This window comes from Phodopus roborovskii, unplaced genomic scaffold (genome assembly GCF_943737965.1).
Source record: "Phodopus roborovskii unplaced genomic scaffold, PHOROB, whole genome shotgun sequence".
In the NCBI taxonomy this organism is placed as follows: domain Eukaryota; kingdom Metazoa; phylum Chordata; class Mammalia; order Rodentia; family Cricetidae; genus Phodopus; species Phodopus roborovskii.
The window spans coordinates 1,638,489-1,889,922 of record NW_026126639.1 but is presented as its reverse complement, the minus strand read 5'-3'; the positions used below and the strand labels follow the sequence as shown (position 1 = coordinate 1,889,922).

The following is a 251,434-nucleotide window of genomic DNA, read 5'->3' as shown; positions in this document are numbered from 1 at the left end:
AATGCAGCCAACACTCCAGAGACAGAAGCAAAATGTAACTAATTTAAACTAATTTATACCCTTTTATGTGATCTTTCTGACTCCTTGTAAGGATAACGGTCCATTGCTTTATACATGCATACATGTATAAATATTACATGTTAATATTTATATTATATTATATATTATATATTAATATTTAAAGACACTGAAATGGACTAAAATTCAACAACAACCAAAAAAAATGATACAAACAAATGTCTGCAACTCAACTGATGTCCACTAGAGAAGCCTGTAATCAAGCTTTTGTTCGTGTAGGGAATGACCATTATCCCACACAATTGCCATACCACTCAAGTATAAGAAACGAGACAGCAATTGCAGGTTGTGATTTGATCTCAGAAATGTCAAAACAAGAAAAGGGTCTATTTTAGAATCAATGGGATGCTTTAATCCTCCATTACCGGAGTGAAGTAAAAGCATTTTGTGAGGAGGCTTCAGCATACGGGAGAGCTGCCGTCAGGGAAATGAACGCTCCTGCACCTGATGCTCTCTTCCCTCTCCTGCTCAATTTTTGTGACCCGAGAGAAAAGATCTTAAATTAAAGGGCAGAGTTCCCTTCACAGTCTGCTTAAATTCACATTAACCTGAGCCTCTTTAGACGTAAATCGGACACTAGGGGGCTCTAACACACAAGGTGTTAAGTGAAAGTATCTACTAGCGCCCATTTGCTTGTCTGCCTTTTAAAACTCGCTGCCGCTCCCCTGCAAGTATTTGTGCATCACTACCTCTCTAGGGAATGTAAAGATGGTTGGATTCTGAACTGTGCCTTGAAGGGATTCTGTTGTGATGAGAAAGCTCAAACATCAGTGCAAGTGACAATAAAGGCAGGCAGGAGACTGGTTAGAAAAGGAGAGGGAAGGAAGTTGAGGAGGGCTGAATGTGGTAGTGTATGCTGCTAATTTCAGCACCCGGGACACTGAGATAGGAGGACTGTGAGTTTGACACTAGCCTGTGCAAAAGAATGTGTGTGCATGTCTTTCTGTGTGTGTGTGTGTGTGCGCGCGCGTGTATTCAAGATTCCTTGTCTAGGTCATCAGGTCAAGTTTCTTTACCTGGGGGGGGGGGGGGTAATAAAGAGGCACTATGTCTTGCAAGCACCTTGAGGGAGGATCCGAGGACATCTGTGGGTCCAAAGACCAAATCATGCTGACTCGATAAAGAAAGAGCTGTGTGATTACATTAAAACAAGCTCTAATGGAACCCTGCCCCAATCCGATACCCGCAATGCTTGCAGAACATCTATTCCTAGGCTGAGCACTGTGGCGGTGGCTGTGGATCAAAACACATGGGAAACTCCAAAGGAGACCAATCTTTCAAACTGAGGAGAAATGGCCACAGCCCAGGCGTGAAACAGTTTCCCCGAGCTGACCCTTTTCCTCACAGCACAAGCCTCTGAATCAACAGCTAAGGAAGAAACCGAGCCCCTGGAGAAGAATCAGCCAGGCTGGGCTCGCTTTGCCTTTGGAAGCGTACGTTTCTATGGCTCAGAGAAAACGATACAGTAAAAGGTTGTGGGGGCTCCTGGGGGTGGCGCTTCTGGGGAGAAGACAGTGGCTAATGACGAGGACACATAAAATACAAAGAGTGGAGAGGCATAGGAAGTAACCAGCAGACGCAAACCAGGAAGAATGGATAGCTTGGTGTGGTGGCACATAAGCCTGTATTTAAGAACCTGTGAGGTGGAGAAAGGGGGATCAGGCGTTTGAGGCCAGCCTTGGCTACAAGTGACCCTTTACCTGAAAAGAAAAAAACAAATTACGTGTTTCCAATAGCTCTTGTGTGAGTTAGAAAGCTACAAATCAAATTCCTATTTAAAAGGAATTACAAAACATTTGTGGAGCATCTCTCAGATCATTTCAATTACATTTCAAAGACATCACTGTATTTAACACACACACACACACTCTCTCTCTCTGGATTGCTGGGTTCTAGGTACTTAAATATTTTAACAATTTCATTCAGTATAATTGATATGCAGTCGCTCACACATATTTAACACATACAATTGACATCTGTACCTGCCAACATGAGTCAATCAATCAGACCCAGCTTTCTCTTACTCTTTTCATTGTTTCTGCTTGCCAACCCCTACTCCACCCGCCCCCAGACACAACTGATCTATGCCCTTTTGGAATTTCAAGTAAATAAATAAAATCACGCCAGGAAAAAAAGCTTTGCTGTGTGGCTTTTTTTTTTTTGGACCCTGACCATGGGAGAATGTCCCAGTTCATAGTCCCTTCCATCGCTGGATTGATGGGGTATGTCACATGTTGTTCAGCATGTGCTTGTTTCTGGAGTTTTCCCTGGTAGTTTTTGGCTACTACACATCAAAGGGCAGTGAGCATCGGTACATATGAACGCTGGCTTCCTCAGGTGAGCATCCCAGCATGGGATGGCTGCAGAGAAATGCTTGGCCTTCAGCTGCACTGCTACAAAGCATATTGCTTTACCCGACCAGTGGCAGCGGTAAGAACACTAAGTCCTTCCGTATTCCCAGCAATACTCGAAAATGTTGGTCTTTTACACTCCTGTCAATTAAGTTCAGTCATTTAATCTTGGCCACTTAATGCAAAGTAGTCTTGCCTGGTGTCCAACGTCTTAAACCATTACTTCTTATATCTTGCATATAATATTCTATTTGCCAAAACATTATATTTTGCACAAACATTCTATTTATTTTTGAGACAGGGTGTCTCGAATCCCAGGTTTTCCTCTAACTTGCTGTGTAGCCAAGAATGACTGAATTTCTGATCCTCCTGCCTCCACAGGCTGAGCACTGGTATTACAGGCATACATTAGCACACAAGATCTCTGCAAGACTGGGGATTGGCCCCAGGGGTGAACTCTACCAACTCAACCCTCTTTCTGCTTTCGCTTTTATAAATGGTCTCCCTGAACCAGAACTCTCTCCATGCAAGCGCAAACCTTTCTGCTGCTGCAGCCCCTGAGTGTTCTGGAAAACAAAATGGAATAGTGTTTTCGAGTCTGGGCTTCCTCGCACCCGAGGGTCCAATAGAAAGAATCCCAAGTGGAAACTCAACTTCGGAAAAATTTTATTTCTGATCCCCTTTCCGCCTCCCCTGCGCCTGCGCAGTGTCCCTGTCGCCTTCCATGCGTTTCCTTATGATTCCTTCTGCAGCTTTCTAACGTTCTCTCTCCCCGGATCACACTACCTCCATATGATCCCTTCCACAGCTTACCAACGTTATCTATCTCTTCTGGGGTCCGTATGATTCCGGAAGTCTGCCGCTTACCACTGTAAACTTCTCCGGGGCGTTTTTTCTGCTGGGTTAAAAGGCAACAGGACACCTGTACCCAGAAGATGGGGGAAAGAAAAGGAACTGTTTTCCTGGAGTTCACTGTTTCTGTGAACACGCTTCACATCACGTTTTCCATGTCTCGTTTGCTTTGCTCTGTACACTCACAGATGACCGCACTGAAGCCAGGCCCCTGTTAGGAAACTCCAAGAACTTCCTGGGAGGGCTCTGTGCTAGAAAGCGGAGCAGCTGTGGTCCGGTCCAGGTGATCTGTTGCCCTTCTGCAGCTTTAAAACCCTTTCTTCCTTCCCTATGGAGCCCGCGCTGGCCTTCTGCCCTTACCAGGCTCCCAGTCACCGACCATAAAAACCTTCCAACCACACCGTCCTGCCTGCAAGATGTGCTTGGGCAGTGGTGGCTCTGAGCTTGCGGGAGTGCCCAACCAACCACTGGTCTAATTTGAAGCCCAAGGCACTCACAAGAGGGAGCCCACGCCACCTGGATGGCTGGGAATTGGAAGCAGGGTGGGTGCTGAGAACTGAATCTTTGGCTCAACTTCTGAGTCATCTTTCCAGGCCCTTGTCCTCTCTCTCTCTCTCTCTCTCTCTCTCTCTCTCTCTCTCTCTCTCTCTCTCTCTCTCTCTCTCTCTCCTCCTTCCCTCCCCCCACTCTGTCTTGAGACACAAGAAGATGAAAGCTTGAGAAGGCCAAATAAATCATGAATGAAAGGCAAAAGTTTTGCCTCTGGGATCGTGATAGGATGAAAAATGTCCCCGCCGGCCCATCTTATCTTTCTTGTTACGTCATGGCTACCACGAGGCAAAGAGACCGACTGCACATGATCTCTTATGCTTCCGCAGGACTAAAGCAACAGGGCCCAATGGTTGTGTCGTAAACCTATGCAACCCTGAACCAAATAACTCTTACCTCAGGCATTTGTCACAGGACAAGAGGGAAGGCAGTTTCTCATTGCTGATTATGAAAGCCTTTCCCGTCTGTCCTACCCTTGATGGCCTCCTTCCCTTGACTGTATTCCGAACCATCCTCTTCAGGTATCAGGCCTTGTGACCACCAGCTGAAGATTGAGTCCTCCCTTGAGGATCCAATTGTCACAACACAGGCTCAGTTTGGTTAATTAGCTTAATGTTCTCCTGGCCCTATTTTGTTCTTAGTGAGAACACAGAGAGAGAGAGTTCATGTACTATCTGCTGGGCCTGGAATCTCCCCAAGTTCCTGTCATAGTCAGAGTCAGCTGAACTTGACACACTTGGGAAGAGAGCACCTCACTGAGTAGAGGTACTGAAAAGCAGGAGAGGATTGTCTTCCCAAAGGTCCTTGCATTTTAGCCTTACTGTCTGTAATGGAGTGTCCTTCCTTGTTGAGGGGGCAGGGAAAGGGGCCTGAGGGAAACAGCAGACTATGCAGATTTTCTTGAATAAACAGTTTTGACTGCTGTCTACCATTAGGACAATTTCTAGAGATACTGCATGTTAGTTTATTCACCTTACTTTTAAAAGACTGGTTACTATTGATTATTGCTTCCCAGTGAGTCGGTCCACCGGGCCCTTGGCTCTGGAAACAAGCCTCATTTATAGGGTTAGCCTTACTTTCCCATGACCTCATGCATACTAATGCTGAGCACTCTCCAATGACATACTCAGATCTCCCCTCATTTTTGTTGTTGAGTTGCTTGAAATTTAAAAAAATATTGATCTTAGCATGTTATTTTAAAAGCCTTCTAATGAGCACAGAGTTTAATATATGAATTTCAATATTTTCTGGCAGCCTGCATCTTGCTTTTTATTCTCTTAACGATGACTTTAACCAACACCACTTCCTAACTTAATGGAGTCCAATTATAATGTTTTAACAGTTAGTAATCTTACCTATCTTTTTGAAGAAATCTTTGCATTACTCAAGATTCTGAAGATGATATCCTGTTTTCCCCTAGAAGATTTTTATTCCAAAATTTAACTACCTATATATAGTAGAAGGCAGGATTAATGTCACTCCCAAGAATGAGTACCATTCATTGAAAAAAAAGTTCCCTTGCTTGCTCCAATCCTCCTGTACTGAATCAAGTGACCGTGTATGTGTGTGTCATTTTCTGGACCCTTTCTTCTATTCCATTGGCCCATCCGTGTCATGTTGGGTTCACCCTACATCATCCTTAACCACCACTGCTTTATAGCATCCCTTGGAATCTAAGTCCCGAGAGTTTTCCCCTTTAAGATTCCTTTGGGTATTCTAGGACTTTTTGTGTCTACATAGTTGTTGCCAACTGACATTTGGTCCTGGTGTGTGTGTGTGTGTGTGTGTGTGTGTGTGTGTGACTGGCTATTTGGATTTAGATCCAACTGTATTGACTTTTAGAAAACATAAGGAAAATTCTGACATTATAATAATCCTGAGTCATTTGCTTTGTGATATGATTTATTTCCATTATTTCTATCTCAGTAGTCACTGATGATCTCTGTAATGCTGGATTATTTTCCTTGTACTTTGCTTTGAATACACTGTGTTAGACTAATACTTCAACATGATTTTTTTTCATATTATAATAAATAGTATCGGTTTCCAACTCCTTTCTCAAATTCTCCTTTTTTCTTTTGACACAAAATCTTGTGTTAGCCAGGTTGACTTTTGTAACACAAATTAGTAAAAGACCCAGAGACAGATATTGAGGTTCAACCTGAAGATCAGGGAAACAAAGCATCCAGACACTAGCTCTTGCGTCTAGCTCAGGCTGAAGGGGATGACCCACACATGAGCTCTTCACCAAGTCTCAAACTGCTGCCTCTCCTCAGTGTGGCTGGAGAATGAATGAATGCCTCTCTGAGACCTTGCTTCTGTCTTATATATTTCCCTAAGCTGGGATTAAACGTGTGAGATATAATTCTCTTTTCGACTGATTCAGTCTTGTGTAAATCTGGTAGCCTTGGACTCAGGAAGATCTGTCTATCTCTTAATCCTGAGTCCTAGGATTAAATGTGTGTACCACCACCTCCTAGCTTCTGGCAGCTGGGATTAAAGGTGTGTATCACCACTGCCTGATCTCCATAGTTTGAGGGTGACTTTGCTTTTCTGAATCCTCAGTCAAGCTTTAATAAATCATAAATAATACATCACTACAGACTTTGAACTTACTCTGTAGTCAGGAATAACTAGAAAGAGTGAATACTGAGTAAGGTAACTCAGGCCCAGAAAGACAAGCATGCCATTATCTCTCTCATCTGTGGTTTCTAACTCCAGATATTCAGATGTAAGTAAATAATCTGGAGTAACCGTAGTAACCAGGGATAAAGGACCAGGATTTGGGGCACAGGGGTGGCTCTAGAGAGTGGAATAGCAAGATACAGGTTCTACGAAGAGGGAAATGGGAAAACCAAGGAAGGTCTTTAGCTGGGATGCAGGATGGAAGACAATACAGAAAAAGAGGGAGGAGACATGGATTACACTAATGGGGCTTGAAAAAGACATGGGGAATCCCAAAATTCCATATAATACCAAGTATACATGCTTGCATTATTTATCTTAAATGAAGCTTCATCACTTGAAGTGACAATACTCCCCCCTCCATAAATTATCTAATAAAGAACTCCAGCAGTAGGCATGACTAACTCCTTTAGAGTATTGATGAGGGTTGTCTAAGACACTCCCCAAACCTAGTGCTATCGCCCTTGGTTGTCTCCCTGAAGTTGAAGGTAAGACCCTATTGCTCAAGACGCCATGAACTTTGGACATAGGACTCAGAGGGTTTTAGTTGGAATTAATGGGAAATCCTCCTCCCTAAGGACTGGAAATTGATACACAAGCTGCCAAGGGAGGAGAGCGATCAATAGTCCTACCCGGCAGTAACGAGGAGAAACCACAACAATGACAAGCATGGCCAGATACCCATGAAGTTGCCATAGCTGTGCTTATCTCTTGCCGATAACCAACAGTTGTCTAATTGGACTTAAAGTCGATTCAACAGGAGGGAAATCTGCCCGGTACTGGAAATTTAGCTAACTGTTGGGGCTAGTGAGACCCTGGTTCTTAAAGGGGACTCTCCACCTACTACTTACTAGACTAGCAGCATTTCTGACTACATTCTAAGTACTTGTCCTTATATCCACAGATGAGTCGAGCTCTCATCTCTCATCAAAAAAGCTTCTGTTCACAGCAGATAAAGACCATAGCATAAAACCATAGCTGGTAAAAATACAGAGAACACATGGCCCACAGGGTGCCCAGAACCTGGGAGAACATCTACAACCCATCTCCTCACCCAAGGCTCAGACACCATCAAGAAAGAGAGGGCAGAAGGTTGCAAGGTCCGGTAGACTAGGAAGTCTGCTGTGAGATTCTAGCCGCAACAGGGGAACTATATCCATGGAATCTCAACAGCATGGCTGTCTAAAACAAAACCTAAACAATTCCAACGTCAGTTGATACCCTGGTGTAGATGGTAGGAATATCATGGGCTCTACCCCGAGATAAAGAGCTCTGAGTAATTAACAACTGCGGCGAGAGGGGAAATCAATATTTCCCAGGGGTGAGTCCCATTGATTGATTATCTAGTGCCAAGTGGTCGTCCCTGGAAACATACACATGCAGGCAACACTGAGTGGCCTCAGCAGGGTTAATTTTACAGAGTTATTCATTCATATGTGCACCTAACAACAAAGAAGAGGGTGTGAATTAGGGAGCTGAGAGGAGTGGATGGGAGGGGGAGAAATGATGAAATCATATTTTTATCAAGGTGAAGTAAATGTTTTCAAAGAGAGCCAATGGAGGCAAAAATTAACCATTAAAACTATTCCTAGTAATAAACTCCTTCATTTTTTAAAAAGGACCTTGAATGTCCAGTCCTCCAACCTACACCTGCTGGGTGTTGGGACTATAGTCCTGCCTCACCATACATAGTTTATTTGCTCCTGAGCATCCATTCCCGGGCTTCACCCCTTCTAGGCAACCGAGCTACAGCCCCACTGGTGAGCTCTGCTTTCTCTTGGAGCACAGGAGTCCGGTTCATTTTGTGTGATGACCTCACGACCCAGAAGCTACTCTCAGTTCACATGCTTATCCTAGGAATAAATCCTTCGTTATTGCCTACATGTATGGTGTTTTGTGTCTGTTGCTGTTGTAGGCATCTCTTCTTCAAATATTTCCCCTACAGTGTATCTTTATTTTTGGTGCTCAATTAAAAGTTTGTTCATCTCTTCATTAATGTATATTATCCCTTCAATTGTTAGACAAGCCAAATTTTTCAACTGTGGTTTGCTGAATAATTGGACATTTTATTACTGTAGCTAATTGAATCTGGGATATTGGAATATTCTTGACAAAGACTAAAAGTAACTGCAACAAGAATTAGCTTCCTTCTGTCTATGGTTCTTGTTTGTAAATGTCCTTATGGGAATCTCTTCTTGTCATGAGTATTCTGACATTGAATCTCTTCTAGATCGTAGCTCATAAAGATTGTCGCAAGAGCATCTGACAATTCCTGGAAACATTCTGATTTTCCATGTATCTGTCCCCTTTCCCACAAACTGTAAATACTGGCTACTTCCTATACCTTGTTAATAAGTAGGAAATCTAATTTTCCTAAGTATTCCTTCAGTGATATAATTCATTATAGTGATGAAAAGATTTTACCTATTTAGGCCAAAGGATTTGATTAGTGATATTATCTTAACATGGTGATAGTGTTTTATGAAAATGAACCTGAACTGGGTGGAAGAAATCGTTTTGTAACCCATGTTATCAGAAAAATTCAGATAACACCATTTTTATAATAGGCATTGGTTCACTTATGGTTTAAAAATTATTCTTGAGAAGAATTGCAAAAGGTATATATAGACACATGGAATGTCAGCTTAGAGATACCAAGACTACTCTACAACTCTGCTCGGGTTGTGACCGAAGGCCAGAATTGTCTGTGACTTGAATACACAGCTTCTAATAGATCAGGAGAGGATGTCATCCCAGAGTCAGCCAAGCCTCCTCCACAGGTACAAAGGCATCCTCTTCTCTGCCATGTCTTCGGAAGAACTCCTCGGCTCCTTGGATTCTTTTGATGCGAGAGACGATGACATATTTCTGGTTTCCTACCCCAAATCAGGTGAGTTTTTTCCTAAAGCGTACTTACTGTAAGATGCAGATGCACAACTAAACAAGCAAAACAATAGTTCCTATAGCACCTTATTACAACTAAACAAGCAAAACAATAGTTTCTTTAGCACCTTAATGCAACTAAACAAGTAAAACAATAGTTTCTATAGTGCCTTATTGCAACTAAACAAGTAAAACAATAGTTTCTATAGTGCTTTATTGCAACTAAACAAGTAAAACAATAGTTTCTATAGTGCTTTATTGCAACTAAACAAGCAAAACAATAGTTTCTATAGTGCCTTATTGCAACTAAACAAGCAAAACAATAGTTTCTATAGCACCTTATTCATCAGAGATTTATTCCAAAGGGGAAACACGTTTTTTAAGAACTTAAATTTTTTTACTTTAAAAAGATTCAGATGAAATAATTAAAGCTCTGCAGAGCTTTCCTTTTTATTCAGTTTATGAAGATACTTAAGTGTTGATAATCTTACGTAATAAGAAAAATAGCTTATACAAATTCCCATTGTGTCTCTTGCCAGTCTTTGTGATGACTAAACAGCTTTTGTTCAGTTCATGCTCAGTGGTCTGCAACTTTCTCATCTGACCTAGAAGAACCATACTTTCCTTGCTAAAAACTTTACTTCAGAGTTGATCCCTGAGTAGTTGTATGCACATGGGCATCAGCTACTGTAAGTAAAGCCTGTCTCTCCACCACTGGAATTGGGTCTATGCTAATTTAGTTTTGTTATATGATGCCCAGTTGTCCAGAATAGGGGACACATGGAGAAAGTTGGTAGCTACCAGTTCAACAGCCAAGCTGCCTTTCAGTGGGTTGTGCACCATAGTCATCGGTTAAACCAGGAGGTCCTCACTGTGGGGAACGGCAAAGTGCACATGGATCAGAGGTTTTCTGAACATGCACACATGCGCACGCGCACACACACACACCTCTTAACTCCAGTTCAGGGGATTCTGATGGCCTCTTCTGACCTCTGCAGACACCAGGAACTCACATGATACACACACATAATACCTAAGGTAAAGCACCCACTTGTAAAATAAATACATCTAAAAAACAAATGAAACAAATAAAAACAAAAAAAACTTTTCTAAAGTACATTTAAAATAAAACTATTAAGCAAATCAGAATGCTATTTAGACTCTTGAATATTTACTCAGCCATAAAGTTGTGGCTATTGCACCTCATTGAAATCACAATGAAATGGTGGACATTGGCACTGATTTAATCTCTTTAGGGATGTAGTCATCCGACTAGAAGAAAGCCCCCACTCCCTCCTGCAAGCTTTCATTTTTCTGCTGCAAAATTGAAACATGGCCATCATTTGCTTCACCGAAGCGTAGAGTAGTATTCTTGCCTGGGCATGTGGGTGTGGGAAGTTCTGTGGAAGAGCACTTGTTAGCATGAATGAAGCATCGAGTTCAATTCCCTGCATCACAAACAAACACAAAAACAAAGGTCAACAAAATTGCTCTGTGGTAAAACCCTGGCAACCCTGGCAATCTGAATTTGATCCAGGGAACAGATAAAGGAGGAAGACAGAACCAACTCTACAAGGTTGTCCTCGGACCTTCATGTGCATTCTGTGACATTGACTCCCCCACATCATTTAAAACAATACCATCACCATCATCATCATTTCCTCAAAACAAAAGCAAAACAGAACTCATGTGTTCTTTCCAGATTCTAGGGGAGCAACCTGTTAGCTCCCGAGTGTAACAAACATTTATGATTTAATCCTTGGTTTGACTAAATACTATTGTATGCACACAGGGAGATCTGTGTCTATCTTGAAGGGGTAAATGGGGAGGTGAACATTCACATACACCGTGGTAACAGAGGAAGGAGCTGGATACCGTGGGGACACAGAAAAGGGAGACTATGTGTGTCTGTGAGGGGGTTGTTGGGAAGGTAGAAGATAGTCTATAAAAGAAGGCTCTTGGCTTCACGGGGCTATGGGAATTACATGAAAGAACATGCCTGTGAGTTGGCCATTTGAAGGGCCTAGAAATGAGTAATTAATTATTTTATACCAAGGAGTCAGCAAGCAAGCACCCAGTTCACTCTTGTAGCAGGGTTCTACTCAAGACGAGTGAGCGCCTCATCAGGTTGCAGGGGCATCGTAGTCTCGACCACTGAATACAGTCATGCTCGCCTTGTTCTCTCCACATGCTCGTGCTCTGCATCTGTTTCCTCAGCCGAGCCATTTAATCACAGCTGCATTTCATTCTCTGCTTACTTGAAGGAACCCACTGGGTGGCAGAAGTCATTGAGAACATTCCCAATGCTGGGATCACTCTCACAAATCCTATTGAATGGGGAGACGTTTCTAAGCTGGAAGAGCTAAAAGCGGTCCCTTCGAGAAGGGTTATCCCAACGCATCTGAGCTATGAAATGACCCCTGTGACTGTTAAACAGAAGAAATGTAAGGTAAGTCCCACTCTCAGCCTACAGCCTTGGGAATGGTGAATTCTCCCCCCCCCCAAGAGATTCATTTTCTTTTTATTTTATGTGTATGTATGAGTGCCTTCAGGGGTGTGTGTGTGTGTGTGTGTGTGTGTGTGTGTGTGTACTTGCAGTGGGGGGGGGGAGTCCCAAAGAAGGCATCAGATCTCCTAGAGCTGGAGTTACAGACTTTTGTGAGCCACATGTGGGTGCTGGGAACTGAACCCAGATCCCCTGCCAGGGCTCTGGCCACTGAGCAATCCCTCCAGCCTTCGGGTTCTTGGAGTTTGGCCCTGTCATGGGATTTGATGACAGCAAAGCAAGTCCCACTTATATTTAATTCTTTTATTTTTCTAAGAAAAATTATTAGAACAAGAAATGCTAAAGGTCTGTTTCCTCGAGACATTATTATTAACTCATAGGTTATTATTTTAAAAGCCAATTGTAATTTAAAAGAACATTTTCCATCTTCACGATTTTCTTTTTCCCATTTATATTTTCATGGGGGTTTTGTATGATAAAGTGAGGAAGACACCATGCTTGTAGGTTACATATAACAAATATTTTCAGTTTGGCTAAAACACATCTACACAGAAAACAAAACAAAACACAAACAAAAACAAACAAACAAAAATCCACTAGTTGCAAATAGCTCAGCAAGTAAAGTGAATTTCTAGTGTACGGGATTGGCATTCAGTTTAATCTTTTAACAAATGTGTGAATCAGGAACAGGTAGATCAGAAATAAAGTACAGAGTAATAATATTTGGAAATCAGAGACCAGGAGACAAGACCCATACAGAGTTCCCAGAAATGAGCCTCCTCCAACCACTCCAGTCATTGTTTAAACCACACAAACAAAAACAAGGCTCCCGTGGCATATGAGGGTCTCCAAGGACCATCATTTTGTGACCACAGCTCTGTGCGTTCCCACTCCTACACAAACAAAGGCAAACAACCAGTCAGGGTCAGAATGTCAGAGCTTTGCTCTGTCTGTCTGTCAGAACAGGGAAGCTTAACTCAATTACATTTTCAAAACTCAATGAACCCTCTTTCTTTCTAACAGGCTGAGACAGAGGGGGAGGGGAGGGAGGCAAACAGAGAAAGGCAGTCAGAGCCTCTCCTCTTCCAGGCCCAGGTGAAATGCAAAACCCAGAGAGGGAGGGGGGGAGCATGGAAGCAGCGCTGGAGAAGGGAGGAAGATGGGGGACACACAGACACACAGACACACCCACAGAGAGAGCGAGGGAGCGGGAAAGGGGGAATTAAATCCTGTAACTAATGTCATTCTTAAAGCAATCACCACCAGCCAGGAGGTTGTGTGTCTGTCACACACACATGACAGATGCGGGTCACAGCCCACTTAAGAACCAGAAACTCAGACAGGTGCTTCTCAACCTCCACACCGATGGTTCAGCCTTAAGGCGCAACCCTTCCTAAATGGCACTAATGGGAACCAAGTTCCTTCCTCCCCTCTGGTCTCCAGAAGATAGTATAATATTAAGTGACTCAGCAATACTCTCTTATCAAAGTCAACCGCAGGCCCCCTGGCTGTCCATCGACGCACGCACAAGCTGAACGTCTTGTTCTTATCAGCTCAGAGGTAGTGCTGCACATACCTGCATATGGGCCCTCCATGGATGGGCTTGTAGGTTAGTCCTGAAGGCCCAAGAGTCAGCTAAGCTTCCCCTGCCCATGCAGGACTGGCTCCTCCCCCCAAATGTCCCCTAAAACATTTCACTTTCACTCCGCTTCTGTTGTCTTTATTTTATTTTATGTGTATAGGTATCTGCTGCTTGCATTTACGTCTGTGCACCGTGCGTAAAGCTGGCGTGTGTGGTGGGAGGGTGGAAGGGGGCATCGGGGAGGTACAGACAGTTGTTTTATTTTTCTCTTGATCTGCCTTTACAATGCTTTACAATGATTTTATTTTTATTATTTGTGTGTGTGTGTGTGTGTGTGTGTGTGTGTGTGTGTTCGTGTGAGTACAGAGGTACAGAGGTCCATGGGTACTTATGACATTGGATCCCTCTGGATCTAGGATGACAAATGGTTGTGAGCTGACCAATGTGGGTGCTGGGTGCTGAACTCGGGTCATCTGGACGAACAAGCAAGGGCTCTTAACCACTAAGCCATCTCTCTAGCCCCTCATGATACTTTAGTTAATGTCCCTTTCCCTGCCTCTTCCAGAGAACCACTCTGCCCTTCCTTTATGGTCCCTAACTTCCTCCAGTGATTCTGCAGGGCTCTTGGTTGACTCTAATACGCACGACCATGGATTTTATTACGTTCCTGTGTAGATAACACAGACATGTAACATTGGGCCTTTTCTACCCAAACAACTACTTCCCACGGATCAGTGGAGGCCCATGGCTTTGCTACTTTATCTCATCTTGTCCATGCTATGGAGTTTTAGAAGTGAGCTTACCAGGCTTTTGGGTCTCTGTGGTTCTGTTCTGAGAGCCTGGCACTGTAAGAGAGGGCCCAAGGCCTGTGAGGTTGCTTGGTGTTATGTAAGCTAGAGAAGAATGTGGGTGTGGCTGGGTAAAGGTGGTTCTTCATTCCGGAACACATTGACCTTTATACACCTCCCAATTAATGAGGAACCAGGCACCATTCATATGGACCACACAACATCTGGACTATGAACACGCTACTAAAAGATAGCAATGTGTGGCCAGTGACTCAGCAAGTTCTGTCTTATCTAAGTAAATTGTGTCTGTTCCAGTTGTCAATTCAGAACGAAAGAACATATCGTTCTTAACTTGCGTGATGTCGACTACAATCGGACATGCCCCGTTACCCAGCTTCCATTGCTTTCTTGGGGGGGGTTCCCCCTGTTCCTCTGTAACCCTGTCTTAGAACTCCTACCCTGCTCCACTGTCCAGAGCACATTTAATTGTCTCTTCCCTCTGCTGATTATACGCTCAAAGAGGGCTGTGACGTTTCCAGCTTGCTCACTGTTGCTCTCACCGGAACTGGATCACTGCACGTCACCTGGTATATGGCACACACTGATTGTGTGCTTCTGGAGTGAACTGTAGCTGCAGTTTTCCTAGACATCGGAAGGGGATCTCAGGCGTTCTGCTGCTCGAGGAAGTAAATTGTCAAGAAGGAAGTCTAACGATAGTTCTTCCTATTTAAAAAAAAAAGTCTGTGTAAAACCTTGCTGCATGCAAATGTTTTCTAACATACAGATAAGCAAAAAGTAATTTTGCCTGACAACAAATAGGGGTTCTCCCATGCCTGGCCCTAGCAGACAGGCCCACGCTTAGCATACTGATTCAGAAAGCTGCCCACTGGGCTGAGAGCAGCATGTCTGCTGGGGACTCCTTAGAAACCCAGAAAGCCCAGCCACCTCTGTGACCTCTGGAGTCTAAGTCTACTTGTCACATTCGTCATGGGTGACTCTTACTGTGCACACTAGATCCAGAGACAGAGACCTAACACTGTTTCGTCATCAGCTACAGCTATTAAAAAAAAAAATAAGAAGAAGACAGGATTTATATAGTGAGTTTTACCCACAGCTTTCTTTTGGGAAACACTTTGTTTTGTGGTTATTTTCATCCTACAACACATTGTTTGCACATTTCAACAGATTGTCTACATTGTCAGAGATCCGAAGGATACAGCCGTGTCCCTGTTCCACTACTACAGAGATAACCCCAACCTCCCGTCCCCTGACACGTGGGCTGCGTTTTTAGAGCTGTTCCTCAAAGGAGACGGTAGCTATAACACTCACCATTTCAAAGTTTTTTAAATTGTGTTTATTTACTTGTGTGTGTTCATGCATGTGCGTGTGTGTGTGTGTGAGTGTGCCTGTGTGTGCATGTATCTATGAGAATTCGAGAACATGTGTGAGTGTGTACAAAAGCTCACTGGTGTGCAGAGTTCTGAAGAGAATGCCGAGTGTCCTGCTCTCTCAGTCCCCACCTGGCCTCCTTGAGGCAGGCTCTTTCACTGAACTTGGAGCCCGGCTGGCAGGTAGGGGATGGTAGGTATCTTCCAGTCTGTCTCCATCCCCAGCTGTGCTGAGGTTAAGAACATGCACTTGCACACGCTCAGCTGTCTTGTAACCTGGATGCTGGGATTTGAACTCGGATCCTGGTATTTGTGCTGCAAGTGTTTATATCAACGGAACCATCTGCCAACCCAGACAATCATCTTTTGAAAATCATCATATACATTCATCTTTCTCACTCAAAATGAAAGCGAGTTCCAAACCTTTGGTGGATCGTGACTGCCTGCTTCTGCAGGGTCCTTGTTTCTTCTAAGCAAATCCTTAATTACCTCACAGTCACTGTTATGCCTCTGGGGAGGAGCATGTTTACCAAGTGAGTTATAATATCTTCAAAATAGAGATTAAATCTTTCTAAGAACGTAACTGTTTCCCACGTACCACTAGTCATCATGCACTAAGTAGAGGATAATTAGGTAGCCTAGAAGACATCATGGGCAAAGGAAATACATCTGCACACACACATTCTCCCAAGGAAACCAATATACAAATCCTGAGCAAACTGCTCCCATGAATTGGCAAAGCCTCCCAGGTTCTGCCACCCTGCACCACCACCATTTAGTTCATCTCTCTCCCTCCAGCTCAGAGGTGTGGGGGCGACTTAAAAAGTCTTCATTCTTAAATGTTAAATAAAGATAGTATGGCAAGATACTAGGAGACATGCGTTCAAAATGATGAAGGCTTGGAGGACTCAATCTCTTTTTTGGGTGGGGTTCCTGCAAGCCTTGTCTAGTTACACATTTAATGAACAGCTTTTACTTAAAGAATAAACTGCAAGGAATTGGCAGTCTAAAAACCTGGACTATCTGACTTTCTGCTAATTCCCCACCCCTACCCCATCCTGGGTTACTCAACCCAGGTTAAGGAATTTATTTACGCATCACCTTTTTGAGTTTTAGAAGTTTTGGTGTTTGAGAGTTTTGTACCAGTAGATAATGTGGTTGGGTCACTGTGCACTTCCCATGTGACTGAGATGCCCAGCTACGCGCTAGGTAAATATCATCTTATTTCACCATCACCAGAACCTGGTGTGGCAGATGCTATTATCATCATTTTCCAACTCCAAGGAGTGACAAACTTGGGAGGCTAAGGAACTCACACACAGATACATAACAAACAAGAGGCGAGATTTAATGTTTATTCCAAAGTCTCTCTCCTTACCCTGGTGTCACAGTATGTACAGTCTAAAAAGTCATGTGATTATGATTGTCCTCCAGATATTTAAGGATGGTTAGTTAGCATGCCTCTCTCTGCCTCAAGTCCATCTTTGGAATAAGCAGAGTCTAAACACACAATTCTTTCCCCAGGACAGACAGTCTGCTTTTCCTCAAGACAGGAAATGCTAATTTTTTTTGTCCCCATTTTGCACATCATAGCCCCCCCCCCTCCTCTCTGCTTCCTGTTTTCCAGCCTGCTCCAGCCCTTATTATGAACCTGTACCCAGAAGGGGACACACCAGGTGGGCTGGGGAGGGCGGGGCTGCACCCATGTAACCCTGCTCCTCTTCTACACCTTAGCTTTCTTTGGACACAGTCATAAAAGAAAGTGCAGGTCAGAATGGAGCAAGGCTAGCTGGTGCTGGGGAAGCAGTATGGCCTTGGAGGAGGGCACAGGTGCTTGGGAAAACGTTCCCTTCCAGGCATTTCTCTTACACCTTCCTGGGCGAATGAATAGATCTCTAGTTGTAATGGGATCTTACCTATAAATATCCCACATCTGGGTACTCAATCCTGTGCAAACCCTGTCTCCAAAGATTCAGAAAAGCTTATCTGGATGTGAGCCACGACTTTACTGTTCCCATTTGTAAGACAGAGGATGGACATGCAATCCAGCACTTGAGGGGTTGATGCAGGAAGATTAGGTGTTTAAGATGATCCCGGGCTACAGAGCAAGTTCAAAGATGGCATAGGCTATGCGACACCATCTCAGGGGGAAAAATCAACATCACCGAGCAACAGCAGCGAGAGCAAAAAGAACTGCTTGTGCTGTAATGCGCGTGCACGAGTGCAGTGGACGTGCTGCCCCTGTGACCTTGGAGGGGTGATTGACGGACTCTGAAGAGTGAGTGCTACTTGCTTTGCGTGGAAAGCACGGCATCAGTTCTTGTGGCTTTGGACAAGTTCCAAAGCTACGTAGAGATGCATCCTTCACATACAAAGCAAGACCGACAAAAAGGCGCAGCTTACAGGACTGTTCTGTTTCTACTTAGGCTACAGGCTGCAACCCACTGTGGAAGTCCACTTAGCTACTCTACTAGACACAGGACACTCTCAAGCAGTTTCACATGAGGCAGATATGCATATCCAAGGATGTTATTTCATAAGGAAGGTGCCAGGATATTCTGGGCTGCCCTTCATGTGTGTACTCAGCTCCTAGTTACATAAAAAGACAATAGAGTAGAGAGATGCAGGTAGTCATTTATAGAATCATCTAATTTACCTTCTGGGTAGTAGCTTGTTAAATTAAACAATAACTATATTATGTTCTGATGATTTCAGGGCCACATTAATAGCTCAGTGAAATTAATACCTTAACATTGCGCGCAGTTTTCCATTTCTAGCTGCCTCTCAAACCTTGTCTTAGGGTTGTGCATTTCCAAGGTCCTCCATTGTAGAAAGTATTGCTTTATAACACAATGGCTATATTTTTCAGAGTGATTTCTAGAAACTGGAACCTAGGACATGCATAATAATTTTGGTGTTGGGCAGAAGGCAGAAACAGCTGGTGCAGAGAACAGGGCAGGAAGGTAATGCGTGTAGGCGGGTGGGGAGCCTTGGAGTCACAGGTTGGAAGCACACGTCCAGAGTCTAAATACAGATTGTATAAAGCCCTCCAGCAGGTGCCTCGTTAGCGCAGTAGGTAGCGCGTCAGTCTTCATGAAGCCCTGTAGCAGCAACTGGAGAGAGGGAAGATGAAGAAGCCAGTGGCGTTTTCTTCTTTAGTTTATTGAAATAAGCATTAAGGTAGTGGGGGGGGGGCATTGCCAAGGAGACGGGAGCGAGGCAATGAGGAGGGGAAATCAAAGGCAGAAAGGGAGGGTAGAGAACTGTAGGAGCTGTTGGGTAAAGCCATTACAGCTGCCGGCAAGACAGGGGTGACACAGATGGTTGTGACAGACGGTCAGTGTCCTCAGTGACATCGGCAGAGAGCCCAGGTTGAGTGAAACCTGAGCTCGGGAGGGAAAGGTGGAATTATTCTAAGGACACAACGACTCCAAGAAGCCTGCCTTTTGTAGGAAGAGGGCGGAGCTCTGGAAGTTTCTAGCAAACAAAGCTTCTGACTTGTCAGACATATGGATTGGGTGAACACGAGCCTGTTCTGCCATGGGCATTCCGGGGTAGAGGAGTCTCGGATGGTAGGAGATGACAATTCAGGCACAAACCAAAGCCAGGCGTGCGGAGAAAAGTCTGGGTGACTGTAAAACAGGAGGCAGGTGCAGGAAACAGTACCCTTAAAGGAGGATCTGTCTTGACTTTAGACGCTAAATTTTCTTTACAATGAAGCTCTGTTAGCAACTTGGAAAATGAGGCTTGTGATTTAAAAATTAACTCCATTTGTCACTGGAGAATTCTAAGCAGTTTGAGGACTCTCTGCACACGGTAGTGATGCACCTCCAGGTGCTGGCCAGGAGGAAGGCACACACGGTACCCTAGTCTTTCATTCAGCTGGCCTCCGTCCGCCTGGAAAAGAGTAGAACATAAATTTATCTGTGATGAATAAAACAGCTTCTTTTCACACAGCTCTAACATCCATTCTCCACCACGCCTTGCAGTTCATCTGCAAGGGTGAGGTTGATGACATTTAACCAGTGGCCATGACTCTGAGTCTGCAGCCACAGGCTCCTCTGACTGCCCCGAGGCCCCTGGAGCACCCACAGCTGTGCCTAGGCTGTGGGGAGGAGGTAGCCGGTGCAGACTGACCTTAGGCTGAGACCCTGCTGGTGTTTAAGATTACCCTTTGTTCCCTAAGGTCATGTGAGAGAGAAATCAGTCTCCCTTCTGCAGGTATTAGAGTCTGGGAAAGGGGCAGCCACCCTTAGAAAAGCAGCCCTCTCCTGCTCCTGTGGTCACTCGGGCAATTCTGAGATAAGATATTGGATAAGACCCCAAAAGACCGGAAGCACCGACAAGGAAAAGAAAGGCAACTCTTAGGAGTTTACCACCAATCAGGTGGTGTCTGGGGTAGAAGGCCAACGCCGTTAACAACAACTTCCTGCTCTAAAAACAGGCAGCAAACAAAATAAGTCAGACTCGGAAGGACAAACACCACGAGCTTTCTCTCACATGTGGAATCTAGATTTCAGTGTGTGTGATAGCAAATAATAATACTATACATGTATGAAAATGTCACAGTGAAACTCACTATTATGAGAATGAATTTGTAAAGAGAAATAAATGATGCGTACAGGATTATCATTTGCAGTTAGTTTTTGAGTTAATTATATTGCAATTATATTATATTATATATATAATTCATTCCAAGCCTTAGTGTTGTAAGCATGGCATGCAGTGACTGTCTGGCACTCGGGGCTTCCTTCACCCTTGTTTGCTGAGTGAAGAGAGATCAGACGGCAGGGGTTTCCCACCCCAGCACCTTTGGTACTGAAGGCACAAGCTGGAGGAGTCCGGGGCGATGATGACCCGGAAGGGGCTTTTAAACTTACTCTGCTTTGTGTGCCGTGGCTCCAGCCAGCTGATGTCCTGAGAGAGGAGAGAGCTTCCGTTCCTAGTCATCGCTGCTAGAAAGGTCACACCCAACAATGTTTTACTTCTGAGCCCTGAGAGCTTTCAAGGCTATTATTTGACAACACAATAAAGAGATAATAGTAAATGCAGATGAATTCCCAAGGCTGAACTGTTCAGTTTTAAACTAAGTCGAACGGAGTACTTTTAAATTTCATTATGATTTTAATTTTAATTTAGTTGCCTAAAAGTTTTAGGCAATAAATTTTAGACAACATTAAGAAAATGAAGTTTAAAAACTGGGCATGATAGCTCCTGGTTATAATCTCAGCACTTGAGAGGCTGAGGCAGGAGAATTACTATGAGTCTCAGAACTACCCCGGGCTATATAGTGACAGCATGGCTCAAGGAAAAAAAGTTTAAGAACTTTTGTAATAAAACCTGGAATTATGAATGTCACTTTAAAGAAAGAAAATGACCATCCTTAATGTTTCCTTAGAAAGATTCAAAAGTCCAGAATAGAAATATTGAAAGAAAAAACATATGGTTTGATGGTCTGATTTCGTGGCTACTTTTCATGGCGATAAAAAATATTTACTAGAAATAAGAAAATAAAACACGCAGGCTATTGTGAAAAGTTGTGGCCACCAGCGTCTCATGACAGCACACAGGCATGTGAAATGACAGTAAGATGAGCTCTTCTGGGAGGTCTCACTACAAGCTGGTGAGCTTTGCTCTGGTTGACCGCTTTGCTGAGGTGGGGAGAAGCCAGAGGTGGGGTGAAGCCTCCACTGTAAGCAGTAACACCCGTAATGTGTCTCTTCCAGTTGTGTACGGTTCCTGGTTTGACCATGTTCTGAGCTGGGACGAGCACAAAAATGATAAGAACGTCCTCTTCCTGTTCTATGAAGAAATGAAGAAAGTAAGTCTTCTCCGCCAGCCTCTGCTGAAACCAAACCAGGTTAAAAGTCAGGGTGTGAGAACTGAAGTGTGGTGGGACACGGCTTTAATGCCAGCCCCCAGAGACAGAGGCAGGTGGATCTCTGTGAGTGTGAGGCCAGCCTCGTCTACACAGCGAGTTCCAGGACAGCCGGGATGACATAGAGAAACCTTGCTGAAAACAAAGTAACAATGGATGAGTCTGGCTTTCAGCTTTGAAGGAGTGAATTCCACATTCTTCCTTTCCTTTCCTTACTGCTCAGGATTTTGTGAAGAGCCTAAAGAAAATCACTGCTTTCCTTGGCATCAATGTGAACGACAGTGAGATGAGTAAGATCGCTCGGAATACATCGTTCAGCGAAATGAAAACTAACGCAGTTAAGGAGAACTGCGACCCCAATCACACCATCTGTGCCCTCACGTCCGACAGGAACCTGGTGTTCCGAAAAGGTAAGGGAGGAAGCGGTGGCTGCATCTGGGGCTTCCACTGGGGAGGGCATTTGGCGCTCGGTTTCTACAGACCCTTTCTTCACCTGGAAGTCAGCCACGGAGATTGAAAACGCTTGGAAGAAAGTAATTGTCGCCATACAGAGTACGTGCGGGCTTTTGTTAACATGGTTTCCTAAACAGTAGCAAGTAATCACTACATACGTGGCGTTGGGATTGTAATAAGTAATGTTGAGATGATTGATGGGAATTGGGAGGATTCTGAAGGTTATATATAAGGTTTTATATAAGTAGAGGATAGATGCCACTTTAGTATAAGCAATGTGCATCTCAGAACGTTGGTGACAGAGATTTCTGGTGTAGGCGGAGTTTCTCTGTGTCCCTGCAGCTGGCTCCTAATTAACCTCTCAGAGACTACTTATTGGTTGTAAATGCTCAGCTGATAGCTCAGGATTGTTACTAGCTAACTCTTACATTTTAGGTTAACCCATATTTTTTAATCTATCCTCTGCCACGTGGTGGGCGGTGCCTTTTCTTGGTACAGCATGCTCATCTCCTGCTTCCTCAGCATCGGCCTGGTAGCTCCTCTGACTCCTCCCCCTTCTTCCCAGCATTCAACCTGCCCCCAAATCCCAGCCTCGCTGTCGGCCAATCAGCTTTTTGCTGACAATGAGAGCAAGACATCGTCACAGTGTACAGAAGGGTTATTCCACAGCATCCTGGAACCAATCTTCTCTGTGCACGGAAGGATGACGGTGGTTGTATTTAACGCTCCCTTTCATCTCTGTACTCTCCATTTCTTCATAACGGACCTTACATTGCTTATGTGCAAGAAACTGAATTAAATTCCCCAGTAACTCTCCAGGTTCAAGTTAGAGGCAAGTAGGGAATAGCTGGATTTTTTTTTTTTTTTTTTAAGGTTTATGTGTAAGAGTATTCTGTACCATGTGTATTCGGTGCCCAAGGAGGCCAGCAGGGGGCATTGGATCGCTTAGAGGTTAAACAGTTGGTTGTAGGTACTGAGAACTGAACCCAGGTCCAGTGTGAGAGTAGCCAGCGCTCTTATTGTCTGAGCAATCTCTATATCCCTGAAAACTGTGTTCAAGTATGCAAATTTTCATCCATATATAGGAGAAAGGTTTTACAACTTAAAAAGGTAAAATGTTTTGTATGTGTATATGCATGCACGATTCTTACTAGAAAGCCAATGTGTATTTTCCTTTCTTTGACCCAACTGAATATAATCCTCCCCACATGGCAAATATTTGCCAACTCGTGTAAAACAGGTATTCATTTAACTCTGCAGATTTTCTATTGTTGTAGATCAGTCTTCTTTACACAGGGTCACAAAACCAAGTCTTAGGAAGGAGCCAGGCATTCAACTCAAGTAAATATTAATACGCTATTAATTCTGGAACTAATACACAAATATTGAGTAAAACACAGCATCTCTTCTCCAAAAGTCCATTGCACAATGATAATAGCACAAGCAACTGTGTAGAGTCTTAAGCTCCCAAATAACCACACGGAGACTTCTTACTAGTTATGAAATCTCAGCCTATAGTTTAGGCTTGTTCCTATCTCGTTCTTCTAACTTAAATTAACCCATTTCTGTTCATCTACATACGTCTACATGGCTCAGTTGCCTTCAGTCTGTACCGCCCATCCTGCTTCCTCTGCATCTGGCTGGCGTCTCTGCCTTTCTTCCCCTCCGAGTCCTCTCTGTCCCCAGAAGTCCTAACCTCTGCCTGCCTAGCTAATGACCATTCAGCCCTTTATCAAACTGGCCATGGTGATGCCCTGACTCTTGGGGCAGTCAAGGATGAACCGGGAAACCTAGGGAGAATCGAAGGACAAGGGATACAAAAAGGATGGCAGCAAGACAGTACTCTGCTCAAGCTATTCTTTAATTGGCTGTGAAGCTGCAACAGGAAGACTATCCTGAGCTATTCTTTAACTGGCGGTAAAACCGCCAGCCTGTATCTACTGAACATTGTGCTTATTTCTTAAGAGGCAGACATTTTCTATCTCAGAGGCCTGAGGTAGTGAGGATGGTGATGATCCCCAACATGGGGACTCGTCTTCACACAGCGTTAAGGAGCATTCCCCAGCCACAGTAGGTCTGGGGCTGGAAATCTGAGAAATGGCCCTGGAAATGATGGGAGAGGAACCCTTTCCAGAGAGAGCCAATGGCAGCTCGGGGGTCAGCAGCACAGCTGAGCCACACAGTCCATCCTGGGAGACAAAGGGGGATGCTGTGCCGCAGCAGGACAGGTGTGAAGCAGAGCTAGAGAGAGAGAGAGAGAGAGAGAGAGAAAGAGAGAGAGAGGAGACTGGTGTCAGAGAGCTTACACTTCATGAGAAGCCCCGCCCTCCCCCCTCTCCTCCTCCCCTGTCCTCCTCCCTCTTCCCTCTGGTATCTATCCACTGCTTTCCTCTCCCCAATCTGTTTTTTTCTGGCCACGACACAAGCAGCCCACTGTTTCCGTACAGTGGTAGAGCCAGGGTCTAGACATGGTGAGAAGAATGTGGGGGTGAGGCAGAAGAATCGAGAAGACGCTGATAAACTGGGTGAGACACATGATGGATCACCCTGGGACAGCAACCGGAGTCCTGTGTGCCTGGGTTAGTGGAGAAGTCAGTCAGGGAGCCGCCCGCAGGTTGTAGAATTGGGCAGAGTCATCTGAGAGGGAGCCAAGAGCTGGTGGCACAAATGACAGACGATGGCTCTCAGGGGATATTAATACCCAAGAGAATGACACAGTCTAAGGGAGCCAAGAAAAGACATGGGCCAGAATTAGGCAGAAAGCCAGGGTCACATATGGGGACCTGTCAATTGTTCATGGGCTCTGAGCAGTTTCCACAGTAGTGAAGATGGGAAGGGTGGACGAGACTAAGAGACGCAAAGGCCGGTCTGCATGAGCTGTGAGAACAGAGCAGGAAGACCACGCGGTAGCTAGAGAGAGAGGACTGGAAAAGGTTAGCGGGATTCCGGAGAGGAGACGAACAGGAGACAGACAGACTCAGAGCAAGGCAGGAGCGAGGAGGCGAAGGGAAAGGTCGCGAGTGTGAAAGGAGCCATGTGTTTCAGTACACCACCCTCGAGAGTCCTGCGAACAGAGCGATCACTGTTCTCAACCTCAACCCATAAACACGGGAGACAGTCCCGCCGTGGTTATCCACCCCCGCCGTGGTTATCCACCCCCGCCGTGGTTATCCACCCCCGCCGTGGTTATCCACCCCCGCCTCCCTAACCTACTGTACTTGTAACCCAGGCAGACATCACCAGGTGATACTCACCATCACTACTTACAAGTAACAGCACCTGAGGTCCACATGGGCGTTTTCCTTGTGCTGGTTGTAAACACAGAAGACTAGCTCCTACTGGACACACGCACTGATGTAAAACATGTATACTCATAAAGTAAACAAATCTTTAAAACAACAGCAGCAGCAATAACAAAACCCAAAATATAAATGGTGAGCAACTTTTAGTCCATAGGGCATAGTTTTCTGAGTTCAGGTTCATGATGTCTTAGTATAATCTCAGTATATTAGTTTTTCATATGGGCTGGACATGATGGATCACATCTTTAATACTGACACTCTAGAGGCTGAGGTAGGCAGATTTGAGCCCAGCCTAATCCATTTAATATGTGTGTTGCAAGCCAACCGGAACTACTTAATATAATCCCATCTAAAAAACAATCATATAATATCAGCATTTATAAAAAGAATACATAGAATGTGGAAAAAGAAGCCATTCCTTGAATACAATGCATTTCTTTCTTTCTTTTTTTTTTTTTTTGTGGATGACATTGTCCAGCACAATCCAGCCATGTCAGCCATGTGTTTTCTTAACACATGATGAGAGATGCCTAGCTCTTGTCCCATGCTTGAAAGGAAACAAAAGATCATAGTGAAAAAGTATAGAGACAAAATAATGAGCCATTGCCCATAAGACATGGACACCCCAGGGATGGAGCCTGAGCCCCAAGTTTGACAAAGCTAGCTTAACAGAAGTGAGGAAGTCATTTCTGGGGGGGATGAAAAACACAACTTTTCAAATTAAGAGAGGCTGGCAGGCCATGCACATTTATCACCAAACGTCTTATATTGAAAACTGGTGTGTAATGCGTCCAGCTCTTCACTGTTAATTTTATAGAAAACGGTGTCTGAAAATAAGGTGAGCTACCCATCTCTATGACGATTCTCGACTCAGCTTCTGCCGGGCAAGCACCTGGGGAGGCGACTGGAGAATTTCCACTGTGCCCACATCCCTCACTCACAAGTTTATCACATTTAAGCTGTAATGCTCTTGGGTACGCCAACAAAAACACGTTTATGTATTTTAGATCTCCCTTTAAATAAATAATTATGAACTGTAGAAATGAATACACAACCACCACGGCAGTTACCAGAAACACCAAATAAGCAAGTGGAAATCAGTCCCCTATCGAGATGGCAGAGCCGGCAGATTTCCTCTGTGGGTGCTGTGGTTTAGGCTGATTCTTGCCTGATAGATCTCATGTGTTTCCAGGAGTGGTAGGCGACTGGGTGAATTACTTCACTCCGAAGCAGAAGAGTGTCTTTGATGAACTATTCACAGAGAAAATGAGACACAGCGATGTGGGCAGATGCCTGAAGGAGTATGCGGATGCAGACGGAAAATGAAGTCGGTTTCCATCATTTTCTGCAGTGCAGTACTTAAAAAACATGTAAATATTCTTCACGGCTGTGGAAAGCAGATATTTCTTTCCATGAGAAACTCGTGCATCAAGAACGTGTCAAAACTGGCACTCAGGAGAGACCATTACCACTGTGTTTTGTGGCAGTAGAGAATTATTAATAAAGGGAGGCAAAAACTCCAATAGCCGAACTCTGTATCCATTTCCGACATGCGCAGTAAGGCCAGGGTAGTTCCTGTTCAGAAAGAACTCGTTACTGTGGATCCTCCACAATTTAGGCTGGTGTGGAGAAGTGGGGGAGGGTTAGTCACATACCCGAGAAAATTGTAGTTTTTGCCTATTGAGACACGTATGACCTGTATCCCAACGTTTTTGTTTCAACATTTCCAAGTTTCTGTGAGAAATACTTTCCCCAATCACAACAACAGACACCACCCTGTCAAGCTTGAAACACCTAATGGTTGGATCCTATAGTACAAGGGTGAACATGAAGAATGAACAGTCCTTCAGGTGAACATGACTGAGCATGCCTGCATTTTCTTAATATCACCTCAATTAAATTAGAAATTGCCTCATTTCCCAATTTTGAAACTGAAATTTTCTTTGAAAATTTCCATGTTTATGATCCTTTATAGTATTTTAAGTATGCACACTCTCTTCCAGACTCATACCCAGCAATACTCCAGTCTCTACAGCTCTCTGTAAGGTTATTACCCAGTGTCTTTCACTGCAGAGTACTGTAAGGTACCTTCCCACAGGTCTCTGCTAGCACAGTTTACTTCTCTTGTGGACTCTTACAGAGGCTTTCCGGGAAATCAAAACCATACCATTTATTGCTCTTTAATGCTGAACTCAAAGCAGGGGGTGAGTTTGCTGAGTTCAACTGAACTCTCTGATCTTTATACCCTCGTGTATTATGAGCCTGTGTAAATGTCCACGGACAAATCCATTGGGGTATTTTGTGTGGCACTGATAATTCAGGAAGAAGTTCAATTTACATAAATCTTCTGTATGCATGCATTTGTTACAAATAAAGTCCATTTCTTTTGACTTCGTGCAACTCTACTCTTCTAAAGGTTGACTTTAGCCACTTCTTCAAGTAAAGGAAGTTATCGAAGGGCAGGGTGATCTTGATGCAACTGGAGCTGGGAGGGTGCAGGACTGAGCTGACGTCACTTCTTCCCTTGATGACCAGGGAAGGAGAAGGGCCTCAGCCAGGCTGGAGAGACAGATGAGGCTGAAAGTGAAGAAAGCACTGGAAGTACCAAGGCCTATTAGGCTCCTTCTGTCGTCATAGCACTACAACGACCTCTGAAATGAAGACAACCAAAACAAATACCTCGTGGCATGTTGCTCTTGTAGATCTGTAAAGTGACTCTGGCAGGCTGCAATTCAATTTCGATAAGAGTTTGCTGACACTCAATAGCCTAAGGGTGTAACCAAGAACCTGAACCCTCAGTCCGTGATCAGCCAGCTGCACGAAACAGGAAGAATCTCTGCTTTCAGAATGGCTACCCTCTAGTGGGTTTCCACAGAGAATCTTTAGGAAGTATCAGACGAGATGCTTCACATACCAACGTGCTCTACACAGAAAGAAGAGTCAAGAAGGGGTGGGGGAGTGTGTGCGCGTGTGTGTGCGTGTGCGTGTGCATGTGTGTATGCGTGTGTGTGCGTGTGTGTGCGTGTGTGCGCGCGCGCGTGTGTGTGCGTGTGGTGGGGTGCAGGGAGGTTCCAGTGCAAATGAGAGCAAAGTGACCTGTGTGTGCAAGCCGGTCAATGTGTACCCTGCTGCTTAGTTTTCTGTCAGCTTGACACAAGCTAGAGTCATAAGGGCAAAGGAGAGTCTCGAGGGAAATGCCCCCATCTGATTGGCCTGTAGGCCTGGTCTCGAGGGAAATGCCTCCATCTGATTGGCCTGTAGGCCTGGTCTTGATTGCTGATTGAGTCCGAGGGCCCAGCCCCCTGTGGGCGGTACCGCCCCTGGGCAGGTGGTCCTGGAATGTATACAAAAGGTGGTTGAGCAAGCCTGGGGACCAGTCCAGTAGACAGCATCCACCATGACCTCTGCTACAGTTCTCACCTTCAGGTTCAGTCTTGAGTCCCTCCTGGGATAGAAGCCCAAGGAGCCTGTGGTGATGGTATCTTACCTGTAAGCTGAGATAAACGCATTCTTTCCCAAGCTGTTTTTGGTCTATGTTTTCTCATAGCAACAGAAAATGTACCTAGGATGGTTATACACATACTTTTTAAATTTATTATTGAATACAACTCATATATATATATATATATATATATATATATATATATATTGTCTTTATCCGTCTTTTCAGCAGACATGGTGGCTGACTCTATGACCTTTAATGACTAATATGACAATATGCACAGATGTGCAGGTGTCTCTAAGGTATGTTGCCCCAGAGTCCTTCAGCTGTAAACCCAGGAGTGATATAGATTAGTTTTTTTTTGTTGTTGTTGTTGTTTTTTTGTTTTTAAGTTTTTATCTTTTTTCAGTGGCTGGGCTCATGTACAGTCAGGGACTTATTGTATAGCCCAGGCTGGCCTTGGATTCACAGCATTCATCCTGTCTCCTCCTCCTCCCCCCAATCACTGGAATGACAGGCCCAGGCCATAATGGCTGACTTGGGAAATTTTATTAAAACATTCTGTATTGATAAGATGAATGCCACCACTGACAAGCGACGTCCAGGGTGTTGAAAATCTCAGTGACGAAAACTATGAGGCATAAGTTGTCAGTGGGGTTTGCACCGGAGGAGACAAAACACAACTGAAATAGAATAGAAATCGTGCTGCTGCGATCTCAGATGCAACCAGACCCCTCCTGGATGAGCAGCTAGTTTCCTGGGGTGCTGTTTTCCCTAGCTGTAACGTAACCACAGCCTCTGTGTGCCCCGGCTTCTGGAGGGCAGAGGAGCGCGCACACATACACTCTAGTAAACTCTGCTCGACCCTGGCGCTGTCCTGTCTGATGGCTGGAGCCATCAGGCCTGCGGGCAATCAGATGGGTTAAAAGCCGGTTGGTTCCACAGTCCTGGGGAGACTCTGCTGACAGCTTTTCACCCAGCAGCTGTTCCCTTGTCAAGTCCTGCCCGCCTTGCCTTTGCACTCATATTTATCAGACAGCGAAGTAGACATCTCTTCACCCACAATGCCTCCCGTCCTGCCTTCCCGTAGTGGCCTTTTCTCTTCTTTACCTGCCCTACAGTGTGTAGTTAATGAGGAATTCCTGACTCTCAGAGATACGGACCCTAAGGTGTCCTTGGATAGCAGTTCCTCGAGTGCAGCATCTCTCGGTGCCTTCCTTGGCTGTTTTCCCGGTAGGCTCTGTTTGGCACCCACTCTCAGAGCCTCTCCCACACCCGACACTCCAACTTCCTGTCCACACCCCCCCCCCCGTTTTCATCTGCCCTGTGGACGCTCCAGCGCCACTTCCTACCCTTAGCAGCTTTGGCTTTGTATCGTAAGTTTCCATATCCATCTCGCCCTTGTTAGTTAAGAGCCTCCATCCTTCATGTTGTGTGTTCCCCAGGCCCAGCCCAGCCCAGAGGATGTGAGACAACCATGCGCTGTCACCCGAGTTCCTACACAAGCTCACTTCTGACACAGCAGTCCCCACGGACCCTACTTTCATATCTGCCGAATTCCTCATGTTTGCATATAAACCTCATTGTGCATTCCCTTCCATTGCTAGATTTAAGCTCCATCACACTGGACCAGCCGTTTCCTCCCAGTTCTACTGTAAATGTGCAGGCAGCTTTCGGCAGTGAATGAACACACCCCTGTCTGCTCACCATTTCACTTTGCTGGACCTGCGACATCGAATGCATGAGCTGACCGAGTAGAGAAGCACGCATATGGTTCTTTATGTTTCTTCCACTTTCCAAGCCACACTATGCATGCATGCTTTTCAATGTTCATTGGCTAGTTCTTTAGAAATGAGTTCATTTGTTAACTGATATACAACCATAAGAAATGCAAGTGTGAATGGGGAACCATGCAATACTTCACATTATGTGAGTCGGTGGGAAACTATACATTTCTCACTTCTTAGTGGCAAAAATATGCAAAGTCCTTTCCTCTGGCTTCTTTGAGGTGTGCAGTACACGGTTACTGTCCACAGTACCTGAGATAATCTATGTGCAGTGAAGTTATTCTCCTTCAAACAGGAAGTCAAGGAAGATCAGACTGTGAATGGCATGTGATGCTGTGTGCCTATAATCCCAGCACTCAGGGAGGCTGAAGCAGGACTGCCAAGTTTGAGGCCAGGCTGGACTTTGTACTGAGTTCAAGGCCAATCTTACCTTCTGAGCGAGGTCAAGGCCAGCCTGGGCTAGAGTGAGATCCAGGATCAAAGATCTTGAAAAACACCATGACATTCACATGATATGCATGTTAAAATTTCTTTTGCATATACATATTCATGTGTATGTATACAGGTGTGTGTGTGGCCAGAGGTCAATGCTGGGTATCTTCTTTAATGGGTCTTCTCCTTGTTTTTTGAGATGAGATTCTCTTACTGAATTTGTGGCTCAGCAAATAGGCTAGACTAGCTGACCGGTGAGCCACAGGGACCAAGGGCCCTCCCCTCTCAGGCTCCTCAGTGTGGCGATTACATGCACACACCTCTGCACCTGGATTCTTAAGGGCATTGGGTATCAGAACTCAGGCCCCTATGCTTGTATGGCAAACACTTTCCTGACTGAGTCATCTCTCCAACCTCTTTACCCTTGTATTTTTCTGGCAATTTCCTCTTGTGCTACACGAGGCTGTCAAATCAGAAACATCCTTCACACATTTATAAAATACCAATGAAAATCAACTAACTCAAAATCAGCATCTAGGGGGAATAATGTTGTGTTTAGATAATTTTCACACTGTTGACTTTTACTTTAGTCTCCGTCAAAGGATTAATGCACCCAGCTCTCTGCACGGGTCCAGACCCAGGAGGGGTTTTCTCAGCAAGCAGGGCAGGCCAATGGATGCAGCTCCATGGCTTCTCTGGATGAAAAGCCACAGGACGCTGTGGCCAATAAGCCATCAATCCAGTGAGCCCCACAAGTAGCCAATTAGGAGACTAATTAGAAGCAACGGCTGTGCTCCATTGAGAGAAAGGCAGTCCGGATTATTCCTGTTGCAATGTATGAGGGTTGTCATCTTGAAATCACAGCAAAACAGATTTGGGCAAATAAATGCCAGGAGGTTTTTAGCACCCTCCCCCTCAGCTTGTTTGCAATAATTTCTTCACAAGTTTTCCGTGTCAGTGACTCATAGCCAGAGGGTTACTAGTCCTCACCAATTATCTGGTTGTTTTGAGCATTATATCTGGGGTAAAGAGGAAATTCTGAGCTATAAATAGTAATAGGATCGATCCTGCATCAATCCATGAACTATATATATATATATATGTGTGTGTGTGTGTGTGTGTGTGTGTGTGTGTGTGTATGAATGAAACCATGGCTTTGTTCCATTTCAAATTTGCAATTTATTTCAGTGGTTTATATTAATTTACATAAAATTTGCTCCTATAGAGAAAAGCAAATGGTGGTCTTTAGACAGCCTCCATTATTTAGACTTCATCAACATTGTGTCACTGATAGCCGAGGGGACTCAGCCAGGCTATGGGACAATGCCCTCTAATGACTAGACAGGCTTCAGGGAGAGAGGGTATAATTCTGAGTAATTGGGCCCAGTGGGATTTTAATTAAAATAGAGGAGAGTGGCCAACTAAACCTTGCTAGGTAGCACAGGCTGGACTGACAGTTTATTCACCGCAGACAGAAATGTTTCAATCACTAGGCAATTATGCAAATGGATACTATTAATATTAATGCTACTTGTTTCCTTCTTCCTTTGTCCCTAATGAGGGTCAATTGTATCCTGTTTGGCATGTCCAGCTCCTGAGTTGTTAGCCTTCATTAGCCCCTGAGTTAAAATGATGTGTCCCCTGACATTCCTAAGACCTGTGGGAACCCCCGGAGCCTTTCACAGTTTCACAAAGGAAACTGAGGCCAGAGGGTGACGAGGCCGGGGTGACAAGCCCTGTCACAGTACTCCTTCCAGGGTGCCAATCAAGTGAAGGGCTAACGGTGGTGGGAAGGTAACTGGGGGGTGAGTTACGTGGGCCTCTGCTGGCGTGAGTCCCATTGTGCAATGACAGGGCTTGGTGGGCTCAAGGAGCTGCTGCCTCTAGCCGGTTTGTTTCACTTGGCGGCTCTTTGTCTGAACGTAGGTCCCGGCTACAACAAATGCAAGGTCCGCAATTTGAAGAAAGGAAAGGAGTGTTTCCATATCTCCTGTAAGGAGAGCAGCTGGGTTTGGGGGAAGCCAGCCCCTTTCATTACCTTGAGTTGCTTTCCTGAGGGACAGGAGGGATGAGGACAGGGCAGGACGGAAGGCAGAGCACAGCAATGCGGTGCCATTCCCTCAGCCACACCCTGCCCTGACTCTGATGACTTGCTCTCTACCTGTCAGAGCATCGGGCTTCTGGTGAGCAGACACAAAAGGTCCCCATGTGAGGAAGAGCTGTGGGACAGGGTGTCAAGAAGCCCGGCCCACGCTCACACTAGGGCGCCAAGGGCAGTGCTGAACTCCATTCTCTGGCTCTCAAGTGCCTGCTTTGTGTGTAAGGGGAAGATTATGGGGCCCTGCAGAGCGGACTCCAGGGATCGTCCCTCTCGGAAACACCCATGTGAAGAGTCTGCACTGGGAGCCGCACACCTGAGCAGGGCGGGCGGGGGGGGGGGGGGGGACAGGTGTCTGGGCTGATGGTCGTGGGAGAGTGTCTACTGAAGGGAGAGAGCATGCAGGTCTCTGAGCCCGGGGCCTTCACTGTTGTGCTTTTAGGCCCCAACTCCTCCAACTAAAGGGCGCGTGTACTTCAGGGTGCACAGGTCATCTCCTTGCCTTCCTAACATGCAGACTCGAGACATGAGTCCCAGGTTCTAGACCTGACACCCCAGGACAGGGCTGGCACATGTATTTGCACAATTATTTATTATGAGCGATTGTCTAAGACCTTTGGCAGGTGGCTGAGGGGCCTTCTCTGTGGAAGCCTGATTGGGCTCCCATCTGCTGCCCTGGAATGTTCTAGAGCTGCCACCTAGTGTCCGACCTTTGGTAGTTATTGCTGTCTATTGCTCAATTTCCTTATCTATAAACTAGAAGAAATGCACTTCCTTTATAGAGCTGTGTGGGTTATAAGAACTTAAGAGACATGGAGGCTATTTTTATGGCCTGCATTATCACGCAACAATGTTCAGTAGCCACACGGTCATTGAACGCATATGAAAGGTGAGTCACCCTGGGCGAACAAAGTCACAGGGGCCCGTGTCCACTGGCTATTCCCTGGAAGAGGCACAGATCCTCCGGGCTGAGAGGTGTGACTCCCAGCACCCACCAGGTTGCAACAAGATGGTGACAACTGAACAGATAAGCCCTCTCTCCTGACCCTTGTCACTTAAAACACACACACTGAATACAGAGCAGCCCGCTGCTTTGAGGAGGCAGGAAGTGTGGGCAGGTCTGGCGCTTAGGTCTCTGCAGGTGCTGCCATCCCTGTAGAGGGTAGAGGGTGAAGAGGGCCCTGCTGGGGACCTGCCAGGGCTTGGGATTCAACAACCCAGGAGGTAAGGTGGGCCCCTCCCACCAAGGGCTCTCCTGGTACATCCTTCACATTTATTTCCTTTGTTTTATACTTTAAAGGTATTCTCTCTCTCTCTCTCTCTCTCTCTCTCTCTCTCTCTCTCTCTCTCTCTCTGTGTGTGTGTGTGTGTGTGTGTGTGTAGGTGCCTGTAGAGATCAGAAGAGGATGTTAGGTCTCCTGAGCTGGATTTACAGGTTCCCCTACAGCCGGTGAGCGGGTGATCCATCCAGCGCCAGGAATGCACCGGAATCTGCTGAACAGCAGAGCGTGCTCTTATCTTCTCTGACTCTACACACAACCAGTTTTAGAGCAAGTACTTTTCGGTGGCTGCCCCGCAGGTTTAACATGCACATCTAGACACAATCTAAACACACCCTTAAATAATACTGCACAACTCCGTCCCGAGGTTTAACACGCACATCTAGACACAATCTAAACACACCCTTAAATAATACTGCACAACTCTGTCCTGAGGTTTAACACGCACATCTAGACACAATCTAAACACACCCTTAAATAATACTGCACAACTCCGTCCCGAGGTTTAACGCGCACATCTAGACACAATCTAAACACACCCTTAAATAATATTGCACAACTCCGTCCCGAGGTTTAACACGCACATCTAGACACAATCTAAACACACCCTTAAATAATATTGTGCAACTCCTTTTTGTAGGAATATGCACCCACTTCTTCCTCCAATCCCTGTGTCAGTCGATTCCCTTATCTGCATGCTGTGGTCATAGTATACTACGTACAGTTATTACTTTAGAGCCACCGTTTTAAGGATAAATTCTTCTCTCTTCACTTATTTTTTTCTATTGTTCTTTGCATAGATTCAAGTTTCTAGCTCTTATAGTTTCTTCCTTCTAAGCTTCTTCCTTCTCTTCTTTTGGGCACTGAAGTCCTTTGCTACGTGTGTGTGTGTGTGTGTGTGTGTGTGTGTTAATGTGCACTGGTGTTTTACATGCATGTGTGTCTGTGTGTGTCAGATCTTGGAGTTACGGACAGTTGTGAGCTGCCATGCAGGTGGGGAATTGAACCTGGGTCCTCTGGAAGGGCAGTCTGGGCTCCCATCCACTGAGCCATCTCTCCAGGTCCGTGAGCACCTTTTATTGTCTTTACCCTTGAAGGAAAGTTCCACTGGCTGTAGAAATTGAGGTTAGCAGTGATTTTCTTTTAGCATTCAGACATTAGACAGCACTGCTCTGGCTTCCATGAAGCAAACCTGCAATAATCTTCTCTCTTCCGTGTTCTCCCGCTGCCTGAAGATTCCTCCAAGGTTTTCTATCAATCTGGGGAGGTTCTTGCTTCATGCATTTATTTCTCCTGGCCTGTCCGTTTGCTTAGATTCCTACATATGCTGGGTAGAGATTTTGTCATGATGTCTTTGAATTCTAGTATTTTCTTTTGACTAAGTTTTTGGTGTTGGTAGTGGGGTTGGCTCTTAACTAATGCAGCCCATGCTAGCCTTGAGTTTGGATTACAGGCACCGGCCATCATGGCCAGTCTATTCCATCTTTGGTTTCTGTATCTCTACGGACATTACTTATCTGGCCTTTCATCATCTGTTTGCATCAAGTCACAGCTCTTCTAAATGGGAAATAGAAGCATCCACGTCATACCTGAGTGTGGGTTCCATGATCGTTTTGTTTCTTCAAATGTAGCTATTTCTTGCCTTTTGCTAAGACTTGTTATTTCGTTCTGAAAAACTGGGTTTTAGGGACAGTGACAATATGTTCTTAGTAGAAAGGTTTGTGCCAGTCTTGCTGGGAGGTGGGTTATAGCTTTACTGTAGTTGTAAACCAAATTCCTCCAGGGTCCTTGTCTGTGGCTTTGGAATTTTCTTTCGTTCTTCCCAAGAGGAAGTCTGTTTTACAAATTAGTGTGTGTGAGTGTGTGTGTGTGTGTGTGTGTGTGTGTGTGTGTGAGAGAGAGAGAGAGAGAGAGAGAGAGAGAGAGAGAGAGAGAGAGAGAGAGTGCTCTTTACTGGAGACTTGGTGAATGTATGAAGTGTGGAATGGAAGCCATCCAGGAGTTGTCAGGCGTGGGTTCCCTCTGGTGGCCCTGGCCTTGTTATACCTCAAGTTGGTTGGCCATTCCCACAAGTTCTTTGCCAGCATTATGCCATTTTGCAGGCCAGACAGTTTGTAGGCTGAAGGTTTTCTGTGTTCCAGTGCCACTGCTGGAGGCTTTCCCTGTTACAGAAGATGGGGTTCGGGCTCTGTATCCCCCACTACTTTGAAAGGGTCACTCTTGTGACTGGATTCCTGTCTAGCCTTGGCAGGAGGCTTTGTGCCTAGTCTTACTGTAGCTCATTTGATAGCACTGGGAGGTCTAGTTTTTTTCTGGAAGGAAACGGAGGAGTGGATCTGGGGGTCGGGGTGGGAGGGGACTGGGAAGCGTGGAGGGAGGAGAAACTGTGGCTGGGGTATGAGAGGAACAAATATTTTATAAACTCTTCTTTAAAAATTGCAAATAAATAAAAGCATGACACACTTCCTTCAACCAGAAGAAAGAGTGGAGGCCGGGACTTCTTCCCAGGTTCCGGTTCTGTCCCTGTGGTGTCCCAGTCTGCCCCCTCGATGCTTTCTTTCCTGCTCACTATGGGTTCTCCTGAGCTGAGGGAAAAGGGCCTTCGCCTTAGAGTAGTCTTACTAGGGAGAAGAAAGTAAAGGAGGTCCCGGTGGCCGTCTTCCTCCTCTGCCATGGCCAAGGAGGTTTCCTTGCTTAGATTCCCAGATCCTGTAGGAGCCAACTGGCACCTCTGCCAGCACCGCCTGCCTCCACCCCGGTGTCTCTCACACTGTGGTCCCACACGTGACCTCCCGCACCAGATACTACTAACGTGCCTCATCCATGGCATCTGGTTGCAACTGCTTGGGAAGTTTGAGGTTCTCTGGGTGAGTTCAGTCAAGCTCCAGAAGCATTACTTTCATTGTCTGTCAGGAGGATTGGGGTGAGCTCTTGCCTGCCACAGGTGAGCACACAGCGTCTTCTTGCCCAGGGTTTTTATCTGCACTACCATCTGGTACAGAGTGTGGGTGCCTGGAACAAGGACCCTAGTGTAAACCTTTATTTCCTCACACAGTAGTTCCTGAGGGACGGTGCATCTGAGTTCATGCTCATATGTGTGCAACTTGACAACAGGCTAAATAGGGGCTCTATGGAGAAGTAATACAAAGCCTTGACTCAATGGGATCACCCACAGTAACTGGGGGGAGCTTGTGGCCAGCGTCTGAACTGAGGCAGTTCCCCCCCCCCCCAACCCCCGGGGTTAGCATGTAGTCACTAGAAGATTTTACAAAAGATAGCAAAGGACCTAGAAAAATCTAAAGGCTGTGGGGCTGGCAGCATCAGACTCAACCCTTGTTGTGTGAACAGGCACAGAGGAGAAACTGAGGCAAGCTTTCTCGACTCTCCTTATTTGTTTTGAGACACAGTTCCACTATGACACTGAACTCCCACGTGCTTAGCATGTGCCACCACACTGCCACATGACAAAGTGGGTTAGTGACCTCACGCACGCAGTCCAAGGCATGGACAGTCTGTGACAAGTGTGTGGCAGAACCAGGGCTCACAATACAGCCCGGTGGCTCCAGCTGGCACACCCGTGCTGAGATTAGGGCTGAAAACTCGGGTGGGAGCCCTGGGGAGGCCGGAGAATCAAAGTCAAGAGCCAAGGTAGGTCAAGGGCAAGGAAATGGCGATGGAGCCTTCTCGGGACAGACTCAGACCTGCACACCCACGGTGACGGAGTTGCTGCCTGCAACAGGGATGAAGGACCAACTTCTCGTCATCACTAATGTGAGTGGGTGGTGGGAAGAGCTGTAAGTGCTCTGTAAGCAACGTTTACTATTTGTTACGTGTCTACATTTGAGCTGATGCCTCGTTCTTGGAATCCAGTGGGGACAAGCTGCATTGGCCACAGGGCCACCGTGAAAGCCGAGTTTAGTATATGGAGGTAGCATTACTTCTGGCTGCCAATGGTTCATTCTGCCTCCTGTAACTCATACAGGACAGGCAAAGACATGAATACATTTAGATCTCTGCATTTATGTGTGTGCGCGTGCGCGTGTGCTCCCTGTGTGCACATACAAAGCACGGTCACATGTATCATGGTTGGTGTCCGGTCGCTAGTTTCTGAGACTGCACAGCTAGTGCTAACGGAAGTGTATCCTATAGAACAAAACTTCATCAAGTTTGTGAACTTTATTAATCAACATAGAGTGTGTCTTATCAGACACACTGCCTTAAAATAAATAAAACCCCAGCATCATTAAAACCACACAAACAGTTTGACAGGGTACAACACAAAATCGATTGTTTCTGATGTCTGACTTGCATTTACTAAAAGTCTGAGGAACACTAGATTGATCCCTCAGTAATTCCCTTACCAGAGGAAGGCAGACATAATTATCTTGTGGGTTCTGCAACAATGATTTGAGAAACTCTTTGAAAAGAGTCAGGTATCTCACAAATCAGATCACAAGTCTGCAAATTACACCATGGGATGTGATCAAAACAAAAGCCAAGCCTGCTTCCCTCACGCGACACTCATTTCTATTTTTGGCATGAGTTATTAACCTTTTCTATGAGGAGGAAAATGTGCTCTGCAAACTCCCGGATGGCTCCTCGGCCACCGCTGCATTTGCAAATGTACCCCACAGCCTTCTGGGCCCCGGAGCAGGCATCGGCAGGAACAGCACTGAGGCCCGCTCTCCTCAGGCATTCTTCATCCGATACTTCATTGCCTGCAAGCAACATGAACACCATTCAAGTAGGAAAGAGACACAGAATGTTCTAGCTAAATGATGCAAACCACACCCCTTGGGTTCGAGGGCACGGCAGCAGGGACCACACTCACACAGCGAAACCACTCCTCGTACCAGCTATGCAGGGAGAGTGAAGTATATCCTTTGCCTACTGCGGAGTGTAACTATCGGGGACTCTGCCTGAGTTACAAACGATAACCTCAAGGGAAACTTGAAATGTATGCAAGGGTTCCAGGTGTCATGTGTACTAATTATCAGTTTCAAATTAGTAAATCACTTTCTCTTTCTCTGCCCCATACCCTGGTTTTCTTGGAGGTAGAGTGTGGGAGGGATTCCCAGAAGACTTTAGCCCCAGACTTTATTCTATTTTTCCAAGAAAGGCTTCTCTGTGTATCCCAGGCTGTCCTGGAACTCACAGAGATCCACCTGCCTCTGCCTCCTGACTGCTGGGATTAAAGGTGTGTGCCACCACTTCCTGGCCTTTATCCCCAAACTTTTAAGCATTTATATCTAATAGAAAATACAGTTATCATACTAACACAATATTGTCAAACTCATATAATAAATACTGATTCCTTAAAACCATTTAGTAACTGTTACATGATCAAAAATTGCCAGCTGTCTCAAAACTTGCCATTCTGTGTGTGTGTGTGTGTGTGTGTGTGTGTGTGGGTGTGCACTGGCATAGAGGACAGGGTCAAGGTCAGCTGTCTTCTCCCTCAGTCACTTACTCACAGTCCTGTCTTTACATTTTTCTTATGACAGTTGTTGAGCTGCAAGCTTGAACCTGCAACACTCCCGCCTCTCCATGCCGGGGCCACAGACACACACCTCCATGCCCGGTACAGCACTAATATTGTTAAGACATTTTACAAGATTTATTTTTAGATTTTGTGGGTATGAGTGCTTTGCCTGCACGTATGTCTGTACACCATGTTTGTTCGGTGCCCGTGGAGGCCTGAAGAGGGGGCTGGATCCCCTGGAACTGGAGTTCACAGACGGTTGTGAATGGCCGTGTGGGTGGCAGGAAACCTGGGCTCCCAGAGCCAACAGCCAGGCCTCTCAACCCCTGAGCCCTCTCTCCAGCACTGGAATGTGCTCTTACACATTTACACAGTTATGTGTCCTTTTGAAACAGTGCTCACATTTTGAGTAAAAACTTAGGAAGTATTCTAAGATTTTGTTTTTGCCCTTGTACAAGCTGTACACATCCACTAAAGGAACATTTTTGTAAACACAAATGATGATTCCCTGCACGATCACCACTACCCCTTTGCCAATGACTTCGCGAATCTGACTCTAGGCCTCTGCCTATATAAATGACACATTCCTACACAATGTCCAGCCTTTTCGCTCTTTGTTTCTCTAGTTTGTTGATTATGAATATGTAAAGTCAGTCATATGAAAGTTTCTTTGAGGCCTCATGGGTGGTGGGCACAGCAAGGGTCCTGTGTATCACGTGGACGGTGGGCACAGCTGTGATTTGCTCATATGTATTTCATGCATGATCTGTAGTTATTATGCACCTTAGCAACTAGTCCACCTTGGTATTTACAAGGCTGAGATCATGGGGCTGTCATCTCTGTGCACACAAAGCTTACGGTTCTAGCAGCTAGCTCCTTGCCTGCACACTGTAGGGACCCACTAAGCATATCTGCTTAAGGTCAACAAGGAAATCGCAGACAATCTGAACATGCCAATAACACAAATGTCAGCACATCCCTAAATGGCTGCTTAGCATCCACTGTGTATGCTCGGCACTCTTCAGCAACTTACGTGGATTCTTCCTCTCTATCATTGGCAAATTACCCCAATTTCTTTCTTAAAATGGGAATTTGTAGTAAAAAGCAAAGAGTAAAAACTGTTCTCATGCACCAGAAACTCCAGGTGCTTTGCCTAGATTGTATTAATCTCTGTAGCAGCCCTAAAAACCATGTTCTCCTGACATGTCAGCTTACTGAGGACATACAGCATGACTCCACAGTACGTGCTGGAACATCCCACTAGACTATTCTGACACACACTGTCCAGGTAACCTCCAGAACAGCCGCTTCAATGGTATTTAATTATTTGTGTGTGTGTGTGGGGGGGGAGTGAGCATGTGCCGACCTAACCCAGTGAGGTTAAAGGGTAGGGTACCTTTCAAAGGGCAGTTCTCTCTTTCTAACTCATGTATTCTGGGGGCTGAACTCTGGTCACCAGACTTGGCAGTGACTGCCATCACCCACTGGCCCAGACTGTTGTAATGTGATACTCTGGTCTGCAGTTTAAGAGACTTCCACGTCCCTATGGTCATGTGAGACTTTTCCTCGAGGTTATTCTGACAGGGTAAGCAGACGGGCAAATAACTCACCGAGATAGGCCACTTCTTTCCAGCCCAGACCCATCTCCTTCCTCCATGCATCCACGACGGCCAGCTTGTCTGGCACACCCACTTCCGCTTTGCAGTCCAACTTTAAGGCAGAGAGTGTCTGCTTGGAGCAGGCCCTTTCTGAGATGAGTCTCACCTGCAATTGAAGCAACGCTGTCAGAAAGGAGGGACAAAGCCGGGCTTGGTGACAAGTCAAGCTGTGGCGACTCCAGTCACAAACGAGTGGTCCTCTGGCCTTCTGAAGGGCCATTTGTAACTCAACTGCAACACAAAGCATGCTTGACTGCTAAAGCCTATTTGCCGGGTGACACACAGCCTCTCCCAGTCAGTAGTCAACTGCTCAGGAGGAACATCTACCTCGTGCTGTAAAGCACCACATAGCAAAATCCTAGTGAACTGTAATTACTTAACCTTTTCCCTCCCAAACTGTGGATCAGACCCAAGGTATCAGAAAGCGCGCTAGGCGCGTGCTTTACCCCTGACTACATCTCCGGGCCCCTTCTCACGTTTTATCTTGAATCAGTTCTTGAACTCCCGATTTTCTTGTCTGGGCTCCCTAGTAGCTCCATTCAGGGCCTGCGTCACCAGGGCCTGGCCTAACCTTTGCTTTAAGAAATACACCTATACATTAATTTATTTTCAATTAACAATTTAATTCACATGAATAGGCTGTAATCACAAAGTCTACAAAGCGTGTGCCCCTTTCTAGTTGCCAGCACAAATTAAGGAAGCGTTTCTTGTTCCAAGGTCCTAGGGAAAATTAAGAAGTGTGTTTACAGTGTGATTAGACAGGAGATATTAACAAACTTGAAAAGCCCAATTTCATCTTCCTAGTGTCAGAGATTTTTAGGCATATACCAAGTAGTACTTCAAAAACTTTGCGTAAGTAGTAGAACTTAGAGCGTGTTAAACACTGGGCTGCTCTTTGGCCTTGAATCTACTCTTGTACAAGCTGCTGCATTCAGGGAGCACATACCTCAATGCCACTTTTCTTTAACAAGCTTATGCCAATAGCATCTTTCACATCGTAAGAGATTATTTCTTTTTGGTCTCCTGATACATAAATGTGGCCATTGGTGAGACATCCATCAATATTGCAAACCAAAAGCTTTATCTCCTTTAGTTTCTCTTTTCCAAAATAGCCAAATCTAAAAGAAAGCAAGACAGAGCTGCTGAGTACAAACCCAATGTCCCTCACACTGTCACCTGGCCCTGGGCAGCGACAGCAGCGCCCATCACTCACACAGTACTCTGCAAATTCACCTCACTGCATGCTTTGCGGACAGCGAGAGAACACGCTGCTTAGTCAGACTGAGCACCCCTCCCCCAGCTTACAAAGTCATTACCGGTGTGTTTTATATGCACACCTCCCACTTGAGGAGACTGAGCCCAAAGACTATCTCAAATCAGTGTCTACAAGGCTAGTTCAACATGCTAAAGACAGCACTGCGCCCTGGTCCCCATGGCTACTACAGGCTTTTTCCCCTTCTTTTACCTCAAAACTCTTTGCTCTGCAATCGGCCAATCAATGTCCACATCGATATCCACACTGTGTTCAGCTCGCATCTCATAATATGCCATTTTTCCACCCTGAAGACGACAGAAATGATGTGAGTGTTCTTCATTATTGGGCAAACAGATAATCCAGGAAAGCAGCACAAACCCATGGCGATTACTCTGAAAACAAAAGTTCAAACCAAACGAGTTTTCAAGTTCCCTCTTTCCCTTTAAGCAGATCTGTCTTAGGAGACGGCAGAGACGCCCTCCGGTCACACTCTGACCAAGCTTCCTGAGGAGCCTGAGAGCTGCCGCTTTCCCTCTGAAGTCCCCCCTCATCATCTGATGGCAGCATGCTGTCTCTGTTCCCAGGCCAGGGCTGGGGTGGGCACTTGCAGCTACTGCTACACAGCCCGTCTCAGGGTGCAGGTGCATTGTGCATGTCAAGGCTGAGGCAGTGTCTGGGCACAGGGCAAGAGAAAAGCCATTCCTGGTGCCCTTTCAATGACCAGGTCAATTATGGGGAAACTTCATTTTAGAAACGGTCTCACAATCGTGTTACTGTGAGAAACAATTTTTCTCCACACGTTTGGGAAGGACTAGACTGCAGCTGTCCTACAGAAAAGCGAAGGCTGGCAGGGGAAGTGTGTGTGTGTGTGCGTGTGTGTGTGTGTGTGTCTGTATGTGTGTGCCTGTGTGTGTGTGTGTGTGCCTGTGTGTGTGTCTGTGTCTGTATGTGTGTGCCTGTGTGTGTGTGTCTGTGTGTCTGTGTGTGTGTGTCTGTGTGTATGTCTGTGTGTGTGTGTCTGTGTGTGTGTGTCTGTGTGTGTGTGTGTGTCTGTGTGTGTGTCTGTGTCTGTATGTGTGTGTCTGTGTGTGTGTGTCTGTGTGTGTGTGTGTGTGTGTGTGTCTGTGTGTGTGTCTGTGTGTATGTCTGTGTCTGTGTCTGTTGGGGGGGCGGTACCTGTGTGTGAGAACTAACCCGAACACTACAATGTAACTGAAGGACCAGTTTGTTTACCTATGCACTGACCTAAAGACTAGCCAGCCAGCTTGCCCAGTGGATGCCCACGCTCACCTTTTGGGGCCCCCATGAACGCCAGGCACTCAGTGACTTCTGCGGATCTGACCTCCAGTCTCACAGTTGTGTGTAAGTGCTTTACCCACCAAACCGATGCCCTGCTCCTTGCATCCCTGCATCCACGACCCATGCTCCCCGTTTTGTTTCTCTTTTAGTAAAATAAGGACCTATGTCTCAGCAGTAGTGTTTCTGTTTCAAATTGTTTCATTTGTCAAAGTTTTGATTTTTAAGTATATAGAATATGTTTTGTGTTTTGTTAGCAAAAATACACAGTGTGCAAGGAGGCCAGAGAAGGTGCTGATCTCCTAGAACTGAGTTACAGATGGTTGAGAGCTGCCACATGGGGGCTGGGAACTGAACCTGGGTCCTCTGGAAGAGCGGCCAGCGTTGCTAATGTGTGAGCCTAATGTGTGAGCCACAGTCATCATCTCTCCAGAGCGGGGTAGGAATGGCCACGCTCCCGGGCGGCTGTGCAGACGGCTGTAGGCAGCACAGTGTTCCCACAGCCCACACTGAGCGCAGCAGCAGCTGTAATGAAAACCAGCGATCTTCCAGTGTGATGCAGCCACACAGGCTCTAAGAACGAGAGTCTGCCAATCAATCCTCTCGTTCAAACAAGGGCAGCGAGCATGCACACAGAACAGTACAGTCAAGGTCACACAGGAGGACTCAGAAGAGCAGGCCAGAGCTCTCCTAGGTCCACCGAATGGGTTGTTTTCTGTATTAAAGTAGTAGGAATCATTTAACCACACAGCCACAATCTAATTGTGACGCAGCGCAGCGTGGACAACAAACAACCGATGTGGACAGCAGGACACCGTCAGCTCTCGGCCCTTACCCCATTCCTAGCTCAGTTTTCAACTGAACAGACTCCACAGGTACTGACTGTGAATTCTCACGATCGCCTTGAGGGTAAAGCAGCAGGGCCAGCAGTGAGATGATAACCCCACCTTTCCTCTGCAGACGGTGCAGCCAAGCTTCTCTCCCAGAACTCCAAGCACAACACAGAAGGGTTTGAAGAGTTGTATAAAATGAGTATACGAACCTGTAAGTAACCCATCTCTATCAAATGTCTTTTAGCAAAATAAAATGAGCCGTTTTCATATAACTCTCCATCCCAGTCTTGTCGACGAGGCCGTTTAGCTGGATTCAAGTTCAGGGGCTCGGTCACTTCACGAACTAAAAGCAAAAGCTACAGTAGTCTACATTACTCAGAACAGACACCGTTCACTTAGTAAAAGCACAAATAAAATCCCTCAGAATGCTAACATCCCTAATGATCTGTATCCCCTTTAAATGGTTATATCAGAGAAAGCATTTCATGAAGGAATTCAGAGAAATTCAGGTTTAAGGCATTTATAAAGTACTGTGGCTTGGAGGGCGTGCAGGCAACCTTTGAAGAGCTCCCAAGGACTGGGACTTGTCACAAAGTATCATCCTACACTTGACCTCTTTTGTCTGTTACTCATTATTTCCAGCCTCAGAAATAAGTGTGGCACATTTACCTAACAAGGTTAGAAAGTACTTTCACAGAATTATCAGAAAACTAAGGACTTTCCCGTTATATCAGCGAAGGTTTTTTGGTCTTGTTTTTGAATTTCATCTAATGCAGGCTGGCCTCAAATTCCCTGATCAGCCAAGTATAACCTTACACTTCTGAAGTTCCTGGTTCCGCTTCCTGAGTGATGAGATAATGTGACAGTCACGTGCCAACACGCCCAGTGTTATGCAGTGCTGATTTGAACTTCATGCTAGGCAAGTACTTTGCCAGCTGAACTACACTCCCAGCCCATATCAAAGCTTTACACCAGTGGAAATATGTGAATGTTTTTATTTGGTGTTAAAATATATGAAGCACAAAATAAATATTTATCATATTGATAATGAAAGCTCAGCAGTGTCAACATTAATGAGTATAATGGATGGAACAGTGAAGTTTTTGTTAGTAACATGGAGAGTCCCTTCCCCTCTCATTGGATTTCCCCTGATTCTGGGTATGAAGATGTGTTCCGGCACACATGCACACATGTGTATATTGGGGGGGGGTATATGCATGTGTGTATGTGTTGAAGTATGCATACATGTACACGTTGGTGTTGCTTCAGGGTTTTTACTTTGGGCTGTCAGCACCGTATGTGAAGGTTCCCATGGTTGACCTTTACCCCCTTCTCACTAACCATGTCCTGTGCCATCCGACTCGTGTCTGACATAAGTTAGGGGAATTCAGCAAATATGTTTGAACATGTAGTGGCAACACAGTTTACGAGCTGCTGGAGACTGTAGTAGAGGGAGCTCTCTGCCTTCGGGGTGCCTGCAACAGAGGACGGGTTAGGCAGCTAAATCCAGGGGCTCAACAAGGTGGCGCAGGGCGAGCCTCTCCTGGGAGGCTCTTTATGTGGCGCACGGGCAGGTGACTGGCACAAGCGGAGGAGTCAGCCGCAGGAAGACCTGAGGGAAGATTCCAGCTCACGGACGTGTGCACAGCCTGTCAGGTGCAGGGGACATAACTGGCACCAGTTCTTCCCGCTACCGTGCCCTACACAGGGGGCGAGCAGACGGGCTGGAGAAGGGGCCTCTCCTGTCCTCCCGGCACTGTGTGATGGCGTCTTCCGCCCTACCTGCAGTGGTTGCCTGGGAGCCAACTGTACCGACAGGATCTTCCCGTAACCGGCACCCACACCCAGCAGTGACTGGATTTGCTGTGAGTCTAGTACAACTTCTTACTGGACCACTGTCGTCAGCCGCGTAACCCTGTGTCTCATAGAGATGGGGCTAAGTCCCCTCTGAAGGAAAATGTGGGTCCCAATGTCTACGGCAGGAGTGTGCACCATGAGGCACACGGGGAAGCAGGGGCAGGAAGGTCACATTCAAGAGGACAAACAGTAGGAGAACTGACTAAGTGAGAAGGACAAGAAGCGCTGGAACTTGAATCAAGAACTTTCTAATGACCGCCATAAATATGCCCAAGATATTAAAAGATACGGAAACCAGATAAGCATGGAAATTTCAACAGGGAATGGAATTCCTAAAAAACGAACTCAAATATCCAGACTAGAAAACAACAACAACCCTGAAGTAAGTCACAGCTAAAACTGGCTGTAGACATGGTTAGCACGCTAAGGCCAGCTGGGATTGCTCAAGAGTAAGCAGATATGAGAACACAGCAGACTGAGAAACACAAACCAGAAACCACTCGAAACTCAGAGTGGATTCCAGAAACAGGACGGAGAAGACACTGTAGAGAAACATCCCAAGGCCAGCGTCTGAGACAGCCTTCTGCAGGGTGAACTAAGAAAACCTCGCCACACAACACAGGGAGAGAAGACACAGAGATGCTTAAGAGCGATCCGAGGAAGATATGATGACATTTGGAGAAAGAAACATGAGGATGGTGGCTGTATTGCTGATAAAAATGTGGATGACAGAAGATATCTTCATGACTGCGCTTCGGAAAGCAGTTTTTAAATGCCAGAAGAAAACAACCATCATCCCATCTCCATGAGCAGTAAGTGTAAGATTCTTAGCAAGACACTGTAACCCCTAATTCACACTAAACTGTGTACACAGGGCTATGATGTCACACATGTGTGTGCATGTGGGGGTGGTGAGTGGGAGTGCAGGCCCGACATTCGCCTCAGGCATTTTCCTACAGCTCTCTGTACTTCATTTTGTGCAGCTGGGTCTGTCTATGAAACCCAGAGCTTGCAGACTGATGAGGCTAGCCGACCAACTTTCCCAGGAATCCGGTCTCTGTCTACAGGAGGCTGCCACGCCCACTCATCTTTTACACAGGGGACCAGGGTGCTGGGGCTCAGAGGTGTGGCAAATGCTTCCCTCACCAAGCCATCCCCTCAATGTGCATTCCTACTTTCAAGGGACGTCTGAGTTTGGCATGGTTAGCACGGCAGGGACCATGTCGGACATGCGCATCTATGCAACAAGGGTAGAAAATGTCACAGAAAACCTGTGATGTACTGATTGTGCAACTGACAGTTAGCAGCTATGATTCTATAAACAAGACATGCCATGGAGCCCAGCTGTTGCCAGCCTGGTTTAGACGCCACCCACCAGCAGCATTCTGCTTCCTGGGGGGCTCCAAAGGGGCACAGCCCAGGAAAAGTTAAAACAGCAGTCCCCGGCACTCACGCTGGGTGCTGGGTGCTGGGTGCTGGAGGCGCTTACTCAGGCCTTCTCAACTTCTTTCAGATGTATGGCAATCGCTTGTGCATCTGTCACCCTCAACACTCGACTTCAGGATCCCCTGTGGAAGCGCTACACTAATGCAGTATGGAGGGCTGGGGCGGTCTGGCGCTCATCTGACAGGCCAAGAAGCAACACAAAAAGAGCTGACCTAAAACCTGCCATGTCTGCTTCGCCAACTAACAGAGACAGAGGCTGGGGTGTCCAAAGAGCGGGAGGCTGAGCTAAGTTGGCTTTTTCCATTTTGCTCCCTAACAAGGTCTGGACTGGAGCAATCTGCCTGCTGCAGCTGTGCGCCAAGCCCTCTCACTGCCCCTTAGCTCTCCCTACTGCTAATGGTGCCCATCCATAAAGCAAAACAAAGCCTGACCCCATACGATGAGCTGGGTTACCTCCTTTCTGAATTTCACTCCATCGAAACTGATGGCGCCTCACAACAGAGAACACAGAGTCATATCCTTCCTCTCGAATCATTTCTGCAACTTTCTGGAGGTCGGTGGGATGTAAACACGGAGATGTGGCTTGGATATTCCCCACAATGTCAACCTCTGAAGACAAAACAAAGAAGAGACATCAAACACCCACAGTCCCGGTGATCACATGATACCGAGATCTTAAATGAGATGTTAACCCAGGGGTGGGAAATGGTAAACACAGGTACAGATCACATATAATTTAAACTGAATAGTCAAACTCATACCATTGTGATAATTAAGGAATTCTACGATGGCGTCTAGTGAGGTAGAGCTGTCTTTGGACGTTTCAGAACTTCTTCGATGAACCTGTGCACCAAACTGTTTGGCCACATTCTCAATTTCATCGTGGTCTGTTGAAACCCATACACTGTTCAGACAGTAAAAAGACAGTTAAACAACAAAATCACCAGAAGAGACTGTCAACAGTAAGACAGAGCTCTGCATCAAGGCACACAGCTTGGTGTTGGGAAAGCTTCTGTACAATTAGAGCGAATTTAATCTAGGTGTTGTGGTGCATGCCAGGACCCTCAAGGCTCAGGGTAGGAGTGGCGGTGGGCGTGTCCCTGAGCTCCAGGCCAGTCAGTGCTGCATATGCAGATCCTGTTTCAAAAACCCACCAACAAAACAAACAAAACCAAAAAGGGTCAAAACAGTGAAAAATATGCAAGCCACACAAACCATTTCTTAGCTAGCTCTAGATTCTATTTCTATAAACTAGGAAAAAATGAACTATGAACTGAGTATTTTTAAGATGGACACAGACTAAGCAAGATAGCACCAGAGGTCAAATAAAGTTGAAGGTGATTCTGCTTTGTATTGCCAATGTAAACCCAAAATATCACACATACAGGACTAATATATGTGTAAAAATAAACTGGACTTGGCTTAACTGAAATAGTTTTAAGTTTAGAAGAGAGTAAATATCCAGATCTGGGTTCACAGTGATCAGAAAAGTCCATTTTTATGTCTAAAACAGTGAGCAGTGGATTCCTGAGCAACACCCACTGATTAGATAGACCATGACTGCTCTGGCTGGGAATGTCTACCTGGAATCACCACAGCACACAGACGCCTGTTTGATTCTGTAAGGCCAAGACAAAGAGCAAAATGCTTCTCTGTAGGGACAAACTTGTCTCTACTGCAGTCCTGTTTTCTGAACCTTCATAAATTCCCATTTCTAGAAATAGAAGATGTACATATTACTTGAACTGCAATGCTTTAATAATGACATAGAATAAGGTAGGGAGTGATGTTGGAGGACATTTGACATCCTCCTCTGGCCTTTGTGCAACCCCCCCCTACACACACACACACACACACACACACACACACACACACACACACCATAAACACACAAGAGCACACAACTGAGGATTTAAATAAAAGGATAAATGTTGCCAGATATTTGATTATACTGAGTAAAGACATGTCACTGTGATTGGTTTAATAAAAAGCTAAACAGCCAATAGTTAGGCAGGAAGTATAGGTAGGACTTCCAGACAGACAGAGCTCCGGAAAGAAGAAAGGTAGAGTCGCCAGCTGGACAGAGAGGAAGCAGGACATGCAGGAGGAGCTGCAGAAGTCATGAGCCACGTAGCAGCACATAGATGAATAGAAATGGGTTACTTTAAGTTGTCAGAGCTAGTTTGAAACAAGCCTAAGGTAAGGCTGAGTGTAAGAAGTCTCCTCGTCATTATCTGAGTGCTGGCTGGCAGGACAGAGAAAGATTTGTTACAGATAGTCAATAAACCCTCACTTTTTTTTTCCCCTCAAAGCCTGGTAAACAAGACGCTTGGTTATAGGTTAGTGCTCAAGTCTCAACACGGGCTCATACCACTTGGTGCAAAGCAAATGAGCTCATGATTTCTTCTGCACTGCAAATATTTGGTGACAACAGTGGATAACCAAGGGACACGCCAATGAAGCACCTGCACTGGGTTCTGAAAATGCAAGTGCAGGGGGAGGAGTAGCAGAAATTAGTAAACTGAACCAAATGAAGGCATACATCTCCCGGAGACAACTGACTGACCATTCGTTCAACTGTGGAGGTTTTTCAGTGATCTTTTTAAAATGTTTGCGAGATAACGTAAAAAAGAAGAAGTCTCTCCGTTTACCTCCCTTCCTTCCCTCTCTCATCCTTTTATCCTTGAAATGTTTGCTGTGATCTATTCTGTCCCGGGCACCACTCTAGACCCTGGGGTAAGACAGCTGATACAGAGCCCCTGGACTACTTCCTCAAACTCCCGCCTTTCAGTAAAGGCACGCCCACAGAATGCTGTAATTCCCGCTAAACCGTCATGGAGAGAGACATGAGAACCAGTTAAGTAAGCATGCTCCTTCTAATGCCTTATCTTCCCCACACCCTTTACAGTTCTTGCTGACTGATAGAACTGGGTTGTTTGTGATGAACGGATGAAACGGTGAGGGGTTGGGAGCAGTGTCCTCCAGCACACAGATGGTCATAACTGCAGGTGAGCCCATGGCGGTGGACATACGAATATAAACTTAAGTCACCTGCCACAGAAAGAGGTAATGAAGAACTGCACAGTGTCTCATTTAATCTGGAAAGAAAACGAGAAGCTCTGTGTATATGATGTGTGACAACAGCACCACGGACAGGAACACAGCACATACAACACACTTACACATACAACACACTTACCACATACAACACACTTACACATACAACACACTTACCACATACAACACACCACATACAACATACTTACCACATACAAAACAACCCATACAACACACTCACCACATACAACACACTTAAACATACAACACACTTACACATACAACACACTTACCACATACAACACACTTAACACAATGAGCCTCTCTGCTAGAGCGACCAGGTAACACAGCACATACAACACACTTAACACAACGGGCCTCTCTGCTAGAGGGACCAGGTGGACTGCTCTGTCTTTGGTTGAGGACTGTCAGCGAAATGGGCAAAAGTTAAAGAATGAACAAGAATGACTAGACATGCCTAAAGACAACTCCAGGAGAGCAAATGTCAAGGTCCAAGTCAATGGCTCTAGTCTAGAATGAAGTCACACTCTATCTAACTCAGCACAGTATCAGCCATGGCGCCTGTGGAGAGAAACTGAAATGTACATTGATTTTCACCACTATGTTGTCCAAGAGTCGAAAGATCCACTTGCTCTCAGACTTGCTCCCTCCACTGCCGACGCATGCTTGAGTCAAGACTCTTCCAAGCTGGAGGAACAGTTTTCTAATGGACATGCTCATCATCCATCCACCTTTTGGGGGGACTGCTGGCCATCTTAGCAGCAGAGTTTAGCAACTTGGAAACATTCTGTTAACTTCTGTCAGGTGCAATTGAGCAAAGCATGGCTTTGAACAAAATCATCTGACTGTCCAGTCTCCTCTGGTTCTGCAAAGCCCACAGTGGCTGCCCATCATCGTCACACTTAAGTGTCCGGGCAGCGAAGGTGCTCCGAAGCCCTCCAGGGGTCCTACAAAGCCAGCTCAATCCCAATCTACACATTTTAATGGAGGATCTGGATAGTTTCCTAGGATGAGTAGGGCAGTGTTTCCCCCTCAGACTGTACTGTTTTACTGGCGGACCGCCACACTCCTTCATTCATGGACCACCAGCCACTCTTACAGCACACAGGCTCAGAACGGAGATGTTATTAACCACATGGTCTGCACCCTTACCACCCCACACTGCTGGCTCCAAACTGGGGCGCAAACGGCAGAGAGCCTGGTGGATGGAGGCTGTGCTGTCTATCTACCCCCTTCTATTACGCAGTTAATCTTGACAGGTCCCCAAAGACAACGCCCACCGCAGGCACCACCAGAGTGACGTCACGCGGCACTAGGTAGAGAGGGCACAACTGGACACTCAAGCTGCTGGCCTAGGGAAGAGGGCTCATCCCTTCGCATTGCTGCTGTTACTGCAGGTCCTCCAGGCAGCGTAAAGAAACACGAGACAACCGTCTGCACCAGCAAAGCTCACATCCCACAAGACTGGAGGACGGCTACAGGGAAGCTATGCTCTCATTGGTCTTCATGGGGCTTGTGTAGGTGCAGCTGCATTTGCCACTTTATGTATGCAGTGTGCAGGGGTATGGGCACAAATTCCTCAGTGTGTGCAGGGATCAAATTCAGGTTCTCAGGTTTGGTAGCAAGTGTGTTTATCCATTGAGCTATCTCTCCAGCTCCCCATAGTTTAATACATGAAGCAGGAATTTCAAGCAACATCTCCAATGTCTGCTAGCCACTACTCGCTGGGTTTTTAACCAACAATCTCCTCTCACTTGGCAACTGTTCTTCAGACTTCCTTATGACGATTCCGCAAGGGCTGTCAGTGGCTCCTGAGGCGCGGCTAACTGAACTAGTACTCAACACAGCGACTGGCTTGAGTTTGAGTCAGGGATGCTTTAAGGTGAGAAGACCCAACTAAGCCTGGAAAACTTGAGGGCTGCAAATAAACAGGCCCAGATACTAGTAAACTAGTAAGGGTGTGCCACAGTTACTGCAATCAGGAAGAAACTAGACTCCAATCTCCTGCAACCAAAAGCCAGAAGCATTTTTTAAGAATAGGAGGCAAGGGAGAGACACCGAGAGATGTTCAATGGTCAGTCCACGTGAAGGTCTGTCCGGACTTACCAATCAGTACATATGGAGAGGATGAGAAACAAGTGCCTGCCCTCACCACTAGGGATGAAAATGCCTCACATGCCCACTAAGGTTCATCTCTCCATGTGGGCTGAGGGAAGCCACCTTGCAGAATGTCTGCAGCTCGCCTGAATGGGGGAGGCACAGACCTTCTCTGTAGACTCCGGTCACAGAAGTCATAGGGAGTTTCTACAACTGAAAACTTCCTAAATTCACTCTGTAAGGGAGGGCTTGGCGTCTATGAGCCCACCATGATTTCCCCAGAACAAACGGTCCATTCCACTGGAGGTATTGCATCTTCTCAGGTGGGTATGTTACAAGGAAGGAATAAAAGTTAGGAATATGACCTTAAGCTGCCTGAGACTATGGTCACGTGTGCAGAGGCGATGGTTCTCAGGACACCCAGCTTGACATCAGAAAGGGACAACCTATCCTGAAACAAGAAACTGAAGATTCTCGGGACAGAGTCCACCACCCCCATGCCCTACTTTGCGGTCCTTACTATAACACATCTTGTGCAATACCACACTTATGACTGCCTGCTGCGTGGCTGTGGTGTTATGGTGATGTATGATACCTGGAGGAAAGGTTTACTGGCTCACTCTCTGAGATCTTTCCATGACTGCTTGGCTCCAACACTGGCCTGTGGTAAGGCAGGGTATCATGGTGGAGCGGGCACAGGGAGCAGAGGAGCCCAACTCATGGCAGCCAGGAAGCCCAGAGACGGAGAAAGGCTTGGACAACACAGGCCCTGGCACAGTCTAGCAAGTGTGTGTTTTACTGTTGACCTTGCCTCACTCCCCAAACCATCAACCTTGCCTGCAAAGAGTAAGGGAAACTGGTCATATCGCCTCTTGTCAGTCACCTTTCTTCAGGGTTACAAGGCTCAGGAATGCCTGCTGACTCCTGGCTGTCATCCAGCCATTGACAACCATGAAGAAGGATGGCTACCAGTGCCCACTTGACTGGAGCTAAACGCAGGCTCCTCAGGAGGCCCACATGAGCCTTATAGTGGCACCTCAGTTGAGAAGGAACCCGGGTGACAATCTACCATCTTCCACTGCTGAGTGTGGCCCGATAAGCCTTACTGTCCCGGCCAATGCCCATGGCTGGTGGCTCCAGAGCAGGTAGCAGGGCTGTCCCTGTCATAGTTCCATACAGACTGGCCCTGGCTGGCTCAAGACGGAGCAGTGCCTGTCATATAGCAGCAGGCAGACAGCATTTGCTGAATAAAAGACTCGCCTTTTGTCTTTAAGCCTGACTACTGTTCTTAAAAGGCTTACCCTTTTTGTATGTGTGTCCATGTTTGTGTGAATGCAGGTATGAGTGTCGTAGTACTGGCCATCACCTTCCACCTGGGGACAGGTGTTTTGTCGTGTCCTGGGTCCTCAGGCACACTCCTTCCTCCACTTCCCTCTGGCTGTGACTAGATGCACCAGTCCCTCACCTGGATTCTACATGGGTTCAGGGAGTTAGACTCTGTTTCTCAGGCGTGCATGGCAAGCATGCTATCCACTGAGCCATCTCCTCCATCAATTGGACTGTGTTAGATTGTGTGAATATGTGCACAGGAATGGAAGGGCCCAGGAGTCCCCAAAATGGTACCCAACCTCCTGGCGTTGCAGGCAGCTGTGGCCTACCTAACAATGGCACTGTCGGCTGAACTTGGGTCTTCTGGGAAACCAGTACCTGTCCTCAAGCGCCAGGCCACCTCTCCAGTTCTACCATTACCCTTCACAGATCCCCATACAAAGTCATTTCCTGACATGTGACCCGAGTCATAAAAATACACTTTTGTTCTCCATCTACTGCCCATATGACCTCGCTTCCCTTTCATGAATGTGAGATTTTACTTCACCACTGTGGCCTATACACACCTCTCACTCCTTTTCAGTCTGTATTCTGAGAGGGTTACAAACACAAAAACCAAGCCTGACCTCCATATGGGATAGAACTGAGCATGAACCACCTTGCTGTTTCCTTGAATGTGTGGCAAAAAAGTGGGGCCCTGGAAATGTTTACTGAACTGAACCAAAACCCCAATTCTCCCCTATCTCCCCTTAGCATGCTTCCTGTTACGTGTTATTTTTGGAATGCCAGATCTATTTGCTCGGCTCCACCCAGTTCCTCCTTTGGGTTAAAAAACACAGGAAATTAATAAAATTTACACCTTTTTGCTACCTCAGTTTTAAATTAAGGTGGATGGTTGAAAATTTGCCAACGTAATATGGGGAATTAATAAGTCTTCAGAATCAATCATCTTAAAATCCAAACCATAGCAATAAATTAAAAGCACAATTAGGTCGCTGTTAGCGTGTGCACTCAAATTCATCCTTGGCAAAGGATTTTATCTTCCTCCTTTGATGAATGGCACCAACTTGTAACTCCCGATCAATCTGGTGGGAGCCCAAAATGATGCAGAAATGAAACCGTCGATAGCGAGGCCAAAGTTCAAGAGGTAAGCGAAAGCCAGCCGTTCACACTCACAAAACAGTCACACCTCGCACACACGCACACACGCAGGGAGCTTTCCGCATTGTGCTGACTCACAGTCTCACTGCTAGAGTATTTTCCCCCCCCACAAAGGTGAGGAGGGAAGATCCAGGCTGGAGAGCCCCAACTGTGGACTCCATTCACGCACCCGGCCCTTGCAGCACCCGACAGGAGCGAGGTGACAGGTGCCCATCAGCAGGGTCAGGCCCGGGGACCCCGACCCCCGACCCCGGACCCCGCTCCCGCACATGCGCACCTCTGGAAGACCCCCGCATCCAGGGCGGCGCGCAGGACCCAGCCAATGAGCGGAACCCCCGCCAGGCGCTTGATGTTCTTCAGCGGGATGCCTTTGCTGCCGCCGCGGGCCAGCACTAGCGCTGCCAGATGCGGCGGCTTCTCCAGGCCGCGCCCCGCGCCCCGGCTGCGCTGCAGCTTCGGGGGCCGGCCCCGGGACGGCCGTCCGCGCGGGGCGGGCACCGACGTGGCGGCCCCCTTCTCCAGCGCGTCCATCTTCCTCCCACGCCGCCGCCCCAACCGCTCCACATCCGGGAGCTCGGCCCGGCCGACTCCACTCGGTACCGCCCGCCTGCGGTGGCAGCTGCAAGCCCCGCCCAGCGGCCCGGCCCGCCCCTCCACTCCCCGGGGCACGCCGGGAGTTGTAGTCCGCTGCGCCCTCGCCCCGGGGTTGGCCCAGCTTGGCAAGCTCAGAGAAAGAGCGACCGAGCTGAGCCTTCTCCCAGGTGCGGGAGAGGCACTTCGCGCAGTCATGTCTGGAGATTTCTAAAATAAAGGAGGATTAGTCCTGCTCTGCTCATCCTTCCCCCTCCCAGCCTCCTCCTTTCCTTTCTCCCTCTTCTCCTTTCTTCTCCCTCTCCAACTGCCCCCGCCCCCATTATCATTGTGGTCATGAGGAATCGGGCTGTACTGGGCAATAACCCCTAGCCATAAAGAATTGCTCAGCCCCAGCCTGACTGTTCCGAACTCCATCTGCACAAATGATATGCCTGGGAATCAAAAGCAACCCACTCTGCTTCCGGTCAAACCACAAAATTACCAGTAACCTCCGGCCGCAGTGTGTGTGTGTGTGTGTGTGTGTGTGTGTGTGTGTGTGTGTGTGTGTGTGTGTATCTCTCTCTGCCTCACTTTTCTTACAATCATTATCATTGTCCTTAGACTTGCTCTCTGATCTGGGCTAGCTTTTGAACCTACCTACCGTATAATCTTGATCTCTCTGTATACCTCAGACTAGCCTGGAACAGGAGGCAAATTCTTGCTGAGCCAGCACTCCCAGGGAATGAATGAATGAATGAACGAACGAACGAACGAATGAATGAATGAGGTAAAGAACTTCCCCACTTGGGAATTGAGGTTCATTTTTCAGTGCATTCCTTGGAGTGCCTATTATGAATCAATTTTAACATTTATATATTAAACCTTAAAATTTCTCTTATGCTCCTGATCCACCCCCACCCACCAAGCCTCCTTTTAATGTTCAGCAGGTGTCTCAAACTCAACATTTTAAGCCATCATCCCCTTCCATGGACTTGGCCATTCTCTTTGCTAATTCAATCAACAGTGCTACTCTCTGCTGGCTTACTAATCCCCTCCAGTGTAGTGCATGCTTGTTCCCATCCAAGAAAACTTGAAAAGAAAATCAAGTTGTCTGATTGTTGTGCCCAAATTCTGAACCCTCAAATCACCAAGAGACTTGTGCCCATGCAAAAGCAGAGAGTCTTTAATCAATTAACGAGTTAACTGTATTAACTCAGGTCCTTGGTCCCTTCAACACAGTGGGTGGAGGAGGAGAACTCACAGGGATCCTGGGGCAGGGAATTTATTGGGGTGGAGCGAAGGGAGCGTCTGGGGTCCTCAACTGTCTCAGGATTGGTGCACTTTCAAGTTTGGGTGATCTAACCTGTGTTGATTGGTTAACTGGTCACTATGCCATTTAGGCCCTCCCAGGGCAGTTGCTATATTCTTGTTCTGTACACCACTTACTATAAGACACATCCGGAACCTGCCAGCTAACTTCTGATTGGTTCCTTGCCACATGGAGGGTATCTGGCTTCCTAGTGATTGGGGCAAAGTCAGAAGTTCAGCACACATTGCTGAGTCAGAGGCCTACCTCTTGATGAGTCTTTTCTGCAGCCTGTCATGGCTACCAAAGCAGGGGTCTGGGTGAGGGTCTGGTCCCTTCACTGATAAAACATGTTCCTATCACTGTTGTGCAGACACATTCTTTGCAGAGTAATGGTGTATGACCAAAGTTGGCCCTTACAATACCTCATCTTCCTGGACACAGCTAGAACGAAGAAATGGGCAAAGTCCTGGGACCTTACTTTTTTTCATGCACTCGGGAGAAGATCCTTTCTTGCTAAGTTGTTGGATGTTCAAAGACTATGAGTATGAAGTCTGGAGGTAAAGGGGTGAAGAGATTTGGTGTTCTGAAAGGGCCAGGGGTCTGGGCTCACTCAGAAGGAAGCAAGCCCAATATATGTAGAGAGGAGAGAGGAACATTAGCCCTGGTAAAAGAGAGCTAAAGTTGATAGCATCAGATGCTTCCTGCAAATGCACCCATGTTGAATTCTGCTCTTCTCTGCATATGAACTCTAGAGACACAATGACTGGAACAGGACCAGATGGAGGTGTCATTGTAGGTCATCACATGGAGCTAATTCAAGATCAGAGCCTTGGGTGGGTCTCTTTTGATGCTGCCTTGAGTTGAAGACAGTTGCTGGTCCCATTTCCCACAGTGCCAAGTCAGTAGCAGCTACCTTTAGGTAGGTTAGGGAAAGGAGATTGGGAAGAGAGCTGTGCTATCTATAAGAATGTCCCACAGTTGCTTGTGCCCATGCTCACTTGCCCTGCTCCTGCTGCTCCTGGCTATAGAGCTCACTGCTACTTCTTAAAGGTGTAGCCCTGGCCCTGGGAGGAAGCCAGAAATAACAAAATGCCCCAGAAAACATACTGTCCATGTCTCTCACTGCCACGATCTTCCCATGCGGGCAGAGCACAGAGATCAATGCATGGAGCAGAAAAAGCCTGCGGGGAACATAGTGTTACTTGCTGGTCTATTCATTGTGTTCAGTGATCCATATGTTACGGTTTGACTTTAGGAAAACTACTTCTCTGGGAGTCTAAATCTCCTCACCTGTCTCACAGATATGGTAAGCAATGTATAAAACATACTCAGTACAGTGAAAATAATAGTCATAGTTCCAAAGGAGAGCTTTCAAATATTTGTATATTAGCAAAAGAGAGCTAGATTATCAGCAGGTTAGTGCTTTACAACAGGTTAACAGAATTTTTTGTTTTAGACAGCACAATATTTAGAGAGGCTCTCTCTCTCGTGTGCACGCACGCGCGCGCGCGCGCACACACACACACACACACACACACACACACACTCAATTACAAGGCTCTACCTGGGCCTTGGGAAGAGCAGAGCTTCTCAGCCTCGGACTTGTGCATGTTACGGTTTCTGAAAAGAATTACCGCCAAAGTCTCAAGCCCCGTGGGCCTATCGCATTCTGTGTATTTGGGTTTCTAGCCTTGGATCTGTTAATCCCAAAGATGGGAGAAGAAAGTCCTGTACCCAAATCATCATGGTCAAATTAATTACACTAAGTGATTAATTAAAGTAAGCTTTTTAAATCCATGTTCACAGGCTGCTCCCTCTAAGATGGAGTTCAGTAAGTCAGCACTGGAAGTGAGGAAAACCAAGGCTTTTATAGCTCAGGGGTTTCCAAATGATGGATTTGTCGGACACAATAGGCAGGGTTACAGGAGCAGAGCAAACAAGCTAGTCCTAATGACCTCTTGAAACAAAGGCGTGGTTGCAGGCAGGCATAACAAGGTATTCATGGTGATGATTGGGCAGTAATAGGTGGTCATACAATCTTTTGAAACAAGGTATGGTTGTAACATGCTTATAAACCCGCTCTTGAAACAAAGGCAAGGTTGTAATTTCTGGAACACACACTAGGAAACCATTTGTAGTTAAAGTTGCAGGTGGGGCATAGTCCAATTCTTGAAAACACAGGCTTAATCATAAACAGGGATTTTTCTGTCCTATTTTCCTATACTATAAGATAGCTTTTAAGCCTAAAAGGGAGGCAGGCTGGTTCTTCAGAGCTGGTTTATTCCTAATGCTCTTTTTCTGAAACTCTGGGCAGAGATTGTCCTCAATTTCTCCTGCAAAGGCCTCCTTGTGGCCAGGAGAAGGACGGGGAACCCTGAGAGATGCTCTCGTGTGAACTTTCCTCTCCTGACCCTTCCTCATTACTTTCCTTCTGACCTCAGGGGCCACAAAACTTCCAGAGCCCTCTGCTTGGGTCTCTCCACCATTGAGACAGCCTCACATCGGAGTGGCCCATCTGACACTTAACTGTTGCTTTGGACCAAGAGGGAAAATGGATGGGGGCAGCTGGCAGATCCTCCGTTTTAGACTCTCATTTACACCATTGCAGAATGAACCCAAAACTTTCTGTAGCTGCTGTATTCAATAACTCAGATTCTAGATAGACTAGTCCACCACCCTTTCCTGCTCAGCTGGGCTTCTGGTAAAAGAAACTGGCTTTGGATTTCTTGACCTAGGAATCTCCTCCCCTCCCCTCCTCTCCCCTCCTCTCCCCTCCCCTCCCCTCCTCTTCTGTTTCAAACCACTAGTTTTGTGGCAATTTATTACAACTGGAGTAGGAAACTACAGGCTGGTTTTGTGAGTCAGCTTGACACAAGCTGGAGTCATCAGAGAAGAAGGAACCTCAGTTGAGGAGACGCCTCCACGAGACCCAGCTATAAGGCATCTTCTCAATAAGTGATCAGTGGGGAGGGCCCAGCCCATGGTGGGTGTTGCCATCCCTGGATTGGTGGTCCTCGGTTCTATAGGAAGTAGGCTGAGCAGATCAGGGAAAGCAAGCCAGTAAATGGCCTGTGCATCAGCTCCTGGCTCTAGGATCTTGCCCTGTTTGAGTTCCTGTTCTGACTGCCTTCAGTGGTGAACAGCAACATGAAAGTGGAAGCTAAATAAACCCTTTCCCCCTCAACTTGCTTTTTGCTCATTTGTTTTATAGCAGCAATTGAAACCCTAAGACAGAAACAAATACACTAGTGTTTTTGTTGAGATTTTTTTTTTTTTGTCTGTATTCTTAAGTTATCCTAGTTTCAATTCTGTTTGTTGTGGTGGAATATTCCCATAGAGAAAGGAACTCAGGGCATGCACTGACTAGTTTCATGTCAACCTGACACAGCTATAGTCATTACCCTCAATTTAGAAATAAGCTGCTATGTGACTGGGCTGTAGGCAAGTCTCTAGGGCATTCTCTTAGGGACTCTTATGGGAGAGCCAACCCCATTTGAGGGGTGCCATCCCAGGTTGGTGGTCCTGGGTTCTGTAAGAAAGCAGGTTGAGCCAGCCACGAGGAGCAACCAGTAAGTAGCACCTCTCCATGGCCTCTGCATCAGCTCCAGCTGGAAGTTTCTGTCCTGCTTGAGTTCCTGCCCTGACTTCCCTCAGTGATGAACTATTTCCTGGAAGTCTAAGGGAAATAAACCCTTTCTTTTCCAAGTTGCTGTTGGTTGTGGTATTTTATCAAAGCAATAGGAGCTCTAAGCTAATGGAGGGAAGGAAGTCTTTATTTAGCTTATATGTTCCAGTTTCAGTCCACCCACCAAGGCAGGAACTTGAATCAAATATCACATCACACTCATAGTCAAGATCAGAGAGAAATACATACGTGCTCAGGGACCAATGAGTTTACATTTCAGGACCCCAAACCAGATCTGGTCTTCCTACATCAACTAAGGCAATCGGAACAACCCTTACACACGGGCACACTGGCCAACAGGAACTAGACAGTCCCTGGTTGAGACTTCCTAGGTGATTCTACAGTATGTCACATGACAATTAAAACCAACTGTCCTTTAGGGTATACTTATTCTCTAGTTTTCTACTGTGCTTGCCTGGTTTGGGGCAATGTAAGGTGATTTACTTGGCTTGGATTAGAAGGAATTCCCATTTTTGCTTCCTTAGGCATTTGTGTGTGCTGGGAGGTCTTCACATGCTTAGTGAACTTGCCTGTGGCTTGACTCTGTGTAAATATTTTGCCAATTGCCAATTTTACCTCTAGGATTTTTTTTAAAGGACTTCCTAGGGTTTCTATTTCTTTTTAAGTCAGCTTAGTAGTTTGTGGATTTCTTGACTGTTTTTGTTTTACCTAAGTTGTCTAATCCATTTTGTGCAAAGCTGTATTAATTGTTAACAGTATTAACTTTTGCTCAAATTCCAGCATTTAGGAGACCAAGGCAGAAGGATCAGGAGTTCCAGGCCAATCTCAGCAACAAAGTGAGCTTGAGTCCATCAAAATGTTAAGAACAAACAAAATTTTAGTAAACCCCCATAGATTTCCATGAGTATGCCTACATACCGAAAGTTATACCACATTCATAGGATTCACTGGCTTATTTCATAGTGTTGGCTTCTTTCTGGGAAACATATATTCTCTTTTACATCGAATTGTATGTATGTATGTATGTATGTATGTATGTATATGCACTTGCCTCTGTGTGTGTATACTTTCAAGTATTTCTGTTCTGGTATTGAGCTTTTTTATGGATGGGAATTGGAAATTCCACTCCCCACTCTTTGCCTTGGTGAACTCACTCCACTTTTACCGTTCACACCAGTTACCGCAGCGTCTTCCACAGAGCCCCGCGGCTCTTCCGCTCCTCCCAAGGCAGTGTCTCTTGTACTTGACTTTCATTTTCCCACCAGTGCTTTATTACTTCTTCCTGCCTCTGTTAAATATTTATCTATTTGTGTGTGCAGGGCAGTATGCAGGTATGAGTGAGTATAACGGTGCATCGGCCGAGGCCACACACAGATGCCTGGTGTCTTTCTCTGTAGCGCTCTCCCTTATTGCCCTGAGCCATGCATGTTTCCTCACTGAACTCAGCGCTCACCTTCATGTGATTACTCTGGACAGGCCAGCTAGTGAACTCCCAGGACCTGCCTGTCTCTGACCCCAGGTGCTGGGGTTTAGGAACTCCCAGGCTTTTCCCTGGGTGCAGGGACATGCCATTCAGGTCCTCACACGCGTGCGCGCGCACATGTTCTCGTTTGCTGAGTCAGCTCCTCAGCCGCCTTCCTGTTTTGTCTGTCTTTGCTCATTGAGATCCCTGCTGCTTGCTCTCATCTTCCATGGAGACAACGGCTTCATTAAGATGATGTCGTCTCCGTCACCACCTGGGTTTAATTCTTAGTCACCAGGTGGCAAATTTTTCTGCTGACTGTGGTTCTCCCATCATTGGATTTTCCTGTCCACACCCTCTTTTCCTTCTTGTCCATGCCTTCATTTCTCCTCTCATTATTTCCCTCTTTCCTTTGGGCTCTTTTGTGGGACCCTGAACCGACCGATCACCCCATCTTTCTTTCCATCATCATGATTCCGCAGTATGTTTACAGGAATTTGGGGGAATGGTGGGGTGGGCGGGATCTTTTAGCAGAGCAGATGGACGGTCAACTGAAATTCTATTTAATTATTTTCCCCTATTTTCGTGTGTGTGTGTGTGTGTGTGTGTGTGTGTGTGTGTGTGTGTGTGTGTGTGTGTGTGTGGTATTCAGGTACCAGTGTGTTGAGAACAAACTGATTCTTGCAGTTGACTTACATTTTTTCCCTTATAACACAGCATCCCATGAACACAAATTTCTGTGACTCAGGCCTGATCCACCCCCATTTTCATGTGTATTTTTGTTCTGGTTCTTTCTGAGATAACCAGCTACCCCCCCCCTCTCTCTCTCTCTCTCTGGGAGTGTCTGCCCACTTGATTCTCACTAGGATTGGAGGCCCTTTCATCTGCTTTGTCATTGGATAAACTGGATAAAATAAAACTGTCTTCTGTGTTCACCCAAAATAGTTTTTATTGCTTTCTTTTCTCTTTTCTTGTTGCTTTGGAGGATTTCCAGATAGTGTCAGCCATGCCAGCCCTGGGCCACTGTTTTGAAATAAGACATCCCTTTCTTGAATCTGAAAGTTTCCTATGCTGGCTATTTGTAACGCTTTCTATCACTTTCCATTCCTATTCTGCAGCCTGTCATGGCTACCAAAGCAGGGGTCTGGGTGAGGGTCTGGTCCCTTCACTGATAACAAATGAGCTAAAAGGTCTTATCTTTGAATTTTCACCTCGATCTGGTGCATTCTTGCATCCGTAAGGAGATTGTGATGTGATTGCTCTCCGTACTTTTATGTCAGTGGAATTGGTTCTCATAGCCAATGTGCATGAAAATCTTGAGGTCACATTTGATAGTGCTTTTGGCCCCTCGTTTTGACATTTAGTCCAGGCTGAAATTACTTCTTTTGTATTTATTTTATTAATATATACATGTGTTTGTTTCTGCATGAATGTATGTGTACAGTGTGTGGGCAGGTCTTCTCAGATGCCAGAAGAAGGCATCAGATCCCCTGTAACGGGGGTTACAGGCAGATGGGAGCCACCATGTCGGTGCTGAGAACCAAGCCTGGGTCCTCTGCAAGAGTACTGGTGCTCTTAACCAGTGAGCCATCTCTTTAGGGAGGATTTATTTGAAAACATAGTTAATGGTTTTTTGAAAGTAGGATATGAAGTATTGGAGTTCATCTTGGCATTTTCATACAAATGTGTCGTTATACTTTGTTCATCTTCCTTCTCTACTGTTTCCCCCAGCTCCTGCCTCCCTCCAGCTGGTCCTCTTCCTTCTAGACAGTCCCTACTCTATTCTATTCTCATGTCTCATGTATTCTAGTCCCTCTTTCCTCCTGGCCTCTCTTAATAGTCCTTCTTCATGATTCCTTCTAATTTCATGTACTTCAGACACATTTACAAGTATAAACACACACACACACACACACACACACACACACACACACTGTGTGTGTGTATTGTGGGAGTTAAAATCTAGTTTCTACACATAAGAGAAAATGTGGTATTTGTTTTTCTGAATTTGGCATACTTTGCCTCACATACCGATTTCCAAGTATATCCATTTTCCTACAAATGCCGTAACTGTGCACTGTGACTGTAAATTCCATCGTCCACACAATGACTTATTTTTGGATGTTTCTCTGTCCATTTTACCTAGTTGCAGAATTAAGACTTTGTTGGCTGTATCTGAATATGCTGTTACAGAAACAGTTCGGCGACATCTTTAGTCCCATGGTTCTTCCTTTCTTCCTCCTTGTACATGACCTTCTTTCTTCTACGGCACTCCTTGGGATGCAGGCGTCTCTTCTGGAGCCCTCCCCTTTCTATCAATAGCCAGTCCCCAGTTAGCTCACTGCTGCTTATGCTCACACCCCACTCTGAGTTTAGGAAGTGTTCACCTGCATGGGCTAGTCCCGTGGGAAAGCCAGGGTGTGCTAGTGCAGAAAAACAAGGGACTTAAGAGGGGACAGTGACTGCGGACTTGATTATGTGTTGAAATTCAATATTTTTGTTGTCTAAAAAGTTAGAAACTCGCCTTTACAGTCACAGGAACATTGCTGTGTGGTTTCAAAACGGAAGCCCGCTTTGCTTCATCTTACCAAGGGGCTAGGCTTAAACAACGGTCATTAAAGACAGTTCATTGTCAAAATGCACGAGCTTTCTAACATACAGGTAAATGAGAAGTGTTTTGTCTAGTTGTGTAAGGTTTCTTTCGTTTTTATCTGACAGTTTTTGTTAGTTCTGGTGTTGGAATCAGCCAAAGAACTTGATTCTCCATAAACCTGAGGTTACAAGGGATTTGTGTTTTACACAGGGCTGTGCTATCTAGGCTCGCTGGTGTTATTGCTTACAGCAGAGTCTCCTACTTTAAGGGGCTGAATCATATTCCATTGCACATAAATAGGTGTATGTGCACGCACACACACACACACTGTAACTCCTTAAAAAGTAAGTAAATATTCCAAAGTTTGAAGACTCTGTAAGCTGACAGGGTGAAGGAAGGTATTGAATTGCTTGAGAAAGTTTATTGTTCTTCTGCCTATTTGACCTGGCATATTTATCCATCATAATGAAATAGTCTCTTAAGTTTAATGTGGAGATAAATAATGCTGGCAGCTTTAATGAATGGCACACTGACAGACCTTTTTCCAATATTAATGTGATTTAGTAATTACATCAATGTTGTAAAAGAAACTACACTGGGGTATAATTAATATGCAAAAAGTTGCACATGCTTAATTATATATTTTTTGGTTTCTTGAGACAGGGTTTCTATGTGTAATAGCTGTGGCTGTCCTGGAACTCGCTCTGTAGACCAGGCTGGCTTTGAAGTTACAGAGGTCTGCCTGCCTCTGCCTCCCAGGTGGTGGGATTAAAGGCGTGCATACACCCTCACTATCTGGCTTCATTATACATTTTGATGAGCTTGGATAGATACACAAAACTGTGATATCACCACAGCCAAAATACTGACTAGATACAGAACCTTTTAAGAGCCGTGTGTGTATGTGCATGCGTGGGTCCACACGCCTTAAGTTCCCCTGTCTTTCCCACACTGCACCACGATAACCACAGCACTATGTCCCGTAGTATCAGATCCGCAGAACCTCCTCATCTGCATCACCGAAGCTCATGCTCATCCACAAGCCTTCCCGGTGGTTTCCTGCGTCCGGCTCTGGAAATCTCTTTACTACTCTCTGCTTCAAACCACCTGGCTATTTTTCCTCTCTCCTCAGTGAAATCATGGAGGCCCTGAAACCACACAGGCCTGCAGCCTGTGGAGGGACAGTACTGGAACTTCTCAGCCTCTTCAATTGCAGGAAACCACATGACAGATCTTTTTCACTGGCCTGTGTAGTTCCAGGGCCATCCATCCCCAGGGCTTAAGGATATGAGAGCCAGGAGCCAGTAGTGCAAAAGTCAACTCAGGTCTCAGTGTGAGCCCTGGCTCAAGCCTCCAGGCCTCAGACCCCGGGAGCGCGGTTCTGAAAGGAGGACGATGTTCAGGCAGACAGAGCGGAGACCCACACTTCCTTTGCCTTGGCCGCAGTGCGGCAGGGGACGCTTTGCGTACATTGGTAAGTCTTCTTCCCTCAGTCTTTTGCTTCCTATTCTAACACCTTCCAGAAACACCACTGCAGACACACCAGCCCGTAAAAATGTTCCCGATACCTGGGCACTCCTACACACAAAGTGAACCACCCGGATGACATCCATTGTCAGCTGGGCACCACACACCTGCTAGCTCATGCGTAATCTTCAAACAAAGTTAACAACGAAGCTTCTGTTCTGCCCAGGCACCGAAACCACTCCACAGGCAAATAAGAGAGGAGGCCACATCCTTGAGTAGTTTTCTCTTCCTCCAGCATCTTGTGACTGAAATAGGACGAGGAATAGTTAACTGGGTACTGATGAAGTCAAAGCACCGTTTATTCTACAAGGACAGGGCTGCACACAGTTGCAGCCCATTTTCTATAATTGCTCAGGTGTCATTGCCAGTGTTTATCACTACCTTCCTATGTTACTCTATCTGTAGCCCCTTTGCCCTCAGTAGAGCCCTCAGCATATCCGGTAGCATATTGACTCCCGCAGCCTTTGTCTGAAGGGACATCTTGTGGCTGTTCCCCGTTAACCCGAGTCACCGAAAGTGCCCCTCCCAGAGAGAGTCTGTACCCAGATAGACTTAGATCGTATTGTGGAGGAGCTGTTCAGTTTCCCTTTGGGAGTCAGGACCAGCCACTGTAGCTGACACCATAACTTCCATCTTTGCCGGTTACTTCAGAGGCCTGAGCAGTGCAAAGTTGCTAAGGTGACAGTCGGTGCCTCTGGCTGGAAGCATTGCTTTCTCGGCAACTGTGACCGCTAGGCCAGCCGTGCACACAGTCATGGGAGCAAGAAGAAAAAACACATCAGTGGGCCAAAGGCACGAGAGCCGATGGCGCCGCTTCTGTTTCGACTCCATGGTTACCAGGTCAGGGACTCTAGATGACACGTATTTTGTCCTGTGTTAGCTACCAGTTCAAAGCGTACACAGCCTTTCGGAAATCCCGTGCTCCAGCCAGACTCCTAGCTGGCGCTGTAACCATCTCCAAAAGGCCTTTGCACTGGCCGCACCACGCCACCTGCTTCGGGATGCTAGCAAGGCCAGTGGTTTCTAGGAACACGGGCCCATTGCTACACTTCTTTTTGCTGTGCGGTGAGTTTGATGACCAATGCTTTGTGAGCCTAGTAGATGTATTTTGCAGGTCTGCTGTGGGAGTCTGTCCAGAATGAGCAGTCCAACGCTTACAGGCACGAAAGGGAGATTTCCTCACTGGCGGCCTGAAGCCAAGAGAGTTCCGGGCCACTCTGCGATTCATTTTATACTAGGAAACCACAAGGTGGGGCAAGCAAGCAAAATTTCACAGACACACCGGGCAGTCAGCAGGTTGCCAAGGGCAACGGCCCATTGTTTCAGCCATTTCACCAGGTCATTCAGTCTCAGCAACCGAAGTCATGCTTGGCACACAGGCAATACTAGCCGTGCTTTAAGGAAACCGCTGAATAAATCCCTATGCAATAATTACTCTTTTCTACCCACTTCTGCTTCAGGAACAATACCGTGTCAGAGTTCAGTGTTGGGCTAGGCACTCGTTGACGGCTGGAGCTTGTTTGGCACTGGCCAGTGAAAAGACCGTGTTGCTAAGGCATGGGTCACCTCGTCCTGTCACCACGGTCCTTTGTTTAGGAGCTCATTGGGCAACGACAAGGCTGGCAGAGAAAAGAGGTTGCTGGTGTCTGCAGAGTGGGTTGATTTATGCATCTGAGTGCGAAAACACCCCTCTACTGAGAAGCCATCCTTTGGTGAGCACTGGGGTGGGACACGGATGCTTTCACTTTTAAAATGCTCATCCTGGGAGGTCACACTGCGGTATCCTCTCCAAGGTAATCAATTAAGTGATTAATTTCCTCCTCTTTCTGCTCCTACTCCTCTTTAAGAGGCTTCACACTGCTAGGAAGCTGATGACCTTCCGACCTCCCCACCTGCCAAGTGCTGGATTTACCAGATCTGGCCTTTTCCAGTCAAGCTCTTCCCGAGTTCACAGTCACACAGCTGAGCCATTGAGTGCAGTCCACGCATTGCTATGTAATCCCCCGTGGTCTGTAGCTGTCCATTTTTAGAGCGTGCCTGCGCATCATGAAGAATCTTCCGTAAGCTGGGAGCAACTCTTCTTGTGCTCGGTCGGCTGCTAGTGGGGATTCTCCATGAGGACTTCAGTACTAGCTGAGAAAAAAACAGGGTAGCAGGTGTGGGACCATGGGCGTTTGAACCACTTGGTCCTGTAAATTACACGTCTTCTTGGGTCCAATAAACATGCGTTATATATTATTAGTGTTATAATATATCATACATTGTTTATACATGTGCATCATTATATATGCACATACGCATAAGCATGATATATATTCTACATTATTTCCTTGCGATGATAGAGTATGGCCATGTGTACTCAGCTTTATGGTCTCATGTGTCAGCCAATGGTTGCTGCTACTTTAAACCTGCTGCATGTGCTGTGTCTTGCAACTCCAGCTGGCACAGTAGCTTACACAGAGCCCAAGCCTGTTTCCTTTTGTTCTGGGTCCCACTCAAAGACAACTGTTTCTTAAGTCATGCGGGAACACACCATGGTGAAGACTACACTTCCTCCCAAACTCAAAGAGGTGCTAACCATTGTGCTCTTGCTTGGGGTGGGGGTTGGGCCTGGGTGCAACAACTGACACTTGACCTAAGGGACACGGGTCCCTTACAAACTTCACATATGGAAAAGGTATACATTTATGTATGTATGTAGTGTGTGTGTGTTGTGTGTGCGCACATGTGTCTGTCTGTCTATGGCATGAGTGTTAATGTCAGAGGACATTGTGCTGTAGGTGGCTCACTCCTTCTCCTATGTGGGTCCTGTGTGTCCATTTCAAGTCACCAAGCTTGGTGCCAAGTAACATTACTCCTGAGTGAGCCATTTCCCTGACTTTCCGGGATTTTAGATATCCCATACTTTGATAGGGAAATGTCTTCCCAGTAAATCTAGAATAGTTCTTTTTTTTCCTTCTTGCTTATCAGGTTAAATGAGCAAAAAAAGCATCCACATAACAGCCTGGAGTGATATCTTCCAAAAGGAAAAGGTGACCACAATCCTTGCCTGCTAAATTAGCACATAAGGCTGAATGCTAACACAGGTCTGAGACAGGACAGTGAAGGTGTATTGTCTGTCTTGCCAGATGAAAGCAAGTCTATCTTCAGGATAAATATGAAGAAAAAACATTTACTATACAGACCCATAATTGCATATGAGTTACCAAGATATGTGTTAATTTGCTCAACAATCAAAATACCACATCTGGTACAGCTGCCACAATTGGAGGCACAGCCTGGCAAAGCTCATGATACTCTACCATCTTTCTCCACGATCCATCTGTTCTCTGCACAGGCAAAAGAGAACTGGACAAGGTTGCGGCAGGAGCTACCCCGTCTGCGGTTTCCATGTTTCCAGGGTTGCGCTAACCTTGGTGACCTTTCAGGAATGCAACACTGATTTATGTTACCATCGCTTTAGATGGAAGGGCTCAGATGGCCCATTCACTTTTCCCCACCATCATAGCTGGTGTGCGCTGGATCAGGAACCCATTCTGATATTGTATCTGCTGCTAAATATGACTAATCCAGTCATGTTTTCTGGAACTGTGACTATCAATAGGGGGTTGGCTCAGGGGTCTACTGTGATATGGTCTGACCTCCATATGTTTCTACTCCAGTAAGCACTTAAGGTCACCTGCATCCAATGTCATTTTATAGACAGTGCCCAGAAGTCCCCCAGTGTTATGAGCATTTGATTTTCCCTTGTGTACGGATATCCTGGCTAAAGGCTAAGTATCTTTAAGGAAAGGCTGGGAGAAATATTAACCACATAAACATTTGATTGAGGACAAAGGCTTTTTCTCTCTCACTCCAAAGACTCTGAATCTGTAAACTGGTACAACTTTGGCAATTGAACAAAAGGGTGTGAGGTTTTTCTTTTTCTTTTTATTGTATTGGAGGTGATTTGTTTTAGAAATTCATTAGCTTGACATAGAACTTTCTTTTTTTCACATGTGTGCTGAGAATCAAGCCTGTGTCTTGTTTATCTCATAGAGCTTACTGTGATTAACTAGCCAAGGTCTTAAGTTTGCGTAAGTCAACTATTTCGCACCCTGCTCTGGCTCCATTGTCCACTGTCGTAACCACATCTATGTTATTACCATAGATGGCTGAACACAGTCATTTGTCCACTGATATCCAAGAACACAACTCTCCCATTACATTTAGTTTTCCCCATTTAATGGCTGTGTGTTCCCAAAGTTTGATCTAACTTAAGGAGTGAGACATCATTGAACTCTTCAAGGAGTCTGGGGTTCCCATCACACATTAATTTTTCACACCATCTAGAAAAGGTTTGTACCCTCTTAGAGTAGACAAGTGTGTTGTAGATGATGTGTGTATCCCTGCATCCCAGCATCTCTGAGACTTCTCTACATTAAATCAAAGCATGTCTAATCCACCCACAGTGGATTGCCTTTTAACCTATGCCACGGTGAGGCAGGCTGCACAGCTGTTATAACTCTGCCTCTTTGAGCTGAGACACTCATAATTTGGCCTGTTTCACTTTTGTGTTCTGTTCAGAGGTTTGAGCACTTGTCCAGCTGTTTTGGAGGTGATTTTTTTTCCCAGTTGTTTATGCAAATGTCGATATTTTTCAAAAATGGCCCCAGGGACACAGTCTGAGACAATGTTGTGTTAGGTATCCTCCAGCAGAGCCAATTTAACATACAAAATGAACCACCACTCTCCTGTATTGCCTTAATTGAGCACCTAAATCTTATTAAACTTCTTTTTATAAGTTATTTATCCATTAATGAACATTAAGATGCCTAGGCACCTCTATGGTGTAACAGGAGGTACCTGCCAGGCTAAGTCAAAATGTATCAGGTGAAGCAGTCTTTTTAATATCCTAATTTACATGTCTAGCGTATCCGTAACTATGATTTCAATTCCACATCTTAAGACCTGTGGCTAGAGGTCTGTGAAGATCAGGCTGGAGAAACCCACAGAAACAGCTGACCTGAACAAGGGGGAGTTCATGGACCCCAGTCTGACAGCTGGGAAACCAGCATAGGACCAACCCAGAGCCCTGAACGTGGGTATTAGTTAGGAGGACTGGGCAGTCTATGGGACCTCTGGTAATGAATCAGTATTTATCCCTAGTATACGAATGGACTTGGGAGCCCATTCCCCATAGAGGGATACTCTCTCAGCCTAGACACATGGGGGAGGGCCTGGGCCCTGCTCCAAATGATGTGACAGACTTTGAAGATCCCCATGGAAGGCCTCACCCTCCCTGGGGAACAGAAAGGGGATGGGGCAGGTGTTGGGGGGGGAACAGGGGAGGACGGGAAGGTGTGGGAACTGGTATTGACGTGTAAAACAAGTTTGTTTCAATTTAAATAAAAATTACCAAAAAATTTAAAAGACCTGTGGATTCCATCAGTGGACACCCTTGTGGCAGCCATGTCTAGACGGCGTTCTCCACTGTCTCTCTAACCACATGCCTTCCAGGCTGCCGTTTTCCTTATTTTCCTTTTAGTTTTTATTAACTTGCATTCATTTTTTTTTCTCCAGAATTTCTTTTTAAAGGCTTCTCTAAAGATGACTAAGAAATATTGTTGCATCTTGTTCAACTGCTTGAGGATGGACAGACTTGCTACTGTTCAGTGGTGGAAATGTTACTTTTACCTTCCCAGTCTGACTTTGATCTGATCTTTCAAACACAGATAAGCCTTTTCTGACCCCAAATTCTGTAGTAGTTAGCCCTTACTCATTTTCAGATGAACTGACATGGTTATTTTTATCATAAATTTATAGAAGCTGGTAAATGGAAGGCGGAGGTTAATAACCCGAAAGTGATTTTGTTTAAATAGAATCATCACCACGGACGATTTGAATATATAGTGCGCATGCGGTCTATGTACGCATGCCCGCATGTGCATGGAGAGGTCAGAGGTTGATTTCCTCTATTGTTCTTCACCTTATGTTTTTGGGGCAGGGTCTCTCACTGAACCTGGGGCTCACCGATTCATATAAACCAGCTGTTCAGTCACCCACAGGGAGGTCCCTGCTGTCTGGTTACCCAGTGCTGGATTATAGGCGCACGTGAGTGCTAAGCCAACAACTCAAGACTTCCTGCTGGCAGGGCGTGTACCGTGTACTCAGCTCCTGTTATTTCAGATTTAAAGGGATCCGTTAAGAACTCTGGATCCAGACAACCAATTGCAGCTGTAGTGAGCACGTCATTATTCCCAAAGTAACTCAGCATAGCAACCGCCAACCTAGAGTTTGTATTACATGCGGTGTTTTAACTAAAGAGGATCACACATGTTCTGGGAAGAAAGTGAGTGTCTAAGAGTTTTGTATTTACAGAAAGATGTGGATTCATCCTAAATGACATAGTTGCACATAGATCTAATATGTGCAGTTCATGGATGCTAGCTAGGGTCTTTATATCCAACAGGGTCATATTTGCATGCGACCTGTGTGCGTATTTGAGCCAAGAACTGTCATATCAGTCATATTCCCAGCTCTGTAATGACAGCACGTGGTAAGCAAGACTGATCTGTGTGAGTGATGTGGATGTAAGCAGAATGGCTTCTCATGGTCCAGTCTCATCAATTCTAAGAGTCTCATGAGACATAAAAGATGCTGACCTGAACAAGAGAAAGGCTATCTTCAGGAAATCACCGAAGGGTGCTTCGTAAACCATTTTAACAGGAGGTAGGGAGAGAAACAGGAACGGCAGTAGAAAAAATAGTAGCTTCTGGATGTTTTCGGGTAAAGACTGAAATGAACTGGCTGTCCATATCTTCAATTTAGCCAACCATAATCAGAAAAATTTAAAAGAAAAGCCACTCTGCTTTGACTGTGTATGAACTCTTTCCTTTTATTCCCTGAAAAAGATAATGCAGCAGAGGTTTATTTACTCGGTGATGATAATGCCCTGGATATGACAGGTGCTGTAGCCATGATGAGGGGCACACATGAGGATTTGCATGGGTTATATGCAGACAGTATGTCATCTCATGTCACGGCCTCGAGTGTATGAGGATTTTGCTTCTGCACAGGTCTTGAAACAAATCCTTCACATGATTCAGTGGCTGACTGTGCATCCAGTTCAGTGGACCGTGAGTAGGTAAGCTGGGCTGCAGTGATGGCTCAGTGGTTAAGAGCACCTGCTGTTCAGTCATGAGGACTGGAGTTCAGATCCCAGCACCCACATAGGGTGCCTCATAAACAGCTGCAAACCAGCTCCAGGAACTGCCATATCCTCCTTTGGCCTCTGAGGGCACCTGAACACACACGTACATGCATGCACACACACATGCAATTAAAACAAAATAAATCTGAAAGAAATAAGAGCAGGCAGGCCCTACCAGAAGGCGAGAATGTTAGCACCTGGCGATTATGTGGACTCTGTAAGGGTGACCGTTCATTATTCTGTAAACCGATTTTAGAGTAATGATAATATGAACAGCTGAAATGGTCTCTATGTTACAGATACAGAATGTTAAAATATGCAAGATAAAACAACAAAGCAATGACCCGCTATTATTAAAACAAAGATATACCCCTCTTTAATAGAAAGATTAATTGAGGCATAGAGTTCCAGAGGGTGAGTATGTGAGCATCATGACAAGGGGCATGGTTCTGCAGATAGGCATGGCACCAGGCAGGCAGGCATGATGCTGCAGACAGGCAGACATGGTAGGAGGCGCCAGCAGGCATGGCAATGAGCAGGCAGGTATGATAGCAGGTAAGCATGTACAGCATCAGGTGGGCAGGCATGGTGCTACGGGCAGGCATGGCATCAGGCAAACATAGCTGAGAGCTCACGTTCTTAAAATAATAACCACAGGGGGGAGGGGGAGGGGAAGGGGAGAGAGCAAGCTAACCCAGAATGGCGTGAACCTTTGGAACCTCAAAGTCTATGCCCAGCGACACACTCCTCCAACAAGGCCACACCTCATCTTCCTACCCAAACAGTTCCACCAGCTTAGGGCCAAGTCTTCAAATATCTGAGTCTACGGAGGAGGACCACACTCTTTCAGACCATTGCACCTCCTTCCCTTCTGGGCATCAGGGGCTGTGGAGGAAATCTGGGTTCTATCCTAGCTTGGCCATTCCCCAGGTGAGCAACAGAAATGAGGGACTCCGCCTTGCTGCTGAGCCTCGGTTTCCCCATCTGGGAAGTGGGAGCGAGAGTCATGGGAATCTGAAAGATCTGTTGTTGGAGGAGATAACACCCAGAGCAGGGGCCCATGAGCATGTTGTCTACCTGTCACTAAGCTAGAAGCTGTCTGGCTTGGGCTCTAACCCAATGCATGCACTCAGCATGCAGCACACACACAACGGCATTAAAGCTCGCCCACTCTCAACACCTCCAAGCTCCTACCTGGGTGGGGGTGGGGGGGCTTCCTGTGATGATAGAGACCTTCTGTGAATAATTTAACTTTCTCATCAGCTTTTAGAATGGTCGCATCTAACACTGGTTAAGAGATTTCTGTGAATTACTCCTCCACCCCTTTGAGACAAGGTCTCATAATATGGCCGTGGCTGGCCTGGAATTCACCCTGGTAGCCATGCTGCCCTGGAACTCACTATGTAACCAGGCTGGTCCCCACACACAGCTATTGAGTGGCTGGCCTGTCTCTGCCACCCGGCACAGGGTTGAAAGGTATGTGTCACCACCCCCCCCACTTGACTTTTACGTTTAAGGCAGCGTTATAATCCATCTGAAAATAGACACAGGTCTTAAACCCTAGTTTTTACATATCAATCCCAGTTCCCTCTCCCTCCCATCCTCCCATACCCCCACCGCCCATCCCCCATCCCCAGGGAGGATGAGGCCTTCCATGAGAGATCATCAAAGTCAGTGGAGTCATTTGGGGCAGGGCCTAGGCCCCCCCCTCCCCGTGTCTCTAGGCTAAGGGAGTATCCCTCCATGAGGAATGGGCTCCTGGAGTCCAGTAAACTGTAGTTTTTAAATAACTCCACACACCCTCCACTCAAAGAAATAATAAATAAGGAGGCGGGGAGGGGGAGAGGTAGGGGGTGTAGCTAAGCAGTGGAATGCAGCACTAGGAGCCTGGGGGTTCAATTCCCAGCACCACAGACACAAAGGAACAAGCAGAAAACAAAAAGAATATATTGTTCTGGAGCATCTTCTGAAGTAGACAAGGAGAAGCCCCACATTGTGTTTAACGCTGCTAAGATAAAACAATTCTTTTTAAAAGGTGGTTTTTTTTATGTTAAATAATGTGTACATGAAAGCAGACACCTGCAGAGCCAGATGTCTTCCAGCTGGAGTCACAGACAGTTGAGAGCCACCCACCATGGGTACTGGGAACAGAACGTGGGTTCTCTTCAAGAACAGCAAGCTCTTTCAACTACTGAGCTGTGTCTCTCTGGCCCATAGACAAAATAGTTCTTGGTCCTCAACTGCCTTTTCTTCGGCTGCAGAAGACTGTGCTGAACACAGACCTGGATTCGAACCCCATCCCGTGACTCTTCTAGAGGACTAATTTGAGGTGTCTTCATTAATGAGGCTTACTGGAAGTAGTAGGTGACCAGCAGCCAGTGTGCAAATCCATTGTCTGTTATTGTGAATTTCACAGCCATAGGGCCTGTGCAGTGTGCATTTTACGAGATTGGCAGGGTTTGCGTCAATTAGTAATATTTTAATTCTTAATATAAAGGAAAGTGACATAACCCCTGTGCTGGCTGATCTTTGTTAACTGAATACCTTCTAGAGTCTCCTGGACAAAGGGAATCTCAGTTGAGGAACTCCCTCCATAGATCTGCCTGTGGACATGTCTACGGCAGATTTTCTTGATTGATGACTGATGTGTATGTGGGGGGTCTCAGCCCACGGTGGGCATTGTTAGCCCTGGTTAGGTGGTCCTGGGTCACATATGAAAGCAAAGAATCCTTGGGAGCAAGCCAGTAAGCAGCACTCATGTGGGCTCTGGTCCAGCTTCAGCCTTGAGGTCCTGCCTTGGCTTCCCTGGACGATGGAGCGAAACCTGAAAGCCAAGTATAGCTACCACGCGAATCACTTTTGGTTAGCGTTTATCACAGGAACAGAAGCGAACTATTGAAAGAACGGAGTCTAGTGAAATAATGCAATGCACCCTCTAAGTTAATATGATCACACAGGCATCTGATTCCCAGAGAAGGAAACAATAATAAATATATCTGTATTTTATTAATTTTCCTTAGTTGGCAAATATGGATAATATGAATTTACTGCTTGGTTAAGACAGTAGATGGCGCTGTAAGTACACAGTCATGAGAGCCCAGGGTTTTGTTTTTGTTTTAATGCAAACCACTATGTAAATTTATATTTAATATTTAAAAGTGTGTTCAACAAGATCCCCAAAGGGAATGATTTAGTGTACAAGAATATACTGTGGATGATTCAGAATTTATTTAAAAATTTTATTTGGGAAGCTGTGTGTTCTGAGCATAGATAAGAATGTCTCCCAGGGTCCCCTGTAATAAGGTGCACATATCTGCATTTAATTCTGTGTGATAATTCAATAAATTTGTCATTTCAGTGTCTCATTATCTAAGGTGTACAAAGAACATTCTTCAGGCACTAGCCGATGGGTTTTGTCTCCAATATATTTTAAAAGACCAATATTTCTGTCCTTTTCTTCTATTCTTTTCCTTTCTTCCTTTCTTCCTCCCTCCCTCCCTCCCTCCCTCCCTAACTGCACTTCCCCCCTCCCTTATCTCCTACCAGGTCCTCCCCACAGCTCCCATCTGCCTTTCCTGTGTTTCTGTTCAGGGTAGGGCAGCCCTCCCGTGGAAATCAATAAAGCATAGCTAACAAGTTGCAGTAAGACTAAGCGCCTCCCCTTGTGTTAAGGCTGGACACGGTAACGCAGCATGAAGGGTAAGGTCCCTAAAGCAAGCAAAAGAGTCAGGACAGCCCCTGCTCCCACTGTTGGGAGCCCCGCAAAAAGACCACGATACACAGCTGTCACATACATGCAGAGGGCCCAGGTCAGTGCCACGCAGGCTCCTTGGTTGTTGGGTTCAGTCTCTGTGAGCCCCTGTGAACTCGGGTCAGTCAATTCCTTGGGTTTTCTTGTGATGCCCTTGACCCAAAGACTAATATTTCCAAAAATAAAAGCGTAATTGACTCGGTGCTCAAAAGGAAATTTTGCTTGTCATCTTTACTCTTCTTTGCCTGTTTGTTGGCTTTTTTATTTTTATGTATCAGTGACTTAACTGAGGCCCTTCTGTTTGCCAGGCAATCACTCTGCTGCTGGGCTGCAACCCCTGCATTTATTTACTTTTGAAATTTTTGTTTTGGGGGACAGGATTTCTCTGTATTGTTTTGGAACCTGTCCTGGAACTATCTCTATGGGGCCTCGAACTCACAGAGATCTGCCCGCCTCCGCCTCCCGAGTACCCGGGCTTACAGGTGGGCATTGGCAAGCTTGGCTTAGGATTTTGTTTTTACTTTGAATGCTCCTTGAGGTCAAGGTTTGAACGCGCTCCACCCCTTATGTCTGGACTTCAGTCCTTGGACAGTGGACTGGCGTGTCCTTGGCTCTCAGAGCAGACATCCCTCTCTTCTGTGTTTCTCCTCAAATTCTTGTCTGCCTTCCTTGCTTTCTCTACTTCTCTGAGACCTGTGGGAGTGTCCCAGGGAACCACTTTGTGGGCTTCCTTTACTTCTCTGTAACGCATTTCCCGAGTTGTTCCACCCAGGCTTGTGGTTTTAACACAAATGCCCACAGTTTAAGCGAGAGTGTTTGACTCATTTATTCCCAACCCACCTAGAATCCCGTTAGCCGGACCCTTAACACACACACACAGAATCTGACCGCCTCCAGGGCCACCTGTAAATCTACTACCTTTCTCTTGAACCATTCGGGTAGGCTTCCAACTGATCTTATACTCCCCGTCTTTATCGCCTTGCTCTAGTTTGCATAGATGAGACCATATGACCTTGTCCAAATGTCATGCCCATCACACCGCTGTTCTGCTCAACACGCTGCCTGGAGTCTCTTGGAGCAGACACCGTTCTCCAGTACCCAGTGAGGCCACACAGTATTAGGGCTGTGACTGCGACCTCTTCGACCTTGCTGCTCACCGTCAGCCAGCCTGGCCTCTTTGATACTTGATCGAATGCAGCAATATACTGTGGGAGCTATCTTTTTCTCTGGGAGGCTCAACCAACTGCATGATGGATCAGATAACTCACTGTCTTAAGCAGATCTGCAATAGCTCAGCTTCTGGGCCCACCTCCAGGGGAACCCTGGCTCACCCAGAGTCTATTCACTTTAGATAAAAACAGATCAGAAACATTTATGTTGGGCCTCTGCTTAACCAACGTCTAGAAATGTGAAGGTGGATTATTTCACATCATCATGGTCCCTACATGAAGAACAGAACAGTTCCCACATAATGACGTTATCAACAAACTCTTCTCCTACTCTAAATTTGGTGGGGCAAAAGTTAATATAACCAAGTACTTATTTTTAAAATATCAATTAATTAATGAAGTTCACGCATACACGGATGGCAACGCTTGTATGTGGAAGTCAGAGGACAACTTCCAGGAGTCAGTCATCTTTCTAATACAGGTCCCTGGGATTTTACTCAGGGAGCTAGCTAGCTAGGCTTAGCGGCGAGGGCCATTCCCTGGCTGAGTGCAGACCTGAGAACTTCTCTGTGAAGATGACTTTTCCTTTGGTCCCACAGTCAGGCTTAGACTGACCAAAGCCCAAAGCACAAGGCGATCTTGAAGATCGTATGATGTCTGGGAATGAAATGACACGTTTGTTTCCATACCTGGGTCTCTGGAGACCACTAATGACCAGACAGAGCCCAGATTGCCCACCCCACCCCCCAGGTCCCTTTGCAGCAAACCCAATCGTTTGGTACTTGAGCCGTGGCTCAGAGTCACACGAAGTCCCTTCCTCTCTCATGCCCCGGTGTTCGTCGAGTGACTTTTCGGGCCTAGGGATGTTCTGCATCGCTTTATTTTGGGATTGCATGTCTCGAAACAGCTGGGGAGTGTTAATGACCCAGTCCAAGCGCTCAGGTCTGCACGTCCGCTCTCCCTGTCTCTGAACAAGGGAAACATCCTGGGCCGTGGTTCTCACAGCACAAACCGGACTCTCAGCCTGGGGACCGTCTTCAGTGGGAGACGAGCTATTTTTCAATTTGGCTCTGGACCAAGTACCAGAAAACGCGAAACCATTGATTACATATGACTCCTCTTGGCCCCGAAGTAGGAATTATACAAACACACAAGGACAACTTTTTATTTTTTTCCCACATTCTTTCATTTCCCCAGATATATTGTTTAAATTTGGACTGCCCCACCCCAAGTCCCTCGGGAGTGACACTTCCCTCATGGAAGAGATTTACTCAGTCCTAGGCTGCTAAGGGACCAATTTTAAGGTCATGTAAAACAACACCAGAAGTCCTTGTCTGTTGTTCTTTCTGGAAAGGGAACGGAGAGATTCATAAACCCCTAGTCGCTGTGAGTGGGTAAGAAACATTTGCCTGGGCACCGCCTCGAGCAATACACTCATGGCACCCTTGGCCCATGGCATCTTCAAGTCCCAGAGACACAAGGGAAAAGATAAGGGGACACACATCTCCCACCAACAGCCGCCCGCTAAGTGTGTTCTCTAAGGAGCTACAGCAGTTGTTGGAGATTTAAGGTCTGATCAGTGGAGTGGCCTTCGCTCTTGACTCACATGCCAAGAGCGAGCATCCCACTGAAACAGAGACATGAATGGAGCTCTTCAGCTACCACGGTTCTACTCTGCTGACTAAAGACTCACGGAGACAGGAAAAATAAGCAGGTTCAGCCCGGGACTGATGGCTGGTCCTGAAAACAGAAAGGAAATTGCAATTTAGCTGCCATTAAAGACACTTTGTTTTCCTTATGTGAGTCTGTCCTAATCCAGCGAAAGTCAACATTACATTTTCCTCTACAGAGAGGAAAGAACTGGAGCGTAGGTAACATCTGAAGGGTCCAGGGGGGTCTTGTTGCTTGTTGTCATCACTGCGGTGTCTTCAGCCATAGCACTCTGCGGGGCCTCGCCTTTCTAAGGCTGAGAGAGACTCACGCGCCCTTACATGTAATCTTGGTGGCTAACTATTTGGCTGTCAGCTCTGATTCACTGCAAAGCCCACCGAGCAATTATGACTATCACTTACTACGTGCCGATGTGTATGTGGATAGATGTAAAATGCACACACACACACACACACACACACACACACACACACACATATTCTACTTTACTATTTATAACTAACTTAGTTTTGTTTGTTTGTTTGATTTTTGTTTTTTCCTGAAGCATAGTTTCAAGAAACCCATAATGGCCTTGAAGTCTGGAACTTCTGATTCTTCTTCCTGATCGCTTATTATCGTTTGAGTAACGACGGTGACATTGGCCTTATAATGTGGTTTGATGTTCCACCCATGAGGAGGGAGACAGGACGAAAGTGAAGCACAGAAAGTTAGAGGGAAGGTCTCTATGAAATACCTAGGTGACTGTTGACGAGGCCGGCCTTATGTAATGTAGGTAATTCGAGCAGAAGACAGTCTGAAAGCTTTTCCAGCTTCTTGCCACTTCCTATGTGGTGGAAACACACAGCTATTGACACTGTGTTTGGCGATCTTTTCCAATTTGTATTAGTTGAGACAGTAGCAGTCTCCGAGAGATAAAGTGCATATCTACTGAGAAACACATTTCCAATTTCCAAGACATTCACGTATGGGCTGGAGAGAGGGCTCAGGGGGTTAAGACTGTTTGTTAATCTTTCAGAGGACTGGAGTTTGGTCCCTAGCGTCTACATGGCTGCTCAGTCTGTAACTCCAGTTCCAGATGATCCAATGTACTCTTCTGACCTCCATGGGCATCAGGCATGCACATGGTACACATACACACATGTAGACAAAACACCCGCACATATAAAACAAAATTTAAAAAAAAATCTTAAAAAAAGAAATTCATTAAGAGTGTCTAGTTTGGAAAAAAATGTTGACATTCACCATTACTGCCCACGTGAAAATGAAAGACTCTGAGAATCATTCCATTATCATTTCAAAAGTAATCCCTCTGAAGATGACCACTTTTAATAGAGCCAGCTATTACATATGCAATTCAAATAACTGCTTCAGGCTAGAGCGTTTGTCCTCGGTTGTCTTATCACGTTTGGTTCGCATGTATGAAAAGAAAAAATGGTAGTAGGTTCATGACTTTCTCTTTTAGATAGTTTGTTTGATGACAAGAGGAGAATGTCATAAGCGACTGATGGATAGTATAAAAGGGATCTTAAATGCCTTCTGCTAACCAGTGAGCAGATATGCAAAAAGAGATGCAAACTGCTTGATTTTCCTTTTGATCAACTCTACTCTTCTATTAACTTAAAATGATAAACGATGCACTATACGATGTAAAATTTTCTTTATGTAGTGGATTAAGCCCAAGGCTTCCTGAAATGTAGGCAAGACCTCTACAACTGAGCTATGGTTCTCAGCTTCAGAGTTGTTCTTTTCTTAAAGTTAAGGTTTTTAGCATGTAGTAATTTCCTAATTTAGTCAATTGTTGGGATTAGTTCCTCTCTAAGATATATTTTTAAATTTTTTATTTTATTAACGTGAGTGTGTTGCCTTTATGTTAGTGCATTGTCTGGAGCCCACAGAGGGCAGAAGAGGTCACTGGAGTTCTGGAACTGGGGTTACAGAGGGTTGGGAGCAGCCACATTGGTGCTGGGAACTGAACTTCCTCTGCAAGAGCATCCGCTACTCTTAACTGTTGAGCCATCCTTTCAGCCCCAGGGTGAGTTCTTTATATCTTATTTTATCTGCTATTAAGAAAGAAATAATTAACCCAATATAATATATAGTATCTCCTTAATCTATGCAGTTTGTATTTTTGTATATCTGTTAATTTAAAATTTAAATTTGAGGCTAGAGAGATGATTCAGCAGGTAAGAGCATTTGCCTTGCAAATCTAATGCTCTCAGGTTGATGCCAAGAACTCACAGTGGAAAGAGGGATCCAGCCCCCAGACCTCTGCCCTCTGATCTCTATATGTATTCCTTGACACTCACCAACAAACACAAAAATAATAATTTTAAAATAAAAATATAAAAAGCAAATTCAGCCTTTAAAGAAAGAAATTGAAGAAGACATCAGAAAATATAAAGTTCTCCAATGCTCTTGGATAGGCAGGATCAGAATAGTAAAAATGACAATCATTTCAAAAGCAATCTACAGATTCAATATAATCCCCATCAAAATCCCAGCACAATTCTTCATAGACCTTGAAAGAACAATACTCAGCTTCATATGGGAAAACAAAAAAAATCTCCAGAATAGCCAAAAAAAAAAAATTGTACAATAAAGAAACTTACCATCTCTGACTTCAAGCTCTATTATAGTGTTATATTAGTGAAAATAGCTTGATATTGGCATTTTAAAAAAGTACAGGTGGACCAACAGAATCTAATAAAAGATCCTGATATCAACCCACACTCCTGTGAACACCTGATTTTTGACAAATAAGCTAATTATACAATGGAAAAAAGAAAGCATCTTCAACAAATGGTGCTGGCATACTTGTGTGTAGAAGACTGCAGATAGACCCATGTCTATCGTCATACACAAAACTTAAGTCCAAATGGATCAAAGACCTCAACATAAATCCAGCCATACTGAACATCTTAGAAAAGAAAGTGGGAAGTACCTTTGAATGCATTGTCACAGGATACCACTTCCTGAATATAACACCAGTAGCACAGATGTTGAAATTGATAAGTAATAAATGGGACCTCCTGAAACTGAGGATCAATTTGTAAAATGCAAGAAATTATATAAAGGTTTATTTTCTTTTCTAGTTCCTAGTTGCCTCTTTTTTTCTTCCTCTCTGTTCTCTTTCTCTGTGTGTGTGTGTTTGTGTGTCTTTGTCTATATGTATATGTGTGTATGCATGTGTTTATGTGTATTTGTACATATGTATGTGTGTATTATGTATATGTATGTGTGTGCATGTGTGTATATGTGTATGGCTGTGTGTGTATATGTACGTGTGTATGTGTATGTGTGTATGCACAAGTGTGTAAAAATCAGACCTTTAAGGTCAGAGGAAACAGGATATATATTTGATGATATTCTTAGAAATTTAGCCAAAGGCAGTAGGTAATATTAGTTATCAGCTTGTAGTTCATTCATTTCTTTTTTGTTTATTTGTTGCTTTTTGTGTTTTGATTTTGAGGCAGGGTTTCTCTGTGGCTTTGGAGCCTGTCTTGGAACTAGCTTTTGTAGACCAGGCTGGTCTTAAACTCACAGAGATCCACCTGCCTCTGCCTCCCCAGTGCTGGGATTAAACGTGTGTGCCACCACCTCATGGCTGTTTATTCATTTCTTAAGCTCAACTGATTGCTTACATATATACTTCCCTTTGTACAATGTAGACTTGTTTCTTATCTTCCAGAGTATGTTGCTAAATGGGAGAAAGTGGAATATTCTAGAATTCAGATTTATTGTTTCTCTTTCTTATATAAGAGCTGCTAATGTACCACTTGGAGACTTAGCTGGTCACTTCCGTATGTCACCTTTTCCTAGAAGAAGGTGATCTTCCAGTGAACATTCAGTGCTTCGTGCACTCCTGGATCCTCTACTTCAGCTTCCTGTGAAGCTCCCTCAAGGCCTTGCAGATTAAGATACAGCAGTGCTGCAGGACCTTGGGACTTGGTTCCCCAGCGCTGCACAAAAACAGGGAGCCACTAAGGATGGGCCGAGCTGAAGAGTCAGTCATCAGGGAAGCAAAGCAAGGGATGTGGCATGATCCTCGGACAAGATTTCAATGACCGACTTTGCAATGACCGACATTGCAGTTTCTTTGTGCCCATGGTTGTCTAGGACAAAAGAGATGAGAGCTTAGGAAGAATCCCCAAACCCCTCCATTTGGAGAAGCTGGTGAGGGAAGGAGAAGACACCCCAAGGAACGTATGTGGGAGTGTCACACAGCATCAAGAACAGAGACCTTCTGAAGTGACCGTCTGAAGACCTTGGTGGAGGATCCGTGACCCTGAGTTGAGATGGACTAGAAGAATTATACATCAAAGTGGCCCCATCCTGACTGGACAGATGGACATCTGACACAGGCTTCTTAATCTGGCTCCTGAGTGTTTCTTGAGTTCCGTCTGGGTTAATTTGCTCGCTGTCAGCACACCCTTCAGCCAGCGTGTATCTCTGTTACTTCCGTCATAGCTTCCATAGGGTGACATATGGAAGAAACAGTGAGTTAATTGGGAAAGTATTTAACTAACTATCCCCAGACAATTCTAAAAGCTTGTCCCTTAGGAAATGCCCCTCAAAGCGCAGAAATGGCTTGCGATTCGGTTTCACACGCACCGACAGCCAAAAGAGGCGTTTGACATCAGTCCTTCGAGTGTGTCAGGGCAATTTGGTTCTATTTTTCTAACCCCAAGGAGTATTGACACGCTTTCCCACAGCCATGTTGACTTTTGACATTTCATTGTAATCAAATTGTCTTTAACATCTGTTTTTCAGCAGCAAGATATTCCCACAGTAGCACAAGCGTGGATGACTTTTCCACACTGACAAGGTAGTGGAAACACACAGGCATGGCTTACGGACCAACTACTGGAGCCCAGGAACAGGAAGACCTCTGATCACTCGGCGTAACACAAGCCCGATTTCGTGGATAGGGGTGTGGGAAGGAGGATTCACGTTCTCATCTCCATTTGTTGAGAGATGCAAGGAAACAAAGCATGGCAGCCTTTCAGTTACTCAGAGCCTACTTCGGCCTGCTCTGCTCTTTCCAAGAGACCCCCACATTGCAATGGATTCTCAGTATGGTAGGGAGAGGGAGGGAGAGAGGGATGGGGATGGGGGAGGTTTGTAGCATCTCTATAGCTCAGGTTGGCCTGTAGCTCACTCCAGAGTCTAAGCTAGTCTAAGTTATGGGTTCACTGGGATTGGAAGCAATTTCTCCCTCTCTCCTTTCCCTGGCTTTTCCCTCCTTTCTTTCCTTTCCCCAACCTTCTCCTAACTTCAGACATAGAAATGGGAGGAGCCAAAGAAGCGAGGCTTGAGTGAGTTGGGTTTAGAGAACATTATGTTATGACCAAAGGCCCAGGATGAGCTCGGGCTCAGCAGTGACCATGGCCTTCAGAAGGAACCCTAGATGTGACAAGCGGCCCGATGTTCAAGGCAGAGACCCCTTTCTGCCCGCAGAACCACATCTAAGTGCTCTGGTATTATACTAGTATAATATATTATACTAGTATAATAATATTATAATAGTATTATAATAATACTAAAAAGATAAAAAGAGCAGAAAATAGAAAAATAATGGATAATGAAGAATCTTGAGTGATTATGAGAGGATTACTTTCAAATCAGAAATTACGGTCTTACCTTACATTGAGATAGAATTTTCTACACCTCACACACATAAAACAACTGCTTACATTAGTGTCTACAGCCGAATTTAAAAAAAAAAAATGCAGCAAGTAACAGTGACAAAAGGTAGAACTGGCTTTGCAGAGACCTGAGCTCATGGAAGACAAAACAAAACCCATTAGAATGACTGAGGTGCAACCAAAGGAAGGCTGTAAAGACAACAAAACACAAAAATATCCAAGAATCCAAAAGAAAAACTACTAAAATAACAATATTTAAATTTGCATGTGTCTGTTTCCAGGCCAATTGTGCCAACAGTGATTTGCTTAACATAAAAACCAAAGGGCTGGAGATGTGGCTCAGTGATTGGGGGTGTTTGCTACTCTTCCATGGGACCTGAATTCTATTTCCAGCACCCATGGGGGTTACAAGTTGAAGGTGTATAAATAAGGCAGAAGTCCACAAATGTCACTGAGACTTCTAGAGACAGTAAATTTAGGACTGGATGGGTCCAAAGTATCAGCTTCTCTTTTCGCCCTCCCATCTGCCACCCTCGCAGAATGACTTCCCTTACAGGCTCACCTCAAGCACACAATAGCAGTTGGAGGGTCAGCCGCTGCAGCCACAGTCCTAACAGAAGGGGTGAGTGGGTCGGATGGCACACATACCCAAGACCCACAAGCCACACTTAGAGTCACCTAGCAACACTCAAATGGTTCCATTGGCAGCAGCCGCTGGAGTGTTTTGTGACTGAAAAGAAAAAAAATCAAGAACTATTTTAAGAGAGAAAGACAATGGCTATTACTGTGGGAAGTGAGGGATTTCTGTCACAAATGGTATTAACAGTGCATGATATATAGAATGACTGAACATCTGTTCTTGGACACATGAAATGAGGCCCAAATAAGCGAGACACTTGTAATGTTGAAGAACATCTTTCAGAATAGTCTGACATACAACGGAGCTATGGGTGACTGCATCATGGAGATGGAATGGGCGAAGGCTCTAGATTTGGTAGCTTTGTAATGGCTCATTCCATCAGTTCACAGAAACTGTGAACTAAGCATGTAGGCGTCAACAAGAAGCCGGGGTGCATCCTGATCTGGGGTTTGTGGCTAATCCGTCTCCTCTTTATTTTATTTTATTGATTTGTTCTGTGTGTTTTTAACATCATGTGTCTTGATCCCATTGCTTATCCATCTTAGGAAGCTAAAAAGTCCAATTTCGAAACCCTAGTGGTTCTAAAGTTCATATGGAATGGGTGGAGAAGCCAAGAAAAATAAAAAAAAAATTAAATAAATAAAAATAGGAAAGGAGAATGAAGGAGACATGCACCGCATTATATTTTTAAACCTCCAATGTCTCATTATAATGAAACCCTTTGCCTCTTGGAAGGAAGCATTAAATGCCAGCTGTAAACCTGGGCTGTCATAGGGTCAGAAGTGACAGTCCTTCAGCCCTCGCACACAGCCCTGGGGGTCATGGGAGGGGGCTCACTGTCCGCATTTTACACAGAAGAAAGTTGAACCATTGCGGCATCCGTTCCATGGCATTTCCCATGACTCACCTGGGGATTTCAAGGCCCCTTTGTGTGTGTGTGATCCCCCTCTGCTGCCTTTGCCCCACTCACCTGCTTCTAGCACCCCGGCCCACCTACTTGCGGTCTGCTAAGCCGCATGTTCATGGATGGACAGATCCACTCAAAAGGGCAGATCTAATAAAAAGTCGGAAGAGCTCACAGATTGTTGTTTCCCTTCTTGGTCACATCCATCACTGTCACATGGACGCGGAAATGTGTAAAGTTCTGGGACATTTCCCTGAAGAACAACTGGTGTGTGCCCTTTGGCCTCTCTAACCCCTCCCTTCCTGCTGTGTGAAACACTGATGTGGGTTAGAGGTTTGCCAGCGGGAGGATGGGACAGAATCCCGGTCCTTGGCCTGGACCACACTCTCTGATGTACCGTGAGCTCAGCATCATCTCCGTGGCTCTTACAGACCCAGTGTCAAACCACCGCTGTCTGTCCTCTTACAAGGCAAGCACTTTCGAGAATTAGAAGCCACTGGAAACTGGCCACAGGATTCTAAGCACAGGCCACTTTCTGAAGCAGGGAATTAAATATAGTATGGGGAAGGATTCTTTCTCATGTGCACTGAGGTGAGCTGTTAGGACACACGCTCATCATGTTGTACTATTTTATTCTCACAAATGGAATCATACCTCCTCTAAGATATTATTGTTCATACAGAGTATATGCACTCATATTCTAGTTTGTCTTTTCTCCCTCTTCCTCCCTCCCTCCTTCCTCCCCTCCCTCCCTCCCTCCCTTTCTCTCTCCCTCCCTCCCTCCCTCCCTCCCTTTCTCTCTCCCTCCCTCTCTCCGTCCCTCCCTCTTTTCTTAAGAACAGTCTCATATATACAAGGCTGATTGCCAACTCACTATGTAGCCAAGAATGACCTAGAACTTCTGGTTTTTCCTGCCTCCATCTCCCAAGTGCTCGGATTGTGAGTATAGACCAAAGTGCTCAGCTTAAAATCTTGTAATTATATGAGAGGGTGCAATGGTAATGAGAAATTATCTGGGATTAATTAATACAATCATTAAACATTCTTTATATTCCTAAAGCTCAAACATTTAGGAATACCACCTTTCTTGTGTATCACTGTAACATGTTCAAAGTCTGTGTCATCCAACTCATAGATTCATCTCATTTAATTCACAATGGACTGTGCCTTCAAACTGTGAGCCAAAGTCAGTCCTTCCTTCAGTAGCCTTATAGAAACTAATATAATCATATTTAAACCCCCATAGCTCATCTGGATATTTAAATTAGACCCATATTTTCTCAGCTACTGAAAACCCACACCCATACACAAAAGTTCAAGATCATTCTACTTCTTGGGATTTTGACAAGGCATCCTAGGACATCCTAGGTGTAAGATAAAGTGTCTGCATTTTCCCTCCAGCTAAAGTGATTTTGTCAAACTTTATTTTTTGAAGACTGTTTTATAAAACCAATAGATTTTTCTATGCTCACATCTTTAATCCCAGCACCCAGTAGACAGAGGCAGGGATCTTTACAATTTCCAGGCTAGCCTGGCCTACATAGTGAATTCTAGGTCAGCCAAGGTTAAAAAAAAATGAGACCCTGTCAAACAAACAAACAAACAAACAAACAAACAAACCTCCCCAGCACCTGAATAACAAGAGCTAGCCACCTATACATCACTATTTTTAGGATGTAGGTATCTTACATTGACTAGTACATGACTTCTTATGCCTAAATCCAGCCAGGTCCCTTCCTGTATTACTGTAGGGGAGAGTCCTGTCCCATATCTGAAGTGAGGGTTATAGAAGACCCTCCCTACTTTGGAACCAGGGGCTTATTCTGCGATGGAGCCCTGTAGACTTGGGAATGTAGAGGGGGGAGGGGTGAATGGTAAAGGCAAGTCTGGTGGTTAGCAGTAGACTACTGAAAAAAATTTAGGTGAATTCTCACCAAGGAGACCTCACTGCCCAAAGTCAGCTTTGCCAACAGCCCCCATCAACACCAGGGGCCATGGGATTACTGGATGATCAGGAGTGCCACCTGTAACAGTGAGAAAATTCCAGAAAGCCAGAGGACACAACATCTGAGTGTCAGAAGCTCTGCCAAACTAGGAATTGCCAACTAGCTTTTTCCCCATGTGCTGGAACTGTGTATCTAATGCTTTGGGAAAATGTAAAAAAGAAATAGAATGCATTATTATATTATATCTGATCGCTAGTAAAATAATGTTATCTGTGTCACAAATGTTTCTAGAACTTTGGGATCTACCACAAAAGACTCATTGTAAATTTGAGAATTTTGGAATTTGTAGAATTCCCTTTCCCACGCTGTCTATTCTGTCCTAGGTACCAGGGGAGGGTATCATTTTCTTCCGTGGTGTGGTCTCTGGTAAGCTGTCCTTGATCCAGCAAGGATACAGTGTTTAAGCAAGAAACTGGGTTAAACTGAAGGGATTTCACACTGAAGTGAAGATGAACGTCGCAGTGGACTCAGCAAAAACAGCGCTGCTGTGAATGGGGACTTGAGGTGAAATCATCTAATAATCATTACATACGCGCACGGAACGGTCAAACAACTAAACGCGGGGGAAGGTTTGCACTGCGAGATTGCTGTGTGTGAATTCTGGTTGTCAACATGAGTGGGTTAAGAAAAGCCTGGGGTTCCAGCGCGGCACACCTTTGAATGAGTCTGCGAGGGCACCACTGAGGCCGTTAACCGAGGAGAGAAGATACGCCCAGAGCGTACCGCGTCATCTCACGGTGTGCAGTTCTGAACTGAACTCCAGAGGCAAAGGGAGCAAGTGACCTCCATCTTCTCTGTCACCCCAGTCTGCAGAGGTGGGGAGGCATGGCTGACAAGGACAGGACCCTAAGCCACCAGCCCAAACAGACCCCTCCTCCCCTAACTTGCTTCTTGCCATGATCTTGATCACAGCAATGGGATGTGTAACCAATGCACTTTCAGTATATAAATGCTGTGGTTCTTATCTTTTCTTTTTAAATTAGAAAAAAAAAAAAAAAACTAGACAAAGCAAAAAACCTAAACAAATTGTGAATATCCAGTCTCTTAACTCAGCACTAGAGGGAGCAACGTGTCGGCGAAAGGGCATGGAAATGTGAGCTCCGTGGCTGTTAACAAACATGGAACATTACAGAACAGCAGAAACGATGGCTGGAAGGTGGGCCATGTCAGTGGTGAGGGTGAGATTCTTATATCGACTAGTGAGGCAGCCTCTGCGCATGCAAGCTTAGGTAGTGAAAGCTGAAGCGCTTTAGGAGAGTCAATGGCGTTTTGAGCAATGTTTTTCCCCCTCCAAGATCTACAGGAGCTGGCACATGAAGCGGAGCACAGGAAACCAGAATGTCGCTCTTAAGGCTTTCTGTCATGAGCTGCTAAGCAATGAGAAAAAAGCAAGACCGAACCAACAGCATCTAAACAACACAAGGGGCCCCCATGTCACCTACCTGGAGGTCCCCACACAAGAGGAGATGGACTGGTACCAGCTGGAATCTGAGGGACACGGGACTCACTCAATTGAAAGCATCAACCTTGCCCTTGACTCTGACGGAGGACTCCGATTCCCAGGTCCAGCTCAGGGGATGCTGCCAATGGCCAAGAAACTCAGTGTGATGAGAAGGAATCTCTAGAAGACCTAAAGCTGGGCAGTGTGGCAAGGCTCAGTGAGTGGGGCTGAATCCCTTAGGAAGAACCAGGGCATGTTAAAAGCCCAGGCTGGGGGCTAAGACAGCTTGCTGTTCTTACAGAGGGCTGGAGTTCAGTTCCCAGCTACCACACCAGGGAGCTCATAACCACTTATAACTCCCATTCCAGGAGATATGACACCTTCTGGCCTGCATGGGTACCCACACACTCACACAGGAACACCTAAATAACAATAAAATGCCTCTCAAGAATAAATTGGGAGAATGCAGACTGTGAGCCAAACGCCACATTTGGGATTAGCTGCACTGCCTTCTGAGCATCTGACCTTGAATGACAAAGTGTCCTGAAGTGGGCATTTTTTGAGAAGGCAGTTGTTTAGAACATTGTCATGTCAGCTACACTGACAGGTGATATCAGGAGAAGCTGACTACCCAGATTTCACGGCCTCTCTAGAAGTAGTAAGCTTGATACCAGCTACAGGGAAACACGTTTATTTTGCATGAAACTTCGTTGTAGTGGTTGAGAGTTTAATGGCTGCACATCTTTTCAGATTTAGGAAAAGCATGGGAAGTCCTTACCATCTGTGTGTTTTATATAGGGTTTTTGAGATGGGCACCTATGTCCCGGGTACTGGGATTACAGGTGTGTGCCAGCGAGTCCAGTTTGTGTGGTGCTCAGAATTGAGCCCAGGCTGTCATGCATGCCATGTAAATGCTCTATTCCTGGAGCTACACCTGCAGAATTGCACAGTTTTAAAATATCATGTGCATCAGAACCATGCATAATAATAAGTAATTTCAGGGTCTGGAGAGATGGCTCTGCAGTTCACAGCATCTGTGACTCTCGCAGGATGCATGCAGGTTCTCTCACCGGCACCCACAGTGAAGCGTGCAACACTTTGCAACTACAGAACCAGGGGGTCCAATATTCTCCTGTGGCTTGCTCGCCTCCAGATGTCCACATGGCGCACAGTCAGGAATCCTCATACACACAGAATAAAATGCACATGGCGCACAGTCAGGAAAACCCTCATACACATAGAATAAAATGCACATGGCGCACAGTCAGGAATCCTCATACACACAGAATAAAATGCACATGGCGCACAGTCAGGAAAACCCTCATACACATAGAATGGTGCACACAGTCAGGAGAATACTTATACATACAGGATAAAATGAAAGCTAGAAATAAGTAATCATAACACACATAGAGCCACTTCACAAATCAAACCTCAACGTGACTTTGGAATTTTGAGCCCCAGACTAAAACACACGCTGTCTGCGGGACTAAATGTTCGCTCCGCATTTTAGCACTTTATATCTTGTTCCCACTTTATAACCTTTGTCTCTCTGCCACAGCTTCCGCTCTCTCACCTTTACGTGATCTTTTCTACTTGGGGACACACACACACACACACACACACACACACACACACTGCAGGAAATCTCTCCAGATGCCTCTGTAATTTCAGCCTCCCTCCTCTGGGGCACCTTTCACAAATGTCATCCATTTGTGTAACTCTTTTATCAAATATCCCCTGAGCAGACACGGGAGACACCACTGCCTTTGGAGAAACAGATGGAGAGGACGGACAGGACGGACAGGACAGACAGGATGGACAGGTAGAACAACAGTGGGAAGAAGCAGGCTAGGAGGAGAGGAAGCAGAAGGGCCTGTGAGTGCAGAAAGGGCGGCACTGACAGACGCTGCCAGCCACAGGAGCAGAGATGTAACTGATCCTCGTACAAACACGGGGATGTGTTTCCCGGTCAGAGTCAGCACGGACCAAGGTCCCAAGAGAGCAGAGGACCCAGCAGGCAGAGGAAAGCAGGCAGCCACAGCGAGGTGGGGCAGTAGGCTGTGACAAGTTCTGGTTCAAAGGGTAATAGGAAGCCCCTGGGGACAGATGGAGATGTTAGTATTACTTCCCTCCAAATGTACATACTAATGAGGTAGTACTTGTTTGTCGTCACATAAAGAATTAAATCTTGGATGAATATCCGATACCACAGAACCTAGGACATTTTCACTACTTTTAAGAGTCGGTCAAAACCAAGGCTGCGGCTAGTCCCAGGATGTAATATAGGTCGGCGCTGCCAGAACCCCACCAGATTATTGTGTTTGGTGGTGAATTAACGTTTGTTTCTGGAAGAGATGGGATGACAGAGGGTTGTGAGCTGATTTGTGGGTGCTGGGAATCAAACCCGAGTTCCCTGGAAGGGCAGCCAGTGAGCACGCTTAGCCGCTGAGCCTTCTCCCCAGCCCCGCTGAGCCTTCTCCCAGCCCCGCTCATTCCTTGTTTGTCGTCATCCTCATCGTGGTTCACATTGTTTCCCAAACGCTTTTCTTCCGTAGTCAATTTCTTTCTACAGCGAGAACGTTTCCATGACTATCTGACAATATCTTCGGTTTATTTCTTCTCAGGAGGGTACCTTAGCTTAAGCTGATAGCTGTCTCCCACTCTCTAAACACTGTACCCACCACCCTGTGGACTAGGCTGTTACTATTGATACAAACATTTGGTCCTCCAGTCCGTGTTCCTTTACAGATGCTCTATCTTTCCTGTCTCTATGTGTGTGTGTGTGTCTGTGGATGTGGATGTGTTTGGGTACGCTTGTGAGCTTGCATGCATAGGAGTGTTGTTTTACAAGAGCTGTCCATTTTTTATTTTGAGACAGGGTCTTGTTGGAGTCCAGGGTTCACTGATTTGATGAGGCCTCTGAGATTTTTGTACAGCACTGTCCTCTGATCTAAACACCACCATCTACAGGAGATCATCATGGTGAGACTTGTAGACTGTTGGAGTTCCTCATAGGAGTGGTGGGGGGAGTCATGGGATACTCGCCTGAGCATCCAGCCCGTCTTAACCAGTTGTATGAAATTCTGCCTTCATGCTTGCTGCAGACCTTCCAGGAGAGCTCCTGCCTAAAACCCTTCACCACTGCTCTGTAAATAAGGTTAGTAAACTCAATGACTCCCCCGTGATGAAGCTTGGTGATTTGTGCACGTCACCATTCCTGGCTTTTAACATGGATGCTGGCAACCAAACTCAGGCCTGTAAATGGAGTTCTTAAGCAATAAAAACCCAGAGTCAGATATAGAGGCAAATGCTGAGAGATCACAGGAACAGGAAAGGAGAAGCCAGCCTCACCACACCTCACCTCCTCAGTGCCTCAGCAGACAAGAGAGTGAGTTCCCGTTTCTCCCTGCTCATATCCTGTTTCTGCCCAGCTACCTCACTTCCTGTCTGTCTGTACAGACCTCCAGAGCTCTATGGTTAGCCAGTGGCAAGCTCCATCCTCTGACCTTCAGATAGGCTTTATTTGTGTGAGCAAGGTGCTACCACAGCGCCACCACACAGGCCATCTCACAGCCTGTGTTCACAATGTCTGTCCTGTGGTGTGCAGTGTCTCTTTCATAGACATTTACTATTTATTTCTCTGACATCTTCTCTAGGCTTTGCACGCCCTCCTGCGATTGCTCCCTCAGCAGCCCCCTTCTGCTCTCCTCAACAACTGTGATGAGACCTCAGTCAACCCTCAGCATTGCAGTCACTCTCAAACTCTGTCATTCCGGTCCTCTCCCTCTGCATCCTGGACCATTTCCTGGATAACTGGTGTATTTGGTCAGGTTATTTTTCCGCTAGGTGAAGTCACTTGCTTTGGTGATGTTTCTGTAGTGTCTCTGGTGGAATTTTTTCCTTGTCTGTTTTGTAGAGAATTTGTCCTCAGAGGTGCTTGGGTCTTGTGGCTCAGAAGCAAACATCTGAGTCCTGGACCTAGGGATGGTGCAGACTAAGGGAAGTGACCAGCAAGTGAACATGTGGGACACAAAAGAGGAGGGGACAGAGCAAGACAAGGCAAAGCCCCATAGACAGAAATCTCAGGCTGAACCTGCAGGGGTCCCTTGAGTTCAGGCTATGCCCAAACTGAGGCTGAGGAGCTTATAAAAAGTGTGGAGGGGCGGCGGCTGGGGATGTGTCAGGGAAACTGTCTCCCTAAACAGGGAGCTGGCTATTGGATGGGCATGAAATAGCAAGAAAGAATCTCAAATTTACTTTTAAAAAAATGTAAAAAAAAAAAAAGAAAGAAAGAGAGAGCTCATGGGAGTATGATGGGAGATGCCATTCTGTATATATGTTGTTCTTATTGGTTAATGCAATGTTGGCAAATAGGAAAGAAAGGTAGGTGGGACTAGGAGATAAGGAGGATTCTGGGAGATGTAGTAGGAGATTCAAGATGTAGAGACTTGAGAGAGTAGAGGACCAGACCCTCTCTCCTGTAAGATAAGACCACGTGGTAACACTTAGATTAATAGAAATGGGTTAATATTTAAGACAGAGCTAGCCAATAAGAAACGCTAGTAACAGGCCAACAGCTTTATATCTAATACAGCATCTCTGTGTGTTATTTGAGGGCAGACAAGGCTGTGGGATCAGGCTGGGGGTAAAACCGCTTGTAACAGGAGTTGGGACTGGACTGGACATTTTCAGCTGCAGCACATCCTCAGAGCTACTGCAAATTTGATTGTACTTGGCACTTAAGAGTGTGACCAGATGAGAGCTGTTATTCATGCTTGTGTTTCAGCTCAGGATTTATTTCACTTTATGTGATTGTTTTCTTCTGTTTTAACCCTAACCTATGACAAGTACAGGCCTAAGGAACCTGCTCTCCTGAGGATGTGTGTTTTGGTGCTTTGCCATGTGTATTAGTTGCTAGATATTTTCACTTTCTCATGCATTCTTCAGTCATTAGCATGCTATTTTAAGCATTCTCAAAGCTTCAGAACCTCCCTGTGGTTACATCCTTACTGCAGAAATGGTGACCTAAATCCCAAGAGCCTTTCTCTTCCTATTCTATGGTATTTCCCATCATTTACCTTCCAGTGACACCGGTTCCACAGCTGGGAGGTCTCATCTTCCTGTGTCTCCTCTCTTGTTCTTCTGCTCCCTGCAAGCCGCGCACGGGTCTCCTGGCTGACAGGAGTCCACACAGGCACCCATCTCTTCTCTATCATCAACCCTGCAGATTGGTAAGCATTATTTACCTCAAACAGCTTAGGGGACCTTCCGAAACCCAATTTTGTGAACCTTCCACTTGTCAGTCTTTCATTATTTTTTTTTTTGTCTGACTTTTAATGAATTAGTACTTTCCTTAGGCTACCATTTGACGTCCATAATCTGTACCTCACTTTCTTTTCTTGTGTCTTACCTCCTCCTCTGCAGATCTTCTCCGAACTCCTGTCAAACTTAGTCTGCCGCTGTTCGAATTATGATAGCTTAAAAGAAAACCAAACCAAAACAGGAAAAAAATCTGCTGACATTATTACATTAGCCTGTTTGCTTTGAGTGCTGTTTGGTTAATCTAGTATTTTGGTGACACTCAGCTCTGTTACAGTGGGAAGTGAGAAAATATTTGTGGTATTTCTCCAAGTGAAAATCCTGAATTTCATGAGCGCTTCCCTCTAATGTGGCCTGGCCTTTAAATGATAGTTGACATCCTTACAACTCCTATGGCTTTTGCTGTCTATAAGCAGTCACTCACTGTCACCAAAGATTGTTAAATGTCATTAACATAAAAACACAAAGTTCTTAGGCAAGCTCAGAGGATTGTGCCCATAGGGAGAGGTCACAGTCCCCTCTGACGGGATTTACTTTCCTGCTTGGATAACTCTTCCATTTGGCAATCCTCTGTCACTCCTCTCTTACAGATGACGGTTCCAATGAAAAGCTGGGAGAGACTTGTCCTCCTTGTCTTGGTTTGGATCCTGGCAGTCTGGAGTGAACGTTAAGGGTGTCCAACCAAGTGATGAAGGGAAGCGGCATGTGTGTGTGTGTGTGCGTGTGTGTGTGTGTGTGTGTGTGTGTGTGTGTGTGTGTGTGTGTGTGTGTGTGTAGATCAAGGAGGGATGAAAGAGTTCCAGGAACTGAACTGGAGAAAAGTTGATGTCCTCAAGAAGGATAAACAGGAAGGACTAACTCCTCCCTGCTCTCAGCCTGAGTGCTTCTGGCCAGCAGCTATGTCCTATTTCAGTATGATGAACAAGAATCGGTAGGAAGAATGTCTTGCTTACGTATCTCTGTGTGAGTGTGCTGCATGCACGTACGCAGGGCCCATGGAGGCCAGAAGATGGCACCTGGTCCCCTGTAGTTAGTCACAGGTGGCTGTGAGCCATCCAATGTGGGTACTGGGAACAGAACCCAGGTCCTCTGGAAGAGCAGTAAGTGCTCCTAACTGCTGACCTCTCTCTACCACTGACTTTGCCTTTCTTAAACGCAAGTGGACGGACTATAGACATTCTAGGTTATTCTTAGTATCTCCCACAACAAAAAACACATAGACCACTTCAAGAGCATTGACTGACTGTTGGATGCTGAGTCTGCCTAACTCAGGCAAGAGACTTACAATAATACTGTTCTTCAGGAAGAATTCTTAAACTCTTTATAATGGTGAGAGAAGAAATTTGTTGAAAATAACTCTGTCTTTACTGTAGATAATAGCTATACTCAATTTTATACACAGATACATATGATCATGCTATAAAAATTAAAGTTATCCATTTTTTTTCTGTTAATTTTTGATGCTTAGGAATCAATGCAAACTCTTACATAAAGATGTCAGGTATTTCGGCTTGTGTCCTGGGAAGTGGGCATATCTACATAAATCTGGAAGACTTACATAGTCCATGAGAGTTAGTACATCAACAATCTGTCTTAGCAAGAAGGACTCATGGAAAGGAAAGAGAAAGTAGAAGTCTGGTGCTTGGCCATGCCCAGTGTGCCATTGTTAGGAGGGAGCATATTTGCAGTGATTATCACTCGACACGGTAATTGATCTGATGGTAATGTACCAGCAAGCAAGAGTCTGGAGAGAGGGCTCAGTCAGTGAGGCGCTTGCCACACCAGCACGAGGGCCTGAGTTTGACCTCAGAGCCCACATGCAGATGCTGTGTGAGACATGCCTGCAATCTTTGAGCCAGGGAGGCAGAGGCAGGAAGATGGACACTGGCCAGCGAGTCTCCTCGCCTAACTGGTGAGCTTCAGGTACAGAGAAAGCCTGTCTTAAAAATCAAAGCAGAGGCAAAACACAAGCCCAAGCAAGCAAACGAAAGTAAGGCAGAGAAGGATGGCACCCTGGAGGACAGCAACATCTGAGGTTGATCTCTGCTACCGCCTCCACATACATATACATGTGTGTTTGCACACATATCTGTGTTTGTATGCAAACATGAACACACACCTACTGAGCAACATTTCTAAAAGCTACTGTTGTGTAACTTCCCGGCATCACCGGGTCCTCTAGGAGGTGATGGCGTTGGCAATCCTGGGACAGGGACTATTTACTGATGTAGACAACGTCTGTGTTTGTGGCGTGGATAATGAAGCTTTGTTTGGTGTCTTTTGTTATCTGGGTGTAATCTCAGATACTTGAGGCACTGAGGCAGGAGGACTGAAAGATTCAAGGTCTGTCTGGGCATCAGAGGAAATTACGGCCAACCCGAGCACTTTAATGACAAAAAAAAAAAAAAAACAGAAAAGAAAAGAAAAGGTTAGGGATATAACTCAGGGGTAAAGCACTTTCCTTCTCTGGCATGGCCTTAGGTTCAAATCCCAGGATTCTATAAGGTATATTGTAAGCCCTACTAGAAATCAGAGCATTTAGTCTTGGGCTGCTAGGCAGCCTCATAGGGAATTTTGCAATGGAATTGTAGCTGCATTTAAACCCCGGGACACTTGGACATCTTATCTTGATGAGCAAGGTCAGGTGATATGAGCACTGTCAGGTTATTCTGCAGCTGTCACCAGAACATGTCTTAGTTACTTTTCTGTTGCTGTGAACAAACACCACGACCAAAAGCCATTTAAGAAAGAGTTTGTTTTGTCTTAACACCCAAGGCGGTTTGATGCTGTTACGGTGAACACGGCATAGCGGCAGGACCAGGGAGCTGAAAGATCACATATTTATCCACACACAGAAAGCAGAGAACAAACTGGAAGTAGAACAAGGATATAAACTCTCAAAGCCAGCCCCCAGAGCTTTGCTTTCTCGGCAAGGATCATGCCTTACAAGCCTCATAACCTCTCCAAACAGAGCCATTAACTAGGGACAAGGTGTTCAAACAGATGAGCCCATGGGAGACACTTTCATTCCAGTCACCACAGGGGGGGGGGGCGCCCGCCGGGCTTTTTACCCGAGGAACTTCTGTGTCATCGACAATGGGTGAATGTCCGCACATCGCTGAAATGTACCCCCCTGTGTGTGGGGAAAAGGGAATATAAACTGACCCATGAGAGAGTCTGGGGGGAAACAAGGTTGAGAAGCATGGTCTTAGGGCGGGGGGGGGGGGGGGGGGGGGGGGGGGGGGGGGGGAGCCTAATCCAATGTGTGCGCTCTAAAGCAAGGAAGTTGGGAGGCGCTTTGTCCCTCTCCCCACAGGCCCGGCCTTGTCCTGCGGAGCCCCCAAAACAAACTTTCTTTCTTTTTTTTTTCTGTGGTACCGTTATAAACTCAGAAGGGCGGTAGAGCAACTCTGCAGGGTGGAAGAGACCTGAGGGTTTCTTCATGCCCCAGCCGTCCCCTGCGGAGGCAGCTTTGCTTTAGACTCAGCTCCCTGGGGAGGCGCCCGGCCCGCTCAAACTTGGGTTGCACCCTCTGGGGGGGTTGATGTCCCTTCACAAGGGTCTCCTAGGACCCTTTGTCACAATCCATACGCGCTAACGTTCTGGCGTGCCTGTAACTTTCTGGGGGGGGGGGGGCCCGGGCGGTACTGGTGGGCATGCCTCGCGGGGCGTTTTCTACGGGTGTCCTCAGAGCCTGAGACTAAGCAGAGCAGCTCTGCAGGGTGAATGACTGAGGGTTTAGGCTCCCACTCTTTTTTTTTTTGCCCCCCCCCCCCCCCCCCGGCGGGGACTTTCCAATCTTGTTATTCCGGCCCCTTTTTTCTCTTGTGTAAGGACTCAGGCGTTATGCCAGATTGCCCCTGTTACCTGGCAGAATGTACTCAGGCAGTACCCTGGTCAGCCCAGGTGCAAAAGACCCTTTAAAAGACAGACTCCACCCATCTTTAAAAGACAGACCCCCCCCACCGACTTACACTATTTCCCTCCCCTACTGTTGCCCTGGGCCAGACAAGGCTTTTCCTGTCTCCCTCTTCTCTTCTGTCCTCTCTCTCAGTCTCTGCGTCTTTTTATTTATTATCCACCCCCCCTCTAATAAAATGTCTCACTAAGCTCTGTCTGCCTGGCATGTTTGTCCCCTGCCTTGGTCACCCTTGCCTGCCATGGAATCGGCCAAGTTTCCCCTGGCACATTGTGCTAACAATGCTACTCCCCGAGGAAGGGAAGCTTCTGTCTCCAGATGATTCATTTCTCCTCTCTGCCTTAGAGCCCACATTCTTCAATATTTCTGACCCCGATAGTCAAGTCGGTACCATGAAAAGATTCACATGAGTCTGATCTAACCTCTGCCCCAAATGGTCACTATGAAATCCAGTTATTTAATCCAGTTATTCATTCACAAGAGCCTGTTATTCATTTCTCTGGAGTATGAGATGTCGATCAATTCACCATTGGGTAGGATCATGGATACTACCATTGCAGTACACAGCAAATGCCTTCCCAGACATCCCAGTAAGACTCTTGAATGAAAGGGAAACAGTATGGACAGAGGATACCAGTGGCTGAAGGGGTCCTGGTGTGTTTCATCACCTAGAAATGGAGGTAGTTGCCTCTAAAGGGAGCCAAATGAATAGATGGTTAATAAATTCAAAAATAAAGTTTTGCGTGTTTTCATGTCTTTCTGACTAAGTTTTATTGGTGCTGCTTTTACTTCTGAGTGAGGAGGGACACCAGGTTAATTTCAGACATGGAGTCCATCTGCTGTGATATCAGCTATTGCTCAGAAGAGTCTCAGCTTTATTTAACTTCTCTTTGTCCTTTAAAAGAATCACTTGAACTATTTTGCTTGGCATTTTCCCAAAGAAACAAAACCAGGGTATGTGTGTGTGAGAGGGAGCATTATGGAAAATGTTCGATGAGAACTTAACTGTTTTAGACTTTTTATTTTCCTGGCCAAGTTTAAAACCCTCAGCTCTTAACTGGATAGCAAGCAGGAGCCAATGCCAGACAAGCAGGACCTCGTTGGACCTTGTTGAAACAGTGTCCCATGTTCCCGGGTTGTGTTTACGATAGGGATCTTTCTCACACAGTAAGCGTGTGACACACACAAACACCCAATGGAGCAAAGCCTTGTGATTGCCACCTGCCACGAGCATTCACTGTGACCTATGCTGACTTAGTGTGAAAGCATCCCCAAGGCTGAAGTACTGCGTCAGCATTTGCAGGTTCTACATCACCAGTGAAGATCACTGGGAGAGTGTGCCGTGGAGGCTGAGACAGTGGAGACCAAAGGCAGCAGGCATGCTTGAACTGCCTTCATTTCTGCTGAAGCACCTGGATATTGCGGCTCCCCCTTAATTTGTATTAGTTCTTTGAGAATTTCATATATTGTGTTTTAATTGCATTCACCATACTCTTCCAAGACACTACCCCTTCTCTACATTGCCAACTTTATGTCATTTTTAGGAAAACCACCGGGTTCTACTTGGGCTGCCCATAGACTCTTGGATGTGTAACCTTCCCCTGGAACAGGGTTGACTTTCCAGAAGACACTCTTTTAAAGAAGACTGACTCACCATCTCTCTGCAGCTTCCGGCTGTCTTCCTGTTCTCTAAGAAATGAGGCATCGCTTGCTTTGTTTTTATCACACTTTGCTCATCTTCGTCCTCACTGAACTTCTGCTCCTGACCACGTACTGGCCCATGTGTATGTGTGTGTGTGTGCACGCGCGTGCGCGTACACATGCACATTCATCATGTGTATATGGAGGCAAAGGGCAGGCATCAGATGTCCTGGAGCTGGAGGCACAGCTGGTTATGAGCTGCCTGGCATGGGTGCTGGGGACTGAGCCCCTGTCCTCTGAAAGAGCCGCAGACACTTTTAACCTCTGTGCCATCTCTCCAGCCCCGTGTACTCTGGCTTTCATCCTTACAATTCCATTACAATTTCAACTGAAGAAGTCTTCTTCTTTCCTAGACTTAAGGCTGTAGAGAGAAAACCCAGCCTGTCTCCCTCACTCAATGCTCATTTCTCCAACCAGAGGTGAGGAATGCACTTAACACCCAATAAATATCTGAGGACAGAACACATTGACCATAGTCTGAATATTCTGTTCTAAGAAACAAATGCTTGCCAAGTGTGATGGTGCATGCCCTTAATCCTGAGAGGTCAAGGCCTGCCTGGGCAATATGAGTTCAAAGTCAGACTGGACAGCTTAGTAAGACCACATCTCAAAAAAGAAACAAATGAACAAATAACAACAACAACAAACATTTGAAGGACCAAGGATGTGGCTCAGTAGTAGAATGTTGGCATGAAGGCCTTGGGTTCAGTTCTAGTATAACAGCAGTCTGTTGATTCCCAGTGTATTTTCATCAAGAACTAATGAGCCAGACCCTTTCTGGCTATGATTGCTGTTTCCCACATGAGTCATTAAAGAAGGAAATGAGCTTTTTTCATTAAGTGGCTCACATTTGTAGTGAATGAAAGCTGCGACTTTGTGGGTAAACCATTGCGACCTTCAGTGCTTATCTCTCTTGTTAAAGGCACTAGGGTCAGCCTAGTCCCAGATCGGCCACTGTGGCCTGCTATTCCAAGAACAGCAGCATTGACGTTGACCTTAGGTCCTCTCACGCAATTTCCTAAAGTTGTCTGACTCACATCCTCAGTGGGACCTTTCAAATATTCCGTTTTCTATGCATCGGGGGGGTGGGGGGGGGTGGGGGGGTGGGGGGGATGTGAAGCCATAGCTGCAGGTTTGTCCCGAGAAGCAGATACGGGTCTCCGGCGCTCTGAGCATCTGCCCTGCCCACACCTGTCTTCTTGGGAGGAAGTGTCTCCTGCTTGAGTCACACAACCGACTGTAGCACCAGCTCAGGACAAAGCAGTTTACCTGGTTCAGAATTCTTTGGGGATCAAGTGTATAGATGGCGTTCTCCCCAATAGCTCTTCAGGCATACCTTCAACTCTATGCTTCTCTCCACGTGAATGTGTGTTCTCCATGGGCATGGCAGTGCGCCTGTCCGTGGGGGCCTGTGGACTGCGGTGGCAGAGGGCTGCTTGTCTGATTAGGCTCCTCGGCTTCTACTGTGGCCCTGCCCTGGTGATCTGAGGGGATAGAGGTCACAGGAACTGATGGGGGTAGAAGCAGGTAGCTTTAACCAGAGCCTGCACCCTGTTGGGAAAACACCACAACGGTCACAGAGAAGGAGGTGCGGTGACTGTGATTACAGAAACAGGGTTGGGACGTCCGTTCAGTTTTGTGGTGCGGGTGACAGGGTGTTTGGATAGCTGTGTGACACATCGAGGTGGGACACACTTCAGACGGGGAAAGCAGTGCAGAATGGTCCGGGCACTTGGATAAACGAGACTAAGGATAATGAGGTGATGAGTGAGGGGCTCTTCGGGGCAAACTGGAACTTGGTTGGACTATTGAGATGAAAGCAGCTTTGGGACAACTCTCAGCATGAGTGATGACATGGGTGATTCATGAGAGCCCGAGAATGCAAAAGAGACGTCAGCAGGACACTGGCCCCTTTCATCTCTTATTTCATTGCTTCCCAAATGCCAAGAGGGGAGCAGACCTTCTCCAGCAAGCTCCCTCATGATGCACTGTGCTGCCACTGGCCCAAAGCAAAGGGAGAACTCTGAAACCATGGGCCCAAACCCCAACCTTTCTTCCTTTTAAGCTGGTTTATCTCAAGTCCTTGTCACAGTGACGGGGAACTGATTGACAAAGGCATGTGCAGTGCTGCTGTGTACCCAGAAGACAGACAATGAGCAAGAAGAGACGGGCAGTAAAGTACCTACCCTAGTATACGGGATGTTTTTTTGTGTCAGCTTGGCACAAGCTAGAGTCATCAGAGAGTGGGAAAAGCCTCAATTGAGGAAATGCCTCCATGAGATGCAGCTGTAAGGTATCTTCTCAATTAGTTACTGATGGGAGAGGACCCAGCCCATTGTGGGTGCTGCCATCCCTGGGCTGGTGGTCCAGGGTTCTATAAGCAAGCTATGTGAAGCAAAGACAATGAGCAGTTCCCCCCCCCCCCCCCCCGACACCTCCCAATGGCCTCTGCATCAGCTCATGCCTGCTTGAATTCCTGTGCTGACTTCCTTCAGTGATGAACAGCAATGTGGAAGTATAAGCCAAATAAACCCTTTCCTGTCCAACTTGCTTTTTGATTATAATGTTTCATTGCAGCAACAGAGACCCTAACTAAGACATCTAGGTTAAGACACAAGGAAGAAGCTTCCTAGGGAAACAAGAATGTTCCATTATCTGTGGTATCATGGTCATGTCGAACACTTTGGATTATGTCTGTATTATGATCTTTACCTTATAGTATTATACTTAACAAGGTTGATTTACAGGTCCAGATCTTATAGGTCTGGAGAACCGGCTCAGTGGTTAACAGCACATACTACTCCTGCAAAAGACCTGAGTCAGTTTCCCAGCACTGACATCAGGTGGGCTCTACTGCCAGTAACTCCAGCTACGGGGCATCTGATGCTCTCTTCTGGTATATGAGGGTACTGCATTCTCATGCTGATACCCACATACAGGCAAACACACATTCGCATACCTAAAAATTTCAAAAACATTAATTAATTAAAATAAAATAAATTCAGTTTATAACCCATCATGGTGGATCACTTCTATGATTCTAGTCTTTGGAAGACTGAGACAGGTAGACTACTGTGAGTTCAAGGCCAGCTTGGGTTACATGGTGAGATGCTGTCTCACTGTGCCACAACACACACACACACACACACACACACACACACACAGAGAGAGAGAGAGAGAGAGAGAGAGAGAGAGAGAGAGAGAGAGAGAGAGACTATATTTTGGAGAGAAGACTGTCCTATATTTTGCTGTTTTAGAATATGTTAAAATTAGAGACAAAACACCAGTAAGTACTGTTACAAGTAGTTTTCCTGCCAGCCTGGTCCCACAGACTCACCAGCCCCAAATAACACCCAGAGACTCTGTATTAGATATAAAGCTGTTGGCCTGTTACTAGCATTTCTTATTGGCTAGCTCTGTCTTAAATATTAACCCATTTCTATCAATCTAAGTATTTCCACGTGGTCTCTCTTACCGGAGAGAGGGTCTGGGCCTCTGCTCTCTCAATTCTCTACATCTTGAATCTCCTACTACATCTCCCAGAATCCTCCTTGTCTCTTAGCCCCACCTATCTTGCCTTCCTATTTGCCAACAGTGCTTTATTCATTAACCAATAAGAGCAACATATACACAGAATGGCATCCCCCATCAAAGTACCATGTATTTGAGAGAGTGTCAGGTACAGATTGATAAGAAACCTTACCACATGCTAGGCCCTAAGATTAATACAGACTTTCAGGAAACCCTAGTGAGGTAAAGCATAAAAATAAAATGGTGGCCTTCATGCTGTAGGACTTCATAAGAAATGTGCAAACTTAACGAGAATGAAGAGGAAGAGACATGATGTATGGGAACCAGGACATGGAAGCCATCAGGCCTCTTGGAAACTTACTTCTTAGATGTAATGGAACCCAAGAAGGTAGCAAAAGGTAGCATAAAACAAAACAGTGGGAACTGGTATGACAAGGTTTAAATTCATACACATAAATAGCCACAATCATAAAATCAGTCTGAAAATAATTATAGAATAAAAAACAGAAAATGGATCAGCTGGAAAGTGCGAGGAGCGTAGAAACACACTTACGAAGGAATCGTCCCATGTACACAGCAAGGACAGCTTTTCATATTGGGACAGAAGAGGGCTGCTGGTGTAATGTATAAAACACATCAGTTCCCATCCCTCAGCCTAAGACAAAATAAATCCCAGAATAAAGAACAAAGCACTCATACTAAACATGAAAGGCAGCCAGGGTTTATTATGTGAAGCCTTGGAGTACATTGCGACGGGGAACGTGACAATAAATCTAAGCCAGAATTCCTTACAAAGAAGTGTGTAGGGGACTGGGCCAAGGGCTGCGCTCAGTTAGTAGAGTGCTTGCCTGGCAGGTGCAAGGCCCTGGGTTCAAATCCCAATAATGTGTCCGTTAAATGGATGGTACAACTTCTACATGCCAGAGGTAGAGGGAGAAGGTCAGAAATTCAAGGTCATCCTTGGATACATGGGGAGTTCCAGATCAGCTTATGCTGGAGATCCTGAAAAACTCAGTATTTTTTTTTTTTTTAAATGAAAGATGATTGTTGTAGAACACAGTTGACAATTTGTCACTGGTTCCCATAGTCTCACACTTTTGATCCTGTAATTACTCTTCAGATAATGCATTTTTTTTTCCAGACAGGATCTCACTATAAAGCTCTGGCTAGCCTGGAACTCACTATGTAGACCAGGCTAGCCTTTAACGTTAATGATCTTCCTGCCTCTGCCTCCTGTTTGCTGGGAATGAAGGTATGTACCACCATACTTGGTCCGAGAGGGTGTGTCTTAAATAAATTGCCTACTAGAATTAATTAAAATTATGTTTAGGAACAAATTCTATGGAAAATTCAGAATTATTAGTTCAATACCAGGAGATGTGTTTAAGTCAAAGTTTAAATTACTTCTATGACCAGTTTTAAGTGTCACTGGAAAATAATCATTGTAAAAGAGAAAGATTATGAGTTGTTGCCAATAATAAGAACATACATAGTAAAACTAGTGTGAGAACAGCGCACTCATTAATGTTGATTGTAGGGAGGGAGTCTGATTATTACTGTAAAGGCCATCTGCCTTTACATTTAACCTGAGACACATGAGCCACAATTTGTTCCGCTGAAGAAAAGAGGATCTGACGGACTTCTCCAACCATGGAGACAATGAGCAGGAATGATAGCCAGAAGCTTAGTTAGTCTCCCATGCCCCTTTGCTTGCTCTCATTCTCTCCATTTGTCTGTCTGCATGTCTGTCTATCCATCCACCCTCTATATATCATATCGTATCGTACCGTATCATATACATCATATCATATATATCCATCATTTATCAACTATCTCTAATTTTATTACATATCTTCATCCATCCATTTTATCTCATCTATCTATGTATCTCTGTATAATTTTTTGGTGTTATTCTATATCCCAGGCTTATTTGAACACTTTCTCCATCAGCCTCCTGTGTGCTTTGTAATAAATATATAAATATATATGTATGTATATGTATATATATTATGATTTTAAAAACAGTGATAGTTCCTTTTTAAGATTTATTTTTATTTTTATGTCTGTTTGCCTGACAATATGTATGTGCAACATGTGTACCTTCAGAGGCCAGGAAGAGGCATCAGGTCCCCTGGAACTGGAGTTGTGAATTCCCACATAGGTTCTGGGCCCCTAACAAGAGCTTCAAGCACTCTTAGCCACTGAGCTGTGACTTCAGCCTCAATAACAGTAATATTAAAAACCCACCCCAGCTCAACTTCCTTTTGTGCATTCCTATTTCAACTGTGTGTTTGGCATTGCTTGCCCGTTCCTGATGCTCTCCCCACTTGGTGTCTGACCTTCTGAACCCAGTCCTGAGATTCCCTATTTTCCGATCACACTCTCTTCCCCTGCCCCAAGGGCTCACTGTATGCTCAATTGAATGCCATTCTGCCACTAGAAGAGCGTTCTCCCATGTGCTGTGCTCTCTGGCCTGGCAGTGGCACATTCTAGTCCCGGAAGCTGGCTAAGGCTGCATCTCATCGACCTTCCCAGAAAACGGCTTCATTCTCTTCTCCCCAGGGACTTGCTGTGCTGTGGTCAGCTTGTCCACCAACTCCTAGAGGCCAGAAGGCCATGGGGTTCTGAGTTCAGCTCAGAGACGAGGGTCTCTAGGGGACAGTATGAGGGACCTCATAGGCACCAGCCTGCCAGCTGATTACTCTTTATCTGATCGGGACAGTGGCTGAACACATATTCCTGCAAAGGACTCCAAACTGGCTCATGGGAATCTGCAGGGATTTTATTGAAGTTAGTGGGGTTAAAAATCCAGTGTGATGGTGGCACACATGCACATCCGTAATCCCAGTAATCCCAGAAGCTGAGTCAGAAGGATTACTGCGAGCTTGAGTCCAAGCCAGGCTTTGAAACCTTCATCCCCCCCACCCCCCAAAAAAAATTTCCCAAGGGAAAGTTATTGTGGAGCAGCTCACATACATATGTGTGTATGTCAAAACTCTGTGTGTGTGTGTGTGTGTGTGTGTGTGTGTGTGTGTGTGTAGCTAGCCTCTAGCCCTCTGTGTAGTTGCTCCTGGTTTTGAACTCCGCATCTTTCTTCCAAAAGCTGGTATTTCAGAAGAGCGCCACCAAAGCCTGCCTTCGCTGATCTTGTTTTAAGCAGATAGTTATTTCCAGAGTTAATTGCATCTGCAGTTGGTAAAAGCACAGAAAACAAGAACGTGCTGGTACAGGACCTCAAAATCAAAGTCAAGCGCTCAGGGTGATCAGACAAGGACCATCAGTCGGTCTAGAGAGCAGTTAAGTCTTCGGATCACTGAAGCATCTGCCCTGTGCCTGCCCATCGAGTGAGGCAAGCGTGCCCTGCCTGGTGGCGGGTTCTTCTGCCTTGAATGAACCCTTCAGCTCCCAGTTCCGCTGGGGGCGGAGGTGGGGGGAACCGATGGCAACTGCTCTTGGTGGCCAAAGCAAATGCTGCCTGCAGAGCTGGTACCTTGTGGGTCTTCATAGCTGACAACCCTACTTTAAAAAGTAGGGTTCAAGAGTCTGTTTTTGCAAGTTCCACTATGTAGTGGAGTTTGGGGGCTGCGGCGTGGGTTTGGCACAACCGGGCTGTGCTCGCCCCTAGCTGAGCAGCTCTGGAGCAGAAAGTGGCTGGGGGAAGGGTGGTGGAGGCTCCGGGTGGGGTTGGTCGGGGTGGGGAGGGTCCCGGGCCTCGGGAGAGGGTCCCGGGTGGGGAGGGTCCCGGCCTCAGGCGATGCACCCTGGGCTTCTGCAGTTTCCTGCCTGGGCGCGGCGGTGACCGCCCCAGCCCGCAGCAGCGCAGCTCAGAGGAGATAGGAGGCAGCAGCTGGCCTCCCACCACCCTAAAAATAATCCACCCGCCCGCCGGCCGCCGACCAGGGAGGAAAACTTGTCGTCCCATGGAGTGCCTGAGCTCCTTGGCTTGCTACAGAACCACCACAGACCACTGTGAGGAGTCACTGGCTGTAAGCTGATGATTTTGATCTAGAATTTCCTCAGTAAAAAGCTTTCGCTAGTTCTAGGATTCAGAGGACAGGGCCCTGACTGGGGAGGAGAAAGTGTGGATCATGTTTCCAGTCTGATTTTACACAGCCCTGCGGGCTGGAGCCTAAACCTACTGGAGACAGAGAAAGGTGTCACGGATAAATATATAAACTTTCTTAACCATTGCCTTTATTATTCACGAAGCAGGTTTCTCTATACTGAATTTGTTCCTCTTTGCTCTCTAGGAGCTCGGTGTCCTGCTTTGAAATTTACATCTTCAGACTGTGGGCAGGCGTTTGAAAGGTAGCTCAAGTGGCCTGTAGGGGGACTGAGTCCAGAAGCCAAACTCAAGGTATTTATTATTTATTAATTTATTTTCTGCTTGTTTGCTCCGTGTTGCTTCCAGTGTCTGAGAAGTCTTATCTGTGGAGGGAGTCCCAGCATTGGCTTTCCTGAGTCACAGAACGTCACAGCCCCTGAAGGGTTAATGGATGGACAATCAATCGAGTCAGTGGTCATTTTTGCTAGGAAATTTCCTGCTTGGATCTGAATAGAAACAGCCAGACAGCTAGTTAGACTCCTGTTTTGTGTGAGACCGCCACAGGGGAATGTCAAGGAAGTTTGCTTTTGTAAATGATAGGCATCCTGAATGTGCCATGGGAAACCTTGCATCTTTAGGTGCCTTCAAAGGACGTGCTAAGTGCTGAGTTACCCAGGAGTGAGAAGTTTCACCTGGGAGAAGGAAGGCTAGCCTGTGCATGTTGGTTTTAGATGTTTCCAGAGCTCACAATTGCTTCTCACTCACTCATAGTCTATAAGGAGGAGGCTGGCAAACGTAACTGGCCATCCTAATACAATTTAACATAATAGCATGGCTTTAGATTTGTATCAGTTAGCTGTTGTTATTCTCCTGTACAAGAATCAATACAGTTGATAGATGAATTATTAGAGTTATAAATCAATACCATATTTTATAAATTCCAGGGGCCCTGGGACCTCACGAAATGTACATCCAGGGCTAAGTAAGCACATTGAGTTGCTACTCTCTCTAGGAAATAAGAAGTTAGGCCATGCAGAGATCTTCGCCCCTCTGTTTTCTGTTCTGCAAACCATCCCACAGTCAAAGTTTCACTTTTGATCTTTGTTTTAAAGTCTGTCCCTTCCAATTTCCCAACCTGATGACTATTATAAACACTTGAGTGTCTTTCAAAGGGTTATGCGTGTGGGAGAAAGATGCTCTGTTTCCCTTCTGATCCCTTTCCTTGTTCCTGGGGCTTCTGGGCAGAATTGAGCCTAAACAGATGTAGGGGGAGAGACACTAGCAATGGATGGCAGTTTAGCCCTCAAGAGCATCAGTGTATGACCTTCCTCAAATGCTCACAACAGCCTGAGCTCTGGAACGGAAACCCAGACACTGTTTGGAAACTTAAGGATGTATTAGAAGGTGTAGTTTGATTTGTAGAGTGAATACTTAGCATCAGGAGGCTTTGGACTCCAATCCTATAACAACACACACAGGTGTTCTACCACACACACACACACACACACACACACACACACACACACACCACCATCATGAGTCAATGTCTTTGATGGGCACAGAAACTAATATATGTGCAACAGGTTTCCGTCTCCCTCCTTTTGGTTAGTAATGTAGATAGCCATTAGAACCAGCTTCCTGAGCAGCAGGTTTAGAGAAAGGGATCCAGAGGTCAAGTGGGGAGAGTAGAAGAGATGTCAGAAGGAAACATGGCCACCTGTGTAAGAAGTGGAAAGAAAGGGAACCAGGACGAGGCTCGGGGATGGTAGTGGAGGGAATAAAATCTTGTAGATTTCTCTGAGAAATGTGAACTTAAGATCTGGAGATAGAGAGTATAGCTCAGTGGTAGAGTGTTGGCCCAGTATGTTCAATGTCCTGGGCTTGGTCTCCTGCACTGCATAAGCAAACAAACAGCTAGATAAACAAACAAACAAGTGACTTAAGGTTTCATTTTATCATTCCCATTAAACAAGGAAATAGTCTTAAATATCTCATTAGCTATTATTTTTAGATTGTCTATCAAAATACATCCACTAATACACATATGTGAATATATAGATTCTTTTTTGTAATTATTTGAAAACTTTCAGTTCTTTGTCCCATGTGAGTTTTTATAGTGTGCAATGATTTATCAATTATGTGGACAAATTTTGAATGTTTTAAAAACACAGTTTTTTTTTTAAACGATCTCAACTAGAGAGCCCACCAAGTAACTTATCCACAAAAGGGTTTATCAGATGTGAGAGATTATATACAAACATCCGGACTATAAGCACACAAGCTTTCCAACTAGCTACTTATATTTATGTAATGATTTTTAAAATCTCTGAGGGAAACTTAATTTTTCCAACAATTTATCTACTGTTTCAGTATTCCTCATGTCACATTATTCATCTTATTTTCAATAAAAAACATGTGCCTGTTACTAAATTAATTACCAATAAAAAGAAAAATAAGAAAGATGCTGTTAATAAAATACTAACTTTTAATATCATAACTCAGAACACAACATAAATAAGGAAAAGTCTGTGGAGGTTACACTCTTAAACTGCTACCTGTTTTTAATATGAATAGTTCGATCAGCTCAGTAGAAAAACAGGCAGGTGGCTATGTGACAGAGTGAAAAAGCCCAGGGCATAAATCTGACAAGTGTGTGTATGTCCCAGGATGTCTACTGCTTGACAAAGGACTGCATTTATCCAAAGCTCAGTGTGGTTTGCTGTAAAATAGCCACAACATCACTATCTTACATGCTTGTTCTGAGGACTTTGGATATTATATGGGCTATTTAAGTAGTGGATGTCATACAAAGGGTTTCAGGTGGCTAAAAGAACACTTGGTTCCCAACATCTTATTTTGATGGAGAAGGCTCTGCTGTCTTCCCAGCACAGCAAAGAGAAGGATCTCCTATTTCAAATCAAAGCCAGAGAATAACCCAAGCTCACACTCACCACACAGGGTGGAAGCTAAAGCCCTTGCGATGATTGGCATGAAGCCCTGTACTTCCTTTCCATCCACGCCTACTCTCATTGCACTGGGACACTGACCTCCAGCTCATCAGCCAGCCTTTATCTCAGCTCGAGCAGAGCACCTTGAATTTATGAATATTTCTAGTGGTGTTGTCATAACAGCTAGAAGTCTAAACACACCAGATGTCTAGACAAATAAAATGTGGTAGAGGCTATGCCATAGAGAGTTACTCAAGTTGGTGCTTAGAATGCTGTTGAGGAAATGCATGAAGCCTGGTGAGATGGTTCAGTGGTAAAGCCCCTGGCTGCTAAGAGTAATGACTGGGGTTTGAACACATAATCCAGATGGTGGGAGAGAGAACTGACTCCTCCTGCAAGTTGCCTGCTATAGCTCCCAGGCATGCTTGCGTGCACGCACACGCATACACACACACACACACAGACAGACAGACAGACAGACAGAGAGAGAGAGAGAGAGAGAGAGAGAGAGAGAGAGAGAGATTGTAGGGGGATAAAGGAAATTAAAGGAGAGAAAATACGTTATTCTTTCCTTAAGGAGGGGGAATGAGAAAATGGAAGCAGGTGGATTAAAGGACACTAAGTTTCTTTGTGGATGATGAACATTTCTAAAATTAGTTTGGTGACAGCTCCACAAGCCTGTGACTATAATAAAGCTGTTGAATCACACATGCCCAAGAAGATGGCTTACTCTGAGACCTGAGCAAGTTCCTTAACTTAAAGCCGTCATTATAGGGAAGGCTAATGCTCACTAAGATGGTCCTTTCTCTATTGTAGGCTAGTCAAAGCAGAAGAAATGAGCCTCTCTTTTTGTGGGAACAACATCTCGTCATATAACATCTGCCAAGGTGTCCTCCAGAACCCCTGCTTTGTGGATGCGCTCAACCTGGTCCCTCATGTCTTCCTGTTGTTCATCACCTTCCCGATATTGTTCATCGGTGAGTCATCAATGCCCCGTGTCACAGCATCTCCTATTTCTACCTCACCGGTGGCCAAGGTTCTGGGTAATGCTGAGTTAAGTTTCCCACACTGAAAGCTGATGTGTGAGTTTGTGAGGGAGGACAGTGTGATGCTGTTTCGTGCGTTTGAATTGTAGATACTGGCTGTAGAATATTCCATGCGTACGTACATGCCAGCAGAGTTGTAGCAGTTCTTTATAAAGGAGCGAGGAGATAATTCCACGAGACAGAACTAAGGCATCTGTGTGACTGTTTGCTTCATGCTATGAGACAGGATAGAAACTGACAAGACAGATCTCCCCTCCAATGCAGACCACAGGAGCATATGAACCATACTGACTCCATTTCGTCAGCCCCTTTGCTAACTCAAGAGCAAATCACCCTGAGCATTCACCGGCCAGAGCATCTGACTCCTGGTGGGTGGGGCATGAGGGAATAGTTACAGAGTGACACACCTGGGTCTTGAAAGAAGGAGACTGGTAGGTTGTGTCTTAGGGAGAAAGGATTCTTATGGAAATCAATTGGAAAGTTCGCTGGGCATGGTAACTAAGACCTGGGAGGCTAAGGCAGTAGGATTGCCATGAGTTCAAGACCAGAATGGACTATATAGTGATACTGACTCAGGAAACAAACAAAAAGCTTGTAAATATATTTTCATTTAACCACTTATACATGTGCACATTATTTAGGACAATTATATATAAGTTTTTGGAACTTCCTGAAAACAACCAAAATAAATCATTTCACTTTTTTTTTGTTTTTGTTTTTATTTTCCTCAAAAAAAGTTTCTGTTACACACTCGGACATCTGGAGCTTGATATAGAGCAGCCCACTCTATCTTTGATCTTGTAATCTTCTTGCCTTAGTCTCCTGTGGGGGTTTCAGGCATCACAACCACAACTGGAAAAAACAGACACTTTAACTTAAGAATTTTAAATCATTGCTATGTAAGAAATAATTAAGATTAGTATAAGACTAAATACCTTGACAAAAGCAAGGGAGGAAAAGCTTATTTGGCTAGCAATTCTACGTTAGAATTCATCATTGTGGGATAGTGGGGGAGTTCCTTCTGTATATATGTTTCTCTTGTTGGTTGATGGATAAAACACTGGCTGGCCAATAGAGGCAGGAAGACAGATGGGGCTAGGAGGCAAGGAGAATTCTGAGAAAGGTAGGCAGAGAGAAACAGAAAAGAGATGCCATAGAGCAGTCAAAAGGAGCAACAGGTCCAGGCATTCTCCCGTAAGCCAAGACGATGTGGAAATACATAGATTTATAGAGGTGGGTTAATAATTAAGACAGAGCTAGCAATAAGAAGCCCTAGCCATTGGCCAACAGTTTTATAATTAACATACGTCTTCGTGTGCTTATTTGGGGCAAAGCAGCTGTGGGACCAGGCAGGACAAGAAACTCCAGTAACAGTGGGGAAGTAGTGGCTGCCAGAACCATCCCTAGACAGGTGGATCTGGGCCACATGAGGAAGGTAGCTGAGCAAGCCAAGCTTCTGCTTCAAGATCCCACCTTGAGTTCCTGCCTTGGCTTCCCTTACTGATAGACTACAAATGGTAAGATGAGCTAAGTGCTTTCCACCCAGATTGATTTTAGTCACAGTGTTTATCACAGCAACAGAGAAGTGAACATACACAGATTTCATGGGTTAACATTCCAACAGAGGTCATCTGTCCTCTGGTATACAGAGAGACTGGTATAGTTCTTGGTACATTGCTATTTAGGTTAAATAAATGTATAGGCACTGAATATTCTAGGAACATAGAGTAGAAACACTGCTCATTCTTTTGTGTAGCAGTATCTAAAAGCATTATTATTTTAATGCAAGTCTATAATTAATAATTCATAATTTGCCATGAAGTTAGCCTGTGGCATTGGCCTTTAATGTCATCACAGAGGCTGACCACTAGGGTATTTAAATAGAAGGACCGATGGAATGCTCACTTATGACGCTGGCCACTTAGCTAGTGTGAAAGAAGTATCCCGTCCTACGGAAATTGTAAAATCACAGGAGAAAGGCAGGACTCGAAAGCATAAAGCATGGGAAGAAGTGTTAGCAGAGATCACCTCCCAGTTCTGAATTACATTTGGAAGCCGTAAGACGTGAGCCGGTGTCTTTCCAGACTCTGCTCCAGCCCCCTTTGTCTGCACAGAATTTCTTCTTGCAATATTCCTAGCACAAATGCCCATTCGTTTTTGAAGTGCATTGTATATGTGCGTAGTCAAAATCTAGAAAGAAAGAAGAGGGAAAAAACTAGAGGTGGGACTCTGTTCTTGTGTTCCGTAGGGATGATATTCTCTCTGCCTACAGTGTGGGGAGGAAAACCTTAAAATCTGACCAAGAAGTAATTACTGGATTTTCTTCTGTTGTGAGCTTAGAGTACACCAGTAGTAGAATTCTCAACCCTTCCCAAGGCTTGTATGAATGATTGAATATTTTCATTTTATTATTTTATTTTAAAGTGTGTGTGTGACTGTGTGTGTGTCTGAGTGTGTGAGTATGTGTGTGTGTGGTGTGTGTGAGTGTGTGAGTATGGTGTGTGTGAGTGTGTGTGTATGGTATGTGTGTGTGTGTGTGTGTGTGTGTGTGTGTGTGGTGTGCGTATGTATCTATACTTACATGCATGCAGATACCCATGGTGGCCAGAAGATCTGCTGGACGTAGTGTTATAGGCACTAGTGAGCTGCCTGTCTGGAGTGCTGGAACCAAACCCTGGTCCTCTGCAATATCAGTATGAACTCCTGACTGCTGAGCCATCACTATAGGCCCTGATTTTGACTTCAGCGTTCTTTGAGGGAAAACATAGTATGTTGTGGAGCAGTGTTGGTCCAGCCAGAGATGCTCATTTTTTTCGTATGATGGGTGTGTGATTCAGGGCCAGGGAGGTAGCAGCTCATTACACTACTGTGCAAGCCTGAGGAACTGAGTTTGAATCCTCAGAACCCATATGAAAAAGATGCTCTATGGTTATCTATAATCTAGGCACTCCTATAGGAAATGGGAGGGGGAGATAGGGAAATCCTCAGAGGCTCACGGTCAGCTGTGACCAATAGGAGACCTTTGTCTCAAACAAGGAGGAAGGTTTGAACACACACACACACACACATGCACTCACACACTCACACACATGTGAACACACACACGTGAACACACACACAAATACACATGTGACTCAGAATTTGTTTCACCAAATACACGTTTTTGGTAGTCCCCTGAAGGTCTATAGATGCCTGTTTCCCTTTGATATTGTGTTTATTCATTTGTCTTGCTGGGTGACCGGAAGTTGTAAGTGTGTCAGTTATGATCACGCTCTTCTCAGAGCTGGAAGGTCATTTGTGAGCAGTGCAGCATGTGTTAACGAGTGAGCCTCCATGATGTTGTAAATCTAACTTAATTAGTTATTTTTAACTCATTGAATTTAACTAATTTAACTAATTGCAAAGAGACCAGAGTTTCCATCGCTGCGCTCAATAATGTGAATTGTACTCCGGGCTGCGATGACCCTTTTATTAACCACATTTCCCCCCACCCCTCTCTCTCAGGATGGGGGAGCCAGAGCTCAAAGGTGCAGATCCATCACAACACCTGGCTTCATTTCCCGGGACACAACCTGAGATGGATTCTGACGTTTGCTCTCCTGTTTGTCCACGTTTGTGAAATAGCGGAAGGCATCGTCTTAGACTCGTAAGTGACCCACTGGGCCCAGTGTCTTCCCGTGTGCGAGTGGACACACGGAGGTCGGAGGTCGCTCAAAGCACATGGCCCGGTTTAGTCATGGGAGGGGATCAGCCGTGGTGAGCATCCTCCACAGTAAACACCTTCCCCCAGTCCCTCTGCATTTTACCTTCATCCTTGTCTCGCCACATCATTTCTCTGACGGACAATGTCAGATCTTTTGAGACTTGAGTTCAGTCATGTGCTTTCATATTTCTTTGTTCACTCATCCAGAAAGTTCCATCCTTTGAAACATTTTGCTGTGTACTTTATCTTTAAAAACAGGCGTATACATATATGTCATCTATATTGATATTAAATATCTTTCTATCTCTCTGTATGTCTTGATATTAATTGACTACAGCTCCAATAACTATGCATTTATGTTTTAACGTAGCCATCAACTCGCAGACGTGCACATTTATTTTGTAAAGAAACCGGGATAGGTGAGACAAGCCTTACAAGAACCTAAGAGCCACTGAGACAGAGACTCAAGCAAAGGATGAAACTTTAGCAGACTTTGTATGAGTCATATTTCTAGTGGGACTTTGTCCTTCTTATAAAGGAAATTTATATTAGAAAATTAAATACGGTGAAGTTTACTTATAAACTATATAAACATAGTCTGTGAAAAATATTCCTCACATTAATAACAGAATGAACTCAAGCAATAGGAAATGTGTAAGCCACTGTGCACATTTCATTCAAACCCTGATTTGGAGCCATGCGTGGTGGCGCCCAACTTTAATCCCAGCACTGGGGAGGCAGAGGCAGGCAGAGCTCTGTTTCAGGACAGCCCGATCTACGTAGCGAGTTCTAGGACAGCTGGGCTATACAGTGAGACCCTGTATAGAACATGATCGATATTAGACACCTTTTAAGTTTTTTAAAAAAGAAAACCCAAAAACTATTTTCCTCTCATTTCATAGGACCTCCTTTGCAACTCCCATGTTTTCCTGTTACAATTAGCAAGGACTGAAACTTCAGCCATGGAGCCGATATTCCCCTAATGCTTCATGGTGGCCCCTTGCAGATGTGTGTTTGCCTGAATTTCTGATAAAAGGGGGCCATCAGAGATTCTAATATGTGTCTTTATTTAAAGCCATTGGAGGTTTATTTCACCACTGACTTACTGGAAACTTTTTAGAACTTTTCAGTATGTTTTTACAAATGTAGCAAAAGTTCCCTTCCTTTACCATGTCCTTATAACACCTCGGTCACACAATTGTCCGCCCAGGAGGGGAATCGTCATCTAAGCCTGTCGTCATCACCTTCACACATTCACGCTGGTCAGTTGTAGTCTAACTTCTTTGACTTTATGATTCGCACTGATCAACTCTTGTCCAATTTTGCAACTGGCCTTTTCCAAACGCCCTGTTTCCCTCATGTCACTGTTATTAAGATTAAGCTCAGATCTTCATTGTGTTGACCTGCTTAGTGGCCTCTCTCTGCTTCTTCCCTCACCCACAACCCCCCACATTTACTAACACCATCACCCCTACAGCGCAGAATAAATCTGTCTGAAGTGCAAATGTGACCGAGCACTATTAAGCTCGTCAGTGTCCTTCAGAGAGATCCCAACCCATGGCATGGTGTTCAAAGCCTTTCGGGATGTAGCCTGCCCTAAGATATCTGGTTCAACGTTAAACTATTTAGAATTTTAAATGTATTGTGTGGTTTCAAACTTTGGTATATCTCCATATTCTGTGCCATGCCTATCACTTTCCTGACTGGGGCATTGATTTTATTTTTATTGGTGAATATTTTCTGCCCCCAGTACTGGGTTTCATATAGACAGTTGCTCCAAATGCATCATCTCCCTGCCCGTACCTTCCCTGTGGCCTCCTTTCTTTCTCCCTGTGCTCAACACCTCTATTACCCTGACCTCCCTAACTCTGCTTCCATAACATATAAACACACACGAGTAAATGGTGTCACACGTATCTATAAAGAATAGTAGGGCCCCCACACAGTACAAAACGTATTTGTCTTCCTGACTCTTAATTTGTTTGGTATCATGCTCAAGTACTTTTTCTGTATTTCCGTCTCTACTTTAAATCACACTTATGAAACGACTTCCTCAAAATATGTTTTTCCCTATGCTCGAGCTATTCACTCTTTTGGCTCGTTGTTCTTACTGGCTTTGATCATTGAATTACTTCAGCAGGTCTTTCTTAATACATAATTTGTGCATCAATGTATGTGTTCACGCTCATATGCACACATGTAGAATGGTGGGTGTGGGTTGTTTTGCTATGAGCACTTGAAGATATTGTTTCATTGTATTTAATCCATGCTTTTATGTCAGGGTAAGTGCTGGCAGCACAATTACATCGAACACGTATGATGTATTTGCTCACGTGTTCCCTAAGCAACAACTATTGCGGTCTGGATTTTAAGCACAGCTGTGTAAGTTCTCATGAGAAGATGGCAAACACAACGAAGAACGCTCTAGAACCCTTTGCCTTAGACACCAACATTGTTTTGCTCTCTCTAGGCGGCGGGAGTCCAGGCATCTCCACCTTTTCATGCCGGCTGTGATGGGATTTGTTGCCACTACAACGTCCATCGTGTATTATCATAATATCGAAACATCAAATTTCCCTAAATTACTTTTAGGTAAATATTTGCACAGGTTTTCTGAACACCCTCTCCAAAAGAGCCATTTGGTTTCTTCCCCGCTTGACAGATAAATAAATAGTGAGGGGAGCTGAGGTGGGAAGCATATAAAGGTGGGAAGCATGAAAACATTTAATTCACCCATAGTCTCCTGGGAAATGTGAGGTTGGGGATGTGTCAAGGCATCCTAAGCTGCGGCAATCCCATCTTTCCTCCAACAAATGTCCTCTGTGATGTGTCAGTGTTGTGGAGGGAGAAGGATGTGCTGACCGTGGGGACGTCATCTTACATAGCTCCCTTTGCCTTGGAGTCTTGAGACATCTTCCGAAGGCCTTTCCCACCCTCTGTTGATACCACAGGATGCCATGCTGCTGGGGAGTCCCCAGAAGTCTCCTTGCAGCAGAGAGAGCATTGTAGACCAGCTCCTCAGTCTCAGCCCCTCTTCCCAGCACTGGGGTTACAGTTGTCCAACTCTAAAATTGGAAATTAAATGCCCTTAACTTCATTTTTGCCTTATGTTGACATGATGGAACTCTTCCCAGTAGGTTGTATTCAGAACATTGGCTCATGCTTCTATTTCTTACATAAGTTGTCATGAAGACACAGCTGAAATGGAAACATAGGCCATCGACCCCTGGTGAACTTCAGGGTCCCATGGACCTGTTAAAATTACAACTACAACCAGGTTTTAGTTTGAATGGCAGCTTAGAACTACCCAAGGCCCACAGATTTCATGTGATTGATGTGGGAAAATGTCGTTGACTACCCACGAGATTATTAGAAGAAATAAAACACACTCTAGTGCTTTATTGCCAAGAATGTTGACATTCAAGATGGTTGTACAAAAAACACTGATCACTGTGTTGTGTGTCTTACACATGGCTGATTAACACAAAAGACTTGTCAAAACCTGAAGTATCACAAAGGCTGTCTAGTAAAACAGTGGCCAGATGTAACCACAGAAACATGGACAAGTTAAAGTGTATGAAAGTTCTAATTGGCAACCAAAAAGAAAAGTTTGAAAGCATATAATTTTTACAGGATAAAAACGAAAAGCAAATGTACAATTTAGCAACATATCTAGGAACTTGAAGTCAAACTCAGAGCACAATTATTATGTATGTGGGAGATAAAGTGTTACTTAATGTCTAAAGTGAGAGGCTGATACAACTCAATGACAGGCTACTTTCTCACCGTTTTAAAAGAAAGACTTGATCCCAGAAAGAAAAATGCTCATTTTAAAGTTATGAACTTGTAATTTTGTCCCAATTCCAAATTTATGATTAATACTCCCAAACCTGCAGAAAATTGAAAGAATTATACAAATACTCATTAACCTACTACTTAAAATTCTATTAGGTTATATTCTGTTTGTTTTAGCACAAACCTGTATTTTCCTGTTCTTTACACACACACACACACACACACACACACACACACACACACACACATCTCTCTAGAGTTAAACCTTTGTCTATAGCTCTTGGGGACTGAAATTTGCATACGTGATGTCATCGCCCCACCACAGAGTCACCCTCAGCCATGCACGGTCTCTCTTAGGCTGCCCTGACTCCACTTCCGTCTGCACAGAGGAGAAAGAATCTATTCTGATTTCCTCCACCATGCGGAGATTGGCTTGCTCTCCCATTTCATAGTGATTGAATCAAATAGTCTCAGCTCTTCTGATGTAGGCCGCTTTCTCTCAGCGTGATTCTGTGAGGCTTTGATCAGTGTTTTGTTCTTAGGATCAGCTCTTGGATCATTCTCCTCTGTACAAACGTGTGCTTTCCCTATGTTATCGATGCATACCGGACTCTGCCTAGAGTTGGGCTATTGTAAAAGGGAAGGGTTATTGTGAATGGTTTTGCGAATACATGAGTTTATTTCTTTAGGTTAAAAAGCTCAGAGAGGGATTTCTGGGCCAGAGGGCAGACAGAAGTATATGTAAGTTATATGTCTGTATCAGTAAGAAACCAGCAGATGTTCCCCCAAAGTATTTGAATCATTTTATATTTTCACTAACAATATGTGACTCATCAGTCCCTTGTGGACACAGCCTTAGTGAGCCCAAGCTCATGTAGCAGTACCAGTGGCTGTACACCGGTATCTTAGCATGTACACCGGTATCTCAGTGTGTACACCGGTATCTCAGTGTGTACACTGGTATCTTAGCATGTACACCGGTATCTCAGTGTGTACACCGGTATCTTAGCATGTACACCGGTATCTCAGTGTGTACACTGGTATCTTAGCATGTACACCGGTATCTCAGTGTGTACACCGGTATCTTAGCATGTACACCAGTATCTTAGTGTGTACATCAGTATCTTAGCATGCACACAATTATCTCAGTGTGCACACCAGTATGTTAACATGTACACCAGTATCTTAGCATGTACACCGGTATCTCAGTGTGTACACTGGTATCTTATTACCATGGCTTTAATGTTCATCTTCCTTGGACCCTGGTGCACAGTGCCATTTGATGGATTTTTGTGGCTGGTATCTTTGAAAGGTGTCGAGTTGTTATCTTTTTACAGTGTCTGTTGATAGGTTTTGTCCTATTTGCAGTAAGTTGCATTTCGTCTTTGAGTTGTACAGGTTCTCTTCTTGTAGTAAATACTATGACGTCATAAAAATACTTCCCTCCAGGAGTGGTGCATTTAAACTCCTAACTTTAACCGGGTCTCCCGTAAGCAGAAAAATTTAATTTTGATGTGGTGTATGTAGTCTATCTAATGTTTTTGTGTTGTTACTGCTCTCTGTGTCTTAAAGCTTTACAAGCTCATGCTTTATCTGATATGTTTATAGTTTCAACTTTTGTTTTTAGAACCACGATCCATTTAAAATCAATTGTGTATAAGATGCTACCAGAAGGCAAAGTTGTGGGTTTTGTTGTTGTTGTTGTTGGGGTTTTTTTTTTCTGTTTGTTTTGTTTTGTTTTTGCTTATGTTGTTTTCACACACACAGCCATTGATTCCAAGCAATTCCCTTCGGTCTACATTTTCAGATAGACATCATAAAGTCGTCCCTGGTTATCGTGCTCACAGATGTAGACGAAAGACATAGCTGCCTCCATTTCCGGCCCTGGCTCTTGTATTCTCCCTTTGTCTAATGTGACTAAGGAATTACTAGTTGGCTGTGATTCCCTCAAAGACCCAGCCTTGTTGGCGTTCCCGCGTGCGCTCACTTTCTGGGTCGTTCACTCCGCGTGCTGCATCCTTTCCCCCGCTCATAGTCCACGGTCTTCCCTCTTTGGATTTGTCCTTTGTCCTCCTTCCCAGAACTTTTAAGGTAGAAACACTGATTTGAGACCTCTCCAAACGGAGTATCTAAAGTGGTAATCTTATTCTAACTGTAGTTTTTCTTAATTTTTACACAAAGTAGAATTTCTGTTACAGCTCACTTAGAATATTTCCTAGTGTGTATAGGGAGTATTCTTTCACGTGGATTATTAGCTATGCTTGGTTAAATTTCTGAGCATTTGGAGACACCTAGATAGCTTACTGAACAGGAACGCTGGACAGTCACTGCATTGTCCCTGTGATCTGTGTTCCTAGTCTGTGACATATTCTCCTGAGGCCAGGGAGGGTGTAACAAAGGATGGTGAGGGCAAAGGTTCAAAGTCAGCCGGTCCACTGCTAACACTGCAGTCATCACTTGGCTTGCTGCTTGTTGAGAGAATCCAGATGACGCACGCTTGGACTTAGGGCACATGAAAACTGAGATGACAAGCGTGTGGGCTGTTTCCTGTTTCGAGTTGTTAGGTTTCTGTCCCCCATTAAGCAGCAGCACAGAGGTGAAAGGCTCTGTTCTTGACTTTTAAAACGGAAGCACTTTTGTTTCCTTCCTCTTTCACGTGCATGCTCATATTGTATACATATGTGTGTGCATGTTCACATGTGCGGGACACATGAGGGTACAGGTGTAGATGCATACATGTGCACAATCGTGTGGTTGCCTCAGGTGGGTTTTACAGGCCATCCTCATTGCTCTTCCTCCTTATTCGCTGAGGTGGGGTCATTCAAATGAACCAAGAGTTCACCAATACAGCTGCTTCGGTGAGCCAGCTTGCTCCACAGCTTCCCTGCCTCTGCCTCCTGTGTGTTGGAATTACAGGCAGATCACTGAGACCACTCAGCACTCACGTGGGTCTGGGGATCTGGGCCCAGGTCCTCACACTGGCAGCTTGTGCAATAATTGCTTTGACTGCTGAGTTATATCTCGGTCCTATTTTAATTTTACTATGCCTCATTTCTTATTTACCAGCTCAATGGTCAGTTGATGTGAGCATATAGTCTGAAGGTGGTGAGTGAGTTTTGTAATGCTAAATACTGAATACTTTCATGAATATCAAATAATATGAGTTGCTTGATAGTGTCTAATCAAGAACCCTTTAAAGGCTGGCTGTGGTGTTTTACACCTTTAATCCAAGCATTTGGGAGGCAAAGGTAGGCAGATCTCTATTGCGGTTTAATAAGGATCAGGATAAACAGATAGGCCGAATAGATGTTTATTCAGGTTGAAATAACTTACAACATAGACAGATGAACACCAGTAGGTTCCACAGGATGCTCTCCTCTCCACGTCCGGCCAGCAAGAGAGTGTTCCCTGGCTCCTCCTCAGACCTAGTTCCTCGGGTCACTTCCTCCCCTGGCCCCACCCCCAATGGGCGTGGTAAGTGCCAAGAAGGAGACAAAGTGAATATCCCACTACAGATCTCTGTGGTCTACAAAGCAAGTTTCAGGACAGCCATGGCTGTTACATAGAGAAACGCTGTCTTGAAAAAAAAATCTTTTTTAGATTGTTAGAAACATTTATTTCCTTTCACTAATATTCCATCTTGAAGCCTACATGGCTTGAATTTAACATGGCTTCTCCAGGATCATATGTTTCCTGGTTTTGTGTTACATCTTTCTCTGTCACTTACTTTCAACCTGTTTCCAGTACTGAAAGTGGATCTCTTTAGATAGTGGATTTTTTTTTTTTTGGTTAATTTCCCTTAGACATATTCTTATTTCTATATCTTAAGCTTAAAAATCCCTGATGCACGTTGAGTTCAGCTCCGTTTCAGGGTAGGGATAGATGAGCACTCTGAAGCGTTCTGACTCTGCTAAGTACTGCCCAGACTGGGTTGTCTGGTGTGTTTTAGATTCGTTTTTATCCTGTATTTACTTGTAATGACCCAAGTACAGAGTGGACTAGGTTTGCACTCACAGAGATGCAGGTAGCTCTTTGCTTCTAACTCACATTCATGACACACACTGTGGTGGTGAGGGCTGAAGACTCCTTCAGCTAGTCAAGGGCTACGCTGCTCTCCAGGGCCTTTGCTCTCTCTGTGCCCCGAAGATGTTTGTGCTGTTTAAAACTACTTGTTTGAGGAGAACTATCATTTATTCTTTGAAGGTTAACTGTATAGCAGACGCTCTACTCCATAGCTGTATAAATCCCATGATGATTCCATGCAAACAACGATCCACATACACTGAGGTCTACAATGTGCCCACCTAACCAATACATTACACTGTCACCAACTTGTTAATTCTTCATGTAACTGAAGGCCTTAAGAAACAAGACCTCAGACAAACCACTTCAGAGACCCACAGAATCATAATAACTCTGAGGAAAGAGACTATGCTTAGGTTTCCCTCCTATCACACATAATTAGAGCGGAAGCAACCAATATTTCTAACACGGTTTCATACCTTTATGGATGGGAAGAACTAATGTGATCAAGGTGTTGACATGCTCCAATTTATAGATTCAACGAACACCACACACACACACTACCAAAACCCTAATGCCACTCTCCCCAGATCTGACAGAAAGCAAAGCATGGGGCATCACAGGACCTCAAAAGACGGCACCAAGCTCTAATAATCAAAACAACATGGCATTTGCTGTGAACACTGACAGACCTGGAAGAGGGCATCAAGGTCAGAAGTAATGCTGTCACATACAGCCAGATCACTCTGCACAGGCACAGAAGCATGCATTGGAAGGAAGTCAGTCTCTTCAGCAACTGGAGCTGTGGGACACTGGATATCCGCATGTGGATGATTGAAACGTGACCCCCATTTCTCATCCTGTGTCATACTTTCGATTTTAAACCCACGACATACACTTAAACACACGTGTTGTTCCTCACTGACGAAATCATTTGCAAATGAAATACTTAAAATGTGTTTGCTTGTGTTTACGTTGAAAAGCTAGTGATGCTTCACACCCCTCCCCCCTCTTTCCACAGCCTTATTCCTGTACTGGGTAATGGCCTTTATCACAAAGACTATAAAGTTGGTCAAATACTGGCAGTTGGGGTGGGGAATGTCCAATCTTCGCTTCTGCATCACAGCTGTGATGGTAATCCTGAATGGGTTGCTGATGGCCGTGGAGATCAACGTCATCCGGGTCAGGGTGAGTACCAGTTGCCTGCCTTTGTGTGATGACTGCCACTCAAGACCTCAGCAGCAGAGATTACAGCCAGTCAGGAATAAGAAGGGCTTAGTAAGAAGAGGGATATGAAAGGGTATGTGGTCTATGTGTGTTAACGTAAAGTTAACATAGCCACGGAATTACAGGACATTTGTTACTTTTCTATTGCTCTGATAAAACACCGTGACCAGGGCAACTTAAAGGAGAAAGGCTTTACTAGGGCTAATAAATCTTTCCATGGGTTAGAGTTCATGGCCAGCATGGCCAGCATGGCCAGAATGGAGGCAGGTGGACAGGCAGGCAGGCAGGCAGGCAGGCAGGCAGGCAGTCAGTCAGTCAGTCAGGCAGGCAGGCAGGCAGGCAGCCAGGCAGCCACTGGAGCAGTGAGAGCTAACACCCTGATCCACAAGTATGAAACAGATGACAGAGATAGAAATAGACATAGACATAAAGATAGATAGACAGACAGACAGACAGATTGGCACCAGTCTTTTGAAATCTCAAAACCAACCCTCTGTGATACACCACCTCCAACAAGGCTATATCTTCTAATCCTTCCCAAGTAGTTCCAACACACGAGGACCAAGTATTTACTTCTATTAGCCTGTGTGTGTGTGTGTGTGTGTGTGTGTGTGTGTGTGTGGTGGTTCATTCTCACTGAAACAACCACACCATTAATGTCTCAGAATCTGTGTGGTCCTAGACTCTATTTATGATTTCACAGGTAGTAATGGATTTCTTTATCCATGATTGGCCAAAGGCAGGTCTAGGTTTATCAAAATATGAATCTTGAAGTTGATCATTGCAGAGAAGGTAATTTTATCTGCTCTTCTCATTTCCCTGATTGGGTACATGTCCAAAATACAGCAGTCAGGACAGCACACAAAGCCTATACTTTAAATTATTTTTCACTTTCTGCTGTTAATGTTGTCAGTTACATTGTGTGAGACACTATTAGAGCTAACAGGTTTTTCAATATTCAGTTTCTTTCAGGTAACTTTATGAGTAGAAAGATATACACTACAATGAATGTGGACAATAGGCAGTTAACATGGGCCAAACCACGTGACTTGACAATGATGTTAAAGTGTCAGTGATATGATATAGCAACCTCCATCAATTTAACCCTATCAGAGGATAATGACAAGTTCTTTTAAAGGGCTAATTAATTTTTCAGAGTTGTGTCAAAGTGGTTTCTATATGGAATTCTGGCAGTCAGCTGGCTAGTGTAAGGAAAACAAGGGAGAAACATTGCAAAGGATATTCCAGAATGCAATGGAAAGAACTGTAGATTAAAACATGAATTTTGGCTGCCTTAAGTAAAAATGTAGGGAAGGAAGGTTGTGGCTTTATTTTTAGTCTGTGGAGAGAGAAGTAGGCTAATGGTCACACTGTGGAATTCTTCCTACTGCAGAGATATGTTTTCTTCATGAAACCTCAGAAAGTGAAGCCTCCAGAAGACCTCCAGGACTTAGGTGTGAGGTTCCTCCAGCCATTTGTGAATTTACTGTCCAAAGCTACGTACTGGTGGATGAACACACTGATAATATCTGCTCACAGGAAGCCTATCGATCTGAAGGCCATTGGAAAGTTGCCGATAGCCATGAGGGCGGTCACAAACTATGTCTGCCTGAAGGACGCCTATGAAGAGCAAAAGGTAACAGCATTTGTCTTCCACATTCATAACCAGAGAGAGAGAGAGAGAGGGAAAGAGAGAGGGAGAGAGAGAGAAGGATTGCTAAATATGGAAGTACAAAGCTCAAATAATGTCTATACCTAGTCTCTCATCATCTTGTTTCACGTACGATTTTCTTTGGTCACATTTGTGAGTGGTACATATTTTCCAAGCCGAAGGGAACTAGACATGCATTTGTCTTTAAGAATCCCGTGTCATCTTGACAGCTAAAACTAATGCAGAGATGTGGATGAACTAGCTTATACACTGTGTTATCTGTTTCATTGTGTTGGGTCTAGTAGCTATCATTTGCATAAAATGCAAGGATGCAGTTTCCCATGTTGTATTCATTGAACTTTCCATAGTTATTTTTACCACTATCAGCTCTGCTCCAAAGTCTTGCTTGGGTCTCTTGTTTGTTTCAGAAAAAGGCTGCAGACCATCCGAATAGGACCCCATCCATATGGCTAGCCATGTACAGAGCTTTTGGGAGGCCAATCTTGCTGAGCAGCACATTCCGATACTTGGCTGACTTGCTGGGGTTTGCTGGTCCTCTCTGTATTTCTGGAATAGTCCAGCGTGTAAATGAAACCAAGAATGGAACAAATAACACTACAGGAGTAAGTTCATGTTTTTTTTTTTTTTAATCATTATTTAGCTCGTGTTTGCATTTGTCACTTTGTATTGCTGTGACGACACCGTGACCAAGGAAACTTATAGTTTATTGGATGATTATAGTTTTGGAGGCCTCTGTGACCATCATGGTGAGGAGATGGCAGCAGCAGCAGGCAGGCTTGGTGTTGGAGCAGTAGCTGAGAGCTTAGATCTTGAAATACAAGCATGAGGCAGATACAAGGGTAACTGGGAATGGCATGGGCTATTGAACCCTGAATACCTGCTCTCCGTGACACAGCTCCTCCAACAAGGCCACACCCCCTAATCCTTCCTGAGCAGTTCCACACACTGGGGTCAAGCATTCAATCCTATGAGCCTATGGGGGGAACATTCTTATTGAAATTGCTACAGAGTGTATGTGGGCAATCTGGAGATCGGAGCACAACTTGTGTGAGTACAGTAGGGTCTATCCTTCCCCCATGTGGACTCTGGGAATTGGTCTCAGGTCATCAGGCTTGGTGACAAGCACCTTTATTCTCTGAGCCGCCTTCCCTGCCCTGCTCACAGTTCTTTTAAAAGGAAACACATGACTGGATGGTTACATTGTAATTGTCACTTTTTATTAATGCAGTAGTATGAGAAATTCAAGCTGACTTATTTATAGAGAAGTTGAATGTTTTAAAGTAAAACCAATAGTTTCTTTTTAGAGAAAATTATCTATATAATTATGTACACATTATATATATTCATATATATATATTAATGTATCTACCAATCAAAATTATTCATAAGATTTGGAGCCTATAAACACTTCATAACCACCCTTCATGTGTAAGGAACTTTATGCAGAAATTTTACATTGGTTATTTTACTTGTTTTTTATAGTAATCTTTAAAAAGGGTATGAGGGTATTAAGTCACTGTTTCAAAGATCTATGGCAATAATATGAGAAATGTGGTTTTAATATTATATATTCTTCTTTTCTGTTTTATTTTGTGTGTGTGTGTGTATGTGTGTGTGTGTGTGGTGTGTATGTGTGTGTGGTGTGTATGTGTGTGTGTGTGTGTGTGTGTGGTGTGTATGTGTGTGTATGTGTGGTGTGTGTGGTGTGTGTGTGTGTGTGTGTGTGTGTGTGTGTGTGTGTGTGTGCATATGCTTGACATTCAAGCTTAAGAAACCAAGTTTTTATCTTCAGCATCTATGTAGAAAGAGCCAGACATCACAATCCACACCTGGACCACAGGGCTAGGAGAACAGAGATGGGTTAGAACTGCAGGTTCAGATGCTAAAGAAAGGTAAGGAAGGTGATAGATATATAATCTTACTAGATTGAAAAGACACACTTTATTGAAATGCCTTCACAAACAACAGTATCATGTATCTAGGTTAATTAAGTTGATCACTCAAAACACACATTTGCTTGCCTAGTACCAAACTCTATCCATCTCAGTAAACTTCACTACAGTTAAAATGGCCTTTCTGAGGCCACAAAATTTTGCTGGGGGTTATACACTTCACCACCAATTACAATTTTATTCACCACAGATAAAGAAGTAGTAGAAGATGATGACTACAAAGGAGCTGAAACTAAAAAGAAAAAGGAAAACAAACAAACAAACAAAAAACCGTTTGCTTTATATACTCCTTCACAACACTCCATCTCAAATAGTAAAGGATGGAGAATGTCTTTGATATTGCCATGCACTTCACTGACAGCCAGATGTGACACTGTTGTTCACAAAGCTGAACCAATGTTCTCTTCTTGTTTGTTTTGTTTTGTTTTTTATCCCTATGATGGACTCAGTCATCTTCCTACTTAGATGAGTTTTCACAAGTCATCTCTTCTTCCTGGGAGTAACACACAGATGAAATAAATGACACATTTTAAAGTTTGTTTCACTAGCACGAGTTAGGGTCCTTTGAAACCAGAAGCAGTTAATTGTGATTTTAAAGACCATGGGCAAGGGTAGCTCAGTCAGCGAAGTTATTGATTGACAAGCAGAAAAGCCAGGTGATTTATGACGGTCATCTCAGCCCTGCAGACAGCAAGGCTCCTGGAGCTCACCACCAACCTGTCTAGCTGAACTGGTGAGCTCCAGACCAATGAGAGACCCCATCTCAAGGGAGGTAGATGTTTGCATTGTAAGACCATTGAGTTTTAAACTGAAAACCAATTGTCCTTTAATAAATACAAACTATACATCTGGTGGATGGAAAGGCTGGCTTTAACTTGTTTTCTTTTTTCTTTTGGGGATAAGATTTCAGAGACACTCTCGTCGAAGGAATTTCTGGAAAACTCCTATGTGCTGGCAGTCCTGCTTTTCCTGGCCCTTATCCTGCAAAGGACATTTCTGCAGGCTTCTTACTATGTCACCATAGAGACTGGCATCAACCTCCGTGGGGCTCTGCTGGTATGTAGGACACGGGGACCTTTGCATCTTGTAAAGGCCGCGCACGGTGTGTTGGTAAGACTAGGGAACATTCCCGCCCCACTTCGTTTCCACTTTAATATTATGACAATGAGTTTCTAGGATCTACTTTGTAAAAACTTAGTTGTCATATAAAATAATGGACTTTGTTGTAACATTTTTATATGTACATTTTATGTCCTCTCTCAGTCCGTCCCTCCCTGCCTCCCTCCCTCTCCCCCTTCTCTCTCTCTCTCTCTCTCTCTCTCTCTCTCTCTCTCTCTCTCTCTCTCTCTGTCTCTCCCTCTCATCTCTTTCCTCCCCTGAAAATAGTCCCTCCTGTTTTTGAGTCAGATATATTCAATTGTCCTCCCATTACTCTTACTGTGGACCTTTCCTCCCTCCTCCTGGCCCCTTGCCCCGCCCTCCTCACGGCCCCTTGCCCCGCCCTCCTCACGGCCCCTTGCCCCGCCCTCCTCACGGCCCCTTGCCCCGCCCTCCTCACGGCCCCTTGCCCCGCCCTCCTCACGGCCCCTCTTGGCTTCCGTCTGCAGCTTCTACTTAATGAAAAAAAACACTGACTTAATACGGGGCAGGGAGCTTTCAAAATAACACATCAAGGAAGACATCTTAAAACTCCTGCATTCACCGTTCCTATGTCTGTTTATGCTTGAGCATAGTGTTTAAAGTTGGGCGTAGGCTTTAATTATAATCCTAGGAAACACAAGTTTATATTAAAAAAAAAAAAAAACATGGTTAGCTTAGGAAGGCAGAGAGGCTTGTAAATTTTCGAAAACGTAAAATAATTGTGTTTTTCAGTGGAAGTAACTAGTTAGTGTTGGGTTTTCAGTTTGGAGCTTGACGTCCATCTTTCCCCCTCTCTCCTCATAGGCTATGATATACAATAAAATCCTTCGGCTCTCTACTTCTAACCTATCCATGGGTGAGATGACCCTGGGACAGATCAACAACTTGGTTGCCATAGAAACCAATCAGCTCATGTGGTTCTTGTTCCTGTGTCCCAATCTGTGGGCCATGCCTGTCCAGGTAGCTCTCTGTTCTTAAGATGCTCGCCGGAAGGGGAAACAGGCGGGGCTGAGAATGTGAGGCTCAGGGGAGGGTTTGCTGTTCCAATGCCCCATGCTCCTGGACCTTCTTTGTAGACAAGGATATGAGACTAAGGAACTTTAGAAGTTCAGAAAGTCAGACCTGGGATTACACTGCTTAAATTCTAACGCCCATGGTGGCCCCTGTGTGCACTGCTGTTGAGCCCTTCGATGTATTTAACCGTACACTGGGAATAGTACACATATCTCCCAGACACCAGACATATCTGTGGCAGTTGTCAAGTTTAAATAATCACTGGGCCCAAAGCATCTGGAAACAGGGTCTTGCATTAGTATCCACTGGTTACTGGTGTTACTGTCAAATCCACAGCTGGGTTTGGACTCTGGTTCTGACAGACACACAGCAATTCCAATCTATAGTGGTCACATCAAATCATCCCATGGCTTCAACTGGGTGGCTGAAATGTGACAGTGATATTTAGCTATATGTTATATAAAGTAGAATTTTAAATGAGAGTTTTGTTTGTTTTTGTTTTGCTTTATTTTGTTTTTGAGACAAGGTTTCTCTGTAGCTTTGGAGCCTGTCCTGGAAGTTGCTATGTAGACCAGGCTGGCCTCGAACTCACAGAGATCCGCCTGCTTCTGCCCCATTAGTGCTGGGATTAAAGGCATGAGCCACCACTGCCTGCCTTAAATGATGTCTTTTTTTAACATGTGGGTTTTTTTCCCACTGGGTAAAAATAGCTAAAGAAACGCTTATTTTTTTTCTGGGTTACTAGGTTGAGTATTATTCATATCTCAAAATTTTCAACTTTAAATTGAAACTTACACTGTAGATATTACAGTTTAAAAGTGTATAAATGGGTGGTGGTGGTACACGCCTTTAATCCCAGCATTCGGCAAGCAGAGGCAGGCAGATCTCTGTGAGTTTGAGGCCAGCCTGGTCTACAGAGCTACATAGAGAAACCCCATCTGGAAAAAAAAAAACTACATAAAATAATAAAAATGCAAGTTCTTACATGTGTTATAGTTTGTTTTTAGTGGAGATTAAAATTCATAAAATACAAGTGTTTGAGCATAATGCATAGCAAGCCTGAGGCCAGCCTTGACTAGTTTAGCCAGCCTTGGCTATGTGGCAAGTTGGAAGCCTCTCTCAGAAACAAAATAAAAATAATAATTAATAATAATAATTAATAATAATAAGGATCAAAAGAGAAAGATGGCAGTGATAAAGTAGCCTGAGAGACTTTACAATCGGCTGGTTTTGTTTGTTTGCTTTAAGTTTGCCTATTTGGTTAGGCTTTGACAACGTAGTCTTAACGAGTCATGAACCCACAGCCACCTTCCTGCCTAAGATCCCCAAGTGCTGGGGTTACAGGCTCGGGTCATCGCACCTGTTTTCCTCACAGGTTTGGCTGGTCCTAGCTTTCTTGTCTTAGGTGGCCTTTGGAGTCTCCCCAAGCAGGGAGCTGTTGCCCCCAGCAGCCCTCCCATGCTCATGTGGATCCCTGCTGATGCTCCTTCCATTTCCCCGGCTTTGAAAACCTAGTGCAATTCCAAGAGGACCTGGAGAGTCGAGTTTACGTTGGGTGACAGCCCTTTCAGCCCTTTAAAGTCTTTTCAAGTTAAGACCTGCGTTACCAGGTTGGAAACGCCAGCAGGCCTCTTTGCACTAGTTGTGCAGCTCAGCACACTAAAAATATATTCCTAGCGCTTGGCTGCACAAAGAATTCTCAGCAAAACCCGACGGTCACCATTGAGTTGACCCCCGAATAAACTCAGCAGGGTAGTTGCGAACCTCCATTTTCGGTAACGGCATGTCCCCCCCCCCACTGACTCGCTGGCTCCCACAGCCCGTTCACTCTCCTGCTGTTGTGCTCCCCCCCCAGATCATAATGGGGGTGATCCTGCTCTACAACTTGCTCGGATCAAGCGCGCTGGTTGGCGCTGCTGTCATTGTGCTCCTTGCGCCAATTCAGTACTTCATCGCCACAAAGCTAGCGGAGGCCCAGAAGAGCACTCTGGTGAGTCACGTCCCTGGGAACGTTAGTAGGGAACGGAGCCGAGCTGCTTGGTTTTTGTATTTTTATAGTACAAGAAGTCAATGCATTTCAATCTGTATAATTTCCAAACCCTCCCTTCTCTTCTCCTTCCTTCCTTCCTTCTTTCTTTCCTTCTTTCTCTCCTTCCTTCCTTTCTCTTTTGATCTTTCTTTCCTCCTTCCTTCTTTCCCCTTTCTCTTTTTTTCTTCTTTCTTTCTCTCTCTGACAGTCTTGCTACGTGCAACCCTGGCTGTCCTGAACTTTGCTACGTAGGCCAGGCTTGCCTGGATTGAACTAGCTCTGCCTGTTTCTGTCTCCTAAGTGCTGGGGTTAAACTGTTACCATTTCTGGCAGGGAACGTGTATTTTTATTACTGCAAAATCACTTCAAATTGGTGTCTATTCATTCTACGTAGCAAATTTCACTCAAGTATTCAGTACATGTTGGATATATGCTATCTGCACCACCCTATCCCCTCTTTCCATCCCATTACGCCCATTCGTTTCCCTAGACAGTTTCCACATGTACTTTTGTGTCATACATACATGGATGAAATTATGTATGTATCTGTGTAAAACCCAGGACTCGTAGATGATAGAAAACATTGGTCATTTTGAGTCTGATTTAATTTACTTATTATGATGATCGATCTCTAGTTGCACCCATGTCTCGCAAAGAGCATAATTTTGTTCTTCATGGTACACACACTTTCTTTATCCACCCCCCCTGCTGGTGCACACCTCTCTTGGTTCCAAAACTCAAATGCTTGACTGGCGCTAAGATGCAGGCGTCTCTGTCAGGTGTTTTCCTTGGAGTCATGGCGGTGAGTATTCAGGGGTGGTTTGTTGGGTTATGTGGTAGACACAGCTTCAGACTTTTTGAAGAATTTCCACACCGATTTCTGTAGAGGCTGGGCAGGAACAACTTAAAAGGTAGAAGGAAAACTTGAGACTTGAATGTCTTAGTCTCACACTATGACAACCACAAGTGGCCAGCTTTGGACCTTTTGTTTTGTTTTCCTTTTGAGACAGGGTCTCACTCTGGAGGTCTTGCTGTCCTGGAATTTACTGTGTAGATCATCAGGCTGTCTTTGAACTCACAACGATCTGCCTGACTCTGCCTCTTCAATGCTGCCATTGGAGGTGCATGCCACCACATCTGGCTGGATCTTTTTTTTTTTTAAGTGTTAAAAATTACTCTTAAGCATACTTTGAGGCCACTGGGTATCAGTTATGACAAGGAAGGAATGAACCAAGCATCCGAGGTTAAATTCCTTCCAGTGGTGACCTGTTGGTGACAGTGAATCCTACTGAGTGTATTCATGGTCATGCTGGCAAGGAAGGGGCAGTCCAGTTGACCTTTTCTGGCTTCTGTTTACCATGAAATCATTTCATTTGAGTAAGCATCGGCTTCTTTCAAAGAACCATATGCAAATAGTAGAACTGTTGACAGTGTGTTTAGAAAAAAAGTTTGATTAACTGTGAAGAGGCTGGGTGTGAATCAGGTGTCAGATGGAGGGTGCTGCCGCCCTTAGGCTGGGTGTGAACCGGGTGTCAGATGCAGGGGTGCTGCCGCCCTTAGGCTGGGTGTGAACCGGGTGTCAGATGCAGGGGTGCTTGCTCCTTGAGCTGGCATTTCTACTATGACAAGGAAGTTGTATGTTGTGCAAGGGGCACGTAGGCTTGGGGTCTTTGTTTGTTTTTTCCACTGTGTCTGTGCTGCGAGTCTGAGTTGACCCCTGTGTCTGTGTCTTCACTGTGCTCTGAGCCACCTCCCTTTCTACCTTAGCATTCAAGTGCACAAAGTCATTGGAGAGCAGCATAAATGGGATATGCACCTCCAACATCTGTCTTTCACTTTGCGGCTCACAAGAAACCATTTGATAGGCATTCAAGGCCCTGCCGAGACAAAAGCGATGAACAAAGCACAGCAGAGTGTCTGCCTTGCTTTCTTCTGTCTGCCAAAACACCGCTCAGCTGGCCCATGGGGTCAGTGGGACCTCCTGCACCTTCTAGGCTGTTCTAGCGTACAGTTGGGTGGCATAGGCAGCTAAACAATGACTAAATCAAATCCCCTGCAAACATCTCTGAAATGGCTCGGTTCTCAGCCACAGGCTGAAAGGAGGCTCGGGCTTAACTCCTGGACTGGGAGGAAAGGTGGGGACTCATCCCACGCTGGACCCTCACAGACCCCAAGAAGAAGCGAAACGCCCGTCTTCAGTCCACACAGGCTCTTCTGTGGTGGAGCTGAGGGGAAAATGCATTCAACAGGAGACATCGCACACACACTGCATGTCAGCTTTACCTCTCATGCGGACCTGCAGTTGTTACTCGGGGAAGCCATGGGAATCTGATGAGCTGGCTTTTGTGTACGCTAAAGAAATGGAGGCAGGAGTGTCTCTAGATGGACAGATGTTTTGTAGTCACCTCCTTGGTCACGTCTTCATTTTATTTATTTGTTTATTTTAATTTAACTTCTTAATTGACTCTTATTGGGAGTCACTTCTTCATTTTAAACCTGAGGGAAATTCTTGCTCTGGCAGCGCTCATGCTAAAGCTGGGATGATTCGGAGAACGTGTTCATGGCCCCTGCGTGTGGATGACACAAGCTGGAGAGGCATTCCATATTTATGTGTGTATATACGTGTCTGTTTGTGTGTGTCCATGTGTATGTGTGAATGACATGTGTGTGTATACGTGTTTGTGTGTGTCCATGTGTATGTGTGAATGACATGTGTATATATGTGAATGTATGTAAGTATACGCTTGTGCAGGTGCCTTTGTAATGTATCTATGTATGTTTGTGTGTTTGTGTGTGCACAAGTCTGTAACATGTCTATGTGTATGTCGGTGTATGTGTGAATGTGGATTTGTATGTACGTGGATACATATGTATGCACGCATACGTGTACATATGCATGTATGAGTATGTCGCAATACTAGGGAATTATATCAGGAGAAGACGGCATTTTAAAGGGGAGAGCATAGAATGGGTGATGAACACATGCAGTAAGGAAGCAGAAAGTGGGGTCGGTTTGGGGAGGCACAGGGTCCACCTGGAGGAGACACAGGATATGAGGCAGGGCGGTACAGAGAGGAACAAACATTATAACACATTTTATGCAGAGGACGCAGTGAAAGCCTGGGGACTTCCCAGTGTGAGGAATGGAGAGCTGTCCAGAAGCAAGGCCTCCCGAAGGCCTGAGCATCTCCGCGTCCTGCTTTCTAGTGTACCCGGCTGCATCTTGGGCTATGTTTTCTTCCTTTGTCGTATAGGATTATTCCACCGAGAGGCTGAAAAAGACAAATGAGATCCTGAAAGGCATCAAGCTCCTTAAGCTGTACGCCTGGGAGCACATTTTCTGCAAAAGTGTGGAAGAGACGAGAATGAAGGAGCTCTCCAGCCTCAAAACCTTCGCGCTCTACACGTCACTCTCCAGTGAGTCGCCATCGTCACTCTGAGTGACCAATAACATGTGCACAGTGTTAAGTGTGGCTTATAAACAATGAAATGAGCTGCCCCTTGAAGGAATCCATTATTGTCTACACATACTCTACCCGGTCTCCACTAGCCACACGATGCCCTCTACACTAAGGAGAGAGCACACCGCTAATGTCTGGGAGACCTGAATCTAGCTTTTGCCAGTTGCTTTTGGCTGTGACACATCACGTACTGAAACCCTTGGTATTTTTTAAAACTTCGTCTTATTTCTGATGATGTGTGTGGGCACGCACATTTGTGGCACACGTGTGGAAGTCAGAGGACAACTTTGTGGGGTGGGTCCCCTTATTCCACCTTCTCACGGGGTGCCAGGGATTGAACTCAGGTTGCCAGCCTTGTGCAGCGAGCACTGAGCTGTCTCCCCTGGTAATATGAAAATGGTAATGATGTCAGGGTGTGCTCCAGCAGAAATGTCTCAGTTGCAGAACGGAATGTCAATTGTTCTCAGTAAACAGGGAGCTGTTGGTTTGGCTATCTTGCTAATGGCCATCTCTAAGTCCTTTAAAAGCATCCACTCTTGCTTGTGGTAATCTGTTTTGAAGGAGGCTCCTGGTAGACTTTCCTGAGAGAAACCCTTCAAGTGAAGGGAGAGACTCACAACCTGCTTTCCTCATCTGTTCTGGAGAATTTTGCATACTGTTTCCATCCTAGTACAAATTCACTGTTCTCCAGCCCAACCGGGCTTGTGTTAGCACAGTTCACACATGCTTAGTCACACGCCACCCATTCTTACTTGTTTTGATTGGTGCGTCGTTTTGTTCCCAAAGGTCTTTAATGACTTAGGAATTTGGAGGTTTCCATATTATTTTCTCTTGAATTGTAACTGAGTGTGGATCTTTGTGATATCATGTGCTTCTGTTCTGAAATGGAATCACAGTCAACACTGAGGGCACATTCTATTTTGGGTGCCATGAAAAGGGCCTTGTACTCATCGGGTCTTGTGTCTACATGACAATGGTGCAAGGTTCTGATAAAACCTGTGGTTTCCAAGAAGGACTGGAGCGTGAATTCTAATTGGACTTAATAATAAAAGCCCAGAGTCAGATATAGGGGTAAATCCTGAAAGATCAGAGAGACAAAGGAGCCAGCCACAGCCACCTCTTACCTCACCAGCTCCTCAGCCTAAAGCGGGGCCAGTTCCTGTCTATGCCCACCTTATAGTCTTTTCTCTGCCCAGTCATATCATTTCCTTTTTCCTCCTCCCTGGTGCTGGGATTAAAGGCATGCATCTCCCAAGTACTGGGATCAAAGGCATAAGATCCCAGGTGCTGGGATCAAAGGTATGTCACCATGGCCTGGCCTCTATGGTTAACTACAAGCTAGCTCCACCCTCTGATCTTCAGGCAAGCTTTATTTGTTAGAGCACAAACAAAATACAACTACAAAGGATCCTAATAAACTATCCCTCTGGTTTTATTATGACTCAAACACTAATATTTTTGTTGGTGTATGGCATAGCCCCAGCCCTTGGACACTTAAGGTTGCCTTGAGGTTCGAGCCAACCTGCGCTACATAGTGAATTCAGGTCCAGCCTCAGCAACAAAGTGAGACCATGTCAACAAACAAAAGCAAAAGTAAAAACAGGGCCCGGGGAGATGATGGCTCTGGAGTTCAAAGCTCTTGCTGCTCTTGCAGAGGACCTGGGTTCAATTCCCAGTACTGACATGTGGTAACTCACAACCATCTGTATCTCCAGCTCCAGAGGATCTGACGCCCTCTTCTGGCCTCCTCAGTCAGCTGCACACTTATAATGCACATACACACACTCAGGCACACACACACATAGATTTAAAATAAATTGATCAATCTTTAAAACAAAAGAAAGAAAAAAATACTACTCTAAACCCCTCTAGGATTTTAGCCTAAATTTCTGAGTTGCCCTTATGTTGGCTCTGTATTTGTGGTTTAAGGAAGAGTGAAGATATGAAATTATTTTATTAACTGTAAATTCTAAAAGTGAAAGCTCATACCCCCCTATTGGACCCTGAGCATGAAGTAGTGTCAAATTCTCATTTTTCAACTGCATAATAACCAAATTTTTATAACTTAAATTAGTGCAGTGGACCAAATAAAATATAACCCATAAATACTCTCAAAAACACATGTTGTAAAAATCCTAATATTGTGCATCATCAAAGGATGTTTTCTGAATTCTGTTGCTTGGAACATTTAACGAGAAACATGTCATAACTCCTTAATAAAGAAAACTACTTTCTGGCTAAAACACATGTGTGGGAGCTCACACAACCACAGATGAGGATGGAGCACCTGGGGAATGTTGGCGAGTCTAGACAGAGTGCTACTAACACACTCTGCCATCTTGTCCATCCTTGTCTTCACGGAGCATTAGAGTAACAGTGGGTGGTTGATTTAAGTGGGGAAAAGGTTTGCGCAGTCCAGTGAAGTAACACTTTTGATTTCTTCCCGCAGTCTTCATGAACGCAGCAATTCCCATCGCAGCTGTGCTTGCAGTAAGACACCTTTTCTTGCTTTTAGCAATAGGAGCCAATCAGTGTTTGCGAATAACTTCCAACAGAGAGCGTGTGGGTGGCCATAGCTGTCCCTTCCTTCTCGGTAGTTTCCAACCCAGGATTCTAATCCAGGATTGCTCAGTCCAGATAGTGTGGGTACTTTGGTTTGGAGCATTTTTTGATATAATGGGATATCCCAACCATTAGTATAAACAGTGGTGTCCCTGGCTTCAACCCTACTAGATGTCAGTACCTTGCCCAACCGTGACAATAAAATCTATTCCCAAGTGTGGGAAACTAACAGTGATTGAAAAGTGTCCATCTTCATCATGGTGGCCTGGCTCTCACACATTCTTATAACAAAATGGTTCATATTAGCAATCAGGGTTATTGAATAACTTCACCATATGATGCTTACAAATGAGAATAAGTCTTCCCTGCACTACAGTGTTGGACTTTTAGTACACATGTATAGCAGAGTTCTTTAAATGCCAGACCATGCTTTTTTGCTGAGAATAGTGACTCCGGGTTGCTTGGAAAGCATCTGGCTGGGTGCTGGGGACTCTGAGTTCTCTGCTCGGTTTATACCTTCATACACAGTAATTTGAGAGAAGTCACTTTCCAGTTCTATAAATAAACTGCCTTGTGTGTCTCAGACGTTTACTGCTGGGATCATGTGCAGATCCCTATCTTTAGCAATGGCTAGTACTGTTTTAGTCGTGTTTGGGGTAAAGTCGTTATTTTCCATGGTTTCAGTGGACACACCAGCTCAGTAGGATACGCTAGGTTAGTCAGGTCGAATGCTGGCAGGTGCGCCACTTTCTCCCGAGCTTTTAAATACATCTTTTTTGTTTGTTTTTGTGCAGACGTTTGTGACACATGCGTATGCGAGCGGAAACACCCTGAAGCCTGCAGAGGCCTTCGCGTCTCTGTCCCTCTTCCACATTCTTGTCACACCGCTCTTCCTCCTGTCCACGGTGGTCAGGTTTGCGGTCAAAGCCATCATCAGGTATGCTCTAGACTCCCTGGGTCTGCTGCTCATAGATTGCATGAATAGCATGCGCCCCTGCTGGCTTATTTACAGAAATACAAAAGGAAGCATAAAAACTCTGCCAGAGATTACCGTTGCTGGAAATTGTGTTAACGCAGGTGTTTTAGTTCCTATGACATTGTTGTGGATTTGGGCCCCTGGTTTTGTTTTCATTATTGCATCTTTTTTTTTTTTAATTATTATTTGAAACAATCTTTAAATTTAAATTATTTTGATCATATTCTTCCCTCTCCTAAGTCCTTCCAGATTCTCCCCCACCCAGCTTTAAATTCTTTCTCAAAAAAAGAAATAAAAACCCAATATAACAACAAGAAGGACACAATCAAGAAAATAATAAAACCACAGCAAAAGTATCAAATTGTATCCAAATAAACACACACATACACACACACACACACACACACACACACACACAGGAACACATAGACACAAGCACACACATGACAAAAAAAAAAACCAACTAACAAAAACCATTGAGTCCTCTATATGTTGGTCAGCTACTCCTGAACATAAGGCCCATGCTGTAGCAGTTGATATACAGTGTCATACTATTGGAAAAACCTGATTTCCCTCTCCTAGCACGTATATGTGACAGTCCAGTTGTTAACTTTTACCCCAGTGGACAAGTTTTCATTCATTCATTCATTCATTCATTCATTCATTCATTTTAAAAACTGTAACAAAATAATATATAATAACATAAAACAGGAACTATCACATTGGAGTTGGGCAAGACAAACCAGACGGAAGGAAAAGAGCCCAGGAGAAGGCCCAGGAGTCAGAGACCCGCTCATTTGCACACTCAGGAGTCCCATAAAAACACTGAGCTGGAAGCCATTAGATATACACAGAGGACACGGTGCGGAACTGTGCTGACTTTGTGTTGTTTCAGTGTCTGGGAGCTCGGGGAGCTCGTGTGAGCTGTGCTCATGTTGAGTTACAGAGCTTTTGTCTCCTGGTTCCATCCATCCCCTCTGACTCTTAGACACTTCCTGTGTCCTCTTCCCCAGGACTTCCAGACCTCTGGGGAAGGATTTGATGGAGATACTCCATCTGGGGATAAATGCTCTGAAGTCTCTTACTTTCTGAGTAAAATCTGGCAGTGGGTCTCTACATTTGTTCCCATTGGCTTCAGGAGGAATCTTCCTGGCCATGCCACAGCCCGTTCTTCAAAAACGGTCCGATTTATTGAACAATTGGCTTTTTACTGGACACTTAGACTATCTTTAATTCCCTACCTCTATCAGTATGCTCAACATTGAGGCAAACACCTCTGTTGATCTTTGCAGTCTTCTCTGGTGGTTGGCTTAGGTTTCTAAGTTTTGGTGGTGTCTTAAAGGTTCTCCATGAAGATGGCAATTATGCTTTTCATCAAAGTGGCAAAGGTCAAAGCTTGCTTGTATATTTAATATATCTACGAATGCGGCCACCATGTTTCCCACTGAAGCTGCACCAAGCCGTAGGGGTACCAGCAGTGAAGAAAGATTTTTGAATCAAAAGAGTATGCTGCATGAATTTCAGTTTAATCTGCCAAAAAATTAATAATCTCAGCTCGTATTCTTTGAAAAAAGGAAGACTTGGAAAAGTGTTAATTTTCCCTTATAAGAGTGCTTCTAGCCAGAGTAGACTTTGTCTTGGCTATAATTTCCCACCATTGACAGCTACAAAAGTAGGTGTCATGTGATGGTGGCCATTTCCCGTTACTTCCGTTTGTACCACACACACAACTAGGTTGACAGACAAACTGTGCTGTCTGTGCCCAGCACCTGCTGTCCTAAACCAATCTGTAAACAATGCAGTCTTGAAGTCACAACTTGCTCTCTCTGTGCAATCTTTGTGTGCCTTACAGAATCTTAGCATGTGCTGCAAGCAGCCTTTGTCGTATTTGCATATGACCCTTGAAAGAAATGTGTGCATGTTCTAACACTGGAGAGAAGCTGAGTCCTTGCAGGGTGCATCCTGCCATCGACAGCAATGCAGAATACTCCAAAACAAACATTTCCCACAAGGCACATGCCTGCCTGAGAAGCCTAGCATTTGGTGTCCAATGTGTTGGTTGAAGGCAACCCTTTATATTGGCTTGCCAGTGACTGAATGCCAGATAAACATCACAGTGCAGACGAGCTATCCGAAGAGCTCAGGTCCTGGTGGGGGTGGGGGGATGGGACCCTAACTGAGTTCAGTCCTCTATGGGCCAGGCTCCCAGGGACTGTTCCGAGGCTGCAGGTCTTTGGATCTCTGGCTCTCTGGCCTCGGCCACCCTCATTTCTTCTTTCGGTGGCTTACATAGATAGGCTGTAGTTCGTTTGCAGTCAGCCTTCCAAATTAGGCAGCACTCTGGAAGGGTAGCCACTTCAAACAGTAAAATTGATAGATGGCCAGCGTCTGCTATTTTGGTCCTTATTTTCATTCTCTCCATTTAACGGCCATCCCTTCCACCACGGCAGCGGTCTCAGTTAATTAGAACTTGACTTTGCACTAGACGTCGAAATAAAAAGCGGCCTCTAACTTACAACATATCATGCCTTTGAAATAAGCAGCTTGCCAAACATTAAAAGGACTTTGAGAGCTGGTTTGAAAAAGATAAAAAGGGCTCTCCCTCAAACCCAGTGTACAATCCAGCAAGTACATCCCAGTGCCGTGGAAGGTGGGTGGGGCCCTCTCTGTGCCTCTCATAACCCTTTCCCTTCACCCCTCCTTGGGGAAAGGCATTTGCCAGTTTGATAAAGTCCAGTGAGCTTTTGGGGCCCTGAGCCAGCTTCCCCAAGCCACACAGGCCAAACAGAACACGTTTCTAAAATCTCACGTCTCGAAAATGACGTCCAGGGTTGATTTGCAGGTCCTACAAAGACGGTGGGTCAACAGAAGTGTCCAGGCCCTTTTCCCACTGGGTGCTGGTTCTGGGAAGCCAGACAAGCATTTTCCCAGTGGTGACTGGCCTCAGTCTTTGCTTCAGCGCCTGGGAACCCGTGACCAATCTCAAATGCCAGTTGGCCTGCAGTGAGCTGAGCCGCCTGTTTATAATCGGAGACTTTGGTCAGCTGATTTCGAAATCTCCTCTTCAGGATTCTAGAAGTCTCAAGTTCTTTACTGGACTCATTGTTAAGTGTATTCAGAAACTTGGTGGGTTGGGATGGGCTGAAGAAAACTCATGGATTTCTGCTGTGTGTGCATGAGAAAAAAACGAGCAACTTCTTCCCTGGAGGAAATGCAAGGAAGGCCACTCAGAATTCCCTGCTCCAGGATAAACCCTACACTTTCTCTTGAAAGAGTTCATATCAATAGCCAGGCACTCTTATGACATGAGGTGTTCACTGGGTAGAGCACGTGCACATACTCACATGCAATATACCTGTTACTATATGACATGTGGCGTTCACTGGGAAGAGCACGTGCACATACTCACATGAAATATTCCTGTTACTATATTTATAACAAAATGGAACAAAGGGCCAATGTGATCCATGCTGTCTTGGCACAGCCTCAAACCTCCCACCCTGCTTGAGGGTTAGGGCAAAGTGTTACAAAACAAACTAAAGAAATGCCCTTTGTTATTTAAAATATGACTCTGGTTCCAGGGGATCCGATCCGACAACATCTTCTTCTGGCCTCAACAGGCATCAGACGTGCTAGTGGCGTGCAGATGTACACACAGCAAAACACACATTAACATTTAAAAACCCATGTAAAAGATAAGGCATGGTGGCACAAGCTTGTAATCCAAGGACATGGGAGGTAGAGGCAGGGGGATCAGGAGTTCAGGGTTACCCTCTGCTCCATGCTGAGTTTAAGAACAACTTGGGCTCCCTGAGACTCTGTCTCAAAAACAAAGGGTATTTCTTTAAAAATGCTAAACGTTATTCTCTATTTCCTTAGTGTGAGTTTTGTGTGTTTTGCCCTTCTGGAGTATAATATGTGGTATCCCTTATAGGTGTTTGGTATTTGATATGCAATGCAGTAACTATGACCAAAGATGTTATTTGTCAGAGGAAATAATGTTATTAAAGGAACCTCTCATTTTCCAGGGAAAGTAACAACAATAACAACAAACATTTTTCTCTTGTGTGACCCTCAGAGACGTTTCTACTTCCAAGTCTCCTGCATCACCATCTATAAAATAAATAGTTGCTGATACTCATTATCAAGCATGCTTATACCTTGGCCAGGTCTCTGCATTTCAGCCGACAAAACTCTACAGTCTCTATCAAAAGCCATGCAACTACCAGCCACAAAAATCAGACGTTCTTCATCATTGTGACACCTGTCCAAGGTTTCCAAGTTGCATCTAATTATCCAAAGTAATATTCGAAAGGAAAGAGGTGATGGCTTGGCAGTTAAACCACATACTATTCTTCTAGAGAACCCAAGTTAGATTTCCAGCACTCATGTTGTACAGCTCACCACCTTCTGTAATTCTAGCTACAGGGGATCTGACACCCTCTTTGGGCCTCTCCTGGTAACTGCACTCCATGAACACACCCACAACAGACATATAATCCAAAATAAAGTATATATATATATATATATATATATATTAAAAGCGGAAGTAGTATTTAAGAAGCGAACTGGCAATGTGTATATGTAAAACTGCAAGTGCTTTTGTCAGTTACGTGAATAAATGAGACATTAGTAAAATGCTGAACCTAACAGTGGCCAAGGCAGGCCGGCAAACTTATTGTTACTAACCATGCCTGTTTGCTTTCAAATGCCAGGCGTAATGTACTTATTTTTCAACGTCAGGTGTGTTATCTGGTTGTACCTGAGGCTCAGTTTTCTGGTTTACCAAATGAATACCACAATATCACCTGCTTCTGAAGGTTGTTAAAAACACGGTAATGCATAGAAATAACCCGAACACTTGCTAAATGCTTTACGTCCTTTTACAAATGTCAGTCTTACTCGGTTACCACCATTTTTACCATCTAGTGCTCACCCAAGCATCTTATGTGGGTCTTCATTCTCTGGTGGCTGCATTAATAACTGAAAAGAGAGGTAGGTGGCTATGAGCAGGGAATCCACCATGGATTTAGAGAGGTCAAGAAGCAAAATAGATCCCTATACACAGAGTGGCATGGCCTTCGTTGACCATCAGTTTATTTAGGGTAGCTACTAACCCTAAAAGGATGAGAGGCTTTTAACGAGTTGGAGAAAGAAGAAAATGAATTTTACCAGAGGGGGTAGAGGGAGGAGGAAGTATCCTAGATGTCTTAGTATATTTGGGTGGCTAAAGGTGTTTTATTGTGGGTGGAAAAATGATTCTGACACTAGAATTCTCAGGGAGGAAGACTGGGAAATGGTGGGGAAGATGCTGAGAGGCAAAGTAAGTGCTGTGCCGTTTGATATCTAAGGGAGCACATATTACTTTGATAGACTTGCGATCGATGCGCAGGAGAACCCTGGTAGTCTGGCTGAAATTATTTCACCCTGGGTCAGGATTTGTGCATTTCACACAGTTATTTGCTTCAGTGGTTCCTGAAAGGACCTCATACAAGCAGGAGATGCTTTTTGCTGTTTATTTAGCTGCTTATTCCTTGCCAACATCACCGAGCAATCACACCACGCACATGGAAATTGCCCCAGAACATGGAGAGCTTTGCTTTTAAAAAGTGTTCGCAGTCTAATGGGAGAGATACAAATAACACATCATGCTGAAGCTACGGCAATGCAGTAGTGTGTAGGACCTTCAGCGAGAGAGCCTAGGGCAGTGGTTCTCAACCTTCTTAATGCTGTGACCTTCTACGACACACAGTTCACTGTGTGGTGACCATCAACCATAAAATTATTTTGTCCCCACTTCATAACTATAATTTTGCTATCGCTATAAATCATAATGTAAATATCTGATATGCAGAATATCTGATCTGCCACCCCCAATGGGATTTTGACCCACAGGTTGGAGACCTCTGGGCTAGAAGAAGGGAAAAGAGGGGTTCAGAGGTTTAGCACTGGGAACCATCTATGTACATTTGTACATTGTAACTGGAGGTACCAAATGGGATGTGTCTTAGCTTCATTTCTGTTAACATGATAAAGATTATGACCTGGGATAACTTAGATGAGGAAAGAGTTTATAATTCTAAGACATAGTCCACTATTGAGGGGAGTCAAGGTAAGAACTTGAAACATGAGCTGTAGATGAATTCTGCTTGCTGGCTCAACTGAGGGCTAAGCTTGGCCAACTTTCTTATTCTGCTCAGGATACCTGCCAAAGGGAATGGTGTTGACTCACAGTGGGCTGGACCCTCCTCCATCAACTGACAATCAAGGCAATCCCCACAGACTTACCCCAGGTCAATCAATCAATCAATCAACCAATCAGTGCAATCCTCACAGACTCACTCACAGGTCAATCAATCAATCAATCAACCAATCAATGCAATCCTCACAGACTCACCCAAAGGTCAATCAATCAATCAATCAAAGCCATCCCCACAGACTCACCCACAGGTCAGTCAATCAGTCAATCAATCAAAGCAATCCTCACAGACTCACCCACAGGTCAATCAATCTGACCCAGGCACTTTTTCAATTGAGACTCCTTTCTCAGGTGACTCCAGGCTGTGTCTGGTTGATGAGTAAAAGCTAGCAAGGACAGGATGTTACACAGAGAAGAGAAAGTTCTTCCCACTCCCAGTGTAGCAGAGGAATCATGAATTCAACATTAAGGCTTATGTATTCTGTAAAAGCTTCAGTGAGATTTGTGTGCGCATGCTAGAAAGGAGAAATGGAGACTTGGACCCACCAGATACTGTGTGCGAATCGTCAGTCTTTATCCTTTGATTCACTGAGCAAGCACCCATATAGCAATGTGTGCCAGCCACTGTCAGGCCTGGAGGTCAGACTCATGAGTCTGGTCTTCCCGCTTGGCCTTGTGTTCAGAGACACAACATGAGTGTGTGCAAGGGATAGTCTCATAGTCAACAAGGCCGCTTCTTCACACCATACCCTTTAAACTAAGAGAGCACAATGGCCGCCAAACCTTGCATACCTCCAAAAGGAATTCTTGTCGTTCAAGACGGGCAACAAACCACTACCTAAGACGGTTCTATGTGGTCAGACGTTGGGAGCAAAGTCCCAGAGTGAACAAGCCAATGCTCTTCTTGAGCGATTGCCTCACCTCGTTTCCTGACGCAGTGTTTCCTGGTTTCTTCTCCCAGCGTTCAGAAGCTGAATGAGTTCCTCTTGAGTGATGAGATTGGTGAGGACAGCTGGAGGACTGCGGAGGGCTCACTGCCATTTGAACCCTGTAAGAAGCACACTGGAGTGGTAAGTGTTTGTCCTGTGATACAGAGGACAGGCCAAACAAATGATATGTTTTAATATGGTGCAGTTACAAAAAAAAAAAAAAAAAAAAAACCCATATGCTTTATTCATTTATATCTACACGAATCAAAAATGACTACTTGCCTCTACAAAAATAAATCCTCACATCTGAAACAGATATGCAGACACGGGAATAATGCCTGTATAAGTTGGGAGAGAATGACTCCTGCTTGACCCAAAAGGGAATTGAGAGGTTGTTTCTTCTTACTCACATTCTTAGGAGGTGTTTTAGCTCCAGCACACACTTTCGTTTAAGACATGCTCACTGGTACATTTAGTTCTTTGGTTCACTTAACACATTATAGGACATTATCAGTTTTTATTTTTGTCTGAGCATGCTGGCTTTGCGTGCTTCAGGGACCGAACAAAGTCATAGGGTCAGAAGGGCCAGAATCAGAGCTTTAACCTGAGTCCTGTCACTTGTAAACCATCAGGTTTGCTCATGCTTGCCAAAAATATTTACTCGGTGGCTGCACAAGGTCTGCAAGCAGTCAGCACTGTTTGGACGTGTCATGTAGAGTAGAAATCAGCCACTTGTCATATTTTCACCAGGAGTCCAGACTCACTGGCTACCCTGTATTTAATGTCTCTCTTAACAAGGCTCGAGATGTCTTTCCCAGCATGCTTTGTTTTCTTGCTGAGGGCATCGAATGATAAATTAGTTTGAAATTACAAGGCCATTTCCTGCATGGAAAAAAAAATGAAAATCACATGGAAAAGTGAAGGGGATAGTAAATTAGGACAGCCATCCACCTTATGGCCCCTCAGAGGAGCCAGCATTTGGGCCAAGACCTAAAGAATACAGTTGTCTCTTCCAGAGGAAGGCTAGCACATGTAGAGATCTTGTGTGGCAGATTGATTTGGTTCACATAACCAGTAGAAGGGCAGTATGTTTAGAGCTTGGTGTCAGAGAAGATGAGGCACAGTTGTAATGAGTGGGTTGTGTAGAACACAGGAATGGATGAATGAAAGTGTAGTAGAAGCCACTGGGCAAGGTTACTTGTTTGTTTCTTTTGGTTTGGGAGACAGTGTCTCATGTATCCCAGACTTGCCTGGAACTCTGTGAAACTAAGAATGACATGGAATCCTTATCCTTCCTCCTGCTTCCACATCCCACATGCTGGGATCACAATAATTCTACTATTGTTCAAAAAGCTTACTTCGGTTACAGGGGTCAGTAGGGCAAAGGTTGGAACTTCGAGCTGAGTGGAGGTGATTTAATAACACAGCTAAGAGATGGTGGCTAGACTTAGAAATTTGCTGCAGTTATGTTGGATATGGTAAAGAAGTGATTGAATCCAGTATATTCTCTGTCTCTGTCTCTCAGTCTCTCTGCCTCCATCTCTGTCTCTCTCATCGTGTGTGTGTGTGTGTGTGTGTGTGTGTGTGTGTGTGTATGTGTGTGTGTGTGTTGCTCAGGACTGACCCATGACCTCCTCCATGCTAAGCAAACCCTCTATCATTGAGTCACACCCACAGATTCCTCTGGGCCTTTTTACATGTTCAGTTAATTAAAGTGTGTTGAAAGGTCAGAGGGCAGGAAGGAAGAGAGTCAAGGGTGGATGCTTTTTGATTGACTGACTGCTGGACAGACAGTGGGGCCATTTGCTGAAACAGGGCACTGAGTAAGGAAGCAACTAACATTGGTGATATCAAAAGGTGTGTATTTTTCAGTTGATATTTTTACACCACTTCCTGCTATCCAAGAAGAAACATTATCATTGGAGATGGAAATTTACAAAGCATAGGCCATGAGATAAAATTTCAATCTGGGACTGGTTGAAGTCTTTCTTTGGTTATGGAGGTGGCTCTTCTTGTAAAGTGAGAGTGATGCCAGCATTAAGATCTGAGTTTATACCCCAAGCATCCACATGTAAATCTGGGTACGATTATGTACCCTTGTAATCCCAGGGCTAGGGAGGCAGAAACAGGAAGATGCCTGGGTTGTGTTGGCCAGCCAGTCTAGCTGACTGGTCAAGTCCAGGTGCTATGAGAGACCCTGTCTCAAACCATAGAGAGTAGGGAAAGATGATATCTAGTCTCCATAAGCACAAATATACAACACATACACACACTAAATAAATAAATGAATAAATACAAACCATTTTCATGAAAGATGTGTCTGAAAAATTCTGAAGCGATCCATTAAAAGCTATGTACATATTTCTCCAGAGTAAAGTCAGTAGATGATATTCCCAAATGCATCGTGTTATTCAACTTATTATTAGTCATTTATGTAACTGTTTGAAAAAACACCATGAATACAATTGTCACATGCATAACCCACTAAAAATGTACAAATCAATTTTCTGAGTAGAGTCGAGTGGAACTCAGAGAGTCTTTGCCAGGAAATCCATACATATTAAAAGTTTTCTTCATATTCTGTTTAAAACTACTAAAAACAGTTAAGCTAAGTGCTTGAATATTTTTATGTATACGTTTTCTGTAGTTAAAAAAAAAACTCCTTTGTTCATATTTTTGCTCCTCCCTCACTTGGATTGTACTCCAGGAGCTTGGCCCAATGGTTAGTTGTGGATTTCTGCATCTGCTTCCATCTGTTTCTGGAAGAGGGTTCTATCTTCTCTGGGGTTGTGAATTGTAGGCTGGGTATCTTTTGCTTTATGTCTGGTGTCCAAATCAGCTGACCCGAGCTAGTGAGAGATCACTGACTCAGGTCTGACAAATGGGGAACCTGCATACGACTGAACTAGACTCCCTTAATATTGGTGACAATGGTGTGACTGGGACAATATATGAGGTCACTGGCAGTGGGTCCAAGATCTAACTCTAATGCACAAACTGACTTAGTAGAGCCCTTTCTATGTGGAGAGATAGCTTGCTCAGCCTAGACAAAGGGGATGCCTTGGTCTGGACTCAATGAGGTGATGGGACAGACTTAGTAGACTTCCTAGGGGAGGCTTTACCCTCCCAGAGAAGCAGATGGGAGATGAGGGGGAGGTGTGAGGGAGAGCAGGAGGAGAGGAGGAGGGGAAACTGGGATTGGAATGTAAAAAATGAATTAATTTTTTAAAAAGCAAAGAACAAAAGAACTTCTCTTGGGTTATTTCATTGAACAGATGTCTGAGAAATAACTGTCATGTGTGCGTGTCTGTTTTGCCATAGCAAGGCTCGCAAAGGATGACAGATGTTGTGTGGACATGTACATGAATATCAACACACATGAATCGGTAGCTCAGGTTAAAGGATGGCAGATGTTGTGTGGACATGTACATGAATATCAACACACATGAATCAGTATCTTGGGTTAAAGCAGGGAGCTTATATTATTGTGGCCATAGGTTGCATCCCTGCATGGACCACGCAGGGTCTTTATGGGGGTTAGAGAGGTGACCCAGTCAACATAAGAGCACTTGATGTTCTTGCAGAGAATCTGAGCTGGGTTCCCAGCACCCAAGTTGGGCAGCTCACAATCACTTGTAATTCCCGCTCCAGGCCCTCTAGGGCCTCTTCTTCCTCTGTGCACCTACAGAAACCTGTACACACACACACACACACACACACACACACACACACACAAAACCACACTGTACACACGCACACACACACACGCGCGTGCGCACACACACACACAAACCACATTGTACACACACACAAAACCACACTGTACACACCACACATGCACATGCGCGTGCACACACACACACACATACAAAGCCACACTGTACACACACACACACACAAACACAACCACACATCTTTAAAAAGTACATTCAAGTATATCTATACTTTTTAAGAAAATCAAATCTTTGATCAAAACCAGATCCCCATTCTTCATCTCCCCAAGAATGCTCTAGACCACTTTCCAGGGAGGCAGGGAGAGCAGAGGGAGATGACCTCAAAGAAAGGGGAGATCAAGTTCATGAAGCTGGAGATATCTGAAGAATTATTTTCTGTTAGAAATGAGGGAGAGGAGTAGAATTGCATTGCAAAAAGATTTTTGGAAGAAAAAAGACTCTCCTTCAGACACGTCCAATGTCTTCAGTTATTGCATGCAGGTTGGACTCCTAGTGCCTTCCAGGGTCATTCATCACAGCAGATGGCCCAAACCACAAGTGGCAAGCTTTGTAAAATGCCGTGCTTGAAAACAACACTAATGGAAACTTCTCCCTGAGAGCACTTGGGATGCTATATATTCTGTGAGAGCTTAGAGTTCAGTGGTTTTGGCTGTAGCATTGCCACAGAGAATTAGTGATGTTGTAGGGCCAAAGTCTCTTCAAATTACATCTACGGAGCTGTGACTCAAGTCTCTGTCAACACATCTCCACTAGTCAACCTCGCCTTGGTTTCAGGAAGAGCTTGGCGTCATCCTTCTTAGCATCCACAGCATTGCCACAGTAGTCACAACTCTAGAAGACAGTGGTGCTGGAATGTAGGTACAGATCTACTTAGTGCACGAAGTACATTCACCCTAAAATGTTGTGGTGGTTCCAGAATATTCCATGTGTTGTGCTTCCAGTGTTATCTATGAGGGCTATGGGGAGGACAGACAACCAATGTAACATTTCATCACCCATCCCCCTTTTTTAAAGCAATATTTTGTGTGTGTGTGTGTGTTGTGTACATGTGTGTGTACATGTATGTGTGCATGTTTGTGGTGTGTGTTGTGTGTGAGAGAGAGAGACAGAGAGAGAGAGAGACTGTGCATGTGTGTGGTGTTTCCTAGATGACCTAACCTCAACTGGTCCTCTGCTATCTGTCCTCTTACTAAGATTTTGCTTTGTTTTTCTAGTAATGAAGCCTTGGCATTGTTCTTTTTGATGGTTGATGTTCTTTTGGGACATCAATTAATGGAAGTTGGAAAGGCAGTATCTTGTTTGGATTAAATTACTGCTTATTTTCAGACATTGCTAGTTCTCATAGAAGTTATCTTTTTAAAATTTTAAACCTGAACTTTCAGACAGAAATATTTTTTTAAAGTTTTACACTTCTAAATCATTTGCTTTTCTTGGCAAATTAACAGTTTTAAACTGTTGTATTATAACCTTAAGCATCTCTACAAGGTATTTTGACTGAGGCATATAATTATTTATCAGAAAGTACTTTGTTACTAAATTTATAGACAAATTTTGAGCTTTTTTACTCTAAAATTTTTAAAAGTTTTTTTTAAATGTGTATGGGGATTTTACCTGCTATGTGTCTGTGCAGCACATGTATGCAGTACCTGTAGAGATCAGATAAGAGCAGAAGGTACAGCCAGTTGTGACCTCTATGTGGGTGCTACTAACTGAACCCAAGTCCTCTAGAAGAGCAGCCAGTACTACTAAGCCATCTCTCTAGCCCCTTGTGTGGGTGTGTAGGTACATATGTATGTGTGCGCCTGTGTATGTGTGCGCCTGTGTGTGTGTGTGTGTGTGCGCGCGCGCACGTGCATACAGACAGGATTGGTAAGGGCACCGAGTCCTGTCCCACTCTCTGCCTATTCTTTGAGGCAAGGTCTCTCACTGAACCAGGGGCTCAAGTTTCCTGGTCTAGACGGAAGCCAACATCATTTGCAAGTACTATGTCTTCATCTTTTCATTTTCCCAAGAAATAGGTTAATTAGCTTTAAAGTTTTAGCTAAACATTTTTTTTTTCACTATTTGCTCTTGTGGAGAAGCCATCGGAAAGGCTAAAATTTGACATTCACTTCGCTTATTTTTCTTGGAATTGAGGGGAAATAGCAGTCGGATTGAACACTTGGTAAAAATCTCAATGTTTTTATAACGCTTCGACTCCTGTCCTCTTCTATTTGGAACGCAGCAATCAAAACCGATAAACAGGAAGCAGCCTGGAAGATACCACCTGGACAGCTACGAGCAATCCCGCCGCCTTCGGCCTGCAGAGACAGAGGATATAGCAATAAGGGTTAGTTCATCTCCTGCATTCTTACACAAGTGGGGACGTTTATGCTGCACTCCAGGCTGACGTCTGCAAACATGTCCCAAATGTGTCTTCAGAGTCTCTGTGCTGTGGTCAAGCCCTGACAGTCGGCAAAGCACATCCTGGTTACTTTGTCACTCTTTCCTTCACTTCTTGACCACAGGTCCTGTTTCGACCTCATGTTTGGTACCCCCCCCCAAAAAAAAGCATTTCTTTCAAATCCACTAGAGGCTAGTATTCAACTCATTCCTCTAGTACTCACATGTACGCAGATTCATAGAAAATACTGGCAATTTATGACTCCATTTTTAAAGGAAGAGAAGGCAGAGATAGTTGTTGCGTGGCACTATTCCTAGGGAGATATGAACAAATGTCTACTCACCAAAGATAGGAAACTAATGAAAGACCAATGTAATGACTCCATTAAAGTCTAACTTGGTGAACTAGTGAGTCTGTTGGGGTTACTTACAGGAGTATGGGTTGGGGGTTACTTATAGGACCATATGGGACTCAAAGCAACTACATCCACCCGAGAATGGGCTATGACTCAGGAAAGCTGGAACCCAGTATCTCTCAGCACAGATCATAGGAGGTTAACAGGTCAGAGTCTCCTCCTCAGTCTTTTCTGGTCATATAATACAAGGGATGGATAGATGTAGAACACCGTTTTCTTGTCCTGGCAGCTGCTTCCAAATTACCACACAGACACTTAATATTGTTAATAAATGCTCAGCCAATAGCTCAGGCTTGTTACTGTCTCTTACACTTTAAGTTAACCCATATTCCTTAGGTGCCCTCTGCCACATGGCGGCACCATTATTAACATGTCATGTTCATCTCCTACTCCCTCTGCATCTGCTGGCAACTACTGACTCTGCTTCCCAACATCCTTGATTTGGCTGTCCTGCCTGTACTTCCTACCTGGATACTGGCCAATTAGCATTTTATTAAAGCAATTCGAGTGACAAATCTTTAAAGTATTTAAGAGGATTATTCCATAGCATTTCCCCAATTTTGTCTACTTAAAAAGGAAGGTATTAACTTTCACATGGTAAGATTGTACAGAACAAAAACAGTTATCAAGTAAGAATTATAGTTACATTATCCGGCCTATCTGTATTTGGCAAAAATTAGAGAAACTATACTATTATTTGTCTTATCTTTGCAAGTCCAAAGTTTTGTACCTATTTTATTTTATCATAACTAAAGAAAACTATAATTATCTAGTACTTAACTCCATCAAAAACCTGAGAAGGAAATAATACTACCTAAGTAAGTGGGAAAGGCAAGCAAGCGACTTCTAGGAGAGTGAAGTTCAATGCCTGACCTTTGGTGAGCATGCAGCTGCTTGTTTGGGGTGACTATACATGTCTCAGGCTCTTGTCTGGTGGTTTCAGACCCAGTGTTTTCTGTTTACGCTCGGATGAAGCCGTGGCATCTTCGGTCACGTCTCACATCTGTCCTTAGCGATGTCCTCGCTTTCGCTGGTTCCGTCAGCACTGCCTTTCTAGTACTCGACAAGCAAATGCATTTTTTTCCTAATGAAAACAGTATGTATTTTCTTATTTGTGTGTGGAGATGTATGTGCCCATGTGGGTTTGCATGTAGCCCATGTGTGTAAGCGCTGACAGAGGCAGGAAGAGGGCATCGGGTCGATCAGTCCCCTGGAGCCGGAGCTACGGTTGGTTTTGATGTGGGTGCTGGGAAGTGATGTGGGCTGCGTGAGAGCATCGCGTGCTCTGTGCTGCCGAGCCTCCAACCCTCATTTCTCAGCCATCCCACTGAGCACTCAGAACTCCGTTTAGATCGACACTGTGAGCTGTAGCTTGTGTTGTAGTTTTAAACACCAGGGAGGAGCTGTCCTTTCATTATTCACTGGCACCACACATCTAACTTCATTCCTATGTTCTGATTTGCTAGGTGACGAATGGATACTTCTCATGGGGCAGTGGTTTAGCTACATTATCCAATATTGACATTCGAATTCCAACAGGTAAGGATCATTGTGTAAGCATTTTTTGTATTTTTTTTTCCAGATAATTGGTCCTAACAAAAAGTGAAAAAGGAGGGCTTTGTTTATGTTTATTTAGTTTCCAGTGTGTGTGCATGTGTGTGTGCGTGTGTATGTGTGTGTGCGTGCGTGCATGTGTGCGTGTGCGTGTGTGCGTGCATGTGTGTGCGTGTGTGGTATGAATGTGTACATACATCTCTGCATGTGTGTGAGTATGTGAGTGGGGGTGAGGTGGTAGAATGGTGAGTTCATATATGTGAGGATCCAAAGCTGAGGTCTAGAATCTTCCTCAATCAATATTCCACCTTTTTCAATGAAGCAGTATCTCTTGGTTACATGAACCCAGTGACATGGCTCAACTGGCTTTCCAGCTTGCTCTGGGAGTACCTTGTCTCCATCTTGCTATAGGAATGCCTTGTCTCCATCATCTTGCTCTGGGAATGCCCTGTCTCCATCATCTTGCTCTGGGAATTCCCTGTCTTCATCATCTTGCTCTGGGAATGTCCGTCTCCATCACCTTGCTGTGGGAATGCCCTGTCTCCATCACCTTGCTGTGGGAATGCCCTATCTCCATCTCCAGGGCTGACTGGCCATATTTGGATACTGGGAATCTGAACTCTTGTCCCCACAATCTTAACTGTTGACCAATCTTCCATCTCTCCTGCCTGTGAAAGGAATTTTAAGAGATACAGCCATAGTTTATGTTACTTATATGTACTAGGTTCTTCATGAGATTCCAGACCTCAGCTTGGGTCTGCACATATATGAATGCCTGCTGCCCCCCACATATTCAAACACATGCAAAGAACTAGGTTCCTCTAGTTCATATCACTGTAAAACCAGACTATCATTTAAAAATGTGTGTCTTTGGACAAAGTTATTTACTGTTTATTTGGTGATTCGAGGTACATAAGGAATTGTGATTGTTGGTTTCTCATTCTGTTTAAGACTATCTGTGAAAACATCTGAAGCCCTGAAAAATACTGATGCCTGTACTTGTGTAGTTGGACTTTCTTTGGGCTCCCAATCCCCACAAAATGACATGGAGACTTATTATTAATTATGAAAGCTTGGCCTTTAGCTTAGTCTTGTTTCCAGCCAGCTCTTATAACTTAATCCATTCATATCATTGTGTGTTCTGCCACATGGCTTTCTGCCTCTCCTCCATTCTGCATGTCGGACTCCCTCCAGTCTCGCTATGCCCGCTCTGTGAGATTCTAACCCTGAGTTCCACTCTCTGCCTGGAAGCTCTCCCCACTAGCTACTGGCCATTCAGCTTTTTATTAAACAAGTCAGGTGACTTAGACAGGCAAGGTAAAACAGTGACACATCATTACACAGTTTACTCCACTATCCCCCAACAGATGGCACTTGCAAGTGCTTCAGGGTCACCCATCTGATCATTTTGATTGCTTATTAGTTTTCTTGCTTTTAAGTTGTATTGACATGTACTTCGCCTATAATAACTATCTATTTAGTGTTTAATTATAGCCAGGCTTTATTTGGACTGCCAGCTCCCAAATAATGGCATGGGGACTTCTTATTAGTTATGAAAGCTTGGCCTTAGCTTAGGCTTATTCCCAACTAGCTGTTATATTTTAAATTAATCCATTTAATATTAATCTATGTTCTGCCTTGTGACTTGTTACTTCTGCTTAGTACCATGCATTCCACTTCCCCCGTGTCTGGCTGTCTAATTCTGCTTCTCTTCTTCCCAGAATTCCTTTCTCTGCCTGGAAATCCCACCTGTCTTCTCCTACCTAGCTATTGGCTACTCACCTCTTTATTAAACCAGTCAGAAAGTGCTTTGGCAAGAAAGGTAAAACAGCAACACATCTTCACAGTGCAAAAAAAAATCCCACATTTCATTTTGAGTTTCTTCAAAATGATACTTTTATTAATTCTTTTCAGAACTTTTTACGATGTATTTTGATCAATTTTCACTTCCATCTTCCAACTCCACCCTTATGTCTTATTCCCATAACTCTGAGTGTTTGTCTTCTTTTAAACCCATAAAACACAGTTTCTGTTGTTCAGCTACTCTTGGGAGTAGGGCCTGCTCTGAGCTTGCAATGAGCTGGCCTTGAGCTTGCTCCAATCTTCCTCGCTGTTTGTCTTTCTAGTGCTGAGAGTCCCGGCACGCCCACCACGGCTGGGTTTGGTTTCATTTAGCTATGTGAAGTCTTCCTCATTTCCCTGTACTCTGATTTGTTTCCCTAGGTCAGTTAACCATGATCGTGGGCCAAGTGGGCTGTGGGAAATCATCTCTTCTCCTTGCCATCCTTGGTGAGATGCAAACCCTGGAAGGAAAGGTTTACTGGAGCAGGTAAGCATGTCTGTCCTAGTTTCTGCTCTGTTGCTGTGATAAACACCCAGACCAAATGCAATGTGGGGAGAGCAGGGTTCTGTTTGGCTTACATGTCCCAGTCACTGCCCATCACTGAGGGAAGTCCAGGCAGGAAGTCAAGGAGGAACTTCTTGTCAAAACCCCAGAGGGATGCTGCTTGCTGCTTCACCTAGCTCACAATTAACCAGCTCTCCTATACAGCCAAGAGTATACACCTAGGGGCTGGTGCCTTCCATAGTGGGCTGAGTCTATGGATATTAATTAACAATGAAGACCATTTCCCATAGACATGCCCACAGAACAGTCTGACCAGGATAGTCCCTTAATTGAGAGAGCTCCTTTCTCGGGTGACTCTAGGCTGTATCAAGGTGATAGTTGGCACTGCTCAGGACAGTGCTTTTTAACAGGTTTCTGTTCTGCCACACAGCTAAAAGTCTTCCAATAGAAGACCAGAACAATAGTTTTCCATTTTGTGAGCCATAGGATCTCTGAAATATGCAAATACATAAAAATAAAACTCACAGAAATATCAAAAGCTAGTGGAAACCTCAAGTGTCATAAGAACTATCAAGCAACTCACTGTGATATTTAATGGTAGCATAAACTTGTACATGCTAAGATACAACACTGCCCATGGTGAAGACAAGTTTTTAAATACAAATAGGGAATACTCAAAGAAATAACACAATCCATCCTGTAATAAGATAAACTATGGCACGCTTATACTATTTATAAAGCTTAAATGTAAACAGATCATCAAGCAGTCAATGTTCAGGGAGCAAATATCAAGTGATCTTTTCTAAAGTCTCCATAAGAGGCTGAAAAGCAACAAGTTCTCTTCGCATTAATGTAAGCCAGACACTAGAGGGTACTGAGGGACACATGAGAAGGGCAGCCTAGTGTAGGACAGCTCCCAAAGACGTGAAGGGAAGACCCAGCCTGGTGCTTTCTCAGATGTGCAAACACCTCTGTTAACACTGAGAGGTCTGGGGGCTGTAGGCATGGCTCAGCGGTTAAGAACACTGGCTGTTCTTCCAAATGTCCTGAGTTCAGTTCCCAGCAACCACATGGTGGCTCCCAACTGTCTATAATGGGATCTGGTGTTCTCTTCCGGCCTGAAGGGATACACGCAGGCAGAACACTGTATACATAATAATTAATTTCTTCAAAAAGAAAACCAAATCAAGAAAAACACTGAGAGGTCACTAGCCCAGGGCACTCATGCAGTGGGTCTGCAAACAGGTTGAGGTAGAAACGTGATATGAGACTCTATTAGCACAGAACTGAGTGCTTAGGAGGGGGCTAGTTTAATCAGTTTGGCCTACCTAGTTGGTCCCTCACAGGCAGTATATGAAGAAACTACTTGAAATTTTTGTCAAATAAATAAACAAATAGATATATACATAAACTCATAAGAAATTACATACATACATACATACATACATACATACATACATGCATACATACATAAGGGTGTTTGTTGTCTAGGAGCTCTTATCCAGGTGTGAGTCTTCCATGAACTTAGCAATGCATGGAGATGTGTTTGAGAAGTGTGTTGCTGCTGTTGTGGTTGGTAGAGACCAGAGATGTCTGCTAAGCAACCTGAGATGCACGGTGAAGCCTCCGCATCCGAGAGTCATCCTAGCACTGGCAGCCATGCTACAGCTGAGCATCCTTGCTGTAAAGGTCCAGTTCTGAACTCGAGGCCACAAGTTCCGCTGTCACGTAGCCAGCTGTTCACGTAAACAGGAGCCCCTGAGGGACTACAGATGGTGTCTGGGCCCTTTAGAATGCACTGCACTTAAAACATCAGGAGAAAGAGATGCTTGGCTGTGAAATTTGGCCTAGAACTCTTGTTTGAAGTGTTACTGGCAAAAGAAGGAAGCCGGGGAAAGTTGAGTGTCTATTTTATCTGCGTTGGAAAAATCTAGAAGGCAGTAGCCAGGAACTGGTTTGTTCACACTCAGATGATAGCACAGGGAATCACAACTCCTCAGTTTGTTGCTGATCACTGCAGTTAGACACTGAGAAGCATCTGTCCCTCCCTCTGTCTCCCTCTGCTCCGGAGGGAGAAGCAGATCCCACCAGATGGAATCTTGTGATGCAATAGTTGCCATCACAATCAAATGGCTTGGTTTTCATTTAATATTGTTTTACCAAAATTGAAATTTGTAAGCATGTAAGACAGTGACAGGAAAATCTAGAAGTCTACTTCTCATGCCTCCAAGGAGTTCTAATCTGGTCTTCTCTGTTGTTATTTAATTTTCTGGGCCTGCACTCCAGTTGAGTCCATCTAACTCTGGGCATTACTATTTATTATTATTATTATTATTATTATTATTATTATTATTATTTGCTTAATAAGTAAACACACCAATATGGAAATACATTTTGTAATCTAAGTAATCATTTATTTGCATTCCCAAGCATATAGACTGTGCATATTCAACTTATTCTGTTAAAAAAAAAAGTGTGTATTGCTGGGAAATGGTAATAAAGAAGTCAAGGTTGAAATTAGTTTAGATAATAACCCCTGGATACATTTTTACATAGTTTGGACCATGGCATATGTGTGTCCAAATACAAGTAAGTAAAGTGGTTAATTTTAAACCATGACATCCTTAAGTGCACAGGACAAACTGTAGACATGACCAGACTTTGTCTCTCTATCGCCCAGTGCTGTTATTAACACTTTTCACATTCAGGCGACTTCCTTGCTTAGTTTCCAGCAAAGCCTGAGGTTTGGTTTTCCCCTGGTCAATGTACTAAGGCACAGTGGTGTGTGTCTGTAATCTCGGTTCCCAGGAAGACGAGGAAGAAGAAGCATGACTTGGAGGCTAGCCTGGGCTATGTAATGAGCCCTCATCTTAGCAAGCAGCCAAAACCAACCACATAAGTCTCTCCTCTTTGTGCATTCCATAACTTTCTTTTCTTTAGTCACATTGTTCAGTGGTGGAATTTTCAGGGTTCTGCCTTCCTCTCTTCTGCTTCTGTGTCTACCAGATCTTCGCACATCTTCCCAGGACTTCGGTTTCCACTCTCTGTTCCTAGTCTTTTGTTCTCTTGTAAACAAATTAAGATGGTTGGAACCACTTACTGATGCTTTTTTTTGTGAGTAATAAGGGGATGGAAACTGGAATTTCGTTATCTAACACACTTGTCGAGACGGGAAATCATTCCAAAGTCTTCGTTTCCTTGCTGGGTCTCCCTTGGGCTTTAAATTCTGCTTCACGGCCAAAGTCATTTGGAAATTCCCCAAGCACCTCGAACTGAATGCATTTGATGTTAAAATCTCCCTTGTCCCCTGTCACAGGCTCATTATCTCTTCCTCTTCATGGTCCCCTCTCAGCAGCCCTGTAAGCTCAGGTAGCTGAATGCCTTTCTTCACCTGCTCGCCACAGCTCTCCTTAGGGCACTGCCCTTACTGTACTGACAGTCCCCAGAGGTCTCTGCGTCTCCCCCCTCCTGTTCCTCCAGTCCCTGCGTCCCACTGGAGCGCAGCTTCTCAACCTAACCCGTCTCGTGGGAAAGTTTGCGATGGTTTTGTAGGACCCTGAGAAGTGGTTCACGAGCCCTTTACCATCTAAGTTCTCATCTGCTTTTCTTAGACTTATGCTTGTGAGCCTAGCCTTCAACGGCTGAGCTATCCCTCCAGCCCCGCATCTGTTTTTCTTTGTGGGTCTTGTGCCCGCTGCTCCTGTTATGTTTCAGTCATATGGGATTTATACCCGTAACACATGGACATCTACTACGCGCTTTCTCTGGCCTCAAGTTGTCCTGGCATATTCTTGATGTGGCCCATTCTTCATCCTGCCTGTGGCATCAGCTCCATTGCTAATTACTTTGCCTGTAGCTGTGAGAAAATAACTGACAAAATCAACTTATAGAAAGAAGGGATTTTTTCCCTCAAATTTCAAGAGTGCAGCCCCTCATGACCGGGAAGGTGTGGCTGCCATGTCAGGAAGCTGCTGTCAATACTACATTGCCCTCAGGGGCTGTAGAGCCGTGGGTGCAGGTGTTCAACTCTTTCTCCTTGTTTTCAGTCTAGGATCTCAGCCAACGGGAGGTTGTCACCCACATTCAGAGTGGATCTTGCCTCCTGAGTTAAAACTCTGAAAATGCTTCCCCAGGCTTGCCCAGAAATGTGTTTCCACGGAGATTCGTGCCCATCTTGGTACTTACTGTTTGTCAAGCTCTGGCAACAGTACAGCACCAGGCGGGGAGGATAGAACTTTCATTCTTACGGTGTCTCTGCTACTCATAGATCTTAAGTTTAATTATTTAGTTAGTGTGGGAGATATATGTGCCCCAGCATGGGTGTGAAGTCCAGAGAGCAACCTAAGGGAGCCTTTCTTTCTGCCACATGGGTCCCAGTGCTTGAACTCAGGTCTGTCAGGCTTAGCAGCCAAAAGTTGACCCACTGAGTAATCCGATTACTCAGTATTTGAATTGGTTTTGAACATAGTGGGAATTTAATTGGTCATTATTTCAGTAATTGATGGTTTCCAAGGTCTCTAGCCTGGATTGACATATCCAGTTGTATGACAGACATTTGCATCTGAATGAACAATACATAAATGAATCACTATCTTCCAACACATCTCCCATTCTTTCATGGATGACTTAAACCATGTTACCCCTAAAACATTACGTTCAAGTGTTTTTGTATCTAAATTGAGAAATGGGTTATTTTAGTATCTGGTTTGTGTGTGTGTGTGTGTGTGTGTGTGTGTGTGTGTGTGTATGTTATTTAAACCAGGGAATATTTGTTGGGAGATTTGTATTAATGGCTCTTTGCTTCTATTAAACATCATTATCATTAGCAATGTGTAATAGTGGAATTAACTCTTACCAGTTCTAAAGGAAATTTATCACTAGGTAATATAATTAGATACATTTTCTCACACACACACACACACACACACACACACACACTCACACACAAAGAGCACTATCTGAAATAAAACAACACTTATTTTTGGATCAGATCAATTGCATAGAGTTATTGAATAAAGATCTTTTAAAAAATAGAATTCAAGTACACCTAAATGCTTCAAAATTCAGATACAGAATACTGACCTTCAGGTGATTTCCCCACCCCCATGATGAACATGTAACTACATGGAATTACCTCAGTCCCACTTACACAAATCTCACCACTCCATAGCTGTGTTTGGGTGTTGCAGTTTGACCTGCTGCACATCTGGCTTTCTTACTCGATCCTTGGAGGACAACACCTTGGATTTGTGCCGCTTACATGTTTAGATTCTCAAGATATTCCTTCTGATCCTGTCTCAGGATGGCATGAGGAATTTAAATAGATTACAGTCAAGGTTTGATGAATGGAAGAATTTGGACATACAAAACTGCAGTAAACCATGTTTTAGGGAAATTACTCATATTTTCAGAGCAGAGCAGTACATAGAATACAAACTATTGCAAGAGGCAACAGTTTGTGTGGGAGAGAGCTGGGCCTGCCATCTCCAGAAGCTTAGTGATTAATTATTTCCTGCTTAGGAAGATGGAAAAAAGAAAATAATGTATCTACTTTGTCTTTGAAATAAACTCAAAGAACATTTCTGATGTTTGTTTATCTCATACATGTTTGCACGCACATCCTTTCCTGGATACATTTCGCCATTAATGAACGTTGTTTGCCATACTTACAGTGTAAATGAATCTGAGCCTTCTTTTGAAGCAACCCGAAGGTATTATTTCTATTTTCACCCAAGTTTAATAACTTCCTCCCTCAGTCTTTAATCTCTTGCCCCTACCTTCCCTTCCCATTCTGATGGTGTACAGTCATTTTAAAGATGCCTACCGTATTTCCAACAGCAGTGGTTCACAACATTTGCAGTCTGCTGAAGGGTTAATTTGTCAAACCCATGCCTGTAACCCTGAGGCAGGAGGATAGGCTCGATTACTCAACCATTCTTCCTTATACATTGAGTCCCAGATAAACCCAGGCTGGAGTGATAGCCTGTCTCAATAATCCAAAAGGAAAAGAAAGAAAGAAACTTGCCAAGCAAATGGCTCATTGGGTCAACTCTTTGTTTCAGAGGGTCACATGCTTTTCAACTTTGGCTGCAAATCAAACTGTCTTTAGTTAAAGGGGCTTGAGGGCTCATTCAGTACAAACTCTAAGAACTAATGCCAGCATTGATTATATGTCAAATGCTATCTGAAATGGTGCAGAGATGGCAGAGCCCAGTGTGTTGGTTACTCAGAAATAAACAACTCCCCCCCCCAAAACAATATAACCCCACAAAACAAAAACTAAAAGCTCAGTGAGGCTCTGGGCTTGATCCTCAACATCAAAAATACTCCCCATACTGAGGGGAAGGGCAGGCAGACATGCCAGACTTGGGGACCACTGCCCTCCTGTGTATGTAGTTATCTAAAAGATGACTGTCACACTAGACTGTAATGTCCTCTAGAGCCCTACGATGCCATGCTTTCCAATGACGGTTTAGCTCCCCTCATTTCTTCCTCTTAATCTTCCTCCCCGTTAACTGCAATCCCATCGTAAGAACTGACATGTCATGAACTAACAGTGGAGGTCTGACACTGAAGCCATTCCCTTCCCCGCCCCCCATCTTCCTGTTCTTCATCTCATGTATTTTGAAATGATTCCAAGTTGAAGCCTAATGTGTAAGCATATGATAAAACCTGTATGCTAAAGAAATAGAAAAGAGAGGAGGGATTTAACAGTTTTTATTTATTTTTTGTCTTACCCCATTAAAATTTTTATTAGTTCTTTGAGAATGTCATACAATGTATTTGAGCATATTCACCCTTCCTCCAATAGCTCTCCTTAAAAATATTTTACATGTTTTGAAATATGGATCTTGAATGTGTAATTTCGGCATTGAAATGGAGTCTTCTAGTTATCATTCTTCATTTTGAAATATCTACATATTATTTATGAGTTTAAAATATATTTATATAATTAAGCAATAAATACATGCTCTAATTCTACTTTTAATTCATGTTTCTTAAAGGTCATTATATAAAATCCACTATTTCGTAAAGTGCATTTAATACAAGCCAAAACATCTGTGACTAATAAAGAGTGAATTATTAAAAACCATTTAATCTCAATTCAGAAAAGAAATTCTCTCTTAGCAGCCTATAACATTAAACACTTCATCAGCATGGGAGAATCAAATCTTACTCATCACATGGCATTTTAATTCAGTTATGACCCCTGAAAGTTAAGTGGCTTATTTAATATTTGCTTTCTAAGGTTGGTGGTCTTGGCCTTCTTCTCTTTTAGTTGCCTACTTCTGTGCCTGATACATTCTCTTAACTCTCATTTCTCTTCGTTATACTGAAATGTTCAGCACAGCACCCTGTGTAATCTGTGTCGTGCTTGTACCCCCAGCAGAAGCAGGTATTCTGTGGCTTATGCTGCCCAGAAACCCTGGCTCCTAAATGCTACGGTGGAGGAAAACATCACGTTTGGAAGTCCTTTCAACAGACAGAGGTAACTTTGACATACAGCATTCACAACTGAAACAACCGCTCATGATCCATGAGCGGTTCTCTCATTGAGAAGCGATGCCCCAAAACTAAAGGGCATGACTGAAGACTGTATAGCAGTGGGTTATACACTGTTATAAACAAACTCACAGAGGTGGGCTGTTTGTGAGTAGGTGAAAAGGGACATGCCCACGTATGCCGAATCAGGACGATTAACCGGACAGAGCATGAGCTTGGTAACGGAGGCCCCCAGTGACCATGGTGAGCTGGAATATACCATCTCTCCACCATCTTCCACAGGAAGGTAGACAAGATGGCCCATGTCTTGAGCCACTTTCACAGTGGTGCATCTTAAGATCCAGAGCTGGGATTTTGAAAGTTAGAGAATGAGGTGAGAGGCCAGGAATACTGACAAGGAGAGAAGACGGGGGCATGATGTCCTGGGGAGATTCAAAGATTATTTAAGCCTTCTGGGGCCAGGGAACAAAGGAGAGTAAGAAGGGTGAATCAGGGTGGAAAAATCATGAAAGCCCATTTGATGTAAGTGTGTGTATTCCAAGAACGGAAGCCCATTTGATATAAGTGTGTGTATTCCAAGAACGAAAGCCCATTTGATGTAAGTGTGTGTATTCCAAGAACAGATTGCACACTTTGGGAAGGAAGTGCAGGCTGGGTGATATGGAATATGTCTGAAATCCCAACACTTGCAAGGCGATGGCAGGAGGATCAAGAGTCAAAACTCATCTTTGGTTATATTGCAAGCTGAAGCCAGTCTGGTTACATGGGGATCCCATGTCAGAGATAATCCAAACAAACAAATAAATAAATAAAAACTAAAAATGGAAAGGGCTACAAGGAAATGCGATGTTGACTTTGGAGGTTAAAAGGTCAGTCAGATTAGACATAGATACATGGGTAGAGACAAGCTGAACTGGGTCAAAGAGATGCAAAGGAGGAGGTATTTGCAAGAATTGCTTAGACAAGTGCTTGGAACAGACAGTAGAAATGTAAAAGAATGAATGGTTGAGAAAAATGTTCTGGAACGATGGAGGCAGATGAGGAAGAAATCAAGATTGACTTGAATATTTTAGAAACAATAAATAGCTGAGGGCCAGGTAGCTTGCTCAGTCGGTAGTAAAATGTCTTCTTTTCATGTCTGAGGACCTGAATTTAATCTCCAGAACCCTTGTAAAGAATCTAGCTGTGGTGGCATACATCTGTGCTCCCAGCACTGGAGAAGCAGAACAGGGTGATCCCCAAGGGTTACTGCCCAGCCAGCCTTAACCCTACTTGCTGAGATCCAGACCAATGAATAAAAAGAAGGAAAGTACCTAAGGAATGACACCCAAGGTTGTCCTGACTTTCAAACAGGCACACAGACACATGCACCTGCACACATATGGACATGCACCCAGATTAATATATATACACACACACATGCACCTAGACAAACATGAACATGTGAACACACCTACTTAGACATATGAACATGAACCCAATAAATTGTTGATCATTTCTCCAGACTCTCCAAGTCTTTTTGTTTCTCTGTCTCTGACTCCCCTGTGTTCTAGCCCCATCTTTATCTACTTAATTAAACTTGAGTACTATCAATCCCATGGCCTTCTGTTTCTCATCCCTTAACATACGTGACAATATTCAGCCTGAGCTTGGCTATGATGGACAGCCTCCTTCTGTCCTTCAGAGCTACCATGAACCGTCTCACCATAAGATCTTCCTTAAGCTTCATTTTGCAAAACTTTTCCTGGCCATTCCTCTATGGAATCTTCTTGGTTACTGTTTTTCTCGTGTTGCAGGAGTGCCTAGTCCCCATCTCCACTGACTGCACCTGAGAAAGCCCAGCTCTTTTGTGTGTTTGCTTTGATCCTCTTTTGAAGATGCCAGCTTTAAGTTTTTTTTTAATAGACAAATAAACTTGGATATACTTTTTAACATACAAAATGATGTCTAAGTTATAAACTGAAATTGAACAAAATCTGGCTACTTAATGTACATATAACCCCACACCACTATCATTGTTTGTAGAAAGATGAATGGAAATGCATACTTATCTAGTCAGGGCTCACAGTAACATGCTCAGTAGATGTTTTATTTTAGTCTAAGATACTGAACATGGGATTATAGAGAATGTGTGAATAATGATCAACAAACTCAAAGACAAACCATGACTGAAGACTATATATGTACATGAATATCTATATCTATGTCTATGCATATATCTATATATGAGTTTATTTATCTTAAAGAAGAAAAGAATTATATTGTTTGCCAGAAAATGGATATAGCGGGAGCTACAAAGCCACATAAACCAAACTCAGAAAGACAAACATTGCATTGCATGTTTTGTTATCCTTTGGGTCCTAGGCTTCCTTAGAACAGATAATAAAATCTTTTAACCATAAATGTGGCGTGAGAGTTGAAGGGGGACTAGGAGAAGGGAGCAGACTAGAGGTGGGCAGAAGGTGGGAGAGAAGGGAAGGAGAAGGGAAGGGTAAGGAAGTAAAGAGAAGGGACAGAGAGGACGGGAGATGAGTGATTATTGTCAGAGTACACAATACACGAGAGAATATCTATATTTTAAAAGACCCTGAATATCATTTCTTCCAAAGGTACAAAGCTGTCACTGACGCCTGCTCTCTTCAGCCAGATATTGATTTGCTACCATTTGGAGACCAGACTGAAATTGGAGAGAGGGTGAGCTACGTGTAATGGAACTAAGCGATGCACAAAAACCAAGAAAAGCTGTCTGCTTGTCTTTAATCCTCACAAGGGCATAGCGAAGTCTGGGGGCCGTACCAATTGCACTCTGTCCCAGTGACAAGCACCAAAATGTAAGGGCAGGCATCCTTGGGCATCACAGTCCTTTTCGTACCCATTGAGATCCTACTGCACATGTCTCATTGCGATAGCCACTCAGGACTTGTGGCAGTGACCAGGGGTGGTGCAGCGTGACCCATCACCCCTGGTTTTGACCAAGTGTACTTTGGCTTACTGGTTCTGCAGACGTGAAATGCGCCAGAAACTGAGATGGCTTCTGACAATTTCTTCCCTGCCCGTCAACATCCAATCTTTTGTTCAAGTATTATTTATCTTTATGCTTCCCTATTTTGTGCTGACATCATGTTATTCTGAGCTGCTGAAAATATTTAGACCTGACATCTTCATCACACTAGTGACTAACAAAAACTGTAACCCTTATAGGTCCATAGCTGTCCGAGGCCAAAGGTTAAATGTGTGTACCCTACTGTGACAATAAATTTGGGTTTTGGGTGATTTTGTCCTTGGCACAGTACAGCTGAGGATTACCAAGGCTAAAGAACTGAGCAATTTCCCAAACACAGTCAGTTTCTGCTACTCAGGACCAGCCACTTTCTTAATGGCCATTCTCTGATATAGCTTCATGTCCCATTTAAGAGGAGTGGCTTCATGTCTCTGAGCCATAGCATCCACAGGTGGAGAAAGTCCATCTATTGGACCTTCTCCTATGAGGAATAAAGCAAAGACAATTGTAAAGCCACATATGCCAGACTGGTACATATTAGGTGCTAACTTGATGCTAATTATTAATTATCATTAATATTTCATCATAAAATAATATTGTAATGGAGTGTGTAACCTATGTGGTCAAATTGAAGCAGTATGTGTTGAGGGCTGGGGAGATGGCTCTTGAAAAAGACCCAAGTTCAGTTCTGACCACCCATCTAGGCAGCTTACAACCTCCTGTAAATCCATGTCCAAGGGATTTGACTCCCTCTTCTGAACACAGACATCTTACACTCACTCACACACACACACACACACACAGAGAGAGAGAGAGAGAGAGAGAGAGAGAGAATTCAAAATAAAATTCAAAGCTCTGTAAAAGAGGCGTGTGTCAAAATATAGCTGATGGAAGAAACTTGGAATTGCTTGTCTTTGGTGTTCACCAGTTAGTTAGTGTTGATTACTACTGCGTTCATCAAGCATGTTGGTTACTAACGCCTTTGTACAGCAGAGCTCTCAATCAGTGTGAAAGGGAGGGCGATGTGAGTGGCCTAAGATGGTTGGCATACATCAAGCATTGGCGTTACAGAGAATTATTAGTGGTGGTAAAAATGTTTAGAGACACTTGTGTTTTGAAGGTAATCTTTACCGTCAGATCCTTTATTAATTGTGAAAATGGCTGTTTCTGGCATTTCTCTTCCAGGGCATCAACCTGAGTGGGGGCCAGAGGCAAAGGATCTGTGTGGCTCGGGCGCTCTACCAAAACACTAACATCGTCTTCTTGGTAAGAACTTCGGTTTTATTTACAATTTTATTTCTCCCTCTGGACAAATGGGTCTTTAAAAGGCGCAATCAGATAACTGAGGGAAAGCTGGTTTAATCTGTGGGATCACAGAGTAGAGGTTAGATAAATCCTCAGAGTACGATTCTGTTCGTCAACACACAAAACTCGAGTTTTGTGTGGTAGGTCCAGGCTGATGTCCGTGAAATTACAATAAAAAGCACCAGCACCGAGGCACACTAAGCAGTATCTTTTGCTAGTTTCCTCATGGTGCGTGGGAAGGGGAGGCGGTGGAAGTCAGGGGACAAATTACCGAGTTGGTTCTCACCTTCCAGCATCTGGGTCCCAAGGATCCTAGGCCTGGCTGTCAGACTTGATGGCAACTTCTGAACCGATTTGGCCATCCCTGGAGGTAGTGATTCATCGAGGTTCTTGACCAGGAGACACTAATGAGGAAGTGTGGGCAATGTTGGATAATTGGGCAGAATTTTCTCCTTTGTATTCTTTGACAAAGAGACCAGGCTCAGAAAATAAATGTGTGGTGGACATAGGGACATCTGATACACATTCCTTTCCAGCCATGTGCAGTCCAAGCTGCAGATAAGGGTTGTCTGTGATGACTCCTAAAATGACGGCCATCTACTCAGCACTAGTAGAAGCCGTGTCTTGGAGATGCTTTGGGTGGTTCTCTTGTATTCACGGAGTCTGTTGCTCATGTTGGTTATGATTTCGATCTGGTTTAGTTTGTAAAGGCAGTAAGGGCCAAAAAAAAAAAAAAAAAAAAAAAAAAAAAAAAACCAGCACATATATAGTGCGAATTCTAATTGGTCTTAATAATGAAAACCTGAAGCCAACTACGGGGTAAATGCTGAAAGATCAGGGAAGCAGAGCAGCCAGCCACTGGTCCCCACCTCTACAGACTCCTCAGACCAAATGGGTGATCCCGAGCCTACGAATCCTCAGACTGAGTGCAATGAGCTCCTGTCCCCTCCCACCTTACATTCCTTGATACCATGTCACTCCTATCTGCACCTTCCTATGCTTGGGTTACAGGCGTGTGACGCCTACATGCCGGGATTAGAGGTGGGAGCCACCACCGCCTGGCTGTGTTTCTCTTTTAGACTGGATCAATCTTGTGTAGCCCAGGGTGGCTTCGAACTCACAGAGATCTGCCTGCCTCTGCCTCCCAAGTGCTGGGATTAAAGGTGTGTGCCCCCTACTGCCTGGCCTCTATGGCTAACTGGTGGCTCTCTCTATACTCTGATCTTCAGGTAAGCTTTATTTGTTAAAACACAAACAAAATTATCACCACATTATATAAAGTGGCGTCCAGCAGAGAATGTAAGCTTGTCCCTCTCCTGTGCCATCATTAGCCTTCACTTGGATTCTGCCCGTAGAGGGTCTTAGAACCCTTACCTTGTGGGTCAAGACCCCTTTAGGGGCCAAATGACTCCTTCACAGGGGGTCACCTAAGACACTAGAAAACATGGATGTTTATATTGCGATTCATAATAGTAATACATTTGCAGGTATGAAGTAGCAATGGTAATGATTTCGGAACTGGATTAAAGGGTCATGGAATGAAGAAGGTTGGGAACCACTGTTTTAGACATTCACTCCCCTGTATCTCTTAAAACTTCAAAATAGGTTGATTTTGAAGTTTCCTGTTGAATTTGAATCCATTTAGAAGAAGAATCCAGATAAATTGGAATTCTTTCATGTTAATTTAGGGACTGGTATTACCCATTGTGGACAGGGTACCCCTATACCAGTTAATGTAATCAAGATAATTCCCCACAGACCTGCCTGTGGGCCGACCCTATCTAGACAAGCTCCCCCTTTCGCCCACTGAGATTTTCCTCCCAGATGACTATACATTGTGTCAGGCTGAGAGTTAAAGCTAATCACTGTACCACACAAGCTTGGTTTCATAGCTTGTGTCCTTTCCCAGACTTCCGATGAACACATGTCATTGTGCATGCTGGGTAAATGCTCTGCCACTGAGCCATGTACTCAACTGTCTATTTATTTTGAGACAAGATGTTGTACTCATTTTATGGGCCAGACAAACCTTGAATGTGTGACCATTTTGCATCCACTCAGCTGGAATGGCTGGCCTGAGCCCCTGGCTGACTGGAGCTGGACCTTTAAATCATCATGATTGCCTTTGTGACGAGTCCTGTAGCTGTCACTGCGGTGCTATGAGAGAGAGACATGGTGTCGATCCACCACAGCTTTATTTATAAGGCGCTAACAGTACAACTTGCTTTAAAGTGATTTCAGGAAACACAAGTTATGTTACTGGATCTTGGACCTTTGCAACAGTTTGATGGATTTTTCTGACAGGTCCCTTTGGTATCCCCCTTATTTTGCAAAAGAAGTGACAGTCAGGACACTGCCTAGGAGAGAGAGAGAGAGAGAGAGAGAGAGAGAGAGAGAGAGAGAGAGAGAGAGAGGGGGAGGACAGGGGAGAGAGGGGGGACGGAGGGAGAGAAAGGTTGTAACTACCTTTCGGCTCTCATTTACAGCACTCCGCTCACTATCTTTGGCCATCTCAATTCAGAATTGTGTGGAAAATGGACCTGAATTATTGAAAAAAAAAAACCCACTAATTTCTAACGTGTATCTTTTTCTGTATGAAAAATGTCTTATGCAAATGATTAGGGATATTTGGTTTTTTTTTCTTTTTTTTTTTCTTTTTTTATTTATTTTATATAACCAAGTCCATTTAAATGAAAACAAACATTTATAGACAATATTTGGGAATTTGGGCGTTGTTCTTTCCAAACTACTTCCTGCTGGTAAGGGGCGCTGTCCTGGGGGATTTGAAGAAGATTCAGAAATCCTGGCTGTAGTCTATAAGGCTGCTTTGTCCAGCTGTTTTGAATGTAGGATTACCTGGTACTCTGTTTCAGGTGGTCTGGCTTCATCAAACCACAGTAGTCTGGAAGGAATCCACATCTTTTCATTTTCTGTGGAAACAAAAATAGAAATCCTTTTCCCCAGTAACTTGTCCTTGAACTTATTAGTGATATTTGATTTGCATAACAAAAATACCCTGGGTCTTACAGAAACCAGAAGCCAAAGTGTGTCAAAATGTATCAATTTACCCCTATAATAGTTACCTGAAGTTTCAAAACCAGTGATTGGCTGGTAAACCTTGCAACTAGACTCTTGTAGCTGCCAGGAGAGGGCAAACCCTGCCAGTAGTGTCCTGAAAGAGTGTTCAAGTCTTTTTCCACCCCCCCCCCTACCAGCACGGGAGCAGTGTATCCCAGAATGATTTATATTGTTACACAAACTGTTGTTTTTAAGCAATCTGTCTCCTGGAAAAGCAGCCAGGGCTCTTGACCCCTGAGCCAGCTCTCCAGATTCATCTGTGACAATTTTTTTGTTTGCCTTTGCTTGTTTATTGAGGCAGGGTTTCTCTGTATTGCTTTGGAACCTGTCCTGGAACTAGCCTCAGACTCACAGAGATCCACCTGCCTCTGCCTCTGCCTCCCAAGTGCTGGGATTAATGATGTGCAGCATCACCACCCGGCTACAATTTTTAAAAGCAAGTTATTGGGCACCAGCAAGACAGATTAACCTCTTAGATGTTCTACTCCATGGACTGTCTTAGAAATAGTTGATATTTATAAAAATGACCCAACAGTTCAGAATAACTTTGAAACATTTCAATATCACGTACAAATATGTTATAATACTTCAGAAAATTGTCACTAATCAATTTTATTTTATTAATTTCTAAAATAAATTCATAAATGCAGATAACATAAAAACATGTTTGTACCTGTATGTTAGGTATATCTATACACACACATATATACATATATAATGACAATTGTCTTGCTTACTATTTCATTATCTAGAATACCCTTGTATTTCAATGGTTTAAATCAACTACTGTAGGTTCAAATCAGTTACTAAATGTATTTACATAAAAGCCATCTGAGGATATTCATTAATTCACCCATCTCTCTTTGACTATGTTATCTTTTAAAAAGTAGCTGTATAATTACTTTACTAATGTTCATTTTTCATAAGACGGTTCTTAAATATTTTAATAAAGTGATCACTTATTGAGCAGAAAATAATTCAATGCTAAATAAACATTGAGCTAATTATATTACTCTCTGAATGGCTATACATATAAACTGACTCTAATTTCGAAATATAATTGCTTTATTTCACTGTCCACACAATCAACCAAGTTTATGTGTATAGACAACAGGATTGTGCTAAATTCTTTCGGAGTTATAATTTTTACATATGTGAGTATGTACCCTGAATGTGGAATTGACGGACTAAGAATCCAGAGACTCCTTCCGTGGGCCCATATGTAGACCCCAGTTTGCATATTAATCAAGTAGGAGAACAACAAAGAAATGAAGAAAACAAAGAAGACGTGTTCCAGACACCCTGGTTCTTCACTGAAAGCCTGGGTCATGTTTCTTTTTCTCATTTTTAAATTGGTTGTTTGAAAGTTTTTAGCAGACCTGAGTATGGGTTCCGCTCATCTCCCTTCCCACGCCCCATGCTCTAGGATGACCCATTCTCTGCCCTGGACATTCACCTGAGTGATCACTTGATGCAGGAAGGGATTCTGAAGTTTCTCCAAGATGACAAGAGGACCGTTGTTCTGGTCACTCACAAGCTGCAGTACCTGACACACGCTGACTGGGTGAGGTCCCCTGTGTTTGTGTTACAGGCATATCTTAGAGACGCCGAGAAGGACTTTCTGGGACAAAATTAAGTTGTCTGGCCACTCCCAGGCTCTGCTATGTTTTTGCTCATGCACTCTTTCCTCAGATCATAGCCATGAAGGACGGGAGTGTGTTAAGAGAAGGGACTTTGAAAGACATCCAGACCAAAGATGTGGAGCTTTACGAGCACTGGAAAACTCTCATGAATCGGCAAGATCAAGAATTAGAAAAGGTAAGAAGAGTTCTGTGTAGTTACTAGGAATTTGACAGCTGTCTTCTGAAGCTCAAGGTAAGATGCACACTGCTGTACAACGGCTTCAAAGGATGCATATTGCTCTGCGACGGCTTCAAAGGATGCACACTGCTTTGTGTGCTCTAGGTAATTGTGTCTTTTCATGCAGTTATTGAACAGGATGTCCAGTGTGTATTGCATGCAGGGTGTGTATGTGTGTGTGTGTACTAGGTACATGCACACCCATGAACACATGTGTAGAGGGGCACATTTGGTGTCATGTTCTGTCTTTCTCTGTATTATTCCTTTGAGAGAGGGTCTCTCACTGAACCTGGGATTAGGCTGTTGACAACACATAACATCATTGTTCCTGTCTCTACCACCCACACACAATGCTGGGATTCCAGGTTGCTTTTTATGTGGGTGCTGAGATTCAGACTTGGGACCTCCTGTTGGTGCAGCAAGCACTCTTCCCTTGGGGCTACCTCCCCAGCCCCTGGCCTGTCCTACCTTATGCTGTCTTTTGGATGACGTGTTATCTGAGTTTTGGCCTTGAACCATTTGGAGTTACATGTGTATCTACAAGTTGAATGAGCTGTTTATCGAGGCTTAAGGCTTTCCTTATTTTGCTGATTTTTCTCTTCTTTTCTCGTGTGTGGTAAGATCATTTCCATGCATTGCCTACAATCAGGCAACCACAGTCAAGATAAAAAGCCAAGGTGTCTTTGAAAGAAGGCTCTGGCTGGAGTCGCTGGGTGTGTATGGAATAACCCTAATGATGAATGGAGATGAACAAAAAACACAGTATTTTCTATCTTCTTTAGACTCCACAGACCTTAACACTACGTTGGTAGTTTTTGTTTGTTTCTTGGGGTGGGCTCTCCATAACACACTAACACACTGGCCTGGAATTTCCAGTAATCCATATGACTAAGACTTGTGGGGGCTGAGATAACAGGCATTTGTCATCATGCCTAGCTTGAATTTTTTTTTTCTAAAGAAGATATTTAGCGTAAGTAAATCCTCAGGTTAAAAAAAAAACCGTGTTTAAAATTGATGTACAAACAAAAGATGTCTCAGGGGTAGTGCTGTGTTTGAAGGCTTAGGCCCCTGATGATGTAACTCCTTCTGGCTTCCTATTGGCCTACATGTCTGAGCACAGAAGTGTTGTCTATAAATCTCCAGCATTTTGTCTGTAACAGCTTCTGTGACAGGAGTCCTGTGTGTCTAGAGTGAGCAGAGAGCTTGGGACTGGTATAAAATCACCCAGCATGTCATTCCTCAGACAGAGGGTCCTTCAAGGAGAGCACATTGTCACCCACAGGACATGGAAGCAGACCAAACAACATTAGAGAGGAAGACTCTCCGGAGAGCCATGTACTCAAGAGAGGCCAAAGCACAGATGGAAGATGAAGATGAAGGCGAGTTTTTTTTTTTTTTCTTTTTCTCTTTTTAAATCTGAAACATTCAGATGGATTAGTCTGTCATGAGGGGTTTACTCTGGATATTGATTCGTCAGTGTGCCACACACGTAACAAGCCACTGTGCACAAGGCCCAGAGCCAAACTAAATGCATAACACTACACATGATAGAGTCAAGGTAAGGCTTATGTTCCCCAACAGCGTGCCCTTGTGAGGGGCACACTAAGTGGGTGTCTGTGTACTCGTACACAGAGTGGGACGGAAAAAGCAGGGACCTGAAAACAGAATAATTGGAAAAGCCTAGAATAATGACTGGATCGGGTTGTTGTTACGAAGATATTGACTCTTTGAACATCAACAGTCAATGGGAACACAGGAAAGGCAGTCCGTATATTTGAGTCAGATAGTCTTTATGCCTGTGGCTTCCATAACACACTGATGAAGAACGAAGACGGTAGAGAGCCCATATTTCATTTCAGTCTTCCACATTTAATAACGCATTATGAAGGGAAAAAAAGATATACTAGAAGCTAAAAATAAATAATAAAAAAACACTTAAAATCATTACATGGTCTTGATATAAATCACCAAGAATAAAATAAGTCATTTGCATTCACAGAATGAATTCATTCATTATGCTTCATTTTCTATGTAGTTTTTAATTAACGATTTTCTTTCCACTGGCCAAGTAAGACATAGGGAACATTTTAACGTAAAGATAGAAAATACCAAACTGTGCCACCTACATATTTCAAATGTCTCAGTGAATGTTCATGAAGTTTTAAAAAAAAAAATCAGTGAATGAAAGATGAATGTCTTCAAATTGAAGTATGGACCACAATAAATTATTTAAAATTTCCAAAGTTAAGGCTCTTGCTTCTGTGAAGTCAAATATGTTTATGCATATCTCTGTTAGGAAATTAAATGTTTACCTGGTGCCCATCAGAAGCTTACACAAAGGTTTGTTGTGTGTGTGAATGTGCAGAGGAGGAAGAGGAGGAAGACGAGGATGATAACATGTCAACCGTAATGAGGCTCAGGACGAAGATGCCCTGGAAAACCTGCTGGTGGTACCTCACTTCGGGAGGGTTTTTCTTACTCTTCCTCATGATCTTCTCCAAGCTCTTGAAGCACTCAGTCATTGTGGCCATAGACTACTGGCTGGCTACATGGACATCCGAGTACAGCATAAACCACACTGGGAAAGCTGACCAGGTACGGTGTGCCCAGAATCAGTGCGGAGGGAGGCCCTCCGCTGAAGTCAGTTAACAGCCAAAGGCTAGGGGACTTGGCTGCATGTTCAGTATGTTAGCAACCAGGGAGCTCCCTAAAACAGGGTAAACTGCCAACAACGTTACACAGGTCTCTTACTGTTTTTATTGTTTAAAATACTTGCCTACATCACTTTTACTGCATAATTACATATTTTATGCATCTGTGTGTAGGTATGTGCACATGAGTGCAGTGCCCATGGAGGCCATAAAAGATCTTAGAGCTGGAGCCATAGGCAGATGGGACCGACCCAATGTGGGTTGTGGGAACTGAATACAGGTGCTCTGGAGGAGCAGCAAGCACTCTTAATTGCTGAGCCTTCTCTCCAAAGAAGCATTTTGGCATAATGTTTAGAAGGAGTTCAATATATCTGCTTTACATGTAGTGTATGTTACTATCATATATTACATGTTAAACATATACAAAAGCGATCCTGTCATTCCATTGATTTTTCAATCTGGGGTCAGCACATGGAGTGGTCATTCTGTCATCAAGGATGGGAAGAATGAGCTTGACAACGCAGAAAGCCAGGAGTCTTTCGCCAGCCTGAAAGATACATCCCTCCTGCAGCCCTTAGGCCAGGCCTTGCAGGAGGAAAAAGCAAGCAGGGGCTGCCTGGCATGTGGGACTGACCGGAAGGAGGACACTATCCTGGGTGCACACCACATGCCTTCAGCTGTTTAAATACAAGCAGGACAGGATGTTGACAAGCTTTCTGATTTTGATGCTTTGTTTTCCTAGACTTTCTACGTGGCTGGGTTTAGCATTCTCTGTGGAGCTGGTATTTTCCTTTGCCTTGTCACCTCCCTCACTGTGGAATGGATGGGCCTTACAGCTGCCAAGAACCTGCACTACAATCTCCTTAATAAGATAATTCTTGGGCCGATAAGGTAAAACAAACAAAAAAAAGTGCAGTGATCTCTTGCCACTAATCATGTAGCTAATAAAAACATCCATTTAAAAGAACTGAAGTGTGGAAGTTTAAAGAAGAAAACTAGCCACATTCAAGACTCTAGATGTCCCTCAGTGGTGCTTCTGGTACAGGCATCCTACATCACCATGTTCTCTGTTCTGTTCACTGCCTAGGTTCTTTGATACCACACCCCTGGGACTGATTCTCAATCGATTTTCTGCTGATACTAATATCATTGACCAGGTGAGTATCCGAGCTGCTTCTAACATCTAAGACAAATTCCTCAGTGTAAACTAAAAAGCATCCAAACAAGGCCTGATGGTAGAGAATTTCTAAAATTAAATTAGGACCCATTTGCCCTCATATCCAAATGAAAAAAAAATGATAGAAAAGGGTAGGTTTTCTGTCTGTGTGTTTATATGTGTTGTATCCATATGCTTGTGTGAGTATATGCTCTTGATATGAGTCCATGCATACTTTCATGTGTGTGCATGTTAGCCTGAGGTTGAAATTAAGCATGATTTTCAATTGTTCCTCATCTTATTTTTTATGACTTATTATTTTTTATGTGATACCCTTGCTGAGTGGCAAGGGAGATGTGGCCGTTGGATGCCAGGGGCCCAATAGTTAGTCACTGTGGCCAAAATGCCATCTCCAGGTTCACTGATAGATCCTGACTCAAAAGTAAAGTGGAAACGATTATAGAACATGCCCACTGTCAGCCTCAGACTGCCACATGGTCAACCATACCAACTCACACATGTGCACATGCACACACACAAATTAGTACATGTAGAAATTTAACTCAAGATAAATGTAACGTCCTGAATCTGTGAGAATCATTGTTAATATTAAAACTAAAATATTTTGAGACAATTATCCATAAAAATATGGAACAAATGACTAAATATGTCAATGAACAAATGAATAAAGATGGCATATAAAGTCAAAACATGGTGAAATGAAAGATAGCTGGAGAGTTGTGGAGCCATGAACTGTAAAAGACCTTTGGAAGTAAGATAGAACATAGCAAGACAATAAGAAAAAGGCAAGTAGAAATAGCTATATAAAAATTTAAAATTTGACAGAGCTGAAAGCATCAAGGACAAATTTAAGATAAACACTACAATGTGCAAATAGCATCTAAATTCGATAAGGAAAAAGACAAATAATCCGCAGATACTCAAAGGACACAAGCAACTACAAGAAAAACAATCTGTGTGTTTTACAGTAGAGGAACGGATGAGTTTTTAATAATGTACAACCATTAAAAAGGGATGCTTGGAAACACTGACACCTACGGTTCTTCAGAGTAAAACAAACACGGGTGAAAAAAGATTCCTGGCATAGCCATTTACATAAAATGTCCAAGTTAGGTAGGTGGACAGCACATGCCAATGCTATGTCCACAGATACAGCTACTGAACTAGGGAAGCATATGGAACTGTTTACAGTAAACACGTATATAGACTGCTTTGGCAGCCCACATCACTTAGCATGAATGTAAGAAATGAGTGTTTTTATTATGCCGTCACGGATGCTGCTTGCTCGTGAGCTGAAAACATTGTCCTTCGAACCCTTCCCGCAGCACATCCCTCCAACCTTGGAGTCGCTGACCCGCTCCACCCTGCTCTGCTTGTCTGCCATCGGGATGATCTCCTATGCCACGCCCGTGTTCCTCGTCGCCCTTGTGCCCCTTGGGGTTGCCTTTTATTTCATCCAGAAATACTTCCGAGTTGCTTCTAAGTAAGTAAAACTATTTCCCCCTTCCCCGAAGCCTGCATATTTGACTCGTCAGAATATGTTTTTGCTCATCTGTTTCTTTGTCTTTTCAAACTAAGGTGCAGAATTTAGAAGCACAACTAGTTTTGCAAAAACCTTACGTCACAATGTGAGATCTAATGCCATTCTTTTTATAAATGATTGTCTGGCTCTTCCCTGCCCTTGACACGTACTAATATATCATTCAGTTTTCCAACGATTTGTCTGTTGAGTTAGAGTACCAGCTTTTCATTCCTTGGGGTTCTTTTTCTGAGCGTAACATTGGTAGGAAACTCACAAAATCAAACAATAGTCCTGAAGAGTGAGCAATTCAGAGCCAGTATATTTCAGAGCAGGAACAAAGGCTAAAAATCACAGCCCTTCAAAGATGTAATATGAATAGTAGAAGAAGACAGGTGAAGAGATAAACTGTCCTTGGCTATGTAATTGGATAGTTTTGAGAGCCTGAGAGGCACACCATCACATTGAACCTGGAGAATTTGAGTTCACAGAATTTTCCATGTACTCGTTAATCCAGTCAAATAAATAAAGGGACAGCATTCATTTCAGTTTTTTCTGTTAATATAGGAATTATTGTTCCTCTGAGAAGGTGAATGATTAATGATCAACACAGTGTCCCTCATTGTAAGCTTGGAAGTTTCTGTTTAAAACTTTCTTGAAGAATGCAATGAGCTTTACTATTGCAGGGACTCTTATTCCAGCCCTCGGTAAACAGTTGCTGTGTTAATAATAACTTCATTGAACCACGGGTGAATGATAAAATACCCGTTCTCAACAAACCCATCTCTTGTTAAGATAAGCCATATATGCAGTAATCTTTATAAAAAAATATGTAAAGTATATAAGATGAAGCCATATATGCAATACTAACACATGAATTAAGCTAGAATAAAAGGCAAATGTGTTTTTTTGAACACACTTCATGTTACAGGGGTGCAAAGGAGATGAATTTGCACAGGGGAAGAGAGAAGGAAACACAAGGACTCTAGTGAGGTCCTCTGAACATACAGAGCATCATTTTAGAACATTTCTCCCCCCAGGGCTGTGAGTTCTTCTCGTTATAGAGATATGTGTTATATTTGAATGATTTTCCTTCCTGCCTGCCTTCCCTCCTGCCTTCCTGCCTTCCTTCCTTCCTTCTTTCCTTCCTTCCTTCCTTTCTTCCTGCCTTCTTTCCTTCCTTTTTGCTTGCCTTCCTGTTGGCTTTCCTATTGCGGTTAAATAAGGATCAGGATAAACAAATAAGCCGAATAGATGTTTATTCAGGGAGAAATAGTTTACAACTTAGACAGATGAACACCAGCAAGTTCCACCGAATGCTTTCCTGTCCGAGTCCTGCCAGCAAGACTGCTATCCAGGCTCCTCCTCAGACCTCCTTCCACAGGTCACTTCCGCCCCTGGCTCCACCCCCTGATGGGCGTGGTCAGTGCCACAGAAGGAGACAAAGTGAATATCGCATTATACCTTCCTTCCTTCCTGTGTCCTTCCTTCCAGCCTTCCTTCCTTCCTTTCTTCCTTCCAGCCTTCCTTCCTTCCTGTTTCCTTCTGTCCTTCCTTTTTTGTTTGTTTGTTTGTAGCAAATTCAGACCAAAGGGAAGAAGGCTGCAGTCAGCTTGGTGCTTCTGTTCCTCCTGGTGTTTGTGCTCTCTGTGCTGCAGATTCTGAATCAGGATGACGATGTGCTGACTCTCTGTGTGCAGGTTCTGAATCAGGATGACGATGTGCTGACTCTCTGTGTGCAGGTTCTGAATCAGGATGATGAGTGCTGACTCTCTGTGTGCAGGTTCTGAATCAGGATGATGAGTGCTGGGTGACTTGCAGAGGGCCAGAGCCTCTCGACACTTACATCCAAGCATTTGTACCTCACTCCAACCAGAGCCTCATTTGAACCCGTTTTTGCCATTACCAAGATAAACTGAAGGGGAGTGTTAGGCAACTATCTCTAACCCACCACACATGTGACCTGAGAGCCTTGTCCCTGAATCGGATGTCCACATGAGTATAATAGAAGGCATGGTCTTTTCAAACTGTTATATAAAGAATTTTTATTTATAATACTAGCAAAAGAGGGAAAGGGCACAAATAGATTTTTTAAAAGAGCCAACTGTAACATGGCAATCGTTTGTTTAAGGAATTATAGTTGATAGCAGATTCAGCAGCCACTCCCATCTACCCCTTCTCATCCAAAAGTCGAGAGACGACCCAGTGACCAATGACATGAACTCTTACAGACTCCAGAATCTTGCCATGACTCAGCCAAGGGAAAAGACCACACAGCTGAGCAGGCTTTTCCTTCCTTCCTTCCTTCCTTCCTTCCTTCCTTCCTTCCTTCCTTCCTATCTTTCTTCCTTCCTTCCTTCCTATCTTCCTTCCTTCCTTCCATCTCAAAGGGAATTGAAGTGGGAGCTCACGGCAGGCAATAACGTGACCTTTAATGTCTAAAGCCACAGGCCTACTGGGTGCTTAACTGCGCACTTCTTCTTACAAGAACACAAATCAAACTGTGCCTTCGCTTTCTGGGTTTCAGACACCGCACATGACGCTTGTGTAAACAAAGATGGCTCATTCCTGCTGTTTCATTCAGCCCTGACCTCAGTTAGCAGCTTTGGCCATCTGCTGTTGGTGTCAGCTGCACCACTGGCCACCTGTTCTTATTTAAGAAGGGGAAAGTCCTCACATTCCTCTGCTGCCTTCACCACTTCTCTGTGGAATTGCACAGCCGGTCAAGAAGGGCCTCTGTGGCTGATGCTACCGTGAATGGAAGGACCACCCTTCTAGTTCTCCTGACCCCGGTGACCTGAAGAAGGGCAAGGGGGGAAGAAAAAAGATGTGCTCTCTAACAATTGGTTTAACTCAGTCTTATCTTCTAGAAACGTAAGCTTATATGGCTTAAAGAAAAGTTGTTGATCTTGGTATGCCTATGAATGCCTGCCACTCTAGTGGATGGGAAGCAGAGGCAGGAGAATCACTGTGAGTTTGAGCCCAACCTGGTGTGCACATTGAGCTCCTACAAAGATAAATCAATGAAAAGATTTTAAAGGAAGTTCATGAATACACATCTTTGTGTATTCATGATCAGCTCCATTGATCAGCTTCAGGTATTTCTATTTTTAAGTAGGTTATGAAGACATGTATATATGTGTGTGTGGACATGGGTGTTAGTTGGCACAATGAAAGTTCCTTGGAGGCAGGGATTCATCTCACTGTGGCCAGAGCCCAAGACATGGTTAATTTCTCCCTCTGATCTCTTCTCTCATGGTCCTCCAACACTAGTAAGTAGCAGTTAATTTTTAAGTCTGTTGTACTGAAAACAGCTCCCTCTAGCAACCAACTTCCTACCATCTTCCTACCCTCTTCTTTCAAATGGCATAGCATCTTACTAACTCAGAACTTTAAAGAGCCCTCCTGCAGACCATCCTAAGTCTCTCCCCCTCTCAGTCTTCACATTATTGGTGAGGCTCAGCTCTTCTCATTTCATTTCTGTTCAGGGGCATTTTTATTTGGTTAAGAATTCTCTACAGTCCAGTGCCACACTTACAAGACCGAGCCCTTGTGTTGGATATGGTTGCACATGCCTGCAATCCCAGTACATGGGAGGTGGAAACAAGAGGATCCAGGGTGCAATGTCATCACAGGTGATGTTGTGAGTTCAAGGTCAGCTTGGGTTATATTAGACCCCTTCTCAATAAACCAACTCCTCTCCCCAAACAATACCGATAAGAAGACCATACCCTTCACAGAGTTATATTCCCCAATTCATCCATCCTGAATCAAGGTTATTGCATTTATATTTTGTCATGGTAACTCTTTCACTGAAGCATTCAGTTAACAAAACCTTCAACAGCTTACACTCTGGGGATGAAAGAAGAGATGGGCGTGTAAGGGTTACAGGTCCATACTTCAAGAGCAAGTTCAATGGTGGCCTCAGAGCCTGGAGGCGGGTAACACATACTGTTGCCTCTGTCCTAGGGATCTCCAGGAACTTGATGACAGCACCCAGCTCCCCCTGCTTTGCCACTTCTCAGAAACCGCTGAGGGGCTCACCACCATCCGGGCCTTCAGGTGAGTAACACATCTTCAGATTGCGCGTGAGAGGCAAATCCGTCCACAAATGTCTACCAGCAAATAATAGCTAACTGCCAGCTCTTTCGGGGTCACACTATGTTTCTCGCGGTGAACTACAAAATGGCAATATGAATGAACATTGTTTAGAGCTACTTATCTGACAATTTAAGAGTGAATAGTGAATTGACAGAGTGGAAAGGGATTAGTTGTGTGGTTTAGACTAGGTTTTCTGATTCCAAACACACCATGTCCTCATCTGGAAAACAGGAGATCAGTCTTGTTTACACAACCATCGGAAGGACTGACATAATACATGTAAGAGGTGAACGACAGTGACTGATGGAGCACTCAATAAACAACTTAATATGAATCTATAGACTGTGATAGTAATAATGATAATGACGCTAATAAAAAGAATACCATTACACTAGTTATTTTAGAAGTTAACCCAGCCGAGCTTGGAAGTTCATGCCTGTAACCACCCTAGCACATGGTGATGGTTGTGGTGGGGATATAGGCAGGAGGACCAAGAGTTCAAGGACACCCTAGACTACATAAGTTCCAGGCCAGCCTGAAACCTGTGAGCCCATATCAAAATTAGAACAAAACAAATAACCAAGACGACAACCCACATTTCTCGATGCTTATAAACCTAAGCATCCATGGAACTAGCTCTGTTTTCCTGTTCAAGTTAGACCATAAAAGTGGCACTGCCAGATATTTTCTTCGATGTTTTAAAGCATGGTATCTTCTTTCAACCCTATTACAAATGTGCATTGGCTTCCATCAGAGACTTCTCCAGCCTAAGACGTTTAAGAAGGTAGACACGGATCATAGACTAGAACGTTAAGATGCAACTTCCTACAAAATGATCTGTGTTAGGACTTCTACATAAACCTATGTGAGTTTCACTTAACCCACCCACATTTCAGTAAGGCATGTCCCCTTACTGAAAATTTCAACATTACTCATTGGTATTGAATATATAGATGCTGGCATGAAAATTATCATACAATAGTACTCATCAGGGACCATTAACAAATGCAGCATTAAAGATTATTGTTGCCACCAAGTAAGTCTTTTATAATTAGTTTATGTAACAAATATCTTTTGAATAGTTAACACACACCAAGTACTATACTTAATGTAGACTAGTAAAGATTGACTTCACATGGCCATTTATTTCCTCCTAATTACAGGTTGGGATCTTTACTTTAGCTGACATGGGATGTTATTTTATTTTCCCTATGAGTATTTATATGAGTGTATTTTCATTATCTGCTTTATTAAAATATTTGCATGTTAATTATTCAATCTCTTCTTAGTAGTATTCGAGTTCTAATAAAGCAGGGTTTTGACTTCAGTTAATTTACTGTGACATGGGAAATGCCCATGATACTTGACTATTGAGCTTGTGTAGGCTCTGTCCTAAGGGTGTCACCACACATCAGAGGGTTTAAGGCAGAATATGACATTATGGTGACATCTATGGAATCACCCCTCAGACAGCTATATCAAAGGGTTGGATGGCACTTTGTATCAAAAGAAGACGGAGGCACTCATTGGACAATGGGCCTTTGAGCGAAGAGCAGATGAGCTGGAAGGTAAAGGGGACAGAGTATTCAGAGGAAAAGGCATAAAGATTTCTATTTCGTGTATAAATCAAGCCTAGTGTTAAATGAACACAACGACGGAGGTCATCACATTGAAGCATGAACACAGGGGGGCTGGTGCTAACATGGTGAGCAAGTTCCTCTTTATGAAGCTTGAACATTATTCTTTCTGCACCATTGAGTCACTGAGGAGTCTCAACAGGAAACAGACATAATCAGAGTTGTATTGATTAGAATGACTGACTCATAGAGGAAAAGTCAGGATGGCTGAGCCTAACAGTAAGAAGATGCCAGGGGGCCATTTAAGCCACAGCATGACAAGATGTTTCGTTGTGATGGACCTTAACTCAGACTTGTCTCCCTGGTCCAAGACTTTGGGGATATAATAAGGCCAAATGCCACTTCTCAGGGCAGAAAGACCTTGTCTTCCCACTGAGGGAGGGAAATTCAGAGCAGTTGAGGAACTAACCAGCATAAGGAGGCACAAAGTTCAGGATAGCAGGGTGTGTTTAATTACCTGAGAATTTGACCAGAACTAAGAACAGGTCAGAAAGGCACTGTGCAACTTAAACGCGGTTGTTTTTGTCGCTGCGGTTAGACAAGTGAACGTGTTAAGAAACTGGGTGGACAACAGTGGTAAAAAACAGAAAAGAATACAAAGAGTTAAAGGTGCTCTCTGGATAAGGAAACCCCAGTGCTAGTTATGATCTTCACAGGAGCAGGACTGGTTGGGAGGAGTGAAGTCAGAATTCCGAGGGCTCGCAGGTTAACTACAAGTGTCAAGAAACTTTGCTGGCAAAGGGAGGAATTAAAAGATTTCCACCCCGTTTGGGGTTCATTTTTAAAGAGAGCAATGAGTTAGAAAATTTTAGTGGACGATAGGAAGATGTGACCTCTAGGCAGCATGGGGCACTTGATGGAGCAGGTTTTACTACAGATTGACAGGGGTGTGGCCAGGTGGAGAGGCTGCTTTTCTTGAAGGGGGTTTGGTACTGAGTGCCTCTGAGAAAGACGGAGGGATATGGGGAGGGGTCGGGAAGCTGGGAGTAGACAGCAGGAAGCTGATGGGGTCAATGCATCAGAGCCTTTCCTTCCTCCTTATGGGACAACGCAGCTCATCTTCTGAAACTGCCAAGGATGAGACCTGAAGGCTTTGAGACCCGTTTAGAAAAGAAGTAGACCAGGAGTCAAAGTCCAACTTGTTAATTTCCCTTCTCCACTAGACACGTGAGGTAGAATTTAGTGAACTGTGCATCGAGAAAGTCTCTAGGTAGCTGTAAGAAAAACAAAGTATCACGTGTTAAACTTCAGTGCTTGGATCATAGTTGTGAGAAGCAGGGATGGTGAAACTTCCATCTAGAAGCAGCTATCTCTGTCTACATCCAGAATTATAGCTTTCATATTTTTTCCAAAGGTCAATGTTAAATATTGTAAAGAGCAGCATTTCTCAGTCATAATAAGTATTTTTAAAAGATGGTGATGGCCTGCTTGTTGTGGGTAAGTTTCTAGAACCATTAGGGTTTGTACTCATAGTCAAGAATGAAGCGTGCTCTTGCGGGCTGGAGAGACGTACAATGGTTAAGATTGTGTGCAGCCCTTGCAGGGGATCAGGGTTTAGCTTGCAGCACCCCTGTCAAGTGGCTCACGAAACCTGTCTAGTACTTTCTCCTGTTATCCACAGGCGCCTGCACGCATGTGCACCTGAGCATACACATGGATAAAATGAAAGTAAATCATAGAAAACGCTTAAAGAGAATTAAACACACAACTTCCCATATCCCTTTCTATGTCAACCTCGTGTTCCCTGGGTCAGCTCTCTCGTCCTTTCTGATTGGACCTTCCGATTCACGATGCTCCCAGGGCTCAGGGTACATGCACACATTTAGTGATTTACAAGGAAAGGATCTCAGCTAAGTCAGACTAAGTTGTCAGTGACCTTTGCGTTGCTTTATTATTATTTTTCTGCCTGACAGAATAAAGGTCCAAGAATGCTCAGAAGATGAGCTGGACGCGAATGAAAAGATACAGGCTGAGTGTGTCAGAGTTTCCATTAGGAAAACAGCAGGTTTCTTGCCAAACAGAGACAGAGAAAGAATGCTCACCGCCTTTTCTCCCCTCCTTCTCCCTGCTGCTTCAAGCTGTTGCCAGTTCCCTACAAATGTGTGGAGTGTTGGAGATGGAACTCGACAACCAGAGCGGGACGAAGGTCCAGACAGGGTTAAGAGTATGGTTCCCAAGCTTTGATCGTCCGGGATGCATTTGTCCAGTGGGGAGAGAAGCCTGCCCAGTCCAGGAAAGCAGTGGATTTTCTCACTCCTGAGTTTTCTCGGGGTACTTACCATGCCTTGTTCATCAGAGGAACCCAGTACCATCCCCTAAAACCACACGGGACGGTCTTCCTTGTGTTCTGGAAAGCCAGGCTTAGCCTTTCTCTCTCTTGTACCTGGTACTCTGCCCGGACCCTCCAATGTACATTTCCCCTTTATGTTCTTGGGGCCGTTGAAGAAAGATCCCAGGCTACATCAGCCTCACTTAGTTGGTACAGTTTCTCCCATCCTGAGAAAGGCATTGTATATGCCCAGAGTCTAGCACAGCCCTGTGGAGACAGCTGCTGACGGGCTGAGTAGATGCAAATATGGCTCACCAAGCAAGCAAGTCTACCTGACTCTCCCCTGGGAAACACACAAGTGTGTCCCTCACAAAACCCTCCACAGCTCATTCCCACTGTTGCTATAATCCTACAACCTCCTAAGCCTTTAATTCAGTCACCCGTCAAGGTCATCTGGAAGGCAGACATGTCCCTTGAACTGCTTAGTCCCTAGCCACAGTGCTGCCATGCTCCGGCACAGGTCCCCCTGGCCTTTAGTTCAAGGCCACATAACTCAAAGTGAAGTAATGGTTTGGCTGAATTTTCTGATCACTGTGGATCAGACATCGCTGTCTGACCAAATTATCGTATCTGGCTTGGCATACTGAGATGATCAGATTGATTGGAGCAATATCAAGTATCTGCTTTATATTGGCCCGTATGGACTCTGATGGTGGGCCAAAAGGCACCCCACCCAGGACTTCTCCCCACTTGGTACAAGGGATGAGTTATTTAAAAGTTTTGCAATTTTACTGGAAGATTTTACAGGAGTGGGGGACCCTTTCAGCAAATGAGACTTTCTAGCAGGTCAGAAATCCCTTCAAAAATGTAGATGGGTTATGTCAGAGCAGCCGTGGTTTCAAAAGAAAACTTAACGGGATATGTCACCAACTTTCAAACCAGCTGTTTTCCAGCTCTCTGTTGTTTCCATTACTCGAGGAAAACAATCACAAAGTAAGGATATTTTTGTTGCATAGGAAAGATGCTTTTTGACATGGACATCTGTGAAATCATACCTCTGATGTTCAAGTACATAAGGTTTTTCCCGATTTCTTAAAAAGCTTTCCACCGCATATATGCATTGCATGCGGTAGTACAAGAGATTGGGTGTAGGGCAGATTGAAACATGCTCATATACGTATGCTTGCATGAAGGCTATTCCTAGTTCTGCTGGTAAAATAAGGTGTACAGAATTCTATGTGATTATTTTGAACGGCAAAGACGGGCTAAATTTTTCAGGAATCGAAGTCTCCATTGCCATGACCCTGAGACATCGGCCTAGCCTTGGAAGATGGCGGACATCCTCTCCTGTCACTCAGGATAGCTACAATGCCTTGTTTACCTGAGAAGCCCAGCTTCAGCTTCGCCCCTACAGCTCTCCCAGACCAACTTCCTTGTGCTCTGGGAAGCTTGGCTTTGCCCTCTCCTGCTCTGCCTTCCCTGCTTCTCTATCCAGATTCCCCTTCCCCCGAAGAGTGCAAATCTCCTTCGTGATCCTAGGGTCAGTGTTTCACCAATCATCCTCAAGACCCCCACCCTCTGCTTCCTGGCACCCTACTTTCTTTGTTAAAAAAAAAAAAAAAAAGGCCAGACAAAAAGAATTTTGAAGGAATATTTTTGCCTGTTGTAAATGCGTAAGTTTCTGTCTTCACTGGTTCTCATCCAGCCTCAGATGGAAGCAGAATGTATTGTGATTTCTGTAGCCCTTGTGACACCTGTAAGATCTTGTTTACAGGGATCCTCGAATTTTGTAGAACCACAGAGCGACTTTTAATAAAAGTTTGTCATGGTGATGGCTTCTTTTCCTAATTGTGGCAGGAAAGGGAGCAGACACTTGACCTCTTGCGTTCTACCCAGAATGTGGCAGAGCAGTTCTGGAGTCCCCTTACCAGTCACCCATCCCATCCACGCGTTACTCTGTTGAGCAAATTGTGCAGTGGATAAGCATGGCTGGCTTTTACTGCTTCTCCTGGTAGGTGGCTGACATCATTATGTTTTTGTTTTCTGCAGGCATGAAACCAGATTCAAGCAACGCATGCTAGAGCTAACAGACACGAACAACATTGCCTACTTATTCCTCTCAGCTGCCAACAGATGGCTGGAGGTCAGGACGGTATGTTCGCTGTGTTCCAGACACTTGGTAGAATTAGCCTTCCAGTGAGAGTCAGTACCGAGCCTCCATTGTCTGGTCTTTAAAGCAGATCAGGTTTGTTTATGTTTCAAATGAAATTTAACCTCTCACAATGTTCTAGCCAATCACAGCAAAAGTAGCCCCCGAAGCAAAAACCATTCTGTATTCATTATAATCTCTGGACTACCTCAGTTAATGGAATGGTAAATATTTATATAATGTCTTTTTTTTTCCTAAGAGAGAGTTTGAAAAGGGACCACATGCACTCACATCCTTCGCTGAGCCAGACAGCCAGAGGGATGATGATTTTCTTTGCTTTAAATCGATGTTAGTACAAAATGTCAGTGACTAACTCATCTACTGCTGTCTTCTGTCCTATGTGACACATAGAAATAAGCACAGACTTTGGCACTGCATAGATGTCAGATACCAGATTAATTTCCTTCAGTCCCAGGTCCCCCATTTATTTATAAAATAGGAATAAAAACATGTACTTCACGGACCTGTCACTAAAATAACAATGAAAATAGTGTGATTGCCCTAGTATGCTAGTCTAGCTTGAGTTGTTGCTGTGATAAAATATCCTGTCAAAGGACAACTTAGGGGAGTAAGGGGCGTATTTCAGCTGACAATTCCAGATTACCATCCCTCATTTTGGGAAACCGAGGCAGGAATTTCAAACAGCTAGTCATATCACACCCACTGTCAAGAGCAGACATAAATACACGCATGTGAGCTCGCTGGCTTGCTGTGTGTAGTAATTTCTCCACCGTTGTACATTCCAGGACACCTGCCTACTGGTTAGTGATGCCTGCCCACAGTGGCATGGGACATTCCACCTCTGTTTCCCACAGGCATGCCCACAGGACTACCTAGTATAGACAATCTCTCACTGAGACTCTTTACAAGTGATCCGGGGGGGGGGGGTCAAGCTGACAGTTAAAGCTAAGCACTTTCTCTGGCGATTAGCTTCCCCAACCGGATACAGATTTTCTCTTAAAACCCAGTAACCAGAGGGTGCAGATGATAATGGGCATTTGATGGGGTCGAAAGGAAGGTGCCCAAGTTCAAGAGCGGTCTTCAAATGGATTGCTGTGGATTGACACAGTCTTGGATGACCTGTGTCTTTCAGTTACTGTGATTTCTCACTGGTTGACAAAGACTCTTTACCCCCATGCTAGTGGCTAGAGAGAGCTCACTGAGCAAAAGAACACGATTATGTTGTGCAAAAATTTTAAAAAAGAATTGGTTGTTGAAAACAACCAATGAACCATCTTTCACCTGACTGTGAGGGTTGGAGACAGAGTTGCTTAGGAATTACAGACAACTGGAAGTTAAGTAAACAGTTACACAAAATCTATAATAAAACTCAAGCATTATTACCAGACCATTATTTGTTTTCTTCTTTTTAGAAATCCCCATTTTTCTCTAAGGGGGAAGTATCATCTCCAAATAGCAGAACTAGTGGATTTTCAGAATCGTAAGGAGACAATGATAGCAGTTGCTTATGAGTCTGGTTTCCCTTAGCTTGGAGATCAGGCACGACTGTAGGGGTAAGTCCATTCTCTGTGGACTTGAGATGTCCGACTATAACTTCTGTCCTTAGCCAACCCGAATGACAGGTTCACAGACAAGTGTACAACGAAAATCTTCATTCATACCGTATGTCCAGTTCTTAGAGCCAAAATGAGACATTAGATGGGAGACTGACAGGAACAGGAAAGAGAGCAGGGTGAGCTGGGAAAGAACAGCAGCCAACTCAAAGCGGCTCTGTGTGACCCAACATTGTAACCCCACACGGAAGAGCAATCCAAGCTACCTGTACCTGAAGACTAAAGAAGAAATTACATTTGAATTGGGAGGGCAAACTGTTCTTTTATCTACAGTTCCCCGGCTCCTTGGTTAGACATTTCAGGGAATACATTTGCTATTTAACCTCATCTTTGTGTATAATACGCATCCGCTGGACCACTTTCTGAGTAGGATCCCCTCAAAAACTAACAGCGGGTGCTGTTGAAAGAGCACTGGCTGCTCTTCTAGTGGACATTGGTTCAATTCCCAGCACCCACAAATGTGCTCACAAGTGCCCACAACTTCAGTTCTAGGGAATCTGATGCCCTCTTCTGATCCTCGGGTACCAGGCATGCACGTGGTACAAAGACATATACACAGGTAAAACACATAAAATAATTTAAGCTACATGCTGCAGTTAAGGGACATACATCATAGGTTGTTGGATAAATCAAGCATATGAATTCTATTGTGGAAAAAGAATTATTTCTCCTACATGGCTTGATTACTGTGGGCATCTGTGGTTGGGTCCTCATCACTGTATCCACAACTTCAGCCTCACATGATTGGGTTTTCTGTCAGAAAAAAAAAAAAGATGAGATGGGAGTGTAAGTTGTTCTCAGCACCACAGCTAGGCGCACTGTGCTTTGTAAATCTTCCGAGGGTGGGGACAATACGTCAGGGAAGCCGTTTTTGCCTCAAAAAACAAATCTGCATCTTTCTTATCGGCCCCGCTCCGCCCGTACGGTCCTTCTTGCCCCTCTTACTACCCAGGGTCCAGGAAAACAACATGAATGCCTGCTCTGGGCAGATGTGCACCAGGTTCCCAGAACAGACGTAACTAACAGCACTGGGCATCAGTTACTCAGGCAGCTCCCCCTAGCCTCCAGGAGGACTGGGAGAAAGGAGAAAGCCCAGATTCAGTGCTCCCCATGGCTGCTGCTCCTCCTTATCACTTCCTACTCACTTCTTGACAGTGGAGCCCCCTCCCTGCAACCATGGCTGCTGGCAGAAATCCCAGAGAGAAGGGAGACAAACCAGAGCACATGGAAAGTTCCCCAGGCTCCATCATGTCTAGTCCATGACTGGTGCTTGCTTCTTTCACCATCCATGTTGAATGGGAGTTAAAAATGGAAAACAAAACAAAACAAACAAACCCTGCCGCTGGAGAGGGATCAGTGGATAGAGGGTCAATAGATAAAATGTGACCACACACATCCAAAGGGTAGACTTTGGACACTAGAACAGCAGGTGTGGGTACCACCTGCTATCCCAGCACCGGAGAAGCAGAAAAGGGACCTCCAGACAAGCTAATCAGACTAGATGAGTTAGCAGGCTCCAGAGGACTCTGCTTCAGTAAATGCATATGCCTACACACACACACACACACACACACACACACGCACACGCACGGAAAGAAGAGAAGAAATGGGAGGGATTACGACAATCCGAGTTGCTCTCCTCCCTTGGATCTGTGTTTCAGTGCGGAAGACATCATCTTGCCCGCCGCACTCACGTCCCATTTGCTCAGATTGGGAAAAGAATAATCAAGGCTCTAACACCTCAAAAGGGATAAAGTGACCCGACTGGCAGACTAATAGCAAGACAGCGGCCACCCCGCTTGCTTTGGCAGTGGAAGCAACTGTTTTGCTATCAGTGTTGAGTGAAGTGGACAGGGTTCTGTGTGTCCCCAGGGCCTGGCCTTTGAGCACAGCTGAAGTCCTCCCCTTCATCCCTCCATATTAAATAATCCCAGTTCTCTGGCATCAAGGTTTCCGTTTGCAAAAATTGTGTAAGTCTATCTACAGGCTGTGGTTCCAAGGCTTTGTCTTGCTGTGTGGTGGACGGCTCAAAGAAAATCCTCATCGAGAAGCCAAAACAAACAAACTAAATAAATAAAATACAATAAAATGTCAGTAGGCACGCCGTGTGAAAGTGCAGAGTGGGTGAGCCCGTCTTCGGTCCGTTTGGTGGGACAGCAGGCAGCTTTCTGTTGCCAACTCCGCGGTAGACAGGGCTGCAATCACACTGTAATCTGAGTCCCTCGTATCAGTTCCCTGTCCCAAAGTGCTAGAGAGGAGACAAAGTTATGAACCCTGCTTGGAGGACAGAAGAACTGATTACTCACTGTTTTTACAGAAAATTACAGTTTTCCTTGTAAGCCCAAGTACAGTCGGTGTCATGGACTCACTGAAATTGGACCTGAAGTTTCTCTCTGGGCAATGAGAGTCGAGGGCTTCTATTCCAGGAACATTGGCTTTACCCAACCAGGAGAGATTATAATTCCGGGGTGTCTGGGGAGCCAGCACCATTGCATTGGTAAACAGCTGGCCTTGGGAACACATGGACCTGTGTTCAGTCCCCTGCTACATCCACCACCACCACCCCACCCCCCCCCCTGCTCCCTTTAGAACCCATGTAAGAAGCCTGGCATGGTGGTATGCATTTGTCATTTGAGCACTGAGGAGTTGGGGACAGGCAGATCCGTGGGGTCTCTGGTCAGCTAGCTGAGCCTACTTGGTGAGTTCCAGATGTGTCTAAAAACAAAGTGGACAGCACCTGAGGAAGAGTACCTGGATTGAGCTCAGGCATACACACACACACACACACACACACACACACACACACGCACGCACGCACGCACGCACGCACGCACACACACACGCACACACCTGCATGTCCCTGCATGAGTACACACATAAAAAATTATAATTTGGCACTATATGGATAATTTGGTGTGATGGGCTCTCCCTTGAGAATGGGTAATTTGTGTGTTTATTTTGTTCTTAAAAATTAAAACAATTTTAAGGACCTATGACATCTGGAGCTAGAGTTCTAAGTGGTTGTGAGTCAACATGTGGGTGCTGGGACTTGAACTTGGGACCTCTACAAGAGCAGCAAGTGCTCTTAGCCCCTGAGCCACCCCTCCAGCCTCTTTGAGAATCTTTGTTAGAAAAGATGTTACGTGATTTGTGAACATACCACACCGTGTTGAAACAATGAACTTTTTCATAGAGTGCCTAGGGGAAAGGTCTGTTGCCATGAATGTTTTCAAAGCATTGGGGATCTTGTTGGCATTTACAAACAATAAAAGAAGAGTCTAGACTAGATAGAAGGGCTCTTCACTCTCACAGTTATCACTCCAGGCAAAGGGTGGGGGAGGAGAGGGCTGACTGACTGACTGGGATGTGGTAAGCTGTTAGTATTGGCTATCTCAGAAGCAGCAATCAACGAGGAATCCACTACTCAGTGCTATTTGTTGCCCCAAGTGGTTTGCTCTACGTGAATGCTTTATTTTAAAATTCCTCTGTAACTATTATGGGAATTGATGATGTGGAATTATATCTTAGTGCATGTTTTGACCTCTGGTATTCTACGATGTACACAGGTTTTTAAAACGTGCTTCGAACATTTGAAAATTACTCAGAACTAAAAACAATCTCAGTTCCCAAGGGAGGGGGATACATAACTATGACTTCACTCCTTTTGATGTTTTTGTAAGTGATGCATTATTTCTGCTTTTCACAGAAACATTTAGAGTCAAAGTCATCGAAATCAGTTATCCGCATTCACTAACTACTAACTGGTAAAGCCAGCATTTGAACACTCTCTGATGTCAAGGCTGGGCTCATGGAAGGCTCTGCAGCAGTGGAATGTTCATAACTGTTTGGTTAGGGTACCAGGGTGCACAGGGAGCTACTGGAGATACTTGCCTCTTTGATTTTAGCACATGAAATATTTTATTACTATTAGTGGTCTTATCATCCAGTGGGAAGATGCTTTATGGAGGGGTTGGAGAGATCTAGCCACAGAAGGAATTTGCCAATTGGCTGCAACTTATGATCAGGAAAAGACCAACATCTGAAAGTCTCCCTGTTTCTAGAACAAGTGACACATGGGCTCAATAAGGCAGAAAGTTCCTCAGGCAGCTGGGAAATGGGACTAGAAGGGGTGTGAGGGGATGGGCAGATACGATTTAGTAAGTTTTGCAAAAGGGCTTATCGTTGGGTCAAAAAAGTCTGGAGCTTTAAGACATGCATACTTGTGACTTAGTGAACTCAGCCTTTATCATCGTCTACATGATCTGCAAATCTCATGTCCCAGACATGGACACAGTTGGCAAAATGATCAGTTCCGGATTCCAGTGAGCACCAGTAACCCATTTGTGAGGGCTTTGTTCTGACACAGGGGCTCTATGGTAACCTCTACACAAGCATGCGTGACATCAACCCTAGAAAATAGCTGCTTGTAGGTGTAAAAAAAAAATGTGTATGGGAAGATCAGGAACTAAATCTGATCCTGGTTGTGACAGCAACCTTGGCTTCTCTTCAGGTAACCTGTATCCCCTCTGATCTCTGATCAGTAAAATGTCACTCTTGATTCCAACCTCAGTGTTCCAACTCTTCCTTACTCCACCTCTGAAGAATCATGCATCTGAAGCTTGACTAGACACTCATGCGATGGCATGCTTTTTCAGTGACCGGTCGCATCTTCAGGTCCTTAACTGGTTTCTCCCCTCTACAGGACTACCTGGGAGCTTGCATTGTCCTCACAGCATCCATCGCATCCATCAGCGGCTCTTCCAGTTCCGGCCTGGTGGGTTTGGGGCTTCTCTATGCCCTCACGGTAGGTATTCATGCAAAAACATCTTTCTCTCCATGCAATGCTGGGAGAACTTTCCATGGTAATTATCAACCCTCTTCCATGGACACTAGTGAAATTTTAAATTTATAACAAGGTGTTTACACACAGGAGATTTGAGCCTAATGCTAACATTTTGGGGACAGCTTAGATTAATTCATTCCCCTTTTTATTTTAAAGATTTTATTTAATTTTTAATTGTGTGTGTTGTGTGCATGCATGCGTGCATGCAGGTGGTCACCGACGCCTGAAGAGGGTGTCAGATCCTCTAGAGCTGGGGCTACAGGCAGTTGAAAACCACCCAGCATGAATGCTGGGGATCAAACTCCCCTTCTGCGAGATCAATGCATACTCTTAGCTGCTGAGTCCTCTCCACAGCTGTGCCTTTTTCCTTTGAGAGGTGGGAGCGTGTATATATTCATGTGTGTGAGCAGGCCATGTGTAAGTATGGGCACTTGTACCGTGGAGATCAAAGGTTAATGTCGAGTGTCTACCTCCATCACTGCTTTTGGAGAAAAGGTCTCTCACTATTTGCAGATTTGGCTAGACCAGCTGGTCGACAAGCCCCGGGTTCTCCTGCCTCTGCTTCTCCAGTGCTGAAGTCACAGACTTACGCTACTATACCCAGCCTCTTATGTGGGGGCTGGGGAACCAAACCCATGCCTTCGTGCTTGTATGGCAAGCTCTTTGCAGACGGAGGCTTCTCCCAGTCCCGTAGATTCCTTTCTGGAACTGACGCTAGTTTCCACAACCTTCTCAAGTTGCACGGGCATCCTGTTTCTGAGGTTGCTTGGGCTCCATGTCTTGGGTTGTTTACATCCCAACTGGGGTGTGAATATAAATGAGACTAGCTTGCACCCGAGTGGAATCAATCCTCCACTGTGTGGGCGTGTGGGCGAATCAGAGAATGTGAAAGACAGACATGGGAGGGCTTGAAGAACACATGCCTTCTCTACTGATGCCTCCCCATGCTCTCCCTGCTGCCTGCTGACCTGCAGGACTTGTGAACTGGACCGTGTGATGGGCACTGTAGAGGTTATTCTGTCCCCCAGCCGTTCAGTGACCATGACAACTGCTTACGTACTTTAAATGTGACGATTTTTGTCACCTGATACAGATAACCAATTATTTGAATTGGGTTGTGCGGAACTTGGCTGACCTGGAGGTCCAGATGGGTGCAGTGAAGAAGGTGAACAGTTTCTTGGCTATGGAGTCTGAGAACTACGAAGGCACCATGGGTATGTGAGCATGACTGCTCTGGGAACCTTGCACTGACTTTGACACTGTAATGCCAAGAGAATCCCTTCTCATCTTTATTTACATTCCTCCATTTCTTCTCTTCCTACTTGTACTTATTTATTCATTTATGTATGTATCATTAGAGCTCGGGGGCTGTGAAATACGTTATGTCTATGTAGGCCAGGCTGGCCTTGAACTCACAATTCTCCTGCCTCTGTCTTCTGAATGATGGCAGTATGTATGTAGGCACTATATCCCTTCTTTTGACATTGCTTGGTATTAGCAGCGGAGAATAAGCAAAAGTTTAGTCTTGGGTACAAGTAGGCTCAAAATAGAGGTTATCCAATAGTATTTAGAAAGAATTGTTAAGGTATTGGGGCCTTATGCCACTGTATTCTCTTTCTTACAGCTTTGTTAACTTAAACATAAAGCAACTTGAAAGTGCTAAACAAGATTCTCAAGTCTATTAGAACGACTGCCAGGAAAGTTGATGATACACACAGTATGGCCTTCATTAGATGCACATCTCAATCAAACTGTATTTGTCCCCCGAGTCATTCAGTGGCTTTCTGGTTGGTAAAGTGCATGGTCCTGGATATAGCTGAAGCCACTAAGTGGCTCTCACCACCTGCCCAGCCCCATTTCTCAGCCACCCACGTATGTCTTCCCTACACAGAGTAGCATTGTGCATGTTCCTTTTGCCTTTATTTTCTTCTCTTACACACACGTGAAATCAATTTCCTAAGCTTCATCTCAAGAGCTGATTTTACTTCAAGTCCCCCTGGATGCCACAGTTCTCTATACTCTACTCCCAGGGTGCTTTGCTTTAACCCCCCCCCCGTGTGACTGTTCACGTAGAACTGCAGGCGCCGACTTCATGTCTGCCTCCCAGAGACACAGCAAGCCTTGTCTTTTATCTTCCAATAACAGATCCTCTCACACTAGATCCTCTGTGTGCCTGTGGGATCCACTTACTTGTACCTCAGTCTCCAAGTGAACCATCTTTACTTTGCTTGAATAGCAGTGAATGCTGGGGTGCCGGAGAGATGGGACGATGTTAGTGATCACCCCCTCCCACGAGCTGAAATTGTACAACACAACAAAGGCAGGAAAGCAGAAGAGTAGCCAGTGCAGGGGTCTCCGAGAGTAGAAAGCGGCCAAGGAAAAGGAAGTGCTGTGTGTCTACGGGGAAGTTTCAAAAACCAGACCGAGAAGGAAGAAAAGAACTCAAAGGAACTTAAAATTCTCAATCAATGTTGTTTACTTTGAATGTGTTTTAAATAAAAAAAAAAACTACCGTAGTTTCAGTATTACAATGAATTTAGGGGGAATTATATACACACATATATATATATGCATTGCTAAAACTATTTCTGGAAATCGTATACATATTTAAGTGTGTGCGTTTCTTTCTTCATCCATCTCTTAACTACCCTTGTCTATTCTACTGCCCCCCAGATCCTTCCCAAGTCCCAGAACATTGGCCGCAGGAAGGCGAGATCAAGATTCATGACCTATGTGTCAGATATGAAAATAACCTCAAGCCGGTTCTGAAACATGTCAAGGCTTACATCAAACCTGGGCAGAAGGTACGGGATTCAGGCTGTCTGATTGCTTGTCTGCATAAGTCGCTGGTGGAGTCCCGATCACCATGTCAGCACCCACTATGGGCGTCCGGGCTCTCATTCCAAATATGCTGTGGGCAAAAGTGATCTGCATGAAATAAGAGGGGCGAGAGGGGATCCGAGCAGGACACCCCCGTGCTCCCAAAATTACTCTGCCCTTCATTAGCCTGTCGTCAAAATCAGAATGGTCAACTCCAGACACGCCATTTAAAATTTCTGATTTCTGCTTCGGAGCTGTACTAGACGTCTCTGTGACCTTTGCCTCCGTTCTAGAACTGCTCTGAGATGACTTCTTTTGATTCCAATTTTAGAAGAATATGTGTAGGGATAGTGGGTTCATTCTTATAAACCCATCTCTGCTCGGCTAAAACCAGGCGCTTATGTAAGGTCCAGCTATAAACCAGTGCTGAAGCGAAGCCAGGAATGGGAAACTGCACAGAAATAAAAATCAGGGTGCAGTCGTTAGTTTAGTGGGGGCTTCATTTTTGGTCTGAACTCATGAGATCTAAGAAGGAAACTGTGATGTAATTATCTGAGCAAATCTGGACTTTTCCCATGGTTTCTTGACTAAACTAAAAGTAACCTTGGCCCCTTTCGTGTCTTTGTCTGCATCTCCATTCCCCCTGCTTTTTCTCAGGTGGGCATTTGCGGTCGCACTGGCAGTGGGAAGTCGTCCTTATCCCTGGCTTTCTTCAGAATGGTCGACATATTCGACGGTGAGTTGTTATGTAAGTGCTTTGCCATCCAGGGAGCCTTTCATGGCTCAGAGTGTAAATGTACATGCCACCAAGACTGACAACCTGGATTTGGTACCCAGGACCTACAGAGCGGGAAGAGACTACTGACTCCCGCGGGTTGTCCTCCAGTTTGCAAGAGCACCGTGGTGTGCACACCTGTGCTTGTGTGTGTCACATGCATGCACGCACACACACACACACACACACACACACTCTAAAGGAACAAAATGCTTTTAAAGTAATAAATCCAAATCAATTTACCTAATTATGCAAAAATAAACAGCAAATATTTAATTTACCAGGACGTTATATCCTGCACATAGATCAAGGTAGGCACCCCAAAGATAACAAAAGAACATAGAATTGGAAAATAAAGTGATAGTCTAAAATGAAGGCCGAGTGACAGCTGCCAGCAGGCTGTAATAAACTTACAGAATGAACAGCCACCACATCAACAGATGGAGGTGAAATTTTGAGAGGAAAGAAAGGGGAAGACATACTAAAAATACATCTTTCTCTACTGAAGGGAAACAAATAACACAGAACTAAGAAACCGGCACTCATAATTTAGCTGTGTGACTTTTATAGCTGTGTTCTTAATTACACAGTTTAATAATTCTGAATGTTTTGTGTGCAGACAAGCCTTGCTGTGAAATGCTAAATTCATGTCCACAATATCCAGAAATATTTAATCATCTACTGTAACAGCAGAAATCATTTAATCTTAGTTTTAGAAAAATAATGTCATGTTTTTAGTTTATCAAATTGCTATACACAGGCCAACACCTAAGCCACCCTGAATGAAAGGGCTCCAGCAATGACCCCTACCCTTAACCCAGGAAATGGCTGCTACTCCTGTCTCTATTGACTATAGCGATAATTATAATACTTTGTATTACACTTAACAGCTTATATTATTTAATTTGATCTACAAAACAACTTCTGAGATAAAAGATAAGTTTGTGAACAACAAGACTGAACTGTATCTGGACACAGTGGTACATGCCTTTAATTCCAGCAGTCAGGCAGAGGCAAGTAAATCTCTGTGAATTTGAAGCCAAACTGTTCTATTTAATATAGTAAGTTCTGGGACAGCCAGCTGCATAATAGAGAGAACCTGTCTCAGTGTGTGTGTGTGTGTGTGTGTGAGAGAGAGAGAGAGAGAGAGAGAGAGAGAGAGAGAGAGAGAGAGCCATAGAAATTAGAATGAGGGAAATTCAATGTCATAGTATCCACCACCAGGTTGGGTAGTGGCTTGTTTATTCCATGATGGGCAACACCTTCAGCAGAGTTTGTGTTTCTGGGCAATTAACATGGTCCAAAGACAACTGATGGTTTTCATTTAACAAAACTGTGGTTATGGCTGAGCTTATTTGGTCAGTCTGACCCTCAGGCATAGACAAATGTGATTTCGGGCCCCCTGAGAACTATAACTAACTCCATGCTTTTTTAGTAGCAGGGGTCGATTAATATGGTAATAGACAATGTGTCGTCCCTGAAATTAACCGCTGCCTCTCATGCTCCCTGCCTCTGCTTGAATAAGCCCCTGCTTATTACAACATGGGCTGTAGCCACCATGCCGAGTGCATCATATTTGTCTCACAAGGAACCCTGTCCTTTTGTGACAAAGTTGAAGAAATGAATCTCTCGGGTAAGGGGGATATGGAGAATGTGATTTCCTCCAAGTCTATAGGCAATATGGGCTACCTTGGTAGCACCTGAATATGTTTTCCTGTTCATAATGCATTGTGTTATTCATCATAGCAGTGAGTGACAGGCAAAGGCTTTGCCTTCAGGACACTTACACATGTGGAGCTGGACAAAAAGAAAAAAAATAAGAAAACACATACAGGATGTCTGATTCCAACAAGTCCTACAAAGCAGAATAAAGCAGGAAGGGAAGGTAAAGGAATTCTAGAAGACAGGGAACCCAAAGGAGAAGAACGATATGGGCTTCCATGGCCAAATAATGAATAATAGCAGAGCAATCCTTCAGGGGAAAATATGACAGAAAGACAAATCTCCCCAGAAGTGTACGTTTTGTTAGAGACAGATGTTTCTGATACTGAAATGGCAAGCTTTGCATTCTGCGTTTCAACCCAGAACTTGGACACAGTCATTTATTAATTCATTCACCGGTGGGGCTGGGGACTGTGCCCAGGGCCTCACACCCAGGCAAAGGTGGGCTAGAGTAGGGGAGAATGGTTTTAATTATTAAAAGGATAAAAATCTCTCATGAGTTTGCTGCACGTCTGTGGCGTTTGTTTCTGCACGACAGGGAAGATAGTCATCGACGGGATAGACATCTCCAAGCTGCCCCTGCACACGCTGCGCTCTAGACTGTCCATCATCCTCCAGGACCCCATCCTGTTCAGCGGCTCTATCAGGTAAGAGAGCGAGCGCTACTGTGATGACTTCCCCGAGAGAGATGATCAAGGCGAGCACGCTGCCGAGCACGCTGCCCCACCCACAGCTGGAGTAGGGGCCCCAGGTGTGCCGGCTTGGACATGAGCTTTGAACGCTCTTCACCTGTTGGATTCTCTGAAGCCCACAGTGCAGAGGCGCTGCACCCCACAGACACCCGCCTAATTTGTGTGTGTGTGTCAATCATGGGCTCAGCAGATAGTATCGACCATCTCTCTCTGCCTCGATGCCCCTCACAGCGACTCCCATCTCAAATCGCTCGGACAACGCGGCTCCAGTGGTCTCCGGCCCTGGTTTGCCATTTCCCCCAATCAGTAAAAAGCATAAAAACAACTGGAGTATTTACTCCCCCAATAGTTGCTCTTTAATATGTTGTCCGATTAAATCCCCTGGAAACGCTTTGAGGTCATATTCTCACACACACACATACACCCCATGTTACAAATGGTTGTTTTGAAACCCAAAGCTGTTGTGGCCTTCCCAAGTTCATTATTCCGTGTAAGTGGTAGAATTGTCATCCGTAGCAGACTGGCTGAGTCCAGGGTCTACCTAGACATCTACTGGATCATCCGGTGCGTGTGGGAGGGACAAGTGTGCACCTGAGGGGCCTTTGTGTTTTGTTTGCTTTTGTCTTTTTCTCTCGATTCCCTTTCCTATTACTTAATTACGAAGAAGCATTTGCTACCTCCATTCAAGAATTACTATTTACATTGGTTAAAAAAACTATGGAATATCACTCGTTATTCACCTGTACGATTTCTTTAATTGAGAGTTCTGAGGCCCAGCCTTAGACAAAGAACTACAGGCGACTCAGGAATACTGAGGGTGGGTTACATACTCTTCTCCAGGGGAAGAACACCAATTTGTTATTCAATATGAAGTGGTCATCCCTGAAAACATATTCATGCAAGTAACATTATATGGTTATGTTTCTATAATTCTACATATTCACATATGTACACACACATATATATAGACAGACAAAGGAATATAGGCCAATGTATATGTGCATACATATATACAGACAGATAATTACATGAATATAAGCCATAAATAAACAAATAAATATAGGCCATAAATTTGAGAGACAGAAGGGGGGATGTTTGTGAAGGTTGATAGAAGGAAATAGAAAGGGAGAAATTGCATAATTATATTTTCATTTTAAAAATAAAACTATTCTTAAAAAGTTCTAGATGTGTCAAGTTAATCAGCAGTATTGTATCGGCTTATCCCTCTGATACACTCTGAATACTTCTGGTGTGTATTACATATTCCCACATAGACTTGGGTGTTTAGCATCAGTTCTACAGGATATTTACTAGACAGTATTCAGGTTGTACTAACAAGCATAATACAGATGCAGGAAATCACATTGGTCCTATATACTGTGTATGCAAATCTGCCTAATAATGTCAAAAACTTTTGTGCTAATGTTAAAGTCATTCATACTTTCATCACTAAGCAGGGATTTTGTGCTTTCTTTGAACAGAGGCCTGTTCTGACATTGACCGTATTGTCTCGTGTTTATTATTAGCTGATAAACGGAGGTGTTTCCTTGCAGGTTTAACTTGGATCCTGAGTGCAAGTGCACAGACGACAGGCTCTGGGAGGCGCTAGAAATCGCCCAGCTGAAGAACATGGTGAAATCTCTTCCGGGAGGCTTAGGTCTGGTTTCTGTTTATCGGTTATTCAGTATGACACCATTGACTCCACATGCCTCGAGCTCCATGCTCTTTAGAACTGTGCAATTCTAGTGCCAACTTCCTTATTTAAAAATTACTTATTACTTAATTGTATGGCTGTGTCCCTGTGTGTCTGTGTAACATGTGCACACAGTGCCCACAGGCACCAGAAGAGGGCATCAGATTGGAGTTACAGGAGGTTTGAGCCACCGTGTGGGTGCTGGGAACAAATCACAGGTCCTCTACAGGGGCAGCCAGTTGTTCTTAACTGCTGAACCATGTCTCAGCCCTCACCTGTGTGTGTTCGCTTTAATAAAGTTACAGTAATGCCGGAGATACAATGATAAAAGCAAACTCAGCTGTCACCCACTGGGACAGGACAGATTGGTGGGGTGATCTAATAGAAGAAGTGGGGTTGGGGTTTGGAACGTTCTATTACTTCTAAAGCCCTACCACACATTACCCAAACGTGACCTTGGTCAAGTCACATGGTCCCCCTAAGTCTCCTGGGAGAGCTGAATGAAATGATAACCCCAAGGTCTTCTGGTCTTGCAAATGTCTAGCAGTATTCCTTAACTGTCGGCACACAGTTCTCCACACGTTGTCAGAAATACGATGAGCCAGCACCGTCTTCACTCTGCCTCTCAGGGGGCCATCTTGTCAACAGCTCGCCATGGCCGTGACGCACACGACATGTCTCTCCTCACTGCCCCCCCCCCCCCGCCCTCAGTAACTATTCTTAGTGAGTCTCTTACTTGCCCTGCCTCAGATGCCACTGTCACTGAAGGTGGAGAGAACTTCAGCGTGGGACAGAGGCAGCTGTTCTGCTTGGCCAGGGCCTTTGTGAGGAAAAGCAGTATACTCATCATGGATGAAGCCACAGCCTCCATCGACATGGCCACCGTGAGTTTACACCTTGGCTCTGAAAACCAATGTGTTGGAAGGAAATACATTGGAAAAGTAGGATATTCTTCTGACTGGGTTCTGAATCCTCAATGCTGTTGGTGCAAGTGACTCCCCAACCTTCTCCATGATCCACCAAAGGGAATTTCTGTTACCCAGACTCACTTTTAATAATCTCCACTAGTACTGGAGAGTCATTGATAATAAAAAGCAAACAACCAAACTCAGGCCAAATCCACTGGCAGACTACAGATTAGCAGGATTGTATTATGGAAAGGGAATCAGTATTAGGATTGGGGTACTCAACTTCTTCCTAAGTCCCACCACACACTGGCTAAATGTGAGTGGACAGGCAGATAAAAAGAATATAGTGGCTAGGGAATGCCACGCAGCCTTTGAGAAGGGGGCACTCTACTACTGTGACGGTATGGTTGGAACTGCAGGCCACTGTGCTAAATGAACCGAGGCAGTCACGGGAAGACAGATCCTGCATGGCCTCACTTACAGAGAATCTAAAAGAAATCAGTGTCATGGAAACAGCAGAGGTGTGGTGTGGAGCGCATGTCGGCATTACCTGGGGAAGACAGGGAAGGAATGGGAGGAGAAATAGAGGCTGTTTAGCAGAGGTCTTAGTCTGGAGGAGTGAGTGTTACTCATCCGCACTGGACCCTGATTTTCTGATGCTTTTCCAGGGGTTGTATCCCTGGACTCAACGGATGAGAGCAGTGTGTCAGAATAAAGAATAAGGCCACAGGTCATGAGAACTCTGAACTGTGGAATGCACATCTCTCTTCTCAGTAGACCATGATTGCTAAAGGCATCCACTGGCTACAACAATTTGTATCTGTTAAGGTTAATAATGACTTGAATCAAGAACGGCCTTCCCCATGAATCATGGGAAGGGCCAGAGCCTTTACGCTACTAACTCCATGCTGCTTTCTGGCTGCTCACTTCATATTGGGTGAAATTACCTCCAAATAAAACCACTGTTAAGAACCAACCTATATGAAGATGTTAACCTGACTCCCCCACTCCCCTCCCCCCCCCACACACACACTCTGTCTTTCTAAGACAGAGTCTCACGGTGTAATCCTGACTAGCCTGAAACTCACCATCATGCCCAAGCTGTCCTCAAGTTTGCAAATCCTTCTGCCTCTATCTCCTTAGAACTGAGGTTATAAGCACAAACCTCCATGCCTGGCTTCATGCCTTTTCCTTTTATTTTTTGCCTATTAAGACTAGTCAAAGTGCACTACCGAGTTATATGACATCACAATTGACATGGTATAAAACAACAAAATGGCCTAAATTGATATTTGTCAGCTTCAGCCAGGTTTGATGACATCGGTTCCAACATAGTGGAGAGCAGGAGAGGGCGTGAGAATACTTGACTCAAGCACCCTGAATGAGATGTGTGGATGACCTGCAGGAATGATACAGACTCTTCACAACAGCATTTTTCTTTTTGTTTTTTTTTTTAATTTATTTTATATAACAAAGTCCATTCAAATGAAAACAAACATTTATAGACAATATTTGGGAATTTGGGCGTTGTTCTTTCCAAACTACTTCCTGCTGGTAAGGGGCGCTGTCATGGGGGATTCGAAGAAGATTCAGAAATCCTGGCTGTAGTCTGTCAGGCTGCTTTGTCCAGCTGTTTTGAATATAGGATCACCTGGTACTCTGTTTCAGGTGGTCTGGCTTCATCAAACCACAGTAGTCTGGAAGGAATCCACATCTTTTCATTTTCTGTGGAAACAAAAATAGAAATCCTTTTCCCCAGTAACTTGTCCTTCAACTTAAATTTTGGAGTCAAAGCATTTTTTTATTTAATTTATTATTTTACATGTCGATCCCAGTTCCCTCTCCCTCCCTCCTTCCCTCTCTTCCTCCCTCCTTCCCTCCCTCCCTCCCTCCTTCACTCCCTCATACCCTCTCTGCCCTCTCACATGCACTCTAAACACCCTCCCCTCCCATCCCCCCACCCCAATTCCATATGTAGGGGAATGCCATCCAGCACAACAGCACTTTTCAAATATAGTCACAATCATAGTTTGTGACATAAAGAAAGGTACTTTGTTTTAAACATTCTGCATTGGCCAAAAATCCAAATTTTGGTATGGACTTGTTTACTGAGTCAAAGGTTAGCACCAGGGTAAGATTTGGTTGGCTTCAGCCACTTGCCGCTTGTGGTACACTCCTGCTGTTCATTTACCCCTCTGAGTTCCTGGAAACAAATCTGTCACTCAGATGGGCCACCGAGCTTTCCTTTCCAGACAGCAGACAAAGTGATGGATTTCTCACCATGATGCTTTCACACATAAATGCCACTACTGTACTTTCTTCTTATTCTCACCCCTCGCCACAGCCGTTATGTACCACCCCCATACTTCCTCCTCCAAAATCTTCTCCCCTTCTGCTCTCAAGTCCCACTACTACCCACCCCTATCACTTAATATCTTCCTCTGGTGCTGTAGAGCTGCTCAGCGTGATGAGCATGCGCTGCTCTAGCAGAGGACCTCAGTTAGGTTCCCAGCATCCACGGCAGCCAGCTCACAACAAGCCTGTAACCCCTGTTTCAGGGAAGAGTTTGGTGCCTTCTAGTTTCTGTGGGTGACTCAACATAAACATAAACACACACACACACACACTGATAAAATTGTTTTACATAAACTATTGTTTTAAGAACGATCTCTCCGTCCCTTTTCGTGGTCCCTTTTCCACTCATGACTACTGACTTTTCTTACATTTTGAAGACATTTCCCAAACACAGCTTGCTTCTAGCTTTGCTCCCTTGTCAACAGCACAGGAGATGTAGAGTCGGCGTGTTCAGACGGGACGGGGCAGTGGCATTTTGATCTTGGGGTTTAAAATATCTTGGTGAGAAAAGGTAGGCTCTTGAAAATTGAAACTTTTCTTTTCCTTTTGGCAGGAAAACATTTTGCAGAAAGTAGTAATGACAGCCTTTGCGGACCGCACAGTCGTGACCATAGCTGTAAGTGATGCGGGTGGGGACCACTCCATTCCTCTGTAGCTATGGCAATAAGGGTCTTTGAGCGTTAAGTCAAATAGTGAAATGCATTTATGTTGAGCTGTGTGTTTCTCTCCTGTTTTGTGTCAAATGTATCATATAGTTTCAGCAACACCATGTGAAGTGTAAGGACACCAGCTGATCACATGCAGTGACAGCGCTAGTTTTCAGACTCCTGATAGTCTTCAGGAAGTCCCTAAACTCCATCGCCTATAGAGCTAATATTTCTATATGGTTTCTCTGTTTCTACCCGTTTGCCTGTTTTCAAGTAGAAGACAATGAGATGCCCGTGGCTTGGGAAGATGATGTCCCTACAGTAGGTGGCAGCAGTCAGGTTGCTGAGTTGCTTAGTCTCAGTTTGCTTGCTGGCAAGGACATTAGTTTTCTGTCTTCCTCATTGTGTGTGGTCAGATGTCTGCTCTCATTACATCCCACTGAAGACGTTGTTTGATGAGACACCGTTTCCCCTCGCTGATTCTCTTCTCTCTCTCTCTCCTCCAGCACCGTGTCTCTTCTATTGTGGATGCAGGCCTTGTTTTAGTCTTTTCAGAGGGTATTTTAGTGGAGTGTGACACTGGTTCAAACTTGCTCGAACACAAGAATGGCCTTTTCTCTACTTTGGTGATGACCAACAAGTAGACCGGCTTGATCTGCTCTTCCAAGTGTCCCGTTCTCTGGTAGATGTCATAGCACTTGAGGCTGTGATTGAAGGGAGTGCTGGGGAGGAACTAACCATGGGGTATGGCTGCACGTGTCAGCTCACCCAGGTGCTTACATCATGTGTGATACTGACTGGGGAGCATGCTTATGCTTTCAAAGACAGCGTTTAGGAATAGGAAGCAGGTTCCCCTCTGTCCTAAGGATCAGTTGATTTGAGGCTCTTTTCTAGTCACCTTCAAAAATGCCTCAAGCCTTGCCTGCCCAAAAGAAGGTGTTAGTCTAAGTGATTACTTAGTGTAATTGCCAAGGAACTGAGGGGTTTAGGAACACTTGCTGCTCTTGGGAGAAAGCTACTCTCTGAAGTGCATATTTCTCAAACTACAGGAAATGACTTCCCATGGGGCCCAGGCAAAGGGAACCACACTTTCACAAATTCTCCTCATAAGCTCTGCGGTTTCTCCTTCCTGATGGGGGGCAGCCTCCTGAGTTCATTCTCACCACAGTAAATGGTCTAAGAAGCCCGAGAACCAGCTGACATAAAATACATGTGTGGAGAATTCCCTGTTGCCTCTTTATAAACAGGAGGACAGAGGGATGTAGAACCATTGCTAACCCAGGAGAAAAAAGTCTCTGCTCTGCATGAAGCAAGGTGGTAGTGAGGAATGCCATGGAGTCTTTTTCTTGAATATTAATTGATCTTTAAATGAAAAATTGCACTTTTAAACTCATTTCTAACTGTATTTGTGGGACACTTTTCACTGTGCACACTCTTAGTGTGAAGGTCATTAAGCTCCCAGCATCTGTCACACACCTAAAGGTCACAGAGACAAGGCATCACTGGGAAGCTCTGCAGAGGCCTGGGCTACACAAATGCCACACCAACGATAGGCCAGCACCACACTTGCTATAAGCTCCCTCCAGAATGATTGACAGGTCTGCCTTTCTCTGCTTCAAAGTTCCTCTGTTACCTTGGTTTACTGTCGCTGAAACGTTATAAAATTTCTTTAAAAGGCATGTTTTTCCAGTTTAAAAGGAGCCATTAAGAGCCAAATTAGTCCCTGGTATTTATTCAAGGAAATGCTTTGTTTCTCACTTTCAATTGGATTAACTTCTCAGGAACATTTTGAGATTTTCTTCAACACTTACTGACCCCACGTTTTTTTCAACAACAACCACAACAAATTAATGTGAATTTGATGGGATAGACATAAATTATATTTATTTCTGTTGGCTAAGATTTTTCAGTGTTTTTACATTTAGTAGACTCATTTGACTATTATTGTAATGTTTATAAAAACTGTCTTCATAGATACAAAAGTCAAATTCTTTTCTTCAGCATCTCTCACATTTCTATTGAAGAAATAATATTTTTCTGAAGAGAAAATGCATTAATAGTTATAAAGTAATTTACAAATTTGGGGGTACACATGGCTCTGGTCTTTTCTCAGAAATGGACATTGCCCCCAAACTTCTGAAAAATTTCTAAAAATAGCTTATGGATGACTACTGAGAACTTGGAAGTGGCTAGTCATGCTTGAGAGTCATTACATCCTTAAAATACATGTCACATCTCAAACAGCAAGAGCAGAAGAGCAGAAAAGGACTCAAGAAGATTATTATATTAGTTACGCTCCAAAATGCTAACACAGAGGACGAATCAGGGATATGTGCATATATATGTATGTATATACTAGAGTTGCATTCAACTGCCTGTTGCTACTTTTAAAAATGCATCTCCCAGCAAATTTAAAACTGCAGGAGGCTGACTTTACATTTTTATGGGATGAGCTGATCTCAGCAAGAGTAAAGGCCACCACCTTTAGAATTTTCCTTCAGCAGTTGGCGTTTATCATTTGCTTACGTGTGCCAGAAATGGTGTGCAGCTTCCACACAAATTATCTCACATCGTGCTGTATTGCAGTTTAATAAGGATCAGGATAAACAGATAGGCCGAATAGATGTTTATTCAGAGAGAAGTAACTTACAGCCTAGACAGATGAACACAAGCCGGTTCCACCGGATGCTCTCCTCTCTCTCCGCTTCCCTCCACCAGGAGAGCGTTCCTGGCTCCTCCTCAGACCTCCTTCCACAGGTCACTTCTGCCCCTGGTTCTACCCCCAATGGGCGTGGTCAGTGCCACAGAAGAAGACAGAATATCCCACTACAATTCCTCTTTTAGTTTAAAGAAAAGATTTAGGCTTGATACAAAACTATATACAAAATAGTGGATAACAAGTGTGCTCTAAGAAAAGGAAAATTGAGAACAAAATGACCTACATATCTAGTCCTAGGGTGAAGGCATAACGGAGTTTACAATAGAGTTGTCCTAAGCTGGAAAACGTAAGTCTAGTACCTAATATATCTAACTAGGAAGAGAGAATAATAGTTGTGATAGTTTAATCTTCAACCTCATCAAGACCTGAGAAGGAAAATAACGATACTAGGGTAGTGCGGATGGGCAACTTCCAAAAGATGCAGCGAGGACAGAAACAGCAAGCTACCTGGACAGTCACCCTAGGTCTCACAGCAACATTGGTACACCCAGTTTTGGCTAAGGCCAAGAGTAATTGACAGACCACAACAACAGCAGGGAGGTAGAATGGCTGTCTTACCCTGACTTGGCAAGGTCAAGCAGTCTTCTATATTTGTCTCCTGCAAGCACATAGGACTGCATGTCCAAATCAGTGGTCAAGGTGGGGGCAATTCTGTGCCCAAGAGGCCATTAGCCGAAGCGAGGATGAACTCCAGCAGGAGCAACAACAGTGTCCAACATATTTTTGGGAAAGTGCATGGTGCTGTCAGGAGCAGCAGTGTCTCATGTCAATGGAGTACTAATATTAAAACATTTAAATGCCATGTTCTTCAGGTCTATGAAGTGATTGAAGATTAAGCATCTATGTCTGACTAATCTCATAGGTAAAAGAAACATGCGTGAAAATAATCTTTAATACTCAGGAACTTAGCCAAAAAACTGATTGAAACTTTCCTGAATAAAGCAGGGACAAATACCTAAACAATATAACTATGTACATATATATATATATACATGTAAATCCCTAAAATAGAGGTAGAGTAGAAATGTCTAGACAAGAGGTAGAACTATAAAGGGCAGCATAATAAATATCCCAAATTGTATCAATATACAAAATGTCTTGAATACAAGCAAAAGTATAGATACTAGAATATGGTAAGAATAATGTGCATAAATTGTATCAATATACAAAATGTCTTGAATGTAAGTAAAAGTATACATACATATAATATGGCAAGAATAATGTGCATAAAACATCATAAATGGAAAGATTTCACACAATATGACAAAATATAATATATAATTCTTCCGGGAAGGGAATATAAACTTAATTTTACATAGGTTACCACAAATAATATATAACAATGTAAGCTGTATAATACTAATATCTCACTATAGTAAAATAATCCACAAGAAGATAGGCTAATCTACCTATATCCATTCTGAACCATACCTTTCCCAACCATACCCTATTCCTGTCTAAAAGAGATACCCAAATCTAAGCATCACCTTCCATACCCAACCCTGTTACTAAAACCAACCCAAAGAAGATGAATATTATTCCCAAATTTTCTTACTTGTGCTAGAAATAGTGTGCAGCTTCCACACAAATAATCTCACATCGTGCTGGAAGGCAGGAGACTTCGCCACCATCATTGTAGGTGCAAAACTACAGCACCCATGGTTAGGATACTGATGAAGGTCTCACAGGTAACAGGTGTGGAGACTGACATGTGAGTCAGTCTGTCATCAGAGCCTGCTCACATGTCATTACAATTCCCGTTGTGGTTGGTGAACATCCCCTGAAGTAGCCAGGTTCAGCGTCAGGATGAAATCACTTTGACCTCTGAAGCTAATGTCTCCATGATGATTCAATGATGATTCTGCTGGTCATTATCTAGGTCACCTCTCTATTTTTCTTGATCTAACTAGACCCTAACGATATCCCCAATAAGGTATAGAGAGGGGAGACCTTACTGAATAACATTTTGATTATGCACAAACACATGTATACGGTGCACTTAACATATGACATATTTTTGATAAATGACAGTTTTATTATTAATGTTCAGTAATGCCAAGGTACCAATTCCAAGAGGGGGCCATGGGAAGTGAGCCAGTGACTGATAGTGATGTCCATCAAATAAGAGACTACACATCTGTTATGAGCAGTTTTCCCACCAGCCTGGACCCACAGCTGTGCCAGCCCCAAATAACACACAGAGACACTGTATTAGATATAAAGCTGTTGGCCTGTTACTACTGTTTCTTATTGGCTAGCTCTGTCTTAAATATTAACCCATTTCTATTAATCTAAGTATTTCCACATGGTCTTATCTTACCAGAGAGAGGGTGTGAACCTCTGCTCTCTCAAGTCTCTACATGTTGAATCACCTCCTACCTCTCCCCAAATCCTCCTTGTCTCCTAGTCCCACCTATCTTGCTTTCCTATTGGCCAATTGGACTTATTCATTAACCAGTAAGAGAAACGTGTTTACAAAATGACATCTCCCATCACACATCAATAGTCCTGGATGACACAGTCAAATGCTGAATGCCAGAATAGACTTCCCCAGGTGGGATTTGTATACCTGTATCTCTCAGGGTCTCAGGGTCCTTCTTATGGCGTGTTAACCCAGGGACTTAGTGGGCTCACACATGAGATAACTATAATCAAGAACAAAATATAATTCAACTGGTTCACAATGGCTGGCTCCCTTCAGCAGTTTGTTGAGACACATTTATTAGTTGTCAGGTTTCAGTAAAATAGTGACACAACTTAGCTGCTCTAAAGTTAAGATAGAGCAAACACAGCTAACAACATTGGTTGGTATTTAAAAGTATATAAAATAATTGATTAATAGAAGGGGGTATTTCTTTGCATACTCCAAGTAAAGAGGCACTCATGCATGGCCAGTCTGTGAAATACTCATATTCACTGTTTGGCTCACGTGTTCAAGTTCATAACGACTCTCCCTGTTTTTTCGCACTCACACAGCACCGGGTCCACACTATTCTGACTGCCGACCTGGTTATCGTGATGAAGAGAGGAAACATTTTGGAGTACGACACCCCAGAAAGCCTCTTGGCCCAGGAAGATGGAGTGTTTGCCTCATTTGTCCGTGCAGATATGTGAAGGGATGCCTTGCAACACCGCTCGGATTTAAATGCCTGAAGTCAGTGCACCCAAGGGAGCCTCACTCACCTGGGCCTTCGTAGGACAGCACCATAGACATGGGCAGATTTCTGCATGCAAAGTTCAAGTTTCTGTTTCCTGCTTTGGTTTAACAGTTTCCTTAGCTACACTTCTTGTAGGTTCATCGGGGGTGATTTTTTTCTAACAATCAGGGTAGGTTAGAATAGCAAGTTACTTTAAGTGGTAAATCAGTTTGAGTGAGTCTGGTCAGTGTCTGTCAAACGTGGGAATTGGGATGAGTAATTGAGTGATCTATATTACCACTCTCTTCCTGGGAAGGCTAACTTTGCTTTGCTGTTGGGACACCTGTGTAGGAAGTGAATAAAAGAAAATCCATTTTCTAATGAAATACTCACTTTCATGATCTACCTTAGGAGAATATTTTTCTGCGCTCTTCACATTGATTTTTTTTTTAACTTTTCCCCCTTTTACATAATTCCCTGTCATCAAGAATTATCGCATTTTTGGTACCCATCTGTAAAGCCAACCTCTTAGAAGAGAAACATCATGACCAGAGGTTGAATATTTGAAAACATACTTGTTTCTATTTTCCTCTCTCCAATAAAGAGAAAGTTTAAGTTAGGTTCAATCCTTTAGCAAGAGATCAGTTAAGCTTTCTGGAGTTTTAATTCTTCGTTAGCCAGGTAATGACTCTGAATCCTGAGATGCTATATTATTCAGGACTCAAAAGAATATAGATAAATGGCCTTATCCAACACACACACACACACACACACACACACACACACATGCACACACACATATTTGTGCCACATTTTAGCTGCATGCTAATCTTGGCAAGTGCACATTCCTCAAGGGTACCAGATATTCCCTACAATCATTTCTGTGGGAGGAGTTATATAGATAGTGAGTGTTCATTTCTACTTGGCAAATTTCACCCATAAACATTGATGACATACATGTGGCCATTTGTCCTGTTCTAATTTTTGAGCAAAAGAGTATACCAGAAATCTGCAGGATATTAGGTGTCCTGTTTCACTTAAATGCTAGTTAATAAAGTCGAACTCAATGAAGGTTAGCTTCCCTATGATTCTATCTACCATGGTTTCTGTAACTCTTGCCCATCTGCTACAAGCTTTGCTGAGTTCCCTCTGAGCATCTTTACGCATTGCGAGATCTCAAGGACTCATAATTGATCGGGAATGCATTTGTTTCAAGACTTAAATTTTTTTATCAGTATATATCAAGGTGTAGACCCTAATGTAGGAAGTTCATAAAGATGGACAAAAATTATCTGGAGTACTTTGCTTAAGTCTCCACCTTTTGTCCCACATATAAAACTTCATTAGGAGAAAATAATAGTATTGAAGAAAGCCAGCAGATCACAGTCATTATCAATAAATTAGATCTCAAAAGTACTTCATAAAAGCTTGACTAATCTACTAAAATACTGCTGGTGTGAAAAGGTTCTGTTGGGGCTGAATATCCATGATGTTTGTCACCAAGTCACACCTCCTTACACAGAAAGGTTTGCCTACAGATGTAGCTGCTTCGGGTGTAAAACTACACGATCCTGGACAGACGTGAGTTTTCATTCCCTAGAGCCTTTACTTGATTAAGTTGAGTAAATGCTTGATTATTCACAAAACCAAACCTACCAAATGAAGTCAGGGGTGATGTTCTCCGCTAATTAATCATGCATTACTTTGTTTGTGTTACCTTCAGTGACAGAAAGGAATTTGTAGGCAGAGTTTTTCTGTGTCTCAGCAGCAGCTACCAAGTAACCATTCAGAGACTTATTATTAATGATAAATGCTCAGCCAATAGCTTAGACTTGTCTCCAGCCAGATCTTACAATGTAAATTAACCCATTTCTGTTCATCTGTGTGTTGCCCCGAGGCTATGAACTTCCTTCCCATGTTGCTTCTTCTGTGTCTGGCTCAAGACCCCCTCCGACTCTGCCCTTCTTCCTAGCATTCTCTCTGCCCCGAAAAGTTTGCCTACCTGTCTACCAATCAGCTTTTTATTAACAATGACAGCAATACATATTTACAGTGTACAAAGATTTTTCCACAGCAAGAGATTTTATGACAAGTTTAAGAAAATGTCAAGGAAAGAAAATAATCTCAATCAAGTTGAACTTTATGTTCATCTAACCAAATCAACATTGCACATATTTATTCTTTACTATCTGTAAAAAAAAAGCAATAAATGCAAAAATGTTTGTAGTAAAATGACAGGTTACTGGTGTCGTTGTGCAAGTAAAGATAGTTTCCCTCAAATGTTGTAACCCTTCAGTATTTCTCACAATTCTCCTGGATTTAGATCAGGTACCATAAGCTCTTCTAAGTACCATCTTTGTGCCCTTGATACTAAAAAATGCATAGCTCCAAATAAATATGTCCATTTATCAACTGATTCTTTTTACTGCTAGCCACATGGCTGTTTACTCTTTCCTACTCCTTGTTACTCTTATTCTATTTATTCTCAGATATTAAATTTGTTTGTTGTATACACTATGTTTATCCTCTATAGTACATGAGAACATACTGGCTTATCTCATTGAATAAACTAGTCCTTTTGTTTACTCAATTACAGCGAGTGACTTTTCTTCTGCAGACAATTCCATTGCATGTAAGTCAACATGCTTGCCAGGCCTGCCTTCATGATTTCCACGAGGCACACGTGTACCGCCTACAGGCTTCAGAGCTGTTTCCATTGAGTGGACCAGTGCAAATGTTCCTTCTTCTTCTCCTCCTCTTTCTCCTTCTTCATTTTTACATTTTTCACATCATTAACTAAGTGTTTCTATGACTGGACTTTTCCCAAACATTTATTGACTGATTCTTATGATTTTCTTTCAATCTGTCCCTTGTCACTTATTTTCTAACAGTTTTTGGATTCTGGGATTACAGGACTAGCTCCCATATTGACCCATTGTCTGAAACTACATGCCACCAGTTAGAAGGAGAAATACCAGCTAAAATGATGCACCTGGAACTTACACTCAGTAGCTGTAGGTTACTCACATCATGGATTTATTAAGCATTGGTAGGGTTCACTGGCTCAAAGTCACCAAGGAAGAGAGTTTATGCATTTCTAACAAGGGCCTCAGATGAGATTTACATATAGTTGGCCAAGTTTGGGTTAGGTCACCTAAGCCTATCCCACACCCTCCTCTCTCATGATTTAGCTGAGCCTGGCCTTGAACTCATGAGTGATCCTCTGGCCTCAGCCTCCCAAGTGCTGGGTTTCTATGCATGCAGCACCATGCCCGGGTGCACCAGCTTCTCTTTGTCACTGACATCACTTTACCCTGAATCCCTCAGATGTCTCCATGTCACGGAATGCATTGTTTGGTTCCCTGATGATGCAATCTTGTTTTGAATCTCATCTGTGGAGATGGTCAGGATTCCCAAAACCATTTTCTTTAGATTTGTCACTTACCAAGCAGTGGGAATTCTAAGCATGAACACTTCTCATGAGAATTACATGTGGGCTGTCCACATCTGAGTTAGCTATCGAATCCTTTGCTTGTGATTCTTCTGAGTTCCAAATGTATACGCCATGTACATGCCATGTGCGTCTCTACGTGTGAACAATAGACTGACATGCCTGGCTTGGGGGTGGTGGGCTGTTGCTGACATTTCCCAGTTTCCCAGCGTGGACAGAAGGAGTGGAAGGTATCACGAGGGTTATACTGCCACGTTTTGTTCTCCAGGTGCCATCTTTACATGTCGCTATACTCACACTGTGTGTCTTCTACGCGGGGTTTAAGTCACCTCTCATTACGTGTCCCGCAGCACATTTCTACTGGCCGTTCACATGATAGTCACCAATATTCTGTTTCTCAAAGAGCAAAGGTTGGGAGAGCCATGCCAGTCAGAATTATCAGGGGGCATCGGGAGCACTGGCGATGGAGACATGTCTAGAGGTCAGTCTGGGGACTGGCCAGACCCTCAGTTCCATTGTCTCTAGGTTTTCTTTTCTTTCTGTTACATTGCCATCTCTGCCACCGTTTTGCCTTGCATGTAGACTTTATGGACGACTTTGGCTTTCTCACTTTTCACACACCCCTTATGACTGGATTTGCAGGGGTCTTTTCTTTGCCCAGCCACAGAAAGCTCAGCTGGGAACGAGGAAAGGTAAGTGCTTCCTGCCTGTTCCCCAGTCTCCCAGAATCCCCAAGACAATCAGATGCAGCAGAGAGAGGGAGTCTAATAAAGCAGGAACTCATTTAGTGTCCCATAGCAGGCATCTTTTAAAGGTTAAAAAAAAAAAAACACGGAGCGGGAAAACAGCCAGACGATGGTTTTAAAGGTCAGCGTATCACACCCTAGGCATCCTGCGCTTTTCCTAGGGATCATAAGCTGTTCATGCAGTGACCTCATCAGGTGTGCAGGACTCGCCCCCTTGACTTCCCTCAGCCCAGCACCATCATTGACTGGCTCCTGTGCCCTACATATTTGACACAAAATCATCCAGCTTTCCAGCTTATGGCTACCTCTGCTTCTCCAGTTGTCTGCCCAGAGGACTGGGCAAGAGAGTACTCAGTTTCTTCTAACTCTCCTCTCCGTGTACCTAGAACAATTTTCTCTGTGTCGTCTAAGTCAAGGATTTGCCTCTGAGGTCAAGGCTGTGGCCCAGATGGTACTCAACGATCACAAGTAAAGTCTGGGGGGGGGGGTGGCCTGGTGATTAAGACACCCAAGTCCAGGTCCCAGCACCCATGTTGGATGACTCACAGCCACGTGTCACTACAGCTTCAGGGAATCCCACTCTGTCTTCTGGCCTCTATGAGAACTTACTTGTACCCACATGTGCACATACTCTTCCTTCCCATGAATGTGTACACTTAATTTAAATTATATATATATATATATATATATATATATATATATATATATATTTATGCAGAGGAAAACAACACAAATTAGAGATATCATGACAACCGGTGAGTGATCTCAGGAAACCCAGCTCACAGACAGTATGTTTAAGAAGAGAATGGTACCCTATAATGGCCTCTGATGCACCACACTGGCCATTGATGTCCTGTAGTGGCCATTAACACACTGTACTTATCACTGACCACTTTCATTTTTTAGAGGGAGGAGTGTTTAAGAGGGAGAATCTTTCCGTTCTGCCTGTCACACAATCAAATAAGCTGGCTGACAAACACTTCTGTTCCAGAGTCTCCCAGCCTTTCCCTACCATGGCTGGAGGAAGAGTCCAAGGAAGGATGTGTTTGTCTTTGAAAACAAGAAAACAAAACAGGAACTACCATGAGGAATCACCTCTGTGACTTTAAGCCCGAGTTTTACTTTCCTGCAGAAATGACTTTATGCCACACAGCTTCCATAAGGCCTTTCTCACAGCCATTCAAACAAGTGTTAATACCATGTTAGGGCTTCTGACCCATAGACTTTCCGTGCATTCTTCATTTCCCCCACAGGCTTCAACCCCGGACACTCAAAGGTGCCAAGCATTTAACCCAAACATCACAAGTCTGTGTCCTCAGCAAAAGAAGAAATGGTGGGTGGGAAGTTATGACTTTGGGGAGTTAATTGGGGCATCTCTTCTTCATTCCAACTGGACTGAGCTTCTAGAATGCATTCATTGTGATAAAATATTATATCAGGAACACAAGGCATCTAGGCCTTTGTCCAACAACCTGGGGGGGGGGAATTAGCAAGCCTAATATTTCATCAGGAATTCTTGGCTTAAATGGTATTTTTAATAAAACTTAGCTATGCCTGCCAATGAAACATAGAGATGAAATAATGATTTATGATTTAAATATTATATAACCTCTGTAACGTCTAGTACCATCTCATATCAAACAACACAAGAGAAATAAAATCACTGGGGAAAAGAACAGAAGAATAATATGACATCAGCTTAGACATTAATAGAATACATATGATAAAACCATCCTGTTAAGTTTTTGCAACAAGGGTAAGAGTAGCTGATATATGCTGCGTATATATGATAGGAACCTTGTGAGCAAGATCCAGTTTAATCTAGGGGAAAAAACTGCAAAGTAAAATATTTTTATTTCCTTTTATAACTGAGAATCAGAGAAGCCAACTTGCCCAAGCTTCAGTGGAGCTGAGAGGAAAATTCCAGAAATCTGACTTTAAGGCTGTATTCTTAACCGTGGAATTCACTGAAGACTAGACTTGTGAGTTAATGTCTCTTGACAATAAGTAATTTATCTTGTATATGGTACCCAATAAAAAATAACTATGTGACTCTATTTGGGATAGTACTGACAGGGAACAAGAGGGAATTAAAAGTCTGGGTTATATAATTAATGTTTAGCTTCCATCACTTAGTGGATATACAGTCTGGCATTTATCAGTTAAGTCTGCAACCCTATTTCTTTATTTGCAAAAAGGAAAACTCAAGCATGTGACAAAGTGCTCCCTTTCCAAGCTGAGCTTCATTCACCACAAGTGACTGACAAAATGACAACATGATTAGAAAACATGCTCCAGTATGAAATATTAGCAATGAGACTTCAGAATATATATTGAATCTTATGGATACACCTTACTTTTTTTAAATCACAGGATCAACTTCCCTTTAAAAATAAATTTATAGCCATGCAGTGGTGGTACATGACTTTAATCCCAGCATTCAGGAGGCAGAGGCAGGTGGATCTGAGTTCCAATCCAGTCTGATCTACAGACTGAGTTCCAGGATAACTGAGTTACACAGAGACACATTTATATCCTAATTCTGTGATGATGAAATAATATATTAAGGAAGGGAAATTATATAATTATATCTCATATTATGAATGCCTCTGAAGTTTTGGTAAGGATCAACAATATAGTAAAGTATAGATTATGTAATACTAAAGTATGGTTATAGTATAGATTTCTTATGGAATTAAAGAGAACATAAACATCACACATTCAAAATTAAACTAAGAAAATTAACAACCTAGAATGATTTTTTTTAACTGCAGCAGTATTTTTTCTTTTTTTTTTTGTCTTTTAATATTTTTCCATTTTTTATTTTTTTATTTCATTTTACATTCCAACCAGAGTTATCCTTCCCATCCCCCTTACCTCCTCCACCCCCACCTCCCACCTAGCCCACCCCCAATCTACTCCTCCTCAGGCTCCCATGAGGAGCCAACATAGTCTGGCACAATAGGTTAGGGCAAGGCCAATGTACTCCATGCATTAAGACTGAGCATGGCATAGTGAATGGGCTCTAACAAGCTAGCTCATGTCCCAGGTTTGTATCATGGTCCTACTACCAGGGGCCTCTCTGATAGTCCAAGCTTCACAACTGTCTCCCACATATGGAGGGCCTAGTTTGGTCCACTGGCATCTCCACAGTTTTAGGTCTAGAGTTTATGAGTTTCCATGAGCTTGGTTCAGATGTAAATTTCTCCATTCTTGGTCATTTACCCAAAGGATGCTCAATGGTACCTTAAGGACATTTGCTCAACAATGTTCATAGCAGCATTATTTGTAATATCCAGAACCTGGAAACAACCTAGATGCCCCTCAACCGAAGAATGGATAAGGAAAATGTGGTACATTTACACAATGGAGCACTACTCAGCAATAAAAAATGATGACCTCATGAAATTTTCAGGCAAGTAGATGGAACTAAAAATAAACCTACTGAGTGAAGTAGCCCAGACTCAGAAAAACAAACACAGTATGTATTCATTCATAAGTTGGTATTAGAAATAAAGCAAAGGATAACTAGACTAAAGTTCACAGCTCCAGAGAAGCTAGAAACAAGGAGGACCCTGAGAGGGACACATGTAATGGTATTTAAATTCAGTGTTTTCCAGACACAATAGGCAGTTGCACATATAAAGTCACAGTAGTTGTGACAGAATATACAAGAACTGTTCAATGCTCAAGTCAACCAAAATGCCAGCTTGAAGAGGGAGAGGTGGCATCTGGTAATTGATAGCTGCTGAGAGAGACAAAGTTGATTTCATCAAGAGTATGGCTTGGTCATGGCTCATGGTAGATCCAGTAGTTGTCCACCCACCCAAGAGTATATAGGTAGCACTAACTGGATTCAGTTGCCTTTTTTAAAGTAAGAAACAAGTAAATAAAAATGAGGTCACAAAGTTGGATGGGTATGGAAAGGTAAATATGACCAAAATACCATGTATGACATTCTCAAAGAATCAACTGTGTGTGTGTGTGTGTGTGTGTGTGTGTGAATGTTAGCACAAGAGCTAGCAAAAACAATAATCTATAAGAAATTTTAAAGTGTGTGTATTTGTCGATGGGTTTATGAAAACGTGCTCAGCATGCTTCTTCAGGAATCAAGTAAAAAGAACTACCTACTAAGAAACTGTCTGGCAACATGACGAGGGCGAGGGTCGAGCATCAGATACTACTGGAAGGAAGAAAAATGGCACAGCCAATTTGCAGACCTGGAAGGCTCCACCAGGGCTGAATATGTGTTCACAGCTTAGGTTGGGATTCCACATGCACACAGCTCAACAGGCAAAACAAACGGAGGAAGCTCAGGCAAATGGGGCTACAGCCTAGCAGAGGCAAATTGTCAAGGCTGTGACAAGGATCACATCTCACATCGCCACCTCTGTGTGGAGCTGAATAGTTGAGTAGACAGGTTCTCCCTCCCTCCCTCCCTCCCTCCCTCCCTCCCTCCCTCCCTCCCTCTCTCTCTCTCTCTCCCCTGTGTGTGTGTACATACCCATACTGATATGAGTACAAGTGTGCCCTTGGAGGCCAGAGGTCACATGCATACAAGAAACACATATGCTTGTGATGAACTAGGGGTAGAGGTACATAGCTTTATTTCAGCATGCAGGATGCAGAAGCAGGTTGCTCTCTGTGACTCTGAAGCCAGCCTGTGAATTCTAACAGTGAATTCCTGTGCCAGCTGGGGATATGTAACAAGTCTTTGACCAGAAATAAGCTAATCAAGCCAGCACTTGGGCTCAAATCTACAAGTGCTTTTAAGTCTTTCAACTGGTGTAATAATCCCTTCCATTGCTGGCATTTTTTTTTTGAAAGGTGGTGATAAGCAGCCACTCACCAAGGAGTTCTGGGAAATGTCAGGTTCTCTCTCCAGGCATTGCATGAGTCACTGGGTTTGAAAGCCCAGGATAGAGAAGGACATCTTTGGAAATCTCTAAGTGCTGAGTGCTCTCACTGCAGAGCAGAGGCCAGGCTCTTGCAGATCCCCTCACCTCACCCCACCCTCTCTCTCTCTCTCTCTCTCTCTCTCTCTCTCTCTCTCTCTCTCTCTCTCTCTCTCTCTCATGTCAATACCAAAGTTCAGGTCCTGGAAACGCCAACAGCTAACAGCATCGAGTCCTCCTTTCTTGGGGTGGGGGTGGGAACTCCCAGCTTTATTTAGAACTAGCATTTTGTAGCTTCTGTGTAGAAAATGCTCACGGATATTCTCTCCTTGGTTGAAGGAGCCACTTTTCTCTTGGTGACATTCACAAGTCCGTTAAAACAGACATAGTGACGCCTGAGTTCTTGTCTCATTACTAGTGTTTTGGTTGGTCCCTGTTCAGTATCTGGCATCAGTCAAATTTAAGAGCTGTGGAGGCACCAACACAACTATTGAATGTATACCATACTCCAAAGGTTGGGAAGATCTCAAAAATAACACCCTGCTCTATAAAATTGTAATACATAGTCCCTCATTGTCTTAGCCTTAGATTAGGAAGAGAGGTAATAATGGAAGAAATCTGGGGGTTGTACCTGCCTCCCTTCCTACACTCCCTGTTGCCAAAACCAATTACCATATATTAAGAGTTCATAGGTACATGTCAGAGGGCAGGCACTGTATAACTTGTCTTGCCTTTGAATATGCCCATCTTCTGTTCCTGCAGCAAAAGACCTAAGGTTAGATACTTTTTTTTTTTTTTTTTTTTTTTTTTTTTGGAGACAGGGTTTCTCTGTATTGTTTTGGACAATGTCCTGCTGGGATTAAAGGTGTGAGCCACCAATGCCCACCTGGAAGGTTAGATACTTTTTAAGGAAGGGGATATATCTGGCTGTTTGAGGACTGAAAGGACAAGATCAAGTATACTTGTAGTCCGATCTCTAGAGAAGACCTTAAGGAAGGGAACTTCATATGCCCAAGATCACATGGGCATGGAGCCAGAGATTCAGAACAGCCTGCCCTCTTGGGAACTAACCTACTCCTCAAGGCCAGCCTTGGTGCCCGTCAACAGAAGAATGGACGCAGAGCATGTACAAAATGAAGTTTCATTCAGTCATAAAGAGGGAAGACCAGTACAATGGGGTGGCTCAGCAGGAAAGGCACTTGTCCTCAAACCTGATGGCCCGAGCTCAATCCACAGGACCGATGACTCCCCGAAGCTCTCCTCTGACTTCCACACACATGCCGTGGCATGTGTGGGCAACCCACACACAATGTGGAATAGTAATGAAAATTTTGTAAAGAATGGCACTGTGTCATTTGTAAGAAAATGGAGGGGGGTGGAGATCACCATACTGAGAGAAATGAAAACAGATCTAGACCTTTCTCTCAGACAGAGGACAGGATGTAGAGAGAGGGGAATATGGGCAAAGTAGAGACAGACTTGAGCAAATATGCCTTTATGAAACCCATCTCTTTGTACAATGAATATATATTCATAAAGGCTTTGAGAAAATTTACCAACAGTAGCTATCTTTTGAGGACTATGCCTTCAGGACTTGACCACCTCTTAAAAATCCCATCATTCCAGAGGCCTGAGAGATGACTCAGTTGATATAACTGCCAGGCAGTTTGGGGACTTGTGTTCAGAGGCCGGGTGCCCAGATGAAATGCCAGGCAGGTGGCATGCATTGAATTCCTAGTGCTGGCAAATCAGAGACCGGAGGAACCTTGGAGTTCACTAGTCAGCTAGTCTACAGTGAGCTCCAGACCAATGAGAGACTAATATTTAAAAATGAGGTGAATTGAATCTGAGAAACAACAGCTGAAATTAACTTCTAACCTACACACACAGGCATACACATGTACATATGCACCTACACACATATGTGCGCACACACAGCATATAAACAGCACACACACACACATACAATGCACAATGTACTTCCCCATCTCTCACAATGCCACACCTGAGACCAAGTTGCTGGCCCGGGAACTCTTGGAGGACACATTCAGACTGTATCCAAACCACAGCACCTGCATCATAAACGGAAACTTCTCACATCTCTGGATTAAAGTGTTTTGTTGCATGTTATTGGAAGAATGTGTACCTTCTCATTACAGACAATTTAATTTGTGATCAAGTCAAAGGCAAAGTCATCAGACACAAAGACCCCACCCTCCATCTCAGAAGTCATTTCCAGGGCCCCCACCAACCTCCACAGCCGAATCTATCCTCATCTGAGAGCTTCAGGCCCAGGGAGCTTCTCTCCAATGCTCAGATTAGAAATGTTCTGTCACAGCAAACTTTCTGGAGCTTGAACTCTGTCTGGTCCTCTTACTTGCTAGGCCAACATGTACTGATTGAACTGTCTCCCCAGCCCCTGGTTGATTGTTCATAAACTTTTATGGTTCGTAGTTATATAAACCATTCCTTTTGTGCTTAACAGACTACAGTTTCCTCTTCCCGGAGCAGAGTATTTGTTTTATCCACCTAGATGCAAATACAAGGTGTCGGTTGTCATCATCCATGCCTCTTATGGCTTTCTGATGCGCACTCCCTCCTGAGTTGGTATAGTAGCTGAATGTAAATCTTTTTCATTTGCAATTCTAATGGATAGCTTTGACAAGATGAATGACCTGAGTATAAGAAGAGAAATTCTTACCATATGTGTGTAAGAAATGTTTCCTGAACGCACTGAGACGGATACTATAAAGAGTTATAGTGCCATTCTCAATCGATGATAACACTCTGAAAGTGAGTTTGTAACATGATGTTTTGATTACTAGTTTATGTAATGCTTTATTGAGCTGATGCCAAAGCAATACGTTCCCAAGTGGTTTAGACTGAGAAAATACACCGACCACCATCCTGGCTGTCATCTGGAAGGCTTTCCAAATGCTGAAGTCCAAGAGTTGAAAATTCGCAAGTCAAGCCACAGGCAAAGTCCTCAGACACAAAGACCCCACCCTCCGCCTCAGAAGTCTTTTCCAGGGCCCCCACCAACCTTCCCTTGGTAGTCACAGCAACGGGCAGTTGACAAAGACATCGGGTGTCACCCCTCCACCGCCTGCAAGCATCTGACAAGCTTCATTTCTTTAGAGAGTCAGAACTTTGGGACACTCCTTTAATTGCTCTTTTTTCTTGTTGCTGGGGTGAAATCCCTGCAAGAGCGTCATGTGGGAAGAGGGGTTTGTCTGGGCATACGGTTTAGGAGACATAGTCCATCGGGGCGGGGCGGGCATGGTGGCGGGGGTGAGATGCATCTGGTCAGTCTGCATCTGCTGCCCGGAAGTAGGGCAGGTGGATGCTGGTGCTCAGCTCACTTGCTCCTTTCTCCTTTCTTTGCTCAGCGTAGAACCCCGACTGGTGGGATGGTGTCCATGCTTCCTTCCTCTGCTAATTCTCTTTGGAAATTCTCTCTCTGCTTCCTGGCTGCTGGCTAGATTAATTTCCTCCGCTATGCAAAGGCTCTTGCCCACGTTTCATGGTGGTCTGCGTGCCTGTGGAATGTCTTTTTTCCGCTTTTCAATATACTCCAAACAGATCTAGTTTTTTCAAAGACTGGCCTGGATACCAAACAATCCAAGAATGCTCCCCTGGTATTCTAGCCTTCACTGCTTTGTACAGAATTCATATGGCACCTTTTGATATTTCCCTTTATTTAACATTTTAAGTGTGTGTGTGTGTGTGTGTGTGTGTGTGTGTGTGTGTGTGTGTTTGTCTGCATGCATGTCTAGGTACTACTTGTACAGTTGTGAAGTAGATATTGAATCTCCTGGAGCTGAAGTTACAGTTAGTTGTGAGCTACCATGTGCTGGGTGCTGGGAACTGAACCCAAGTCCTCCGGAAGAGCAGCCAGTGCTCTTACCCTCCTTTTCTATTTAATCACATCCTCGATTGGGTCAACTCTTATCAGTTTCACAACTCCTCTGCTCCCGCTGTGTGTCTCTTAAGAACAGCATATATTTATATATTCCTAGCTATATAAACACATATTAGATGTTTAGGAACCAAGCATGGCACATTGATTCTTTAATCTTAGCGCTCAGTTGTGTAATTCACCTTCACACTGTGTGAGTTTGTGTCGCTGTGATTAATAAAGAAGCTGACTGGCCAATATGGTTAGGTGGGGAAACCAGACTATGGCCACTGGGAAGAAGAAGGGCAGAGTCAGAAGAGGCAAGACACAGAGAGGAAACAGGAGGCACAAGACAGAAGAAGTAACACCTGTGGCAGAGTATAGACGATTGTAAATGGGTTAGTTTAAGTTCTACAAGTTAGCTCGTAACAAGCCTGAGCTACTTATTGGCCAAGCATTTATAATTAACATTAAGCCCCTTTGAGGTTATTTGGGGGCAGCTGCCAAGACACAAAGAAACTTCACCTACGCTCAAGAGGTCGACTCAGGAGTATTGCCTTGAGTTTCAGGCCTGTCCAGGCTATGCAGTGAACTACAAGCTAGCCTGGGTTACACAGTGAAATCCTGTCTCAAAGGTCAATGAAATCACTAAAGGAAAGAAGGTACTTCTTTGTACCTCGTTTGGTACAGTGCTTGCGTAGCATGCACAAGCTCTGAAAAGCAAAACAGAACAAAAACGGGCATGATGGTGTGCACCTGTGACCTCAGCACTCGGACAAAAATACAGGCAGCAGGATCTGAGAGTCAAAGTCATTGTAGGCTATACAGCAAGTCCGAGGCCAGCTTGGACACACGATACCCTGTCTTCTGGGGGAAAAGACTGCCCAGTGTTTTTGATGTTAATATCTACATGGCTGCTATCAGGCCACCACAGCAAAAACCGAAGGGAGCAGAAGGAATTGCCACTGATGGGACAGGCCCTCCAGCCTTTCAAGGGGTTAAGCAGGTCTACCCACAATGGAAAACAGGAGATGGGGGAAGTCATAAGTTTCCTTCATTAAGGACTAATTTTAGGATTTTCTAGTAAATGAGCAAGTTGTTTATACTTCATATACTCTCGACCCGCAAGTCTGGGAAAACACATTAAATTTCCAAGAATTAAAGTTTCCATTAACACAAACGCCAAAAACCAGAGGCTTGGCCTGCGGGAGAGAGCAAATGTGTCCCTCCTGGCTCCTTCTCAAAGCTATAGGAGGATAACTACTGTATAATCAGTCCTTCAGACAATCTACACAGGCGAGGGAGGTGTCACAAGTCAGAAACACAAGCACTGGCTGTACCTTGCTGGCAGCTGCGACACTAGACTGTAAACTGATTGGAAGAGATCGCTGATGGGGTTTTTAGCCTCTCCTTCCTTCCTTCCTTCCTTCCTTCCTTCCTTCCTTCCTTCCTTCCTTCCTTTCCTCCTTCCTTCCTTCTTTCCTTCCGCGCGCGCGTGAAGTTTATTAGACAGGATTTGAGCAGCTCTCCCACCCCCTCCCTTCTAATGTGAGAGATCTGTGCCCTCGGGGCAGGGACCCCACCCCACCCCACTCTACCTCACCCCACCCAGAACACCTAAACACTCTCCATCTGTTTTTATTCGAGCTGAAGCAACCCAGTGATGTCCCAAAGTTGCAATTAAAAAATAATAAATTAAAATCTCTTTGCGTCAGTGAACTTGGACTCGGAAAGTTCTCTGAGCAGCTAGCCTTTTAAAGATGTGTGTGTCAGACCGACAGCAGAGTCGCAGCTACTGGGAACCGATCTGGCTTAGCGGGTGCCTCCTCCCCCGGTGGTCCCTCCCTCCTGGCCGGCTCCCTGCCTCCCCCAGACTGGCCTCCTCCTCCACCTTCCCTGGCCCGCTTCGCTCGGAGGTCTGGCCCCAACTAGGCGACTCCGGAGCTAGCAGAACACAACCCCGGCATCTCTGCCCCCAACTCCTCCCCTGCCCTCCAGGAGCCCGGCAGCAGTTGGAGGGAGGGGGGAGACCCACCCCTCGTCCCCCCCAGCCCTCCTCCCCGCGTGCACAGTGGACAGCACCTTCTAGAGTCTTAACTCAGTTCTGGAGGACCGGCATCCCCCGGATTTGTCCCTGGCGCTGTGGCGGCCCTGCTCCTGGGATGTGAGAGCCAGGGACCCTCCCGCCTTGCGCCCTGGGGTGCGCGGAGCTCTCGCCGCCGCGCGCGCTGCCCTGAGTCTGTAAGTTGCGTCGCTCCTCCCGGGAAGACTAGGGGAAGCCGGTCGCAGGCCAGCCCTTGACTTCCAAAGCCACAGCCCAAATGCAGCCAGCCAGGCTCACGCCCTGGAACTCCATCGCAGCCCTCTGCTGTGTGTCTGATCCCTGTGTCGCAAATAGTTATCAGTATGTGGTGTGATAGGTACATAGAGAGGGGAGGGGAGAGGAGGCTAGATTGCTTTTTAAAATTCATCTCGTAAATCCTTCAAACTAAATCTTCAAGTACGAGAAAGAGCATCGCTCGGGTACCCTATCAATTACGGTTAACATTTTCTTAATGAGCAGGAAACAATTTTTTCGCTGCTACTAAAAATAAGAATTCCACCTTTCTTTACATTTAACCTCGCTACTTTACTTAAAAAACAAGTGGATGGTAATCCCAGCTGGCTTTAATTCTCTTCTTTGATGGCGGCGTGTGCACATATCCTTGCCCTAATCCCTAGGTGCGGTGAATGACAGAATTTTTTTCAAGACTGTATTTGCAAAGAATGCTCTAAGATTTTCATATGTGAAGCCACAGTGCTCGGGGAGATGGGGAAGGGAATAATTCCTCTGGTTCCGATCAAAAGTTTTCTCTGAGTTTGCAGACCGGAGGCTAGCTAGGTTTGTATTTTTTGCATGCCACTCCGTGTGTGTGAAATAGCATCCCTATGAACAAGGACCCGAGGCGAGGAAATGAAGTCGACAGTTTTTAATAAGTGTTTCTCTGGTATAGGAGGACGCGTGTGGAGAAAAGGATCGTCAGGTTCGGGCAGGTGTATAGACAGGCTATGGTGATAGGAAGATGTTGGCCAGGAAGAGCATCATCCCGGAGGAGTATGTACTGGCACGCATCGCCGCGGAGAACCTGCGCAAGCCGCGCATCCGCGACCGCCTGCCCAAAGCCCGCTTCATTGCTAAGAGCGGAGCCTGCAACCTGGCGCACAAGAACATCCGTGAACAGGGTCGCTTCCTGCAGGACATCTTCACCACCTTGGTAGACCTGAAGTGGCGTCACACGCTGGTCATCTTCACCATGTCCTTCCTCTGCAGCTGGCTGCTCTTCGCTATCATGTGGTGGCTGGTGGCCTTCGCCCACGGGGACATCTATGCTTACATGGAGAAAAGCGGCATGGAGAAGAGCGGCCTGGAGTCCACTGTCTGTGTGACCAATGTCAGGTAAGAACGAAATGCAATGCAAATGTGGGGAGGCAGGGGTTGCCAGCAGTGTAGAAACAAAAAAGCCCTTTCATGTAGCTGATTGTGAAACAACAGGGTTTTCATTGGACAGTTCAGAAACAAAAACAAAAGCAAATTTGGGGTGCAGGGTGGAGGCTAGCACATCAACATTCTTTATAAATGTAGTTTCACAGCTAAGTCTCCGAGAATGTGGGACTGCTTCTTGGTGCTAACCTTGAATGGATCCAAAGGATTCCTGACTCTCCAAACCACAGCTCATTTTCAGCATGAAGCTGATGTCCAGTGTGCACCAGTAAACATCTCCAGTCAACCAAAAGTATTGTGCAAACAGGAGAGGTATTTTTACATGAAGTGTCCTTGATTTTAAAATACACCAAAAAATAAAATAATTCAAATAGATGTAAGCCCTTCTTTTTCAAGATATTTTTTTAGCAAATTTGATATTGATTTAGATTCGAAAATGAAAGCTTAAATTCAGAAGAGAAGTTTTTAGTGAAATTTGGTCCAAGTTTTCACTGAAGGGGTTGAGTAGCAACAAGCGCATATTGAAGTCTCCCCTTCCAAAACTCCCACAGGACAGGAACAAGCCAGCTTTTGGGTTACATAAATTTGACTTCAACATTTAGGGTCGCTTCAAAGACAGCTAAAGTGCATTTGATTTTCTGTCCTTTGGTATTTCCATGAGATCCAAGAACATTGCAATGGAGCAAATTTTTTCTTAATCTGTTTTGTTAGACAAAGATATGATTTATATCAGTCACACAAAAAAAAATGTTCACTAGATAAAAAACAGTGGTAATATTGGAAAAATTTCCAGGGTATTTTCTGAATCATGTTCCAGATTCGCATAATTCATCAGGCAGAGAAACTAAAGAAGCATTGTCCAGGCAGGAAATGGTTAACAAGGAGACCTTTAGTGGCCCTGGGATCCTGTAAATGCATGTGATGTGGCTGGAAGCAGAATCTCTCATGACCTTACCCACTTTTCCCTATGACCAAGCCTGCAGTCAACAGGAGGTCACCTTAGACCACACAGAGATCCCACCTCAGATTTGGGGAGAGGGCGATGCACCAATAGACTGGTCCACAGCTCTAACGCTGGGCAGGGAGAATTTTCTTTTCTCAAGCTTGCCTCTGTGGCAATGTGGGTAAGAAGCCCCTGTGAACAGAGCACTGGAGATTCAGAGAACAGAGTCCTGTGTGTAGAGCCTTTGAAGTTAATACGTGACTGTAATGCACTGTCTCCGGGTGACTTACTGGCATCCATGTGGCTGCTGAGGGTGTGACAGTCAAACAAGTTTCCAGTAAACAGGCAAGAGATACTGACAAGGGGGACTGGAAGAAAAGAATCATAGCGACATGGAAAAATACACTAATTTTACTCAAGACAATTTATAGTCACTATCTATGAAAAAGAAATCATTTAGCAGGTGGGGCAGACATCAGTTCTTGGAGTTTTGCACAAACCCTTTCTCCCCTTCCAATCCCCCTGAACAGCTGATGGGTGAGTGTGGACTCACGCTCTCCTGGCCTCCTGCCAAAGTGCAGAACATGCAGAGTGCTCAAACTGCAAATGTTCTGTGTACACCTTGTGCCTGGCATTCCCAGGTAATATTTGGACAGCCTGCTTATGTATGGCTTCTCTTCTATGAAATTGGAGAACTCTGGAATCGGGGTGAGTGGCAGGGATAGGAGCTGTGAAGAAGCCAAGGCGATACTGGGTATGCAGCCAAGTGAATAATTTGCTAATAACCAAGTGTGATGCTTCTCAGCCAGAGGTTAAGCAGAGTTACTCAGGAGTCTCCCTGAGAGACTCGGGTCCCTGAGGAACCACGAACCCTTGTCCTTTCACTAAGATGGGGAGGAGATGTAAAGCCACACAAACAAAAACAAACAAAAAAAATGCCCCCAAAAATCCTGACACCTGTTGGCACCTTCCCCTTGCCTCTTTGAGGATGCCAGGCCAGAACTGACAGGACTCAGGGAGGTCATCATTACACAGACATAGTCATTTACAAACTGACACTTGCAACTCTTTTAGAACATTCTCTGGATCACTTAGAAAACAAAAGGAGCTAATCAGTGAGAAACTGCTCTTCCTCTCAATGGAGAAATCATTCTCCTTATTAAAATATTAATGTTCGGGGATAGTATATGTTATACTATACCTTAGCACTGTCCTAAGTTATGTAAACAGAACAATTAATCACAGGATGATGATTATCATTTTATAAGTTATAAATAATGAAAACTTCACTAATTACTCAGAACCTTCCATATGACTCAAATGTCTTAAATATCAATAGGTGATTAATAAGAAACACCTACCTGTAAGGAGTCAAGCATTGCGCTGGCCTGCCCCTGTCACCTGGCAGAATGCACTCAGGCAGTACCCTGGTCAGCCCAGGGTTCCATGACTACTAGTCTGCAGACAGGTGCAAAGGACCCTTTAAAAGTCAGACCCCTGTCCATTTCTCTTTTAAGCTCTTTTGCCTTCCAGATCTTCTCTCTCTCTCTCTCTCTCTCTCTCTCTCTCTCTCTCTCTCTCTCTCTCTCTCTCTCTCTCTCCTCTTCTGTTCCCGGTGTCTCTGTGTCTCTTCCCTTCCCCCTCACTCCCCTTTCTAAATAAACTCCTCACTCAAGCTCTGTCTGCCTGGCGTGTTATTCCCTCCTTCTCGGTCACCCTCACCTGCTAAGCTCTCCCATGTGGCCCCTTACCTTTGGACCCCACTCACTTGGGACCCCCACACGGGACCACCTCCCCCCTTCTCCAGCTTTATTCCTATAACTGTAACAAAAGAACAACACTACCTGACACAAAATTTTACATTGTAAGTTGGGTTATGGTGAAAATGGAATAATCTACACTATTTATTTGTTTTTTAATGAATGACTCTTCATGGGGCATGACCTATGAAATGTTAGTGAAATTGTATCCCCAAATCTGGAGCTACATACGTTGGTGTAAAGTAGTAGGGGAGGAGAAAGGATGCTGGGAGGGGGTGGGTAGGGGGAATGGAAAGGGAGGGTGCGGAGGGGTGTGGGGGGGCAGAGGAAGCTTGCATTTAGAATTAGTCTTTCCAGAGTGACTTACCTGGCTAGCGGAGAGCAAAGCTCCCCCCTGGGCTGTTTCCACCATGCGCAGCACCCTGACCTGGCACTGTTTCTGCCGTCATTACCTGCAGATCATTCACGTCTGCGTTCCTGTTCTCCATCGAAGTTCAAGTGACCATTGGATTTGGGGGGAGGATGATGACGGAGGAGTGCCCTCTGGCCATCACCGTTTTGATTCTGCAGAACATCGTGGGCCTGATCATCAACGCGGTCATGTTGGGCTGCATCTTCATGAAAACGGCTCAAGCCCACAGAAGGGCGGAGACTCTGATTTTCAGCCGCCACGCTGTGATCGCAGTCCGCAACGGCAAGCTGTGCTTCATGTTTCGGGTGGGTGACCTGAGGAAGAGCATGATCATTAGTGCCTCGGTGCGCATCCAGGTAGTCAAGAAAACGACGACGCCAGAAGGGGAGGTGGTCCCGATTCACCAGCTAGACATTCCGGTGGACAATCCCATTGAGAGCAACAACATCTTCCTGGTAGCCCCTTTGATCATCTGCCACGTGATTGATAAGCGCAGCCCCCTGTACGATATCTCAGCAACTGACCTTGTTAATCAGGACCTGGAGGTCATAGTGATTCTTGAGGGTGTGGTGGAAACCACCGGCATCACCACACAAGCAAGGACCTCCTACATTGCCGAGGAGATCCAGTGGGGGCACCGCTTCGTGTCCATTGTGACCGAGGAGGAGGGAGTATACTCTGTGGACTATTCTAAATTTGGAAATACTGTGAAGGTGGCTGCCCCCAGATGCAGTGCCCGGGAGCTGGATGAGAAGCCTTCCATCCTGATTCAGACCCTCCAAAAGAGTGAACTATCACACCAGAATTCTCTGAGGAAGCGCAACTCCATGAGGAGAAACAACTCCATGAGGAGAAGCAACTCCATCCGAAGGAATAACTCTTCCCTCATGGTGCCTAAGGTGCAGTTCATGACTCCAGAAGGAAACCAGTGCCCATCGGAATCATGACTGCAGGATGACCCGACACTGTCACCCTGAGTTCTGATGACTGAATGTTGGACTGGCCACCAAGACAAGGTTGGAACACAGTATTCATATTTTGATGCACCGAAAAATGTTCATATTCAAGAAATAAAGCTTCCTTTATTAATAAATAATAGCACACAAAGCAGAAGACTCGAGGCTCACATTTGTTTCGCACACAGAACGGTCACTGTTACATGCTAAAGTACAGGAATTGGGAGATACTCGTCTCTCATTTTTAAACACAGTTTAGGGTTGGTCTGTCTGAAACGTGTAATAGGTGAGATCACTGGCTATTCTGTTTGGTTGCTCACTCTACTACTGCAGATAGAATAGGAAGGGGCATCTCCAATCGCATTAAGCACCTTTTATACCCCGACCGTGTTCCTCCCCGTGATGCCCCGTGTGATAGGAGGCACAAAGCAAACCTTTCAGATCCCTCTCTCTAAGCAGTGTTTGGTCACTCACTAATGCTGTATTTTGGCTTCTCTTGACTGTCTGTTGGGTGGAACTGGACAAGGGTACACAGAAAAACTGGGTCCTAGCTCTTGTACAAATCATTGCTCAGTTTTCTACTTCTAAGAGCTCTTTCACCAAGAAAAGCTGTATTGAATGCTCTATTAAAACATTTCCTTTATTCTCGCCGTGTGGTTTTGTGAGTCCTCTTACACAAAATCATCTCAAAATACCCCCCCAGAGACATTTTTAGAGGGGTGTGGCCACATAGTGGCAACAGTGTCTTCTAAGAATCCATTCTCAGACCTGTGGCCAAAGAGAATTACAGGGTTCTTTTGGGTTTTGTTTTTTGGGGTTTGTTTGACTTTTGTTTTGACAATGCTCTTTTGATATTTCTTTCTGAGTGTGAGATGTCATGGAAACCTGAGCTTTTTATCTCTGAATCTCCTCCCTCTTGTCTGTGCTTTCTTCCTAGCAGTCTCTGAAGTCAGGCAGATGGCCTGCCTGGCTGAGCATTGTGTCACTTGGCTAAAATGAGATCTTCCACCCAAGCACGATGAAACCACACGGGTCATCGTGAATATGTTAGAAGAAGACTCTGATCTTAAAAGACTCACAGCTCTGGCTGGGTGAACAGCAACTGTCGGGTTAAGTAAATTATTCGTAAAAATTTTCAGACTCAGAACTCCAGTCTCACAGATCAAACAGGTACTTGAAGCTCTGCTTGCCCATTTAATAAAACACTCAAACACTCTTGTGTCTTTAGAAAACAATGCTTCCTTCAGGTGTGGGGATATGCCTCGGGTGGTGAGTGCTCACCCAGCATGGGCAACACTCCGGGTTTAGTTCCCAGTACCTCACAGCATAAACCAAGTATGGTGGGGCAGGAGAATCATAAGTTCAAGTCATCCTCAGCTACAGATCAAGTCTGAGGCCATCCTGGACAACACACCCCCCAAAAAAGGAAAGGAAATTAACAACAACCCCCCGCCACACACACACACACACACACACACACACACACACACAAACACAATGCTTTATTCCCAGTCCAAAAAACAAACAACAAACAAAAACCCCATTTTCCTCTTCCCTGTCTTCTAATCATTTAGACCAACACCTGGGGATCATACTCAGTAGCTTTACCCATGCCATTCTCTAGCAAATATGCACATTCATTATATAGTCAGAGTACAACTGTCTCTTTCCACACCTGTCTCCTGCTCCACTGAGAGCTGCTTCCCACAGGGTGTACCCATATAGGTCTGTCAATTTTTGAAACATTGAGGCATTCCCTTATAAATCACTGAAGAAAAAACTGTCTTCAAGAAACAGCAATTGCTACTCTGTAGCTGTTCTTAGAAAGTTCCAGCATCCTGATATCCCAAGGCAGCTAAGCAAACCCAGCAGGCAGCTGCCACATTGGCCACAGGATCAGGTACAGTGTTGCCTCCTCTTCAGGAAAACTGCAATGTTCCCGCTGTAGGAAGTGTTAGACACAGTCAGTGAGGGAGTGGTGTAAGATTTCTGAGTCCACGTGATGCAGAATGACCTAGAACCAGAACATGGGCAGTTCTGGTTGCTGGATACCAAGGACCTAATGAACACCACGGTGATGGGTAGTCAACGGAAGGTCATGACTTAGAATGTTATTGTATTTAGCTAATGACAACCACAAGTGGTATCAAAACAACCTGTAAAATTCTGAAAACCTTTTAGAATTGACAAGACCCTATGACCTATTTTTGCTAATTAAAAAAAAAATTACTGCATTAGTGATTTAGAGAGCAATACCTGTTTGTAGACAACAAGAATGCCATGGACCGTGACAGCTATGTCTGTAAAGAGCTTGAGGATCTAGGTTCAATCCCCCAGAAAGCATATTTAAAAGTCTCACGTGGTGACACTCTCTTGTAATCCCAGAGTGCTGGAGGTAGAGTGGGGAGATTCCAGACTCACTGGCCAGCCCCACTAACATACTTGCTGAGTTCTAGATCAGTCAGAGACCCTTGACTTAGGAAGCAAGCACATTCAAGGGTGTTCTCTAGACCCCGTGTGTGTGGGAGTGTGCTTGTGTACATTTGCGTGCAAGCATGCACACACACACTATTTGTATTTTCTCTCTTTCTATATGTGTATACCTTTATATACACATATAAAATTTTATTTCTATATTAAGTTTAAGTACTATTTTATAATCAATATTTACAGTTTTTCTTTCCACTCAAAGCTTCATCCAACAGCCATACTTTGTGAAGTCCTAAATCATGTTATACTATACTTCTTAAAAGCCTCCAATGTTTTTCCATTTTTTTCAAGATAAAAATGAAATCCCTTCCTATAAACCACTATATGAAATCATGTCCACTTTCAATTACATTGACTTCTCTGTTCTTTGGGGAGGGATTTTTGTTTTTGTATTTTTGGTGTGTGTGTGTGTGTTTGGTTGATTGGTTGATTGGTTTCTGTAGTGTGTGTGTGTATGTATGTATGTATGTATTACAAACTCTTACTTTGTAGCCCATGCTGGCCTGGTATTCACTATGTAGCCAGCCCAAGCTGGCCTTAGACTCACAGCAATTCTCTCTATGTGTGCATTTCCCAAAGAGGCCAGAGGGGGTCTTCAGATCCCCTGGAACTGGATGGTTGGGAGACCTTAATGTGAGTGCTAGGAGCTGACCCCAGGTCCTCTGCAAGAACAGCCAGTGCTCTTTACTGCTGAACCATCTCTCCAGGCCCTGGAACAATCATTTAGCAAGCAAGGAAAACAACCAATACTTAAACACGTCTACCATTTAAATGATAGACATAGTGTGGTTACTCAATATAAAGTTATCGTGTGTCTGGATTCCTTTTGAAAATCATAAAAAAAAATCGTATTCCTTTAGGTGAACTCCCTCCTCTTTTTAACCCTTTGTTACAGAAAAGTTCAACAGTGCAAAACACAATAGTGACAGTTGTAAAAAGTATGGGTTTTTCCTCCCGCCGCCAATCTTGTCCCGCCGCCACGCAAGCCCCAAATAATGCACACCGAGACTCTGTATTTGATATAATCTTTTGGCCCATTACTAGTTGCTTATCGGCTAGCTCTGTCTTAAGTATTAACCCATTTCTATGTATTTCCACATGGTCTTACCCAGAGCGGAGGAATGGCGGTTCTGTTCTCTCCCAGCTCTCCATCTTCTCTCCCCTTACTACTTCCTCTTTCCTCCTTGTCTCCTAGTCCCTCCTATCTTCCTTTCCTATTGGCCAACAGTCTTTATTCATTAACCAGAATGAGAAACATATATACAGAATGACATCTCCCATCAGACAGTAACCCTGTAATGAATCCTACACGCTCATCCCTTGCTCACTAATGGCGAATCCATGGCTATTTTTCACCTGTCACCCCTTTCCCCCATGTAGTGGCTCGGATGTGAAACAGCCACCATAGGCTCACGAGTTTGAACACTTGGTCCCTAGCTAGGGTTGGAAGGTTGTGTTTCTCAACCTGTAGATCACGACCGCATTGGGAGTGGAATGACCCTGTCACATGGTTAACGTATCAGATATCCATATTATGATTCATAACAGTGGCAAAATTACATTTATGAACTATCAACAAAAATAACTTTATGGTTGGGTTCACCACAATATAAGGAACTGTATTAAAGGGTCACGGCATTAGGAAGGTGGCGGACCACTACTTCAGAAGGTGGAGCCTATAGGAGGAAATAGGTCACTAGATGGAGAAGGAATAACAAAAACCCAGAGACAGATATTGGGGTTCAAGCTGAAGGTCAGAAAAGCAAAGCAGCCAAGCCACCAGAGAGTTCTCACCTCTACCAATGGTCAGATCTAAGGGGTGACCCACCCAACCTCACACTGCGTCTCCACACTGCACCGCTCTCCACCAAGCCTCAGAGTCCTAGACTGCCCTGCTCTCCTTAGCATGGCTGGAGACTAACTGCCACATGAGACCCTTTGCTTCTTCCTTATATTCCTCTCTAGTGCTTGGATTGAAGGCGTGAGCTCTGTTTCTCTTTTAGACTGATTCACTCTCATGTAGCCCTGGGTGGCCTTGAACTCAGAGAGATCCATCCGCCTCCGTCTTCTGAGTCCCCGGATTAAAGCTGTGCACCACCACTGCCCAGCTTCTATGGCTGACTAGTGGGGCTGACTTAGTATTCTGATTCCCCAGGCAAGCTTTATTAAATCATAAACAATGCATCACTACAAGAAGCCAGCCTTGGGGTCTGATAGAAATGTCCCACTTCCTGTCACCGTCGGCTTCCTAACTGTGGATGCACAGTGCCCAGCCACTTCATGCTGCTACCACCAAGCCTTCCTCACTGCGCTGGAGTAAACCCTGTTGATTACATGTACGTGCACGAGCGCAGTGCCCACGCCTGTTGATTACATGTACGTGCACGAGCGCAGTGCCCACGGGCCAGATCTGGGCCGCAGATCTCCTGGAGCTACCGCTCTAGGCAGCTAAAAAGAGCCATGTGGGTGCTAAACCGCCAGAGTGCCAAGTTGCTCCCATCACTGAGCTGCCTCTCTGTCCAAGGGAATTTTCCCGAACCGGGAATTGGAAATGGCTTACTGGCTTTCATTCAATGCCCTTTTATTCAAAATTAGGCACATGACCGCTGGAACAGCAGAGGAGGAAGGTCGAGTCTATAGTTGAATGGTTAAGTTCCCAGAAAAGCAAAAAGCTGTGGCTATGAAGAGGAGCCTGGGAGGGGAGGGTAACTGTCACCCGCCTGTCACCACATATTTAAGGCAAACACGTTGATAAAAAGTCTGAAGACGAGTACAGCGGGAGAGATGTAGGTGATTCCACAAAGTTACAATGAAATAGCCATACGGAGACGTCCACGCCGTGGGGAAAAGACAGGGGAGATTTAGTGAGAGATTTGAAAGGAAACACACAAGCATGGTTTGGTAAAAGCAGAGAATTTTAGCCTCGGTAGCTTACAGGTCCGAGTGAGACTCTAAAGATAGATGCAGTATTCGGTGAACTTGAAGAGCTGTTAGGTGTTGGGAATGAAAGATGGGAAATGAACCCAGGAAGCCACATCAAAGTTCAACGAGAAGAGCCTTGGCCTGTCACTCCTGAAAAAGTTGGTCTTTCTCCAGTGGTAGACGCCAAACACTAAGCCTTTTGATTTTGAGAACTCTATTGACCTGTAGCACTCTTAACTGAGGTAGGCTGAGACTTTAATTTTGCAGTTGACTTTTTCGTTCTTTGCTTCGTCGATACTCACTGAAGCAATCCAGTAGTATGAAGGTATTTAGCCTCTCTGTGGTGTGTGTGTGTGTGTGTGTGTGTGTGTGTGTGTGTGTGTGTGTGTGTGTGTACATGTTTGTATATGAAGATGTATGCACATGGTGGGTGCGCATGGGTGCAAATACACACATACAAACCAGAGATTGGTATTGGGTCCTTTAATCCTATTTTATTTTTGATACGAGGCCTCTCACTGATCTGGAGCTTGTCATTGCAGCTGCCGTGGCTGGCCAGCAGCTCCAGGGATTTGCCTGCCCCTGCCCCCATCCTGTTGGTGTTACAGAAACATGAGGCAGTGCTAGCTTTTTATGTGGGATCTGGGGTCCAAATTTAGCTCTGCATTGCCTGTCCAGCAGGCAATTCACCCACTGAGCCATGTCCCCAATGCTGAGCAATAATTTCTAAGTCATTAAAATAAAATGCTCCATGCAATAGTTTCATCTCAGTTACCACTGAGAGAGAGAGAGAGAGAGAGGGATGGAGATATGGTTTACAGTACAGTCACCAAAGTAGCCAAGGGGACAGAGCCACTTGGACAAGGGACTAAGGAAGAGGTAAGCCATCTAAAGCAGAATTGACTCCAATGGCACATTTTGACCTGACATTAAAGGCTGATTAAGATTTTCATGAACTTGAACTTGAGTCTTTGCAGTAAATTAGCACAGGGTGTAATTGGAGTCACATCCTCTCGAGGTCTATGGGGAATTCCCACCGCATTTGATGAGAATCGTGTAGAAAGATCCTGGGAATAGTGTGGCCCCGAGCTTCCTCTTGGACTGCCTGTAGGATTTGTTGTGGTTTCTTTCATGCACTGCTCCTTGGAGACAGAAATTTCTGTTCCTTCTCTACCTTCTTCACCCTGAAAATAATGAAAAGATGGGGGGGGGACGGGGAGAGAAGTCCCAGGAGATCCAGAAATCTTTTTCATTCGTTCTTTCTTCTTTATCTGTGATTGATTTGTTTATCAAAGAGGACATGTCTCTGTCTATGAATGACGGACCGCAGAATAGCATCCGCGTGAGGGAGGAAGTTCTCCACTGTTTACTGATGACAGTGTCATTCCTGGAGGTCATTTCCTTGGGCCACTGGAGGACTGAGTTCTGAATCACTCTGTCAGACCGAGGCCAAGGGTGTTTAGAAACATCTATGGACAGAGGAGGCAAGGATTTCATCCAGAAAGAGCCTTGTGCTGAGTGGTAAAGAATAGCCAGGAATTAATGACTGAAACTGTGAGGCTGGGAGAAAAGAAAGCAGGGAAATAAAACAGCCCTGCGGGTAGGCAATATGGTGTTTTCTCTCCCAGGATTCAGCAAGGCAACTGTGCCATGGTCCCAGCACATGCCACCTTCCTGTGCCTGCTAAGTAACTAGGGGTGGGTTGGGATTTTTTATTTTGACTTAAGAATTCTTTCTATGGTTCTGCAATACGATCCAATTTTTTTGTTGTTTGTGCTTGTTTCTGTTTCTCTAACCCAAATTTTCCATCTGATGCCTTTTGAATAGAACTGCCATGCCTCTTGGCTCCTCCTTAGAGGAAACAAACACACCTGGTTATTTTCTGCTCGAAGCTCAATGTCAGAAATAGAAGATCCATCACCAAAAGAAAAAAGAGACACATGAAGCAAGCATCTCCTCTGTATACAAAATACCTCATTTTCATTTCCCATTGTAGTGTCTTATGCATGGCAATTTTGAAGCAAAGATTTGGAAATTAGGTTGCAACAGTATTTTATCTCTGTTCTGGAGAAAAAGTGTAATGAATTTGCCACATACTAAGAATTTGACTTGGGCTTGAAGAGATAGCTCTGTGGTTAAGGGCGTTTACTGCTTTTACAGAGGACCTGGGTTGGATTCTCAGCACTCATGTGGCAGCTCTCAACCATCTACAAATTCAGTTGCAGGGGATTTGCTGCCCCCTCTGGCATACTTGGGCACTGCACACATTTAGTGCCTATACACACATGCAGGCAAAATACCCATAAGCATCTAATAAAATAGGTAAATCTTAAATGCCTGTCCCTTAGTTGTAGTTCCCTTGTTTACCTCCTGAATTCCAGGCCAAGCTTTCTGTATGTGTTTTTCTATGCTTTGTCTCTGCTGGGAAATACTACCACATTTACTGTGAGGTTCTCTATCACCTACTTCCATTCTTGGAATCACCCACTATGTTTTCCAAATGTAGAGTGAGTATAGCATGCAAGAAACCCCATCTACCTAGACGGTAGCTTTGCCTGAAATGGAAATTTTTAATTGCAAATGTGTTTCCCAGTTTAAATAATAATATTCAGTGCCTATGTAAACTACAGAATGCCAAAACTTTGACCTATATATCATGGAGCTGGAGAGCTGGCTCAGTGGCTAAGAGTGCTTAGTTCTCTTTCAGAGGACTGGAGTTCATTTCCCAGCACCCATGCTGGGTGACTGACTTTTGCCTGTACCTTTCGCTCCAGAAAATTTAACATTCTCTACTGGTCTCCATGGGTACCTGCACACATGTGTTCACACTCACACAGAAACACACAGATACATGGGTTGGTAAGTTTTTTTTAAGTATACCAACATAGGCAATTTGAAAATAAATTATGAAAAATGTGATGCTCCCTCCACCACCCTGTGCCACTCTTGGTGACCCAAGCTATTTGTGGGCATGGAGCCACAGGCCTTCCTAGCATCTATAAGCCCAAGATTCCCCAGTGCCAACCACTGCCTGAGCTGTGACAGCCCCGAGTCTGTGTCCGACCCTGCCGCCTGTCTCTGAACAGGGTATTTCCTGACCTTTGCTGCAGTCAAGCATGTCATCACTCCACGGCTTGTGGGTGAATCTGGGGAGCAGGATTCAGCCAGCTCGGATTTCTTTTCCCGGAAACTCCTCCTCTTATCTTCCTCTTCTTTCCAGGCATTCCTTAGGGTTCTTTTCCTACTAATTAAAAAAAATAGCAATGCAGTGCTCCAGGAGTTAGTTCTTGATGGAATTTTTTGAGTGTTACAGAAGCAAGGCAGACAGCTCAAGGCAACGCTTGCCCTATGAGCGAGGGTTCTACTTAGACTCCCTCGTAGCTCCTGATTCGCTCACTCCAAATTGCTTAATGGTGCACCTAAGTGGAAAGAGGAACATTGGAGAATGGGGTTACCATTCTTGAATTTTGTAACCTCTGAAAACCAGGGCCCTGCACTTGGTGAGAAAGTGCAAGTTCAAGAGCAGACTCAGCTGTCAGCACTAGGGATGGAAGGCAGGAGCCAGCATCCACGGTCTTGTGTGGCCACCATCATTATCATAGGAACCTAGGGATGTTCCAGAACAAAATCACAGCTCTTCCTTAGCATTGGACTCTTACTGCCTTATCTGTTAAAGAGCCTTCTTTTCTGCCTTTTGGCTGGTGTGACTGTAGGGCCATCACCTGTCGCTATCACTACAATAGTGCTAACAGCAGTTACTAAGGTTGCCCTATAAGGTGCCCTGTGGGCTTATTGTGGTGCAGACACTATAGTGAAGACAAATCATTGCTCTCTGATCTTGGGACCACGTGCATTCCAGGAAAGTGCTGCGATTCTAAGCCACACTCCTGCTCTGGACATATCTTTAATATCCTTGCACATGGACACACAGTTGTGTGCTAATAAAGGGTGGGGACACACTCCATTCATCGTCAGCCTTCACAGCTGTCATCACACAAACCTACACGGTGAAGTCGGGCACTTACTGTAACCTTTTAATGCAGCAGAGACACAGTCAACCCCAGCTGGGCGTGGCCACAGCCGAGCTCAGTACTATTGGTTGCTCAGCTCTTCCCTCTGAATTGAAATATCTCTTCTTGGAGGAAGAAGAGAAACCCATAAGACTCAAGAGGGTAACGAGACTTAGTAAAGCAGAGCTACAGATTCACAAAGACCCTTCCCATGGTGCTGCAAGCTGTAAACCATTGCTGAGGAGACATGTCAGTGATGTTGGCTGCACTTGGGTCCACACTGAATCTTCACCCCTGTTGAGTGAGCTTTTCTGTCTCCCATGCTCCTATAAGTAACCCCTCATGTTCCAGTAAACAGTCTCAGGGAAGTGACTGCTTCACCAAACTCATCTTGGGTGGAATCTACATCTTACCAGCAGACTCTCCATTGCTCAAGCCTAGTTTTCTGAGAGAATGGCATGCCCAGGACTGTATCTGAGATGTGGAAGCTGGTTGGTGGTGGGCCTGGGCTATTGGCTGAACATTTATAACTGATGGTGAGTACCAATGAAAAGTTCTGCCTGCAGCTCAGAGGTTAAGAGCACGTACTGGTCTTGAAAAGGGCCCAGTTTTGATTCCCAGCATCCATATCAGGAAGCTCCCAAATTCCTGTAATTCTAGTTCTAGGGGATCCAACACCTTGTTCCCGCACCCATGGGCACTTAAACGTAGTAGTAAGCATAACATCACATAGTTGCACACACACACACACACACATACACAGAGTCAAAATAAACACTTCCTTCCCCCAAACTGTCTTTGTTACATACTCTGCCACAACGTGAGAAATGTGAAAAATACTTGCTATGCTCTCAGCAGACTAGGCTGTGAGCTGTGGTCTCTCAGGAAGCTTAGGACAACGTCCTGTGAACAGGTGACTGGGAGAGGATTCTGAAGTCGTGTGTTGAGGGGCAGGCACAGCTCCTTGAGAGGTATTAGACCCACTGTCCCTGAATAATTATTACTCTGGTCTGTTGCAACACGGCCTTCCTCTAGGGCTGCTTGAGCAATGGAGAGTCTGCTGGTAAGATGTAGACCATGGTTTTAGTGATGTCACCAGGGAAGGGACACCTTGTCATGACACAGGACTTCAGAGTGTATTGCTAGAGCTGAGTCCTTTGGGGCCGGTCTTCCACCCAGCCCTACCATGGTCTTCTTTGCTAACCTGACCAAGCCCTCCTGCTACCCCAAGCTGTCGTCCATCATCCCCACTTGTGTTCCTTCACTTGGACCCTCAAAACTGAGCTTACAGGCGCCAAGCCTCTTTGCTTTCCATTGAGGATCCTAAAAGGAAGTGGATAAAAGAGGGTCAAACCCTTTGTCCTTGCTCACTAGTCTACTGTAGAATATAGTCACATGGTGGGGGGGAGGAAGACAAAATATTAAACTCGTGTCTTACTTATTTCAATTACATGTATCTCAGAGATTATACAATTGAAATAACAATATACGTGTAAGCTGCTATCTTTTCAAGGACCTATCTGAAATCTGTTCTAATTTTACATGTTATAAATGAGTTGTGCTTCTGGATTTTACAGGGTTTGAGGTCAGATCTCCGAAACAGCGCTTGCCGGAAGTCTCTGCTTCTCTTGTTATACCGTTCAGTGACCCAGGCTGGGAAGTGACAGGGCAATCAATCGGTGTCCAGAATTAGAAAGGAGCTTTTCTCCTGCATCTGCCAAAAGTGGGATTCCATTTTAGTCAATAGCAACTTTGCGTTAATTCAGCGTTTGGATGGGGCCCAGGGCCAGTTGCAGTAACTCTTGGTAAACTGCCCCTTGTTTCAAGTAAGAGCCAGGCAGCTTGTTTATCTTAGGCGCTTGCTCGATCGGTTACTCCCCTGGGAAAATGTACTTGTTTTCATCTCAAGCCCCAGAGAAGCTTCTTGTACCCTGGAATCTTATTCAAGTGTGTGTCTGAAAAGTCAAAAAAATTCAGTCCATACTCAGCCAGCATAATCTCACTTCATTATCAAAGGTTTTAAAATTCTAACCTTCCCTCCTTAATCTTCCCTGGCCCTGTTAATTCAAAAACACAGAACTCCTCAAAGCTATCAAAGTTACTTCATTCCATTCTGCTTTTAGTTCCTATTACAGTATAAATATGAAATACACCCTGACAGGAGCAGGTGTTGAATGTTTGGTTCAGGAAGTCTAGAACACTTAACAAGTGGGACCTGGCTAGAAGCAGGCCATCCAAGGTACGGCTTGGAGGGCTTTGCCAGGCCTGGGTCAATTTTTCACTCTATATTTCCAATCTGTTTTGAAGTGCAAAAACTTACCAGGAGACTCATGCTCCTGCTGCCTTCAGGAGTCCAAGACTACAGACAAAAGTTTCTGAAACCATGAGACAAAATAACTCCTCCTTCCCACAGGTTGTTTCTGTCTGGAATTTCACCACAGCAGTGAGAAATTAATATAGAAAAATGGGTACCGGGAGTGGGGTTGCTGCCGTGACTTTCCGTGACAGATAACTTGAGAACTGGTTTGCACACGTAATGTAGAAAATGCCCAGACGAAGGGTAGAGAGGACCTAAAATGTCGTGAACAGAGCTTGCTTAGGGGGTAAGGCTGCTAGGAGGTCAAAATGCCATCAGGCCAGAGCGCCAATCCAAATGCAGACGACGATGAGCACTCGTGGAGTTCCAGTTAGAACGGGACCCTGTTGTTAAATTCGACAAAAACACACATGGACGTGCTGGAAAGTCACTTTCCTACACTTTGGCTCTGAGACTTTGGGGAAGTACAGTTTGAAGGGGAAGGACTAATTAACCCTGAACAGGATACTTTGGGACTGTACAGCTTTCAAGCAATGGCATTGTTATTGCTGTTTTATTGGGGTGTACTGAGGACTGGGAAGAAACCACAGAAAGACATGAAAAGGTTTCAGTTTGGTCCGCAGTTTGGTCTCACTGGCGGGAAAACTGCCCGTAGCAAAATGGCGCCTGCAACGTGGGTACTGAGAACTTCCACTTAAAACTGAACAAAAGCTTAAAAAGGGGTTTCAGAAACAAAAAAACAGAGACGAGCAAGGCCTCTTGGTAGCAGCGTTTTTCTCGGTTGGGCTCTGTTTTTCTAGAGACAAGCAGAGATTTGCGCATCTCCTTGAAGGGAGGTTTCCTCACTCATCATATTGGCAAAAAACCGCAAGGCTTTTAAGGAGCTCTGCTAACAACTCAATGGTGTGTACAAGAGCTGGCAATGACCACATCTCCAAGCCCGCAACACGCTGCTGCATACATCGAAGACCAAGGTGGTGAGCACAGCTCTCAGTCCTGGCACAGATTATAGATAGTTACCTACGATAGTCAAAACAGTTAAGTTAGTTTAGGTTTCCTAGATATACAGAAATATATTTGATATGGATAAATAGTTTTTAACCTTTCAAAGACCTAGAGAATATGGCATTTAAAATGGTTTAGGGTTTTTCTTGACAGTGAGACATAACTGCTCCTGGCAACACCACCTGTGTAAGAAAGGAAGGACATTGAAGAAACTCATTATGGAGTTTACTTCCAATATGGAAAGACTAGCCATTTGGGCAAGATGCTGCTCTTGTCTGGACCGTTTGACTTTATGCTCTATAAGCTGGATGTGCAGGACCCACAGGAAAGTGACTACTGATTCAAGATGAACATTGCTACAGGGTTCCTGCTTCATGGAAGAGTCTGCCAGACAGTCTGCAGGACACAGAGAAAAGTGACTGACAAACTGCCAATACAGGTAGACAGTTTAAAGTTTCCTGCTTTGCTGAGGAGTCTGCCAGACACACTATGGCCTATAGGCTGAAAATTACAGAAGAACTTCGGGCAACTGACCAGGTAGCAAGATGTCTGTCATTTTTAGAGTTTATATATTATCCTTCTGTGGTCTTTGATGGACTTGAAGACAGATAGTATGGTTATAGTTTTCCTTAGTTAGGATTAAATATAAGTTACATATAGGACTTTAGACACACAAGGGTAGGATAGATAATAAAATTATTTCTTTAAATCTTGCTAAATGTTAATGGACTGAACATTGTTAACTGTGGTTCATATTTGATAACTGCTGTGTTATATATTTTGCTATGTTAAGGTTAAAACCCTTCTTTTTTATTTAGACAGAAAAGAGGAGATGATGGGAGATGTCATTCTGTAAATATGTTCCTCTAATTGGTTAATGATTAAAGCACTGTTGGCAAATACTAAAGCAAAATAGGTGGACTAGGAGACAAGGAGGATTCTGGGAGATGTAGTAGGAGATTCAAGATGTAGATACTTGAGGGAGCAGAGGTCCATCCCCTCTCTCCAGTAAGATAAGACCACGTGGAAACACTTAGGTTGATAGAAATGGGTTAATATTTAAGACAGCTAGCCAATAAGAAATGTTAGTAACTGGCCAACAGCTTTATATATAATACAGCGTCTCTTGTGTTATTTGGGGCTGGCGGGGCAGTGAGACCAGGCTGGCGGGAAAACTGCCCATAACATAGCTCAGACTTTGAATCTGGACAACATGGAAGATGTTCCTAGAGTGTCATGGAAAATGGCTGGGACCTAATCATCACAGGCTCAAAAGTACTAAAGAGTAAAGACTTACAAGGCTTTCTCTTGGGAATATACTACCACCTATTTGCAAAGTGCAGCCCAAGGAAATATGTCCCTGAGATTTGTTTCACAGTGCTCAACCACCCAGGTATGTGGGACCACTGTGGGCCAAGCAAGTAGAGTGAAAACGTGTGCTAGCTGCAGTTGGTACCACCTGTGTCTTAAAGATACTGAAGATATGAGATAAAGGTGAAGCGTTATAGGGTGATGGAAGATTCTATCTAGATTTCAAAAGAAAGACGAGAAGGTTAGACAATGTTTTGGCAGAGTATGATGCCCTGTAGGGAGCCACAGAGTGGGGGCTGTGTGAAGCCATGAAGATGAAATACAGAATGGCCGTTAAAGAAACTAAGAAATCTGAGATGGCCCAAGAGACAGGGCCTGTGGCTGTAACCAGCAAGTCACCAGGGTGGAACTGCCCAAGCCCTTACATCTTATGACACCATTTGTCCACATGCTGATCATGAACCTACAGTTTTAATGATTACACTGTTAGATTTTGATCAGGCTCGGTACCACGGAAAAGTGGAAATCTGGGATTTTCTTTTTAGTTTTTCATTAGCTTTCAACTAAGAGTTTGCTGTGATTCTTAGGGGAGACCTTGAACTCTTGGTTTTTTACAATATTGGGATTATGTATGAGTGTCCAATCTGTTGACACTGTGACATGGTGCTGTCTTCTACAAATGTGTTAACTACATTCACAGATATGAATATAACTTGCAGGCCACAGGTTGGATTATCAAGTAGACTAAAATGAGATGGCCAGGAACCTTTGGGGTCCAGAATGTAATGCATTGATATAAAAATTCCCCTGGTTTAGTCCCCAGCTGGTGGTGCTGATTGGAAAGTTCTGGAAGTTTTAGGAGGTTGAGATTACGCTCAAGAATAGGTAGGTCACTCACTCACTACAGGCATACTTTTAAAGTTACACCCAGTCCTCAGACTTGCTTAGTTTCTGTTTCTTTGACTTCAAGCCTCACTGCCATTGTCTCATAATGGAGCCAGGAGCACTGGAAATGGAAACAGGACTACAGAGTGATACCTCTAACATTATGAACCAAAATAAAACCATCCTCTCTTTAGGTTGTTTCTGTGAAGCATTTCACAGCCAAGAGAAATAACATATATAGTTTTCACAAGACGACAGAAATAACAGGTCCCATAATGTAAAGGAACCCAGGGATTGTTTGTACCCTGAATGGAGGCTTGTGTGATTCCTTGGGTCTTGAGTAAATAATTTCATTTATATAGGACAATTGTTAGCTCTAAATGTCATGACCTGGAATGCCCTGGAAAGAGATTTTCAATGGAAGATCATCTCAATTGGCGGGCCAGTCAGTGGGTATGCCTGCTGGGGGAGGAGTCTTAATTTAATTGATATAGGAAGACCCAGTGCACCATGGGTGGCACAATTCTCTTATATTTTGGGTTGTGAGCCTAGCCTTTAATGGCTGAGCCATCTCTCCAACCCTCACCATTCTCAATGAAGAGACTCTTGAGTATACGAGTGGGAAAAAAAATCAAAGTGGGCACAAGCAAACAAACAAGCAAGAGAAGTATATATCCGTTGCTGTCTGGTCTTGACCGTGGATGCTGTGTTTGAAGTCCCTGACATCTTGAATTCCCTTCCATCATGGACTATAACCAAATTTTGAGCCTAGATA

The 251,434-nt window shown here is 44.4% G+C and overlaps 4 protein-coding genes across 4 annotated transcripts; 3 read left to right on the top strand and 1 right to left on the bottom strand.

The window, feature by feature from the left end:
• Positions 1 to 9,260: 9,260 nt before the first annotated feature.
• On the top strand, positions 9,261 to 26,645 carry LOC127213142 (sulfotransferase 1C2). The gene is made up of 6 exons (XM_051173393.1): positions 9,261 to 9,405; positions 11,663 to 11,847; positions 15,460 to 15,586; positions 21,389 to 21,483; positions 21,764 to 21,950; positions 26,488 to 26,645. The coding sequence occupies exons 1-6, from the start codon at positions 9,261 to 9,263 to the stop codon at positions 26,619 to 26,621; spliced, it is 873 nt and encodes a 290-aa protein (XP_051029350.1). The 3' UTR covers positions 26,622 to 26,645.
• An 11,850-nt stretch (positions 26,646 to 38,495) lies between these two features.
• Positions 38,496 to 56,428, bottom strand: Cmas (cytidine monophosphate N-acetylneuraminic acid synthetase). Its single transcript, XM_051173316.1, has 8 exons — positions 56,104 to 56,428; positions 48,923 to 49,065; positions 48,615 to 48,770; positions 45,068 to 45,201; positions 42,940 to 43,034; positions 42,421 to 42,592; positions 41,427 to 41,580; positions 38,496 to 39,052 (listed from the first exon to the last, which is right to left on the bottom strand). Exons 1-8 carry the CDS (start codon positions 56,355 to 56,357, stop codon positions 38,862 to 38,864), a joined length of 1,299 nt encoding a protein of 432 aa, XP_051029273.1. The 5' UTR covers positions 56,358 to 56,428; the 3' UTR covers positions 38,496 to 38,861.
• A 57,228-nt stretch (positions 56,429 to 113,656) lies between these two features.
• Abcc9 (ATP binding cassette subfamily C member 9) lies at positions 113,657 to 215,332 on the top strand. Its single transcript, XM_051173324.1, has 38 exons — positions 113,657 to 113,798; positions 117,372 to 117,513; positions 120,041 to 120,162; positions 126,410 to 126,576; positions 128,009 to 128,251; positions 128,695 to 128,889; positions 131,143 to 131,295; positions 132,184 to 132,339; positions 134,249 to 134,383; positions 137,677 to 137,839; positions 140,333 to 140,373; positions 141,240 to 141,382; positions 148,582 to 148,690; positions 154,508 to 154,612; positions 156,548 to 156,620; positions 158,859 to 158,964; positions 164,655 to 164,693; positions 166,370 to 166,471; positions 169,095 to 169,179; positions 170,672 to 170,752; positions 175,296 to 175,433; positions 175,562 to 175,687; positions 177,012 to 177,108; positions 178,095 to 178,324; positions 179,123 to 179,271; positions 179,468 to 179,537; positions 180,883 to 181,040; positions 185,046 to 185,138; positions 191,133 to 191,235; positions 197,569 to 197,670; positions 198,803 to 198,923; positions 200,383 to 200,513; positions 201,187 to 201,265; positions 203,565 to 203,673; positions 205,272 to 205,375; positions 206,162 to 206,295; positions 209,228 to 209,290; positions 215,017 to 215,332. The coding sequence occupies exons 1-38, from the start codon at positions 113,657 to 113,659 to the stop codon at positions 215,152 to 215,154; spliced, it is 4,647 nt and encodes a 1,548-aa protein (XP_051029281.1). The 3' UTR covers positions 215,155 to 215,332.
• A 14,894-nt stretch (positions 215,333 to 230,226) lies between these two features.
• On the top strand, positions 230,227 to 235,870 carry Kcnj8 (potassium inwardly rectifying channel subfamily J member 8). Its single transcript, XM_051173372.1, has 3 exons — positions 230,227 to 230,408; positions 231,161 to 231,603; positions 234,810 to 235,870. Exons 2-3 carry the CDS (start codon positions 231,230 to 231,232, stop codon positions 235,708 to 235,710), a joined length of 1,275 nt encoding a protein of 424 aa, XP_051029329.1. The 5' UTR covers positions 230,227 to 230,408; positions 231,161 to 231,229; the 3' UTR covers positions 235,711 to 235,870.
• Positions 235,871 to 251,434: the final 15,564 nt, after the last annotated feature.

Excerpts from the sequence above, each read along its gene's own strand:
- LOC127213142 (XM_051173393.1), top strand. The coding sequence starts at position 9,261 with ATGTCATCCCAGAGTCAGCCAAGCCTCCTCCACAGGTACAAAGGCATC. Across the intron at positions 9,406-11,662 it reads GGTTTCCTACCCCAAATCAG|GAACCCACTGGGTGGCAGAA; the intron begins GTGAGTTTTTTC and ends GCTTACTTGAAG. Across the intron at positions 11,848-15,459 it reads TTAAACAGAAGAAATGTAAG|ATTGTCTACATTGTCAGAGA; the intron begins GTAAGTCCCACT and ends ACATTTCAACAG.
- Cmas (XM_051173316.1), bottom strand. The coding sequence starts at position 56,357 with ATGGACGCGCTGGAGAAGGGGGCCGCCACGTCGGTGCCCGCCCCGCGC. Across the intron at positions 43,035-45,067 it reads TAGAGATGGGTTACTTACAG|GGTGGAAAAATGGCATATTA; the intron begins GTTCGTATACTC and ends TGTCGTCTTCAG. Across the intron at positions 41,581-42,420 it reads TAAAGAAAAGTGGCATTGAG|GTGAGACTCATCTCAGAAAG; the intron begins GTATGTGCTCCC and ends CTTCAATTGCAG.
- Kcnj8 (XM_051173372.1), top strand. The coding sequence starts at position 231,230 with ATGTTGGCCAGGAAGAGCATCATCCCGGAGGAGTATGTACTGGCACGC. Across the intron at positions 231,604-234,809 it reads GTCTGTGTGACCAATGTCAG|ATCATTCACGTCTGCGTTCC; the intron begins GTAAGAACGAAA and ends CATTACCTGCAG.
- Abcc9 (XM_051173324.1), top strand. The coding sequence starts at position 113,657 with ATGAGCCTCTCTTTTTGTGGGAACAACATCTCGTCATATAACATCTGC. Across the intron at positions 128,252-128,694 it reads ACGCCTATGAAGAGCAAAAG|AAAAAGGCTGCAGACCATCC; the intron begins GTAACAGCATTT and ends TGTTTGTTTCAG. Across the intron at positions 179,272-179,467 it reads ATAATTCTTGGGCCGATAAG|GTTCTTTGATACCACACCCC; the intron begins GTAAAACAAACA and ends TTCACTGCCTAG.